Raw genomic sequence first — 287,725 nt, 5'->3', positions numbered from 1 at the left:
CATGGGTGAAACACTGTGGGAATGTCAGTGTCAGAAACCAAGAAGAAGAAACATCCTGGCTTGTGTGCAGGTAAATGCAGCCCAGCATGAGCCACCAGTGAAGCAGGAGCCCTGGGCCTTGTAGCTTTGGAGTCATTATAAACAGGGATATGAGGCCTCACTGTGAGGTGACCATTGCTGGGTGTCCCTCCAGGATGGGTCACCACACGCTTGTCACAGCAAACCTGCCCCAACAGCAGCAGCTGTGGCCTCCTGGTGGGGAGATGGTGGCAGACAGAGGGTCAAAATCACTCCTGACAGTTTTTCTGAGTGGAATCTGCTGCTCTGTCTGTTTTACATGTGTTCACTCTGCTTGAGTCTGTGTCTCTTCAGGCCATGAGAAGGCTTTGGACAGGGCATGGAAGTGTTACTTGATGCTGGGTAGAAGTGTTATTTGATGGGGAGTAGACATGTTTCAAGGCAGCTGCAGTTCCTGGATCTGGACTTGAATTTGCTCTGGAGTTAAGATGTAAATGATCACACAAGATAACAAAATCCCAAGTAAATGTAGGATATGGCACAAAAGTGGTGAAGTCTGTATCAGTGACCCCAGTTAGAAATATGGTTTAACATCTGAACAGTTGGCATCAAAAGCTGAGACTTTCTTGTGTCTGCCTGATATTCAAACCTGTGGCATCTCAAGTTAGGAAACATGATTCAGAGATAAAAACTCAATTTGTCTTCCCAAATGTCTGAAAAGGGCTTTTTTGCAGTTTATACCCCCACCAAGCAGATGTCTCATAAGAGGGCACACTTATTATATTTTATTTTTTTGTGTTGAGGACATAAAAGATGCCATGACACTGAAGGTGTTGGCATGGTTTAACAATGCCATAACACTGAAGGTGTTGGCATGGTTTAGCAATGCCATGACACTGAAGATGTTGGCATGGTTTAGCAGTGCCATGGCACTGAAGGTATTGGCATGGTTTAGCAATGCCATGGCACTGAAGGTGATGGCATGGTTTAGCAATGCCATGACACTGAAGATGTTGGCATGGTTTAGCAGTGCCATGACACTGAAGGTGTTGGCATGGTTTAGCAGTGCCATGACACTGAAGATGTTGGCATGGTTTAGCAGTGCCATGACACTGAAGGTGTTGGCATGGTTTAGCAGTGCCATGGCACTGAAGGTGTTGGCATGGTTTAGCAGTGCCATGGCACTGAAGGTGTTGGCATGGTGTAGCAATGCCATGACACTGAAGGTGTTGGCATGGTTTAGCAATGCCATGGCACTGAAGGTGTTGGCATGGTTTAGCAATGCCATGGCACTGAAGGTGTTGGCATGGTTTAGCCATGCCATGGCACTGAAGGTGTTGGCATGGTGTAGCAATGCCATGACACTGAAGGTGTTGGCATGGTTTAGCAATGCCATGACACTGAAGATGTTGGCATGGTTTAGCAATGCCATGGCACTGAAGATGTTGGCATGGTTTAGCAATGACAGGGATGTTTGAGGCTGCTGCTGGAGGCTCTGGCAGGGTTGGGGACTGGAGTGCTGTACCCACACAGGCTCTGATGATGCTGCCAAAAGGCAGAGGTGAATGCAAGCACCAGAGTTAAATTAGGAATGGGAACTGTGCTGGGGACTAATGATTTCGTTCAGAGAGCTGAATGGAATCATAAAGGCTGTAAATGGAAACTGAGCAAAGAGGCTCTCCCCCACCAGCATGCCCAGCTCAGAGCCTGGTGAGCAAGATGGGGCAGGGGAGGGCTGGCTGTGCCACTGGGGCTGGGCTGAGTCACAACACTGGGCTCAAGTTTTCTTCCCCAAGTTTCCTGATCCATGATATGGAGCCCCTGAGCTCCACTCACTAAAGGCAGCTTGTGCCCTGCTCCATCTGCTTAGCTGGGAAATCTGCATCCCCCTGGCACCTCCAGTGCCCCCCAGCTGGGTCTGGAGACTGCTGGGTTCTGGTGACAGATGCATTTTGAGCAGTGAATAGCAATAATTCCTGCTGGGATTTTGAAGAGTTGCAGGGCCACAACATCCATTTTCCATTTTCTGTGGCTGGGGTGGGAAACTCCAGCCCTGGTGCCTGGGCTTGCTTGTTGTTGGAAATGATAGAACTTTCCTAACTATTAACTTAATTAGTTGTTTTAATTAACTCCAAGCAGTGCCCACTTTCAGCCAGCACTAATTAAGTTTCTTTACAGGCTCTTATTGTTACTTTGATCATTAAATCACTGAAACGTTAAGTTTGCTAAAACCCACCCTGACAAGCTTCAATAAACAAAGCCAAAGGGAGCTGAAGATTGGACACATGGGATCTTAAATTTATAACCCTGCTAGGACGTTGGAGTAACCAGAAGATACAGAAGAGATTAAGGCCTGGAAAGTTGGACACCCCCTGTCTTAGAAAAAGATGATAAGAGGACTAAGGAATGTGGATCAAATTAGCATGAAGAGTAAGAAATCCATAACCAATAGAGGATAGAATGCTAATTAATGAAAAGAATTATGTAACTTAGAACCCATGAACATTAATTTATTTGTTTGCTAAAAGTGTAAAAAATAAGTGAAAAGGACTTGTATCAGCATCTGTGTGGAGGCCAGAACTTTGTCAGCCACACACACCTCTGGGCCAAGAATAAAATAATGCCTTACTCCCTAACACTGAAAAGACAGTGTTAGAGACTCTTATTTATCCTGATTGATTTTTGATTTATCCTGACAATTTTGACAACAATTTACTTGTGACCCCAGATGGGACAATGCTTTTGATACTCCTTGGATTTACAGGATGGAGGACTCTGGTGTGCATCAAAAGCTCTTTTCAGGGAAATCCTTTGATCCTATAATCCAATGAATTCAAGGCAAAACCTCTGGGTTTTATTAAGGCATTATTGAGGGTATAAAATTATATCTAACCATAAGCTGCAGCAGAGAATCCCTCCAGAAATGGAGCTCTATAATACAATTGGGTTATAAAAGTAATGATATAATTTGTTATTTTCTATTAAAAATTATTGTAAAACTACATAAGTGACTATCAAAAGGTTTCCAGTCCCCAGCTAATTAGAAAAGTGTACTTTTAAGGGAGTACAAGTCCCCAGCTAACTGGAAAACTGGAAGTGGTTAACAGAAGCAATGCAGGGCTCAGAGGTTTTTGTAACTGTGCTGGCATATGTAAGATCATGCACTAGCTAACACAGGAATGCCCACAGCACAATTTCAGTCCTGGAAAAGGTTGGAAAAAGTTGTAAAAAGTTACTAAAAGGTTGTAAAAGGTTATTTAAAAAAAATTGTAAGAGGTTTTAAAAACATAGAAAGGTTTTTTCGTAAGGTGGTAAATGTGGTGTGGGACTATCTTCATAGCTCCTGGGAGAAGGAATTCCCAAAATCTCCCCTTGAGTTGTGTTTTAAGGAACTGGAAAAGGTGTGGGGTGGGGGGTGTGTATGTGATCCCCTGACATGAAAACAACTTGTTGAATATTGTCATGCTTGGTGGCTGATGTATGAGCCAAGCAATCTCAAAAAGTGATGTGTTAATGGGACTGACCATTTTGCAATTGATGCTGCTTTGTACAAGGAGTGGAATGGAGGTGTATGTTGATTTAGTTTTTTGATTTGCAGAATAATCCTGAGTTGCAGGAGATAAATACGCGTGGTGTTAGAAGAATAAAAAATCATTCAAAAGGGGCTGAGAGGGGGTGACAGACTTTCTTCCAGCTGCAGGTGTGCAGAAACTCAGGCTATGAAAAGCCACTGTCCATAAAGGTGAAAGCAATGAGAAGGAGGTGTTTTTACAAACAAACTGTGGGCCTGATGTAGATAAGGCCAAATATGGAGAGGTGAAAGAAGAAATGGGGAGAACCGTAAATTCCATAGGAATTCCCCTAATTGATGCAGACTGTCACTGACTCAAGACTGTGCTACTTCTTTGCATTTAGAGAAAAAGAACACAAGGCAAAAGAAAAACAGGAGGGGTATTCATTAGAAGGGGGTATTAGGCATTTCAGGAATTCTGTACCTCTCAAGTACCTCAGGCAATGGGGAAAGAGAGAGGGAAATGCAGCCAGGAAATTAGGGGAAAAATGAAGCTGCATCCTCTAAAAATTTTGAGCTATCCCATGGGGAATGCCCCATGACCTCTCCCTTAATCTAATAAAGTTACAGGACTCCTCTGTCTCCTTTTTGGACATAAACCTCTGGTGTTTGGGGATTAATTTTCCTGACAAAGGAGACAGAGGAGTCCTGCAATTTTATTCAAATTAAGGGAAAGAGGTCACTTGGGTGCACACACCTGCAGGGTTTTCTCTCTTGAGGTCTTGGAGGACACAGCCTCCTTTTATCCTAAACATCCTGCCCTCTTCCTTTCCCCTTTGGCTGAGGTACTAGGAAGGTAAAGCCTTCCCAAACTGCCTGCCCCATATCCCTCCTCGGACCTGTCATTTTACCTGAAAATTCAGAAACTCAAGCTTGTGCAGAGCCACTTGTCTGTTTCAGGATTCAGGCTGTCTGGGCTCTCTAGGTCATCAGCTGCCCAATGGAGATGTTCAAAAAGCAGCACTTTTGCCAGAGGTCTCTGGGATCCTCCTTTTGATCCCTTTTGCTCCCCAGCCATTTCTGGGGAGGATGGGGAGGGGGAAATGGTGCTGTTTTCCACCAGAGGTGTTGGAGATAATGAAAAGTGTTAAGGCAGAAGAAAGGGGGGAGAATTTATATAAAGGACAGTAAACAGTGGATGCCAGGAGCTTTGACCCTGCAAAAACTAAAACAACTCCACGGAGAGAGTCATTGAAGATTGGCAGAGACCTTCCTAGAGATGTACTGCTTTGGGGCTTTTCATTTTAGCAAAACAAGCCCTTGAGGGCTGCCCAGCTAAAGCTGATGGCCAGACTACAAAGGAGAGTGCAGGGCAGGGGATGACCTTGGGCTACGTGTCCAAGGATGCCCTGGACAAAAGGGCTTAAATATCTTCTGGTGGTGGTATTGAAATACATAGGGCAGGAGATCTTTCTCCTTTTAGTGCTTTTATTAAAAATCTTAGCGGATACTGGATTCTGTTCCTCACGTCTAGACATCACTTCAATCCCTCAGTTCCGTGTTGGCTCGTTGTTTTTGGGGGTTTTTGCTAGGTTTGGTATGGGGCTTCTTCATTTGCATGCCAGCTCCGATGTCCCCTCCTCTTCACCGTCCCGGGTGCCATCCTCCAGGAAGCAGCAGGGTGCCACTTGACAAAAAAGGGAATTCCTAACCATCAACAACAGGTAGTTAACGAAAAACTATTAACAACAGGTGATTACAACAACAAACAGGTAGGACTCCACCTTGGCAGCAACTGGCTCAACCTGTGAACTCTGCAACCTTTAAAAAAATGGGCAGCTTTTCTACTCATAACAGGATGCCAGCTGGCAGGGTGACCAGAGGCGTTTCTGGCCACATCAGCAACTACTGTGTCAGTTATTAAAGTATTTTTTGGAACAAGTAATTCCAGAGTATGAGATTGTGGAGGCACAATGGACTTGGACAGGGGAGCTCATTTTACAGGGGGATCCTTCAAGGAATTATGGCTGCTTTGAGACTTCAGTGGGACCTCCATACCCCCTGGCACCCTGAGAATTCAGGTCAAGCAGAAATGATGAATGGACAAAGAAAGAAACACCTTTGAAACTGCTGACAGAAACTAAGAAGCCATGGGCATAGTTTTTGCCATTAGCTGGGGCAAAACTAAGAGCCAAACCCTGAGGAAATCATTCCCCTTGGAATTAATTTTCAATGTGTCAGGGAGAGGGAAGATATATACCACTACATGTCCAGGACACTGTGTCTCTTGAAATCTCATTGACAGAAAGCCCAGTTAGCACAGATGCTGCCTTTGGACTTTGCTGTTCATAACATCCAACCAGGACTGAAGGAACAGCAGTCAGGAGAGCTGAACACAGATGGGTCCATCATATTTCAATCAAGGTCTCTAAAACCCCAGAGATCTGGACTTCTCAGCAGGAGGAAAAGGATGGGAGGCCTCATCAGTCATCAGTAGCCATGGATCATCAACAAGGATCTCTAGTGATTAGCAGGCTAATATGAGCTGTTAATGTCTTCTTCATTCACTGTGTTTGCTCTTTTCTATTTCTCTGTATTTACTTGCCGCACCTCTTGCAGGGGCCAGATGCAGAAAAGTTGGGAGGGGATGTTTCTAGAGTTAATCTTTATATCATGCCAGGTTGTAAAAAAAGTTTAAGTTAATAATGCCTAAGGTTTGTAAAGACAAATTAAAAAATACTAAGAGAGGGGATTGACAGGGAAGATGTGTGCTAACCTCTTTACAAACAATTCTATGGGTGTTAATGGCTTTGAAATGGGTCTTAATATCTCTACTGCCTTAAAGCAGCAGGATTGTTGCAGAGCCCAGACAGCCTGACTCCTGAAACTGTCAAGTGGGTCTGCACAAGCTTGGGTTTCTGAACTTTGAGGTAAAATCAGGTTCAAGGGGGGAACATGTGGTAAGGAGTTTGGGAAGGCTGTACCTTCCTAGTGTGTTGGCCAATGGGGAAAGGAAGAAGGCAACATGTGGCCAGGAGTTTAGGATAAAAGGAGGGTGTGCCCCAGAAACCTGAGAGAGACAGAACCTTTGTGGGTGTGTGTGCCAAGGTGGCCTCTCTCCCTTTATTCAAATAAAGTTGCAGGACTCGTCTCTCTCCTTCATGAACACTGGGTTTTCAAGAGAGGAGAGGAGAGATCTCTGAAGCCAACTGGGACCTCTTCATGGAAGAAGAAGCTTCATGGACCAGCTTTGTGAAAAATGGAATCCAAAAAGCTGGGAATGTGGTGGTAACTCAGCACAAGGTAACAGAGGCCAAAGCTCTGACCCCCAACATATCAGCTCAGAAAGCAGAGCTGATTGCGTTTGACCAGAGCATCGTGTCTCTCACAGGATCAGACTGTAATTATATGGACTGATTCGAAATTTACTTTTGGAGAGGTCTACATGAACTCGTGGAAAGAGAGGGAGCTATGAACTTCTCAGGGATCTCCTGTGAAACATAGAAAAATAATACAGAGGTTGTTAGAAGGGGGGCAGGTACCTCAAAAGGTGGCAGTAATGCATTGTAAAGCTCATCAATTCAGAGAGATGCCAGTAAATATTGGAAATGGCCTGGCTGAAAAATCAGCCAAGGAGGTTGTCAGTGGGGACATCCTGTTGTTCTTGCCTAAGAAGTACCAGGATTTGGACAAGGAGGCTGCTGATTACCAGGCTGAAGATGAGAAATTGGCAAAATTGTTAGATGCTGAAAAGAGTACTGAAGGATGGTGAATTACACCCAGCAAACACATAATAATTCCCCAACACCTTATGAAGAAAATGGCAGAGAAACAACAGAAGGTTGCTCACGGGGGAATAGACCCTGTGGTAGAAGTATTGGAACCTCATGTTTTGGTATTATAAAAACATTGTTAATAAGTGTCCAACCTGTTTAAAGAAGAAGACACATTAGGTTAGGCAGCCTGCACTTGGGACTGTGTCTAGAAAGGCAATTGACCAGGAGACTATTGGCAAATAGACTTTGCAGAGGTTTCTCCACAAAATGGGTACCAGTAGATGCTTTTTCAGGATGGCGAGAAGCTTTTCCTTGCCGCACCAACAAAGCTGGCAAGGTGGTAAAGATTTTGTTCAAAGAAATTATCCTGAGGTCTGGACTACCAGTGGGAATGTCATCAGACAGAGGTTCACACTTCATTGCTGAAATAGAGCAAAGGCCAAATAAAACAGTAGGGGTGAAGTGAGACTTGCACACTCTATGGAGACCTCAGTGGAGCAGGAAAGTTGAAAGAATGAATCAAAGCTTAAGAGTAACATTGTGACCCAGAAATACTGACCTACTTTGAAAAAAAGTCAGATTGCACTTAATTACTAGTTTCCCTCAGCTTTAACTCTCACAGCTTCCCTAATCTTGATCCTGCAGTGGTGAAGTATTTCTACACATGGGTTTTGTGTATGATGTGATTATGGGAATTGCTGAATTGGAGCCACTCCATTATGAAAGGAATGAGGGACTTGTCCTTCGAAACAAACTGTGGGTCTGCTGGTAAATAAAGCTAGATACTGAGAGATAAAAGAAACAATGGGAAGGATTTCCATTGATTGATGAATGGAATGAGAGATTTGTCTTTACAAACTGTAGGTCTCCCGAGAAATAAAATTGGATACTGAGAGATGAAAGAAATAATGGGAAGAACTCCAAACTCCATAAGAAATTCCACAAGAAATTCCACTGAGTGACGCAAGGAAAAGACAAAGTGGTGGGGTTTACATTAGAAGGGGGTCTTAGGTGTTTCAGGAAGTCTGTACCTCTCAAGTACCTCAGGCAATGGGGAAAGAGAGAGGGACATGCAGTCAGGAAATGAGGAGAAAAAGGGGGCTGTGTCCTCCAAAAATTTGAGAGACCCCAGGGGAAATGCATCATGTCCTCTCCCTTTATTCAAATAAAGTTACAGTACACTTCTGTCTGCTTTTATGACATAGACCTCTGGTGTTTGTGGATTAATTTTCCCGGCAATTACAATTAGATGAGTGAAGATGCAGATCTTAACGCTTGAGCCCTGTTTCTCATTTATCACCTTTCAAACTCTTTGGTATTTCGGAGGGGGCTGGGGGTGGTGTTTATGTGTTTACAAATGCAATAACAATCCTCATTAAGAGTTGCAAAACATGAAGCCATTTTGATCCCAGGCAGATGGCAACTAAATGAAGTTTAATTAAAGAATGAGAGCTTTGATTCAAATAATTTTTTAAAAATATAGTGCACCGAGACACTAAAGAACAGCATAAACAGCATCTGTGCTTTTATTCAGAAGACTGAATGCATTTTTGAGGAATCCCTTTGCAACATGTTCCAGAGCAATCCCAGGTTGTGAGATGCAGCTCAGCAGGCAGCATGGCCAGAGGGTGTCTCTAGAGGACCCTACTTCCACCAGCTTTAGGGAAAGGCTGGGAAAGTAATAATGCAGCCAAGAGCGAGGTCTTGCTTCCCTCTTTGAGTAGTTTTGGCTTGGTTTTTTTTTGGTTTTTTTTGGTTTTTTTTTTTTTTAAATTTATTTATTTATTTTTATTTTTGAAGAGTTCAGCTGTTGCCAAAGTAAGACTACGTCTTAGCTGCAACCAAGAATGCAGTTTTGGACTGTTTTCCAGGAGTCATTGCAACCCATTCCTTCCTGCAGTATCCAGACCCTTCCAGCAGTGCACAAAGCAAGCATGGCTGCACAGACATTACCTGTAGCTCTTTGTGGCCTTGACAGCTTAAAGCAAGTTGCTTATCCAAGGCTAAAGCTTATCAAATGGAGGCTGAAGGGTTGTGAGAGGCTCCATCCCAGTTGTGGCAAGGCTTGGCAGCTCCAGCTCCAGGGTTCAGTGCTGCCCTTGAAGTCTACCCTGCTAGGGAAGATGTGTGCTAATGTCTTTACAAACAATTCTGTGGGTGAAGGCATGGGTGTTAATGGCTTTGAAATGGGTCCTAATGTCTCTACCAAGTTCAAGCAGCAGGATTGTTGCAGAGCCCAGACAGCCTGACTCCTGAAACAGTCAAGTGGGTCTGCACAAGCTTGAGTTTCTGAATTTTGGGGAAAAATGACAGATTCAAGGAGGCATACATGGTAGATGGTTCAGGAAGGTTGTGTCTTCCTAGTACCTCGGCCAATGGGGAAAGGAAGAAGGCAACATGGCACTGGGAGTTTAGGATAAAAGGAAGCTGTGCCCTCCAAGACCTCAAGTGAGAAAGCACCCAAGGCCTCTCTCCCTTTATTCAAATAAAGTTGCAGGACTCCTCTGTCTTCTTTATGGACACTGGCTTAATGGAGAAGCTGCCAGCAGAGTACCAAAGTCTTTTGTTCAATGTACAGTCCAGCTGTCTCACGCTCAGATTTACAGGTGTTGCTGCCTGCACCTTATGAGAAACAACCATTCACTTTTGAAAATTTTAAAAATACAAATCAAAAATACAACAAAAAGACCAAATAAGGAAAAATTACAGCGCTGGGAGCCCTCCCCCATGACTACCAGCCACATGGCTCATCTTCAAAACGGATGCTCTGCCTTTCATATCTCTACCCCTTCCTAGAGCCTTGTACGTCCTTCCTCGCTGTCCAGCGGTGGAGGTCACTTTCTTACATTCTGATTAGGTAATCTTGTGTTCCATATAAGGTATTGTTTCTGATTCTCTCTGTTCACTGGTTCCCTGTCCTCTGGTAATGTCTATATGAGGTTGTGCTTGCCTCATTTCAAGGTCTTCTGGAGCAGCTCTACACAATGTATGGATTATGTTTTGTTGCATATTATAATATAACTGTTAGTGCACTGTCGCAGATATCTTTTCATGAAAATCCTTTCCTTAGGATTTTTTCCTCCTGAGAAGCTGAGAGGCCTCAGGAACAAAATGTAAACAATGGTTATCTACTGCTGTGGAATGCAACAGGTGGATCTGGGACTGGCCCATCTTGGATGTTTATAATTCATGGCCAATCACAGCCCAGCTGGCTCGGACAGAGAGTCTGAGACAGCTGCCTTTGTTATCATTCCTTTCTATTCTTAGCTTAGCTGGCCTTCTGATGAGACCTTTTCTTCTGTTCTTTTAGTATAGTTTTAATGTAATATATCTATCATAAAATAATAAATCAAACCTTTTGAAACATGAAGTCAGATCCTTTGTCGCTTCCCTCATCCGAAAACCCCTGTGAACACCATCACAGTGCACCTTTTATTTTCCATTATTAAACTTTGATACTCAGGCACTCCGGTCATTCCTGTCCCTTTTTATTTTGCTACACAGCTCCTGGCTAGTCCAGTTCAAAAGCTGCATTCCTCAGATGCAATGTAACAAGTGGCGCCCGAACAGGGACACTGATATTCAGGGTGCTGTTGGGATTGGATCAGCAGGGGTGCTGACTGAGAGGTTGTCCCTCCGAAGGTGTTAGACCATGGTGGACTAGGGGCGACAGGAAATTGGCCTTGCCTTGACTGAAGAGGTGAGGATTCCTGTGATGGACTGCAGATGAGCCAGAGGGACAGGGGGGACATTGGCCCATTGCTGAATCGGAGGGAGTGAAATGTTTTTGAGAATGTCTAACCAGCAGAGGGATATATATGGACGGTTAAAAATACTTTTGGCTAATCATAGGAAGGAAGTTCAGAAATGTGCACTAAAAGTGATTTTAAAGTGGGTCTTCTGTAGTTTCCGCAATTCCTCAGCTACTAACAACTTTACGTTGATTTCTGGGACTTGGTGGGAACAAAACTTTACAAAAAGGGACTCCGTGGCACCTCACATGCCCTTGCCTTCCACGTGATCTTAGCCACTACCACCTCTACCTAAACCGAGACAGCGCTGTCCCCTACTCCTTCTCCCTTGCTCCCTGTGAGTAAGATATGAGATGGAACCCGCCATGAGGCACGGATGAGCTACTGTCCTTCTGTCATCTTGTGTCTTCCTACTCCTTCTTCTCCATTGGTCCAGGATGGTAATGGTCATACCATCTTGGACCCACCAGACCCTCCTCTTCCTGCCACTCCACCTCCTCCTCCCTCCTCCTCTTCCAGCCATTCTCCTACATCCTCCCAAGCCACCATCTTAACAAGAACACCATCCTACAAAATGGCGTCACCGACCTGAGCAGCAACAAAGCCAAGGTGGAGATCCAAGCACTGACAACGTCACGCGAAAAAGAAAATTAGTAAAACACCATCACCATTCTGCCTATCAGCTTCCCAAACCTACCACCTGAAGCTCTTCAGATATTACTAGGCAATACCTAGTGGCAACTATATCTTTTCAGCCTTTATATCATCTACCAACTTTAGCAAATAACACCCTGGCATCAGCGACATCAACACCACTCAATGTTGAAAAACATAATTATTGTCTCAACAAAACTATTAGATTTTTAGATTAGCTTAACAACCAAAAAATTTTATTACAAGTGTCAGGTAGATGAAGCGTCTTCATTTTTTAAACTTTAAATGATTTAATTGAGCTGTATAAATTTGATAGTATTTTATTTATAGTGTTTAAATTTTGGTTTAAACATAGTTAATTGAGTCTATTTCAACAAATTGAACAGCTTTTATTTTTGGACAATATATTGTTATATTGTCCAGTTTTCAATTTAAGAAATGTAAATAGTTAATTTCATACATTGCACTAATCAATTTTTATATGATTTCGATTACACAAAGTGCAACAATTATACCTTCCGTTATATCTTAGTTGTCACTTAGTATACCTTTTGTAACAATCTAGCAAAGTAGTTCTAGTTCTTATTTATCTTTTTACCATTTGAGTCCACAGGTTTACTTAATATACTTTAAAGTAGTAGTTAAGTTTATCCCATAGAGTTATCAAACCTTGCAATTATTTAATCAATTATTTTGTGCATTTGTATAGCAATTACTTCAACACATTTTATACAATTTCCTTATATGAAAATTGTGGTTTTCATTTCCCTCCAAATGTTTATTTTATTCAATATTTCTGTTTCTGTAGTGGTGTAGTTCTTGTCTGTCTTCTTAATTCAACTTAATGATTTTATTTATCTTTTATTGTCAGATGCCAATCTTAATTAGTTGTATACATTCCCTAAGATTTTAATCTTAATCACTTCCCAAAACCATATTATTATTTTAAGCCATTGAATAATTACCACATTTCATTCTTAACTCAAAAATATCAGCAGTAGCTATAAAAATACTTATCATCATTAATACCAATTTCCCTGTTGTTGCTTTTCATCATTACTTTTACAAATATTACACATTGTCAGGTAAAACAGTTTAAAAGTTAAAGGTTCACTAAGGCAACTGTTCTTGTTGATTAAAATAGAATTGTTCATGTAGGTTATAGAAGTGATTGTGTTTATGTTAGGTTGCTTGTTAAAAATTTTATTTACTTGACAATAATTATACCAAGATTTGTTTTTGTTTAAGGAGTTATTTATGCTAGTCTTGCTAAATTTAAGTTGTTTGCCGAAAGATACTATAGAAGACCTTGAGATCTTTTTAATTTTTTTTAAGAAAAACTAAAAGGGGGAGATGTGGCAGTCCATCCTGGAAAGGACAGGCTGTGGGCTGGCCACACAAGGTAACAATATTAGGCCCTGGGAGGCTAAGACAGGAAACATGTAGTGAAGTTAGGGTGAAAAAAGAGGAAGGATGGGAACAGTTATGTAGATTAAGTCATTCCATATAAGGTAATGTTCCGAACCCCACCCTCTGATTGGGTAATCCTGTGTTCCATATAAGGTATTGTTTCTGATTCTCTCTGTTCATTGGTTCCCTGCCCTCAGATAATGTCTATATAAGGTTGTGTTTGCCTCATTTCAAGGTCTTCTGGAGCATCTCTATACAATGTATGGATTATGTTTTGTTGCGCATTGATTGTTAGTGCACGTTTTATTTTCCATTATTAAATGTGATTTTCAGGCACTCCAGTTGCTCCTGTCCCTCTGTCTCCTGCCTAGGATCCTCTGCAGGGCCATCTAAGCCTGGTGGTGGCTGGGACCTCTCCTGCTCTGCCAGCTTGTGTACAGCCCTTTTTGGCTTTCATTTTAGACACACTTGGTCCCTGGCTGGTGTGGCTGGAGGAAAATTTGTGAATCACAAACTGTGTTATGAAGTTCTATATGTCTAAAAAACAACAAAATTGAATTTAGCAGCAATTTTAATTGAGCAGCAATTTTTTCATATAAATGAATACAATCAAGTATGTTAAATATAATCAAGCATATACTTGGAATCGTCCCAGCTTTGTTCATTCTAAGGCCAATTCTGTTTTGGGATCTTGCTTATCTCAATACCACATCCTGTATCCTGTTTTTCACATGTCACATCTGCAAAGGGGCCCATCTGCTTTGTAACACTAATCACATATACTTTTCCTTTATTTTATATTGATATAGTTACAATTTAGTTAGCGAATCGTATCCATTTATCACAGCAGCAATGCTTAGAGACATGAATAATTACTCAGCAGCCATGAATGATTTTAATATCCCTGTTAACCAGTATGCTCTTTGAAGCATCTCACCACACAAATTTGCTGGATTTTCAAAGTGGCAGTTTCTTTTTTAGCTTGAAGAAAATGCCCCTAGGGGTCCCTCTGACATATTCCTAATGCCTGCAGTTTTGGATAGCATGTGAAGTTGAGGGGTTTTATTTGTGAACTTTGGAAAAATGCGTATTTACTGTCACTGTAACCCTCTCGCACAAAAGGTAAATTATTTTTAAATGTTTTCCTCTTTTTTTAGAAGAGCTACAGTACACAATTCAGTTACATGAAAACCTCTTTCAATCTAAAAGGTAAATTATTTTTAAATGTTTTCCTCTTTTTTTAGAAGAGCTACAGTACACAATTCAGTTACATGAAAACCTCTTTCAATCTGTTGTTGAAGCCCAGCTGGCTAACTAGTAGAAGTAGAAAAGCAAAGTGATTCTAAATACTTTAAACCAAGGAATTTAGATCAAAACATTTTCTTCCAGGAGGCTCGTTCTTGGATTTTAAATCTAGAAAGAATACTAAGATTAATTAGTCAGGTGTTTTATATATATATTATACTTGGTTCAAGAATCTGACAGCAAAACTCCATTGAGGCTGTTTATTACACTGAACATCTTTTCTAGAAGTAAGTTCTTAATTTCCAGGCTCTGAACTGATGCAGCAATTATTATGGTAATATATTACACTTGTTAATTACTCCATCTGCTAAAAACATATAAGTTACTTCTAGTATGAACATTGATTCAGCATACAGCAAACATTTCTGATAGATTTAGAAGTCTTAAAAAACCTATTTTTTCAGTTAGTCATCTTGCAATCACGCTGGATAAACACTATTCCACATTAAGTCTGACTTAACTCTATGACTTCAGTTAATTTTATTTAGCTTCATAGCTCATGTGGCTGGAGGAGGGTATAGAGAGTGTGTTGGGAGGAAAGGGTAAAAACTGGAAGGTTTGGTGAGGAGGAGAGGAGGAGAGAATAGTTTTGATCAAAGTGATTTTGCAGCTGGGAATGCGAGAGATGTTGGTGCGAGAAAACTCCATTTATCATGCTTAATGTTGCTCATCCTCTGTCAAAAACATGCAAACCCTTTTGTTTTGGAGAGGCAGACAGTTAGCACCCCTCCAATGTCTGCTAGAGTGAACTATGCCAAATAAAGCCTGTGTCCCCATGTGCCTTCCACAAGGTGTTATTAGCAAGGTACTGAAATAAATCTACTCTTTGCATTTCAGCTGTGGTTTGATGGTTATCCTTGGTTACCTGTATGTGTTGATTCACAAAGAGGGATACAGAAGACTGGGAAGAATCCTGACCTGGAGAAATACCAAATTTCCACTCTTCTGAGGATCCATGTCATAGCAATAATGATTTTACCAGCAGGAAGCAGCTGGCACATATAACTCTCAAAATGAATAATGATTGTGATTTGTAATCAAAAGGCATCTTCTCCACCCCCAGAACAATCCATGCTTGCAGAGCAACAGTCTGGACACAACCTGTGAATGATCTCCTGGCAGTGGGCTTCCATTTCATCGGCAAGTAAACTCCTCTGGTCTTCCAGAAGGATTTGCTTGAGTAACTTTTGAGCAGGGTGTACGTGTGACGTCTAAATCTGTATGAAATGGTCAGTATCAGCTGTGTGTGCAGTAAGGTGCAACTGAACTGGAAGATGCCAGTGTGAAGGTATAGTGCAGCATGAAGTTATGGATGCCTTCTGCTGAAAATGCCATCTAAACAGCAAGGCAACTGGCAAATTGATGTAGTAAAGAGTTGTGGCTGCTTAGAAAGATTTGGTGCTCTTTGTGCTGAAGTTCTTCACCAGCAGCTATGCCTTCCCCTGCACAGAGTCTGTAAAAAGGAACCATCCAAGTACTGCAGGGCGAAATCTACTGGTTTCAGTTAAGGTGGCAATGATTTGTAACCTCTTTAGGGTTTTGAAGTGTTTTGGTGGTTGGGGCTTGGGATTTGTGTTTCTAGGCTGCTGCAGAAGGCTTCTGTCTCCCACAATGTAAATGATGAGGACAGTTATGTCCAGCTGAACAGTGACAAGGAACCACAAAAGCCATGATCTCTTGAATCACTCAGAACAGCTGTTTAGGGTACTCTGGGCAGTGTTTGCAGCTGGGTATTTGATTTGTACAAGTCCACAGCCTCCAGTGATGCTACTAGAATGGCCAAAGCATATCCTGCAGGGCCCTTTCCCAGCTTCTGAGCTTTATTCCCCAGATGGATTTCTTGCTATTTATTACAACTAGGAGGAAGCTAAATGCTTCTATTTCTTTACAAATGAGATTTACTTAAAGATGCAGTGTTTGGTGGTTACTCTTGACCAACTCTAAAACACACTGTGAACATTTTGAAAATACATCAGCAGTTTTGGGAGTCTACATACTGTAAATAATGTTATTTATGAACGTGGTCGTTTGATTTAAAATCTCTTGGTTTTTGCTGCAGTATTTTCAATGGGGATCAAATTATGAAGTACAGCATTTTGCTTTGAATGGAAAACTTTCCATCCACATTTACTACATTGAACCTAAATTCAAAGAAAAGGAACAGCGATGTCAGACAAAACACTTGACTCTTTTTAGCCAGGAAAAAAGATCTCATAGATAAGCATTCACTATGCTTAACGCCTTTGAAAACGAAATAAAAGCCTGCTTTGCTCTGAAGGTCATGACTAACCCTAAGCAAGGCTCCCTGCTGTTGGAGGCTGTTGCTCCCATCGCTGGTTCTGGAGGCAGTTCTGGGTGTCCAGCGTGGCCGCTCGGAGCGAACAGCGGCATGTGCCGAGGCCCCAGTGCCCCCCGGGTGCCGGCGGGGCCCGCAGGGAGGGCGCGGTGGGCACGCCCGGCCCGTGCCCCCGGCGCGCCGCCCGGCGGGAGCTGCGGCCCGCAGACTGCGCTTCCCGGCGGCCCCCGCGAGCGCCTGCGCGGCCGCGGCTGCGCGAGCCAATCGTCCCCCGCCCGGCGCGGCGCTGGGGTCGCCCCGACACCGCGCGCGAGGAGCGGGGCCGCTCGGGCAGCGCCGAGAGCCCGCGGAAAAACCCCCGCTGCCCCGGCGCTCCTCCCGTAGCCGTGCGGCGTCTCCAGCCACAGGAACCGGGCTACCTGCGCCCGGCGCGGGTGAGTGGGAGGCGGGCCCGGGGCCGGCGGGGTGGGGCGAGGGACGGAGCGTGACGCGCGGTCCCGGAGGCAGCGGCGCTATGAGGGGCTGAGGGGGGGCTCGGCGGTCGCGGCCGCGGCTCGCTCGGGGGGGTGCGCTCGCTCCGCCGCGGGCAGGAGGGGGCGCTGTCACCGCTCCGCCGCCTCCCATTGGCTGGCGGGGCGGCGCGCGCATGCCCGAGCCGTGCGCGTGGCGGCGGCCGTCGGCGCGGAAGGGAAGGGGCGGAGCCAGGGCTGTAAATGGCAGTGGTGGAGCCTGGCCCGGCCTGCCCGTGGTGAGCAGGGTTTCTCCGGCTAACTCACCCACCCTTGGCAAGTGCTGTGGCGTATTTATACAGTAAGTATTGCTTAGTGTTACTAACATAACAACGTGATATGCACGCCGGAAGTAATTTGCATAGTATGAACTCATGGTTATTAGATGGTTTGTTTGTGCTACCCATGCGTGTCCCCAGTTCGGGGGTCGTCGGGGTGATGTAAAATTTCAATAGCCAAACTGAATTCTGTTTTTTATCTTATTTTAAAGAAAGCTAGCAAGTGGCGCTGGGTGGCTGGGGAGTCACTGCTCCATAAACGGCACATGCCACTTACAATTTTGACAAAATATATATACTGTTTTTAAGTCTGCAAAGCATTTTCCATTACTCTTGTGTTAGTCCGAATCAGCAAATATCAATAAGCTGGGATCAGCAATTTCGTCTTTCCAGGTGGTCCTTGGCTTCCTGTCCTTCTTGTGGTCATCTGGAGGGAGGCCTTTCACTGGTGTCTTCTACATAATTTTAGTCTGATACCAATGCTCCAAGCTTTTTATTATACGTAAACATTTAGTCACTTTGTCACAATATCCCTCAGCTGTACCGCAACTTCCTCTCTTTTATTCTAAGCATCAGTTGTTTGGCTGCTTCATCTCTTTACTCTACTTCTTCTATTTTCTTGTTTGATGCTTTATTTGGCTATTTGGTCAGAAAGTTCCAAAACCGTTTTTTGTAGTTATTCCAGGGAACGCATCCATTTTTGACACAGCAGATACGAGCATTTGCTGATTCCATTTCCAATTGACACGAATCATAAAAATGTTTTTTTTACAGAGGGTCTTTGATGAAGGCTTCCAAGGTCTTCTTCACACCTGAACTTTTCAACTTTGTCTTTGGAGCATGTGCAGTCATGGTGTTGTTTGCCCTGTCTGGTCCTAAATGCTTTGTTTCATGGCTAATTTGCTTTACATTTGCTGATTTCTCATTAGCACTATGCTTGTCTATCTCTAAAGCTATCTACCTGGTGAGTTTTTTTTTCTTTTTTGCCTATTAATTCTTCAGCAACTAGTTAACCATTTACTAGCCGTTACATTGTATAGAAGATTATTTGTATCAGGTTATATGGATACAAAAAGCTATGATTCAGGTTACATTGATCAGATTATATAGATAGATTGTGTTATGTTGATATCTTGTAACTCAAGCTATTTATATAAGCATTACCATCCTTAAAATATCCGGTTTAACCCTGGCCTCTGTTAGTGTGAAGCCCTTCCTCCTGGTCCTGTCTCTCCAGGCCCTTGTTCAAATTCCCTGGCTAGGTCTTTTGTAGGCTACCTCCAGGTTCTGGAAGGCCACAGTTTGGTCATCTTGAGGCCTTCTTTTCTCCAGACTGACCAATCCCAATGACAGAATCACAATGTTGGAAGAGACCTTCAAGATCAGAGAGTCTAACTCATGACCTAACATGTCAACTGAACCATGGCACCCAGTGCCACATCCAGTCCTTTTTTAAACACATCCAGGGGCAGTGATTCCACCACCTCCCTGGGCAGACCATTCTAGTATTTTATCACCCTTTCCGTAAAAAACTTTTCCTAATATCCAACCTGTATTTCTCTTGGTGCAGCTTAAGGCTGTGTCCTCTGTGTCTGTCAGTGCTGCCTGGAGAGAGAGCCCAGCCCCACCTGAGCACAGGCACCTTTCAGGGAGTTGTAGAGTGATAAAGTCACCCCTGAGTCTCCTTTTTTCCAGGCTGAGCACCCCCAGCTCCCTCAGTGGCTCCTCACAGGGTTTGTGTTCCCAGCCCCTCTCCAGCCTCGTTGCCTCCTCTGGACGCGCTCGAGCGTCTCAAGGTCCTTCCCAAGCTGAGGGGCCAGAACTGGACACAGCACTCCAGGTGTGCCCTCAGCAGTGCCCAGTGCAGGGGCAGAATGACCTCCCTGCTCCTGCTGGCCACACCATTCCTGATCCAGGCAGGAGCCATTTGCCTTCTGAGCCCCCAGGGCACTCTGCTGGCTCATGGTCAGTCGCTGTTGACCAGCACCGCCAGGTCCCTTTCTGCCTGGGCACTGTCCAGCCACACCATCCCCAGCCCAGAGCATTGCAGGGAGTGATTGTGGCCAAAATGCAGGACTGGGCACTTGGATTTATTAAACTGCATCCTATTGGACTCTGCCCATCCCTCCAACCGTTCCAGTCTCTCTGCAGAGCCCTCCTACCTTCCACCAGATCGACACATGCTCCCAGCTTGGTGTCACCTGCAGATTTACTAATGAAAGACTCAATCCCCTCATCCATGTCGTCAATAAAAACATTGATCAGAGCTGGTCCCAGCACAGAGCCCTGAGGGACACCACTGGTGCCTGGCCCCAGCTGGATGCAGCACTGCTCACCACCACTCTCTGGGCCATCCAGCCAGGTCTGAGCCCAGCACAGAGGGCTCCTGTCCCAGCCATGGGCTGCAGCTTTTCCAGGGAATGCTGTGCGACACAGTGTCAAAGGCCTTGCTGGAGTCAGGGTACACAACATCCACAGCCTTTCCTGCATCCACCAGGAGGGTCACCGGGCCATGAAAAGAGACCAGGTTGGTCAAATATGACCTATCCTCCTAAAGCCATGCTGGCTGGGTCTGATACCCTGGCCATCCTGTAAGTGCTGTGTGATGCTGCTCAATATGATGCTCAAACTGTTCCATTGTCTCACCGGGTGCTGAGATCAGACTAACTGGCCTATAATGACCAGAATCTTCCTTCCCATTCTGTTTGTAAATGGGTGTCACATTGGCCAGCTTCCAGTTATCTGGAACCTCATCAGTGAGCCAGGACTGCTGGTAAAGGATAGAGAGCAGCTTTGCAAACTCGTCTGCCAGCTCCCTCATCACCCTGGGGTGGATCCCATCTGGGCCCATAGATTTATGAACATCCAAGTGGCTCAGCAGTCCTCTGATGGTCTCCTCCTGGATCATTCTGCTCCCTGACACCACCTACCAACCCAGGAGGACAGTTGTCCTGAGGATGAGCCATCTTCCCACTAAAAACTGAGGCAAAGAAGGCGTTGAGCACTTCCACCTTTTCCTTATCTGCAGTTACTAAGTTCCCTTTTGCATCCAGTTGGGAACAAAGGTCGGTCTTACCCTTTATTTTGCTATTAATATTTATGCAAAAATATATTCTTTCAGCCTTTCCTCATAGGTGAGTTGTTCCATCTGTCTAATCATCTTAGTGGTGAGTTGGTGAATAAGGACTTTACACTTAGAATTGTAAAGCAGGTATGTTATTATTAGGTGGGACACGTGGGGCATATTTGCTCCATACATGTGTACCTGGTGAGACAGGTTTCAGGTTTAAATACACATTGATCTCCCAAGCCCATGCCTCCCTGCCCATTCTGCCTCCTTACACTTCATATTATAGTTTTCTGTGGTGCCATGCCCCCTGGGGGTCTTGGGCAAGGGTCTTCTTGATGAAGTAGGATCTTCTTTCTCTGTGTTTGTTGCTTGACTTCTTCTGCACAAGCGCAGGAGGTTTGACTTTCTCCCAGGTCACTTTGTCTTGGCCAAAGCCAGGAGCCTGGTCTTGGCTGATTTGGGTTCTGCTTTATGGGTTTCAGTAATACCTGAGTCTTGCTTTACTGGGTTTTCTTATTTTTATGGTCTTTACATAGCAACTATGTTCTTTTGTGTTCTGTTACAAGTTGTTTCTACGAAACAGGTTGCATTCCTGTTACAAGCCTTGTTCTGTACTTTTTGCAAACTTGCTAACTAATCTATATATATTTCTGTTTTCCTCCACCCACCTAAGTACATTTTATGCTTCTAAAATTGTGAATTTTCATAAACATACAAGTTTCCCCTATCAGTTGGCCCTGTGTGCAACAACACAGCCACCAGCAAAGAACAGCTGCAGCTGACAACAAAGAATTGCTGCAGAAGCCTGTTAGCCTGGTGTTGAAGAGAGGTTGGCATATAATTGTACACTTACATGGACATATACCCTCATTAGCCTCTCTTGGCTTCACAACAATGTTTTCAATCACAAAATATTTTGGGTAGCCAGATTTTTGTTTGCATGTTTGCAGTCTTCTTCTACCCAAGGTTTGATATGTGAAGTGCTTGAGAGAAACATCTGCATGGTGACTATTTCATGAGTGCAGCTGCCCCTGCAAGCTAATCTTTTAGCTGAGTTGTCACTGTACAAGTCTTTCAGTCAGTATCTCACAATGTGGAACAACTTTTAGACTCCTTTTGTAAATATATCTCGTATTCTTTTCTGCTTGTTTAACTTAAACTTCACATTTAAGATAACAAAATCCAGTAAAGTATTTTAAAGGAAACAGTAACTTAACTAAAAAAATAGACTTGAAATTCTGTTATGTAAGTTAGATGGCATAAAAGTTTGTCTCCTAAGCAGCCTAGTATAGGGGGCCCTAGGGACAACTGAGGTACCACAGTTTTTCCTTATCCATCAGGACATGAAAACTTTTCATAGAAGTTTGATTGAAGCTTGTGTTCCTCTGAAAAGATTGTATATTTGTAATTTTCTGACACATTCCCAAACTCTGGCTTGTTGAGTTGACTTTTATTTCTGGTCCCTGGACTATTCTTTCTGGGTGAAGAGACCCTCGCAATAGGATTGACCAATGTTCTTCCTTTAATGCGAGGAAGAGCACATGTAATTAGTTCCATGGAAATCAGTGTTCTGGTTCGTTTGGTTCAATGTAATAATAAGAACAAGGGAGAGAGCTGCAGAAGGAATGAAATTGTGGTAAATAGGTATGATTCGTGCTGACGAAATTGAAACAGTAATTAATATGGATTCAGTAATTAATATTTGGAAATAATAAAACAGTTTAAAAGTGTAATGCCAAGAAAGAAAGGGAGAGGAGAGGTTCCATCCCCCCTTTTCCGTCAGATGTTCAAGGTAGAAAAAAGCAAGAGATAACAGTTAATAAAAATTAACAGAAAGAAAGGAAAATCTGGCTGGGTCCCAGGAAAATGCTAGTTATAAGAGATTTATTGCTTTGATGCTTAAATGTAGTATTATGTTAGTGTTGGCTTACATTGTACTAGCTTGGTGCACATGTGTAATCCAAGGGTGAGTTGAAGGACATAGAGGAAGAGGAGAGCCTTCATCAGAGACGACCCCAAAAAGGTGATGCGACCACCAAAAAGAGTGGTGGAGCCTGTGTGGTAAAGGTGGTGATGAGGGCAGAGGTAGGAGTGTTATGAATCAAAACTGGGAGGAGATGGCATTGACACATGGCATATAAGGGGGAATTTTAGCTTGACAAGCTTGTACATGAGTGGCAGGGGTCCAAGGACCCTGCACTCTGTACCCCACACGGTTATTTTGTTTTGCTTACGCGCTATTATTGGAACGAAATTACCCCTTATTTTAACCAAATTATATTGTCAATATTTCAAGTGTATCCGATTTTACATATTTTCTAAGCTGTTCAATTAAAACTGCTGCTACCTCTAATATTCTTTGGTTTTTTTGCTAATGGGATAATTGGGCAAATACAACAAAGTGACCAAGTGGAGGAGGTTGATTACTGCTGAGGAGTGGTGGGATGATTGGTTTCCCAGTCAGTGCCCTGGTGTGTGCTGTGGCAGGCAGCAGTACTCCAGTGAGGTGACACAGGGTGCTTGACTGCATGAAGCCACCATGCAAAGGTGCCCGCATCTGAAAACTGACCAGATGATTTTTTTTTTTTCCCAAGGTGATGGAATGTGAATGGATGCTTAGTGTTGGATTAGCTCTTTGTGAGAAAAATTTAAAAAGTTTTGTTTGTCTTTAAATCTGAGTCTTTAGTTTGCTGTACGTGACCGTTGCAGTATAGAAATACAAAGTAATGGCTTGCGCTGGTGAGGGCAGCAATTTCTCTCTCTGAAAAATGTGTCAGTAGAGTTTAGATTAAATTAATTCACTTCTCAAATATTCTGTGTGTTGATGGATACATAGAACTAAAGTAATTCTTAGGCTGATCATCATGTTGACTAAGTAAATAAAATTATACTGGTAAAGACAGGAATTATCAGATGGTCAGGTGTGCTGTGATTAATATTTCATTTTGTTTACATGATTCCCTTGTAATGTATGAATGCCTAGGTGCTGCACTAGGACACTTCAAATAGCAGCTGCTGGAATTGTGTTTTACTCTTTTAATTGCTCTTAATAGTATCAGAGGTCATGTAGGCTGACTAAAAAGTCACGGTGCTCACTACCATGAAATTACCTAGAAAAAAATGGAATTAGTTATCCTTGGTTTTGGGAAGGTCTCAGCTGTGTGATGAACTCTCCCCCCCTGCCTCATCTTCCTCTACCAAAATGCTGCTTATTTCTTGTGACTCGATGCTGGATCAGTGCTGTTGGATGTGCTGGAACTGCACAATGCTCATTCTGTAAGAAGAACTGGAACACAGCCAGCCTGCTGTGCCAACTTGTACCAGTTCATTGAGTGCTCAGTATGACTTTGGGGCCACCAAAAAGACCCCCAGGACAGGAAAATGCATGCATAAAGGGTAGAAAAAATATGTTAATGATTTGGGGGAAAATGTTACCATATATATGTTTATCTGGGAAAATTAATGAGTATGTGTATAAAGTAGAGCATGTAAACAGGAAATTTCCTGTCCTTAGCGTGCTCAGTATTTCAGAGGCAATAACCCCGCACCCGCCCTGCCCGCCGGGAGCCAGCAGCGCCCCTGCTGGCCGTGCCTGGAACTGCACCAAAGGAGCGGGCGCCCTCCTCTCTGCAGCCCGGACAAGGCTGGGCTGGGTTTGTGCTTTCTGCTTCTTGCTGCTGCTGTGTTTGCTTGTCTGCCTTGTTATACACATATATACTAGTAAGGAACTGATACTGCTTTTCCCATATCTTTGCCTGAAAGCTCCTTAATTTCAGAGTTATAATAATTTGGATGGAAGGAGGGTCATGCTCTCCATGCCAAGGGAGGTTCCCACCTTCCTTGGCAGACACATGTCTTTCAAAGTGAGACACATATACATAAATAAATATATATGTATAATTTTAAATTTAGATATACATATGTGTATATACTGATCTGGAACAAACTCCAGTACCTTTCCAAACTCCCTATAAATAAATATCACCATGCCAAGCAAAATAGCTGTTCTAATCTGTGCCTCTCTACTGTAAAAACTATGTAGGGACAATACTGGAACTATCTCCAGATAAGAAAATAAACCTAGGGGCCAGAAAGGTATTAAAAGCTCAAAAAAATCTGAGGACCAGAGATACATGAAGGCTTCCACCCAGAGAGACATTATCAATTCAAGCAGTATGGCTACTGACTGCTTTATTCCAATTCAGAATAAGTACAACCAAAATGCAAGCAATACAAGGTTTTTCCACTTTCTCAAGCCGCACGTTGGGCGCCAAAAAATGTATTTGTCCTGGTTTAGGGCAAATTTGGGAGGAAGCTCCAAAAAGGTCCCTCCAGAAAGCAGACTCAAACCTCTCCCACTAGTGGTTCAGGTAAAGATTCCCTTGGGGAAAAGTGGAAAAAATAGTTTATTTAACAAGCAAAGTATTCACAAGCATAAAAAATGAATAATATTAAACGGTAAAACCTCTGACTGTTCTGAAGACATGGCAAATTCAGAAAGTCTTTGTCATGGGGGATAGCTCGGCTCCCTCAGTCTCTTATGCACTGGAAAATGCCACGTCCTGGCCCTGGTGGGCTGCAGGTGTGACCTCCCAGTGTTCTCCTGGGTTTTCAGTCCAGAGCAGGTTTGATCAGTTCCAGGATAAAGAAAAGCCACTATTGGCAGTGAAGAGAGAGAAATGGGGACTCAGTGTGATGGGCAAAGAATCCAAGTTTATTGTGGGATACAAATGCTTATAAAGTACTTTAGAAAAATGTGCTCTTAGAAGCTGCTGAAACTTCATTCTCACATATCAGTGTTGTATCAACAATTTTGCCAACAGAAGCATAAACAAATCTTGATTATTACTTATGTTTTAAATAAGTCGAAAATCTCCTGAATGACCTGCAGGAAGAAGGGGTGCTGAAATTTAGTAATTAATTTTAGCACCTTACTTGAGACTACTCAGTTTTGAGTTAATCCTACAACTGAAAAATATGCAAATAAGAAAGTCACATTTTGGTTATTGATACTGTAGTCTTCAGGTTGTGATTTTGGGACAGGGTGGTGATTGTTTTGAGCTAGGCTATCATAGTTATAAGGAAAGGTTGTTCTCATACCTGTGTCATAATTATACCTTGCCATTTGTTTGTTAATGCCAGTGTTTGTTGCTGTGTTTATTTAGACATGCTAAGAAAGAAAAATCAATGTAAATTCAGCTAATCAGTTAAAATGCATTTTTCTGGGCACAGATAGTTTTTGGCCAGATCATGATACAACATTTTATCTTATGTTTAGCTCCAGCTTTGGATGAAACAGCAGGAAGCGTGAAAAGAAGAGCATGCACTTTCTCCTGTTAATTACCTATTTGTTTAGTTGCTTGTGTGCAGTGGGCTGTGTTCTATGGGATTTTGAATTTATTTTTTTCTTTGCTTGCATAAGAGAGGTTTTATTTTTTTTTTTCACTGTTGTATGTATCTGAAAAGGTTTTTTCCTTTTGTTTTACAGGAGGAAAATGGCTCAAATTCTTGGACCAACAACATCCATCCATGATGAGGAATCCTTGGAAAGCAGAATGGTGGTTACATTCCTCATGTCAGGACTTGAGTCAATGGTTAGTAAAGAAGTTAAGTTTTGGCATGATAAATGTGTCTTGGTATTTGCAGGATTACATCAGCAGATTGCTTCCCACTGGGCAGCAGGGAAGGTGGATTGTTGTATTTGTAATGTGTGTTGTCCAACCAGCTGTAATTGTATCTTTGCTTGTGATAAATCATGCTATCAGTGATCTTGTTTCTTGTTGTGGTGTGGTTGTTTTAAAAATTATTTTGTCAAATAAATGGGAAATATTTGTTGATTGCTTTGGTACAGTGTGGTTGAAAGGCATGAGTATGTTCTGGTCTTTGTCATAGGTAGTGTAGAGTGAATAAATGGTTTTGAGGCTAATGCCTTGTCTTCAGCTGCTGTAGAAACTCAACAAAACTTGTTCAGAAAACACTTCTTGTTGGCATGTCATCTGTTTTTTAGAAGGTATTAAACTGTGTGGTGGGGTTTGTGGTTGAGTGGAAATGTGTTTATGTGAGTGGAAATGCCTGTCCCATTTCCTTGAAACTGAGGCACTGTCCAAGATTTGTTTATTTAAAGTTGGGATTTTTAAATGATAAGTGAGAGTTTTCTTTTTAGCAGTGAAGCTTCGAGAGGAATGATTATAAGACAATATATTGCAAGTCTTTTATCCCATTGCCTCTTAAAGTCTTTGTGTTACTTTCTCCTCCCATGCTGAGCTGTTAGTGTTTTTATAGGTTGTAACAAACTCTGATTTAGTTCCTAGGAGAGACTGACCTTCTGTGATTACTACTTGGTCATCTCACCAGTTTTCTTGGCTTCTTGTTCTCTCCATGGGCTTCCTGCCTTAATTCTTGCCAGAGATTTCTCCTGGCAGAACACATGTAGGTGTTTGCAGGGATGGTGCAATCCTTCCATTCAGGGGGCACTCACCTGGGGCTGGGCCCAGCAGACAGGACAGGGCAGACTACAGGGAGCCATCCTGCTTGCAACCACACCTTTCTGAGCAGAGGATGGTGTGTGACAAGTGTGCTGGGAATACACAAAACTTCTGTGTGCTTTGTTGAAAGTTGGAGTAAGACACTCAGTGTGATTAACATGGAAGTGGTAATTTAACATGGATTAATGGCATAAATGGTTTTAATTAAAAACAATGCAATCTCTGAGTGTATACAAGGTCTTAATTTGCTAATGCAAATGCTTTTAAGATTTGGATAAAAAGTATTCCAGATGTGTAAATTGTGCTTTGCTACTGGCTGATGTTATGTTGCTCACAGTACCCTCTGAAGGGTGGATGCTGGCAGCAGTATAATAACTGTTTTACATGATATCACAAACATTTTTATTAACTGTATCTTCACTATGGTAATAAAAGCTTTTTATTTTTTTCTTTTTATAGTGTAAAGAACTTTCCAAATCCAAGGCAGAAATTGCCTGTATTGGTGTATTTGCAAGAAATGTTTTTGTTGTTGGAACTGAGAGAGGAAAAGCCTTTGTCAACTCTAGGGAAGATTTTAAGACGGATTTTATGGAATACTGTAAGTTTCAATGTTTTATTTTTGTATGTCACAATCTGCATAATGTGTATTGCATAATACTAATAATTTTGGGAGCAAAATTCTGTCTATCATGGCTGCATGCTACAATTATATTGGCTAATGCAAATCAAGCTGTAAAATGAGCAGTAACAGTGGTCTTGTTTGTAGTGTTATTTCTACAATGGCTGGAAGTGTTCATGTTTTCTTAGATAATATGAAAACTAGTACAATAAGTAGTATTAGACAGTCTGCCCTTATAATACATCTGCATTTCCTAGTGTGTGTGTTAATTTTGCTTTGTATCCTCTCCTCCAAACTTTTTTTCCACTCAGGAAGAACTGAGGAGGGCAGTGAACAGATAGAGAAGTACTTATGTCAGCTCAGGTGGTCCTGGTTCTTGAGATCACCTCATGCTTTACTAAAGCAGATGCACAGTTTTGACAAGATAGTATTTTTTCATGTAGCTATTTTATATCACTTTGATTTAATAGACAGAAGAACCCATCTGTGCCATAATGACTTAAAATTACATCTGCATTATTTTTGTACTGTTTAAAGTACCTCTAGGGTGTGGTTTTTGTTTAATTTAATTTTTACAGTAAAACAGTGGAACTTTTGTGTTCAAAAACTTGATTCATTGATTCATTCACAGAGGACAGTGTTTTTAGGGATAGGTTTCAAAGATTCAATGATGATTTAGGGGAGCATTGATGCACTCATTTAGGAAACTGTTGGTGATGGATACTGCCTAATGAATAACAAATTTATTTGCCTAGAGAAAGAGATAAGATGGAGGTCAGAGGTATGGTATGATAAAAGAATCAGTCTGAGGAGGAGTTTAAGAAACTGTCAAGTTGTTGTTGTCAAGTTAAATACTGCTTGGAAAACAACTGCATTTGGTGTGTAACAGAAAGACTTTACTCCCAAAAATACTTTTGCTTCTACATGAAATTATCTTGGAGGCTCTGTCTCAAGGTCAGTTGTTTGTGGTAGGTGTCTTAGTTTGAAAAAGACAGGTGTCTGTTAAGGAAGGCAAGAGCTTCCCTTAAAATGGAAAATGTAAACCCCCTCCCTCTGAATTATTGTAATTTTGAATTATGGGGCTCTCAGGCAAAGATATGGGATTAGGAATAACAGTTCTTTACTAGGGAAATTAAAAATACAAATGCAATAGTACAAAAAAAAACCCCAAAACAAACCACTGACAGAGTCAGAATAGATCTGTCCCCCTGTGTGTCAGGGGGTGGCACAGCCCCATCCCATGGGGGCTCAGCCCTCCTGCAGTGCCAGCTGTGGCTCTGCTGGAGCAGGGATCCTGCACAAGGGGGGAGTTTTCCTCTGCAGCTCCAGGGCTGCTGGAGATGGGCCTGGGCTCCCTCTGGCCATGCAGGGCAGCAGAAGCTGCTCCTCTGGCAATGCACTGGGCAAAGGCTGCTGGGCTGTGCCAGGCTCACATTGGATCCAGGTAGGAATGCTTGGCTCCTGCCCTGGGCGCAGCATCTCCCCATGGGATGCTGGAATTGGATCAGCCCTGCAGGGACACTCAGTGGCCATGGACAGCAGAGATCTCCTGCAGGGGGGAGAGATCAAGAAAACTGCCCCAAGAACAGCAGAGAACTGCCCCAGCTCTGACACATGGGGACAGAACACACCCCCAGCAGACCCCTAAGAAAGCAGGGGTCTGGATTTTTTGGGGTTTTTTTTGTCCTACTGGCATGGACAGTGACTTTCTGTGCACATATTTACTCCAAGGAAAGTCAGTGTTGGGTTGTAACAGATCACTGATACCAAAATGTAGAATTGTTACCTGATTGAGGAATCAAGAATAAGATGAATCAATTTCTTTTTCTTTTTTTTTTTGTTTTTTTTACAGGGACAATCTTTGTATACTGTTGTTTGTGAAAACTGCTATCTGAGTACTGGGGAGGCAGTTCAGTTTTTCACTTGTTTGCTTTTTTGTCTTGTTTTTGTTACTTAAAGGACTTCCCTGACATCCTAGTACTATGTTTTATTGCCAGTCCAGTGGTATCATGGGCCCTGATATGCCAGGAACTTTGTGTACTGGACACATCTTTTAGAAGGGAATCTGAAATTATGGGGATTTGCTGTTTGATCTCCTGGCTAGATCTCTGTTTCAGATTTTGTACTGTGGGAAGCACTGGCTTCTCATCCATGCTTGTACTTGGCTGTATGAGATGTTGTTTCTGTAGATGCATGCCTGTGTTTAAATCCTACATCAGTTTTGATAATCCTCACCTTTTGCTGTATTCCAGTTACAAGATACTTGTTCTTGGGCTGTGTTTTTGTGCTGTCAGGCTGATAGGATTAAAGAATATTAACTTTGAAAACAGTGTTTCCATTATGATTCTTGCAGAACATTATGGTGTAGATCTGTGTGAACAAGGTCAACTATTGTCAGTCATTGCTTTCATGGTTTCACTAAGTGCACATCTCCCATGCTTTCAGGGGAGTTTTGATGCTGGAAGCAGTTTTCTTTTGTCCCTGAGAATGATGTTGATGATTCTAGAAAACATTACTTCAGAACAACAATTTTTAGAAGTAATAGCAGTACATATTCCTGGTGATGCTGATTCAATCACTGCCTTTGGCAGCTTTGAAGTCTTGATGAAGTTTGTAGTGTAATATCTTTTGCTCTAAATGCAACAGTTCCTTGTTGCATTGTTTCTTCAGTTGAGTATGAAAGTGAGCAATAGGCAGTGGTAGTTGAGATTTTAATAGGTGTTTTGTAAGAATCCAGAAGGACACAGTTCTTTGTGTATTTAACCAGTGAGACTTGAGTCCTTCTTGTTACTTTAGGACTGATAAAGGCTTCTAAGAGATTCTTATCTTGCTGTTAGAATTAAACCTTTAAAAATTCATCTGTGATGTCAGTCCCTGGAGCATGTGGTGTTGACAATATTGAGAATTACCTCCTCATACCTTATGAGTATCTTCATATTTCTTTAAATATGGAAACAGAATTCTAGTTACTAAGCACATCTCTGGTTATATCTGACTCTGTGCAAGCCAGCACATATCTTCAGTCTTTATTTCTACATTTTTCACAGTTCCTTTGTGTAATTTGAGTAGCGTATGAAGCATTTTCAGAATTTGCAGGGCTCAGGCTTCAAACCCGCTGCTTTTTTAAAATTAATGAGTATAATTTACTGGGCTAAACTGATGAAATATATTTATGAGGTTTATGAAGGAAGTAGCATGTACACTTTTTAGTGTTATAGAACTGATAAAAATAATGGTGGTTCAGTGAAAGCAGCACTGGAGTTTGGTTTCCTGTGGCTTTCATTCATGATGACTTTGACCCACATGGTTCCCTAAGGCCTTGCTGCAGGGCAAGGAGGAGCCCTGCCCATAGCTCATCTACCTTGTTACCTTAAGAAAACATATTAGGAATTAATAATAACAATGCTTTTAAAATTTTTAGTATGGTTGTGTAGTAAGTGTTGAAAAAAACAGTCAACAGGCGTTAATTATTTAAAAGTGAGTCAGATAATGTATTCTTCTGAACTCTGCTTAATGAAGAGAACTGTGAGCCCTATGTCATGGTGAAATAGACTGTTTCAGTCAGTGCAGAACTGCGTGTTCTTGTGTCCAGAACATGTGCCTTGGGTAAGCTGCAGTGTCAGATTTTCTAGGCCTGTGTAAATTTGTATTGTATACAGAAATAGCATGTTCTTTGAGCACCTGCTCATACTCAGCTTATGGACAAATGTAGATACTTCTGCACTGTAAGCAATCAGGATCATGTACATCTTGCTCTAACAGCACCTCTTTGTTTTAGTTGCTGTCCCTTGCTAAAGTGTGTTGTGTGGTCCTCAGTTCCTCTTGCATGGCCTTGGCAAGATAAAGAGCCTGGATTGTCATCTCTGGAGTGCTCTGGAGTTGTGGGTTATCAGCTATTCTGAACAGGGGACTTACTCCTGGGGATCTGAAGAATGCTGTTCTCTTCAGTGCTCATCTTTGTCATCGTGGCAGTTTCCCTTGGGCTCTTTGGAATTCATTCTCATTTGAATGTGAGCTGGAGATAGTTTATAAGGCATCCAAAGAAACCCCAAAACTCAGAGGAAGCCTTATTTTCCCCAGGTTGTATTTGCCTGTCAAAAGGGAACTTTCAGAAGAGCTTCCTGACTCAGAAGCACCTTTTCAGGCACCTGTTCTGGACTTTGAAAGATATTTACCCAGCACCATGTGTTCCATCCCATCTGCCAAGGAGACAATTCTTCTCCAAGAATCCCAGTTGCCTCTGCCAGCATTTCCACTGCTACTGGCTGCTACACCAATAATGTGTAGGTTGCAGAGAAGCTTTTAGTCCTGCTAGTTCTGCAACTTCTGGCAGCTCTCCCAGTCATGCTGCTTGTTTCTTTGGTGGTGCCAGGGCTTTGAGCTCATTTGCCTGAGATGGGGCCATCTTGCACCTGTAGGTGGTTCATCTTGGATAGGTCCTTTCTTTTTGGAGCCTTTTTCTTCTGATGGCCTTGGGTTTCCACACTGATCTTAACAGTGCAGATGGTATGGGCCTGAGTTTGACTTCAAGTCCTGCTGGAGACTTTGGGCCAGGGTCTTCCACTCTTCTTACCTGTATCTCCATGTCCACCCAGCCACAGGTTGGGAGAACTTCTTGTAGTTTCAGAAATGCTCAGAATCTGAGTGTTCTTTATGTAAGAACACATCCAAGAATGACTGGAATGCAGTTCTCCACAGACTTTGTGGGAAAGATTGGTCAGCTTTGGCTCCTCAGTATGTTTTTTTGGTATGTGAATATCTATTTGCTCTTGGATGTATTCCATCATCTGCAGACAAGTAAAATAATTCTTCCCATAGACTAGGCTACTGTGGACCTGCTTGAAGATCTGCAGCTGGGCTTCTGTCTCATTGAATCCTTCTGAGTAACTTTTACAGCTAGGTTGCTTGGCTTGATTGCCACAAAGCTTTAATGTTTTGTCTCTGCCTAGTCAGCCAAGGGGTGTGAAGTTAACAGCTGGTTTAAAAACCTGTGGGGAAAGTTCAGTCCCATTTCCTTGGAAATCACACATCTTGTTCCCTCAAGAGTCGAAAACAAACAGAAACTTACTGTAGATAGTCAGTATTTCTGAAATTTCGTGCCTCCTAAATTCTGCTTCAGGTGATTTGCTTTTTGTGTGGTTCAAGTGATCCTTTGATAATTATAAAATGACTTTGAGGAAATTTTCCAATTTCATGAACTGTAAAGCTGGGTGGCCTTAAAAAGCTCACAGATGAATTGAGTGAATGACATTATAACCAAAGCAAAATGCTTTTAGCTATGCACCCATTTACTTTCCCTCTTGCTTTGCAGTAACTTTCATTAAGTACAAATAACGAAATACATGTATGGGAGTGGTGTCACAAGATTGTTGTTGCTCTTAAGTTGCCTCTCAGAATGCCTGTGCAGGGGTCACATTCATATTCTTAAAATTACTTCTTGTTTTTCTCTCCCTGAGGGATTGAAAGCCACCTGATAAAAAACCTTTTGATGTTCTAAGATGCCTTAACTGCCATGGGACTTACAGCTCTTTTGCTAGTGGAGTCCTGAGCTCTATCAGCTGCAGATACCAAATTGTGCCAGCTGTTCTCTATTGAGCATCTCATCTTCAGGTCTTTTTTTTTGAGGAACTTTCAGTTAAGTAGATTGTTTTTCTGCTAAAGCCTAATTTCTTTGTTTCTTATTCTTTGGTGAGATGAGGACAGTGCTGGGTTTGTTGCTTGGAATGGGGACAGCTGGGAGATTGCTTTTCCAGCTGACTGGTATGCTGGACTGTCAGACCTGGAGGGAAGGATATTCTAAAAAACCCAAAACATCTAGACAGTCAAAGAAAATCAGAGACACTTAAGCACATATTGACTCTCATTGCAAAATGAGGGTTGTTGGGAGTTGTGTAGTTGTAGTCCTACTGAATCCAGAAGAGTAATGAAACTAATTCCACAGGATGCTCACAACTGTGCAGAATGCTATTCTTTTACCACATAACCATTCCTCACCCTTTGTGAGCCATAAATCAGCCCCCTCATCCCTCTTCTGCCCCAGATCTTGTTGCATATATCCTTGACATCCCCTCCCAGAGGCAGCCCAAATCCTGCTCAGGGTTCCAGTAATTGTGGCAAGGGCTTTGGAAGAGCCTGTGAAGTTGTGTAACCTCCAGGAGTTGGTGTGTCCATCAGCAGGGCCAGGAGGAGTGAATGCCTGCTAGCTTTGATCAGTTCTGCAGGGCTGTTACAAATCTTGCTGCATTTGAAACTTAATCTTGTCTGTGAGTCTTGATTAAAATCAGCCAACGATTGTGGGAGGGATTAGGGAGGCAGATGCATAATGTGATCTTAAGAAAATGCATAAATATCATGTAATGAAAAAAACCCATAAGGGTTTGTCTTCTAGTTAAGAAAGTTTCTCCACCTTTCTGTCTGCTTTTCATTTTCATATGAAGAGGGGCAGTGTTGTCATCTTAATTTTGGTTTGTTTATTGTTTTTAGAAGGTGTGGGTATGCTTTCTGCAGCTGCTGGCAGTAAAGGCCTTTTCAGTGAATCAGTTTCTTACATAGGAAAAATGCCCACTCAAAAAGCTACATTAGATGTAGCTGTAAATGGAAGCTGATGTCTTATCCCAAGTCTACAGGCAAATCCTAAATGCTGTCATTGATTAGGCACCTGTGTTACAGGTATATAACAATATCCCAGTTTTGCATTATTTTTCATGTTCTGATAGGTCCTGTCATACTGCAGAGAATGCAAAAGTTTCAGGCCTGAAGAGCTGGCAAACTAAATGTCACATGGAGGTGGGTTTGCAGGGCATGAAGCAGATGTATGATCTGCACAGGAGGGATGAGATTCTCTTTGAAATGAAGATACAAGTTTTTAAGATGATAAATATGGTTTTACTAAAAACATTGCTGCTTCAGCTCATTTCACAGCCCATTTGTAATCAGTTGTTCAAACTGATGTTTGTTTTCTTGTGTCAGCGTAGAATTGTGATGCCAGCAGTCCTGGTGATGCACATCCCAGTGTTTCAGGCTTACTGCTGTGCTGGCTCGTGGTGAAGTCATGACACAGCTTCAGCCCTGATCATGCTCTTGCACAAAGGAACACAGATCTCCCTTGCCTTTCCTTCAAGGTAGGCAAGCATATCTCTGTTGTTTGCCCCTGGTTTTGCTGGATGATTCTCAGTAAATCTTAGCAAGAATTGAGTTATGAGAAAGGAAGGCTGCCACCCGAAGCCATCGCTTCTGTTTGCTTTTTAATCTTTTTAATACTGGAAGTGTTCTTACTTCCTCACTCCTTTTGCAGTGGCTTTTGCTCAGAGACTAGAACAAGATGTAGGACTGAAATCTTCTCTGTTTGAGTGATGATGTCTTGTTTGTAGCTCCTCTTATTCAGCAGTAGGAGGTGTGTACTTAATAATGTTCTTTGAAAGAGATGAGCTGTCATGGCAAAAGTCAGATCCCTGCTGTTAAATGTTCTGTGAAGCACATACAGAATAAATAAACCAGGACATAACAGAACTGCTGCATAAGATGACATGCACAGCACTAGAGAGCTATGGGACCCTTCACACTGGCATTTTACTTTTTCCTTGGTGACTCTGTTGGTCCTTTTTTTCTTGGCAGTTTAGCATTTTATTATCCTCCTGTGAGATTAATAGTATTTTCTACCTCTTCATGCCAAAGAAAGCCTTCTTGGATGTGTCTCTTAATTTGTCATTCATGTTCTTCGGGGAGTGATATTTGCAAAGATTGTAGTGAGGATATAATAATTCTGGTGTAAATTTAAATTTGCTCATTGCTTACATACATAGATGTGTGCATTTGCTTCTAATACAAGTAAACCCTTGCAATTTCCTGGCAGGTTTCCTGCTTGAGAATCTCTAGTGTAAAGTGGTGGGACTAGGCACTCGTAATAACTTATTATTTTATGCTTGTCTTATTTTTCTAAATAACTGCCAGGTGTTACAGAGGAGGGCAGGCCTCCAGAACTGCAGAAAACAAAGACTACACCAGCTGTAAACAGACAGACGCTGGATGCTGAGGAGCTGGAGGCTCTTAGAAAGTCTGTGGAGGAGTTTTTCTGCTTTTCCTATGGTGGGTCCTTTAAATTCTTCTAGATTTTTAAATTTTTATTCCATTTGGAAGGAAAAAACTGCATGATCTTAGCCTTCCCAACTACACTGCTGTTTTTAGAAACTTTTAGTAGCTGTTTCTGAAAAATACACATGTAGTGGTTCTTTGTGATGTGTTTTGTGGGATGTGATTTGAGATCATTGCACAGTGCACATTCATGCCAGCAGTATTTGGTTTTCTGAGAAGATTTGCATCCACACTTTGCTTTTGCTCCAGTTCTGTCCAAAGTTACAAAGTTTTGTGAGGGACTCATCCTTTTGCTAACTTCAGCAGTCTCAACATCAAAACAACTCCTCTTTTTTTTCTAGGTAAAGCTTTAGGAAAGTCAACAGCAGTACCTGTGCCATATGAAGAGATTCAGAGGAACCAGTCTGCTGTGATAGTGCAGGGCCTGCCTGAAGGAGTCACATTTAAACATCCATCAAATTATGATGTTTCCACCCTGAAATGGATTTTGGAAAACAAATCAGAGATCTCATTTAGTATCAACAGGTTATTTGTTCTTTTTCTTGTGCTTGTCTGTCAAATTTGGTTTTGTACTTAAGTAAAATCTATTTTAATTTTAAATTAAATACACTGCAGACTGTTTCTCTTAAACAGGAATTCTCTCTGTAATGTACACTACCAAGTAATTAACAATGTCTTTGCTAAAACTGAATTTTTCTTCCCGTATTTCCACACAGGCCTTTCGTAGAACCAAAGAAACAGATAGGTAAGTTAAAACAGAAAAAGATTGGAATTTGAGTTTAGGTAGCAATATATGTAGAGCATTTGGTCATGTAAATAAAGTGGCAAACTGTGCAGAAATTTCTAGACTGTGAGTTGCCTTACTTACTATATATAACCTTTCATTTATGCATTTGCCAGGAGCAACTCATTAGAGATGAAATTCGTTCTGTTTCATTCTTTGTCTTGATCAAGTCCATTCTGTTTCATTCTTCATCCTTATACTGAATTTCAATTTAATGTGAACTGAATAATATCCTAGGAGAAGGAGAAGTGAATATAGGAAGGATTGCTTTCAGTTTTTAGAAGATGCCAAGACTTTCTAGTGCTTGGGTTCCACTACCCAGCTGATTTTGGCATTTATATTTAATTTTACAAAGTAACTTAATCTTCTGAAGTGGCTAGGTATTGTAGTTCCTATGAAAGCCTCTATATATGAAAAATTCTGAGCTAGAGTGAGTATTGTAAAACTCTAGAGAGATTCACTTCTAGCTTAGGAGAAATCCCCTCTCCTCCTTTTATGGTATCATGTTATTTTACTTGCTAAATGCAGAAGTGTGGGGATTTGTTTTATGAAAATGATGAAGCAGTCTCTGTGGGAATGTGGTCAAAAAGGAAAAATTTAATTTCTTAAGTGAAAGAGCCAGAAGTTGATGCTTCATTAGTAAAATTAGAGATGTGTGCCTATGCTCAGGTTGAGGACTAGAGATGGAATATTACAGAAATTCTGTTACTAATATGGTACTATCAAAATACAAGATAGGTTTTCAGTGTGCTGTGACATTCTAAAGCTGTTTGTGTCTCAGTACAGCTTAATGGGATCTTTCATTATCTGTGAATAAGGAAAATATGCACATATGCTTGTAAAATGTGAGCAGGCTTTTGCTTTGTGAAATCAATGTTATATTTTCAATTTGTGTTGAAAGTAAATGGAGTACAGGAAATTCAAATATTGTCTTTTAACTTTCAGAAGCTGATGTGACAGCTCCTTCACGTTCAGTTATACCCCCATGTGAAAGGTGAATTTTAAATAATGTAGAATTTTTAAAATCAGCTATCTATTTTCATGTTGTTATCTTTGTCTTAATGTGCTTTTTCTGCCCAGCTGACCTTTGAATAACTTTTGCTTGCTTGGCATTATAAAAAGCATGAAGTTCAGTCTTCTCTTATTTTTGATCATTGTTTGTAAGGAAACTGTTACAAGTTAAACAAATGGCAAAGTTTCTCTTTAGTTTAATTAGCCCAGTGGGTGTTCTTAATTCACAGTCTGTTAGTCAGGGATAAGTTTGCCATGTTTTATGGTACAGCAGTGAGGGAGAACAGATATAATGTTGCTTCCTTCCCCCTCCTCAATTTGAAAAAAGTGATTTTTTTTTTTAAATTAGTAAATGAAGATACTGTATCCGTAATACATCAAAAAATTGTTAATGTGACACCAGGGATCAGTTTTCTGTACTTCTGTGTTTGCCTCTCATTAAATGCTAAACATGATCTGAATATTGGGTATGCCTCCAAAAAATGTGGGAATAGGAGATTGCTGGCAATTCAGTTGTAAAAAATCAGATAAGCCAATATGCAGGGGTTTTTAATTTTATATCATTGTTAGAAAAAATTCTGAGAGATTGGTTTTGCTTAACAAGCTATCAAGCTTTAAGAACTTCCCAGAAATCTAATGTTTGTTTTTAATAATGTCATTCATTTTGATTTGCTTAATTTTATAGTTGCCCTCCTGTTAATGTGAAAACGGAACCAAGCAAGGATTCTGGTATGTTCAAAATTTTGCCTTTATTTGCAGGACAAAAAAAAAAAAAAACCAACCAAAAAAAACCACACCCAAACCCATATTCTGTTAGTTCTGTTAGAAGACTGAACTTAAGCAAAAACAGAAAAAAAAAGCTCCAAAAAAAAAAAAAAAAGAAAAGTGGCAAATAGACATCCTTGGTGACACAGAAAAACGTCTCTTTCCTTGAAACTGTCCGTTTTTCAGTTGGAGTTTTTATCAAATATTAAACCCTAGCCAAATGCTTCCATTTCAAGAGGGAAATTACAAATTACAAAATTTTGTAATGCATTTGTCCTGGTTTAGGGCAAATTTGGAGGAGAATTTCCAAATTAGGGCCCCTCCAGAAAGCAAACCCACACGGCCTCTCCCCCCAACTGGTTTGGGAAGGATTCCTTAGAGAGAAGTGGAAAGAACCTGTTTATTTACCAGGCACAGCACCCCCAGCACACAGAATGAACAGTACCAGGTGACACCACTCTGTCACTGCTCTGACAAAGATGACAAATTCAGAAAGTCTCTCTTGGGGGTGGTCGCTCTGTTCTCAGTCCCTCCTGTGCTGGGGCAGCTGCTGCAGCCACAAGGTGCAAACTCTCGGTGTTCCCAGGTCCCAGTCCGGAGCAGGTTTGAAATGGTCAGAAAAAGGAAAGGAGAAACGGTCCAGGAAGAAATTTGGACAGTTTAGCTGAACTAACTAATGAGCAAAAGCAAGCAGAAGCAAAGCAAGCAAGAGCGAGAGAGAGCAAAGCGAAAAGCAAAAGCAGAAAAAGCAAAAGCTGCAGTCTCTGTGTTCCACCAGGCTGATAAGAAAACCAAAACAAAACTTTCCCTCTTCAGAGCCAGTCTGAAAGGTACAGAACAGAATATCCAACATTAACAGAACACATGAATGGGGATACAAGCATCATAACGTCACCCTAGGACAGCATTGTAGACTAAATTTATCTTTATGTACTTTAGGGAAGAATTTATTTGTTAATATTCCTAAAATATTGAAAATAATAAAATGACCATTTTCTAGCTAAAATAGAAATAAAAAGTTCACAAATAACAAGATGTGTTATTTGTTATTTAAAGATTGCCAGATTATTCCTAAGTTGCTCTGCAGGTAGCAGATGATTGCCCAAGGCATTGTGATGCTGAGGTGTGTGCTGGGAGATAACAGCATGGGTAATCCCACTAAAGCCAGCCAGGCAGCTGGTGTGCTGGGAGATAAACTGCTGCCTTTCCCTTTTGCTGGGTTCAGCTGCACTGCTCAGTTTCTTCTTAGAATTAAGTTTTCATATGTAGTTCAGCTTTTTGCTCTTGTTATTTGTGCTTCACACCTTGAAATTTGTGGTTTAGGCACCCTCCATTTTTAACATTTGGCTTGACATATACAAAGCATTAACGTAAACTTTTTGCTAAGTCAGTCCCAGACTATTTCCTGCACTTTTTAGGCATTTTAAGTAATTGTCACAGAAGAATGAACAGGAGCTTTCCCAGGTCTTTTAGCACAATGTGTGATAAAATATATTTTTTTCCTGTGGTAGCATGCAAAGAGGAAAGAGCCCATTTAAAAAATATTCTTCAGATCTGAGACAGCATCTTCAGGGAAGCCTAGTTTGTTGGGAGGTATTTAATCCTAGATTATTTCTGGGGTTGACCAAACTGAAACATAAGAAACCAGCAGGTCACTTTGTTGCCATTGTTTTAGCTCAACAAATGTGTAATGTTTTGTATTTTTTTCCTTTTTCTTTTTTTTTTTTAATAGAGACCAATGAGGATCATGGTGAGTGCTTTTTTTTGTTTGTTTGTTTTAAGAATCTGCTTATTATTGGTTTCCATATTTGATTCCTTTGTTGCTTCTACAGGAATTTCTTCCAAATTGTCAACAGTAACAATGAAACAGGAAAGAGATGATCCTAACTACTATCAGTTTAATACTTCAGGTAATGATACTAATTTTCATATGTGTTTATCTCATGAAAGGATTGGTTGCCTAAGTGTTGGTCCCTCCATGCCTCTCTTTTTAGTAATTTTTGGTCATTAAGCATGCAGTTACTTAGCTCTGTTAGGATACAGCATTTCCTATCATGTAAGTTTTAGGAAGAATACCAAAAGACCTAAAGAACAACTTCATCCCAAAGCCATATGTGTGTGTTTGGTCTGAAGAAGTTTTGAAATTGCTTGATGTATTTTTCTGGGGGTACAATGTGCAGACTCTATAATTCAATGACTTTGTTAAATGGGAAATAAACCTTTCTAGTGGTGCTATCTAGAGCACTGCTTGAATTTTTTCTTTAAAGTTTCAGTAACTTTTATACACTGTACATCATATAGTCAGCCATTCTATGATTCTGTGACTGAAGTGTATCAATCGCTTCCTTTGTAGGAATGATCAGTATGTGTCAAAATTGTATTGAAAGGTTTATTTATGTGGACAAAGCAAAACAATATTTATGAGGCCCATGGCTCAGCCTCCATGTATGTTTTAAGTTTTCTCCCAGTTGTTTTGCCTCACCTCTATGTATCTGGTTTGCACATTGACCTCAGCTAGGAGAAAACGGAAATTGTTTTTTCTTTATGTTGGCATGAACGGTAATTAAGAAATTGTGACTATAAATGGCAATATAAAATAAGTAAAACGTTAAATTTATAATTTTAACCTATGTGTACTTGTCATTAGGTTAATTGAGTAATACAAAGAAACAAGGGCAAGCTGCCACACATCTCTCAATGACAGTTACATGTTCAACAGTGAAGTGCAAAACTGCACATCCCTTAATTTTGTAATATTATATATTATTGAGATAACATTTTGTGTGTGTTCAGACATGAGGATTCTTGAGACTATTTTCTAATGTGCTTTAATAACTAACTATGGGGATCTGGAATCAATATTTTCATCCTGGCATATCTCAAGAAATATAAGAGCATCATTCAGAGAGACCTCAACCATGGCATAGCAAAGTGTCACCCTTTGAGTGCACAACTGGAGTGGTGTTAGGATTATCTGCTCTTCATATGTGTGCATTGCCTGGCCTTGGAGTTTTACAGGCTAGGCAATTTAGTGGTTTACAGGCATGATTTAGTAGTGTAGTAAAAGTAGATACTGGTGTGAAGACAACCTAATCATTGTTCATTCCAATGCCAAGTCTTCCCATTGTTTTGCTTTTTATCCCCATTGTGGTTTTCCATTTCATGCATACAAATGATGTCAGAATTTGACCAATAGCCCACAATGAAACTCAATGCCATCTGAAGAGAGTCTGCACTGAAATCGCTTCTTTACAAAATAGTGTCCATTGCACTGCATCTGAGAAATCCAAGTCATGCAATATGCTTCCAGAGTGAAGTCTAAGCACATTTGACAGGGGGGGATTTCTGTTGTCTTTCAAAGAACTCTAAATTTAAATCTTCTGATTGAGGGAGAGAAATATATATCTCTTTCTGATAAAGTGGTGCTGTTAGTGTTCAAAAACACATAATCACATAAGCGATTATATGTGGTGCTTTTTATTGAAGAGCTCTGGGAATCGGGGTAATTTCCACCCAAATCTGATTCTGACCATACATAACTTTCATGTTAATTATTAAACTTATATTGTTCTATTGTATACACAGATTTCAGCTAAACATAGCCCCCTTTAAATTTCCAACATAGTTTGTCACGATTCTTCTTATGGTTCTATAATAATTATATTTAATTACTAAACAATCATCACATCTAACAATTATATATTTATCATACTGCTTACGCAGGTGCAGTGATCTGAGAAAACACAAAGCCTAATATTTTCAAAGATTATTTTGAACATTTTCCAGGGCTCCACTATCAGTGCTTGAGGGATGACTCCCCCTCTCTGCCTGCAGTGCAGTTGTCCAAAATGGCATTTAAAAGAAGACAGAGTATATTTGTAAAAGTGATGGGGTGCTGTGAGCTAAAAGATGGTTTCACTTTCATGTCAAGTCATGCTGACTAGACAAGTAAAGCAGCTTCCCCTTCATTCTCTTTGTAGCTATATATCACTCTGATTCAAGCCAAAGGTTGTCCAGACTATAGAGCTATAAATTCTGGAGGCACATAGGTGTTTGTGTGTGGGTGGTGGTGCTGTCCAAGAAGTGAACCTTTAAAAATTGCTTATTCTGAGGGGTGTTCCTGAGGAATGACATAGTCTGCCCCAGCATTGCCTTTGGAGAGATGCTACAAAATAAAGAAAACAGATAAGGTAATACATTTTGCTAAAAATAAGCTACAGCAAAAGCCAGGCTTATCCATTTCTGAGAAGAAACAGCTTAAGTATTAGGGAACAGAAATCTGCTTGGGCTTCCTGGAGAAAGTGACTCACTGATAAAATTTAATGGTTGTATTTTTGTTCTAAGTGCTTCCTTTCAAAGATCTGTAATGCTGATCAACATGCCATGTGCCTGGGTGGCACACTAACTCTTCCTGTTAAACAAAGAGGGAAATTCTTTTCATCTGGTTACCACTGTACTTGATTTTTGCTTTCCTTGGTTATGTCATATCTGTGTATTTCTGCCTGTTGTGTGCATTAATGCAGTAAAGTGGAAATGTATCTGGTTTTATTAATATCTCTTGGTGGTAGAACTCTTTTAAATTTAATTTTCTAGTCCTTACTAAATTAGGATAGCAGAATCTATTGTTTGACATGTTTTAATTTCTGAAACAACTTTTTCATACTGCTTTTTTCCTCTGTCCAAACCTCACAATATGGAAAAAATGTTCAAGTTTTATGAAATAATCTGTGTTGGTCACTTTTGAAAAAAAATCTAATGGTTTTACTACATGTATTGTAGTTTTTATCAGTATTACAGATAAAAGGACTGAGTTCTCTGTGCTTAATCCCAAAGGCTGTAAATCTACTAATTTTATCTTTTTAACTAGAGAAATATTCAAGTTTAAATGCATGAAAGACTATTAGTTTTCCTTTTTTACTGCTGTCACAGCATGTATTTGGCACAAAGATAAAGCAATACAGAGAATGCTTCAGAATATGGGGGTAAAACAATCCTGTCAGGATTTCTGAATTAAGGAATAAATGCAAAACTGTGCATATTTTGAGATATTTGATTGTAGTGGGATGCATACTTTTTTGTGTCAGTGCCTTATGAGTAATAATAATTGCGTGTTCACAGGAGTTCTTAGGAAATGCCAAACCTGACTGGGTGCATCTGCTGAATATGCTGCTTTAAATAAAAGCAAATTTAGTCCATGGAGACATTTTCAGCACACACAGGGGGTTGTGTTCTATTTCCACTCCCCCTAACAGCTGCAGATCACACTATTGGTATGAGAATTCTTTCTGAGAGGTGAGGCCTGCAGGACCACCAGTGTCTCTGGCTCCTTTTCCTCCTTGTTTTTCCCCATCTTTGGACTATGATCCAGGCTGTGCCAACATCAGTCTTTGTGGAGCTGTGTTATGAACAAAATCAGGGAGCTCCTCTGAAGTAAACAGGTTAAAAAAAAAGGGGGGAGGTGGGGGGAAACACCTTCCTCCAGCAAAGAAAAGTGGCAGGAGCAGATCTAAGCAGCACTTGCTGAAAGAAATGTGTTTCAAGCAAAGAACTTTGCATAGGTTCCTCACTTGAAATGCTGTTCATTTTTAATCTCTTTGAAAATCTGAATAATCAAATTAGGCAGAGCTGTTCAAGTTAGCATTATTGTAACCATCTAATTATCATTATTTTCTTTAATACTTAGATATTCACTTATTTGATACTGTGTATGTACTTTCAGTTGAGTGAAATACTGAAGAAGTCTGATTGTGACAATAGTCTGTCGGGTCGGCGGAGGAAGAGCGGCACTCAATATGAGTGATCAGCAAATCCCAAAGTTTATTGATAGCTCACACATATTTATATTGGTGTTAATGAAGCTTATACATATTACAAAGCTGAGCTCATTATTGGTTAAACACACATAAATCAACCACACCTGCTTCTATACTCTAATAATTATTTTGTTTCTACATCTACATTCCTGTGGCTATTCTACCCAAGGCTATCTTCATTTTTCTGGCAAAAGATTCTCTCCTCCATCTTCATGTTGCAGCAAGGTCACCATGACTCTTGTCAGGGATTGGACACTGACTACTTAATCCCCAACTTGTTTCCTCAAAACTTATCCAACAGTATCATGTCAAAGTGACCTTTCTCAGCTGGCCAATTATCCACAAAGCTCTCCACAAGAGTCTTTTCTGTATTTTCTTTCTTAGTGTGCAGATGCAATAGAGTTTAGAATATTCCATTGCCTTGTGAATTAACAGTAGCTTTTTCTCTTGTGGAACTATTAATACTCTTGCTGATACATTTATGAACCTATCTCTAAACAACTGGAATTTCTGGTCACCTCTATGAGCTTCTGCAGATTGCTTTAGCAAATGCACACAGAAATTATGGGATTTGCACAGAACAATTAGTCCAAATGAGTTCCAGTTACTCCTGTTTGCCACACATAGCAGGTTTTCCATACCTGTGCTGTTTCTGTGGTGCAGAATGGCCTCTTGCTCAGTGTGGTGTTGTTTGTGCTGTAAGCAGCTCACCCTTCTAGCACAGCTGCAGGAGAGCCACAGCAGTAAGCAGTAGGGTTTTAGGAGTGTTCATTTAGTGTTAATAAACACTAAATAAACACAAATAAACATAAATAAATTAACACTAAATAACCACAAATAATTTAGGAGTGTTAATAACAGGTTAAGTGTAGTTTCTGTGCTGCTTTCTGCACCAGTCTTTTTTAACCAGTCTGTAGTCTTCAAAAGAACTGTTGTAATGAAAAGTAAACAGCCTTGGAGTGTCATAAATTACTTTAATCCCTGTGAATTTATGTGTTAAATGTAGATAGGAATGTTGAGGTCAAAGAATACTCCTTAGGAATATTAGCTTTAATGAACAGGAAAAAGATCTAGTGATTAAAGTGTCCTTGAAGAAAGGCAGCACCATCAACATTTCTTTTTTAAAAATTAGTTCATTAGTTGAAACCTGCTGTTCAGCATGAGTCTCTTGACTGTTTAGTAGTCTAAGAAATGCACCATGCTGCCACTAACCCCATTTTTATTCTGTTGAACCAAGTAAGTAAGGATTTATAAATATTTAATATTTAACAGAGTCTTTCCAAAGTTTAACATTACAGAAAGTATGAAGTGAGCACATAATATAGGAAACTAGCGGTTATTTGGTAAATTCCTGTGTGGGCTGGAAGTATGTGTTAGTTGTGAGACACCCTTAAAAACTGTTCTCTCTGTTCTCAAGCAGGCCCTTCCAAAACACCAGAGGTAGATGAAAACATTGCTCCTGGAAAAAGTTACACAGGTAGATCTTTTACTTGTATTTTTTCCTCACATCTGTTTTAGAAATTGAGTGTGTGAGTTTTGATTTTCACAGCTTTGCTACTTGATTTGCCAAAAAGCTGAGGGTATTGGAACTTAAACATGAATAGAAATGAAAATTACTATTACTTTAATTTCCAGCTGTCCGAGTAGACAGACATGTAGATGGGAACTTAATTTCTTCCTTTTCTAAATTCAAAGAGGAGCATCAGGTTGATCACTCTAAAGCACAAGTTGTTTGTGTAAATTGGTATGTTTCTCAAGAAATTCAGTCTGTTTTATAATGACTTATAGACTTTAATAAAACTCTACTTTATAAATTGTAAGTGCAACTTAACTATGTTTTTCAGGACAGTGTGAGGTGAATGAGCACATAAATAAATAAATAAATAAATAGAAAGTCTGTGTTAGTCAAAACAGTACCTTGGCAAAACTCTGTAATAGCTGAAATGCCTTTACAAAAAATGGTGCAATTTTTTTCAACAGTGTACAGTTTACATTAAAAATATTGGATTGCCTATTTGCAAAGACTAGAAAATACCAACCTGCATTTAACACTGAATTTCATAGTAAGGTCAGAATGCTACCATAAATTTCTAAGATGAGGAAAAGGTCTTCTCAGTCTTGTTCACATGAACAAAATAATTCTGGAATTTCTGCAGTAAAAATCCTTACTTTAAATAGTAAGGATTAAAAATTGTTAAAAATTCCTTATGTATTTTGACTCTGGTATCTTTTTACTTTATATTTGTAAAGGAAACCATCAGCATGGTATAATACTTAAGCATAGAGAGATCTAAAGGAAAATACTCTTCAAAATGTATAAGTGTAGCTTTACTCTGCTAGAATAACTAAAATATGTTCCTTCATGCACTGCTGCTTAATTTTGATAGAGTTTCTGATACAATTGGCTTGCCTTTGTTTAACTGTAGTGCAGTTAAGTATAAATTGCTCTTTCTCACAGTGAGTGTTGATTGGCTAATCCTGCTTGTGTTGTTGGGGCCCTCTGCCCCAACTAAAGCATTGTGATCATGAATTTCCCTCCCATGTTTGATTGTTGGCCTTGCAGCCTGTTATGGAAATCATCATAGTGCAGAAACAATGAGTCTGTAGAGCTGGTAAAAAAATCCCTAATCTGTGGGGACAGGCAGCCTTTGTTTGTATTGTCAGTAATCCTGGGTAACAGAAGGTGTTTTAGGATTGTATTAACCCTAGAAAGCCAGGATGATGGAATTCCCTTCAGTCATAGCAGCAACTCTGCAGTGTCGCATGTGCAGTTTAGCAAAAGTGTAATCCTCACCTCCTTGCCTTTCTCTGGAATTGCTCAGAGGCTCATGGTAAAATATCTTCGCTCCTATTTTTGTTGCATGCTGTGAGTGCAGGGGCTTCCTTGGCAATGTAGTTTAGATGCAGAGGCATGGAGTGTTTGGTTGAGAATCTTGTCCATGTCCACCATTCAGCAGTCCTGCTTTTCCCTTTCAGAGACCTCCCAGCCTGACTCGTCAGACACAAGTGAGGATTCTGAGGCTGAGTTCAGTAACGAAGGTCAGTTCCCCACATCATTGATTTCAGACATTTTTCTATCCAAAATGTGTTTTCCAAAGCCTGCATTACTTGGCAGTGAATGAAGAGAATTGTGTGCTGGTGTTGAGTGTAGTTTGTTTTGTGCACTACTTGGCAAAGGAACCTGGTGGCAGATTTAACCTGTTTGATGAATTTCATTGGTTCCCATTGTTTTTACACTGCTTTGAAAGTGGGTTCACAACATTTGAACTCTTCAATACAAAACATTGGTACTGTGTTTTGAGACCTGTGGTATAATCTATATGGTATGATATTACTTCCAGTTAGATAACAAAGGTATTCCCTATCTGCACAATTTATTCTGTGATTCCTTTTCCTCTTTCAATGGGGTTTTTTACAATCATGCAATGCCCAGTCATGTTTCAGAAGGCAATGTTGTTTTCCTTAGAAGTACAGAAGCAGCTTTGTTTTTTGCTCTCTTGTGTTTTGCACACAGATGTGCTTTTGAAGGAACAAGTTGTTCCTTCACAGGTAGGAACAGGAGCTTTCTGAAGTTACTCAGTTAAGTAATTTATTGCCAAATTTGGTTCCCTGATAAGTACAGTTCCTTAATTCTGTTAGAGTTTTAAATTAATGGCAGTTCCAGTGCTGCACTCGAGTTTTCTGGACATAAAACTAGTTTTGGTTTTTTTTTTCTTTCTTAAAGATGATGTTGATGTTGGTGATGATAATGATGATGATGACGAGTACATGCCCCCTGAAGAGAGCTTGAGGAGCCCCAGTTCGGCTACTGAAGCTGCCAATACTGGGAGAAGAAATGCTGAAGCATTCAGTTTTGGTAAGATGAAAATTAAAAATTATTTTGTCTCCCTGCTGTGTTTTCTGAAAAAGTTTTGGGTGGTTTTGTGGTGCCAAAAAGTTCAGTATTATCGCAAATATAACTGTCATATCAACTGATCAATTAGAACCTTTTTGTCAGAATTAAGCTAAATAATAAACATTTTTAGAATTTCATTTAGTAGCCATGGGCTCTGTGCAGATGTATTGCAGCTGTATAATCATCATTGTTGGCTACCTTGGTTGTTTTTTGTTATTTGATGTGATGACCTAAATAGACACACAGAGAGTTGAGATTTTCTGGTTGTGTTCTTTCCTGATCCCTCATGTTGGCTTCTCCACAGAACCACATCCATGCACTTCAGTTTAGTCTGGTTAAAGATGCTTCACCTCAGATGTTTTGTGATCCTATACCTCTCCTTTATTCTGTGGTTTGGTTTGAGTTGGCTTATGGGCACATTAATCTGTCTGCTTTTATTAGGTTCTGTACAGTCAGGAATGTCTTTATAAATTTGAAGACGGGCACCAGAGTTCTGATGGCAGTGAAAGAACAGATGTGGAAATTCAGTTATAGCCTGTGAGATGTGAATGTTTTTTGTGAGGATAAATATTATGAAGCCAAGTGATGCAGAGTCCCCAGGCAGGTGCAAAGGAGAGTTGTTTATTGCAAAAAGCAGGCCCTTTTTAAGCAGGTAGGCCATAATCTGTTACATTCCATTTTAGTAGATCCCATACAATCCAACCAACCATGCTAAACCACGATGTGAGCACATCATGGTTATATAATTTGTTTTTCTGCCTCCAGTGCAGCTGTGTCATGTTCCCATAGTCTTTTTCTGCTTAGATGAAGTAACAGGCCTCAGCCATGATTTTACAAGGGTAACAAGGCCATTGTTTCATAAGGTTTTACCAAGATGGTTTAGATGCAAAGGCATGGAGTGTTTGGTTGAAAATCTTGTCCATGTCCATCATTCAACTGTCCTGTTTTTCCCTTTCAGAGACCTCCCACCATGACATGTCAGAAATAAGTGAGAAACCTGAGGTTGAGGTCACCATTGAAGGTCAGTACCATGGGTCCTGAATTTCAGTTGGTTGGGCATTTTTCTATCCAGAACGTGTTTTCCAGAATGCTTTCCAAAGCATTACTTGGCACTGAATGAAGAGGAATTGTGTGCTGGTGTTGAGTGTAGTTTGGATTGTGCACTGCTTGGTAAACAAACCTGGTGGAGAAGTTTTCAAAAACCACAATATACTGAAGCATATTGGACTTGGTGGGCTGGTTTTGAAATGATGCCTGACAGCAATTTGTACCTTTGGAGTAATTTTTAGGTGTTGGTAATGAAAAATATTCATTGAGCAGACAAGATGTTAAAACACTCCTTCATTCTGGAGAACACATTGCTTTATAACCACACTGTGGTTAGATGTAACATTTGTAGTTAAGAAATGCTTCAGGGAAGAATGGTACCAGAGCAGAAAGGCAGTGTTGTAGGTGGTGTAAGCAGAGCCTCAAGGTGTCTGTCTGATATTGGTAACTGTGAGATCCAAACCTTTGCAGGGAGCAGCTCCCTTTGTCATCCAAGTGGCTCTAAAGCTGCCAAGCAGTGTCCCTGCAGTTCTCCTGCTAGGATGTTGGTAGGAGGTGATCTGTGTTTCTTGCATTTGTGCATGAGTGTCCTGGCACTGCTTTAAAACACTGCTGAGATTGGCTTTTGCAGTGCTTGCTTGGGGAATTAGACTAAGAGCACCCAATCAGGGCATTTGGATCAGAGTGGACACTTCTGGCATTACTTTCACCATTTCACAATGCAGCATGGAAATAATTCCAGCATCACCTGGACAGAAAAGTTTATATGAGAGGAGTCATTCAGTTCTGCTTATATGTAAAGGCCTCTAGCACAAAAGTAAAAAGCCATTTTTTTTCCTTTTTTTGTTTCTTAAAGAAGATGATGATGACTACCTACCACCTGACAAGAGACAGAAGAGCACCAAGTCGGGTAATGAAGGGGCCAATGCTGGGAGAAGAAATAGAGAAGACTCCAATTCTGGTAAGATGAAAATGAAAGATTATTTTATTTCCCTGCTTTGTTTTATGAAAAGGGTTTGGGTGATTTTTTGCTGCAAAAAAAAAATCTATATCTTGCAAAAATTACTGTCACATTAACTGATTATTTAGAACCTTTTTGAGAGAATTACAGAAGCTAAAAAATTAAAATAGAAGAGCACTTTTGGAATTTCATTTAAGAGGCATGGGATCTATGTAGATGTCTTGCAGCAGTCAGATGTCATCATCCTAGGCTACCTCTGTTGGTTTTCATTATTTGACATGATGATGTAAATAGACAGATAGAAAGTTGGGATTGTCTGGTTGTGTTCTTTCCTGATCCCTTCTGTTGGGTTCTCCACAGAAATGCATAGATGCCCTTCAGTTTAGTCTGGTTAAAGATGCTTTACCTGGGATTTTTTTGTGATCTTGTACCTCTCCTTTGTTCTGTGGTTTGGTTTGGTTTGGCTTATGGGCACATTAATCTGTCTGCTTTTATTAGATTCTCTGCAGTCTGGAGTATGTTTTTTACTTCATATTTTTGAAGGCAGCTCCCAGAGTTCTGATGGCAGTACAGGAACCTATGTGGAAATACAGTTAGAGCATTTGAGATGTGAAGTGTTTTTTATGAGGATACGTTAACATCACTGGATATTTTTTCACGGATATATTTGGAAAGATAGGGCCTAATTGAAACTGTACATCTTCTCCAAGCATTCTCTTTTCATATTTTCACCTAGTTGGCTTTTATGATTTTTGTTTTGTTTTACTTTTCATTTCTTTCATTGCTTTAAAACACAGTAGTGTTCCAAGGAATGCGGGGCCCTCTCTGGAATGGAAAGATGACTCCCTTCCTCCAAAATTTTAATGACTTTGAAATACATGGCTTCCCTGTAAGGAATGGGAAAATGAATAACAGTTTTTTACTAGTCTGTGTGTGATAGATGAGTAATGCAATTGACTCTCAGAATTACAAGGCCAATATCCTGTATATATGTTAGGAGCAGTTTTATAGATTTATAGGTACGTTTTACCCTCCCTTGTGTTGTTATCGGGGGCTGGCTTGGTTTTGGGACATTTGGGAGGGTCACTCGTTCCTGTGGCAGCACCTGAGCTCCAATCAAGGTGTCAGGCAGTGATCTCCAGCACCTTACAGCAAAGGAGGAGTCCATGGACAGAAGTTTGGGAGGGGATAAAGGGTTAAAAGGTGAAGCCTCCATTGTGTGGGTGAGCAGATGATGGGAAAGATCCTTTACTCCTGGCGCCGTAATATTTTCTCTATTCAGTCTTCTGCTGTGTTTTTGATAAGGTTTAATAAACCTTCCTAATTTTTGGAAGTGAGTAGCATTTCTCACATACGTATATATCTCTATCTATCTGTCTATTGATATCTATATAACAAGATGAAAGGAACAAGCCCAACAGCATCAGCAACGAGCCAAAAGAAGAAAGCGCATTGAGGGCGTTTTCCTGCCCGACAGCGATGCCCGCTGCGGTTCCACCCACAGCCAGCAGAGGGCACTCCTGGCACCTGTGGCGGCTGCGGTGCCCGCCCGCGGCTGCAGGGGGCGCTGTGCCACAGGAGCGGGGCTCCCTGCGGGCAATGGCTCCCGTGAGGGGGGACACGAGTCAACGCCCCCAGGCCCCTGTAAGAGATGTCTGAAGTTTGCCTCATTTGCCTCATGGCCATCACAAGGACAGAGACCGTGACCCTGAGGAGCCTGGCTGGAGCTGTGGCCTGGTTGAGGTGGATGCTCGCCCAGGGATTGTTGGCAGCTGTGTTTGCAGAGCCGCCACGGTGCACTGCTGCGAGCAGGGCCTGGCAAGGGGCACCTCGCCATATGTGCTTACACCTGCTTCATGACAATAGCCCGTGGATTACCTCTTGGCCAAATGAACTTTCTGGGGTAACTCTGGTGGTCCCCCATGGAAAATCCTTCATCTGTTTCACGACCACTGTGACGAACAGAGATTGAAGTCCCCTCCCAAGGACTGAGCCCCCTATAATCCTAACACAGCGGGGGCTGGCCTGACTGAAGGGAGATGTTTGCCACGTGTTGCCTGCAGGTGTGGTCGTTGGACCAAGAACAAAACTGCTCTCACTCAGTGCTGAGAACATGACCTGTTCCCCCTTGGCGCCTTCAATACACCTGTTCTTCATTGTACCTGTTCCCCCTCAGTGGTTTCAATAGAATTATTCTCCATTGTCTTTTACCTGCTCCCCCCTCAGTGGAGGACTATAATAGACCCCTGAGTTAACCAAGACTTTGAGATTCTCCCTGACGTGACAAGGCGGGTCTATTGGCTGGACCATGAGTATCCCGTCTCCACCTTGGTAGCTGTACACTTTCCCCTCTTTCTCTCTCTCTCTATCCTTTATCTCCTTTTCTAATCCTTCTATTGCATTTGCTGTGGGCACTCAATAAAAGGTGCATTTGTTTTGATTAATACTGAAATCCCCTCTGTGTTGTTTTTTGCAGTCTGAGTTAAGTTAACAAACCATCACTGTACTAGTGGAACATGACAGCACCCATGCAAGGTGATCAGTCTTTGCCACTGCATTAACCCTACAAAGCCAAAACGATGGGATTTCCTTCAGTCAGAACACCAACTCTGCAGTGTAGCATGTGCAGTTCAGCATGTGTCATCTTCACCTCCTTGCCTGTGTCTGGAATGGCAGCTGGTGCATGCTAAAGGAAGCAGTGCTTTATCCCCGTGTCACACTACTGTGCAAGAAAAGGCCTGGTGGAACTCCTGCTCAAGCAGGCCCTCCATGCAGTGGCTCCAGGGGAAAAGATGGGAAGGGACATCTTCCCCAGGCACCCACAGGGACCATGCTGGTCCTTCATGGAGCTGGTGAATCTTAGTGCAGCAGCCAGGATTATCTCTCCTGCAAGCAGCAGGCTAACAAGATGGCAGCAGGCAGAGCTCCATGGCAGTGGTTAAAAACACTGTATAGGAGAGGTTTAAGGTGAAGGAAGAGCACATGACCATCTCTGCTCCCATCCAGGCAGGCTGCCCACACCCAGCTAATGGATGAATGGGCAGCATGGTGTGATTGGAATTCAGCAGTCAGAAAGTTGAGGTTATGTGTGTCAGAAGAACTTGTTTGAAAGGGAAAAAAATCACATTTGAGAAACTGGAGCCAGTGCTGGTGAATGAGAACATTTTCAACTGTGAAGAAGGCTTCTTGTGTGTGTTTACCCAAGATCAGAGGAGACCTAGTGATGATGATATGTTATTTTAAAAACTTAATTAGATGTTTAACACCATTGGTTCAATGTGTCTTAAGAAAAATGTCTCATCTGGGAGTTTCCTTCCAGAACTTTGCTGCAATTTGATTTGAGGTTTTTGCACAATTCCCTTAACTCTGAGTGTTTGTCAGGGATTTGGTGCTAGGTTAGGTGGATCATCTTCCAGTCTCAAAAATTCCAAAAATGCTACATACTTTTAATTATTTTAATCCTATTTAACTCTCTCAAATGGGTTCTAGGGGATCAGTTGATGTGACAGGCTTTTTTACAACCCTATTTTATGTTTGTGTCTAGTAAAACAACTCCTAATTCTTCCTTTTTGTAATACTTTGCATTTGCTAGTTATGTACCCAGCAATCCCTTGGAATTAGACCAAAACATGATACTGATTTCCATGAACTGGATGATGTATTTGACATGGTTCAAGTATACTGCAGTTGAGGTGTCCCAGTAGATAGAGCTGAATTTCTGCTCTGCACCCCACACATCGTGTGAAGAGAAACCTTTGAAGCAAAGATTCCTTCAGACCTGCTCCCAAAGTGATACCATACCCCAGCTTACAGAGATCTGAAAGAAGATACTCCTCAAAATGCACCAGTGCAGCTTTACTCTCCTGGAATAGCTAAAATATGTTCCTTCATGCACTGCTGCTTAATTTTGATAGAGTTTCTGATACAATTAGCTTGCCTTTGTTTAACTGTAGTGCAGTTAAGTATAAATTGCTCTTTCTCACAGTGAGTGTTGATTGGCTAATCCTGCTTGTGTTGTTGGGGCACTCTGCCCCAACTAAAGCATTGTGATCATGAATTTCCCTCCCATGTTTGATTGTTGGCCTTTTAGCCTCTTATGGAAATCATCATAGTGCAGAAACCATGAGTCTGTAGAGCTGGTAAAAAAATCCCTAATCTGTGGGGACAGGCAGCCTTTGTTTGTATTGTCAGTAATCCTGGGTAACAGAAGGTGTTTTAGGATTGTATTAACCCTAGAAAGCCAGGATGATGGAATTCCCTTCAGTCATAGCAGCAACTCTGCAGTGTCGCATGTGCAGTTTAGCAAAAGTGTAATCCTCACCTCCTTGCCTTTCTCTGGAATTACTCAAAGGCTCATGGTAAAATATCTTTGCTCCTATTTTTGTTGCATGCTGTGAGTGCAAGGGGCTTCTTTGACACTGTTGGTTTAGATGCAGAGGCATGGAGTGTTTGGTTGAAAATCCTGTCCTTGTCCATCATTCAACAGTCCTGTTTTTCCCTTTCAGATTCCTCCCAGAATGACTCCTCAGAAGCAAGTGAGGATTCTGAGGCTGAAATCACTAGTCAAGGTCAGTTCTGCAGGTCATTGATTGCAATTTTTTGGGCATTTTGCTATCCAAAATGTGTTTTCCAAAGCCTGCATTACTTGGCAGTGAATGAAGAGAATTGTGTGCTGGTGTTGAGTGTAGTTTGTTTTGTGCACTGCTTCGTAATCTGGTGGTGAAGTATTAGAAAACAGGTAAGAACAGGCGCTTTCTGAAGTTACTCAGGTAAGAAATTTACTGCAAAACTTGGTGCCCACAGTTCCTTATTTCTGTTTAAATTTTGAAATTCAAGGCAGTTCCAGAGCTACGCCTGATTTCCATGGACAAAAACCCCACTTTTTTTAAAATTGTCTTTTTTAGATGATGATGATGATGAGTACCTGCCCCCTAGCAAGAGAAAGAGGAGGAGGAGGAACACCAGGTCGGCTAAGGAAACTGCCAATAGAAGGAGAAGAAAAGCACAATATTTCAACTGCAGTAAGATGATTTTTTCTCCCTGCTTTGTTTTACAAAAAAGATTTGGGTAATTTTGTCCTGCAGGAGTGCAACACATTAATGCAAGCCTTCATTTTAGAGCCCTGGGCTCTGCGTAGGTGAATTGCAGCACATCATCATCATCTTAGGTTACCTCTGTTGGTTTTTGTTATTTGTCATGATGATGTAAATTGATGCACAGGAAGTTGGGATTTTCTGGTTGTGTTCTTTCCTGATCCCTCATGTTGGGTTCTCCATAGAAACACATCCAAGCACTTCAGTTTAGTCTGGTTAAAGATGCTTCATCTGGGATGTTTTGTGATCTTCCTTTATTCTGTGGTTTGCTTTGGCTTATGAACACATCAATCTGTCTGCTTTTATAAGGTTCTGTGCAGTCAGGAATATATTTTCTGCTTTATATTTTTGAAGGCAGCCACCAGAGTTCTGATGGTAGCTCAGAAACAAGTGTGGAAATACAGTTAGAGCATTTGAGATGTGAAGTGTATTTGTGAGGATAAGTTAACATCCTAGGATTTTTTTTTCACAGAAATATTTTTTCACAGAAATAGATGAAGCCTAATTGAAATTGTAAATCTTATCCAACAACTCTTTTCATATTTCCAACAAATTGGGTTTTCTGATTTTTGTTTTGTTTTAATTTAAATGCCAAAATCACATCACTCTGGGGCTTGCTATAAGCAAACTCTGATGGTAGTCATCATTATTTTAGGTCATGAAAGGCATTTGTAAGGTCTCATCACCCAAGGTTTAAGGGTTTGGCAGGGTGTGAACAGTACATCATTGTCCTGCTGGCTTTGCTCTGAGCACGTGGCTCTCCAGCATGAGCTGTGTGCTTCTCAAGGCAGGTTTTGCTAGCAGCAGTGCTCCTTCTTGCAAATGGCATTAGTTTTGTCTGGAAGGTAGGTATCACCATAGTTAGGGGTTACCATTACATGAAATTCAGCAGCATTTCTTCTGATAAAGGAAAATGAGTTTCTGATACAATTGGCTTCCCTTTGTTTAACTGTAGTGCAGTTAAGTATAAATTGCTCTTTCTCACAGTGAGTGTTGATTGGCTAATCCTGCTTGTGTTGTTGGGGCACTCTGCCCCAACTGAAGCATTGTGATCATGAATTTCCCTCCTGTGTTTGATTGTTGGCCTTGCAGCCTCTTATGGAACTCTTGATAGCACAGCAACCATGAATCTGTAGAGCTGGTAAAAAAATCCCTAATCTGTGGGGACAGGCAGCCTTTGTTTGTATTGTCAGTAATCCTCAGTAAGAAAGGGCAATCTTCTTATGACTGTATTAACCCTAGAAAGCCAGGATGATGGAATTCCCTTCAGTCATAGCAGCAGCTCTGCAGTGTAGCATGTGCAGTTTAGCAAAAGTGTAATCCTCACCTCCTTGCCTTTCTCTGGAATTACTCAAAGGCTCATGGTAATCTATCTTTGCTCCTATTTTTGTTGCATGCTGTGAGTGCAAGGGGCTTCTTTGACACTGTTGGTTTAGATGCAGAGGCATGGAGTGTTTGGTTGAAAATCCTGTCCTTGTCCATCATTCAGCAGTCCTGTTTTTCCCTTTCAGATTCCTCCCAACATGACATGTCGGAAAAAAGTGAGGATCCTGAGGTTGAAGTCACTTTTGATGGTCAGTTCCCCACATCATTGATTTCAGTTGGTTGGGCATATTTCTATCTAAATTCTTCCTTTCTAAAGCCTGCATTACTTGGCAGTGAATGAAGAGAATTTTGTGCTGGTGTTGAGTGTAATTTCAATTGTGCACTGCTTGGTAAACAATATTGGTGAAGTTTTAGAAAACCACAATATACTGAAGCAGATTGGACTTGGTGAGCTGGTTTTGAAATGATTCCTGACAGCAATTTGTATCTTTTGCATAATTCTCTGATGTTGGTAATGACAAATATTCATTAAACTGAGAAGATGTTATAACATTCTTTCATTCTGGAGAAAACATTTATTTATAAACGCACTGTGGTTAGATGTAACATTTGTAGTTAAGAAATGCTTCAGGGAAGAATGGTACCAGAGCAGAAAGGCAGTGTTGTAGGTGGTGTAAGTGGAGCCTCAATGTGTCTGTCTGATATTGGTAACTGTGAGATCCAAACCTTTGCAGGGAGCAGCTCCCTTTGTCATCCAAGTGGCTCTAAAGCTGCCAAGCAGTGTCCCTGCAGTTCTCCAGTCTGTCCACTTGTGTGAGTTTAATGCAGATTTGACCTGTTTGATGAATTTCATCGGTGCCCATTGGTTTTACACTGGTTTGAAAGTGGGTTTAGAACATTTGAGCTCTTCCAGACAAAACATAGGCACTGTCTTTTGGGATCTACTACTGGTATGATATTACTTCCAGTTAGATAACACAGGTAGTCCCTATCTGCACAATATATTCTGTGATTCCTTTTGCTGTTGCATGGCTGTTTTATGATCATGCCACGCTCAGTCATGTTTTAGTAGACAATTTTGTTTTCCTTAGGAAAGTAGGTACCTCCTTAGGAAGGTAGCTTTCCTTAGAAGTAGCTTTGTTCTTTGCTCTTTTTTGCTTTGCACAGGCCTTTTTGAAGGAACAAGTTGTTCCTTCACAGGTAGGAATGGGAGATTTCTGAATTTACACAGTTAAGTAATTTGTTGCAAAATTTGGTGCCCTGGTAAGCACAGGTTCTTAATTCTGTTTTAGTTTAGAAATTCATGGCAGTTCCAGTGCTGCACTCGAGTTTCTTGGACAAAAAAAACAGGGTTTTATTTCATTGTTTCTTAAAGATGATGAGGATGACTATCCACCACCTGACAAGAGACAGAGGTGCAGCAATTCGTCTAGTGAAGATGCCAGTGTTGAGAGAAGAAAAGAAGAAGAGTTCAATTGTGGTAAGATAAAAAATCAAGATGATTTTGTTTCCTGCTGTGTTTTATGAAAAGGTTTTGGGTAATTTTGTGCTGCAGGAGTGAGACATTTTACTGCAAGCCTTCATTTAAGAGCCCTGGTCTCTGTGTAGTTGAATTGCAGCAGTATAATCATGATCATAGACTAACTCATGGTAAAATATCTTTGCTTCTATTTTTGTTGCATGCTGTGAGTGCAAGAGGTTTCTTTGACACTGTTGGTTTAGATGTAAAGGCATAGAATGTTTGTTTGAAAATCTTGTCCATGTCCACCATTCACCAGTCCTGTTTTTCCCTTTCAGAGTCCTCCCAGCCTGACTCGTCAGAAATAACTGAGAATCCTGAGGTTGAGGTCACTGTTGAAGGTCAGTTCTGCAGGTCATTGATTGCATTACTTGGCAGTGAATGAAGAGAATTGTGTTCTGTTGTTGAGTGTGATTTCCATTGTGCAATACTTGATAAATGAATGTGATGGGCAAGTTTTAGAAAATGACAATGTACTGAAGCATATTGGACTCGGTGGGCTGGTTTTGAAATGATGCCTGATAGCAATTTGTAAATATTGTGACTTCATCAGGTGCTGGTAATGAAAAATATTCATTAAACAGAGAAGATGTTATAACATTCCTTCATTCTGGAGAACACATTGATTTATAACCACATTGTAGTTACATGTGACATCTGTAGTTAAAACCAGCTTCAGGAAAGAATGGTACCAGAGCAGAAAGGCAGTGTTGTAGGTGGTGTAAGCAGAGCCTCAAGGTGTCTGTCTAATATTGGTAACTGTGAGATGCAAACCTTTGCAGGGAGCAGCTCCCTTTGTCATCCAAGTGGCTCTAAAGCTGCCAAGCAGTGTCTCTGCAGTTCTCCTGCTAGGATGTTGGTAGGAGGTGATCTGTGTTTCTTGCATTTGTGCATGAGTGTCCTGGCACTGCTTTAAAACACTGCTGAGATTGGCTTTTGCAGTGCTTGCTTGGGGAATTAGACTAAGAGCACCCAATCAGCAACTTAGAAAGTAGGCAGGGCATTTGTGAGAAAGTGGACACTTCTGGCATTACTTTCTGTGTTTTACAATGCAGCATGGAAATAACTCCACCATTACCTTGACAGAAAAGTTTCTATGGGAAGAGTCATTCAGTTCTGCTTATATGTAAAGGCCTTTAGCACAAGAGTAAAAGTGCTCTGAAAAGGTTTTTTGTGACAGAGTATAACAGAACCGTATAGGTTCAAGATATATCAATACGTGATATTGTACTTGCTAAGTAAACCATACCCTCGGTGAGGTGGGTGCATATTTTTCTGCATGTGAAATTAGTTTTCTTTGTCTACTCTACCCATTTGTTCTCTCTGAGGTTGGAGGTATTGGTAATTGGGCAGTTTAAAAAGCTCATTAGCTTAGGGAAGATAGGGATGGATTGGAAAGTGCCAGGCTGAGTAGCAGCTTTCTGACACATTGCTAGGTCTGCTGTTCTCCTGTCTGTCCACTTGTGTGGGTTTATGGCAGAGTTGACCTGTTTGATGAGTTTGACTGGCACCCATTATTTTTAAACTGGTTTAAAATCTGGTTTTAGAACATCTGAGCTCTTCAAGAAAAAACATAGGTGCTTTATTTTGAGATCATCTAGTGAAATGATATTATTTCCAATTAGATAACAAAGGCAGTCCTGATCTGCGCAATTGATTCTGTGATTCCTTTTGCTGTTGCATGGCTGTTTTATGATCATGCAATGCCCAGTCATATTTCAGAAGACAAGTTTGTTTTCCTGGGGAAGTACATGGGCAGCTTTGTTTTTTGCTCCCTTGTTCTTTGCACACGTGTGCTTTTGGAGGAACAGGTTGTTCCTTCACAGATAGGAACAGGAGCTTTCTGAAGTTGCTCATGTACATAATGTCTTGTAAAATTTGGTGCCCTGATAAACACAATTCCTTATTTCTGTTTTAGTTTCGAAATTCAAGGCAGTTCCCGTTCTGCATGCGAATTCCGTGGACAAAAAAACAGGGGGTTTTTTATTGTTTCTTAAAGATGATGATGAAGACAATCTGCCACCTGACAAGAGACTTAAGAGCAATAATTTGGCAAATGAATCTTCCGATGCTGAGAGAAAATCTGAAGAGTTCAGTTCTGGTAAGATAAAAATTCTAGATGAAAATACTTATGATTGTATTAACCCAAGAAAGCCAAGAAGATGGAATTTCCTTCAGGCATAGCAGCAACCCTGCAGTGTAGCATGTGCAGTTTAGCAAGTGTAATATTCCCCTCCTTGCCTTTGTCTGGAATTGCTCAAAGGCTCATGGTAAATTATCTTTGCTCCTATTTTTGTTGCATGCTGTGAGTGCAAGGGGCTTCTTTGACACTGTTGGTTTAGATGTAAAGGTATGGAGTGTTTGCTTGAAAATCTTGTCCATGCCCATCACTCAACAGTCCTGGTTTTTTCTTTCAGAGACCTCCCACCATGACATGTCAGAAACAAGTGAGAATCCCGAGGTTGAGGTCACCCTTGAAGGTCAGTACCATGGGTCCTGAACTTCAGTTGGTTGGGCATTTTTCTATCCAGAATGTGTTTTCTAAAGTCTGCAGTACTTGGCACTGAAGGAAGAGAATTAAAATTGTGTGGTGGTGTTGAATTTAATTTCAGTTGTGCACTGCTTGGTAAATGAAATTGGTGGAGAAGTATTACAAAACCACAGTATACTGAAGTATATTGGAGTGCTGGACTGGTTTTGAAATGATTCCTGACAGCAATTTGTATCTTTTGCATAATTTTCTAGTGTTGTTAATGAAAAATACCCATTGAACTGAGAAGGTGTTATAACATTCCTTCATTCTGGAGAGCACATTGATTTATAACCACACTGTAGTTTTATGAAACATTTGTCATGTTTCAGAAGACAAGGTTGTTTTCCTTGGGAAGTACATGGGCAGCTTTGTTTTTTGCTCTCTTGTGCTTTGCACAGGCCTTTTTGGAGGAACAATTTGTTCCTTTCCAGGTAAGAACAGGAGCTTTCTGAAGTTGCTCCTGTAAGTAATGTGTTGTAAAATTTAGTGCTCTCATAAACAGAATTCCTTACTACTGTTAGAGTTGTGAAATTCAAAGCAGTTTTAGTGCTGCACACAAGTTCCCTGCACAAAACCTCAGTGATTTCTGTTTGATTTCTCTTAGATTCTGACCATACCTACGTGTACCATGAGAGGAGACGGAGGAGCACCAGGTCGGTGAATGAAGAGTCCAATACTCAGAGAAGAAATGAAGAGTTCAATTCTGGTAACGTGAAAATTCAAGTGTATTTCATCACCCTGCTTTGTTTGATGAAAAGGTTTTCTGTAGTTATGTGCTGCAGGAGTCAGACACATTAGTGCAAACCTTCATTTAAGAGCCCTGGGTTCTGTGTAGATGAATTGCAGCAGTATAATCACCATCATAGGCTGCCTCTGTTGGTATTTTTGTTATTTGACTTGATGATGAAATTAGATGCACAGAAGATTGGGATCTTTTGGTTGTATTCTTTCCTGGTCCCTTCTGTTGGGTTCTGCACAGAAATGCATCCATGGGATTCAGTTTAGTCCGTTTAAAGATGCTTCACCTCAGATTTTTTGTGTACCTCTCCTTTATCCTTTGGTTTGGTTTCTTTTAGTTTAGGGGCACAATAATCTGTCTGCTTTTATAAGATTCTGTACAGTCTGGAGTATGTTTTTTCCTTTATAATTTTGAAGGCAGCCACCAGAGTTCTGATATCAGTGAAGGAAAAGATGTGGAAATAAAGTTATGGCATTTCAGATGTGGTTTTTGTGCTTATAAATTACCATCATTGGATATTTTTTCATAGAAATATTTGCAATGATGTCACCTAATTGAAATTGTACATCTTCTCCAATCATTCTCTTTTATATATCCATCAGATCGAGTTTTCTGATTTTTGTTTTGCTTTTAATCTCCCAAATCACACCATTCTGGGGCTTGCTATAAGCAAATTATGATGGTAGTCATAAATATTTTAAGTCATGAAAGGCATTTGTAAGGTCTCATCACCCAAGGTTTAAGGGTTTGGCAGGGTGTGAACAGTACATCATTGTCCTGCTGGCTTTGCTCTGAGCACGTGGCTCTCCAGCATGAGCTGTGTGCTTCTCAAGGCAGGTTTTGCTAACAGCAGTGCTCCTTCTTGCAAATGGCATTAGTTTTGTTTGGAAGGTAGGTATCACCATAGTTAGGGGTTACCATTACATGAAATTCAGCAGCATTTCTTCTGATAAAGGAAAATGAAGTTCATTGCCTGTGCTGGCTGCAGTATTAACTGAACTCATTGGAGAAGAGAAATCTGGGTGATTTGTTTTCCTCAGCATAATGCCATGTGCTTTATACCTGACTGTGAGGAGGGAGTGTGAGGAAGGGCAAGTGTGATAGGAAACGACTTGGACTCTGACTGTGCCTTGGTTTTGACTAGAATTTTATAGCTAGAGATGCTGAGTGTGGCCCTTTGAGTCAGACTAAGGTTTTGTAACACCCCTTTTTCTGAGATCTGTTGGTTCTTACTTCTGTAAGAGAAGTATGGAAAGTTGCACGTGGTTTTGCTGAATATTGTGAGATGTGGTGATGCTGGTTCCCCAGGCAGGAGTAAAGGTGAGCCACTTCACTGTAAAAACCCAGCTTTTTTAAGCAGTCAGCTGGTTATCAGTTACATACTTTTGAGTCCTTGCCTTTGTCTGGAATTCCTCAATGCTCATGGTAAATATATCTTTGCTTCTTTTTTTTGTTGCTGGCTGTGAATGCAAGGGGCTTCTTTGACAATGTTGGTTTAGATGCAAAGGCATGGAGTGTTTGGTTAAAAATCTTGGCCATGTCAATCATTCAACTGTCCTGCTTTTCCCTTTCAGATTCCTCCCAGCATGATTCATCAGGAGGAAGTGATGTTTCTGAGGCTGACCTCACTAGTGAAGGTCAGTTCCCCAGGTCACTGATTTAATTTGCTTGGGCATTTTTCTATCCAAAATGTTTTTTCCAAAGCCTGCATTACTGGGCACTGAATGAAGAGGAATTGTGTGCTGGTGTTGAGTGTAGTTTGGATTGTGCACTGCTTGGTAAACAAACCTGGTGGAGAAGTTTTCAAAAACCACAATATACTGAAGCAGATTGGACTTGGTGGGCTGGTTTTGAAATGATTCCTGACAGCAATTTGTACCTTTGGAGTAATTTTCATGTGTTTGTAATGAAAAATATTTATTGAACAGAGAAGATGTTATAACATTCCTTCATTCTGGAGAACACATTGCTTTATAACCACACTGTAGTTAGATGTAACATTTGTAGTTAAGAAATGCTTCAGGGAAGAATGGTACCAGAGCAGAAAGGCAGTGTTGCAGGTGGTGTAAGCAGAGCCTCAAGGTGTCTGTCTGATATTGGTAACTGTGAGATCCAAACCTTTGCAGGGAGCAGCTCCCTTTGTCATCCAAGTGGCTCTAAAGCTGCCAAGCAGTGTCCCTGCAGTTCTCCTGCTAGGATGTTGGTAGGAGGTGATCTGTGTTTCTTGCATTTGTGCATGAGTGTCCTGAATTAGATTAGGAGCACCCAGTCAGCAACTTAGAAAGTAGGCAGGGCATTTGTGAGAAAGTGGACACTTCTGGCATTACTTTCTGTGTTTTACAATGCAGCATGGAAATAACTCCACCATTACCTTGACAGAAAAGTTTATATGAGAAGAGTCAATAACTATAATAATAAAAAACAAAAGTTGCTTTCTTTTGAGATCTACTAGTGGAATGGTATTATTTCCAGTTAGTTAACACAGGTAGTCCCTATCTGCACAATTTATTCTGTGATTCTTTTTGGTGTTGTATGGTCATGTTATGATCATGTGATGCCCAGTCACGTTTCAGAAGACAATGTTGTTTTGCTTAGCAAGTACAGAAGCAGTTTTGGTTTTTTCTCTCTTGTGCTTTGCACAGGCCCTTTTGAAGGAACAAATTGTTCCTTCACAGGTAGGAACGGGAGCTTTCTGAAGTTACTCAGTTAAGTAATTTGTTGAAAATTCGGTGCCCTGATAAGCACAATTTCTTAATTCTGTTAGAGTTCTGAAATTCAAAGCAGTTCTAGTGCTGCACACAACTTTCCTGGACAAAAGGTAGTGATTTTGTTTTTGTCTGTTGAAGATAATGATGATGACTACGTACCCAGTGAGAGGAGGCAGAGGAGCCCCAAGTCAGCCAGCGACTCGGGCAGTAGTGGGAGAAGCAGAGGAATAAGGTTCAATTTTGGTAAGATGAAAATCCAAGATGATTTTGTTTCTCTGCTGTGTTTTATGAAAAGGTTTGGGGTGATTTTGTAGTGCAGGAGTGAGACATGTTAGTTCAAGCCTTTATTTATAGCCCTGGTCTCTGTTTAGATGTACTGCAGCAGCATAATCACCATCACTGGCTGCCTCTGTTGTTTTCTGTTTGTTTTATGTGACAACGTGATTGGACACACAGGTTTGGATTTGGATAAACTTTTTTTTTTTTTTTTTTTTTGCAGCTGTATTTTTTTTCAGAAATGGGATTTCTGGGGGTATTTTGCAACACCAGGACTTAGAGACATAATGGATTAAAGTAGAGAAGGGCAGATGCCTCCTGATCCATGTAGTTGTAGAGATTTCCACCATAACAACTCCATGTACTTTCTGTAAGCTTTATCAAGCTTTTGAGCACTCAAATCTAGGTAACTATCAACAGCACCTATAAAATGCCTTTACCCCTGGAGGCAGCAACAGCTGATGACTGAGCCACCAAAGAGAGAAATCATTACTGGAAGTTACTTTAACCTGGTTTTTGTTGTGGTTTTTTTTAACTTCATTTAATATACATCTTGTGGAAGTAATCTTTAACATTTTATTCTGTACTTTTCTCTTTTTTTAATGTATCCATGCATTTTAAGGATAGTCTGTACTGTACTCAGGAGGCACCTGTTTGCAAGTAGAAGTACACACTTCATATTTCATTTAGTGGTAACACAGATTTGACAAGATTCTCAGTTTTGTTTGTAGTCTGACATGTCCTCCTCTTTTCTTTGCAGACAAATGGAATACACGAATCACAGACTTGAGAAAGGAAGTTGAAGTGCTGTTTGAGAAAAAATATGGTATGTGCTCCACACCTTTCCAAGCCACTGCCTGTAGTCCTTTGTCACAGCAAGTGACAGACTGCTCTTTGGCATGCATCTTGTTCTTGCTTAGGAGCACACCAGCACTGACAGCACCAAAGGGCTAAATACTGTTAGAAGACATAAAATTGAGAAAAGTAGCTTTTTTTGGCGAACAGAGTAATTTCAAAATGGGATATCTGTGTTTGGCACCAAAGTGGGAAGCTTGATTTTATTTTTCAGTTGTGCTCAGTCTCCTGGAGCACCTGCATGCTGAAATATCTTGGGCACCCACCTTTGAGAGAGCTGTGCTTTTCTCTGCAATTACACTGAGTCTTTAGAGTGGCACTGCCACTCATTGATTGTTCATTTTTGATTATGATTGTTTTACAGTGAAGCAAAAATTATATATCCTAATGGCTCTTGGAAAGAAGTTTAACACAGCAGATGTGTTAGACTTTGGAATTTGTCTCCAAATGCTGCACTTAGATATGTTTTGTGTCCACATATCACAAACTACAACAGCATCAGTAAAGATTTAAAAATAAATGCTGGTGTGCCTCTGCCACGAAAAGTGGAAGCGCTTTCAGAATAGCCCTTGTGATTTGGATTTACTACATGTTTGGGATGTGACCATCATCTGACAATTAAACACCCACTGAAAGCAACCTGCACCAAGGCTATGCAGTTCAGAATCTGATTCACTGTATTTTAATTGCTGTAGAAAGGAGCATCATTCTTAGTGAATTGCTTTAATTTTGACTTTGATGTTTGCACGCAGCAAAGTTGGTTGAAGAAAATTAAGTTGGTTTAAGACAATTTAAGAGGTAGACACTATGGAATTAGTTGCTTCCCATGATGGTATTAACTAATCAATTTCTAGCAATACTACACCTTACTAGTAGGTGTAGTGAAAAAGTAACAGTCTAATTACAAGCAAAACAGCAACGGGCAAAAAATAAGAGTAAATAATCACTAAATACAAAATTGCTAAATGATGGCAACAATGGGAAATCCCCCCTTCCCTTCTCAAGTTGCTAGTTACTTGCTTTTCATTTGTTCCAAAGATTTCATTAGGAGGGCTGTGCTTTTTTCAGCAGTGTTAGAAGTGTATTTTTTATTTTGTTAGTGGTTCTTTGGATTTCTAAAATACACAGAAACTTCAGGAATTCATTGAAAAGATGAGATGTGTGCCCCTACTCCAAGGCATTAATGACTTGTAAGCCAATAGCAGTAACAAATGATAACAGAGCTAGAAACTGGACATGAACTGAAACATGCTTGGTTTATCATTAAGTTTAGATAACTTCATTTTTCAAAATGCTCTATTAAGCAAAACCAAAATAATGGCAATAACTTCATCTTTCAAAATGCTCTATGAAGCAAAACTAAAATAATGACAATAACTTCATCTTTCAAAATGCTCTATGAAGCAAAACGAAAACAGTGAGAATCTTCACTCTTAACAGGTGTGGTCACTGTTATTAAATGTTTACATAAAGGGAAAAGAGGATGGTCTGCATATATATGCAGGGCTGCAGCTTGTTTACTCTGAATCAAAGTGATTTTGCTATTAAACAAAGTCCCTCACAAGATGAATGCTTGAATGTTTAAATGTGCTGAGGGCTTATTGCCTGCATGCTAATTATCATGTTCATCAGAGTGATATCAAACAGGTAATTGAATAGAGCCACAAGCTAGTCTAATATTTTTATTCTCCTTTTTCATTAAAGCTGAAGCTATAAAAGTAGAGGGCCCAGTACGTGTCCCATACACAACTTTCCAGTCCCATCCAGAGGATTTGTTTGTGGAAGGGCTGCCAGATGGGATTCTAGTCTAATATTTTTATTCTCCTTTTTCATTAAAGCTGAAGCTATAAAAGTAGAGGGCCCAGTACGTGTCCCATACACAACTTTCCAGTCCCATCCAGAGGATTTGTTTGTGGAAGGGCTGCCAGATGGGATTCTAGTCTAATATTTTTATTCTCCTTTTTCATTAAAGCTGAAGCTATAAAAGTAGAGGGCCCAGTACGTGTCCCATACACAACTTTCCAGTCCCATCCAGAGGATTTGTTTGTGGAAGGGCTGCCAGATGGGATTCCCTTCAGGCGCCCGGCCACGTACGGCATCCCCCGGCTGGAGAGGATCCTGCTGGCCAAGGACCGCATCCGCTTCGTCATCAAAAAGTGAGGAGCTGTTCATTTTTGGCTCTACATTACTCAATGTTTTCTGCCTCTGCCACTTTGCTTCATTTTTCTTCACAGAATTCCAAACTGGTTTCTACTGGCATATGAATTTATGGTACTAAGGAGTGGTTTTTAGTTGATGTCCGTTTCAATATATTCAGCTTATCAGGCTGTCACAATCCCTCCTCACGGATGGGTTTCACGATGGTTCGTGGATTTGATCTCAGGGTGCAAAAAGAACCGACACAGCACAGGGGGTTTGCAGTAATAAACAAAACAAATGCACCTTTATTGAATGACCACAGCAAAATGTGATAGAGGGATTAAGGGAGAGAAAAAGATAGAGGAAGAGAGAAAAAAGAGAGAGAGAAAGAGGGGGATATTGCTACCAAACGTAGAGACGAAGTCCTTTGGTCCAGTCCAGCCGAGCATCCGCCTGTTACGTCGGGGAGATCTCGAAGTCTCTGGCTAACTCAGAGGTTTTTATTATGATAACGCTATTGGAAATTGTGAGGGGGGGGAAACAGATACAATAAGGAATAGATGTAACAGGTAGTCCATGCTCTCAGCAGTAAATGAGAGCCATTGTGTTCTTGGTCCAGTGGTCACACCCTGCAGGCAAACATCTGGCTCTGGTCAGCTTGCCTCCCCCACACACCTGCCCCGGGCTGGGGGTTTCAGTCCCAGTCCTTGGAAGGAGCAGAGGGGCCTTTTCACATGGGGGTTTCATGTCTCAGTCCTTGATGGAGAGGCTCCTTACGTCTCAGTGTGTCTGTGACAGTGGTTGTAAAACAGGTGAGGGTCTTCTGCAGGGCACCACCCGAACTCAGGACAAGCCCAGCCAGGCTGAGAGGTGGGGCAGCTTCCAAGGCTGTTGTTGCAAAAAGGGCACGGTGCCCCCTTCTTCTTCTCATTGGGCTCAGTGTAGGATAGAGCAAACAACACCTCTGAACAATAGTTTAGCACTGTGCTCAGGTCTCTGGGCCTTTGGCGTGTGTAACTTCCTCCTACAAAGCCAGAGATTTTCAGTGGTCCCCAATGATGATCATGAGGCAGATGAGGGATATTTCAGACAGACTCTCACACAGGCCAGTGGATCACTGAGAGTGGTGGTGGAGAGATCTCTTCAATATTATGGACTTTTGTCAGCGGCAGATCTCTTTGTACTGTTCAGATTTCTGCAGCTGCAATACATGTTGAAAGCCATTGACTTTGGAATATTTGATCCTATTTGAAGATCGATCCTATTTGAAGATCCTGGCCTAATTTCAGCTTATGTTTTTTTTTTTTAAATTTGCTGGAATATTGTATCAAGGTATCTAGGGCTGTATTTGCATAAAGCATTTCCCAGGGCAAGCTTGAGGCCACCACATGGCTACTGGTTCCTGTGGTTTAGGTGCCCTTGGTGTGCTTGGAGGTAGATCAGGTAGTGTACGTGAAGGACAGCTCAGATGGAGATTGACTGAAGTTTGAAGGAAGCTGCAGTGAGTAACAGCTGATGTTTTCCTGTGTTCAGTGGTGTAGGGCCTAATGCAAGAGTTTTTGAAATGAACAGGAATCTGCTGATTGCAATGCTCAGGCTCAGAACTGGGAGTTGTGGCAGCCTCTGACTCTGTGCATGCTGCCTTTTCCACAGGTGCTATTTGCTTACATTGGAGAGGAACAGGCTCAGTTTCTTTGATCCTAATGCTTGCAGGTAACTAGAAAAGGAGGAAGTGTAGATCTACCTTGTGTCTCATTTAAAATCAGGTATCATACATAGATCTAATTATTTATGCAATGCTGGCACACACTTTTGTCAAATATGTCTTAGTTGTTAACAGAAATTAATTTTTGGTGTTCATTGATCTTGAAATGTGTAACAAGAGCAGCTAAAAATCTAGTTTGGCTCTGTGAGAAACATCAAAATGTTTAATTTTTTAGTTTGTTCAACTGTGGATAAAATTAGATATATTTTGGAAACAGAAGTCACTGCTTTGAAGTTTACTCTTTTAGAGATTAAATTTTAAATTTCTGTCTTTGTTTCTGATGAAGTGTATCTCACAGCTCAGAGGTAAGTTTAATGGAACCTGTATGTCACCATGAAATGGGCAGATGCCCATAGTCATCAGGTATGGGTACTGGGCATAAAAAATGCTTTGTCAGTAGGGTTCCAGCCAGCTCTTCGGATACTTCAGCATTAGTTGGAATTTAGTGCTGGGGATCATGATGTCCCCTGGGAGGATTTTGGGTTTGATCCTTCAGTAAGTAGTAACTTGAGGCTGTGGCTGGAGGCTAGTTTCTGAAAGTGTCTGTCACTGTTGAAACATGCACCTTAAATCTTTCAGGCCTGAACTTCTGAATTCAACAGATCCTCCAGTGGTCAATACAGCTTCAACAGGTAGGTTTTCAAATGTGTGAGTTGTACAAGCACATGTGATATTCCTATTTGTCCTATATACTCATAGTCTTCTGTTATAAAAAGTATTTCAAAGACTGTATTAAAGTGGACATTAAGGATCTAAATTAAGCAGGTATACCATAAGGATGTCTATTTAATGTGTGTTCAGGAATTAAACTTTTCCTTCCTGAAGTTAACTTAGTGTATTGAGTGTTAATAACCTACTGTACTTTCAAGCACAAAATTTGACTACAAAAATAGTAGGTAGGCTAGTAACTGAGCCTTAGCCTTAAGTGGGCTGTTATGTGGCTCTTTAAATTAGCCTTTTTTGTGTTGTTTTAGTAATTTTTAATACTAAAACATGGAGGCAAAGCAAGTACATTGCTCAACTCATAAACCCCCTGTAGCTAAGAAAACTGGTGGTAACCAATTTCTATGGCACAGGGTTCTGGACTGGCTTGTCATCACCAGTTACCACTTTATAGAGACACGTGTGACCCCTGCATCCTCTCTAGTAAGAGAAGGGAGCACCCCTGGGAGCTGTCAATAGCATCTCAGAGAACACGGGAGACAGGAGCTGTCTGAGCCTCCTTTCCTGCAGTTTCCTTCCTGTTTGCATTCTCTCTTTCCCAGTAATTATTATCTCCTCTGCTGCTCCCTGTGTCTGCTGGCATCTCAGGAGACAGAGCTGTGGAGCACCAGCCCCTGCTCTCTCAGCTCCTTGTGGCTCCATGTCCAATTCCTGCTCTGTCCATAGCCCTGATAGCTTCTGTCCCCAGCAGGAAAGGGATGGGATGAGTATAGTATTGTACATGAGTATAGAGCTGTAGTTTGACTGGCAGAGGAAAAGATGATTTTCATTTGCATTCCTTTGGGAAGCAGGCTGGTCAGGAAGGTTTTGTGCAATGGCCTCAGTCCTGAAACTCTCAGAAGACTGATAGTGGCTGCAAGACAGACCAGTTGGATCTCAGGAAGTGTCAGCTGGTGCTGATGCTGATAGCCCAGTCTGGTGCAAGTATGGAACACAAGTCATTGCTTTTGCATTCTGACTGAACCCATGGTGTGTAAGCAGGCCAATGTCTTCTTTGAGACTGGGAAGCTTCACTTGTTAGTCACAAAGACATATTCAGGAGCAAAGTGATTGGAATTATATGTCCTTTGATCCCTTAAAAGCAAATTTTCATCCCATATGCATGCCTAATTCAGCACTGAATATCAACAAATTCTTCAGGAAATGAAACCATTGAAAAACTATTTCCATCTCCAAGTAGAATCTGCAGTTTGGAGTATTGCAGCTCTTCAGGTCAAAACATTGTGTGTATTTTGTAGCAAGAATAATGTCACTGGTTCAGTGGAGTTTTGTCAGTTTTAATATTCTGTCATTATTTTATGGTCATTTTTTCCAGTTCCACATTGAATCCATACTTCTTACATACAGCATTTATGTGTTACCTGAAAATACAGGATGATTATGCATTGTATAAACGGAACAACTGAAAATATAACCAATATAATTAAGGAATGTTGGTTTTGTTCTGTGCCAGTCTCAAATACAGCGAAAGAGGACTGGCATTCCAGAGTCACCAAACTGAGAAAGATGGTAGATCAACTTTTCTGTAAAATGTATGGTAAGTACAGTATTATTATCTGCTTCTTTGAATGGCTTTGTATTTCTTGTATTGCTTTCATTCCTTCCTTTGAATGTCTGTGTGAATGAGACCTTTGTTCAGATTTTTTTTTCCAAGTATTTAAAATTCTGGAAGTTCAGTGAAAAAGAATGTTTTAGTTTACTGCTCATACAAGGTAAATTCATAGTTTAAAAAGAATTTTAAATCTTACACATGCTGCTCTTCTGATTGCTCTTGATTCCTTCCTGTTTGGATTTTTTCCTTTGATGGTGAAATAGCTGTTTACTTATATCCACTGCAATATCATCATAATTAGTATTAAAACATTTTTGGGTGAATTTTTATGTTCTGTCCTATATAAAAAAAAAGTCAACTTCATAAGACCTGGAATAAATTTTTTCATGATACTCTATAACAGATTAACAACTTTGGATAAAACGAATGTATTATGCCCCAGTAAGCATATTGGTATTGTGACTGCCCAACAGCAACATCATAAAATATGGCAAATTTTTTACATTTTTTACATGCAGAGACTTGTGTTTTGTTGGATTTAGATGTCCTGCATTGTTCCACATTTTAAGAGCACAGTTGCAACAGCCTGAGGAATTGGTATCAGTTAGCTTTTAATAAAAGCTGCTTGGCCAATCTGTCCAGTGACTGGATGTCTCTTGTTCCTACAGCCAAGGCTTTGGGGAGCAATGACCCCAGAGCTGTTCCATACAAGAAATTTGAAGTTTATCCAACTGACCTCTACGTTGAAGGGCTGCCAGAGAACATCCCCTTTAGGAGTCCCTCCTGGTATGGAATCCCTTGCCTTGAACAAATAATTCAAGTGGGCCACAAAATAAAATTTGTGATCAAAAGGTAAGTCTAAACATGGAGGGGTTTTTTAAGAGAGAGTCCAAACAAACACTCTATGTGTAATCAAGCACTTGGTTTCATTAAGTCATGAAGCATTTAATCTCTAATTACCAAATAGGCAAATTGAATATTCTGCATCCTAAAGTGGGCATTTGCAATCCAGACAAATATTATAGAATATGTTTTGCATATCTATTAACATGTTGACAAGTGTGAAAAACATAATAGAAAAATTCAAATTCTTCAATTAATGTCATAATAGGTAGTGGTATTTATTTTATGACAGGAATAAGCAGATTTTTTGTGTCCTGGTTGCAGGCCAGAGCTGCTAAATCACGTTTCAAACGAAGGTACCCAGCACAGGTCAAACCCTCAAGGTAAGACAGGGGCTGTCTCCAAGTGGGAGTAGAAGGGTTTGATGGGGAAACACATCTAGATCAATGCAGCATTTTTCAAGAAGGAGCCCATGTGTGATGAGTGTGCTGGCATATTCTTTGTGAGGGTTGGAAGGAATGAACTGAGCACTGTGGGTGTGGATGGATTGTGAAATCCTGATGCAGTCCCAGCTGCCTTTGAATAACCAGCCTGGGTCAACTTCAGAGTCCCAGAGAACTGGAGTTACTGTCCTGGCCTGAATCAAAGGTCTGGAGTGCCTTGGGATTTCACAGGGGACCCTGAGCTCTTTCAGGCCTCTGTTGGTAAGGAATTGTAGGGATTTCTTGAAAGCATGACATGCCTTTAACAGGGAGAACCACTAAAATAATTTCTTCCTGCATCTGAAGGCTCTAAAGAACAAGTTCTGCTAGGTTCAGTGCTTGAAATTCAGAACTACATTTAAATAGATTTTTCATTATGTAGAGGAAATTAGGTGTATCATTTAAGCTGCTATAAATAATCAGTACTCATTGTGTGTCCCTGTCTAATCAGATGTGTTGTTAGTTTTCATGTTCCTATGTTGAAAGAAGTATGTTCAAATGTACCTCTGTATCCAGAGCTGGGTGATTCTCTGACACCTGTTTCTGGTTTTCAGGGAGAGAAGATTGGAATTCCAAGATCACAAAGCTAAGAAAGAAAGTAGAAGATATATTTAGTGTGAAGTTTGGTAAGTTAAATGCTAAATGAACTGTTCTGCAATGCTGCTGCATTTTAAAACTCCTCTGCTTAAATATTCCAGTGTTTACTTAAGCATCAGAAGTATACTAGGGCAGATGTGGAAATCTTGACTCCTCTTACCTATGTTTTACTTACTCTTTCCTATAACTGACATAAATGTTTTTATAACAGCATCCTAGGCTATTATTTTTCCAGCTGTGTGACAAGATGATTGCACAAAAGCTTTTGGATTAAAAGAACTTCTCAAAATAAAACATTAGACACTGTGTGCCTATATTAGATATTATCTGTAACAGGGTGGGTCAAGTTCCCATTTCCAGTTACTCCACAGAAAATAATAGGGAATCTCTTCAAACATATTTAAATATTTCTAAATTTTTTTTTCAGGAGGCTTGTTAGCTTTGAGTAGCAGAGCTTCTGTAAGACAAGATTCTTAAAATCGCTTGAGATAAAATTCCACCCATTGAAGTTTGTAATACATGATTGAATCTTTATTTTCAGCCGAAGCTCTGGGGGTTTCAGAGTCAGTGAAAGTTCCCTATTCTGTGTTTGAGTCAAACCCTGACTCCTTGGTGGTGGAAGGCTTGCCAGAAGGAGTCCCCTTCCGGAGCCCCACGTGGTTTGGAATCCCGCGCCTCGAGAGAATCATCCGTGCCAGTAACAAAATCAAATTTATTATTAAGAAGTAAGTTTGTGATCCAGTTATTTTTATATCATATTCTCTGATTTTGAAGTTACTTGACTTCATTCCCAGCAACTTAAGGCTTTAAATGCTACCTAAGCTCTGCTTCCATGAAACACAAAGAATATTTTGCACGTATGATTTATCTCATACAAGGACATACATTCCTCATTCAATTTCTGTAGATGTATAAATTGTGTGTTTCAGGCATCAAGAATTGAGAGGGAAAATGGTCTTGTACCTGGAAGCTTTGTTCCTTCTTTTTTTTTTTTCCTTTTTCTCTATTTTTCTTTGCTTGAAGTAAACCCAGAAGAAAATTGCAGAATAGAAAATACAGCTTTATGTTTTCTATTTTTTTGTGGTTATAGTAGATGGAGAGTCAACCATGCTTCTAACAGAATTTCCTTGTAGAGAACTGATGTTATGTGAATTGGAACTCAACTGAATTCCAAAAAATTGGTAACTTTTTGCTGTATGACTTGTCTTGCAATTGATTGGATTTGTTCTGTTCAACTTCCAGGCCTGATCTTATCATTTCCCATTTGCCTCTAAGACTGGCTAGTAAATTAAAGAAAAAAGGTAAACAATTAAATACTATTTGCTGCCATCCATTTGTAAATACTTCCTTTCTGCTTCCCTAGCAGACTGAGAGATCTTTGTTGTTGAAAAATGCAGGTGTTGTAAATAAAAGGCATTATTTAAGATGATCTAGCATAGTGGCCGCTAAATCTGCTATTATTTGAGAAAGACATTCAAACCATGAATGTATCTGCTTTTCTACTTAACTGTTCTAGTACAGAGAATGGAATTTACTCAGTTTTGACAACTTCTATTTCACTTTTAATGGCTTCAACCATTTTAAACTGAGAGCTGTGAACTGCTGTAAATAATAATGGTGTTTTATAAGAAAAGCATAAAAGAATCTTTTGTCTGTAGAAAATTCAGATGTTACTAATTTTTTGGGATTTTAGATAATAAAAAGTACCAAAACTCTCCTTCACACTTAGAAAAAACAAAGTCTTTTGTTCTGAATTAATGGAAAATCTAGATGTGTCTTTTTCAAGAGCACTAAACCTACTTTTTAAGATTGTGAGCATCACTGTATTGTTCAGGTTTTACTGTGCAGACTCTACTTAGTTCAGTCTGTTAGAATTCTTAGAATACAGCTGTTCTTTTATTAGGTGTGCAAAATTTGTGCTTCACACCTTGTGTTCTTTTGGCTTCCAGGAACTGGCCCAAGGACTTCCAAAAGGTCACAAAGTTCTTCAGAAAATTCAAGTGTTCCAGAGATTGAAGTTACTATTGAAGAGAGTATGGAAGAAATAAATATTCTTCTGAAGTTCTTTTATTATATTCTTCTATATTTTCTGTTCTTCAAAGCTTTCATAGTCCATAAGGAACATACACACCTCATGTAGCAAACTCTTGAGGGCTCCAGATACACTTCAGTATAAAATAACTTTATAACTTTATATAACTTATATATAACTTTTTTTTCCTTTCTGAAACAAACTGGATACTGTGTAGATGATGCTTAGGTAAAATGTTGCAGTTTGACAGCTTGCATGGCCCATTATTCCAAGCAGAGATGTGGGAACTGATGTAGTCCTGAGCAGAGAGATCACAGATGTGGTCAGTAGCATTAAATGCTTAAATACAACTCTAGAACTTCCTAAAGGCTTTTTTAAAATTCTATTCTTGATTCAGAATTGAAGATTTCTCTAGTAATCCAGTTTGATGCATTGTTCTTTTTGTATGATGTCTTGTTTCTGCTCTCTACCTTATATATATAATATCTCTTCATAGGTCCTAAAAAAAACCAAACCACAAATGCAGAAACTAATTCTGATACCAATGGCTCCAATGCAAATTCAAAGCAACAAGGAAAAGACTTTTCTTTTGGTAAGTGTTGGGGAAATTAGCACAGATGCATTCCTTTAATGTTGATGTGGAACACCTGGATTACATATCAGATATTTTGAGTTCATGGTCTGATGTACAGTTAGCGAACGACTGAAGTCCTCCCTTTTGTGTACATTCAGTTCTTCATTATGTGTAGTAATCTGCAGTAGAGAAATCCTGGATGATATGTGGAGCATGCTGCACAAATGCAGCCCAGATCCATTAGATATTATTGATTCAGGTGCAGAGGCAGTTTTTGATTTTTGCTGCTCTGTTACTGCACAATGCTGCAGACCCTTGAAGGACTTTTCTGGTGCAAAGTACAACCAAGTGCATAAACCCAGCTGAAAGGAGCATGAATTTCTTAAGCCCTCTACAAATTTGAGATGTTGACATCCCTGTGCAGAGATGCCAGGTGGGATGTAGGGACCAGGAAGGATTTGAACTAACATTAGTGAGCTATGACCTGTCAGAGCTGATTGTGCATGATTGCCATGATTGACCTCTCCAGTTCTGGAAGATCAGTAAAGGAAAAGCTGGGCAGGACTGAAAGCCAGGCAGTTGTGTTCATCAATGTAGGCCATGAATTTTTGGCCATGGAGACCCAGGCCTGTTAGTGCAGTGCTCTGAACAGAAATCTCAGTATTGAAAGCAGGGTCAATTTGTAAACCAAAAAATTCTTTGTTGTCAAGTGAGGTGAGTGCATTGAAAGTAACTGTAAGGAGTTCTAGGTCTCAGTAAATCTTTTTTTCAGCATACTTACATTCTGAGTTTATTTGCTTACATTTGTGTAGGAATTTGCTATTATTTGCTTTATCTTTTTCTGTCCTCTATGCTTTCTTTATAGCTGTATGGTCAAAAAACCTATAAGAAAGGAATTATTCACTCCTGCCAAGCCAATTGAGAACTATTGAGATACTGATCTAGCACGGGTTGTAGTCATATTCAGAGTTGTGTACAATTTTCTTGGACTTTTATTGCTTGTTAGACCTAGTTGTTTTTGGTTTGTTGTTTTTTTTTTTAAATCTGCAACTTTTTTAAGCTTTAGACTGAGGTTTTAGTTCTGTAGACCAGCCATGGCCCACTTAATGCAGCCACAAGTAAACTGGTGTAGAAATTGCTGTGATGGCTGTCAGAAACAAAATGCTTAAATTAAATGGATATTTAATCTCACCACTAAAGTAGAAACTGTGCTAGAGATTGAAGTTCTCAGGAGAGGGGCAAGTGTTTCAGGGCTGTATCACTGGACACATGAGGAACTTTGTGCCACTGTTTTGAGTGCTGGTTCAGATGAGTAAATTTCCTGCTATCTGATAGTAAATTTGGATCACTCTTGGATTAATTTCACTTTTAATCACCTTTGCTTTATTTAGTTACAGTATCTTTCAAAGCTTCAGGGAAATAAGGATGGATGTGGATATAGTTTTGCAGAATGAAAGCCATTTTTCACATTTTTACTGCCATAGTAAATTGGTTATCAAACATAATAATTTATTAAAGATTTGTTAAAATGTTATTCAAAGACTGATTCTTTGTGTGAGTGTTGTTCTAATTCTTCCAATTTCTTCCTGGCAGAGCTGTGGAATGCCAAAATCAATGACTTGAAGGACAAAGTAGAAAATATGTTTAATGAAAAATGTGGTATGTTTATTGATTCTTTATTACTGAGATGCCTTTCTTATGAACATGCAGCCCAGACAAAAGTGCCATACAGATAGGATAGTCATGCATGCAGACCAAGACAGTGGCATGAGCTGGATGCAAATTACAAATTTTCAGCAAATTATGGTGAGATTTACTGCAGCAGAATGAGTTAAGTTTGAAACTGTTCATTTTCTCCCTGCATACTCATAGCTGTCACCAAAAAAGGCAAAGCCTGCTGGTTTTACCGAATTGAGTATGGATGTGCCAACTACTCTATTCCATTTACAGCAGAGGTATTTCTATACATTCTATTTCTGTTCACATCAGTTGCCTCACTGTGCCTTATTTGCTCTGGTGCATTTCAGGAGAAGCTCTGGGCCGCAGTGGGCCAGTGAAGGTGCCATATGCACTGTTTGATGCCTACCCTGAGGATTTCCACGTGGAAGGATTGCCTGAGGGGGTGCCCTTCCGCCAGCCTACCACCTTTGGGATTCCCAGACTAGAGAAGATCCTGAGGAATAGATCTAAAATAAAATTTATTATTAAAAAGTAAGGCTCCCATACGTCTTTGATAATCTGTTCTATGAGAATTGAAATGTAGACCAAAAAATGAAGTTGTGTTGCCAAGTTGCTAAATTACTCTATAAAATACACACTGGAATATTTTTCTTGAGGAAGTGATCAGAAAGCTCTTGTGCAAGTGGAACAAGCTAGAATAATCTCTTTGTTCTGACAGACTCTTAGACTTTGTTGTGAGAGGAAGAGCAAGTGCATATTTCTTAATCTATCACAATTATCACATCACTGGTTTAGTTCCTACTGCAAGGAGCACTTATGGGCTACTCATAAACTTTGCTGGTTGTGTGTTGGGAGCTGAGGAGTGGAGATTATTTTAATGAGAGCTGTAAGAATTTTCTTTCTTTTTCCTAGAACAGGTTTAGATATTCCTGTGCCAGTGCAGAAACAGTGGCAAGAGAAATTACAAGGACAGATAGTGATAGAACAAGGGAGAATGGCTTTAAACTGACAGAGAGCAGGGTAAAATTAATTGTTTGGAAGGAATTTACACTGGGAGGGTGTTGCCCAGAGAAGCTGTGGCTGCCCCATCCCTGGAAGTGTTCAAGGCCAGGTTGGATGGGGTTTTGAGCAACCTGGTCTAGTAGAATGTATCCCTGCTCATGGCAGGTGCAAGGTTTTAGGTTCTTTCCAACCCAAACCATTCTAGTATTCTGTGATTCTGGGAAGTTATGGAGCCTCTCAGTCACTGCATTCTTGACTGTCTGTTTGGCTGAGAGGATATCACTTAGTTACCATTTTAGAAAATGGGATTTTCTTTAATGTTGATGTTATAATTTTATTATTGTATGTAAAAGGTTCTATCTGTTTGCAGGCCTGAGGTGTTTGAGGCAGCTATCAAAGGAAGTTCTGGTAGAAGCTCCCAAGGTGAGTTTTGCAACTGCTTAACTTTCCAGATAAAAGTTTATTTCAAGGGTTAAATATTAAGTACGAGAGCAGCATGGTGTTAATAAATTCCTGAAAGATTTATTCTACATTGCAGTTGCTTGGTTTGTTTGCTTGTTTGTTTGTTTTTAAGATGGGAAAAGCACCAGTTACAGTTTAAATATAGCTCTAACAAGGCAGTATTAATTTTTTGAAGTTATTCACAAATCATTGTGCCTTTAATGTATTCTTTACTACATTCCATCAAAATGTAGCCAGTAATGTAGGATTCAAGGAGTTGTTCAGGTCTAGAGATAAATTATTTGCTCCTACTATGTAGATCATCTAAATGACACAGGCACCAGAGACAGGAGTACAAATAGCCAGCAGAAAATTGTGTCAGGCAGGTAGGTCATGGAATAAATGCTCCCATTTTGAAACTGAAACTAGGTCCTCTTTGAAAACTTAGCCAATATTTGTTGTTTTGCAATATTTTCTTTATAGATGAGACTGAAGATTTTGAGCTCTCTATAAATGTTTTCTAAATTAATCCTCTTAGGAAAAAATAATTCCTCCAGTAATGCCAATACAGCAAGGACCACAAAAAACACAGTGAAAACAGCTGAAAGTGCTGAAGACCTAAACATTGTTAAAGTAACCATAAAAGGTGTGTATACTGGCTGGTTTCACATCATAATGCTTGTGCTTATATTCTTCATGATATCTGCTTAGTTTGATATTTTCCTACAGTCAGTCAGAAATACAAGTACAGTCAAGAAAGAACATAAGTTACCTTTTGGTTTTGCTGAGATGTTAAATATTATCTAACACTCATTAATATCTCATCAGTGACATCTCTAGAATATTCTTAGTCCAACCACCTGTTGAGAAGTATCCACATTTTTATGATGCAATAAATTAAATATTGACTTGCAGTTCTTGGCAACTTCCAGATGTCAGTACTGAACTGAATTGAATGACCTTGCAGGCTGAGCTGCTTTGTCTTAACACCAATTACTGCTTTTTTTGTTGCCTGCTATGGCCATCTACTGAATGATCACTTTGCTTTTACCTTTACATACCATTCTATGTTCCATAAGAAAATAAAATACAATTTGTTGGTTTAAATTACTTTACAAAATCATCTCCAGACATTTCTGGATTCATCCCTGGAAGTGTTCAGGGCCGGGTTGAGTGGGGCTTGGAGCAACCTGGTCTAGTGGAAGGTGTCCCTGCCCATGGCCGGGGTTTGGAACTGGATGATCTTTAAGGTCTCTTCCAAACCAAACCATTCTAGTATTCTGTAATTTCTTAGCAACCATCTATTTGTGTGTATTTTTACAATTTGGTGTTACTACTAAAATGAGGAACAAAGACAGTCCCTGTTTAGAAGCTCTTGAGTGTACCTGCTTTGAGTAAACATGCAGGAATAAACAAGCTTCAGGGGGGGAAATCTGTGCTTAATTCTCATGCTGTTCTCACAATTTCTTGCAGATGATGAAAATGAGCGACTGCCAAAAGCAGAAAATGCCAGACAATTGAGAGAGCAAGTAAATGATCTTTTTAGCCAGAAATTTGGTAATTGCTTCTTACTGCCCATTTTTATATAGGTGTGAATGCAATCAATGTTGTTCATCGTGCAGTTAGTGAATGAATATTCACTCACAGTGAATTACATATATGGTTATTAAAATTTGAGAATTGTATATGAATATGATCTCTTTGACTCCAAAAAGAATATTTTGTAAGTGATGTAGATAGTTTGGTGTTTTAAACAAAGTCCTAAGGGTCTGGATTGCTTCATGGTTCTCCTTCCATTTTCCTTTTTTCTTTGTCAACATGGATGAAGTATTTATTTTGCTGGCAGTCCATGGTTCTTCTCAGGGCTTCATAATCCTGACCTCTTAATACTTGGGATTAGAGTAATTTTAAAAATGCAATTTAACCCTTTTGCTGTGTATAGTTTTGTCTGGCTTTTTACTTTGCATTGTACAGGAGCAATGACTTGGGTCTCCTAATCTGAAATTCCTTCACTTGTGCTGCATTGGATTGCTTTTCATACCATTGCAGGAAGGGGTTTTTTTCTCTTCATGCAGCTATCTCCTTTAATATCCTGTTCTGTAAGAGCAGATTCTGTGTTCTCCATATGCTGAACTGTCAGAGTTGGGGCTGTCACTAATGCTCTCGTGGTAATGTTCATGGTGTAATCCAGAACCTCATTTCTAACACTGTAATTGTTTCATTGTCAAGTGAATTTTCAGAGTTTCAGATCTGATAGAAAGCATGGTTTGAATTTTGTTTCTTAATTATCTGAGGACTTTTTCTTCAGTGTAATCATAAATACTGTGGGTTTGAAAATAAACATGACCTCTCTCGCTTAGGTGAAGCCACTGGTATGAATTTTCCTGTGAAAGTTCCCTACAGAAAAATCACTAACAACCCTGGCTGTGTGTTGGTGGATGGAATGCCTCCAGGTGTGGCATTTAAAGCACCCAGTTATCTGGAACTCAGCTCAATGAGGAAGATTTTGGATTCAGCAGAGTTTATCAAGTTCACTGTCATTAAGTATGTAGTTGCCATTAATTAGATTATGAGTACAATCCCATAGCTGGAATAAATGTGAGAGAATAGAAATTGTAGTGCATCTTTAAATAGATGTTGGCTCTTTTTGGATAACAATATATCAGGTCAAATGAAGCCCAGATGTTCCCAGCATGAATGAAGGAGGACATGTCCAATTTGGTATGACAAAAGGCATTTTACCAATACTGCACATTACAGCAAGCTATCTTTTGAGTTCAAATCTAATCATAATATGCTAAAAAGTCCTGTGGTTTTCTGGGCCTTGCTCTCCCAGTCATAATATCAAGTTTTGAAACAAGTCCAAAGCTCATTGGACTTGGATATTTTAAAATACAATATTGTTCAATTATAGTATAAGGGAATTTCATTTGTATCTGTATATCTCCATAGACACACACACACACATATTCAATGCTAATTTGTATGCATTGAAGCAGAACAGATCAAACTTTGGAATCATTCTAAGGAGGAGCTGAAAATATAAAATTGATCAGTTTCTGCAACTTCTCAAATCACAGATGACTTCACAGGAGATTAAAAGCTTACATTTCTCTTTAGAGAGAGAAATTTCTTAGATTTTACTAAGGAATCTGAATTCTCACCCCTTCATCATGACATATTCTGACCAAAAGGACTTTGATGTGTTTTTGAATTGAACCCTGAAGAAGAGGTGATTCCTTGCCAAGTAGCAGTGACCAAGGGAAGGGTTTAGCTCTTCCATACCTGTGACTTTTCAAAATGCTGGTTTTGAAGAACCAAAGTGCCCAAGAGCTACTATTCCTTCTGTTTTACTTGCCTTTCTTTTCATGTTTTAGCATGACTGTGTTATTGAGGGTGTGGGGAGGTTACATTTGGAGGAATCACCATGTGGTGCATTTTAGAATCAGTAATTTTTCTATTTTTTTCCAGGCCATTTCCAGGACTTGTGATTAACAATCGTGAGTATTTATGAAACACTGATGACAAATGCATTTTTTTAACCCACCAAGATTCATTTTCTACATTGTGTCTTTGAGGCAGAGGCCCCAAGTTCTTAAGGTCTCTGTATAATTTTGCCTGTGTATTTCTCATTAAGATTTCCTGACTAAACATGGATGAACAGTTAACTTGAGGGCAGGGGGATAAATTTACATTTAAACAGCACAAGATTAGCATTGACTGATATGAAAATGCAAGACTCTGATTTTGGATTTTTCAGCTGCACAGTCCCAAAGAAATTTAGGATCCTGATTGAGCAGCACTCTTACATGAGAGTTGCTGTGCTGTAGATTTAAATCCATCACAGTAGCAGTTAGTAAGAGCTTTCCAGTAGCTGTACAACCTTGTTCCAGTGAAAAATTCTGCATTCTGCTGAAACTATAACTTTTTTAGAGAGGCAGACTGTTGTTAACTGAAGTGCTATGGCCAATTTGGCCCTCACAATGAAATTGTTTGGGGTAGTGGGAAGGAAAGGTATAGTATTTTGGTTGTTAAAATAATTATGGAATGGTATTTCCAGAGAATTTAGTTAGAAATGGAAGAATCCATTGAGCTGTTGTGAGTTCAGCATAAGCTGTCAATGTGTGTTGGGACTGGGGGAGCAGATTGGCCATGGACCACATGAGGTTTGGGCATTATCTGTGTCCACTAATTATGATCAAAATGATTATAATTATTTATATATACTATATATATATATATAATATTATATATACTGATGGATACCAATGTCAATGAGTGACAGGCTCACTAATTATGATCAAAATGATCTTATACTGATGGATACCAAGGTGAACAAGTGATAGTCTCTGAGCCAACTGCTTATAAGTATTATTTCTAATTTATTATTTATTCTTCACCTAAAGAACATGTGGAAACTTAAGAGGAAAGTTTTGGTGCTGGCAGGCAAGACAGGGAATGTTTTTCCTGTAGCAGAAAGAATTGAACTGCATCTCAGTCACAGTGTTAGTGACCTGTTCATGTGAGAAGTTTGAGGGTTTGCAGATTTAAAGGTTTTTCTTGTGTTGCATATGAACCATTTCCATTGTGAAGTAGAACAATGATCATGTTTCATCTTAGAGCTGCTAGAAGAAGCTGAAGCACAAGCAGAATCACCAGCAGCACCAGCAGCAGCCACTACCACAGCAGTACTACCAGGTGATGCAGAGTGTGACACGGGTCCTTGCAGGAGGGTGGGGAATGGGGTTCTGCATCCTGGGAGATGTCATTAGCAGTCATGTCCTATGTGTCAGGGGTTCATGATGAGCCATTGCATTCTGAGAAATGAATAGCTGTTAACTTTAATAACTGTTAAACTTTAAATAACTTTATTAGCTGTCAAACATTAGTGGAAAGTGACTCTCCTTTCTTCAAGCTGTGTCATTGGTGTGTTCCTTGATTTGATTTTTACAGATGATGAGTGAGCTGGAAAGAAGGATTAGTGGGGGCAATGTGTACAGACACTTCAGCATCCATTTATTAATGTCTGATTAACTCAGATGTGTGCATGTCTGCATGTACAGCCAACTGAAGTTTGCCTTCACAGCTGGCAGAGGGGTCTGGGTGGAGTTTGTGCCAAGCTCTGCAGCTCCTGCTGGACTGCATCTGGGACTGCACACACATCACCTGGCTCAGTCTGAACAGAGAACTTAGCTTTGGGCTGTGAATTAACTAAAGGAAATGTGGTTGGGCAACTTTACTTTGATCCAATACAGCTTTTAAATGTTCATATACCTTTTAAAAATGTGTATGCTGAGTTGGTGTAATGTGGGGAAAACTTTTGCAATTGACTGAATGAATTATTACACAAAGAAGCTGGGAAAACAAGAGAAAACATCTGATAAACATTTTAAGAGTAAGGGACACTTGTATGATGAAAATTATTATAAAGGAAACTGCTGGTTCCTCTATTTCCCTGTGGAGGTGTGGGAGGGAGGAGATCAGCTGCTGGAGGTTTGGGAGCTTGCTGCAGTCTCTTGGTCCTTAACATCTGCAGTGTTAAAAAGGGTAAATGGTTTTCCCAGAACATGTTCATCTACAATCCATGCAGAGATAGTAGAAAACTCAGCATGGAATTAAAGCATACTTGTCCTTTATTATGCACCTTCCCACTGTGCCCCAAAGTACACACACTTGCCATCACAGACAATGCTTAGGAGAAGTGGTGACTCTCTCTTTAAGCTGTTCCAAATTTGGTGTATTCTGTGCAAATGCACATTGTGCTGTTCTGGGTCTTGGTGATGTGTCTGCCACAGTGAGGCATTCTTAGAAGAGAAAGTGTTGCATAGTAAATGCAATAAATGTTTGGGGATATTTTCTATTTTGTTGCAGACTATAGAAAGCTACACAAATTTATCTCAGTCAGAGATATGAGTCTGATTGTTTTAAGAAAAATGAGTTGCTTTTTTGACTGAAAACTTGATTTCCCTAATCTGATTCATCTTGTTGAAAGTATATTGATATTCATTTGACTGTATTTTTTTTCATTTAAGAGCCAGCTGAACCAAGCCAGATAGAAGTATCTCTAGGAGGTAAGTGTTTGTCTTCAGTTACTATCCAGAAATATTTTTAAGTAATGCTGAACAAAGTTGTATCTGTTTTTAAAGTCAGGTCAGTCAAAATCAAGCAGAGCTCTTTTATGGTTCCTGGCACATTTCTTCATTTCTAGTAATACCATGCTGCATCATGTGAAGAATACTTAGCAGCAAAAATTACTATTGTAATAATTTTACAAAGGAGTTCTAGGAATTCTTTGTGGTTGGTGAGTCTTGCTCTGAGGCTCTGAGTGACTTCATATCCTGAATGATGCATCTAGTTATTCAGGGCAGGAGCTTCCACAAGTGATGCAAGTGAGTGCTTGCCATCATCAGGAACTCTGAATGCCACATTGGCTTGGATACACTGTGTTGGGGGCAAGGGAGTGGGGAATTGTTGTTCTTCTAGCACTTAAACTCTGGAAAACATCCAACTTTCCTATTGTCCAAGAATATACTTGAACTGTATCCTTTTCAGATAGAATCACAGACTCATTTAGTTTGGAGAAGCCTTCTAAAAGCATCATCATTACATTACAGTGGAAATGGTAATTTTCACAGAATCAGATTGCTGTGAATATAATTTTATTTATTATTATTAGTTTAAAAAGATAATGAATGCTTTTCATGTTTTTATAAATTTTTACTTAAGTAAAACAGTAACAAAATTGGTGGGGAAGTTCTACTTTTTAAATTCACTACTACTTCTTTAACAGATAACACAGAAACAGAAGAAGAGTTTCAAATAAAGCAAGATCCAGACCTGACCTAGACCTCATCAATACTGGGTAAAAGAATTTAGTATTTCTTGAAGTCAACACCTATCAAGGAATAATATTTTTATATTTTTGGCTGGGGAAAGGAGAGATGAAGTATAATACTGAATGTCAGAAAGTGCCAGTGCTTTAGTTCTGAATTATTTTATGTGACTCAGTTCTAACATAGAAGATTCAGGTGCTTTGCACTTTCTTATCCAAACACAATATGAAGCACACTGTGTTCAAATTTGTGAGGAAGTCCTAGAAAAACATGGCCTAAAATGTGTGATGGTAATCACATATCTCAGAAGCAGAGCAAGTGAAAGCTGAGGGAATTCAGTGTTTATGTAAAGCTCTGACATGGTTGTGTGAAAAAGCATTATTATTCTTGGTAATGCACATACATTTCCAAATTGTAATTGAGCAGGAAAGCTCCTGACTGTGATTGTCTGAGTATTGTCTGAGCTTGGGACACTCAGTAAAACTATTAACTGTCATGACAAACCAACCTCCTTTAAAAGTTTTTTTTTCTTTACTTATCATAAATTAAACTTTTATGAAAAGCCTAGTTTAATTTACAATGCCCAAATGTCCAGATCTTTCTCTTACTTTGTTTTTAACGTCACTTGTTCCTAAAAATTACATTTTTGTGGTGGTGGAGAGCAATGTTAGCTATGCTATCACATCACCAAATCTAAAATGCTGACCCACATGGTCTGGAGTCTCTGTGCTTCATACAAAGAAAATGGTAGTGCTTCTTCCCATTTCAGTTTTTGGTAATGCTGAGCCCCAGTTTTTTCCTCATTATGCAGCATTTGATACTTCAGCAATTTGGTTTGATTGGTGTAAAGTTAAATGAAGCATTGGCTAAGGGAGTCTGGAGCCTGTGGGTTTCATTCCTGGCACCAGCTGAGTTTTTGGAGCTGGGGGACAGCCTTGGTACAGCATGAACACAGCCCAGGACAATGGAATGATGTGGTGGAAAGCTGCAGGAACTGACAAACCAGCATCCCAGCTGTGCCCTGAGCACTGCAGGACAGCAGTGGTGCTCTTATTAAATCAGTGAAGTCTGTGTGGGAGGTATTTGTCATAAAACTGAATGTGGCAGGATAAAATGTACTAAAAGAAGAGCTTTGATTTGTCATGGGACACACTGCAGGCAGTGAGAAATAATAAATCATCTCACTTGTGACCTTTAATTGACAAAAGTGTTGTCTGAGCAATGGCTGCACAATTTGATGCTGCAGTAGTTCGGAGTTTTGGATGCTTTAGGCCATCCACTGAATTGATCCTAAAATAAATATTTGTTCTGAATTCTGACAAGAGACTGCTAGAGCACACATTTCATCTCATATTTATTGAGAGCAATATTCAGTTTCTGCATGTTTGCTGAATCTATGTCACAATAGGACACAAAATGAATGACACTCACACGCTGAGGTGTCCAAGGCAAAAAAGGCATGATTATTACCAGACCTTGATATTTACACAATTCCAAAAGTGACCATGGATTGGAGGATGAAATTGCCACCTCTCCAACCACACTGGTCAAACCAAGAGCCCATCAATTCTCTCCTCCAGAAAGGAATGGAAAACAATCATTATTTACATGAAAAGTGCATGAGAAACTCCATTACAAAAATGTAAACATCAGAAGGCTTAGAAGAACTTTAGAAGAACAGGGTGACAAATCTAGGCCTAAAGAACTGGAAAAAAGAATACAAACTGCTCATAGTTGTAATAAGGCACAAGACTTCAATGAAATTAACTGAATTTTTTAATTTCTCTTACCCAGTCAGAAGCTGCCTGTTCTGAGAAGAGCCTGCTCGGCCTGTCTAGAGCTGTGTAATATAACTGTATAAGAGAAGTATCTTCTATACAAACTCTTTTGTACTATTATATAGAAATGTCTACTTTTTCAGCAGTTCTGTGAATTGACCTAATAATGACTGTAGATTTGGATTGTATGAGTTTACTTTGGAATATATTTTAAGGACTAAATTTGATGCAGCAATGCTGGGGAGATGGCAGGGATTAAAATCAACAGGGACATAGCTCAGGCTGTATACATTTTCCAATAAAGCTGAATTTCACTGTACCTGAATGCATCCTAACTTTTGTAATGAAAAAATTCCTGCAAAGAGTTCCATTTGTTTACTTTGGAGGAAAAAACCCTCTACATTAATTTTCTGCCATTACTTTAATGTCTCATTGGACAACAATATCTGTATATTTGAATTAATTTTTCCTATTATATCTATCATAATTAATATGTTTTTCCTAAATAAAAGATAAAATTATCTACTTGATGGTTAGTGTGCATTAATGAGGTAGACTGTGAAATGGTCAATATTCCAGTGTGTGGATTAGGAACCAACTGAAATGAAACCACATCACAGTTTGTTCTGTTAATTCAAAGTAGTAAGTCCCTGTTCCATCAGAGTATCACACAGCTTACATATGATGGCTTTGGTCTTACAGCCCTGCCATGGGCAGTACTTGTGTGGAGTTCTGTGAGAGTTTTTCTGCTGAAGGCTGTGGGGGATGCTCTTCTCTTCATCTAGAACTAGTTATGGAAACATGCTACAACCTGCTCTAAGCCCTATTATGTCAAGAATATTCTGTGAATACAACAATTAAATTAAGTCCCCTGTGGTCCTGGTTATGTGCCACAACATATAAAAACATCTCTTTTTTTCTAATTTAACAAACCATAGGAGATGTACAGTTCTGGCTAGATGATGATGTCTAAAAATGCAGATTATTTGCAAAGGTTTCTCTTTTACTGGCATGGATTTGAGATGATTGCATTATGCACAAATGGTAAGTGATGTTCCCTGATGAAGAAATAAAGACCTTTCTGATGTTTTTCAAGACTGCCCATGCAGTTCTGTCTTTTACAGCAAATCAAGTCCTAGCAGTAATTCTGTAGGCAGGTAGAGCATGTTTGCAGCATGGTTGTGTCCTGCCAGCAGAGAAGTAAGGTCCAGTCATGCTGTTGAGACTGCAATCCAGCTCTGGGTGGGTGATGTGATTGGATCTTTAAGGAAAATTCTGAAGCCTTAAATTCAATTGAGTGCAGTGTCTGTTGCATGGGAGCAATCTGAAATTCAGCAGGTGAATTCAGAGCAGCACATTTCTGTCATTCTGGAGATAAGGGAGACCCTACAGGACATCTGCATGTGTTTCACAACATGCAGATCTGGGTGTTCCCACTTGAATACTGGGACCTGGTGATGTCAGCAGGGGCAGGGTTAGCTCCATGCTGAGGCATTTTGGAAAAGCTCATCCTGGTCCTACCTTCCTTCTCTCCAGATAGGAGCTGGTGGTGACTGCTGCCATGCTGCCTTCCTGCCTCAGCAGACAGCATTCCCAGCCCCATGGCATGAGCCCTCTGCTGTACCTTACATGTTAACTCAGCCACGTGGGCACTGTCCACGTTATAACCACCAGCACATTTACCTGCTGCTCACTTTGTCACAGACACATTTTATGAGAAATCCTTTCCTTAGGATTTTTTCTCCTGAGAAGCTGAGAGGCCTCAGGGACAAAATGTAACCAATGGTTATCTGCTGCTGTGGAATGCAACAGGTGCATCTGGGATTGGGCTCATGTGGTTGTTTCTAATTAATGGCCAATCACAGCCCAGCTGGCTCGGACTCTCTGTCCCAGCCACAAGCTTTTGTTATGATTCTTTCTTTTTCTATCCTTAGCCAGCCTTCTGAGGAAATCCTTTCTTCTATTCTTTTAGTATAGTTTTAATGTAATATATATTATAAAATAATAAATCAGCCTTCTGAAACATGGAGTCAGATCCTCATCTCTTCCCTCATCCTCAGACCCCTGTGAGCACGGTCACACACTTGAACAGACATGCTGAGCCAGTGAACCTCCAGCAGTAGTTCAGGACCAGGTTTCACACTTGCTTCTGGACATGTTTAGAATGGGGAACTGACATAATGCAGCTTTCCCCAGGTTTCAGCTGGCCTGACTTCCCCTTCTGAAAAAGCAGGATGGTTCATCCCTTCTTTACTCACAGCCCTCTTTAGGAGGCACTTTCAGCACAGCTGCCTGCCCAGCTCTCTGGTGGAGTTCTTACTGCTCACTCAAAATGAGGGCAGTGTCACAGCAAAGGAACTGGGAAAATAAATAATTCCAGGGTATTGCCTTGCTAAGTGTGTAACAGCAGAGTGGCTCTACTGAAACTCTGTATGCAGGAGCTGAACGAAAAATGAAGTGAAAGTGGTTGCAGTGGTGTTGCTGAAAGGACTGGAGTCTGTGGTGGACACTGGCCAGCAGCATGTCCATCTTCAGAGCCATCAGGGACTGGCCCTGCTGGACATCTGGCAGCTTTGAGCAGCTTCTCACAGAAGCCACCTCCAGAGCCCCCCTGCTACCAAATACCAGACTGCAAAACCAAAAGAACTTGTCTTGGTCAGATGGGATGCTCCTCTTCTGAGAATTTTCTTCTAAAATCTTGCTTCACATGTATTAGACATGTGAGACATTTGATGGAAGGCTCAGCAGTGTCTCACACAGAGTTACAGGTGGTGTTTCACTGTGCACTAATCCTTTACGGACAGTGGCATCTAAAACCTCTCATTTCTCACATCACAGGATGCGGAAACGGGAAGTAACAAGTGAATTGAGTGGTTTCCAGAAATGTACTGTCTGTAATGCAGTTTTAAATTTAGTACAAACAATTGTAATTATGAAATTAGCTGTTATGACAAAGTTTATGGTGTTCTGCATAAGCAGCAGTTATCTGGTGACTAACAGAGCAGAGTCCAAACAGCCCTGGATGGATCTTTTTTAACATTTGTGGTTGTGTAATATGCAAGGGACTTCCCTTGCATACAGGGAAGTCCCCCTGTTAAAATAATAAGAAACCAAAAGTAGATGACCATTTACTATTGCACAGCTGCAAGTACCACAGCCAAGTTCCAGGGGAGGGCTACAGTTAGTATTTGATGTTTCTAATGCAGCCAGAGCAAGCTTTTGTCTTTACAAGCTGACAAGGGCATTGGGCTGGTCCTGTGCCAGGGCTTGGTGCTGCTGGTCAGTGGGGAGAGCCCCTGTCAGCTCTGCTGTGCTTTGGGGCTGCTGCCTGTGCCTGAGGGTCTCTGCTCCTGGCTGAGTGTGGGCTGGCTTTGCTCGAACACCCAGCTCAGGTGTGAGATGGCCACCTGGGGACACTGGCTGCTCTGGGCACAGGTTTCCAGAGGGGATGGAGCTGAGTGTTTGCAGCTGGCTGGAGCTGGGCTCCTCCAAGGATCCTGTGGAGAGCAGGGCCTGCCCCTGTCAGGCACTGCCCAGCTCTGGTGCCACTGTAATTGAGGGTGCCCTTGGTGGGGACACAAACACTCCTGGGTACGCCTTTGCTTGCAAGCAGTGTAGAATTGATCTCTGCAGCTCTCACATCCCTTCAGGTCTTGCTGCTCAGGGCTGAGGATGGAGGAGCAGGAGTGCATGAATGCAGCTGGTGCACTGGCATTTCAGAACAGCTCAGCAGGGGACTCTCCTGCTCTCCCAGCAGGACACAGGGCTCTGTCTCCAGCCCACTCTGGGGTTTCCCTGTGCCCAGGGTCCCCTCCCATTCAGCCCTGTGCCCAGGTAAGGTGGTGAGCAGGGCTGGGACTGACTCAGGTCCTCGGGGGCTCCTCAAGGGAACCTTTTGGTGGCAGATTTTGAAGAAGCTGCAAGTGACTGAAAGGAAATGGTGATGCAAGGGGAGGGCCTCTTGCACACTGAGCCTGTGGCTGCCCCATCCTGGCTGTGCTGTGCCCCAGATTCCCCAGGTGCCATTCCCCCACACACACGAGTCAGTGCTGCCATTCCTGGGGCTCAGGGAGTGCATTACGTGCTGCATTCAGCCATTCCAGCTCTGACAGAGAGGGTGAAGGTGCCTCTGGCTGTCATATCCAAGGCACCTGTCCCTGACCCTCTGCTGCAGTACCCTGTGCCAGCATGGGGCAGCATCAGCAGCCAGAGGAGTCCTTTGGATAGCAGGGCAGCCAGCCTGGCCCTCACCCTTCACTGCCCTCTGATTCCAGAGGTGCCTCCAGGTTATCCCCGAGGCCCTCCCAGCTCACTCCCCAGAGCCACTGCAGGGGCTGGGCTGGGCAGCACCGGCTCAGTACAAACCACAGCGGGTGAACAATTACGGGTGCGATTGCAGCGGCAGTTCCGCTTCCCCAGGGCTTTAACAGAGAGCAGAGCTGAGCCAGGGCAGAGGGGAGGGGAGAGCGCCCAGCCGGGCAGGAGCTGGTCCGGAGCAGAGCCCTGCGGGCAGGAGCAGCAATGGGCGACGCCTTCATCCGGCACATCGAACTGCTGGGCTACGAGAAAAGGTTTTTCCCCAGCCAGCACTATGTGAGTACTCAGCAGCGTTCTGGCATGTGAGGACTGAGGACTGGCCAGGGCTTTTACAGATTTTCTTAGGTAAATGTGACTGAGAGCCTAAATGCTTCCTGTTAAGGGGGTCATGGCTGATAACATGAGCTGCAGGCAGTCAGACACTAAAGTGTCCTGAACACACGAGACTTCAGGCACCTCCTTTGCAAGCCATTGGCTACTTTGCAGTCTTGGAAAGGGCTTTTTCCTCTTTGTTTCCCACCCACCTGCATGTTTCTGTCCCCTCTCCATGCGTTCCAACTCCCCTAGTGCCCAGTTTATTTGCTTGCAATGCAGAGCTATTTGTATTGGGGTGGTGGAAGGAAAACCAATTTTATCTGAAACTGGACCATCCCCAGGGTTCCCTGCATACAGTGAGGAGGGGTGTCCCACTTGCCTGCAAATCTGCAGCCTCTGCTTTGCTCCTCAGGTCTACATGTTCCTGGTGAAGTGGAATGACCTCTCCGAAAAGGTCGTCTACCGCCGCTTCACTGAGATATATGAGTTCCACGTGAGTCCTCCTAGGACACATGGGCTTGGGGTGGGAAAAAAGGGGGGTGAATGCCATCTGAAATTGCCTCAAAGCAAACCTGGTTCAAAAGAGGCTCCTGGGTCCAGTTCTTTGATCTCTTTTGAAGACGGGAGCCATTGGCTCTGTGTCCGTGGGCACGCAGTGCTGAGGTGTGGGATCCAGCCAAGACATGCCAGTGGCAGCAGGGTGAGCACCAGGAAAGGAGTCAAGCCAGGGCCAGAGGAGTGGGTGTCACAGCGTGTTCCCCTGGTGCCATCCTCACTGTTGTGCCTGGCTCTGCTCTGCAGAAAGCGCTGAAGGAGATGTTCCCCATTGAATCCGGGGACATCAACATAGAGAACCGGATCATCCCGCACTTGCCAGGTGAGGGGCAAGCTCTGTGGCTGGGGGGTGAACAGAAATTGCAGCTAGCTGGGAAATTCCCTGGTGGCTTGAGCTGTGCTGGCTGCCTCCTAGACAGGTGGGTGGTGCAGTATTTCCTGTACACCAGGCTTGAAATCAAAACCCCAGAAAGATGTGAGCAGTGGCAGTGGTTCTTGCCAACACTCAGCAGCCCTGCAGACCCTGTCCTTGCTCTCTGAAGGCAGCCCAGAGGCACATCCAGACAAATCAGCTGTGACCCCTTTGACTCCTGGCTGGTGCAAGGTGTCTGGCTTTGGGCAGGCTGAACTGAGTGGAGCTGAGCTGAGCCCTGTGTTGGTGACACCATCACTGGTGTTGGCTTAATGCCCTTGTGGCAACACAGATTCTTTGTAAGAGGAAGCAATGCAATGTGTCTTCAATGACAGAGAATGAACTCCTGATCCAAACAGCTGATGTTTTGTCTCTAAGCAAGGTGCATGTCAGAAAACTTCCCCATTTTATTGAATTTCCTGCTTTAAAGGAAGCAGAAGGGAGTCTGAAAAAGAGCTGCAGTTGTGGTCAGCCTCTCTGGAGGGGAGCAAGCCTGCACTATGCAGTGTGGGTGCCAGTCTGGGGGGGCTCCATGGCAGCTGGACTAACACCAACCACCATGATGGGCCTCTTCCATCACCCTGCTCCCCGCCGTGCTGGGGCTGGTCAAAGCATCCTTATTCCATTTGGGGAACTGAGAGCACTGGGGAGCAGACAGGTGTTAGAGTGCAGGGGGGGCATGGGGTGCCACTGGCCACAGAGAAGGATCTCCCATCATGCGGTTCAACACCACTTGGGGTCGGGATTGCCAGCAGTATTTTAGAGCTCTGGAGTCAAGAACACCATAACCAGTGGGGTGGGATGATAAATATGTCTCCTCTGACTGCAGGCTGGTCCCTGAGCCCCTCTTGGTACCCTGCATCTGCTTTATTTGTGGCCAGCAGTTGGGCTTAGTCTGAACACACATATAGGAATTACCCTAAAACTGAAATAGGGTCAAACAGGATCATTGCTGGGCTTGCAAGAGCTGTGCTCCCACAAAGCTTCACCTTATTGGCACAATGCAGCCATGCAGCACCTTGGGGCCAGACCCACTTTTTTGCAGGCAAAATTAATGATTCAGAGCAGTGTGCTTGGAAAAGTACTAAAAACAAGGCATTCTGTCTGCTTTTTCTGAGCCCTTTTTCCTCTCCCCCAGCCCCAAAGTGGTTTGATGGGCAGCGCTCAACTGAGAACAGGCAGGGCACACTGGCTGAGTACTGCTACACTCTGGTGAACCTGCCCCACAAGATCTCCCGGTGCCTGCATGTGGTCAACTTCTTCAAGGTCCGTCATGATGACATGAACCCTGTCACAGACAGCCAGTGAGTCCTGCTGCCTGCTATTTTGAGGGAAATCCTGCATTCCTGGCCTTGGATGCTGGCAGTAGCCTGCAGGGAGGGTGCTGATGGGGAGGGCTGGTTGGCATTGAGCTGCCTTTGCTCTGACCTGTCTAGGATCAAGAAGCCTGAGGTCTTCCTCCTGCCAAAGGATTCCAAGAAAAACCCCACTGGTAAGAGGTCTCAGAGGGCTGCAAGTGGCTGCCTCAGCAGTAGCAAAGCCTGCTGGAGAGAGAGGTTGTCATTCCATGGCAGATTCCCTCACTAAGAACATGGGTGCTATACCGGAGCTGCAGCTGTGGTGAAGCCAAATCCTCGGGGGGGAATAAGTCATTGTCCTGAAATCCAACTGATTTGGGAATGAAAGAGGCTGGGAGGGCACTTTGGGCTGTCCTGGGGCTGCTTTGGCCTGCCTGAAGCAGGGTGTTTCTGGGCTGGGGTCTGGAGGAGGGAACATGTGTCACTTCTCTCATGCAGACATCACGGGCCCCATTGTCCTGCAAACGTACCGAGCCATCGCTGACTATGAGAAGAACTCCACATCTGAGATGGCCCTCAAGGCTGGGGACATGGTGGATGTTGTGGAGAAGAGTGAGAATGGTATGTGTCCATGCCTCTGGAGAGCCCCTGAGGGCCAGCCCAGCCCCTGCCACAATTTCAGCAGGAATGAGTACTGCCCTTGCATCCAAACACAGCATGTGAGCTAGCTATGGCAGAGAAGGCTGAGGGAGAGGGGCAGTTCTAGGAACCTGTGCAACATCCTGGCCATGCCTCAGCCTGTGAGGCTTCCTGCCCAGCAGGAGCAGGATGAACTGGTCAACTTCTCTGGTTGCACCATGTCAACAGAGATTGGCCCCAGCACTGTCCCTTTGGTCCAGGACACAGAGATGCCTGCACCTGCCCTGGCCAGGACAGACCTGGTGCCAGTCCCCACAACACTCTCTGCTCTTGCCCATGGTTGCTTTCTTTGCAGGCTGGTGGTTTTGTCAACTGAAGAATAAACGAGGCTGGGTACCTGCTGCCTATCTGGAGCCACTGGATGGTCCTGATGAGTCTGAAGAGCAGGAGCCTAACTATGCAGGTAAAATGTTGGGGTGACCAGGGTGGGTGTGTGTGTCAGAGCACAGCCTGCTGCAGCTCTCCACTGTGATGGCTCACTGCAAAGCTGGGCAATTCAGACTGAGCAGGATCACTGAGCAGGGAGATGCTGCTGTAGGAACTGCCAGGAGGGACAAATCTCATGGCTTGGTGCCTCAGTGTCAACCTTGGGAGCTCCCCATGACCTGGAACAGCCTTAGATTTGTGTTTTGGCTGATGTTTACTCAGTGGCCATGCTGAGCTGGCTGAGGTGCTGGGTTAGCAGAACAGCATGGTGCAGCATCCAAATCAGACACGGGCATTCACGGTGCTTCACCTCTGTGCTGTCCTTATCAGGGCCTGGCGCTGCTCCCTGTCCCCTGCACTGCCCTGCCATGACAGCAGGGCTTTATCACGAGGAGCAGAGGAAGGATCCTGCAGACTTGTGCCAATTGCTCAACAGGCTTCAGCTTTGAGGGTTTCACAACACTGGAAAAGGCTCTTTTAGCACAACACTTCCTTCTGCCTTATTTCACCACCTGAATTCTGAGCACACTTTTGAGCAGAGATAGGAGTGCTTCCTCTGCTTGCACCCAAGAGTTTCTTTCTGGAGAGATGGTGAAGGGGCTGGGGTGACCCATGGGCAATGACAAGACTGGGGAAAGTCTGAATCCAAACTTGAAGCACCCTGAGTCTTGCCTAAAATGTAGGGTGCCTCCCCTGGTGCCTCCTGAGTGGCTGGGGAGGTTCAGCCCCATCCCTGAGGTGTCAGCACATGATCCACCATCCCCATTTCGTGTGCAGGTGAAGCGTACGTGGTCCAGAAAAGCTACACTGCTGTGGAAGAGGATGAGCTGACCCTCAAGGAGGGTGATACCATTGAAGTCATCCACAAGCTCCTTGATGGCTGGTGGGTCATCAGGTGAGAGATGCCATGAAGAGCTCAGGCGAGCAGCACGCAGGGAGAGGGAAGGGACATCCATGGTGCTCCCATCAGGGCTCTGAAAGCCTTGGTGTCTTTGGTGCCACTGCCCAGCACTTCCTTTTGCAGGGCTGCTCCTCAGAGTCTGTTCTTTGCTAAATATTAAACATTTCAGCTGGAAATTCCTCTCCTGAGGGCTTCAGAAATATCCAAGAAGGAGGCAGATGGAAAAAACCCATGTATCTGTTATTTTGCCTCTAATTGTTCTGGCACATTTTGCTTTGCAAAACCTCAACTTTCATCCCAGCTGCAAAGAACATTCGAGGTAACGTGGCACCAGCAAGGGACAGGCCTGAACCATGACTCATGGAATGTCCTGAGTTGGAAGAGTTCAAGGCCAGGCTGGATGGAGCTTGGAATAACCTATTCTAGGGGAAGGTGTCCCTGCCTGTGGCAGGGCGTTGGATTGAGGTCCTTTTAAGGTCCTTTCTAACCAAACCATTCTGGGACTCTGTGACCACCTACAAGAATGATCAAATCTCTCTTCTGGACTGAGGAGGTGGTTGCAGAGCTACGACTGCAAGTGATGTTGCTTTGTGTTGCACTGCAGGAAGGATGAAACCACAGGTTATTACCCCTCCATGTACCTGCAGAAAGCTGGGGAGGTGAACACCTCTGTGAAGAGTGAGCTGAGGAACCGGGGTGCTCCTCCACGGAGGTAGGAGAAGCTCTGTGCAGAGGGCAGAAGAACATCTGCCTCTTCCTTGAGGGAGATGAGATTAAACCAGACAGGGTGTTGTGGTGTCACCTGCTTGCCCTGTCAGTAAGGAACTGCCTGGAGAAATGTAAGCAGGGCACAGACAGAGCAGGGCTGTCCTCCCACCAGCTCTGTGCTCCCCAGCTAGCACAGGCATTGCTGATGCAGGGCTCCAAGATCCTTGCTCCAACAGCTCCACCCATCCGGTGTATTTCTCCTTGTCCTTCTGCAAAGTTTCTTTTCTGGGCTAATCTTGTTTAATTTTCAAATTAGCTGTTTTCTTACTTCCTAAGTGTGTGCACTGAATCTTTCAGAGGCAAGGAGAGATTTGACTAAATGAAGCTGCCAAGTGGCCTAATCTAATGGGAGGATTTGAGCTAATGCAAGGGATTTTATTTTGATTAAAAAGATAAAAAGCACAAACAACTCATGAATTCCAGTGCAAAGAGAATGGCTAAAAAGGGCAGAATTTGCTGCTATCTCTTTTTTCTGCAAGATGACATGTCAGGCCTGCTATGAAATCTCTCCAAATCCAGTTTTGCTGGAGCATGGATTGAGTGTGAGACAGTGTAAAATGGTCCAGATCCACCTATTTGGCCACAGAGATGTTTGCTGGTAGCCTTGGGGGAGATGAGGTGGCCTGTTCCAAGGACAGGCCTTGTCCCCCTGCCATTGTTGCTGCTGCCTCCGTGGCACTGGCAGCCAGGCCAAGCCCTGTTGTGAATGTGGTGACCTGTTAAGGGCAAGAGCTTTGCTCTGGGATATGGGAGATGTGCTCACACCAGGAAGGGGCTGAAGGCAGAGAGGCACATTTCTTTGAGAAGAGCAGGAGGACGATGCCATGGGGTGGACATCAGGAGCCACCTCACTCCTGCCATGGTACTGAAGACAAAGCAGGGGCCCCTGTCTGCCTGCCCAGGGACAGTCCCCAGTGCTGGGGTTTCCCCTGCAGCAGCCCCAGGCTGCTCAGCCTTTCACTTCTCTCAGTAGTTTCTCTCCTGTGGGTTGAACACTGCACATTTGGGTGCACACTGACACATGCCCCCTACTCCAGTCCCCTGTATCTCACCCTTGAGAGCCTTGGGGAGCCATGCCAAGCCCCACACCAGGGACCTGAACTTTATGGCCAGGATAGGTGCTGTATGTTCATTCATCAAAGAGCTATAGATAATTTCTGGGGCTTTCTTGGATAACCCTCATGCCCATCTCATCCTTCCAGCCTTCTATCCAATCTTCCTCACCAATCCCTATCATTGCTTTCCAGACTTGTGCTCAGGGTTCACCCTTCAGTGTTTGCTTGCAGAGCACCATCCAGCTGCCTCTGCACACATCGTAGATTGTGGCTGGCATCCACCAGGCAGAAGCCAAAAGCAGAAATTGGGGTTTGGGTGAAGCAGAGGAGGAAGTGTGGGGAAAGGAGGTGTGCAGTGTGAGAGCTGCCAGCATGAAAACTGAAAGTTTTGTTTCTCACTCCTTGCAGATCCACCATCCGAAATGTGAAGAGCATCCACAAGCAGGGCCGGAAGCAAATCAGCCAGGAGACCTACAGGAGGAACAGCAAGAAGTACATCCAGAACCAGCGGAGAATGCGGGGAAATTCCCAGAACAAGGCCAATGTCATCAGTAAGTCTCAATGGAACTGGAATCCTGCAGCATGGCCCATGCCCCCCACCAGTGCTGGCAGCTGGAGCAGGATGGCACACTGAGGTCACACCATGCCCATCGCCCTTTTCCCATGGGGAATGCCTGTGCAGGGAGGTGTTTCTTTCAAGGAGTTTTTGTACCCCTGGCTATAGCTCAGACAGAGCAGGATATGGTCCTGGAAGAGGTCAGCCCACATTTGGGATCAGTGCTTTCCTTTGTGCACCCAACCTCCCCCATGCTGCTATTACCACTGCAATTGCCATGGATGTTAGCTGTCAGCAGAGCCCCCAGAAGGAAGTGTTACATGAAGAATCATAGAATTATAGAATTTGGTTTTGGTAGGAAGAGACCTTAAAGATAATTCAAAGCTTCCACTTGATCAGGTTGCTTCAAGCCTCATCCAACCTAGCCTTGAACAATTCCAGGCACGAGGCAGCACAGTTGCTTTGGGCAACCTGTGCCCCACTACCTTCACAGAAAAGGATTTTTTCCTAATATTTAATCTAACCCTGGCCTCTGACAGTGTGAAGCCACTTTCCCTTGTCCCACCAGTTCAGGCCCTTGTAAAAGGCATCTCTTCATGAAGGAGAGAGGCAGTCATTGATGTATACCCTACAGATCTGCTAGTCCCCATGCAGTATCTGTGACCTTCCCTGAGTTAAAGATGGGCAGACCTCATGCAGACCTAAAGACAGGCTTTCCCTGAGCACAGCTCCCAGCTGAGCACTGGTGGGCACATCCTGACACCAAGACCTACAGGTAGACCCATACATGCAGCAGGGACAGGAGGAGAGGCAGGAGCTTTGGTGGCCATGATGTAGGAGGCTGCTGAATGTTTGTGAGGGTGGTGTGTGTGTGTGGTGCAGAGCTCTGACCCATCTGTACATCTTTTTTACTTGCAGTTGAGAAAAATGAGCCAGAGGACAACAAGCCCAAGGCTCAACCTGCTGTTCCTCCCCGTCCCAGCAAGGACCTCATCCTGAACCGCTGCACTGAGAGCACATGGAGGAAGATCCTGTGAGGATCCTGTGAGCCCCCACACCAGCCACCCAAAGCTTCATCTCCTCCAGCTCCTGTGCAGCTAGGGCTCGGAGCGGGAGCAGGGATCCAGGTGGTTCTGGCAGCCACCACAGGCCAGGGAGGCTGTGGCCATATCAGCCCAGCCCAGTGCCCATCCTCATCCTCCACCTCAGCCAGCCCAAGGTGTCCTGATAGCACTTTGACAAGGGACCAGCCCTGCTCTACCAGCTCCTTACAGGCACCAAGTCCTCATCTCTACATGCCCTTCTATTCCCTCTTTGAATTTTGAATTATTTTTGTGGTTTTCATCAATAAAGGAGAGACACTTGATAGAACCTGAGGAGCAGTGTGGGCATGGTGGCAGGAAAGGTGTTCCTCCTGTTATAAATAAGAAGCTTGACTAGGCCAATATTCAAGCAGCAATCAATTTATTAATTAATATGGTAAAGTATGAGCAATACAGCGCTGGGTACAGTGGGGGAAGTTTTCCCTCCAACTGCACACCGATAGTTGAGGCTTACAGGTATTTATAGGGGTACTTATCAGCTTTCTCAGCAGTTTCTATTCCAATTTTTACTCACCAGCAGTTTCTATTCCAAATTTTTACGTCACAGCTCTATACATTATTGTGATTTAGTTTTTCTCAGGATGTATCCCAAAAGGAGTATCCCCAGATGGTGATGGTCCAGTTTCCAAAAGAAGAAAGACAAATCCCATCTGGTGAAGTCCAGCTCCCCAGATGTGGGTCCAACTTTTAATTGCAAGGACTATAAATCTCACAACAGTGATGTCTGGCTTCCCTTGGTCGAAACTATAAATCTTTGAGTTGATATTCATCTTCCTTTCTCAAGCTGCTTTTCTCTGTTTTGTTAAGACATGAGATAAGCATGTTTCCTTTATATATATTCCAAAGCTATAGTTTCAAGGATACAAGCAATATTCTAAAATTATACTTCAAAAGGTTATTATTGCAAAACTCTTTAAGGCTTAACTACAAGCAAAGAGCAACATCCTTAACGCTTTAATTCAAATGCTCCTAAATCAACTAAGGTTAATTGCGAACAAAAGATAGGTTCAAAGGCCTTCTTCCATGCTTTACTTTCCTCAGTTATTATTAGAATTCATCTTTATAACTGTCCCATGGTCGGTCTCCACACATCTCACAATCACAAATACACACATTGCCTGTATGTACCTGCCACCAAACACAGCTTTGTATTTCACAGTCCAGGTGGAGATTGGGCAAGACACTCTTGCATGAGATGAGGGCAGTGAGGAAATTTAGTTGGGGGGATGAAAGGACAGCAGCTTCCTCCTGGAAGGCGGCTGCTTGGCTCCCTCAAGAGGACAGTGAAGGCTCAGTGCTGAGACAGGGCTGCCTCACACACGGAATTTCGTTTTGCATTTGGCCACCGGCCCAGCCAGCCCCGCCATTGCTGTGCCAGACGGGGCTGCCTTCGGGGTTGGGATGGCGCTGGGTCGACCTGTAGGTTTGTGCTGGGTGTTTTAGTTTTGATTGTCTGGCGCTGGGTCTAAGCCCACAGTGGGCTCTGGGGGTGTGTTTGATTTAGCCCTAGGTCGGGGTGTAGGTTTAGGCGTGGCTTTGGGCCGGGCTGTAGGCTCAGGCCTGGCTCTAAGTTCAGACGTAGCCCAGGGTCTGGGCGGGTGTGCACGCTCCGCTCAGAGGGTGGTGTGGCCCCTTTAAGAGACGCGCGCCGTGGCCGCGCGCATGCGCGCAGGGAGCTGACGCCGCGCGCGCCCGCGTGTGAGGGCGGCCAAGATGGCGGCGGCCTGAGGGCAGCGATGGCGGGGCTGGCTCGGCGCCTGCTCTGCAGGGGCTTCTGCGTGTCGGCGGGGCCACCGAGCACCCGCCAGCTGCGGGAGGCCGAGGAGGCTGCCCCGGTGTTCCAGTACGCGGGGAAAGCGGCCAGGCGCAAGGACCGCGTGTTCGTGTGGGGCTTCAGCTACTCGGGCGCCCTGGGCATCCCCAGCTTCGTGAAACCGGACGCGGGCTGGAAGAAGCCGCGGCGCATCCAGCCCACGCCGTACCGCCTGGAGACCGAGGACAAGGTGGGCCCGGCCCGGTTCGCCGGGGCCAGCGTGTCTGCCTCGGCCTCCGGAGCCTGCTCAGGGCTTAGCACAGCCGAGAAACTGGATCGGGTTTAAAGGCTGTGCCGTGATTCAGTGTTTTTTATCGATATAGTGGTATCGCTTGGGATGATGACTGTTTCAACTGCAGCAGCATATAGGTTAGAAAATGCGTATTTGTAATTTTGTCAGAGGCATTAGAGAGCCAGGATGTGAATAGCATTTGCCACATAAAATGGGCCTCTTCATTGGCTGTTCCCACCTGACAAACGGGAAGCTTGTGTTAAAAATCATGTTATTCTTTTGCCTACGAGTGTTTGACTCGTGCTCTGCTTTCGAGTGCAGCGGAAGTCAGAGCATTCATAGAATATCTTGAGTTGGAAGGGACTCAGAAGGATGATGGAGTCCCACACCTGGTCCTGCGCAGGACAGCCCAACAATCCCACCCTGCACTTGAGAGTTGTGCGAGCCCTACTGGGGCCATTCCCTGGGGAGCCTGTTCAGTGCCCGACCACCCTCTGGGGGTAGAACCTTTTCCTGAAATCCAATCTGAACCTCCCCTGGCACAGCTGCCCTCGGGTCCTGTCCCTGGTCCCAGAGCAGAGGCCGGGGCTGCCTCTCTGCAGCCCCCTTGAGATCTGACCTCAGGCTCAATTTCTCTAGACTGAGCACCAAGTGACCGCAGTGCTCCTCATGTGCCTCTTATGCTGGCCTTTTTTTGTCGAAAGGAGCAAAACGTTATTCTCTTAATATCTCTGTATCTTGCTTTTTTTAATTTAATTTTTTTTTTAATCTGCTGATGCAGGTCAGCAAACAGGTCTTTCTGTGGTGTTGAATGGGACCAAGATAATGCAGAAATAAAAATGTATGCACACAAAACCAAAACTTTGAAGGCAGAATGGTTGGACCCGAGTTTTCACCATTGTGCTTATCCCAGAAGATTGATAGTTTTTGGAAGACCATACATGCCATGAATTTGGGCTGCATGTGAATGTAGCTTAATGAAGAATGAATGCTGATAAACAAGTAACATGGAGTGAAATTTCCTTTTCTAAGCCACAGTTTCTAACTGGATGATGTGGGTTTTGTCTGTCTTCAAAGATATCTTCTGCTGCCTGTGGTTATGGATTCACACTGCTGGCTTCCAACACCAGAGACATCACCAAAGTGTGGGGCATGGGGCTCAACAAGGATTCCCAGCTTGGATTCCAGAGGAGCAGAAGAGATCAAAGTGAGGATTTAAGTGTTTTAAAGACTTACAGGGTGACACTGCAATCTCCCTGTGGTACAGGAATCTCTGTGTGTTTGGAGCTGTGAAAAACATCAGGAGGCTTTGATGCGGTCACAGGCTGTGCTTTATTTTTTTAAATAGATCTTTTTCTAAAATCTATATGTGTTTTTGTGTGCTTTGTAATTGGTCAGTGTGTGCCTCTGTTCTGCACACTGCACTTAATTAGTTTCATCTGGATAGGAATGTAGCTGTTCATCCTGCAGAGTGTGATGTTGGTTAATTTGTGGCTTTGAATCTATAGTTTGGTAGTAGGCACAGTAATTAATAAAATCATTTTGGCAGGATGGATTGCATTTATAAACTAAAGGCCTTTAGTCCTCCTTCCCTCCCCAGTTAGAGTTTTTTTATACAGTCTGTGGGGTTTTTGTGAATCTGTAGGGTTTGTTTTAAAATCATTTTAATAGTAGGTTGCATTTTGAAGGAAAAACTTGTTTTTCAGTAATTTTGTGTTACACCAAGCTCTCAAACTCATTTAGGAAAGCAATTTCTGTGCAGAACATTGCCACCTACCACTGAAGACAGGAAAAACCCAAACTTTCCTCATAGAAGGACTGACTGCGTAGACATTCCTCCATAAACAGTTGAGGAAAATCACAATAAAAGCATTTTTTGTCATCATGATATAAAAGAGTGTAATCCATCGAGGTCGGGTGTGTCTGATATGGCAGAAGATTAAACTTGGTGGAGAAGCAAAAGAAGATTGCAGCACGTTGGGGTTTGCAGTGGTGCTGCTTTGTGGTGCACACTGGGTAGTGCTGGGAGAGTGTGTACACACAGCAAGTGTGTGCTTAAACAGCAGCTGCAGAATGCTGGGGCTGCAGCAGCTTTGCTCACTTCTGCCTTTAAAGGTTTCAGTGCTGGGTCTCATGTATGTGCTGATATCTTAGGAGTGTCTTGCTATTACCTTGTTTTTCATCTGACCTGGAAATTGTTTTTGTCAGAGAATCTAGAAGTAGGTTAAATAGTTTTGCAGCTCAAGCCTTGCTAAGTAAGAGAATGTGTTTGGCAAGATCAGTTGAAAATGTGGTGAAGATCAGTGGGATTGCTCATCTTCATGTTTAATGTCCCACCAGGCAAGCTTTCCTTTGGGATGTGCTGCCCATTGCAGTTTTACAGACTGACTTTGGTGCCTGCTGCTTCCAGCACTGTGTTGCTGTAGATGCTTCATTTCCAAGGGAATTTGCAGCCTTCTGACTTTTAGATGGTTGCATCTAAACTACTCCCCCTGTTCCTTACCCACCTCATTGTCTCTTTTCTCCAAATCCCCTCAGCTCTCAGTGCTGGTTACTACAGATCCCAGTAGCATGTGTCTTTCTGCTGGAGGGAGCAGAGAGAGGAAGAGGTTATTTTGCTTTGTGGCTTCCAGGTGTTTGTAGGCAGGTAGAGAGTTGGTTGTCTTTAAGTTCCTGCTCTATTGCATGGCAGATCCCCACCATTGGCAAGCTGCCTGTCCTCACATCCAGGAGTGTCTTACTGCAAAAGACCTTGTGTAGATTTTTTTAATTTTAATTTTTTTTAATCTTAGGTGGGTTTTCTGTTGTTGCTTGTTTAGTTGGTTTTGTTGTTGTTGTTGGGGTTTTTTTTTTAGTTTTTATTTTTATTGAGAACCAGTAAAGCACTGCTGCCTGTGTGCAATATTGCTTTGGGTCCTCCAGGATTTGATTTCACTTATTACAGTAACTTTGATATCCAGGCTTTTTATCTCCTCCTGACTTTTTCCCTACTATTGATTTATGGTTTGCTGTTCTTTCCCCCCCCATCCCCAGTTGACTGTAACTGATTCCATCCCTGTTCTTCAAGTTGCTAAATCTTTTTAAAGTACAGCATGTCATTTTTCATAAACATTGGATGTCTTATTCCCTATGGACTTAGCCTAGCTAGTCTTTCTTGCATTCCTTATTTGTGAAAGTGCCTGTAATCTACTTTTCTTCAAGATTTTTTTGTTCACCTTTTCTGATACATTTTTGTGATTGTTGCTCTTGTACCTTGCTTGCAATATCCCCAGTTGCACAGAATGTTTGTGCATGGTATTAAGCTCAGCTGAAGTGGTTGAACATGTGGGTGAATGCCTCAGTTTCACAATTCTGCCACCTGAAGCCTTAATAACATTCACTCTGGAGTTATGGGGGACTTTTGTTTAGGCAGTGATTGGCTTCAGCTATCTCCATAGCTTTTACCTTCTTCCCTCTGTGCTAAATCCCTGTCAGCCTCTTTGGTTAGTGTCTTGGCTTTCTAAAATGTATCTGCTTTTATAACAAAGCAAGAATGAGTGTGTGAATGTACAACAGGATCAGCAGATGGATGTTGAATTTACTTTGTGGAATCTACTGACTTAAAATTGTTCTCTTTTCCTTAAGCTAAGGGCTATGAATATGTCTTGGAACCATCTCCAATTCCTTTACCACTGGAGAAACCCCAGCAAACTCGAGTCTTGCAGGTGTCCTGTGGGAGAGCCCATTCCCTGGTCCTGACAGATAGTGAAGGAGGTACAGTGTTGCTTGTGCTGCTGATGTCTATGGGTGCCAGGCTATGCTTTTACTAAAAGCTTGAAAACAATTGTCTTCTGTCCTTTAGAACTATATCCCAGGTGGGCTGTTTGCACTGGAAGTGGGATGCAGGCAGCTGCTGGCCTTTGTGGGATTGCTTCTGCAAGGGAAAGCTGTGAGCTTCACTTGGCTCAAGCTGTAAAGGTGTTGGGAGCTTTTTACTCCAAGGTTTGTTTCTCTAGCCCCAGGCCTGGCTGAGTGCAGCCTGTGTGTCTTCTTCACTCTGATGTGTTTTTGAATGCAGATTTGGGTGACTATGCCAGTGCTCCTGTGTTACTTCTCCTTTAATCCCAGAGTGCTATGTTTATAAAAGCAATTAATTAATTAATAGTCCTTTATAGAGAAGATCTCTGGGAACTCTGGTGCAGTGGCTTCAGTGCTGCACCAAGTGATCCAGTGCAGCTTCTTAGTGGGTGAGCTGGTTGGTTCATTGATTCCCACTCCTGTGGGAGTGCTGATCTGTTTCTGAGTGTGTTTGACAGTGGCAGGATGAACTGGGAATTCCCCACTGAGACAGACAGCAGGCTCCAGGTACTGCTCTGTGCCTGCAGCAATACTGCTGGGTGCTGCTGGTGAAAATTGATTCAGTCACTTGCATTCAAATGGGTTTGAAAAAAGCTTATGGCAATATTTACATTGCTGTGCTCCACCTTTCAGACTTAGAGCTGCCTGAAAATATTTTGAGGACCTGAAGAGAGGCAGTAATAAAACTAGTGTGTTTTATAATTGTTTTTCAGTTTTCACAATGGGAAACAATTCTTATGGCCAGTGTGGCCGGAAGGTTGTTGAAGATGAAATTTACAGGTGAGAATTCAAAGATCCTGAACTTTCTTATTGTTGGAAACATATTGCATGAAAACAACCCTGCAGAAAGGCCTGAAGAGGGAAAAGGCCTGGTAGTATAAGCATGGCAATTATGCTAAAGGAGTCTGAGAACAACGGACTTTTGTCCTGCAGGCAGCATACAAACAGCCTGACTTGGAATCCATGCTGGGCACTCTACTGACAGCATTCACAAGAGACAAAAGAGTGTCAGCATGGGACACTTCTTGCAGGGCATAGTGGGAGAACCCAGCCTTCATAAATTGCTTGAGGTAATTGGTGTTAGTAGTTGGGCTCTCTCCCTTTAGCTGCTCAGAGTACATGTGCTGTTCTGGAGGATGTTGGAAGTGCAATTTAATTATGAAAGAGGCATCCTCTTGTTAAGTCTCTGCTGTAACTGCCTCTGAGTCTGTAGTGCAAATTTTCCTTCATTGAGTTTTTTGTGGGTCTCACCAAAGCATAGGCTCAAAATGCTCTGTATGATAGAGTAAGTGAATAGTGGGAATATGTTGAGTTTCTGATTCCTTAGTAGGACCAAAAATTGCTCTATGATCCACAACACTTGGTCTGTGAAGTTTGAGAAAATAGCTGTAATTAGGTAGCTTTTGTTAGTCTTGATACTGGAAGTCAGTCATTGAATTGTTCATAATTCCTGGTATTGTGAAAAAAGGACAGGGATGTTAGCACTGCACTGTGCTCTGGGATATCTGGATTATCTCTTGCTAGGTGGAGTGTTTATTTGGTTACTGCAGTTTTATGTGGTGTCTCTGCTCATTCTAGGCTAGGGACTGCCTTTGAGGATTGCCCCTACCCCCAGTCACAAGAGCTTATATTTAAAAAATGACAGTTCTTAACTTCTTAAATAAGAGAATACAGAATTATGTTCCTTCTTCGTGCAGATAGTTTGCAGTGAAACTACATGCAAACAAATTTCTCTACTTGTGGTAATAAAATGGCTTTCAGTAGAGGCAGGTTTCCCTTTGTGTTTTTTTTGCAGTCTTCTGAAATCCTCTGTGTTGCCTTTTCTCTTCTTGGTGATTGTTTGATGTCCAGTGGAAGCCATGTCATTCATCAGCTGAAGGAATTTGACAGCAAAGTTGTCCAGGTGAGAGGAGCTCAGTCCTGAAAATGGATTGGGAGCAGCTGAACCAGCTCAGAGGGTGCAGCCATTGGCTTGAAGCCCAGTTGGAACCAGTAACAAGTGGGGTACCCCAGGGATCTGATGTCCAATCCTGTTTATGTTTTCACTAACGATGTGCATCACAGAGGGTTCCCTCAGCAGATAGCAGATGACAAAACTGAGGAGTGACTGATAAACCAGAGGGTGGTGAAATAGGCCTACATGAACCTCATCAGGTTCAGCAGTGGAAATGGCCAAGTCCTGTTGCTGCTGAAGAGCAATTTCAGACACCACCCTGGGCTAGGGGTGTCTGTCTGGGAGGCAGCTGTGTGGAAAAGGGCCCAGGATACACCAGGCTGACCATGACCCAGCAATGTGCTTTGCTGTAGAGAAGGCTACTGATACCTGGGCTGCATTAGGAGTGTTACCTGCAGGTCAAGATAATTCTTCTTTTCTACTCAGCCACACTCAGAGTACTGTGTCTACTTCTGGGCTCTCCACTACTCTCTTCTGTCGTGATTTCTTGTTTCCTTTTGTCACTTTTATATTGCTTAGGAGTTTAAATTTTGTCTTTGCCTTTTCAGAAATGAGCTGTGAAACCATCCACTTAGATCAGCCATCACTTAGGTCAGGTTCCTAGGAGAGCAAGGGACTGCAGGCAGCAGAAACACCTGCCGTGGCTGCAGTATTCCCATGCACAGGAGCAGTTTATTGGTGTGTCTGTGCCACTGTAGCCATACAGGGACAGATACTGCTCCTGTTCCAAGGAAGGGCCATTCATTTACACCTACCTGATGAGACTGTGGTTCATCCTAAAACTGTTTTGAATTAGGCTTGTAAAACTTCTCTTTGGACTTTGCATGATTTTCTTTTTTTGGGGGGGTTGGATACTTGGTACCTGTTTGTACTTTGATAACTGCAGTTATGTGGTTAATATTGGTAGTCACTCCCTTAACTTGTTGATTAAATCCCTTTAATCTTTGTTTACTTTTTAATGTCTCCTTTTGAATGGCTTTTTCCTTGGCTTTAATTCGTGCCAGGCCTGTGGCAGACATGATGGCTAGTTCAGCATAAATACAGATTTGAGAACAGCTGTGTGCCTTGAGCACTTACATGGCAAAGAATCCATAGCAGTTTGTAGCTGGCATCAAGAATGATGTGGTTACCATCCTGTGAAGGGAGAGCTCTTATTTACTCTTTGCTGCCTTTGTTGTGCTGTACTGCTGATTCAAGCTTTCTTTCCTGGTTTTAGATCTTAAAACAAACCAACTGCAGCATCACTTTCCATAAAGAAAATTCTGCTGTTTTCTGTGTTGTATCTTGTGGTTCTTGCTCTTCCCTTTCTTGAGAGCCATGTGATCAGAAGGAAAAGGTCAAAATCCGAGCTGATGGACATCACAGAGGTTCATTGCTCAATTTGTCTGTCAGTAATGCTAAATCAAGTCTGAGCATGGAACCTTTCCTGACTGAGTTCTTGTTTGTATGCAGGTTGTGTGTGGGCAGGACCACAGTCTGTTTAGAACCAAGAAAGGTTCAGTCTATGCATGTGGATGGGGAGCTGATGGACAAACAGGTAGGAACTCAGCTGGGCTTGCTTTTCAGGGAATTAATGCATCTAGCAAGCTGTCCTGATTGAGAAGTTACCATGTGTATTTGCCATGTGTGTGGACAGAAAGGGGCTGCTCATGTTTCCAGTTGTGTGTAGATGTTTTCAGTATTCTTGTGTAACCAAACTGAGACAATCCAGTTCAGTTTTTGAGGAGCTTTAGGATGCTGCCCTGGCAATCCAAACATGCAGTCAGAGGAGAGTGTATCAGCTGTGTAAAGCTTTTGAGGGGATGTGGAAGTGACATGGGCAGCTTTGCTCTTCAGTTTGATGGCAGCTTTGCCTTCCTGATTCTTGGGGTCTGTTCTGCTCTTTTGAACTGACCAACACCTTGGTAGCTGTTGCATGTTTTAGCATCAGATCCTTGGGCAGGCCCTTTTTGTGGTGGCTTTTGCTGCAGAGCACTTCCTCCTCACAGTCATTGCTACTGTTAGTTTTGCTGCTCCCAAAGCTGAGTTCTTCCCATGATTCTGTTGTGCCAATATAGCATAACTCAGCTGTCATCTACATTCTGGTCTCTTTTCCAGACAGCATTTTGTCCTGTAAAGTATTTGCTTCCCAACCTCTTTTGCCATTTTCCCTGCTGTTATCTAACTGATTGCAGTGTGCTATCACTCATGGCTCTCCTTTTGGAAGACAGGATGCAGCCAGTTTGTGAAATTTCATCCCTTTGGGATACCTGCCTGGCATGGTTATTGTTCTTTAAACACTTTGGTCCATGCAGACAAGAGATATGAGACTTTTCAGGGTGTGATTGGATGAAGCTGTTGTGTACTCCAGAGAGGTGGCTGTGCCTAGGGCAGGTGGTGTTTGTGGCTGCTTGTCTGTTGCAGCTGCTGGACAGTAAGCAGTATGGACAGATTTATTTCAGAGGAAGGGTGGTTTTGTTATACTATGACAGAAATGGTCCTATGCAGGCATTAAAAGTGTGTCTGGAAAAAAAAATTCTTCATAATCTCTACTTTTTTTCCTTTCAGGTCTTGGACACTATAACATCACCAGTGTTCCTACTAAGCTGCATGGTGACATTGCTGGAGTGAACATTATCCAGGTCTCTTCCTATGGGGACTGCTGTCTGGCTGTTTCAGATGAAGGAGATGTCTTTGGCTGGGGAAATTCAGAATACTTGCAGCTGGCCTCTGTCACAGAAACCACACAGGTCAGTTGACCTGAGGGTGTGTTTTTATGTGTTTCAGTTGAGCAGCTGGGCACAGAGTTAAAAATTACATGTTTCTCCCTGTTCTGGATTCTTTTGACAGCAGATCCAAACACCACTAGCAGGCTGGTTTTACATAAGCTCACAAAACCAACCTGTGTGACATGTTTGTGGAGCTTTAGGGGGCAGACTATTTCCCTGCTTTGATAGGCAAAGGTTTGTGTCACCTCAGCCCAGTTTGCTAGCCTAAGAACTCCATGTTCTTTCTCCATCCCATGGACTTTGCACCAAATTGAGACCCAGCTCAAGTGCTTTTGCTGATTTCAGGACAGGAATGAGTTTTTTGGCTGGCTAATCTAGGATTTCAAGTGATGCTACTTTGAGCTTAGTGCTGATCCAGATGGCCCTTGGAAGTCCCTTCCAGTCAGCCTTGTATGCTGGAGAATTTTTCATGGACATCCTTAGTGGGTTTATAAACTGAGTCCTAAACAAATTCCAGTGTCTCACAGATAAAAGGGTTTTTTTTTAGCAAACTTACATGGGGCATTGGTAGAGTGCTGCCTTCACACTGGGCATTGTACTGCTGGGGTAATTAGGCTGTTGCTCTCATGTTACAGCTACTTTAGGAAATGGAATCAAGAAATTAATACTTAAGTTACTCTTGGTGGAAGGCTAAGAGCAGACAATTGTATTAGAATAGCTTTGGCAAAATTTTAGAAAGCTTTGTTTCCTGTGCCTCTCCTGGTGTAACCTTAGTGTAGGGCTAAATGTTGAGACCCATAAGGCCTGAGGACATCAATCAGACTGTGCAGTGTAGCAGTTTTCCTGGCTGGGTGTGTGATGGAGGGCTGTGGCATCTGAAATGGATGAATGGCATGTTTGCCAAAAATGAGAGTCTGAGCTAAAATGTAGATGCAGTCCAAAGTGTGGAATGGCAGAGCTATGAAATCAAAGATTGCTCTTTACATATGTCAAGCTGTGTACATATGTTGTGTTGGACTGTACCAAATAAGTGTGATTTTCTTGAAATAATTTTTCCCTAGTATGTTCAAAAATGCCACTGCAGACTGAATTTTAGTGATCTCATCCAGTGTGAAGACTTGAAGACATGCTCACCTATTGACCTTCTCATTGTGTCTGACTTTAAAAGGCAGAGATAAGCAGCAGTTATTAGTCACTCAGCCTTGTTGCCATGCATGTAAGCTTTCCAGTAGGCAACTTTTCCACCTTGTCCTCATCTTAGTGAATTTCATGTAGTTTTTTTTTTGTTTTTTTTTTTTAGTTTTGGGACTTGCACTCATTTTATAATTCAGGCAATAAAGGTTGTATCAGGATCCAATGTATGTAAGCTCTAACCAGAACTAGAGAACAAGTTAAAATCTATGTCTGGTTTGTAGTTTACCTTGTCTCTAACAACTCCTCTGCCATCTTGTGCAGGTGAATGTTCCCAGGCATTTGCCATTCAAGATTGGGAAGGTGAAGGAGGCTGCCTGTGGAGGGACTGGCAACATTGTGCTAACAGGTGAGTTCATTTCTGGAATCATTCACTAGTGCAAGGCTGCACTGTGGGTGGATTGTAACTTCATGAAACAAGTATCTTGTTTTCTGGAAACAGGGAGATACTGTATGTTGTGGGGAGAGCTGGGAGACTGAAAAACATGATTTGAGAATGTGTAGAGGAGTTGTTTTCATGAGTGCAGAGCATTGCTCCAGGGTGGGCTGCTGTGAGTGCTCTGCAGCCTGCAGCAGGAGCATGGCAGCTGTCTGCCCTTCTGGTCTCCTTTGCTGGTCATACTGAGTGTGGCCTATGATGAATGTGGGTATGGGGAGGAAGTAAGGCAGTACTTGAGAGAAAGTAGAGCCCTTCAGACTCCATGTGAATCTGACCTGTTTATAAATAATGAACTGGGATGGAAAGAAGAGAGCTCTGAGAGCAGTGAGACTGTGCAGCAGGTCCTTGGTGACTGTCCTTTGGACTGTCAGGGTCTGGGGAGCACAGCTGGGGGTTGCTGCATGAAGGAGTGAGGGAGGGGATTGTGTTACTTTCTTGAAAGATTATCTCCATGAAGATGTTGATATTTATAATGGGGGTATTGTGCTGACCAGAGCTTCTCATCTGAAGGGACCAGAGCTAGCTGACATAGAACCTTACTCTTTGTGACACTGTGCAACTGTTGCCTTTCCCAGGCACCCAGCTAAGGCAGAATGCCAGGCAGAGTGACATCCACTTGCTGGTTTGGGCATGTCTGACAGTGCCCACAGCTTCACTGCCACTTGAAAAATCATCAAAGAAGAAAGCCATGATAGTAAACTTGCAACCTTTGTCAGTCAGTGGTATTTTATCCAGCTCACTCTTGTGTTGGCATTATTTCCCCATGAAAGTTCTGCCTGGGGGGCTTGATTTGTTTGCATAGCTTAGGAAAAGATTGAGGCATTTGGATGGGAAATCTGATTATTTAAAATCTGCATTATTTGCAGATTTTAAATAATCAAAAAGTGTTAGACTGAGTTGGAAGAAAGGAAAATATCCCTTTGGTTCTGATTAACTTTTGGCTGTGGCATGAATTTCACAAGCACAGGCTTTCTTACAGAATTTGTTCTTATTGTAATGCAGAAGAAGGAAATGTTTTTGTCTGGGGATATGGAATTCTTGGGAAAGGACCAAACCTAACAGAGACAGCAGAGCCAGAGATGATCCCACCCAGCCTTTTTGGCTGGTCAGACTTCAGTCCAGACACTCGTGTTGCTCGTGTTCGCTGTGGGCTCAGCCAGTTTGCAGCCCTTACAAGTAAGTTTCTCATCCTGCTGTCATGGAGAGGTCATGTTGCTGTGCTGTTGGCAGAAGAGAAAAAAAGCAAAAAAAACCAAAACCAAAAACCAAAACCAAAAAAACAAACAAAAAAACCAAACCAACCAAACAAACAACAAAAAAACCCAACAAAAAACAAACCAAAAACCAAAACCAGAACAACTCCAAAACAAAAAAAAGAAAATCTCACACCCAAAAAATGCACTTATCTTTCTTGAAACTGAAGGCACACTGGAATGCAGCAGCAGGGAGCCAGACAGGTGTCAACACGGTTCCTGGCATATGTTTTGTGTTAACTTATGCTTTAATTGAGAAAAGTTTTTTGTGTTAAGACAAATAACACTTTCTCATACACAAAATCCAGCAGATTTTTTTCATTTTCCTGTATAGAATGAATCAGTCTGCTGCACTTTAGCAATTTAGAAAATTTATGTGGTAAATGAACAAACTAAAACTGTGTCTAAATGAAGCTAAATATCAGAGTTTCTTGGCATTTCTGGCCAACTGAATTAGCACTCTGAGGTGGGCAGACCCAAGCATTTCATATGCAAAGGTTATGATGCTGTGCTTTGTGCACCCTGTGTGGGTTCCCAGCCTCTGAAATTTGAAAGGCATTTAATATCAAGCAGCAGTTTCAGAGATCCAGAGCTGGCAGCAGGAGAAAAGGCCAGGGCTGAGTCCTTTGGGACAAGCAGTGTGTGTGACACTGTCATTTTGGTTGTAAGGTGCTTGTAAGTGGGCTCCCCTTGGTATTCAGGAAGAGTTAGAAACAGTGTTCTGATTAAATTGTTAATCATACATAAAAATTATGTTCTAGATTGTGTTTTGGTTGTTGCTGCTGTGGAGCTGATCCAAACACTTCTGAGATCTCTGTGTTTTCCTGAGGAGCTCAAAACTCTTCAACTGTGTTGAACACCAATTTTTGCCTTTCCCTAGCTGTCATTAGAAGGTCACAGCTTTAGACAGTCAAGGAAGCAGTCTCCAGGTGATGGCTTGGGACAGATCTCACTGCCTTGCTCACTGGATTTGCTCTGGTGATAGCTGATACAGATCAACTGCAGTTGTCTAACTTTCAGCACTAATTATTCACTTCACAAAAGATTCCCTGGAATTTCTGCTGCTGCATTCTTCCTTCAAATAAAATTCCAAAGCAGCTGGTGTAAGAGGGGGAAACAAAGACTTGTGCACAAGTAAAAGAACTTGTTTCTTTTGCTGCTCATTAGGCACCATTTTCTCCAAACACAAGTACATTTATTGTACATTGAAGTAAATCTGGTAGCTGTCATACTGCCTGTATAACCCTGTATACTCCCAGAAACATTGCAGCCACATTTGTCAGCCTCACAAATAGAATTCTTCCTTTTTAATGACTCTGTTCTTTTCTATTTTTTTCTCCTGTGTAGACAGAGGAGAACTGTTTGTGTGGGGGAAGAATCTAAGAGGGTGCCTGGGAACTGGAAGAATGGAAGACCAGTATTTCCCATGGAGGGTAAGGATGGTGGTATTAAGGCCAAGAGTATATTCTTTGGCTAGTGTTTGTTATCCAGAGGGCAAGGACCATCATTTGCTGTGTGGTTTTGTTGAGTAATTCTCAAAGGAGTGGAAGGCTATGACTGTAGAAGTGCTTTGTTTTCCAGAGGTCCTTGTGGAGCCTGGGAATGGAGGTATTCAGTAAATGTTTTAATCTGCTATACCAGTAATGCTTTTGAATCCTAAAACAGCATCTGGTGCTGTGCCACCACATCTGAACAGTTTTTATCTCCTTCCTGTCCACCATCAGCTGCTTGCTACCTTTACTGTCTCTTCCTTCCCCTTCTAACCTGCTCTTCTGTTTGTATGTGCTGCAAAGATACCCATCAGTATTGGTCATCTGTCCAAATCATTACTCACCTAAATTAGGTGAACATTTTGGTCAGTAGTGGCTACAGGTCCATAGAGTGGTGGGTCACTGGACTGTCAGGTTATCCAGGAGATCCTTACTCAGCTGTGTTCACAGCTGTCTCACAGTGCTTCCAGTTCCACTGCTTCCTCCCACATGGCTCTGAGAGCCAAACTCAGTGGATGTAGAAGAGTCTTTGGTTCTGGAGTTCAGCCTAACAGATGCTCCTGGTCTCCATGAAGGCCACGTAGGGGCTGAGGGAGGCAATCAGTGGGACCACCCTGGAGTCCCTGGCTGTGTGTCTGAACCTGCAGTAAATGTGTTTCTGTAGTATGTTTTCTTCTTTGTTTAAAAATGAACAAAGCCAGACCAGCTCTGGAACATTTGCCTAGAATCACACTGCTGTGGCTGGGTGGAATTTCTGAATTCATTTCCCCAGCTGTGGACATTGGGGGTTATGCCCTTTCAGACAGCCAGCTCCTGTCTGACAGTGCTGTGGCACTGTGCCAGGATCCTTGTCTGTCACCTCCTGCCCTAGAACCAGCTGCTGTCCTGTCTCTTGCCTCTGAGGAAAAACTTGCTTTTTTAGACTCTGCTTTCCTCAAGTTTGAAGTCAGTTTTAAGTGAATAAGCTTCAGGAGTGAGGAGCTGGTCTCAGCATCAAAGTACAAACTGCCTTAGGCTGAGTTGAGCCTTTGCCTTGTTCCAGTTCTTGCTGATGAAAGCAGAGGCAAATCCCTGTGGTGCTTGGGCAGATCCTCTTGCTCATGTCTAGATTATGCTCTGTTCAGATGCTGCTTCTGCTGCTGAGCAGATGGGCTGAGGCTCCAATCTCCTCTCTCTCTGCTAGTGAGCCTGCTCTTCTTTCTCCTTCCAAAGCTTTGTGTGCTTCTGTGAAGGAAAAAGAGGAGTCATTTCACAGCTCAGTGCACAAGGTTGCCTGGTGCTGAATCTTGCTCTTTCTGTGTTTTCTGCTTGGCTCTTGCATTGGTACAAATGCCAGTGAAACTAGCTGGCATGTTGAGTGGAAGGAGGATGGGAAATGGGAAATGCCAGGTGTGATAAATAACCCAGTGTGCTGTGTTTCACCCAGGTGACTGTGCCCGGTGAGGTGGTGGATGTGGCCTGTGGAGTTGATCATATGGTGAGCATGGTCAGGTCTTTCACCTAGGGCTGCTGCTGGCTCTCAGCACTGCACCAGGGCCATGCAGGGACTTGGTGACAAGCTTCTTGGAAAGGAAAACTCATTTTGTGAAAGCAAGTGACTGTGAGCAGAGACAGCCATAGCAGTGTCTGGGTGTGTTATCATCCCTGCATCTCTGGAATGCTCTGGCCTGGCTGCAGGAAGGAAGCACATTCCCTGAGGAGTGTGGGATGCAAGGAGTCCTCTGGCTCCTTCCTGATGAACTCCCAGAGGATCTGAGGCCCAGCCCCAAGCTGGTGAGCCCCTCTGTGCCTGAAGATGAGGAGTATCTCCCTTAAGGAAGACTGCCATGGGATGAAATCTACAGCACAGGACATTGATATATGGACATTTCCTGTCACCAGCTCTGGAGTGTCAGCATTGGGCAGAGCCAAACTATTTCTCAAGGGAAAAGTTGTGTGTTTTTTAATTACTGTTATGTGGAAGAGTGGTCATGCTAGGTCTTGAAGCTGTCCTGGGTGGCCACCCTGAGCTGCAGTGTGCCCAGGCTGTTGTCCTGTGCAGAAATGGGATGCACAGCCCCTGCCTGCAGGCAGTGATGTGTCTCTGGGCTGTTGGAGGCTCTCTGTGGTAGTGCTAAAGACTGAACACCAAAGGAACACCCAAGAGTGAGAACCTGTTTGCAGGGGTAAGTGCTATCCAAGAAGACAGCAGGCTCTCTGTGCTGCAGGAGGACAGATGGATGGGGACAGCAGCCAAACCAGCTTAGTGAGGGAGGCTGGAAACAAAGCCCTGCAAAGTCAGTGCTCAGGCATGGATGTGAGCAGTGCTCACTGCCCCTCAGGTACCTTTTTCTCCTTTTGCTGATCACACATCACTGCCTTTGATTTTGTTTGGACTCCCTGCACCCTTTCTGTTTTCAGAGCTATGGCTCTCAGTTGCAATTAGCAGGGGATTCCAGGATGGCCTAGCAGGGGAAGGAGTCTTCATGGGTAAGAAGCAGAGCTTCATTCCTTGGTGCCTTTGTGGCAGCAAGCTGACAGAGATGGGTGCAACAGCTGTGTGTTACTGTAGCAGGCACTTACCCAATCTCACACCCAGCTGTGGGAAACTCTCCTGTGCAGCACTCCAAACATCAGGCAGGCAGAGTTGTGTCTTTTCTCTCTGTCTGGGATACTTCTAGTGTGCAAACTATTTTGGTGGAATCCAAGCTGGTAGGTTTTCAATAAAGTGATTATAAAATCATTATCAGTAGTAATAGGAATGTTCTTGAGCATGATCTGCTCATGCATTGAGGGGATCTGCATTTGAACTGCAGCATTTTGGTTCACAGTTGTGTGACAGGAAACCACTTCTGCCAGCTGAGCCAGCTCCATACCTGCAGGATTTACAGTGGTGTAGTCAGGCATTGCACCCATGGCCCATGGGACACCACATATATTGGCTTCATTAGATGAAATTCTGTACCAAAACTTGCTCTGTAAACTTGACCTTGATTAAATAAGTTTTAAAGGGTTTGCATAAATTATAGCAAAGGTGAACCAAAGTACATGGAAATAGAGACACATCTCTCGAGTTGTTGATGTTCCTGTGTGACAGGTGTTGCTGGGTGGGTGAGGCAGAACAGAAAGCTGCTATGAAACTGGCAGACCTTCACTACTCTGAACTCCCAGTTGGTTGGCTTTAATTTACATTTACCTGATTCTACATGCAACTTGGGCAACTTGCAGTGCTCAGGCATGTCTTGTTGGCCTTACAGGAGTAGGTTTGCCCTGTCAGCTTCAGGAGGCTTATTAAAACATGGAAATCATGGACAAAAACTGGTGAGAAAGGTGTAACAAACAATTCCCTTCATGGATGTTGCTGTTGGGTGGGCTGGTTGGTGCTGGGCTCTCAGCTGCTCTCACTCCCAGCTGTTTCCCAATGCACCTTGGGGCTGGGCCTTCTGAAGAGCTGGTTTCAGTCCTGGTGTTGCGTTCTTGCTGTGCAATAAATTGCAAATTCTTTGTGTTAATGAGATGCCAGTGAGGTCTCCAGCCCTAAACAGGAGTGTTGTATGGCTTAGTGCAGTGGGGGTGTTTGTGTAGTGGCTGTGGGCATTCTCAGACATTTGCTTGGTGGGAACAAGGTTGGTGGCAGTGAGGGCAGTCAGGCAAGCACCAGCACTCACCCATGTTTGGTTACAGTGTGGGGGGAGCATTTTGACCTCAGCCAGGTGCCCCCAACCTGCTCTGTCATCCCTCCCCCATCAGCAGGACAGGGAGAGAGAATCTGAAGGAAAACGTGGCTTGGAGCAAGTCCCCTGTTACCATCGTGGGCACAGCAGACTCATGTTGGGGAAATTATTTTATTGCCAATGAAGTAGAGCAGGGTAATGAGGAATTAGTATGTCTGAATAAAAGTATAACCTTTCCCACACATCTCCCTTCTTCCCAGGCTCAGCCCTGCTCCTGACTTTTCTTCTTCCTTCATCTCCTCTGCTGACCTTTGTATCTACATGGTTGGCTGTCACAGATTCTTACTCCTTTCTTTTGGCTGCTGCTGTGCAGCAGTTTTTCCCCTTTGTAAAATACAGTTCTTTGAGAGCTGCTGTTGCTGATGGCTCAGTGTTAGCTCAGAAAATGAAAACACTCTTTCCCTGCCACACCCCCTTGTTATTGAAGGCAGATCCAACCTCTGTGGCTTTTGCTCTTCCTGCAGGATCAGGCCCACACAGGAGCCCAGCTGTGCTGGGGTAGCTTCAGGTCACTACCACTGGGAACTGCAAAGCAACTTTGCATCATTTTGTCCTTCAAAGTATAGCAAAGTAGACAGCCCAAAATATACCAGTATCCCTAAATATACCTGCAGTGAGGGAGTGTCTGGGCCAAGGATGCACACGGGGAGCAGCTCAAATTAGAACTAGAATAACCTACTTGATTTGGCATTGATTGCACAAGTGATTCACCTCAGATCAGCACTGTGCTGGTGTGTTGGGCTTAAAATAGCCCAGAAGGGCCTCAGGATGGTCCCCTGGTGCAGAGCCCTGTGCAGGAGCAGCTCCAAGCACTGCAGTGGCCTGGCTGGGTTGCCACAGTGGCTGAGGACTGCAGGAGCTGCAGGAAGGGTGGGGGAGAGGTTCACCCCAAGTGCACCTGTGCAAGCTCAGCCTCAACACCCACCACCCCAAAGGGTCCTGGCAGGTCCTGCTGGAGAGCTGAGCCCAGCATGGCCCCTGGGCTGCCCTGCAGCCCCACACAGCAGGGCTGGTGTCAGCTGGCAGCACACTGACTGCCCTCTGGGGATAAAACACACGAACACCTGTAAGACAAAGATTATCTTTGGCACTTGCTGTGTTACAACAGGCTTTTCTCTACAGGATCCTTCAAAAACAGATGAGTCAGAGAACTAGTAATTAGCCTTTGGCACTCAAAATACTCCTGGAACAATATTACTTCACTGTGCTTCATCATAACTCATAAAAATCTATTTTTGTAGCGTTTTTTGCAAGGGGCTGGAATCTCCCCCCATCTCCCTCCAGTACCCCAGCACCTCCTGCTCTAAGGGGTGAGCCTGGGCAGGTGAGGCAAGAAAAACACTGATGGGAGAAGGGATCAGTGTCTTTGGGCTCTGGACACCAGTCCTCAGTCCTCCTGTTTCCCTTAAGATGCCATTTGCTTTTGTGGGGATTTGCAGGCAGTGTTGAGATTGTGTGGCAGTGTCTGTGTTGATTTATTTGGGTTTTTGTTTTACTGGATTAAACCCTTGAGGCAGTGCTCTGCATTAAGGCTGCATTCCATATTAACAATCCCTCAGTTAATTTCTTACATGAATGTTTTAACACTTGATCACCACAGTAAACAATGGATTACACTACACTGAAAAGGAGATGCTTTTCTTGACTACAGTTGATGTAGATGAGCTGTTCCCCTTTAAACATCCACTCTAAATGGTGAAAACTGTCATAGGGTGATGAGATGTCTGATTTCACTGTTTGTCTTGCACACTTCACACAGGTTGTTCAGCTTTTTTTGCAGACCATGTGACAGTGGTGCTGTGCAGCCACGCTGCTGAGACTCAGGACCTCCAGTGGCTGCCCCAGAATAGTCCCTGGGGAGGCTGAGTTTGTTCCCCTGCCAGTGCTGGGGTGCAGGCTCTGGGGGTGTCCTGCCAGCATCTCTGGGGGCCTGCCCAGACTCCTGGGCTCCTGCACTCTGCAGTGAGCAGGTGAAACTTCATCTGGCAAATGCACCAGCAGCATCCCACTGACCTCTTATTTTAAAGGAAGAGCATAGGGCAGGTTGCGTGGTTTCCAGAAAGCAGCTGGAGGATGGAGATGGTGGTGGTTCCATCTGTAGGGGTTCAGTGCACCCAGAGACAGGACCTGGACACCAGAGAGCCTCAGGGAGGTCTGCTGGCCTTCAGAAATAGTGTGTGTGAGTGACACCCAACATGGCTGTAGGTGAAAGAAATGAGAATTACATCTCACAGACAATGCCAAGCTCTGCTTTATTTTCATCAGTTTGATCAGTACAAAAGCAGACAGCATAAGTTTCACTTTTTATTCTTTTTCGATTTAATTACTTTACAAAGTACAAAATATACTGTCATTTATTTTGGAACATTAGGATTTTTTCTTTGTTTTGTTTTTTTCTTCATACAGTACATAAATCTCAGCTTTTCAGCATAAGACCAGCAAAGAAAAGCAGCATGTGCACTTGCTGGGAAAGCAAAGCAGCCACTTCTCAGCTCCACACAATGTCCAGTGCATGATCCCAAGCTGCTGCCACCAGTCCCTGTGCCTGCTGGCAGAACATCCCCCCTTGTGCAGAGGGCATGAAGGCAACTGATGCATTCAGGCTCCCCTGTTACCCCCTGTTACCCCAGGCTTGCAGGAACTGCCACCCACTGAGCCCATGGCAGGTGCAAGCAGCCTTTCCATGGCTGCAGCCCAGAGCAGGAGCTGTACCAAAGGCTCCTGCATGGGCAGGATTCCCCCACCCTGTCTGTTTACATCAGATCTAGTAATTAAAGGGAAATAAATAGACTTTTTTCCTACCCTCCCCAGTGAAATGCTGCGTGGGGTTTCTGAGAGGTGAGCAGGGAGGAGAGGCTGCAAGAGTTTGGGCTTCCCAGCCCCACTTCAGCCTGTCTGGTGTGTGTCTGAGGCCAAAAGTGCTATTTCACTTAGAGAGCAAAAGATACATAAATAACTTACTAAATAAAAAAGTCCTAAAGATTTGTGGTTCCTCCCCAGGCTGCCCAGCACAGCTGTTCTAAGTGGTCAGGGATGAGAGACAAAGCCTGATCCAAGCTGGGCAGCTTCTGCACCAGGAGCATCTCTGCTCTCTTGGCAGTTCTAGAAATTGGGGTTAGTGTTGTGTAGGTGTCTGGAGGGAATCTGGGCTCCTCTGGAGTCCATACAAAGGGGAGAAGGAGATAAATGCTCAGACTTGTTCAAGCCACTTAGGCACTAATACAGTGGTGCTGTGCCAGCCCCTGGTAACCAGCCCTGAACTGGAGCAGTGCAGAGGGGCTGTGCCCCTTCCCTGTCTGACCCTGCAGCGTTGGTGGCTTGCTGAAGCTTAGCCCAGAGGAACCAAACTAAAAATCTGCCCTAAGCACCGAGGAGGAAATGAGGCTCCTCCTCCCTCTGTGCAGCTCTCCCTCAGAACTCAGGAGCCAACCTGGCAGTGCCAGGCTGTGCAAGGGGGGCTGCAGGTGCTCCCTGGGCACTGGGGCACCAAGACCCAGATCCCAGGAGCTGCTGGGTGCTGGGAGCAGGTGAACATGTCAAGCAAATTGAGGTGATCACCCACCCTCTAATTCTGATGGAAACAAGGGGGGAATGGGTTATGTAAGGAGTTGACAGTAGGGGAATGAGACAGGCTCTTGCAAAGGCTGGACCAGAGCTTCTGAAGCTACTGTGAGTTACTGCCTGGCAGCCTCTTCTGTCTGTCCAAGAGCCATGGTTGTCCTGGTGCTTGGGTCAGCAGGAGAAGTGTCCCCTTTGTCACTGCCACCCCCAGCTGCTGCACAGGCAGTGTTGAGGAGGATGCACTGGCAGAAAACGTGGCTGCCACTGTGCTGAAATGAACACCCTGCTCCTCAGCTTCATGTCCCACAAGCCCCAAAGTCAAGCCTGGAGCCCCCACACAGGGGAGGGATAACAATGCCTGGCCACAGGCACCAGGGACAGGGACACAACCCTGCTGGCTGTGACACCACAGGCCTGGGCTGGAAAGAGGCACTACCCTGTGCATTTCCAGGCTTTAACCTGGGCTCTAATGGCACTTGGATGCAGTGCTCACACTATTATCAACAGCCACTGGATTGGCAGGATTAGTTTTAGCAGCAGTTGCAGGAGGATTTTGGGTGAGAGGCAAAGGCAGCCCTGGATCCAGCACAACCAGAAGAACCCAGAAGGGACTGCCCTGGGATGCTGATTTTCTGCCATGGTGTCACTGGAGCAGTTTGCAATTGGAGAACAAATAAAAACCTGAAGGAAAGAAGGAAGCACTGGCACGTGGGGCTGGCAGGGATCTGGGTAGGTGGGGTCTGGGGGAGAACAAGGACATGACTCCTGTTTAATTCCATCATACAACTAAAGAATGGCTGAGGTCATTGAGCTGGACCAGACAGTTCCTAATGGGTGAAGGAGAAGTGGGGTGTTCCTCCTGCTGCAGAGCCACCTCCTTCAGACTCTGAACCTCCTGCATCTGCACCAACTGACTGACACACAAGGCCAGGACAAACAGAGCTTTGCTCCCAGGAAGGAAATGTTAAAACTCAGACATTTCTTCAAGAGCAGCCCTGGTTCAGTAGCCTGTCTGTCTGTCCTGCTGCAGGGAACATCCCATGCCCCTGGGCTGAGCCCTGGTGGGAAGGGTCCTGCTCTCTTGTGCAGGTTGGTCCTGCCTAGAGGCAATGCCCACAGCTGTAAGAGCAGCACCAGCTCTTCAGGTAATTTCAGTGATGTCAAAAACTCAACCCCATGCCAAGGCTGGCATTAGAAATCATTGCAAGAAACAGCTGCAACAAAGGCTGCAGGTTCTTTTCTCCTTTGCTCTATAGGAACCCCTGGCTCCTTTCAATGTCCCACATGACAAACACTCCTGCTTTTGCCACTGACCACAAATCCACAGAGGACACTGCTGCTTCTTCAGCAGAAGGGAAATTCCCTTCCAGCTGATGGGAATGGCTCCGTGGAGGCAGCAGGGACTCAGAGGATGAGGGAGCTCTGAGTTTACTGGGGCTGCCTCTCCCCTGTGACCTGGCCCAGAGCAGCATCTTATGAGCCTGAGGCTGGGGGTGCTTCAGCCTTCAGCTGGAAATGGGGCTGAGCTCCTCTTTTGGGGCCCAAAGGAGCAGAAATGCTCACAGCAGCAACCTGGCAAGTGGGTGCTTCAAGCAGCATTCCCACAAGGACCAGGGAATCAGGTACCTGTAAAATGTTTTTCAAGTAACAAATGGAGTAGGAATCCTCAAGCTTATTCCTGTAACTACAGAAAGCTGATTTAAATCCTCAGGGTGCTGAAATGAAGCAGAAAACCAGCCAGAGCAGGGGGACTCTGAACTGCAGCCTCTTATGGCGTCTTTCCATAGGAGCTGTGCAACAGGCACTGCCTCTGCCACGGCCACACAAGGAGGGAAGAAGAAAGCAGCCCCTGCAAAATGAAGGATGAAAGGAGCCTGGTTTTGGCATAATCTGTTAGGGTTGGGAGGACCCTGGTAAAACCACTGGGTCTGCTTAGAGAGGGACATGGCACTGGTCAGCTCTCCTGTGGTACAGACAGGGGGCATGACATGCTCCTGCTCTGCTCTCAAACATATTTCAACATTTCCATCCTGCCTGATGGGGATCTCTGTCCATGTCTGCTCCAAAATCCACCCACAGTTCATTTACAGATATTTGCAGAAAGATAAAAAATGGATGAAACCAAAACCCCAAGGGATCCCAGGGCATTAAACAGCTGTTTTGCAACTGTCCTGTTCCACAGAGCTGGGACAGAGCTGGGCTGTGCTGGCTGTGGCCATTCTGGAGCTGTGCAGGCAGGGGAGGAGCTGCCATCCCTCTGCCACTGCCTTCACCTTGGCCTCAAAATTGGGCATTCCCAGCTGGGAGGAGATGCCAGGGGTTTGTGTTCCCTCTGCAAACTCAGGGCATGCAGAGCACAGGCCATGGCTGCAAGAGGATCATGGAGCAGGGGGAAGCTATTCCATGTAATCTGCAATAACCAGGTTGATGTTAATTCATTCCCAGATTTGAACCTGAAATGACCAATGCTGTCTAGAGAGACCAAGAAAGGATCTTGGCTTATACATGCTCCAAAGAGGTACTGAACCCTAAAATTCATACCCTAAAATGAGATGTACTTTGACACATACCTCATCCGTTTCCCCTTCATACAGCAGGGGCTGTGCATTGCTCTGTGCTCACCAGAGCATCTGCAGAGGCTGTTCCTGCTGCAGCCAGGATGTGCTGATCAGCAGCCAGGGCACGTCTCTCACTGCAGAACCCCTTTCTTTCCTTCACCTTTGCTAACTGGAGCTGGTAGTTCAACCCAGCTGTGCTTCATAAGGATTAAATAAAGGAGGCCAAGGACAGCAGAGTAACTCAAGATTATCTTCACAGTGAAGTGTTTCCCTTCCAGGGAGCCTGGGAAGGTCCCACAGCCTTGCTGAGGATGTGCAGACTGTTTCCACACCAGTTCAGTGCTGCCAGGATGCCTGAGGGAAATTACTGGCCCCTGACTTATGGCAGGGTGCAGACAGACAGACAGACAGATGCACTCATAGGGAGAAGGTTTGGAGATCTGGAGGCAGGTTTGCACATTTCAGCCAATGTAAATACACCCCAGTGCATGCTACAATGTGTAAATACTATTGGCAAAGGGTTACTGGGCTTTACTCTCCTGCAGATAATAAAAGTTTAATCCAATCCAATGTTTGCAGGCAGGACAGGAACAGGTAAGTGAGATGCCTTAAGCTGCTTACTGGAGATGTCCACAACAGTCAAAGTAAGAGAGAGAGGAAATCCTCATCAGAAAATGACTTCTTGTCCTTAACAGAATGCTGCTGGGGGCTCCTTCTTTCAGGAATTAGCAGCAATGCTCAGCCTGAGGCCAAACAAAGAGTTTCTCCCTTTTCATTAACAGAAAACACCAATTATCCAATGCTGAGAGGAACACTTGTGCTCAGTGAACAGTGACTGGACCAATGCAGGACCAGCCCCTCCTATTCACATTGCTGACCTCTAAATTCAGGAGTTTGGATGACCTGGTGCTCTTGAACAGCTGTGTGGGTGTATGGATGGGGAAAACCACAAGGATGGGAGGAACCCCTGTGGCCACAGAACCCAATTCCATCATTACCTCAAAACACACAGTGATTGCTGGGAGCCTGCCCCAATGGACAGAGCATCAATGGATATTCCAAGTACTGGGGGCTTAGAGGGGTTGTGCTGCCCACCCTTGCTGGGATGGTGTGACTGGGACAAATGCATCCTCTGGGATACTGGGCTGAGCAGGGAGGCTGGGCAGGGTGGGGTGATCTGTTTCAGTCAAAAAGGAGAAAGAAAATGCTTTGGTGTTCACAGCAACAAGCAGAACTTTGATATCTCCAAGTGTGCACAACTAAAAATGAACATGTGAATTGTTTTGCATCACTCAGCACTCCTCCTACCCCTGTTCTTCCCCTGCCTTTCCCATGCCTGTCACCAAGAGGGATCTCTGCAGGCCCTGCACTGCCACAGGATGGATGTGTGGGCCAGTGCCAAGTCAGACCCAGATGCTTTCTGCAACAGAGGAGCCTGGGCTGACCCCATGGCTGGTACAGGTCAGCATGGCCTGAAGCCCTGGCCTTGCTGCAGCCAGACAGTCACAGCCACATCAGCTCCACCAGGGATGGGGATTCTTTGTAAGAAGAAGAATTCAAGCTTTGTATAGCAAAGCTGAGAAAAGACAGAAAACCTCAGAGGAGGCTCTGATCAAACACATGCAGTTCAGCCTTTTATGTCCCAGACAGCTTCCAACCTTCACAGGATGTCAGTGAACCACTAAACCCACATCTCACAGACACACTGAGAGACTTGTGGGGCAGCCAGTGGGGGAATGTGTCAGGAGCTCATGCCTGAAGGCAGCAAATCCTGCAAATGCAGTGCAGTGGCAGAGCTCTGAGCAGAGCTGCTCCCTGCCTTGCCTCTCTCAGGGCTCTACACATTCCTTAAAGCATCAAGAGCACCAGGGAATCAACTGGGTGCTCAGGGAGCTCTGCTGGAGCCTGAGTTACTCCTGTGCCACACACTCCTTCATGCTGCACTGCCTTATTTCCTCCCACTGCTGGCAGGACAAAACATCATGCTGCAGAAAAATGGAACCTGATACACTCCTGTTGGATGCTTGGATTGGCTGGAGCCATCAGGAGCTCCCAGCAGAACCCAGAAGTCCCCACACCCAAATCTGCATCTTAAAAGTACACATCTTAAAAAGTAAATCCCTGCTCAGTGTCACGTGCTAGCCCAAAGCAGGACCTGACACCAACACACTTTTAATGAGAGAGGAGATTGATTCATCTGTGACCAGCAGCCTCTGCCCTGGGAATGGTAACACAGAACTTGGAGTTTAAAGCACATTTCAGAGCAGCAGGATGATGAGTGTGCTTTATAAATGGCATTGTCATTAGGTGAGTCTTAATTCTTATGTCACCCACTGCAGGTGCCACTGTTTCTATGCTGCAGCAAAACCAGGTATTTCCATTGCAAGAGGCTGATACATCCCATCCATAGCCTGGAAAGAAACCAAAGGCTGCACAAACCTGTGCAAGGGTGTATTTAGGGGGGCAGCCTGAAAAATCAACAACTTCCAGGTGCCAAAAGGTCAGTGGCAAGGCAGCAGCCCTCATTCCCCACCCCCCTTTCTGCAATAGGAGAGCAGGATGTTTCCCTCCATGGACCTAACTGCACTCCTGGTCAGCAGAAATCTCCACTGGTGAGGTGCAAAGACCACACACTTCCAGTGACTGGGTTCAAGCAGCCTCTTCTGCTTTTAACAGGAAAAGACCCTCCAGCACTTCCATCTATTTAAAAATAAGCCACTGATTTCAGCTCCTCACAGGCCAACAAATGTGAATTCCCCAACAAATACCAGAGCCCTGCACCAGCCACGGGCTGCCGCTGCACACAAACCCACCAGGAAATCAAACCTTGCACCTGCCCCAGCTCTTGCAGAGCTGCTGGGGAAGGGCACCAGGAAGCAGCTCAGAGGGGGTGCTGGTGCCCAGGCCACCCCAGAGCCTCCTCCAGGTTTCCCCAGCTGCAGGAAACCCCCAGGAGCTCCTGCCTTGCCAGGGGAAGGCAGGCAGTGCTCTGTGCCTGCAGAGGCTGGAACCCCTCTGGAAACCCCAGCCAGGCTCTGGGCAGGCACTGTGCAAACAGACCAGCCCTGCTCACAGGCTGAGGCGATTTAGGGCAGCAGCTAAAGCATCCAGAAAGAAAAAGGAGTGGATTTCCTACAGTCTCTGTGCTTGAGGCAACAAAAAGGAGAGGAACAGAGTTTTCAGAATTCTCTGAAGCAGAGAGGGAAATCCAGTGCTGCTCCCAGCAAGCAGAGGAGCCCCAGCTTTGCTCCAGGTCGACTCCACTGCTGCTCTTCACTAAACACATGGAGAGAAAAAGCAAGAGGGGAACTAATACTCATATTGGCCATTACTCGAATTAAAAATACATGGTGAATAAGTGTGTGTATACAGTACTCACTACATAGATGCCCACACAAGGGTGTGTGCCCAGAGTGTGCACACATACACTGTACACGTGTGAGAGTGCCCACACCATGTACAGGACACACCCCTACAGACAAACATGGGTATTTATAGGTGTGCAAGAGAAACACACTATGGATTTCTATGGAAACATTTAAGATCTCTCTCTATATATGCACACACTTGCTCAGTAGAAAGGAATTTGTAGTCAAATTCCAATTGGGTTGAGGGAGAAAGACAAAATTCTATTTAATGACACAACTTGGAAAGGTTGAGGCTTCTAAGAAAAAAAGGCCTTGGAGAAAGAAAGAGGATGCATGAAGGCCATGCTCACCTACTCCTTTCTGCAGGGCTGGAAACACTTGTGCATTTTGCTGTTTGGTCAATTTTGTGCAAGGAGAGGAGAGAGGGCACAGGGAGGGCCCTGCAGCATTGAGACAATCCCTCATGAGAGCAGCCATGGCCAGGTGGAACTGCCCAGAGGGTGAGCAGGGATGCTGAGGGCAGCACTGGCAGCTGCAGGTAATCCAGGCACCCAACCAGGAGTGTCCATTGAGACATGTTCCTGCTTTATCCTCACTTTACTGAACAGCAAAATGGCAGGGATACTCAGATGTATTATCATAAGGAAAAAAAGGAAAAGATTCTTCCTTTAAAAAAAGGAAAAGACTCTTCAACTTCTTCCCCAGCCCAAAGGCAAAGGCTGGGTGCTGAGAGAGTGGGAGCTGTGGAGCAGCTTTAAGAGCCCCCCCTACTTTGGGTTCACTGAGCACTGGGGTGTCAATAGTGTGGTGGGATTATTATTACTATGAAAATATTTAACAAAGCCCCCACAGAGCCCTTCCTGCAGTGCAGGTCTCAGCTTGCACTGATCCTGAATTCAGGCTGGTGCAGGGACAGGTTCCACCAATTATGGCCACATTTGGAATATCTGAGTTCCCACCAGAAAAAATATGAAGGGATACTAAAGGGAAAGCATCAAGTTGTCTGAAACAATTTTCTTGGATGTCAGGACAAAACAATAAAAGGAAATAAGAAGGTGAAGCCAAGGATGGTGGCAGCATCAGAGTCCTTCAATGTAATTTTACATCCTGTGAATTTTTCAGGCCAACTTTGCCATGTTGGGACATCAACCTTCCTTTGGAAGGTTTGAAATACCACAGAGCTTTCTACAGATTTCACAAATATAAGGCTGATTCCCTTGGGAAAAAAATAATTAAATTACAAAAATCAGCCTCTAAAATAGCCTGAGTGCAATGTTAGAAAATTAAACCTTTTTTTTTGTTTTTTTTTTTTTTTTTTTTTCTTTCATTTAAGGCTCAGTAAAGTTGTTGCTTGTTTCAAGTTAATTCCTTCCTATCCATGCTGAAGTCCTTTGGAAGCAGCACTGGCACATGCACAGCAACACTTGGCACTCTCTAAAGCCAAAACTTTGGGCATTTGCCAAAGGCTGACAGAAGCCCAGGGCAGAAGGAAGAAGGAAGCCCTGTCCTGATGACTCTGGCCTGGTGGCACCATCCCTGCACACAGCAAAAGCTCAGGCTCAGCTCAGCTGAGCAGAAACCTTGGCTGGCAACTCAGCAGCTGAACAGCAACTCAAGATCCCCTCCCTCCAGCCATGCTGCCAATCTGCCACCCCAAGGAGAAACCCTCTGACAACATCTGGGGGGAAAAGCCACCCCTGGCCTTGCTGCCAGCCCAGTCAGTGCCCACAGCACTGGGCACAGCCACAGCAAACCCTCCAATGCCTTCAGCACTGCACTGACAGCCTGTGCCCGTGTCCTTGGCAGCAGAACAAAGCACCTTTCCAAACAAACACCCAGAGATGCACAGTGCCACATCCAGAATGAACCTTTAGCCCAGAAATCTGGAGTGAATATAAACACCTCATGGGACAATTCTGAAAACCCATGTAAGGAGCAGCAGGACATCCTGTTTGGTGAAGCACTGAACGTCTGCCTCAGTGCTCCTCAGCAGGGATGCTGCAGCTCCAGTAGGGCCAACCAAGGAAAGTTATCCATGCTTTTTCCCATGGCTGCTCTGACTCCTTGTCTAGATGCCACATAACATCCCACTGGTGAAAAAATCAGATTTAAAACTCAGTTTGAATCCAACAGCAACAGAAACCATAACTGCTTGGCCCTCCAGTACTGTGAATGCAGAACCAATCCAGCAGCTGTGTCTGTGTTTGCTTGTCCTACACACCAGTAAAACCATGCCCATGGCATGATCCCAGGCGTTTGCTTACTGCCTCCAGATGAGTGCAACACCCTGGCTCACAGCTGGGTATGGCACAGCCTCAGGGAAATCCTGCCAGGGGCTGTCTCTGAAGCATGGCTGGAAAGCCCTCAGGAAAAAGGCAAGATCTGCAAATTCTTTATGTCAAGGCTGAAGTGGAAGAAGTTAAGAAATGCAAGATAAGCTGGGGCTGGTAATCACAGCAGCAAGGTCCTGTGCAGGCAGCTCCTCCTCTCAGCAGCCCTTTGGCATGGTCACAGTGGGGCAGAGTGCTGGCACCCACACCCTGGGTAACGCTTCTGTCCCAGCACTGCTGTCCTGCACAGTGCTGGCAGTGGCCAGGGCACAACCAGGACACAGGTGCCACTGGGACCTTGGTGCCAGGCTCCTCCTGCCCTCAGCCATGGTACAAGCCAGGAGGAAACACACACTGCTGCTTCCCCATGGGAAAAGCCCCATCATCTTCTGTGCAGGACCAGATGCCAGCAGGTTTGAGGCATTTTCAGCACCACTCTGCTTTCCCCAGTCAGCAGCAATTTCCACCTGTGTGATGAAAAACTGCAGGAGGGTCCCCACAAGACTCAGGCACCTCCTGGCCCTGGCAGAGGCAGCCAGCTGTGGCTCTTGGCCAGGGTGGCCTGGATGTGCAAGAGCAGCTACTCAGGGACCCTGGGCAATCCTTTATTTCCCATGAGTGCACACTGGATGGGAAAAGCCTGAGGGGACAGGAGAAAAGAGGCCTTCCCCTCCTCTTGCTGGCCCTGAGGAACAACAAGGGCTGGGGGAAGGCTCTGATGTGGGGTTAGGGGACAACAGCACCCCTGGAGCAGGGGACAAGAGAATACTTGGAGCAGTGAGGGAGGGACTGGAAACAACTGACCCAAACCAGCCAAGCTTCAAAGCAAACCCAAATCTGGGTGACACCACCTGCCAGGAGCTGGCCAGAGCTGGGCTCCCCTGCCCAGGCTTTCTCAGAGCAGCCAGGCTTTGACTGCAGGGAGAAAGAAAAAGGGGAAATGTCAAACAATTGGATACTTTCCTCTTTTCCAACACCAAATTGTTCTGTTAGGGGAAACAGAACCCTTTGGATCCTATCTCAACACAGGCAGTGATGGACAGTCCTCAGAAGGCTGATGCAAGGAGACAAGCCAGTACTATGCCAGGTCTTTTCTGTTTAATTCCATATTTCACTTTGTTTCTGGTTTTCAGGGCTCTCTGAGGCAGCAGTCTGTCCACCTGCTCTTGAGCCACCCCTGCTCTCACAGTGTGCCCAGGGCCATCCATGCTGGGTGTCCCCAGGTGTCCCCAGGCAGCTCCTTCCACACTGAGCACAGCCAGGGTTCACTTCACCTCGGAGCTGAACATCAGGAAACCATACAAACTCCCTTTCCTCCTGCCCCTCATTCATAAATTTAATAAAATAACAATAATAATAATAATAATAACAATAATAATAATAATAATTAAAACAAAGGCTTATTGGAGCTGTTTCTGCTCAACTTTCCACAGTCTCTTTTCATGTCACTCTCTGTAATCAGATTTTTCAAGAAATACTGTGAGAAAAAAAGAATAATAATAATAATAATAATTATTATTATTAGAATAATAAAAAGCATCTGGAACCAGCTCAGAAGATTTCTAATGCTTTTCAGCTTGACTGACTTGGAGTGCATTGACCACACCATTTATATTTTCTTCAGGTACCTGCAAGAAAACAAAAAGAAAGGTCATGTTCCAGCAAAAGGGGTGACAAGGAAAAGAGAGGCAGGAGACAAAGCCAGACCAGTCCCTGGGTTCCATGCTGCTGTCTCCTATCACAATAGTTTCACACCTTCTTGGTGTTTCTCATGGGCAGCTCCTCAGAGCACTGACTCTTTCTTCTTCACAAAGCAGCCACTGACCCCAGTTCCCTCTCACCCAGCCACCCCCACTCTTTTATAGCATCTTCCTCTCACTGGTCACAGCTGTGGCTGTTAAAGTCAGGCCTGCTCCTGATCTTTGCTAATTGGCCCAGCTGCAGCTCCTTAGGGGTGAGATCACTTTCTACACTATCTTTATTTTCTTACATTCTATCCCCCTACAAGTCCCAAGGAGGCAGAGACACTTTGCTGGTTTTTGCTTACACCTGAGAAAGGGCTCCAGTGCAAGGAAATCCCTGCTCACCCATGGTACCCCCAGAGCAAACACTCTAAGTGAGATGCAGAGGGTTTGCTGTTGTGTGGGGGATGCTCATGGGAAGCCAACTGTGTTGGGGTTTCTCTGTCTCTGATGTTGCAGTGTGATGTCCTGGTTTGCCTCAGATACCCCGGGTTTCTCCCTGCAGATTCCCTCCCAGGTGTGTCACTCACCTCTCCTTTCCCTCCCTGACCCCTCCCAGCACTGTCTGTCAGTCCTGGCATTCCAGAAGGGCACTGAGTGATTGGCAGATCCAAAGGATGCCCTCTACCCCTGGGGGGCACTGGGCCATCCAGGTGTCCTTTGTCCCTTTGTCCCTCCCCTCCTGTCCCTGCTTGGTGGCTCCCTGCCCCTTCCCTGCCCCTCTCCCCAGGGTTAAAGGAGCAGCAACCACGGGCTCAGGGAGTTCTGTTGGAGCTGGTGCTGGATTCAGAGGCTGTGGGCCAGAATAAAGCTCTGGATCCAAACCCTCCATCAAAACCGACTCCTTTCCTTCACCATCCCCTTAAAGCTTCTCCACAGAGGGAAACCTGAGGAGCAGCCCCTGTTATGGGGGAAAGCTCCATCCCAGCACCACCAGAGCTCCTGCAGGCCTGGACTTGTCCCCAGTGCCCAGCTGCAGCACCCAGGCAGGCAAAAGTGTCTGTGGGGTGAAACACCACACACCCAGGCAGCCAAAAGTGTCTGTGGGGTGAAACACCACACACCCAGGCAGCCAAAAGTGTCTGTGGGGTGAAACACCACACACCCAGGCAGCCAAAAGTGTCTGTGGGGTGAAACACCACACACCCAGGCAGCCAAAAGTGTCTGTGGGGTGAAACACCACACACCCAGGCAGCCAAAAGTGTCTGTGGGGTGAAACACCACACACCCAGCCAGGCAAAAGTGTCTGTGGGGTCAAACACCACAGTGCTGCTGTCTGGTTCAGCACCAAGGGCCAGACCAGCTCAGGCACATCCTGTCCATCTATATTGGTTTTATTTCAATACTCTCTGCTCTTCCTGTCCCCTCCTTTCCCTTCCTTTTGCTGGTGAAGCCCTTGCATGCCAGGAGCTGACTCATGCAAGGTGCTGATGGATTTGTGTGGCTGCCTGAGGGCTCCATGAGGCTCTTGGGGCACCCTACAGGTTTGGGACCTGCAGGTGGGGATGGGAAGGCCATGGTGGGTGACAGGAGAACACAGCCATCAAAAGAGGAAGAGAGCTACCAGTCTGTTTGTGGTGCTTTCTTATCCAGCCTTGTGAGGAGACTGAACCATAGAAGTCTGTATTATTAATAATGTCTTTTCATGTTTACTGCAAGAAAAACCTCTTGTAACAGAAGATGCAAAATATCTCAGAGTGGCTGTCACTGGCAGAAAAGAACATCAAAAGTAAATCTGGCAGAAACTACATCTGGCAGAAAAAGTGTGTCTGAACTCTACATAAACTCTAAGACACTGGCAGCTCCTGAAAAGTGGAAAGAGGACTGAGGGAAAAATAAATTTATCCCTAAGTTGCTGCAAGAAGCCAATATGATTCATATCAAGTAAATTGAAGAAGGAACTGTCTCCTCTACAAGGTATTTAAGGCCAAGAGTACAATACCTGAATTCACTGGACACTCTCAAGAGCTCAGACAGTGGAAATACAAGTGGTTGTGTCTTTCTGTGAGGTTTTTAACAAAACTGAGGGAAAACCCCACGAGAAATAACAAGAAAAATGTTCAATTCTCCAATAGGAAGATGGAATAACAGCAGTCAACTCTGATGATGTGTGAACAAAAGTCATTTGGAAAGGAAGAAAATCATCTTAAAACAAGCATACAGCAAACTCTTCTGGTTTAGAAGGCAAACCCCAGGACACCTCCCCTATAGGGAACAGGACTTTGAGGCAGGATTCTCCACTGCCTCCCCTTCATTATTTTTCCCAGTACACTGAACACTGCAGTGCAAGAAGCTGTTTGACTCTTTTCCTCTACATAAGATAATGAGGAAAGACATAGTTGTCAATTTTTTAAACCGCCCTCCTCTAGCCAGCCCCAGTGATGCCCAGTGGGTCTCTCTGATTCCTCAGCCCTGGCCAGAGGCAGGAGGAAGCAGCTCTGGCCCACTCTGGCCAGCTGCTCTGACTTGCACAGCCCCATCTCCTCCATGAAACACTGTGCTCCTTCACTCAGGCAAAATTTCCAGCACAGAAATTATATCAATCACCCCACAAAGGTTTTGGCAGGGTTTTTCCCAGGACAGATGTGCAAACAGCTGTGATTTGTAGGACCCATTCTGGTTTGCCACCCTCCCCGTCCCTGCCCCTGGAAGTGACCCCTGCCCAAAGTGCACTGTGCTCCCTTCTCAGGTAGAGTGCAGATCAAAGCACTGGCCAGGAAGGAAGAACCAAAGCTCCAAATTACATCCCAGACACAGCTCCAGCCTCTTGAGAAGCAAAATGCTGGTGAAAGAGAGCCAGGCACCAGTGGGCATGAGGCAGCAAGAGCAGAGCACCTGGAAAGGCAACTCTTCCTCCCTGCTCTCTCTAGAGGGAGCTGGTAACCACGATTCTGTCCAGCCTGGCCCTGCATCACCCCCGGGACACACCAGACACCTGGAGGTTCCCATCTCAACATTGTCTCCCAAAGGGATTTCGTCTCTAGCACAAGTCCCGATTATCAGGGTAAACATCTACAGCTACAGCATGGCAGGAAGATCTGAGTATTACACCCAGGTCAAATAAAAATTAAGTAACACAAACCACCTAAAGATGGACAAGAGAAAAAAGATCAGATCAAAGGGAACAACACATTTTTATACAGTGCTCTAAGTTGCTGACAACAGGTACTGAACTACCTTAATTAAAGAAAGGGAGAATTTAGAGGAAGGGTTCAAGATACATTTAGTCCTCATGGAATGTCACTAGAAGTCAAAGTATCTGGGAGCAAAGTTAAGGAAAACATGACAAAATCTAGGTCAGGGTCTTGGCCAACAAAACCACCCTAGAGCCAACAAGCATCCAGGCCAGCCAGCACACCCAGAGCAAAGTCAGGCAAAAAATGCACCTTCCAAAGGATGGAAGGGTTTGACAACTGGAACAGCACTGTACAGCTGAAAAGGCTTTCAAAACCATACACAAAGAAAACAGTAAGGAGCAAAGAAAACCACTGGAACACTGCTTTGAGTAAGGAAGACCTGCATGGCCCCCCAGCACCCTGCCAGCTGCTGGGAGCAGGATCTGTTGGGCTGGAGGCAGCAGGATGAGCACTCTGAGAAGGTGGAGCTGCTGCAGAGTCATTGCAATTGTGTGGTTTAAGTTTTCAGCTACAGATCTATTTTAGCTGATAGGGCTGAGCTCTCCAGATATGGCTTGACATGTAGAAGCACTCTGCACCTTGTGCTCTGCACAGAAAGTGCACACCTGGGGCCACACAATGGGCAGAAATGGGAGGCAAAGCTAACAGTATTGATTTTTAAATGGTGTTTTATTAGCTTATCTTATCAGCACAGTTAATATTAAAAATATAAGACAAACATATATAACACTCTGACCTTTGCTATCTGAAATAATATTTACTTTTACTCTTTACACACATGACCCATCAGCTGTGAATGGTTCACACCAACTGTGAAAAAACAAAGTCATTATAAAACCCCAAACCTGCTTTGATCTCACTAGAGCTTTTACAGGTCAAAGGTAGGACCTCAATAGTGAATTTGTAAGTGATGGAGAGAGAAGTATAATGCAATAAAGGGCACATTTAAGAGAAAAAAAAAAAAAGAATAGTATAAAGCAGCTGACTCCCTCCTGCAGGACTGGGGAAATGGGTTCCAAGAAAAATGCCATCCCATTTGTGGCTACAGGCATTGCATTTTCCCTTTCTAGGGACATTCCTCGTTTTTGAGGGTGTTTTCTTTACAAAGGAAGAGCACAGGTAGGCCTAGAATTAAAATATCCATCAGTACAAAAAACCAAGAGAACTCTCCAAGGACGGCAAGACTCTCGTGTTGATGACTGTGCTGCAGCTGCTGATGGGCACTTATGAGAACAAACATGGGAACAACCTTATCTGCTTCAAAATCACCTTCTCCTGCTCTGCTGGCAATTCTTGCTTGCTTATCACAAACCAGGAAGATGCAGGGACAGCAGAGCTAAGAGATGGGTGTCAGAAAGCAAAGGTTAGGACAGGGCAGACACCAAGAGATGAAGGCAGGGGTCTGCTACTGGTGGACTGTCCAAAAAGTTCCCAACACACAAAGGCACCTGTGGTGACCCTTCCTTAAGGGAAGGAAGCACCTAAGGAAGCACCTTCCCCTTAAGGGTGGGCTGTCACAGCCTGTCCTGAGGGTCTGGAGCCTGCAACTACTTTAGGAAGCAAATGGAAGGGTTTGTGGCTGTTTGTAATAGAAGATACAGATGCAGTGGAAGAAGGTGCTCAGGGAGGGTGTGAAGTTTCCATCAGTGCAGGTAAGGACTGAGAACAACACTCACTAACACAGCTTTGCCTTGGGTAGGGCCAGGCTTGGCTCAGGAGCCATGCAGGGCAGGGACAGCCAGGAGAAGACAGGAATTTGCTGGGCTGGAGCAAAGGCACTCCAACGAGCTATCCAGACGAGAAGTGACATTCTCATAATGTTTTCTCCTAAGAAAAGATCTCCCCTACTCCAGAGAAGCTGTTTTCATACTCACCAAGGCGTGATCAAACTTAAAAGTACTGATGTAGTAGGCTGGGATGTCAGCTGCAGCCAAAGGCTCAGAAATCTGAGCGACAATTCCACATTCATCTGTGGGGAGATAAAACATCAAACATTGTCTGCAGGGGCTTGCAAAAGTCTCAGAACTCACCAGCTCCATGCCTACATATGGAGAAGTTTGTCTTCACAAACTCCAATCAGAAGGAATCTCTGCAATAAAATGTGTTCTTTCTCACAGAATTGAGCTTTTGGGCCACAACAAAATATATGGAGAAGTTTGTCTTCACAAACTCCAATCAGAAGGAATCTCTGCAATAAAATGTGTTCTTTCTCACAGAATTGAGTTTTTGGGCCACAACAATACATTGCACATTTAGTTTTATTATCTTCTTTTTGCTACAGAGAAAACACATTCTCCAAAGCACAAAACCATTAGGACTGGAATGATTTAGAGGTCCAAAGAAAGGCACTGAACAATGTTCAAGAAGAAAGCACAAAACTCAATCCCATATATCCTTAACATCCATTTTTCTCTGTTATTGAACACTTGGCCCTGTAACTCTGAAGGAGGAGATGCTGACCCATTACTCAGCCTGGACCCATGGCTCCTGTGCTGCAGCCCACCTCAGCCCCTGAAACAGGATTTCACAGCAATTTCACCACAGAATCATCACAGATTGTTAAGTGGACCTTAAAGCTCCTCTAATCCCAAGCCCCCATGCCATGGGCAGGGACACCTCCCACTAGAGCAGGCTGCTCCAAGCCTTACCCAACCTTGCTTTGAGCCCTGCCAGGGTTGGGACATCCACAGCCTCCCTGGGAACCCTGTGCCAGAGTCTCACCACCTCACAGGGAAGAATTTCTTCCTAACATCTGACCTAAATTTCCCCTCTTTCCATGGGTACCCATTCCCCCTTGTCCTGTCACTCCAGTTCCTGGTGCAAAGTCCCTCTCTGGTTTCCCTGGAGCCCATTCAGGCCCTGGAGGTGCTGTGAGCTTTCCACACAACCTTCGCTTCTCCAGGCTGAGCAGCCCCAGCTCTCTCAGCTGTCTCCATAGGGAGGTGCTCCAGTCCTCCCATGGACTTCATGGCCCCCTCTGGACTTGCTCCAACATTTGCATTTTCTCATGTTGGGGACACCAGAACTGAGTGCAGGGCTCCAGCTGGGCTCTCCCAAGAGCACAGCAGAAAAGCAGAGTCTCCTCCTTCAAGCTGCTGACCATGCTCCTTTGGATGCAGCCTGGGACTCAATTTGCCATCTGGGTTATTTGCTTGGCCTTCTGGGCTTTAAATGAAATTTAAATGGTTCTTCTGTCTTGTTTGTTGCAGATCAATGTTTTCAGATGAAACCTGGAGTTTCACTGATTCAATTCAACATTTGAACTTGATTTGAAATTAACATATTTAAACATCAAATATTTATGGGCCTGCTCAATGTCCTGATGGGCTATCAATGACATATCATGCTATTTCTATATATTTTCCTCAAAGATACGTAAAAAGAAAATTTCCTTCTTCCTCTTTTGGTGGTCTGGTGTACAAGTTACAATTAAATACAAAAATTGGCCCAATGTTTTTCAGAAATGTTATTGAAGTTTGTATTTTCTATGTGGTTCAGAGCCCCCAGGAAGAAGCCATTGCATTTCCTGAAGATCAGGCCTTTGTTGCATTATTCAGATCAGACCCTTAAAATTGCAGGGCACATAGAAATAACAAGAACACTCCTCCAGGCATGAAGCATTTGCTCTGTGCTACTTAGGAGCAATATTCTTTTGAGTAGAGAAAACATGTGCAGGACTGGATGTGAAACACATCTGTGAACAAGGCTTCCACTTGGACTGCTCTAAATCTATAAAAAGTCCACTAGAATCCCAGAATTACCCAGGCACTGCACTGGAGTATGACACTGCTTTCTGACCACTGCTTTCAGTATCTACAATCAACTCCCATGCCACCTTTTAGTCCAGTTTTTCTCTTTAACCAAAGCCCCAGCAGATGAATGCAATGCAGCTGGAACTGCTGAGCATGTAGCACTTGTAGGAGTATATTCAGAAGTCAAACTATCAAATAGTTTGACATTTGATTTAACATTTAATAGGAGTGAGGCTTCCATTTGAAAATCTCAGCCCACAAAGTCATGTTAAGCTGCTGGCTCTTAAAAAGCATCAGCCTGAGATGGATTTTTCCATACTCCTTGAAGGCCCTGAGGTGACTGCCTGCCTGCACACCAACTGATCCTCCAAATGTTACTTACCAAAGCCAAGAGGCTGCCCACCAATCCTCACCATCTTCCAGAGCTCACCAGATGCACTTGTAAACAACAAATTATTAGGAAATCTGTAAAAAAAAAAAAAGGAACACCAAACATAGCAATTAAAGCACAGCAGTGTGTCAGATCCTGCCTGTGGGGGATCTGCTCTTCCTGCATCCTTGAGATGTTTGAAACCAGCAATAGTGGGGAGTAGCTTGGGCAAACTGGGAAGACTCAAGGCAGGTGGTGCAGATGCACCTGCCTGATCCCCCAGGTATCCTGTGGCAAATCAGCATCTCCTGCTGGAGGTGGGCATAGGTACCCAGAGAGGCATGGGAAAAAATCTGTAACAGGCTGTGCTCCTGCTTTACAAATCTTGAACCTGTGAAGGTTTGATCTGAGCTGCATTTGGAAACAGCCAGGGATGGAATATGTTTCCATGCCTGCTCTCAGCAATGTGAACAGTAACCACTGGGTTTGTGTCTGAGCACCATCACTGCTTTTTCCATCCCATCCTGGGAGATGCCTGGGACCACTGCAGGGGTCTCTATTTCTGAGCAGGGGAAAGGAGACTGGAGGTTTAGAGAGTTGCCCAAGGTGAAGCAGGCAGCCTGTGAGAGAGGAGAATTGGCTCCCCAGGTTTCCCACACCCCAGGCTGAAGCTGCAGCCCTCTGGCTCCTCTTAAGACAGACAAGGGTTTACTCCAGTAAGGTCAAAGAACCTTTCAGGAGGGTGATTTATTACTTTGGAAAACAAGTCCCTGGAGCAGGGGATTCACCCCCAAGAACCAAACCCAAACTGCACTGCATGTCAACAGCAAATCTAAGCACTGCTGGGTACAGCATCCCTGCAGACCTGAGAGCCTGCTGTGCTGCACAGCTGCAGACACACACACACACACACAGAGGCTGAGGGCTCAGCAGCTGCCTCCTTCCTTGCTGGACAAACAAGTCATGGGCTCCCACTGCACAGTGATGACTGGGGACAATATCATCATCATAACAAGACTCTGAACCAAGCCCATCCATGTGTAAAAGCAAAGCAGGAGGACAGCATCACTGATATCCCCACCCTGATTTTGGCCTTCAGCAGGAATTTCAAACACCTGCACCAGGTTTTCCTTTTGGGTTTTGCTCTTACAAGCACAGCTAATGAGCAACAAAATAAAAGTGCAAAAATCACTTTGCTCCAGTATTCCTCTTTTGAAAGTGAGATAACTCTACATCACATTGATTTGTGATTTCACTGAGAGCTTGGACAGACCAGTCCAAACTTTAGACACTGGAACTAAAATGCCAGATCTTACTCAGAAAAGTGACAGGGTGTACAGGCCCATGACAACCATACAAGACAGTCCAAATAATTAACATGGAGGAGTCTAAGCTGCTTCCTGCTTCTTAGAGAACATCCCTTTTTGTTAAGGTCCAGGTTACTCTAAGATCAAGGCTCACCTCTGCTGTGTCTGGACATCCATGACCAGGGAGATGTAACCCTCAATGAGAGAAAAGGAGAAAAAGCGAATATGTCCCGAGTCTTCGTTGCCCACCACTGAGTCTTTTACTCTGAAGAAACAGAAGAGAACTACATTAACTGTGGCTAGAAGAGCACAGAAATGGGTTTTTAAAGCAGATATAGCCAGTGAAACCAGAAATGTTCTTATATTGACTCAGGGGAGTGACACTGATGTATTATACTGATTTCAGTTTTTTTTATTTTGCAGGTGGAAACCTATCCAGTCCCCACAGCTGACAGAACTCTCCATCCCTTCCACAAGGTGTCCTCCCAAGGAGCTGTGGGCCAGGAGCCATGGGCACCAAGGGGCAGCAATCCAGCCAGCTGTACATGCTCTGGCCCTGTGTGGACATGCACCACACTGACCACACGGCTGTTGTCACCCTCACTGTGAAAAAGCTCAGCTCTCCAAAGCCAGCAGGTGTCTTTGGGCACCCTCAATCACCTGCTTGGCTTCCACCTGTCAGGACAACCTCCTGAGCCTGTGATACCTCCCTCCCTCCCTCCCTCAGTGCAGAGCACTGGAGCAGCACAAGGCCACAGCAGATCCCTGGCACCCCAGAGGAGCAATCTGTGCCTCCAGACACTCCACACCTCTCCTGGAAGCCCATCTCCCTGCAGGACCTGCAGTCTGTGCCTCCAGACACTCCACGCCTCTCCTGAAACCCCATCTCCCTGCAGGACCTGCAGTTTGTGCCTCCACACATTCCACACCTCTCCTGGAAGCCCATCCCTGCAGGACCTACCCATTGGAGTAAAACATGACATCCATCAGGAGCGTAGCAACAGTGGGAAGGGTATCTGGATCCAGGCTGGTGACACAGAACATATTACTTGGGCTGGAAAGAGGATGAATGACAGGCCTCTGAACTGAAAGAGACAACACAGACACACAGAGCTATGAAGCCACATCTGCAGCAGGCTCCTGTCCCATCAGCTGTGCTATCCATGCCCTGGCAAGGGTCACAGAGAAAGCTGACAGTATATGTAAGGCAGTGCCCCACTGCTGAAGCCCTGCTGGCTCTCTGACAGGGAATGAGGGGCCTGTGGATGATCTGCTCCAGTGCTGTCTCTCTAAGGTACAGGGTGGTGTCACCCTGCATGCCCTGCCCAGCTCTGAGGGGCTTCCAGCCCACTGGGTGCATCCACATGACATGAGGAGCAAGCTAAAGGAGGGGCCAAGAGAAACTGGAAAATGGAAAAAACCTCAGGTGTCCACCATCAAAAGGCAGGGCTATGGAAGGCTGTGGTTGCTGGCAGTCCATCCTGTTTTCCCTCATTTCTGGGGACCTATTTTGCCATAATATCTTGAAAAATTAAAACCCAGCTGCCATGCAGCAGTTTGTCTAACAGATTGCAGCCAGTGGCTGAAAAGCAGCCAGCATTTAGGCATGCAACCTAACAGAGCAACACAGCATTTAGGCAAGCAACCAACAGACCACCACAGCAAACTGTGAGCTGGTGCATTATCAACATGTGTTTCACTGTGCCCTTTCTTGATGCTTTTTTTTCTTCAAGACTCATTTTTTTAAACAAGGTGATTGTTAGCTCTTGAGTGATGAAACTGAGTGGCACTTCATAATAACTGATCCCTGCTTTGTCTGGTGATGGGCAAAAAATGACACACATCTGTAGGTAAGCATATGCATGTAAATTGTTCCTTTTCCTGATTGTGCCCTTTGGCTTGATACTTGCTCCTTTAGCCTGCAACCATCCTAAGGTTCTGTACAGCCCTGGGCTCATTGTGGCCTTGATCCTCACAAAACAATCTTCTCTGTGCATCACTGCAGTACTTCAACAAGCTTTTAGAGAAGCCATTTTCCTTTGGAATGCTGAAACATGGAAGTAGGGACTACAGACTACATTATTTTTGCAACTGCAATGAATTGTACTTTAACTGCTCAGAAAGTTAAGAATCTACTCAAATCCATGGTTGTACTAAGAGAGGCTTGTAAGATTGCAATCTTAAAACAAGATAAATATTCATCCAAATGCTGAAGGAAGCTAGGAGGCAAAACTTCCACCCTAATCCCTGGCAAGTTGATCCTTACCTAGTTTTGGTTTGACAAATCCATTTGTTACCCCAAAGTCATCAGCAGCCACTGTCTCCCCATTCACTACTCTGAGGATGGTGAACTCGGCAGCCAGCGTGTGCATCACGAAGGGCAGGTCCCGCTCACGCACCTGAGGGGACAACAGCATCATCTGGGGATGGTGTTATGGATATCTTACATTATGGTGTTATCTGGGTATCTTATGGTGTTATCTGGATATGTACCAGACATGACAAAACCCTGCAGTGGAGGGTACACATTTTTAGTGCACAGCAAAGTGGACACGACTCCTGCTTGAGTTCCCATTCAGGTGTATCTCAAGAGAAGCACACTTGGTGGTATCACTGGGAGAATCAGTAGGATTAAGCACCAAAGTGCTTTTATGACTGTAAAAAGAATGTGGAGATTTCCAAGTGGGAGATGCTTCACCTCTTTTCCAGCATTGCTGCAACAGCTCAGCACTGCCTGTTCTTCAGTCTTGTTTCCTCAGGAAATAAAGCTATGCCTTGTGTGCAGGCACACACATGTGTGTGAGACAGAAAGACAGTCTGTCTGTCTGTCTATAACCAAAACAACTTTGGGGCCTCTTGGCCATCACCAGCCAACCTGACAGCAGACACTATGTTCCTCTCACTTTCAGAAAACCAATGTCTGAGTGATGGTGGGAAGTGCTACCAGTATCTCCATTTCAGGAGACACTGCTGTGTGGGCTCAGCACTCATTAGACACCAGACAACCCATGACAACAAATGCTTCATCTCATGGCAAAAGCTCCTGAGATGTCAGAGGGCCTAACTACAAGGAACAGAGCTCTGGGAAAAGCAGAGTTTGGTACTTCTGCCACTCCCAGACAACTTGACAGAATTGTCAAGTCTGACAATTGTCAATTGTCAGTTGACAGACAACTTGTTCCCAGAATTGCACAACTGAGTTTTTCAATAACTCTGCCCAGTCCCCTCATGTCCTCTTACCAGGATGAAGTCCGTCTGATAGGTGGAGAGCATAAACACTGAGATGTTTTGGTCAGCTAGGGGTGCTATGACTGACTTGGCAATTTTGGTCACTCCGATGGGCTGGGAGCTGGAGAAGCCACCTCCACCAGACACCACGTTGAGGGCAAGCCATGTTGCATCGGCCACGCTCAAGTGTTCCGAGGAAGGAAGCTCTGCAGAGACAGAAGGGAGGACAGAGGTTTGTTTTAGAGTCAGAGAGAGCCAGGTCCACCATGTGCCAGTATGTGCTTAGCACACACCTCAGTGCAAGGAGTGAGATGAGCCCCCTTATCCCAACCTCCTGGTCCTCCCAAGCTGCTCCACAGGTTCATACTTTGACACTCCTTCATGTACTGATCACATGAATTTCCATGGCAGGATTCACACAATTATCAAGGACAACACAGGGAACTGCAGGACTCAGCAATTCACTTGGATGCCAGTGACCAATTCTGTCGACCTTCCCAAGTGGAAACAGCCTGTGGTGGTTGTGTGGTTACAAAAGGAGAGTGCCAACATGGGTTTAAACAAACTGTGTATTCTACTCCCCTCCACATCATTCCTGACAAACTGTTCATTATAGGTCGCTTGCAGGAGCTGCCCATCCCATACCTGACACCCCAGGCCACAAGCTGGGTATTAAATTAGATAAGGCAGGGTAGTGTTTCTTCTTCACACCTATGACTCAGCTGTGATAACCCCTTTGGGGAAGCACCAGCACAGTCACACCCAACCTGAAGGGGGGAATCTCTGCTAATGGACCATAATGGGCACCACCAGAATGGGAGTTGTAACTTTGACCATCAAGAAATCCCCAAAATATCCTATGACTCACATTATTACATCATTCCATTGTGAAGCTCCCCACCCTGGGGGAGGTACAGAGCATTCCTGCCTGAACCTGAGCTATAGAATCTCAACATCACCACCACCACTGGATGGATCCAGAGAGGAGCAGAACTTCCACAGGACCATGGCATCTGACTGCAACCATCATTTGACAGGACTGTGATCAGCACCCTGACCAACAGGGTGCCAGGCTGTACTCTGACTTTGTGCCAATCTTCTGTGTATCATTGCATTTATTGCAATCTTTCTATTAAATTGTAACTCCAACCTGAAATCTCTCTTAAGGTAATTCCATGGGGATTCTCCAGCTGGTTTACTTTCAAAGCAGCACAGTGGTCTTAGACTTAAATCTCTATCATACAGTTTCTCCAAACATTTTACTCAAGCTGTTCTGGCCTCCTTTATTTCCATTTTCCCACTCTAATCTAAACCTAAATTTTGTTCTCCTGGACTGGAGATGGAGGTTGGCAGAGCAGCCTGGGCACTATTCCTGGTCTTTGAAGACGCAGAGCAGGCACCCTGTGCCTGGGCTCCTGCCTCCATCTCTAAAGCAGAACAACCACCACACAGCCCTGCAAGGGATGGAGGGTGTAACACATGTTCTAGGGATTACAAAGTAAGCAATAATAATGCAAAGATAATGCAAATTACTTTGGAAATGGAAAATACTAAGAATAATCCCATTCCACTTGCTTCTAATCTGTTGTGGTTAAGTAGTTAAAAATCTGCAGCTAAACAATTTAATACAAATTATTAACTGTTTTAAAAAAACCCTTAATGTATTAACAGCCCAGAAAACCAGATGCAGACTCTGGAATGAAGGCATAAACTGCTCTAGGATTCTCTGGGTTTTTGATTTTTTTGGGGTGAATTATAGAAACAAACAGTTCAGATCCAGACTAACAAATGCATAATCTCAGCAAAATCTGCTTGGGGTAAGGAACCTGATCTCAGATGCAGATCCAGCCAGCAAGGACACAACAGATGACCAGGGGAGGCTGCATCAGCTCAGAGGTGAGATGCAGCCCAGGAGTCCAAAAGCACAGAACACAGCATTGCTGCTCCTGCAGTAGCACTCTGGCACTTTAGGCAAGTGCTTGCATATCTCCATGTCCACACACTCCTGGGTCTTCCATCCTTTCTTCCTCCTTCAATGAGACCTTTGGGAGCTGTTTCTGTACAGCCCCAGACACCCTGTCATAAATTCCTAACTTCACCCTGAATCCTCAGGTATCCCCTCCCTGAGACACTGCCAGCACTGAAAACCCAAAATGATCTGAATAACAAACACATTTTGCTCTCTTTAATAACCTCAGTTGTGTGTAGCATGAAAACAACCCTGAGCATACACACTGCAAACAGTGGGGACACTGAAGGTTCTGCTTCTGCATTTTGATGTTCAGCTTCATAAGCCAATGTTTCTTTTTTAATAATCAGAGCTTATGTGGAATGAAAACTAGACACCAGGGAGAGGAGGTAAGTTTGTGCATTAATCAACAGCATGTTATGTCAGAGAGATCCGTGCAAGGTGCTTGAAGCAAATTATTGCAGCAAAATACCATTTTCTCATCAGCTTTTTGCATCAGAAAAGCACCTCCAAATCCAAGCTTTCTGCATCACCTGGCATGGAGAAGCTGGAGCTCAAAACAACTTCTGCTGAGCTACAAATGTGCCAGGGGTGCCTGTTCTCACCAAGTGATCCCACCTGCAGCAGGCACATCCAGGTGTGCCCAAGCCCACTAATAACTCACTCCTGGCAGCAAGATCACAGCTCATTCCCTGCTCTATACACAGAGGAGATGATATTCCTGCTTTGTACAGGTGATAAGGACTGCAACTCATTAAATACCAGTTTAAACACAATTTTGGGCCAGGGATGTGATGGAAGATGCAGTATTTTGTGGTGGACAGCAGCATTATCCCATTCCACTCCAGCAGCAGCTGTGCTGGATGAGCTGCCCCAAGAAGACCTCACCAAGCTCCTCCTCAGGGGGAAGGAAGGCTTGATTTGCTCATTGAATTGTAACCACTGGGAACTGTTAATAATTTCTGGGTTTATGTGTTTAACAGGCCCTATGAAGTATGACAAGGGCCATTGCATTTGCCTAAGTAACCTGCTTCTCATGATTCAATTAACTTGGAAAAATATATAGGAAGTGATTGAAATACCAATTTTGGAGACTGTTTCCACTAGGCATCCAGGTAGAAAAGTACAGCCTAAATTTAAATGAAACAAACCTAGGCTGAAGGGTCAACAAATTCATCTAAATAGCATCAAATAAGCCATGTGGGAGGGTGCTTTGCCCAGGAAGCTGTTGAATGGTGTAAACCCAAAGAGAGCTGAGAACACCAGTTGTAACAATAGCAGAGACTCAGGCAGAATCAGGTAACAAATAAAGAGCAAAAGGAGGAATTGCCCACATTCCAGTACCAACTCACCATCACCACCACTTTACCCACAGGAGAACAGAGCTCCAGATCCCCACAGCTTCAGCATGGCCACATCCCTTGTCCTTCCATTGGGCAGAAATCTCTCTGCTGGGCTCTCAAGATCCTCTTGCAACTGGTTTATCAGAGTGCAGCCACTCCCACTTCTGACCATGGGGGACATCTCAACTCTGCCTGAGAAAGACCTCTAAAAGGTCAGAGATTTGGGCTTTGTTTATTATAATCAGGGTTTTCATTTTTTTTCACCTTTCATTGGGATGAAGCCTTAAGATTGTTCTGGTTTTGCTGTGTAAGGCTCTGCAGAAGGCACCAGGAGCAGCTCAGCTGCCTGCAGGCTCCATAACCATCATTTTGTGCCCAACATGACAACTACCACAGTCTGGGAGAGCAGGATCCCAGACTCAAGCTGTTATTCCATCCATGGTCTCTGGCATGGAACACCACCAGCCTCAACAAAAAATGATCAGTGTGATAGTCCAGGATGATTTTCCCTGGCAATGCAACACTGGGAACCAAGTGCTGCTGGTCTCCAAAAGCCTGTGGGGCTGCTCTCCACTGGCACAGGTACCAAACTAATCCCAGCCCCTGTGCAAACAAAACCCAGCCAGCGTGTCAAATAACATTTAGGATGTAACTGCTTATTCACAGCACAGATGATGTACAAGGCATGGAGCCTGCCCAGAGCCTCACTGTCTGTGCAGTGTCCCCAGCACATCACCCTGGGATGTGAGGTGGTGAGTATCACAGTGGCCATAATTGGCTCCTGAGCTCCAATAATCAATACCATTTCCAAGGAGGACAACAAACATTGGCTGAATCCCAAATAGGATTGAATTGCTGCTGTTGGAGCATTATGCAATGCTGTAAATACTGTGAGCTGCTGCTCCTAAAATATCCTTGGGAGGATGCTGGGAGGATGGTGAGATTCCAGCTCGTGGGTCTTTGCAAGCAGCCAAAGAAGTCACAGAGGGAAGCAGGGAAGGAAGATACCCAGGTTTACAACCCTGACCAGAGTCACTTTGCACAACATTAAAAAACCAAAATTCTTTCTGCCTACATTTTCTACCCTGAAGACCCCTCAGTTTCAAACACCCTGCATAGCAGGAGGCACAGCACTGGGAGAGAGCCCTACCTCTCCAAAAGAACACTGGGAAATGTGCAAAATGCTCTGAGAAAGGACAACACCACCAGAACTTTTTTCCTTTTCTGTACCTAGTTTAAATGGATTCATATTTCTCATGATAAGGTTATAGCTAAGGGGGAAATAACTGGAAAATGCACAGTTCCACAACAGAAATGCATTTCACCTACCCACACCAATAGCTGGGTGAGTCCTGTACTACACCCTGCTAACTCCCTTCCCCCCACAAAGATACTCTGAATTGTTTTCTGTGGACTCTTCCAACTTTAGAGCAATCAGACACCTCTCAGCTTCTAAGTGAAACTGTAGATAAATCATGGATTTATCATAGTGCTTGGAGCGAAATGAAGACCCTCAGCTGGTTTCTTCCTTTGGTGTGGCATGTTGGATCATCTCCTCAGCACTTATCTTCACTCAGTACACAAACTTTACATTATAGCAGAGTGCTCTGAGTGATGTGCTACTCCCTGGTTTCTTCTGGTACTCTGAATGAACCAATTGCCCATTTGATTCATCATCATGGGACTTATGTTTCCAGCCACAGTTAACTCCAAATATTAAGAAATAATGAAATTAAAAAATATTGTGGACTTTCTGATCAGTGTTCTGGCTTTAGAAACCTTACACTGTAATTATTTCACCTTTTATAGTTTTCCTCTGCAAAACTGGCAGGGAGAGCCTAGCTTGCACTAAAAAGATAGAGAAAAAGGCTCCTGCAATAACAGGACCCCAGTAGTAAGTCATTAAAAATATAAACGCTGCCAACTGCAGAAGTCATGATAAACCAGGAGAGCTGTTGCCCAATGCCACCAAGTGGCAACACAGCTTATATGTACATATATATATATATCCAATAGGATCTTTATGTTCATTAAAGGCTTCTCTTCCCACTCCCCACATTGCTCTGCAGTTTTAAAATCCCATCTTCAAATGAAGTGAGGGATTATCTGAGGCTGTAAAGCCTGATCCAAAGCCTAGGCATCTTTCCAAGCTGTCTGTCAGCAGCACCACGCTGGAGGAGAGGCCATGGGGTGCAGCAGGTGGGTGCCATGCCATGCCCAGCCATGCCATCAGCAGGGAGCTGGCATGCCCAGGGCCCCTGCCAGCACCCATTGCTGTGTTTCCCCTGAGATCTGCATAAAACACACGTTTGACCTGGGTATCTCTGCTCAGGAAACATTTCAGGAAATTTTTATTCTTTCAGACACTGTGGAAACTGGCCATGTGAGCTCAAAATCCTGAGGGGAGAGCGGGTGGAAGACAACACCTGAATCTCGTTTCTTTTGAGAAATCAGGCAAAGTGAATATTCCTTTCATGTTGTGAAATTGAGTACTCTGTTTCTCACTTTCAGGAAGCTGTGTGAAAGAGGTTAAAGCAGGATAAAGATATTTATTTATCTATCAGTTTTCATAGTGTGCTAAAATCCAGAAAGAGCTCTAAAAGCTGGTCCAATGGGTAGCTTTGTGTGTTCTGCTCCTTCCTACTCTGGAAGTGCTTCCTGCAGAATGCTTTGCTGTCACTGACATATTTTATGAAAAATCCCTTCACCAGGATTTTCTCCTGAGAAGCCTCAGAAAAGCAATGTAAACAATAACTATCTGATTGCACAATGATCTGAATGTCTAAAACCAGCTTAGAATGGGAGGAACTGGAAGTTTTGTTCTGACCTCTCTGAGCATCTTTGCTCTGTCTCCAAGGGAGGCAGCTGTTTGTGCTAGTGCTATTCCAGGGATAATCAGGTAGGTTTGAAAAGCAAAGGTCTCTTAATTTCCACTATCAGGATTATAAAAGACAGAGGAAGAGAAAGAAAATGAAAAGAAGAAGTAAGCAAACAAGAATGCACTCTAGGGAAAAGCCAGCACCCTGAGCCTGTCCAAGTGCCACTCTGTGAGCTCTGAGCAGCTGCCTCCAGTGCAGCCCAGCCCTCCCCAAACCCACAGCTCCTAGGAGTGTTCCCAAAGCAATTTCAAGCAGTGCATCTTCCCTCACTTCTTGCATGACATTTATCTTGTACTGCTCCTTGTCTGCTGTTACAGATTTTCTTTCAATTTATGGAGTAATTAACTCTAAAGGCTATTTATGGATTACACTAGAATGGGTGAATGTACCCAGTGCAATTTCCTCATGTTGTCCTGACAATTCAATACAAGCTCTACCCAGTACAATAACCAGCTTGAAATTTCAACTATTCATGTGAATAGGACAAATTACACACACAGGGAATTACAGATGTATTCTGGGCCCTATGTCCATTTAATGGAAACCATTCCATTTATGGAAACCACTGTCACAGTCACATAGAAGGGAGTCCTCTAAGCCCATTACTGGAGAGAAATGATAACCACATTCATCCCACCTTTATTTTATAAAAATTAGTAGACTCAAAAATCTGCTTCAAAGAGCACTGAGCTCACCCAGGGAATTTTTTCAAGCCCTGTTCTCAAAGAGAGAGAAATGACTCCTAACTAGACACATCAAGGGATTTAATCCTGGGTATTTACAGCCACCTCAGCAGCTACAGCAGCCACTGTATCAGCTTCACTGTCCATACAAACAATCTGCAGGGGCAAGTGAATATTCTGAAACCTTTAATGTAAAGTACCTACTTCTCCTAAACTGTCCCATTGACCATCACAACTATTTCTGCAGCCACTATGATCCAGCAGCTCCTGAGCAGGGGCTTTATAAAAAAAATTAGGGAAGAGAGACTACACTGCTGTAAAGCTTCTCCACTGTTATACATCAGCCCACATATCTGCATGAGACAGGAAAGTCTGACATGAAAGCACTGGAGGTGTCACGTTCAAAGATGGAGAAATCTGTATTTTTACCACTAATGGTACAGCTACAAAGACATCCCAGGTACAATGTCTATGTCCTGGGATGAAGGAGGAGGACACTGTGGAGCTGCTTCTCTTGACCTATCTGGGAACACAGGCACCACTTTCTCAGCAGATGTTACAGAATCCTCACCTCTGCTGGCACGGACACACAGCCTCCACAGATTTTGAGGAATGGGATGAGGTAGATCCTGAGGTGTGGCACTGTCCTAGAAAGTTTAGTAGCTAATCTGCTAAAAGCAGCAGAAGTGGGAATGTATTGATGCTGGTTCCAGAGCTGCCAAAGGAGCATGTGCTGATTGAAATGATTTTTTCTGCTCAGCATGTCCTCAGCTATATTTGCACAGAGCAGAGATGACGCCATGTGGCTGACTGATCTATTTACACCTCTGGAGTTCCCTGCTCATCCCCATCCCTGTTCCTCAGTTAAGGGTGCAGACATGAATTTGGGATAGCTCCAGAATCCAATATGCCTGGCACACCACTGGGACTGGACAAAGTAGTGACTTTTACCTGATATAAGCTGCTCAGGATCTCTCTCCTGCCTGAATACAAGCAAGCAGAGGAGACTGAAAAGCCCATTTGTGGAGGAGAGCTAAAATACAGTGAATGTTATTGCTGGAGTGTGTTGTGAAAGCAAAAAGCAGCAATAGCCAGATTAATTCTCTGCTGCTCTTGCTGACTGTAGGAAGCAGAGGCAAGAAATGTGCTGCATTCATAAATGCACCATTTCTGTGCAGCTTTTTTTCTATTCCTTCCAGACTTTTTTATATCGCTTGCCCAGCTGGATTCTGGCTTAATGTTAAGTAGAGCTGCAGGCTGTTTCACAGGTGCCTTGTCCCTGCCAGACAGAGACAATCCACGTGCAGGAATGTTGGGGCAGTGGCAATGGCTGCAAATGGATGCTGTGAGCCTGTAACTGTGGTGTGGCGCCACAAGAATTGTTGGATTAAGCCCTTTTTTGACTTAGAGATGGGGTAACTGAGAGGCATTTTAAAAACTTTTATTCTATTTTCAGTCTCAGGTAAAGGGTGAGACCATACAGATGTTATAATTTGTGCTATTACAATCAGAAACCCACTATTTCTTAATTACAATACATTATAAGCATTTTTTGGCTTATTACTGATTTACCTGTCTTACTCTGTCACTAGTTTGTGAGGTGTTCTTGAGCAAATCACATCCTCTCCCATCACTGTGCTTCCCTTTCACATTAAATATTTGGTTGCCAGAATCCTCCTCTCCTGCACTAAATAACTATGTGAAATATTGGCATCACAGAGCACTGTGGCTCCTGGGTGTTACAAAAACAGCCAAAATAAAGTTCAGGAGGTGTGATCTGGCCATCCACCCTTGTGTACTTGAAGGAAGCAGTTCTGCTTTGCTCGTGTGCTGGTATTTCCATTGAATGCTGTTTTCCCAAAGCCTCCTGTGTCTGCAGCAGGGTGGCACCTCAGAGCCATCCCCAGCAGTGCCTGTGACAGTGAGCTGAGGGGTGTCCATGCCTCTCCTGTCCCCCTGAAGTGGGAAAAATAGCAATGGCTGCAGAAATCCAAGCAGTTCCTCTTTCTTCATTAGGCTCCCACCTAAACCCAAAACAAGTAACTCCTTTGGTCTTCATCTGGACAGCAGCTGGATCAAAGAAAAGCCAGAATTTCCCAAGGGGAAAATAATATGTTTGCAATGCAAGTTTCCCTTGCAGGAGAGAGATATTCAGCATGTGAAACACAATGTATTTCCTTTAAAATCAGCATATATTCCTCCAAACCTCACCTTCAAGCAATGATCAGCATCCCTGTGTTGACAAAGAGCTGACCTCAACAACCACCAAGTGCTGCACTGCCACAGGCAGAGGCCACAAACACCACCCAGAGTCTGTGCCTGTACTGCACTGACCCAATACCCAAGCAGTGGCAAGTTCTTCTACATATCTGCCAGACCTGCTGCAGCTGCTTCACCAGAGGCACCCAGTGCAAATCTCTGAAAACCCACAAGAACTCATGTGCCCATTCCTTTCCCTGCCCTGGCTCAAGTATTTAATATCCACTGAGTGTTTGCATGGGGTTTGCCAGGGGTTTTGCTGCTGTTGTAATTTTCTCTTGGCCTTGTGGAAGCCTTCCTGTGGTCCTTCAGCTGGGACTGCCATGAAGGTTGCAGCAAGCAGAAAAGTCAGGTGCAGCTGTGTCCTGGTGGGTACACAAGACTGCTGTTCCTGAAGTGCTGCTGCAGTCCTGTGTTGTGCCTCAGTGAGGGTCCTGTGCACATCCTGGGTCACTCCAGAACCACAGGCAGGCCCCAGGCAGGGAAAAGAGAGAGAAATGCCATTTTAACAGTCTTTATGAAAACATCACGTTTTGCTAAATGCCTGCCTACCCTTGGCCCAGTTAGAGGGTGTGGAGAAGACTTCCCATCTGGAGGTGTTCTGGATACACAACTCTCACCCAGCACCGAGTCACAGCAGAGGCAGTTCCAACAGCGTCCAACGACAGACATCCATTACAGGTCCATTTCTCTGGTGTTCCCACCTTGCTCTGAGACTACAGAATGGATCCCCTGCACCACCCAAATGATTACATCACTTCAGAAGGGACTTTCAGGACAGTGCAGACATATTTGCATGTCTGTGGACAAGTCTGAGAGAAATCCGGGAGTGCTGGCTACCCAACCCATCACCACCACAAGAATTACACTTCTTGTCTTCCTGTCATCTGAGCCCATCATCACAAAAAACCAAGACCCTTCCCAGCTGCCAGCTGAGCTCTGATATGTTCCCATCCCCTGACACTGCCAGGCATGCAGGTGACTTGGGGTGGTGCTGGGAAAAGTATTCACAGCAGCTCAGTTTCCAATATGTGGGATGTCTTTCTACTCCCCTTCTCCTACTCTCTGTGAATTTGTGGATGGACAGAGGGGATATTCAGTTGTGTTTGAACTGGGAAAATCTTTCCTTGGCTGGGAGGTGTCAAATTATTCCTGAGGTGTCATCAACCTGCCACTCCTGAAAAGCCAAGCATGCAGCTGTGAGGGCTGCACACACTCACTCAGGGAGATCCTCCTTTTCTATAAAAGAAATCCTTAAACAATGGCTGAGTCACTCCAGCCAGCCCCCTTCAAAGGCATGGTGGGAGAGATGGCAGCAGGAGGGAACACGATCCACCAGCTGGCCTGGAAAGGGGCAAGGACTGCAAATAATGACAGTGACTCCCTCTGCCCCCTCCCAGCCCTCTGCCTGGTTACCTGCCACCTTAGAGCTGTCCTTCCCTTCCCTTCCCTTCCCTTCCCTTCCCTTCCCTTCCCTTCCCTTCCCTTCCCTTCCCTTCCCTTCCCTTCCCTTCCCTTCCCTTCCCTTCCCTTCCCTTCCCTTCCCTTCCCTCTCAGCCTGCAGTGTTCCATCCAAAGGGATCTGAGGCATGGGCAACTTATCTGAGTCTATGAAGGGGCTGCTTTTCTGAAGGAAGACAGTTGTTACATTTTTCAAAACCTCCTTATGATGCAGGGGTAGACAACTGCTCCTCGTTTTTAGTCACACACACAGCACCTGCAGACAAGACTGCCTGCAGAGATGGCATTGCAAAGCTCATCCCCCCCTGCTCTGGGGGTTCCTGCAGGTGCAGCCCTGCCAGCATCTCTGAGTGCTCCCTTTAACCCCATCCTGCTCTCCACACCAGCCTTACCCTGGGTAAGAGAAATAACCACTGATTTCATTTAAAAACACAAAAACATGTCTTCCAGGTAAACCAAACCAGTGCATACAAGCTGGAGAGAGAAATGAATGCAGATGAGTTTTTTTTTACCTCACCTCCTCCCACCAGTGCAGGGAGTTGGTAACATTACATCATCCCACACCCCCGCCCCTCGGATCAAACCCTGCAAAGGCACAGCTTCTGCTGAGGCTGCTGGAAGCAATAGCCAGGAAAATTAACTCTCTGCTGTGCAGGATGAGCTTCCCAATGGCCAGCAGTGACCCAGTGCTGGATCTTGTGGTCAGCTCTTACAGACAGGGATGTCTGAATCCTCAGAGATGTGCAACCCCAGCAACCTCTGCCTCCAAGTATTCATCTAGCCAAACAAGTATTTTTATAACTGGACAAAGAGTCTGAGCTGCTCCCAGTCTGTCCCAAATGCAGGACTGAAGATGGGCAAAGAAACCACCTGATACCTCAGGGACTGGCTAACAGTTTTGATAGAGGGATACAAAAAGACAGAGCAGGATTATCCATTTCCACCCACAGAATCGGGTACTGTTAGTGCCAATTTCCTCCAGCCCCACGTGGCCTTAGAGAGCAGCCTCTGGCTGAGGCAGAGGCACAGGAATCTTACTGAGAGCAACACAAAAGCTTTTCTTTGCAGGAAATTAAAAAGCAAGGAAACAAACATCAGCACTTGCGCAAGCCCCAGCCTGGCTCAGACGGAAAATTACCTTGAGACTGTTTGTGTTCCAGATCAATGGATCAGCTGCAGTGCGGGGCAATTAGCACCTTCAAATTATTCAGCAAGCCAAGGGGTGGGAATTTAAAGGGAGATGGTGAGGGAAGGGTGAGAGCAAGTAGGAATAACAATAAATTTTTCTGGATAGAAAAGTCAACGCCTGGTGCTGCCTGAGCCCAAGCTACAGTGTGAGTGCTGGCTGTTGGATGCTTTTACAGCCAGGCAAATGGGGGACAGAGGGAGCTGGAGGGGCTGAGGAATGGGTATATGGCCTGAACATGGAAAGCAGAGCACACTTTTTCTGTCTACAAATAAAGATATCTCCCTAGTTACACTATAAGCCTATTTTCTGCTGCACCTAGCACTCCAAGCAAGGCAGAAGTACTCTGTAAACAGATCCTCTCATGTGAGCTGGGAGGGCACAAGGTGCAAACTGGCCACTCAACACTTCTGGCAGGCATCAGCTTGGTTAGGGCTGGGTCCAGGTCTGTGACCAGGCTCAGGACCAGCTCCCTTCAGAGGAGTGAGCATCCTCACAGGGGCTGGGTGGTCATCTCCAACCATGGTCTTCAGCAGCACACAACCTTTGTCATTTGGGATGTTTTGAAGATACTGGTCTGATGATTCCTGCCAGTGTTTGGAACAGGAAGATCTCATTCTTTCCTATGTGCTGACAGAGCACTCACATACAGGCAGCATGCCTTGCTGCTGCTCTCAGAGAAGGAGGGAGGAAAGCAGGGATGATGGTGGCTGGTTCCAGTGTGACCTCTTTCACAGCCCTTCTTCACACAAATCCCATCTCCAAACATCCAGCAGAAATGAGGCATTGCTCAGGTGGGCCTTGTTACCCAGCCACAGGGACAAAGAGGAATCCCCTTCTCTTCAGGTGCTTCATGTGGCCTTTGCTATGGGACATGGGGGCTTTCTGCACTGCTCCTGAACATGAACCCATTAAACAGTCAGATATCAGAGACACAGCTAGGATTAAACCAACTACATGAGAAAACCCTGCTCCTTTCCAACAGGTCTCCGTGCTTCTATTATTAATCCAGGAAGAGAAGCATCTCTACCCAAACAGGAATTTTCTATTATTATTATGTCTGAGTCCAAGGCAAGCTACTGCAAAACTGTTAGAGGCGCTGATGCTCTTAACACTTTGAAACCATGCTCATCTGATAAGGCACTGAGAGAATGATGCAAGTAAACAAAGCTGGAGCTGATAAGGATCATGAGAGATAGAGCACACCAGGTATTTATGCTGGGAGGGAGGGAAGGCAGGAGAAGTGCCCAGCACTGCTCCCCACAGCACAGCCAGAGCTGGGACAAGGCCTGCAGGGGAAGGGAAGGGAAGGGAAGGGAAGGGAAGGGAAGGGAAGGGAAGGGAAGGGAAGGGAAGGGAAGGGAAGGGAAGGGAAGGGAAGGGAAGGGAAGGGAAGGGAAGGGAAGGGAAGGGAAGGGAAGGGAAGGGAAGGCAGCCTGGCCCAGGCACCAAGCACTGCAGCCCATGACAAGGAACATTACACAGCAGGATGTGAGCGCTGCTGCTCACAGCAGGAATCTGAACATTAACTTTTCATCACAGCATTTCCTTCGTCAGGATACAGAGAGATGGAGGTGGAGCATAGGCTAGAAACCATGGATAAAACCAACCAGGATAGAAGAGTTAGCTGACAATGAAGCAAACAGGACACAGAAAGGTTTCTTCTTGCCTCTGCATAGTTGGATGAGGCTTGGCAAAACCTGAGTCCTCTCTGCATTGCCTGTGGATAACACTGGTGCTCCTGAGACTGCCAGGCTTTTGAGTAATCCAGTGCTAAGTGCCATCAAAATAGCAACATTAGAAGTAATTAAAAATGAGATGCTTTCAACACCAGGCAGTGTACTTTAGAGGCAGCCAGTTCACCCAAACAGGGTTATGATAGCGCAGGATTTTACATCTTTATTTCCACCCTGGGATCAGTGCAAACAGTCTTGGAAGAAACAGGCACAAAATTCACTTATGTCAAGATGGTTCTGAAGTGGAAAAGTATTTTTCCCCTGTTTCTCCAGAACAGCCAAGATAAATACAAATATGGAAAGGGACTGACACTGGAAAGCAGGAGCCTTCTTGGAACGGAAAACATGACCCCTTTTCCTCCGAATTATTATAACTTTGAAATTAAGGGGGTTTCAGGCAAAGATATGGGAAACAACAGTTCTTTTATAGAATATGTATAACAAACAAAAAACAAAGATATGGGGAACAACAGTTCTTTTATAGAATATGTATAACAAACAAGCCAACAGCAGCAGCAGCAGCGCAGGCCCGGCCCGGCCTTGTCCCCCTGCACAGAGCAGGGACCTTCCCCTGGGTGCAGTTCCGGGCACGGCCGCCAGGGGCGCTGCTGGCTCCGGGCGGGCAGGGCGGGACAGGGACTCCCCCCCGCCGGCAGGGGGCGCTGTGGGGCGGGCCCGGGCACCACTCGGGGATGGCGGCCGGGCTGGATGGCGGAGCTGGGCTGCAGGAGGGGCTGGCAGCTGGAGCTGTCACTGCCTGCTGTCCCCACAGGCCAGGAGTGGGGGCTACACTGCAGCAAAAACCCACAGCAGTGGAAGAAAAAACGGCAGGGGCTGGGCAGCAGCTGCCTGTTATAGGTCAAAGTTAAGTTATGTTAAATTAGGGTATAGTTCAATTATATTGTATTAATTATATTAATTGTATTATGTTAAGGGGGGGGCATAATTAGAATGTTCTAGGAGAAGGTTCCAGGGTTTGGTGGAACAGTGGTCTGGCGGGGCAAGGCGAGGTCGAAGAGGGATTGGATGGAAGATCTGACCAATCATTTGAAGCCCTGCAGAAACGATTGGTCCAGAATGAACGCGTTAAAGACCAATGAGAAGCCTGGTAATGGAGCGATCACTATGCGGATCCAAAATGGACCAATCCTGGACTGGAAGGGGACTATAAATGGGGGGAGTTTGGTTGGGTTGAGGTTCTTCTTTTTGGATCCTTGTTTTCAGGGGAGAACCCAGTGCACTTGGGGGTAGCACACTGTTCTGATTTTGGCTCACTGTGTGGGTGCTTGGGCTCATCCTGGGTACTCCGTTCCTTGCAGCTATTTTAATAAACAAGAACCTCTTTCTCCGGAGAAAGTTTGGCCTCGTTCATATTCATAACACTGCCCAGCTCCTGAACAGGCTCAGGGATCCCCTGAGGCACCCCCTCAGGTTCCCCTGAGGCACCCCACAGACAGTGACAGTCCCTTTTTTAGTGAAGCAGGGTGTTGGTAAGGTACAATGGCTGCTCTTATGAGCAGAACTGATGGTAGAAGAAAGGCAGCAGACAGAACCCCACAGTGATGGGAACTCTCCCCACAGCCACCCCAGCCTGTCCCCCTGTGGATGCCAAGAAAACAAGAGCGGGCTGGGAGCTGTAGGGGGATAGAACATAAGTAAATAAAGGTAGTATAGAAAGTAATCTTACCCCCTAAAGAGTTGCAGCTGAGCCAATTATTAGAGACTGGGAACAGGCCTGATGTTAACAGGCCACAGCTGTAGCCAATAAGGAGAGTGTTATAAAAGAGTGGATTGGTTGGTTGAAGGGGACTGGAGTCAGTTGGCTACTGCAAGGACAAGGAAGAGTCAGTGCCTAGAGGAGCTGCCTACAAGAAACATCAAGGAGCAATCTCTAGCAATATGGAACCCTTGCAATGACAATAGAACTCTTGCACTATAATGACAATAGGAAGCTCCATCCAACCACCTTTTCCAGCCCAATTCTCATTGTATCTCTGCCCCTCTGTGAGAAATCCCCCAGCTAAGAGGGCAGCCAGCCACAGCCTTCCCAGGGAAACTTTTTTGTCTCTTTAAAATACCTGGTTGTTATTGTCTCTTAGCAACAAAAATGGGAGAAAATTCTCTAAGAGAAAAAAGCAAAAGGAGAACTCCTAAACACCAACACCCACACAGAGCTCAGAACAAGCACTTTACTGCATAGGTGAAAATACCCTACAAAAGCAGTTTTGTTCAGGGGAATGGGAATGGTGAAGAACCTGACAGCTTATTTGTGGAAAATTGGAGATTAACCCAAAATACAAGAAAACCAGAATGGTTTAAATGGGAAATCTCCTAAATGGAAGAAGCAGTTGGGTTTTGGTCATCTACTAGCATGCAAACATGTCATGTAGTTGTGTTCATCACTAGACAATGCTCCTCCAGAGAACACGTAAGCACACAGCTATGCTCTCCTCCTGACCAGCCCCATTTTCAGGGAGTAGCTGCCTTGTAGGACAGTTTGTCTTCAGGCCACACATGTGAGTTGGCATCAGAAGCATTTGTCCCCTTTTTGACCCCAGCAAGTTGGTTCATTCTATTTATGCATTTTTGATCTGTAACCTGTAACAGAGGGTTTTGGCACTGTTGCTGCAAGGTCAGGGAAGGATCACAGAAGAGCAAGTCCCAGGCACAGAGCATTCACAGAGCATAATCCATCAGCTGCCTCCACCAGGAATTTGCTATGTTTTGAATTCAAAGAATCTCTTTCAAAAACAAAAAACCCCACTCAGGCATTGATGCCAAGATGGCAAGCTGGCAGGCAAGAGCTGGTGGAACAGCACAGGGAGGATCCCGCATTCAGACAGGGCAGCCACCCTTAGAGAGATGCTCAGCTACAAGAGCTGTGAGGAGCTCCTCTGAGAGGAGATGGGAGTGGGATGGGATGAGCTGGAAAAGGCAGATTCATGCATGAAGAAAAACACTCTGAGAAGGGCTTTGCTCCTGCCTGGCACTGAGCACGCTGCTGGGCAGCCTGTTTATCAGCACTCTTGCCTGGATCAGAACAAAGTGCTACAGAGCTGATAGGGAGCTAAGAACCATGCCCTGGATTTCCTTCTCCCTCCAAGGACTGTATAAAACATTTCAAAACTCGGACCCTTCTTCCATGAGCTGCCAGTGAACTGATGATTTCTGGCACTGTTTTCTTGAAGGATTCAGTAGGAGAGTCCAGGACATGTACCAGAAGACAGGAGGTTCAGCCAGGACAACTTTGGTCCTGAGCCATTATGAAACAAATCAGGAGATGTTGAGGAACAAGAGACAACTACATGAGAAAGAGTCATTAATATCAACAGTACAGGAAAAAATACACCAGATTATGCTACCAAATGCACATTCTCTTCAAGATCTCCCAGGTAAACTCATGTATACATGTTATATCCAAGGAGATATAACATGAGATATTGAAGGAGATACTGTGGGAGAAGGTGGAGGAAACCTACAGGGATGGGTTTTCAAACAATAGAAGAGCACCAAACTGAAAGAGATGGCAACTTAAGAGTTTCCAGCAGTGGTATTTCTAAAGACTTAATTCCCAAATGCCTGAAGAAAATGAATACAGGGGCCAGGAGCTTGCCCTTGCACAAGGTAGGCATATATTAAAGAAGCAATAGCAGAGAAGAGCTGGGTTGTACATTCCCTGCTGGAGACAAACCATAGAATTCTCTTTTTCAGTGCTGAGGTTTAAAAAAAAAAATCTCCCAAACGTGACACTTCATCTCACTAGGCCGTACCAGGAGATTTGATCATTTCAATTACTTCATCACAGGATCAGCTCTCCTGCAGCTTCACACCCCATGGTGAAGGACTGCCTTTCCTGGGAAGGGATAATCCCCACAGGATAAGAGCATTTCAGAGAGTAGGCACCTCCCAATCTTCTCCAGGCACACTATTTATTGAACACACACAAGTGACAATATAAGAAATAAGTATGATGGTGATTTTCCCTGGAGGGTAACAGCATCTCCTCCCCTCTGGAGGCCCACCTGGATATAAACACCCAGGTGCTCCTCTGCCTGTGCTTGGTGAAAATCATCACTCACTCACTCACATTCTGGCACGTGAATAAACTTCCCTGCAGTTTGTGTTTCTCAGAAAGCCTGTGGTAGTAGTCATGGTGACAAAACTGGGGTCCTTGGCAACACACCAATGATGCTGCAAATCTACGATGACTAATCCTAAAAGCTTAATTTACAGAAGTCATTTAAATGCTCAAAGATATGCAGGTCACTGCAGGGGGTGATTTAATGGCTATGGCATATTTGGTGGTGAAACAGTTGTACAGGAGGAACAGCCAGGGCATCTTCTGGCCATAAAATTATGTGGATTTTTAATGCAAGATATAGACTAAAGACATTTAAAGGAAAGTACAGTTTAAACATAGGCACAATAACAAACCCAGCTGATTTCCAATCAAAGAGCTGGTCAGAGCTTCCAGATGAAAGAGTGTTTTAGATAGCAATCCCACACAACAATATCACTGATACAGTACTCCCTGGTTTATTTGTGCCTATTCAGAATGTAATGAATGCTTTCCTCAACACATCTTGCCCATGAGCATATAAAACCATGATGCAGCAGAGCCAACTCCCCAGACTGGCCCCATTAAAGCACACTGAGGACCTCCAGTGCAATGGTTTCCAGCTTTCCAAGGACAGCCAATGGTCCAGGATCTGCTCCATGCTGGCTGCCCCTGTGCATTTCCCACAGGGGAGCATGTGCAGGACAGTGGATCTTGTTCCCTATTCAATGTTTCAGACCTCCAGCTTTTTCCTGGCACTAAAAGATTTATGGTCATGTCTTCAATTATTATGCTGCTGTTGTCACCAAGGGAAGTGGACCAAATTCAGTGTATTGCTCTAACTGTACTTGGCTGGACCAGCAAGGCAGCAGTAAATCCACTGTCTCTTTTTTCCACAGCTTTTACCTGTTTCTTCTCCAAGTGTCTGCCACCTGTGATCCAAAACACAAGGAAATGGAGAGTGGTTTCTATTCACACACACCTCAGCAAAAAGCTTTTGTATAGACTCTCTCCCTGTCTTCATACAAACAAAGGAACAAGCACTGTGCACCATATCACCCCACAGAACACAAATCATGCTGGCCTGAGTCTGTAGAGCCCTAATCTGTATCCCAGAGTGCTAAACAGTTCTCACTCAGCTAATTTGCTGTAGTTTTGAGTAAGCACCCACATCACTCAACAACTACCAGGGACAAACCTCAACACACAACCAGGTAAAACATCTGATTACACATGATAGGATTTCTATGTCCTGATCCACTCTTTAACCCAGTACCCACTGCCCTTCCTATATAGGCATCTTCCAGCAGAAAGGCTTCCTGCATGTGAGCAGGAGCTAGGATTTGAAGCATATTCATGTGGCAGAAAGTAGGTTGCTTCAGTTAAAAGCAAGCAGACAAAAATAATTCTTGGATAAAATCTTAGTTCTACTTAAGAGGATTTCCCCCTTATTAAAACTTAACACAACTGCCCTTGTCATAGCAGCTGACATGTAGCCAATGCACACACAAAGCACCCCAGTTCCCAGTTTCTGTTCCTGCAGAAAAATTGAGTTTGACTAGGAGTTACATGCACTCTTGCTTCATTCTGATGCTGTAATAAAGCAATAGCAGCAACAATAACTATGATAGGTACTAATAACTTCTGCACCTTCAAGAACAAAATGTGTTGCTTGATGCACAAAATGCTTGTATGGATGCAGTTGCAAGATACTTCTTGTGTAAATTCATGCAAAACAAATACTTGAAGACTTGTCTTGAAGTAAGTCTTGAAGACATACTCTTCTGAAAAATAAAACTCCCTGCTGATCCCATTTGGGGATTGAAACAGTGATTCTGGAGGGCTTGGACAGCTCTCTCCTCACCTGTTATGCCTGCAGTGGAGCTGTTAGTGTCCTTGGCCATTGTTCATTAACAGGATGTATCTACTGCAGTAACAAACCTCAATATAGATTTATGCCATTGCACAGTCTCAGTGCTTAGGTACAAAACAGTACCATGACTTCTCAATAATGAAGAACAGAAATGGCAATGCTTTACATCAATTACAGCTCAAGATGGGAGTCTAAACCCCACTTTCTGAATCCCTCTGTGTGAAGTTGCTTCAACCACAGCTCAGCTTCATCTCTGGTGATAACACATCTACTACCCTCCCCCAGCCTATCACGAGGCTTTAATTAAAGCACTCACACAATTCTGTGATACATCGTGTTATTTACAATATTGTAGGGCTCTGTGCAGGCTGCAATCCTGGATATAAAGAGGTTTTTTGCTCATGGCTTTTTCAGCCAGCACTATTTAGACTTTTCTTGTCCAAATCAAGAAACCTTGCTGGGTTTCTATCAGGGATGGAGCTCACTGCTGATGTCTGGCTCACCTCCCCGCTGCTCCTCCTTGGGTCACTTTCAGCAGCCTGTCATGTCCCCATGCGTGTGACACAGCTGTCACACCCACCCTGTGTAGGGTGTGACTGCCACTGCCCTCAAGCCCTGGCCAAGGCACTTCCATCCTGCAGCACTGCTCAGCCTGGGCTGCCTCAGGAAATCAGGGCAATCCAGGCTCTGCACAGACATTGTGCTTCAGAGAGGAAGGGCAAACCACGGTCTGCATCACACCAGAGCCAGCTGTGGGTATCTTGGGCTGCTCATTTCTGCAACTGTAGCTGCACTGAGCACTTGGGCATGGTGGCAGTCCTGCTGGCGTTCAAGGGGAGGCTTAAGGATGGAAAAGGTAAGGTACTTTTAGCTGCAGCTCAGCTACAGGAGAACAACCTCCTGTAAAACACTACCTATGAAGCTGTCAAGGTTTCAATGCCTGCTGCAAAATCTAATCCCTGCTACGCTTTACACTCAGCTTCTCCTGAAACCCAGGCTCTGCCACAGACATTTAAAGCTTAGCTGAACAAAGCACAGAGAGAGGCTCTATGGACCAATGGCATGGTCACTGGGGTATGCAGAGAGGTGACCTGAAGAGGGATTTACCATTTCTAAAACTCCAGTTATAAGAAAGAAATCAAGAGTGGACAAGAAGAAGGATAAAAGACAGAATGGGTGGTTGTGCTACCTAGGGGACTTGTAAGCTCTTTGCAACATCTGCAGAAGGGGTTGAATCCAGAGCCAGAAACCCTGGGATGATGCTAGTTAAATGCTTCAATGAATTGGAAGTTATCTTCCAGTATATTTTTAGTTGGCACCAACAGACATTACATAATGGCTATTACATAACAGCACTACTGCTACAAATACTGTCTTTTTGCTTTTTGTTTGGTTGTTTTTCTTTCTTTCTCTCACCCTCTTTTTCTCCAAGATCTTCTCCTTACTGGAGGATTGATCAATAAATGCACTTTCCATCAAATGAGGCAGGCAAATCCTTAAGAGAGAAAACAAATGGAGTAAAAATATTGCTACTAAGCCTGTGAGCGCTTCTCTCTTGCCCAACCTCAAACAGAATTAACTATTCCCAGAATAGAAATTCCACTAAGGCTTCTCTGTAGTTTAAAGGGACAGGCTGTGATTCTGTGCAGACACTAAATTTCTCAATATTGTTTTTTTTTCTATCTCACAGTGATAGTTCAGAAGACAAAAATAAGAGGGTGGGGGAGAAGCACTACATAAGAGATGCTGAGGAAAAACAGAAGGAATTTTTTATCTGGTAAGATCATTGCCTGTTGGTGCTCCTTTAAAATCTTCTTTGGCATATTTTTATCTTTTCTTCTTAACAGTGATACTGGCAGAGCAACAAAGACTTTTGCTTCCAGACTATGCGCTACATAAAAAAAGAGAAGAAAGTTTCCAGAAGCCAGAAATATTTCCTTTCCTACACTTCCTATCTGTGAACCTAAAGAGAGCCAAAGCAGGCACACTGCCTCTGAAGGCAGAAATAAAATCAGTTCAGTGGCACACCACAAGCTCCCCCAGTTCCATGTCACCCCCAGTTCAGGCAAGGGCTCTCTGTGCTGCTGTACTCCCAGCACAGAGCTTTCCTGACAAACACAGCACTCCCAGCACCCCTGCCTTTCTCATGCTGGTCCTCTAAAACAAATGAGCTGATTCCAGGAAGAGCAAGAGACATAATCTGACAAATAATCTCTTCTTTGCTAGCAAGCTGCTCCCTACTGTTGTTTCTCTCTTCCACCTCCCTAAACCTGGAAATGCCACTCATGCTCTCCTGACCTATAAATAAACCAAACCCTGGACTACCTAGATGGGGAGGCAGCGTGCTGTGCACTTCACTGGTGTCACACACAGGAAAAAAAACAACCCTGGGAAGGTGGAGAAAGAAAAAACACAAACAAATGTGTTTTTTCACAGCCACTTGGAGAGCACTATGTCAGCTCAGGGAGACTTTTGTAGGCTTTAAAAGCCATTGCAGCACAGAGCAGACCCCACTACTGAGAGCAGTGCTTGCAGTCCCCTGTGGAAGCACAGCCTGGCAGGGCTGCTCCTGTGAACATGAGCAAAAACCCAAGAAAGCAGGACAAAGAGGAAGCAAAGACATGAAAACTAATTAGCTGGCAGGACAGTGTTAGGTCTGGACTGAAGTAGTGCAGTTAGGGGAGAAGGAATAGCATACAAAAACTTAACAAATGTACTAAGATATATTATTACATGGAGAATACTGCCTTGTTTTGTGGACTTCTGCCACCTAGCTATTATGATCTTCAACCATTAATCACAGGAAGAGGAAATTTGCTGGAAAAGCTGGCTTGAGAAGTTGTTTAGAGCTGTGAAGGCATGAATGCATGAGACTTCTGCAAGTAGTCCATGCTAACCACAAAGAATACAGTCCATTTGTCATTCAGGACTGAAAATATTAAGAGAAACAAATGTCAAAAGCAGTAGGTTTACTTGCATTTGTCACAGATTTCTCCTCAATACAAACTACTTAGGGATTTTACAATAACCGATCACTTGTAGCACTGAAAAATAGCAAACACACATTTAACTGAGACAAAGGTTCATATTTTCAGGAAAAAAACTCCTAGTTCATTTCAAAGCTCCTCCCTGCTGAGCCTCCAGCCCCAGGTGCTTGGGATAAAGGCCCTTGATACGGCAGCAGTGGTGTTGCTGCTGAGCGCCCTTCTCAAGATCAAAGCCCTGCAGGCAAACATGGCCCAACTGCTGAATCCCTGGTTAATGAACCCTTGGGCACGGCTGTACTTGGACAGCAGAGCCTTCCTCGTGCATGTATGCAAAGCAGGGGGAAAAGGCATCCTGAGGAATGCACGTCTGAGCAGATGGAGGGGCACTGTTTATCCAACACCGGCTGCAGTTGCTGCTGCAGCCCTGGTGCCAGAGTGGCAGCACACAGCCTGTCCCTGTCCCCAGACAGCGCTGCCACAGTGGGAGCGCGCCCGGGGGCTTTCCTGCCTGGGGGAAAGAAAAGGATGTTTCATTTAAACGGAAGGGAGCAGCATACAGACTGTGTGAACTTGTAAAAATAAGGTTTCACTCTGACATACTCAAAATTTGGCCAAGGGAAACCAGCTGGTCTTTGCAAGGTCATCTCAGTGGACCCAAACATGCATTCCCATTCCCACCCAGCCTCTCTGCACATACCTTTGCGACAGCCTGACATACCAAACCTCTCTCCTGGGAGAGCAGCAGGGTTATCCCTCATAGCCTCGAGGCATAATGCACTGAGGTTCAGCTCCATGGTGTTTCTGAGCTCTTTGGTTTCTTACTTTTAAGAGACTTCCAGGGAAGTGCATACAACAGGATTGTGAAGAATCCTACTAACCAGCTGCATGTCCAAGCACGAGCCTCTGCAAACATGCTGCTGCTGCTGTGCAAAAAAAAAAAGCCAACTCCACTGTAAAGATTGTTCCACTGATTTAAGATGGAATTAAAACATATTTAAGTCATATAAGTAATATGTACTAAATTTAAGAATTAAAATAAAAAGTCTCAGATCAGCAAAATATGAGCCATTAATCAAACAGACACTCTGAAAAAGTTCACTGTGAAATCTCTAGTGATTAGCTATGGGCCCTGTGCCAAGGAGGCCTGTGAGCTCTGTTTCACTGACATGTATTTTTAAACAACCTCCAGCAAAGAGGAGCTCCATTTGGGGCACAGAATACCAGCTTTGGGGGCTGGGACCAGTGTCTGCCACAGATCATCTTGCAAAGCATCTCATTGGATCCCAGCTCTCCATCTAAAAGGCCCTGCTCCTAATTCCTGCCTGGCTTTACAACAGAATCTGCAGGGCACAACCACCTCCTTCCTACACTCACAGAGGGCCCTGCTGTCCCTGTCTGGTGATGAGAGCTGTGTACATCTGTAATATACACCATGCAAACAATAAAAACCCCACAGCTGAAAGATCTTCAGGTAAAATACAGCCAGTCTATGGTAGTTAGCCCTATCATTCCCAGCTGTATTGAATGCATTATCTGAAATCACCCAGCAGTAGAGAGCCTGTAGCCTCTTTAATAGCCTACTGATTACATGTATTGCACAATCCTTGATGCAAAGTGCTAGCAGCATCTCAGACTGCATTAACATCACCTGCAACTCCAGGTATGCTGAGATCTGCCTGGGCTAGGTAAGGAGAACTGACATTTCATCAACCTAGTGGCCCCTGCCTACTTGTGCTGAGCACAATATGTATAACTCCTCTGTTTGCAAATTGCCCAGAATGCTCCAGAGACAAGAGTTTACACTGGTAACAAACACAGAATTGAGCTGACAGTTTAAAAAGATAAGTAAAATGTCGCTTTCCATTCAAATTAGGGGGAATAAATGATTAGTTATAAGCAAAGAACTTCTCCCACAGAGTGTTTACTTTATCCTGGAATGCATCAAGAGGTATCTGCATTACTGCAAATCCTCATCAACAGAAATGCAAATGTTTAGAAAGAGGGAGAAACAGAGGAACAAGATGATCTTTTCCTTCCAACACAAACCATTCTATAATGGAAAATACCACCAGTTAAAAGGTTTTTCAGATTAGTCTGTATGAAAGAAAATGGGCAAGCAGTGCTCATCTAAACTCTGCCAAAGCAGTAATCACTGAAAAGGTGCAAAAGCCCTGCAGCACGAGGGCCAGGACAGGAGCCCTGATGGAGCAGGCTGGCCAGAGCTGGCCCCAGTGGGAGCAGGCAGCATTGGCTCCTCTGCTCTGTCAGAGCCACCACTTCCCTCCCTGACAGTGATGGTGGGGGTTCAACCCCACAGCCACTTCTGCAGCTTCTCAAGACCCTCGAGCAGAACAAGGCACAGCCTGGAAGGGCCAATTGTTGAGCCAGAAGCACCAATGTGGCTTGGCTTCTATCTGCCCACCCTGCAGGACATACCAGATGGGGAAGAGAAAACCCTGCAGAGGAAGGTGAGGTGCTAATTATTAAAAAAAAAAAAAAAAAAAGAGCAAGCAGAAAAGCAGCATCAAGATGTTCAGCATGCCTCACCAACTGAGAGTGGGTTCATATAACATGCAGTTTGGTTTTAAATGCTTGCACGACCTAAGTTTTTAATCTAAGTTTTAACTGATCACTTGCAGCAAATGGAGCAGAACCAGCTGTACTCCAAAGGGCCCTGCACTTGTTTCCAAGAGGTGTTTCTTGCCTCCATGAGTTTACATTTCCATCTAAGCCAGAGAGACCATGGATATAAGCAAAAATACATTCTGGCTGCTTTCAGAGCATGAGAAGCAAAGGAGAGCAAAGAAGATAAGTAGAAACAAGAATAATTTTAATTCATTTCTGCAGACATAATCCAAGAAGTGCGAAGTGGAACTTCACTGTACATTGCAGGCAATCAAAAGCAAAAGTCAGTCCCATGACAGGGCTTAGCAGAAACACAGCACAAGCTCTTAAGTAAAGAAATAAAACAGACATCTTCAGAATAAACACAAGCTCTGCAAGAACTGACTGAGAGAGATGATGGGTGTCCCAGAGAAGGAGGCTCTAAGTGATGCACACTAACACCCTGCTCCCCAGCTTCACCCTCTCCTCCTGAGCTGGTCAGTCCATGGGCAGACAGGCACACAGCCTCTCTGGGACTGAAATGGTTTGTCATGGACATATTTTCTGAAAAATACTTTTGCTAGGATTTTTCTCCTGAGAAGCTGAGAGGCCTCAGAAACGAAATGTAAACAATGATTACAATAATTCCTGCTGCTGTGGAATGCAACAGGTGCATCATTGATTGGCCCATGTGAGTTGTTTTTACTTGATGCCCAATGACAGCCATCTGTGTCGAGGCTGTGAGCAGTCACAAGATTTTATTATCATTCCATTCCTTTCCTTGCTAGCCTTCTGATGAAATCCTTTCTTCTATTCTTTTAGTATAGTTTTAATATCTCATTTTCTTTTAATATAATATATATCATAAAATAATAAATCAGCCTTCTGAAACATGGAGTCAAGATTCTCCTCTCTTCCCTCATCCTGGGTCCCCTGCAAACATCACCACAATGGCTCATGCCTTTAACACTGTTATGGAGGAGTTTTACCCACTATAGCAAAAGCTGTATAAAGATGCTACAATCACAGAAGCCTCCTTGAAGACCCTGACTGGAACTTTGGACTGTAAGTTAAGCTGCCTAGATAAGATAAAGGGGACACTATTGTTCAATCAGCTCAGGTCTAGGGAGAAACAAACAAGGCTGAGGGAAAGGAATGCATCCACAAGAAGCCAAACCCAGCAGCTGCACTGAGAATCATCTCTGGCTGGGTTTGGGGTGGGGGAGCCCACAGAAGCCAGGTTTATAAAGCCTCCTCATGAAATAGGGTGGGGAGAAGGAGGTTTTGAGTGTGTGGTGTAACCTCTGGTCAGAGGCACTGAACTCCCATCCTCCCTTACACAAACTGGCCCAGCTGTGGAACCCTCAACCCCACAGGCCCCATCCATGGGACATTCAAGTGAGAGGCAGAGGAGGGGGTGTCATAATCCATCAAAGACCCCCCAAAGCACTCCCCAGACTCATTCCTGAGGTTTTGCACCACAGGACTGTACCTGATGCACAAAGATGCAACAGATCCAGAGTCTGCTGCGAGAGCCTGGTCCCTGCCCTGGGGGATGTGCTGGGGCATTCCCACTTGGCCTGAATATACATGAATCCACCAGATTCTGTGCTTTTTGGGGGACCTTCACCACCAAGATGACCAGCTGGAGTGGATCGATGGAACATCACTGGGATCCAAGGAATGCTGATGTTTTCTTTATTCTGTGTTTCTTTCTGTTCTCCCACCTCTTTTCTACTTCTTTCTCTTCCTTTTTCTCTTTTCCTCTCTCTCTCATATTTACCATGAAATAAAACCCTTTATTTAATTTAATATTAAATAAAAATACTACTGACCTTGGCATATAGTCTTGTTTGCACCTTAATTCGGGCAGATGCATTTCTAACAACTTTAAAACTGGATCATGCCACGGCCCCAGCAGCAACCTCACACCTCAACACGCCTTCTTCAGCTTACACTCTTGCCTTCAGGCTGTCCTCCTCAACTCTGCTCCCAAAGTGCTGCCTTGACACAGCCAACCTCTAATTTGTAAGAATTAGAACTGGACCTCCAAAGTTTGGGTCCTAGAAATCAAAGGATAGATAACTTTTTCAGCTCTGCTGTGCCCCACTGTTGTTGTGAAATGCCATGGGACAGCAGTGTATAAAAGAAGGCACAGAAGAGAAGCATCTCACAGAACAAAGGCATTCTGTTTGTACTGGACTTGTATGACCTCTTCCTTGGAGTAAACAAATCCAGACCTCTGAACCAGACATAGTTAGAGATGATTCTCCACTCCCAGAACCCCCAACCGATCCTAAAGATGAAAGGGAGCAAGAAAACACTAAAGATGGAGTTGTTGCAGCTCAGTCTCTCCCAAGTGTGGCATAGATGGTCCTGCAAACACGTAAAAGCAATCTGCACTTGAGTTAATAATCAACAAACTACTTATTTGTTTATTAAGCTTTTATAACTTCCCTATACACGTGCCCTTGATGAAAAGTGTGATCCTTCTCAGTATAGTCGGACATTACCTGTACATTTTCTCCACAGGGTCAGTTTACTGCAGATCCCATGGCAGGAATTTAGGAGCTATTGCTACACTTGGAAAGCAATACATTCATCATCAGTCAGGGATTGTGCTCCACAGCCCTGGTCAGTCCCCAGTGGGAGCAGCTCATCCTGCAACGCTGCAAACCAAGTGAAGTGCTAATGCATGTGCCCCAGCACCACAATGAAGGTTAAAGACCCATTTAGCACCTGGTGCTGAAAATGGTGGTTCCTTGCCCACAACTCACAAATCATCATCCTGCAGCCTGCTCTATTCAACCACTTTGGCAAGGTAACTGAGGATTTATTTTACACATGAAAATGTTTAAAGTGGTGCAATATTGAGTGCTCTGCAGGTGGGAGGCTGCCAAACAGAGGTTGTCACAGGCAGGGACACAATCCCATATATCATGAAACCAGTATTTCTACTCCTGCCATTTGCTTTATTTAGTCTCCAGCTTCTCTCAGTGGGAAGGACAGGGCTGTCTGCAGCCCCAGCCATATTCACCACTCAGCCAGGTGCCACCCCAGTGCCAGAGCTCTGGGCACTGTAACAGAGCTCAAAGCAGCAGCCTGTAATGCTGCACATACAAGAGGAGGTAAATTAGCACAGGCAAACTGAGTTTTTTAATAACCACAGGCACTTTTAGTAATAGTTAAATAAAATGCTCAGAAACAAAACCAGTACAGCTACCATCTTGGGCACTGAAAGCTGCTGAAAAACTGCAATTGTATCAGAGCTTCATGGCCTGCTGCACACGCTGCTGCTTTAGAGCCAGTCCATCCTCCTGAAATGCACTGAAAATGTAGCTGGCCTTTTCCACTGCCCTGAGCTGATCTGAATAAAGACCCTGCTTTGTCTCTGTCCCTCTGGGAGCCTCTCAGGAACCCTGGCCAGCCCCGAGTCGGCAGACACCGGGGGGCAGCCCTGACACGGGGAGACACTCTGTGTGTGTGCCCGAGGGTGCTGAGGGCACCTGGGCTGGGGGGAGACACTCTCTGTGTGTGCCCGAGGGTGCTGAGGGCACCTGGGCTGGCAGGGAGACACTCTGTGTGTGTGCCCGAGGGTGCTGAGGGCACCTGGGCTGACAGCAGGGAGACACTCTGTGTGTGTGTGCCCGAGGGTGCTGAGGGCACCTGGGCTGGCAGGGAGACACTCTCTGTGTGTGCCCCAAGGGTACTGAGGGCACCTGGGCTGACAGCAGGGAGACACTCTCTGTGTGTGCCCGAGGGTGCTGAGGGCACCTGGGCTGGGGGGAGACACTCTCTGTGTGTGCCCCAAGGGTACTGAGGGCACCTGGGCTGACAGCAGGGAGACACTCTGTGTGTGTGCCCGAGGGTGCTGAGGGCACCTGGGCTGGCAGGGAGACACTCTCTGTGTGTGCCCCGAGGGTGCTGAGGGCACCTGGCCTGGTCGCCTTTGCAGCACAAGAGACACCAGAGACATCAGTAGATGATAAAGGGCCGACTCTTAGCAGGGGTTAATCCAAGGTTTCATTCTAGGAGTCCCAAAGGAGCTCCTGCCCCTCAGGGGCTTCCTGCCCACAGCCCCGGGGGGATGTGCCAAGGTTACATTTAAAGGGCGGTGGAAACCCAAAGTAGAGAACATTTTACCAACCGGTAAGTGACCCTAAGGGATGGGTACTGGGGACAGACATTTAGGAAAGCATATGGGGCAAGGCTTGGGGGGCTGACTCCCAGCCTCTGGCTAATCACTCGACATCCTGGACTGAAACTTCTGCATGGAGGGGATGGGATCTGAGTGACTGACGGAGAGCCAAGGGGGGGTTTGGGGATGATCTCATCCCGGGAGAGGGATAACACAGGTAAAGGGAGGGGGGTACAGTTTGGGATAAACCATTTGGGAAAAATATGGGGATACAAAACAAAACTAGTTCAAAGTATTACAAAGTATAAAAACACACCACAACACTGCTTGTTGTCTGGCAGGCACTTGCTGCCTTGAGCATCCTCATGGGCAGTGCAAGGAACAAGTGCTCCAGGTGGCTACTTCCTGCTTGCCCACAAACCCAGCAGCCACCAGCCTGTTCCTCTTTCTTCTCTTCCCTCCTCCCACCTCTCCACCCCAGTCACCCTCTAGTACAGCTCAAACTGCATCATCTCCTCCTATTCTCCTTGTTGCTATGTCCATCTTTACTCCTTTTTGTCTCTTCTTGTCTTCCCCACTGATCCTGTACCCTGTCTTCCCTGACACTGGATCTATCCCCTGTCTGTGTCTCCATCATTCTCACAGATTTGTCCCCTACAATCTCAGAATAACTATTTATACCTTTCTTTTGCTTCTTCCTCTGAAGAGGCAGGGTAGCACCAGAGTCAGAAACCTCCCCTGCTCCTGAACACCCCCAAAGCTCTGCTCCGAACTGCACCATTGAGGCCTTCCCCAAAACCAGGGGTACAGCATCCTCTGCCAGCATGAGCTGCACTACAGACTGCAAAAACCCCACCAGACTGGATGTCACTCCTGACACTGTGGCTGAAAATCTCTAGGGTACACAAACCTCCACCTGGGCTGAATGATTTAATGAGGTGAAGGTACCTTCTCACACAGAGACACCTCTGCTGCCAAGGCATGAGAGGACTAGAGCTCTTACAAAAAATCAGTTGTCAGTATTTTACAGTATTTCCTTCCAAGCTACTCCTGAGAATGCCTTAAACAAAATAAAAAATACTTGAAGAAAGTAAAGACATAACCTCCTCCCAGGTTACCGAATTTCACAGAGATTTAGTCAGACCATGGGCATTTTACTGGCAAAGCTACCAGAAAGCTGAACTGTCAGCCCCACCTAGAGCAAGTGCTAAACTTTTGCTGACACAGTTCATTATCTTGCAAAACAAATTGTCCCAAGTGAACTGTGACATTAATGTGTGTGATTCTCCAGTTGTTCAGGCTATTAAAGTGTAAGATGTATTAGAAGTAAGGGTAGAAAATAGCCTTTGCAAAATATTTTTCAGATCATTAGCTGACAGAATTTTCTACACAATTTCACTCTCTCATTTCTGAGTACAAGTGCCTTCTCCTTATTAAGTGCTTCCCAACCTGCTAAGCATGATGTGTTTTCAGTGGTTGCACTACTCACACAAAGTGTGAATCAGTGACTCCAGCTCTTACTCCACTATTTCACCCAGCTGGAGAAGATCAGGTGAAATTAGGCCTATATTGACAAGCAGCTGCCTTATTTCACTCACCCCAAAGGAAAAAAGGCCAAATCAGTCTTACTCTCTAATCCACAAATAGCCAAAATGTTAGAATTGAAGAAAGAAGCTGGGAGAAAACCAATAGATTATTGCATATCTGTCCACTGTAAAAATTCTATTATTGTCACTGTTCAGCAACTGAACTTAGTCACACACAAATCAGTAATGAAGCCCTTTTCTGTAGGGGAAATTGGTCACATTAGGCTTCTCTGCCTTCTGCTCATCTTGGCAATGAGGACCTTCTGCATTTTTGTTCAAACCTTTCTTGCCACCTAGAACCTTTGAGCTCCAATAGCTGCTTGGAAAAAAAGTACTTGGTAAACACACATGAGCCTTTCAGATTTTTGTTTCCTGGACCTCATGACTGTCATTCTTTATCCTGTGGCAGAGGCTAGGAGACCCAGACATGGAGCTGCCTTGAGCTCACTGCAGGAAAACCAAAAGAAACAAAAAATTCAAGCCCACATAGAGCAGTAGATGAAAATATGTATTTAACTCTTTTCCTTTACCCAGTTTTCCACTGAGTGCCTTCAAAGCATCACTTTTCCATTTTCAAACAAGGAAGCAAACTGCACCCTATGCCAGGAGCCCAACTAATCAAAACTGACAACAAAAGTGTCCCAGTCCAGAAGAGTCCATCAGAGCCTACTGAACTCAAGCACAGGAATCTCTATAGAACAGGCTGGTTTTTTCCCCAGTAAATTTCCCTCCAGAAACTTCTCAGCTGAAGTGACTTTTTAAAGCAGCTGGGTCAGTGTCCGGTTCGTCTGTCTCTGCCCAGACATGGGTAGGGTGGTTCTGGGGCGGCCCACGCTTCAAAGGACGAGTCTGGACTCTTCAGTTTCTCGATCTTCAGATTGTTTATTATTTCTTATCTACAGAATTTTCTGTCTGCCCAACAGAGGTCTGATCTGCAAGGCAGCCAAGGGCACTCTGACCACCCACGGGGCGGTCGGGTCTTTTTATACTAAAATTTACGTACATGATATTTACCTTTATTTCCCAATACCTTTCACCCATATTAGCAAGTTCACCTTCACCATGAACCAATCCCCAAATGCCAACATCACCTCAGAAAATGGATGACAAGAAGAAGAAAGAAGAAGGACGAGACACACCCTGATCTCTCCATCTTGTCTCCACAACCCCCCTGTACCAAAAACCCTAAAATCTCTATTTCACCCTATAAATGTGTCCTTCTTGCACCCTTCACTCCCAAGTGACTCTCACATCCTCAAACTGGTGTTACTTCCATGGATGGATCAAAATCAAGCCACCAAACACTCTTGGCAACATTCCAGGATTTCTGAGCCCCCCAAGGGTTCTCTTGGTAACTCTGGACATCCGGAGTGATGTGCTGAGTTCCCACAGGTAAGGACTGAGAATTAGTGACAAATACCATCTGAAACACTGCAAGGAGTACCCCAGTCATGCCTTGTGTCCTGTACAGAGGAGCCCTGCTCCAAACCCAGTGTTCTGCACTGCCAACAGAACATCAGTGCCCTTTCTCACAGAACCCAAGTGACACCAAGCCACCCAAGGACACTCCTGTGTGGAGATGACATCTGCTCATGCCATGCTCCTCCCCTGTGAAGAGCCAGCCTCATCCAACTGCCTTTCCTCACTTCTATGGGGCAGGACAGCAAGGAGTCCTCATCTTTTGGATATTGAAGCCATGTTCAGGCACAAGGGGCTTGCTAAAACCCAGCTCAATATGCTTAAAATTAAGAGGGTGCAAATGACTTTAAGATGCAGCTATTACTCCACAAAGAGCTATTAAACCTCCTGTTCTCAATGGGATTTTCCTTTGGGGTTGGTGAAGTACACTCTGCAGTTCCTTTGAACTTCATGTTTATGAGATACACAAATTGCACTTTTGAAAGCAAACTGGTTTCAGTTTGTGGTTTCCTTTCATCCAAATGGGTGGTAATCTGAGACAATCTGAGAAACTTTCATGGATTGTCCTTGATTCTTGGATACATAAATTCATTTCCTTGTAAAGAAAGGTACATACAAGCCACTAAAACCAGGCCCATTGTGGCATGTTGGGAGCACTCATCTAGGTCAAGAATTTGTTGATACAAATACTAAAAATGAATTTTGGCAGAAAAATTCTATCTGCTCTATTTAGAACATGAAAAACCATGGTAAACATCCATCAGAGCAGGCACTCCTGTCTGCTGCAAACAGCACAGAGCTTGTTTAAGAGGCTACTTTATTTTTGGTTACTGGCTAAAATGCAAGAACAGGCATCCAACAGAGGTTTATCCACATGATGGTCCACATAAATTCTCATCCCACTTCTACAAAAGCTCAATTCTTTTAAAAGAAACAAAATAAAACACCTAATTCACCAAACTTAAAACCTGAGGATGTCAGTACAACAACAGTACTCAAGAGGTCAGAACACAACTTGTCATCAAGCTCCTGAGGATTCCCTGCTCTATGGGCTTGCCTCACTCATGGATGTCAGTGCCCACGTGTGAGCTGCTTTTTTAACTTGCCAGCTACAGAAAAACTTGGTTTGGCCCTGGCAGTGAAAAACCCAATATATTTTATATTGAAATATATTAAGTAGTGAAAATCTAACATATTTTTCAGTTTTAAGCTAGAGTTTAAGGACAGGTTTCTGAAAAAGAAGAGCTAAAAATGATTTTTCTTAAACATCTTCTCTATCCCTGAATAAATATATACAAATATAGGTATATACACTAACATACATAGGCTTTATATATATATATATATATCTATACACACACACACACACATATATATATTTAAATTGGCAACTCCTAAGTATACAAGTTCAGCTCAAAGTGTTTCAGTAAATAAACATTTTAACCAAGCCCAGGGAAGCAGAAGAAACAACTGTGAAATAAATACCCCACAGATACAGTTACTTCAGCAGGGCTCCAGAGGTTAACAGTTACTGAGTGCTTGCAATCTGCTCAGCAATGTGAAAGACACAAAGATAAAGAAATCAGGTTTGTGGAGACCCTCCAAGGGCTTGTCAGCCACAATGCCAGGGCTGCTGACACTGCCAGTCCTTGAGAAGCCACCTCTCACATTTTATCAACCTCTTCAATAATGTACTCCAAAACCAACTCAAACAATAAATGCAGACTGTGACTGTGGAGATACAGTTCTTTCCAACTGTAAAAATTCAATAAATGTGGAAGTATGGAAGGTGGAACTGAAGAGGGATTGGTAAATCTTGTAAAATAAACTTGAGAATGTTTTGGTAGAACACAGTGATGGAAATCCCAGAGACAGCAAACCCAAAAGAAAAATGGACAAGCAAAATTGGGAATGTCTTTACCACTGTGCCTAGATGGTCTGCAGAAATCTTGGAGAAGGATTATGAAGGAAAATAAACCTGAGGTTTTATGCTACTCTGAAGGAAGCTAATTGCATCTCTGAAGAAGCACATTGCATCTTACACCTAACTTGGATTCTAGTCAGGATTTAGGATTTATATGATTCAAACTCATAAGCACATTCATAGAGGGAGGGGGAAAGACAGAGGGAGGTATGAACCCAAACATATTGTAATTCTTTTGATTTGTCTTCTGGGGATAAGTTGTTCTTATTTTAGGATTTTGTTCTTCTCTACCATGAGAAAATCTACTGGATATTTTCTGTTAAGTGCACTATAGCTGTAATACAGCTGTCACAGATAGGATTTTAAGGGAAGATATATTGTGAAACAGCTCATCAAAAGGCAGAATTTGTCTTAGAAAGTTAAGATCTTCCACTGGACTTTTAAGAAAGATCATAAGTAGACAGTTCTCCACAGAGGAACATTAGCAGGATAATCTGGCACAACCTTTGTTATTTTGTATTTTTTATTATGGCTCTGTTTATCCTCTTTCCTAAGAGTCTTGGATAGTTCTTTGAGAAACAACAAGTTGATGCTCCAAGATCCTTAAGAACTGTTGGGAGGAGAAGTGGCACACAGACATCATGCTACAGTGCAGAGACAACACCTGAAACCCAGGGAAATGATCAGAGTGCTGACAGAGGATGTCATGGAGACCAAAAGAATGAAGAGGCCTCATAAGGGGTTAGGCAACTCTGTGGTGGATTGCTATACTGATAGCTATTAAATATGGTAATGCAGATTCAACCTGTAATTTAGGAATCCCTCAGTTTTTGACTGGTAGGAAACTGCAGTGGGGAAGGAAGGATAAAAACTTCCTGCTCATCTCCTATCCCTGCTGATCTCTCATGAGGTGTGAGATCACCTTCCTTGTACACTGCTCATATAGCCCAAGCCAATCTGAGCCAACACCCACAGCTCTTTCAAAGAGAGCAGCATCTCTGAAGAACTGGGTAAAGCCAGATTATTACAGAGAATAATTTTCACTGTTATTTACACTGCAGTTGATGCAGTAATCTCTCTTTCATTGTTTAATGGTATCTGAGCAGGATCAGGCACTTAAAAGCAAATGGCTGAAGAGAATCCAAACAGAAACCTTCCAAAGAGTGCCTGGTCAGTGGTACAGGACATGACGAAAGAGTGCTCAGCTGAAAGGCAGGGATAAACTCTGACTGCAAGTCAGCAAACCCCTAATTAAGTTGCAAAACTTTTAAGTAGGCATTTGATTTATCAGAGGTGCAATTCTGCATCATGGTTATATGAGCAGGATCTTAAACAATGAACTTAAAAGTTCTGCAATGGTAAGAAGTAGTATGGGAATTATCAGAATTGAGAGCTCTGGAAAAGAATTAAAATAGGGAGCAAAAGAGCAGAACAAAATTACCTATTTTCTTTTAGATTCAAGACTTCAAGGGATGTCTAAGAATTAAAGGAGGTGACAGACCTGCCAACAGCCACTTTTTGCTGCCACAGGAGGGAATTTAGTGATCATCAAATAGCACAGCCCAAAGCATAAACCTTCCACAAGCACAAATAATGTCAGGATCTAATTAAGATAACCTGATGCTAACACCTTTTCTAAACTGAAGAAATGATTTTGAAGAATAGTTGACTTGTATGTTTATTTCTATCACTGATTTTGTACTAAGTGGATGAGCCATAAAAGCTCCACCTGGGCAGCTCTGCAGTGTAACAGAATGCCCAGGAAGCTACAGCCCTCAGCTCCAGGTAAAGCTCACCTGCTTTCTTCACCCTGGAATGCTCTGTAGCCTCAGCTATGCAAGTCATGTCAGTCCTGCTGTGCTGATAAAACATATTTCTGGAAGGTGGTTCCAGCTGAAAGGCAGATTTACTGATGACACAGTCCAAAACAATGAGAGGTGTTTGAAGTGTAGGGACAGAGGAGAGGCCATGCCTTTAGCATTATTCACTGGGGATCACAAGAGACACAGCTCTGCCAGAGGAAGCTGCAAGTCCAACTTGCTCAACTTTCTCATCTCCAAGCTGCATACAAAACATCAGTGTCATGGTCAGAATAAAACATTCTACCATTTTAGGCATATTGCCTAATTAGAAACCATTGTTATCTGAGAACACTGTTTTTGCAGCTGTCAGGAAATTAAATAACCCAAGGGTAACTTGGAATTAAATAAAGCTGTACAAACACATAGCCCAGCTCTGAAATCCTGACTCTGACAAGCATCCCTCTGCTTTCCAAGGGACTCAACATTTAACTAGGGCATGCAACTATCATTTTCAATCAGGCCATAGGATAACAAACACTGGTCCTTCTTGAGGGGCTGAACTTGCAAATCCATATATCACAAGGCTGCCTTCTCTGCACTGAGAGCAGCAGCACCTCCTGAGGAAAGAGCTCCATTACAAGTGTCTACTAAGAGAGCAACCGAGGACTGATAAAAGGAAATGCTTATACAGAAATCCCTGCTTTCATCTCATTTCACTTACTTCTCTTCTTACAATCCTTGTAACTTGAAACTTTGTCAGCAATCTAAAAACTAAGCTGGTTAAGAATTTTTAAGAATGAAACAAAAAGGAGAAGTGCATTTCCAGTGAGAATGGTATAGTCTGTGAAATGCACAAAAATGCTCACCTGGGAAGATCTGTTTCTGGTGGCCTCCTTCTACTTGTAATTTCTGTTGCAAAAAACAAAAAACTCAGACTAATATCAAAGTCTGAGTTGAAGAGAAAGAGACAAAGTTCTTGCCAGGCCAGACACTGACCCAGCAATAAAAGGTTTTGCACAGGACAGTCAAGTCTATAAACAAAAGCTGTTCTAATGTGTCAACACAGCTCCCACCTGGCCATGGGCACAGAGGGATGACAGACTCCCTAAAGATGACCTGGAGGATCATGAGCAAATGACAATTTTACAGCTATTTTACAGATATTCAGGTTGTTGCAATCCAGTGGTAAATAAAGTCTGATTTTGAAGTGCAGATAAGTAGATAAGTCAGTTTGGGCTTCCAGTTAAGGCAAAATCTGATTTGTCCCACAGAGTATGTATGTGACCTGAAACAAGCAATTTGGTCTCCTTTTTATCAGTTTCCTCATATGTGGGAGAAAATAATTCTTACCTCACAGAGGTTTCATAAGAGAGGAAGTATGAATACACTCCACAAACAAAGCATCATTATTATGTTTGGCTAAAAATGTGGAACATGGTAAGGTAGATTCCAAAAATAATCATTATGTCCACTCTCACTGGAGAGCTGGGTTGGGAGGACAAATCCAGGTTAGGCTCTGGTCAGTTTTCAGGAAATCAGGCTGCTCTCTTTCTTCCTCTTCACAGGATAGCACACCACTAATAACTGGAAAAACCTGGAAAATTAAAACCAGATTCAATCTCCAAAAGCTGACATTTGCTCATGAAAATGAAGAAGGGAGCAAAAATTGGCTTTTTTCTTTATTGACAAGCAAAGAAGATTAAAAGTTTGGGTCAAGATGTGTTCAGAGCATGGCTGTGGGTGCATGTGTCCAGTGCAGGATTGTTTCCTGAGTGCCATGATCAAGAGCTGGGCCCTTCCCAACCTGTCAACCATGGCTTTTTGCTCCCAGCCAGGAAAGCATTGCCATGGCAGCCTCTGCCCACCCTGCTCCATGAGCAAATGGATCCACAGCCCAAAAGAACTGAGGGCTTTGTCTCTGACAGTCCAGTAACAGGAACTGCAGAAATCAGCAGATTTCCCACTTCCTGACAAAACTTTCCCTGTGTTTCAGAAACTCCTGGCCAAGGCTTTGCTCACAGACTCTGCAAGCCAGGGGTGGAGAGGACCCAGCCCAGACAGGCAATGTTGGCAGCTCTGGCTGCTGCCAGCAAGGGGACACAGGTGGAGTGTTCCACTGAAAAGCCACACCCACAGAAATAAAAGAATATCAAAAGAAGAACCACTGCAGTTGGATTCACATTTACAATTCCTTCTGAATTTTCAAATAAAATAGCAAACCCCCAACCTTTTCTTCTTTTTTTTTTTTTAAGACAGTATTTCAGACAAGATTTCATAGAGCAAATAATTACATTTCAAACAAGACTTAAAGATGGAGCCACTAAATTCCTAACTTTATGACTGTAACCTTGATGTTGTATTAATCCTGTGCAAGATTAAAAGCTAAAATATGAGATTTCTAAAAGATTATGTAACTTTTCCCATAAAGGGTATTTTTTCCTGCCCCAATCTCCAATCTGTTCCACTACAGACCTGATTTGTGCCTTAGGCTGCAAGTGCACCCATTGTAAAAGGGAATCCTGAGGGACAGAAACTCCCTCAGTTATTATTTACAATGGTCTTTGCCTGTTACATTACCAAAGCATTTCACATGTTTACTAATTAATCTTTCCAAGACCTATTAGGAGGTGATTTAATTGGATTATCCCTGTTCCTAAGATGAGGAAACTGAGACACAATGAGAGACTTGTCCAAGGTGAAACGGAAAAGCCTGCAGCAGACCTATGAACTTCACCAGAGTGCTCTGGTTCCCTGTGCCTTCACCTTGTGATGGCAACAGCAAAGCTGCTCCCTTGAGAAAGGCTTACTTGCCCTTGGAGAAGCCCTTGCACAAACCCTAGACTGTGATTATCAGTCCAAAAGCCTGAAGAAGATGGTGGTTGGCCACTGTGTCACCATCAGCTTAATACTGAATCAAAGAACAAAACATGCCCCTGTCACCATGGTATTTTCTGAAAAATCCCTTTGCCTAGGATTTTCTCCTGGGAAGCTGAGAGGCCTCAGAAAAGAATGAAAACAATAATTATCTGATTGCTTGGGAATGTGGTCTGGAGATGGTTTACCAACAGGTGCATCTTTGATAGGTTCCATGTGAATTGTTTTTAATTAATGACCAATCACCATCAGCTGTGTCAGACTCTCTGAGTCTGTCACAGGTTTTTATTATGATTCTTGTCTAGCCTTCTGATGTAGCCTTTCTCTATAGTTTAGTATATAATTTCACAATATTATATGATATATTATATGATGATAATATATGATAATAATATATGAGATATGGTATAATATAATATAATATAATATAATATAATATAATATAATATAATATAATATAATATAATATAATATAATATAATATAATATAATATAATATAATATAATATAATATAATATAATATAATATAATATAATATAATATAATATAATATAATATATCAGCCTTCTAAGAACATGGAGTCAAATTCTCATCTCTCACCTCATCCTGGGGACCCCACAGGGCCACATTCCCCCTTTGTTATAACTGCATAAGAACTAGCTCAAAGCATCAAGTAAATTCCCCTCAAAAGAGAGCTGCTAGTTTGCACATGCATCAGTCTGCATTTCTAGAGTCTGATTTCAGAAAGATTTCAACTGATTTTAGTGAAAACCAAACAACTAGACACATTGCACTGGGATTATGAGTTACCCTTGATCCATCATGAGTTCTGGAGATTTTGTACCTGGAAAGCTGGAAAAGACTGATCACTGGTACCAGGAGAAAATAAAGCTGATGAAGTTTTTGGGCCTGAGAGTCTCTGGCTGGGTACAGACAGGATTTAAGTTTGTTTGATTTTCCAATCTCACTTGATCAGGAGAATCCTCCAAGCCTGTCAGGAACAGAAATTTTCTCACCTTGATGAATAAGTGCTGATCCTTGGGAAACCTGAGGCATCTCCTGCTCTCATGAGAACATCTGGCAAACCCACTCAGAGACCAACCCTGGGGTGTGCTGCACACTGGAATTTTGCAATGATTACCACAAAAGAGATGTTTTCTCTGCTTGCAGATGATGACAGACTGTTTTTTCCATGGGTTACTGAAGATTCCATTTCTAGACTGAGGCCATAGCATTTATGAAATGCCAAGGTAGAGGAAATCCACTTCCTTGTCCAGGTTGTGAACTTGAGAAAAGTAGGGTTTAAATGTAAAGTAGATTCCCAGCTAGCAAAGATTGGGAACTGATGGTTGAGTGTTTTCAGCCATGGGAAAAGGGACTCATTCTGCTGCTTGTGCCACTGATTTCTCAGCTTTCCTTGTGCTTCACTTCTCAGCCTATGATGGGGGCAACAGCACTTCCACATCTCTCACAAAGTGCCCCATATAAAATTCACTTAAAAAGTAGGGAAAGATGAGCAATCATAGTCTTACCAGCACTTACAATATATAAATACTTGAAAAGGTCTTAGACCATGTGTTCAGCCTTGGCCTTTTCTTGCACATTTAGCACCCTGGCATGCCTCCTCATAGCTGGCAGACAATAGCCAGCTCCAGTACAAACAAGGCAAGCCACCCTCTGCCCTTAAGTCCACCCTTCAGAAAAAAACAGAAATGCACCAGTGGAAGAACAAGTAGATGGTCTTTAGTGAAACAAATGCTCTCTAGTGAAAAAAAAAAAAAAAGGAGGGCTGCTACTTTTCTGTTGAGCTGCATCCTGACTTTAGAGAAGAACCTAAAATTTCAATGGATTGTTCCATTGTTTCAGTCAGAAAAGCTTTGTGGGTCCTGCATTTATGAGAAGGGTTGATAAAAATGAGCCCTGGTATCTATCTGCTCATTTATCTTGGACTTAGGAAAGTACTAGGAAGCAGCCAAGATGTAATAAATTTAAAGGAAGAAATCATGGCCAGTCAAGTGGTTCAGGAAGAGAAGTCTTGGCTTTCTCACCACAGGCTGTGAAACAAAAATAGATATCAATACACACCCATCTGCTGGAGGAAACAGTGAAAAATATGTATTATTTATGCAGTACTTCTTTAAATAGGAGTGAGCAGAGAAACTGAACCAAAAGACTTTCTGTGGCAGGTTACAAACACAAGGAATAATATATGCTGTCAAAATTTGCAAACCCACTCACATACAAGCTCTAAGAAGAAGTGTTCCTTTCCCCATGTGACGCAAAGCAGACCTTGCAATATTATATATTTCTCATTTTCCTCCCTTCCCCCAAAAGCTTTAACCACCAAACCCTACTGCCTCTTGGGAGAGGGCAGAAATCCCACATAATCACAGCCCCCCAAAATGTTTATTGATCTGTATCAGCAGAGATGCATTGCAGGAAAAGCCTCCCTAACCAAGCACATATTTCTAATAAGGCAATAGTCAAATCCCCACATTTCAATTTGAATTTAGGTCATTAATAGCACATTACTTAAAAAGCTAAAAACCCTAGACAAAGCATAGTCTAGCCAATACAGAGATCAGAAGAGAGTGATTGTACAAGTGTTTAGTAGAGAAAAACACACTCTGCCTAGCAACCACAGGCACTCCTGGCCGTCCGGGGGAGGAATCTAACACTAGAAATACCAGCAAGCAACTCATGCCACTGTGCCTCAGATACAAAGGCCCAGTCACTGGGCAATCCAAAATAAGAGAAAAATAGTTATTGAAGGAATATTCAGAAAACCAGATGCAATTATTAGTTTGCTTCCCTCTGTAACTTTAAATAAAGATTGCTCCTAGCTAGATGGGCTCTGGGCTTGGACTTATTTATAAGCTGTTTTCTCACTCAGTTTATATACAGGAAAAGAGAGAGGACACTGGAAGCAATTTACCATTTTGATGTTATTGAAATAGGAACTCAGTGTGGTACTAAAGTATATGATGGTCCTGAATCCAAGGTCAGACAGGTTTGTCTGAGGATGATCTTTATCAAAACAAAGCACTGCCACCAAGATGGTTTTTTTCATTTTTATCCTTTTCTAATTAGAATGAATTTTTTTTTTTTCTGCCACTGTAACTAGCTGAGTTAGTTCAAATAGTTCCATTATTTTTAATGTACTGGACAATTTATTGTGAAGTATGAACTGAGACTAAGAATCTCCTCCTAGAAAATGTGTCAATGAATGGATTTCTGGCCTTAGAGAAGTTACTTGCCATATCAAGCAGCCAAAGAAGGTTTAAGGAAGGACTGTCATGCCCATCTTGCAGATGAACCTCAGTGTGAGGAGACCAAGAGTCTTGCTCTGTCTTCACACAGTGGATCTGCACCTCAGAAGGATGTTTCTCACTGCTGCTTCAGGACTGAAATGAAATGGCTTTTCCTCTCTGGTTCTGATCCAGAAGAGATCAGCCAGGACCTAAGGTCTGCTGACTGCAATGATCTACATGAAATGGGCTTACCAGTTCTAGGAGAAAGAAGACCAGAGTACACGAAGGTGATGTGTTTCCCTCACCCCAAATTTCCCTGAACCTAGAATATGCACATTTGCCAATCTGAAAATCACAGTGATTCCCTCCTCCCTTGACCCTAGCACTTGATTTCTTTTCCCTTCCTCAATAATTTCAAAGTTCACTGCATACATGAGAGATTGCACACAAGGGACACCAACCCAGTGCCAAGGCTGGGAAGCCAGTAACCTCACCTTGAAAATGTTAGCAACACGTTGCTTTACAATAATGCATCTTTAGGACAGCTTCACCTGGGTGACAGACTGTCCCAAGCCCCTTTTATGCTGATGTTCCCAGTGCATATAAACAGGGTTTCCAAGATGATGGCTACCTCCAGGTGTGATGGCATGTGTTTCAATTCAGTGTGTAAAAGCTAAAACCTTTGATGAACACATACTACTGGAACCAGCAAGACAACAGGTTAGGAGCTCTGCTCAGGCAGCTGCCCAGGGACAGCAAGTCTGTCCTTGCTGCTCTCTGAAAAAAGAACAGACTATGCAGAGAACACGAGGCCATGGTGTATCTGCACATGCACTAACAGCTCCTGCTTTCAGCCCAACTTTGGGGGAAAAAGCCAACCAGCCAAACAAATATTCCTGTATTTCAGGGAGTAGCAGCCACTCCACCTTTCTGCCATGTGCTGGCTGTGCAGCAGGGGGATAAAGGCCAGGACCATACATGGCTATCCAAGCACCCCACTAGCTGAGACATTTGTCTTCATGAAGGAGGGCCCATGGTCAAACTTCTGCTCCTAGTTCATCTCAGTATCAACCAGGAAAAGAGCTTTCTGTGCACACTTCCCTGGGTTATTTGCTGAATAAAATTCTTTCTCATTAGCAGGCCAAAGCCCAAGAAACAGCCACTGGAACAAACAAGGTTCTGTGCAAATATAATCCCCACCTCACCACCAGGGAATTAAAGCCAAGAATTAGGCTGTAGCCATTCCCTTTCAGCACAATGAATGCTTAAGCAGGTTACAGCTTTGCACTGTGGACATTTTCTGGGGAGAAAAAAGAATGGCTGCTTTACCAGCCCAACTTGCTGCTCTCAGTGCAACAAGCCTAGGGATTATTTTTTGACAAAATAGTTAAGAATGATTACTGCATGTCAGTATGTTTTAAGTGTTAACCTCAAGGATTGATGGAAGTGCTGGTATTTCTTCAGTCTGCTCTTTTCCCATCAATGGTATTTGTGATGTGCAGGAGAAAGGGGCTTGGCTAACATGGAAGATGCCAGCTAACAGAACCTTCTCATTGCTGCTGCAGCAAAAATTCATACAGGTGCTTGAGAAAGAAAGATTCTCATTTCCCACACAGAAAAACCTATACTTCAGAGACTTACATTGAGTTTGTTAAGCACTGCAAGAAAAAAGTTACCTGGAAAGAAAAAGGAAGTCATTTACTGCTGGATTTGCTATCTGAACTGCTCATCAAAGGTGCAGATCTACCCTGTAATTCTTAAGCTGAATTTGGCACTTCACTACTCAGGACAAGAGGCAGCTGATGCACTCGAAGCAGACATAATTGGAACTGTTTTGTAAGAAGGTGGGATGGGACAACTCAGAGATTTTGATTCTGTTCAAGCCCATGGGCTGATTACAGGCTGTACAATGAAAAAGTGAAGTTTCTCTTGCTGAGACATTTCTAGCTAGACTGTGATTTCTCCTGGACTTCTCCAGACTATGAAAAACTTACACCACACAGAATTGAGGAGCAGGGATGGAACTGCACACAGGGCTAACCCTGAGATGAAGCTTTGGATGTGGTGCCAACAATTCATAAAGAAGAACATGGGCTGGACACAAACCAAAGGATATGGGGGCTGTGGCAGGAGAGTTAGCAGGATGTGGTGTACACAGGTCTCACCAGCAGATCATCACTTACAAGGGAAAGCACACAAAAGGTGATGAAGCCAGCAGCTCTGTGACACTACTACAGGTTGGGTTTTGCACCTGGCTTCCACACCACACTGTAGCAGAGGATGGCCTTAGCATACTCCCCCCTTCCCCTGAACTGCCTGGAAGTTGAAAAAAACCAGGGATGTCCTGTGCCCAAACCAGCCACAGGAAGGTACATGAGCACTGTGACGTTCTGCACCAAGCTCAGGTGGCAGAGAGAGCCAAGGTCCCAAACCAGCCACAGGAAGGTACGTGAGCACTGTGACGTTCTGCACCAAGCTCAGGTGGCAGAGAGAGCCAAGGTAACAGAAGATCCAGAGAGGACTGCTGCTTTGAATTGCAGCAGCACTGCCTGTTCACAGACAACCTGGGACATGCAGCTTCTTGAGGACACTGGTGGTGCCAGACCTGGGATTTGCTCAGAGCACAACCAGTGGCACACAGTGCAACAGGCCCTCAGTACAGATGAGCCAGCCAACTGCTTGAGCTCACCTTTGTTTCAAGCTAGCATAACTTCAGAGAGATAAACAGCAGTGTGGCTGCTGGAGGCTCTCCAGGGATGGCTGCAATTCAGCTTGTCACCAGTGACTGAATTGAAAGATCTGTGTCATGCCAAGTGGGCAGAGAAAGCAGTGCCATGGTGTCAGACACAGACACGGTGCTGGAGCTGAGCATCCCCTGGCACATCCCTGAACCTGCAGTTCAGTGACACAGACTCTCTCCTAGGAATGAGAATCCCTGGGTTTCTTGCTGGTCCCCCTGGAAAATAACCCAGAAACTTTTTCCTCCTTTAGTGAGCCTTTGTTTAAAATGAAGCTGTTAGAGGGAGGCTCTGCATCCTGCTATCATGGCAAAACAAATTAGAATTGATTTTCCTCAGTTGCCACAGATAACAAAAAAGCCCACACTACCACTGGTAGTAAAATTCTTGTGCATATGCCCCTTAAAAAATACAACAAGGGACACTCTGGCAGCAGAACCCTCTGTCACCTCTTCTGGGATCAAAGTACATGGCATAGACTTTCAATCAAACCTCAAAACTCACAAGTTATAAACAGATACAGCTGTAAAGATCCATTCAGCATTCTCAGCCTAGTAATTAATTTACTAAAATCTTTAGGTACCACTGTGCTGGTCTAAAATGTAGCTTGTTCTATCTTGTTGGTGAGTATTTCTGAAGCAGAAAAGGACCAGCTTCAGCAAGGTTACTGATCATAAAACTCTGTACTAAATAAAGATGATGTAGTTTCAAATTTTCTCCTTGTAGTTTGGATATTACAAAACCATTGAATACTACAGTGTCACAAGAAGGTTCTCAAGAGTTAATTCCTATTCAGGAATGAAATCCTCTTTCTTCATATTTTAATGCATTTTCTCTGACTTTGAAATGTGGACTTTTAATTCCAAACACAGAAAGAGTAATTGAACAAAAATAATAACAGCTGCCCAACACTTCCTCATTCCCTCACCTCAATAACACCATTACAAACCAAACCTCCACACATGACAAAGGTTATTACAAACTATTTCCATCTACAAAGCCAAACCATTCTCTACATCAGCTCTTGCACAATGCCAAGAATTTGCAGCTCTCAAGCACGTGCCAACCACCTTCTGTGACACAGGACCAACTCCACCATTGACCCCTTCAGCCACCCCAGGCAAAGGTGGCACAATTAGTACAGGGAGAGCTGGGTGTAGGAAAGGGGGATAAATCACAGCTTACACAGATGAGCCACAGGAGTCCAATCACAACTCCACAGCACTGTGCAGGCTGTAGGGATGATACAAACTGTTCAAGTGCTCCTTTCAAAGACTGGGGTTCACAGAAGCTGGAAATGCAAGATGTGGTATACTGATGGAGGCTTGGGGACACAGGCCAGCTCATTTTAATGCAATTGTATGCAGAGGGTTTTGCTTTTTCAAACCTGCTTAAACTACTCTTTAAGACTTGTGTGTGATCCTCTCCCAGCTTTCAAATATATTCATATTCCATGTCTGAATTGCCTTGTACAGCATGGCAGCAGAGACAGTGTGCTTAAGAGATCAAAGCACCTTTCAGAGCTGCACTACCAGCACTTACAAACAGACTTGTTTTACAAACATTTACAGTCTCAGTGAGATGACATCTTTTCCTCATCCACCCCATGCTGGATACAGCAGTGGCACGTGCTGACACTTACCTAGGAAGCCCTCTTCATCCACAATGATGGTGTAGTCCTCAGGGGTTTCTGTGAGGCTGAAGAACTTGCACCTGGCAAAGGCAAACGGCAGGAGAACATGATTAGCACCTGGACTGAGCAGAGCCTCATCTTCCACCTAAAATGGAAATCCTTTGCCATCCAAGCTGTGCTGAAGGAAAGAGTCCCAGTTTGATGTTTATGGAGAGGCCTGAGGCATTAACAGACCTGGATTTTATTTCTGGGTAGCTCATACTGTGTGACCCATATTCCCTGCTGCCTGCCTATGCACAATGAAGCTGGTAAAACTCTTATTGTTTTTATTACTTAGATCTTAGTTACTTTTCTTAATTACCATATCCCTTAAGGCTTCCCCTCGCATCCAGGACCTGCTGTGTTGCACTGACACAGAGCAAAAGCCTTTGCTCACTGATTGCTCACTCCAGCACCCTCCAAAAGCATTTCCATGCCTCACACATGCACCTTTTTGCCCACTGAAGTTTCTTGCCTTATCAAGGTTGGACATCTAACCTCTGAACCAAGCCCCAGTATCTCTTCTTGCTCCTTCAGAGGCGTTTGCCACCAGCAGACAGCATCCCACTTCCCAGTGCTGGCCCTCTCCCCTTCCTGGGGTGCTCCTGGTGAAGAGTGGTGGCAGCCAGCAAGCCAATGGACACCAGGCTGAGCTGTCCCCCTGCCCAACCCCCTGTGGCCTCTGTCCTGCTCCATCTTCTGACATCACCGGCCATGTGCAGGGCAGCACCCCCAGCTCCTCCACCATTTAACACAATGTCACCTCTAACAGGAGATACAAATCAAATGTGACATGGCATTCTTCCACTGCAGACACACAAACAAAAAAAGCTTCAGCCTTAAGGCTTAACACCACATATAGTCAAAAAGGTTTTTTTTTTTTTCCCCTGACACACCAACATATGTACATCAACATTTGTTAAAAAAACCCCAGCTTCTATCTAGCTGGTCCCCAGCAATGGCAGGAAGGTCAGCATGACATTTTGCAAGCTCATGTTCACCTTCAGCAGAGCATCAGCACAGTGCTGGCCAGCATCCCTGACACCCACAGCACTCCTGGTCCCTCCAGGAGAATGCCAGAGCACATGGACTGACTGTGTTTGTTGCCTAAGACCAGGAGAAATTTTCCCCTCTAAATTGGGTGCAGCAGGAAGAGCATGTGTCTCCAAGAACCAAAGAGCAGGATTTCACAGTTACACTACAATACTCTCAAATTTATCTTTATGAGACAACATACAAAAAATGTTTTAAATACTAGAAAAAGTCCAGTATTTAAAAAGAAAGAGAGAAAGAAAGAGATTGTTCTCCAGGCCCCCAAATTTCACAGCATCTTCACAGTGTAATTTCTGCATGAAGCACAGTTCAGCAGGATTCAAGAACCAGGGACTACCAGGGTTTCTCAGCACTGCTGAGCATCTGTGTCCCAAAGTCTTCAAGACTTCTGAAAGTCTGGAATCCCTTATTGGTGGTTCAAGACATCAAAAATTGAAAGCATTCACTTCATAAAGAATCAGATGAAAACCTGGCTTCAGCATTCTTTTGACTGGCTGAAAAGAACAAACATAGCAGCTCTCCCCTCCAAAAGCAACAGGGAGAAAAATGAGATGGATGCTGCCCTCCTCATCACCTCATCAGAAAACTGAGAGGAAACAACACACAGTTCAATTAGTGGTCTGCCATGTAACCAACAGGATTTCATGTACATGGAAAGCATTAGACAACCTGCCTTTAGAGACCTGTCCTGTTTTCCTGGAAGCATCCATCACAACAATCAAGCATAACACTCCTTTCTAGCACAGACATATCATTGTAAAATACAGACGTGGCCCCACCACGATAGAAACCACAACTTAATTATTTTGTGTCATTGGTAATAGCTGCTGTGACAGCCACATTTACCAACTCAACTCTCTCCAGGAATAGTGCCAAAAGAAGCAGAAAATAGCAGCAGCTCAATTTTTTTGCCATCACTTCTAAACTGCACGAGGCTGCTACCAGTGCAAGGGATAATACAAGCTGGGCAAAAAGGACTTCTGGGATGCTGCTTCAGGAACAGGAGTTCCAGGAGGCAGAGGTATTTGTTACAGTGGGTGAATTCCCTAGAGAACTCACTGAAATAAAACTCTTTGCTACTACTGCCTGCCTGAGTCACATGCATGCTGAGAAACTAGAGGTCCTAAAGGAGAAAACATTAATATTAAAACCATAACCTTTCCTGATCTGCAATGGCATTTATGGAAGAATTTTTTACTAGAACAGTAATAAGTGTCTGTGTGCACACACTGACCTTAGGAGAAGAATGATTGTGACAGATGCCAGTTTCTGGCCACACATCTAAATATGCTGATATTTAAGGGATATGTACACATGAAATCCCATAATTGGTGCCTCAGAACTCATGTCAAAATCTCATATCTTCATATACCACCTCAAAGCCCAATCCCCAACTCAGTGCAGCTCTGTAAAAGGTCAGGACCACAGAGCCATCTGAATTTAAAAGTGAAGTCTTTCAGCAGCACAGAGAAGACCAGTGGTTCTTGTGGTATACGTTCACTTAGTTCAAGCCAATGATGCATTCTTTTCCCAGAGGAAATCTAGACGTGAAAAATTGGAATTGCAAACCTTGTGTGATAGGAAAAAGGAACTCAATGTCATCTCTCTCTCCCACATTACACTACACATGCCTCTTCCATTCCAGTTATTATTATAATTTCTATTTCCTCTTAAACCAGTCTTTGATAAGCTGCATGCCAGCAGCATCTTCTATCATCACACTAAATCCAAGAAAGGAAAAGAATTACCCTTTAATAATTTTGAGACATCAGACAAACAGTATTTCTCTAAGTACATGTGGAAACCCTATATGTAGGAAGACAGTATTTTTAGTTTCCTACTAGCCAAACCTTGGATGGATTATTTTGGATTTCTGCCTTCTCAGTGTTTAAGCACATTTCCACTTAAGCACTGTTGCTGACTTTGACTGCCTGACAACATATGCCTTTTTCTGGCAATGCCACAAATGTAGACCAATCTATTATTAGATGAGATCTTTGAAACTGCAAAGCTTACACTGTGTATGGAAGAAATACTCAAGCTTGCACAGAGCAGGAAAGTGCCTACGGGATGCAGCAACAGCATCATTTCAGTTTGCAAACATTGCCCCACTCTCCATGGGAGAAGGGAGCAGGAAAGTGGAGTGCTTGGCTGTGCTTGCAGGTCCACACCAGAAGTGTCTCCTCCAGCCATTTGGTGTCCCAGGTCTGCTGAGATCACTAGAGTGCTAATACTGGGATGAATGTGACTTCTGTTTGTTCTGGGTCACGCACTGAGCACAAGTTCCTGAGAATAATGGTGTGGGTCATTTGAAAGTTCAGTACAGACAATGGACTTTAAGGAAGACCACAATCCTACCTCCTTATTTATAAAGAAACTGCTTAATTAATTGTTATCTCAGCAGGGTGAAGTGCTACAAACTGTTTGCCCTATGGAAAAGATTGATTCCAGAAGCATGTGGGCAGCTGGGCTCCCCACATGTAGGAAACCATGGCTAAATGCCATTCAAGGAAGTCAAATGCAAAGTCTGGAAGTAACACAGAAGTTTGCAAAGAAGCAGTTGAACTGAATAGAAATTTAGAAGCAGTAGCAGCAAGCTCATCTGTGTGACTATGAAAGACATAATTTGTTGGGATTTGTTCCAGGCTGTCTTCCCATTTGAGATGAGGAGGGATTTGTACGCTTCACTCTGTATGTTATCATGACAACATATATTCTTATCACAGAATAAGACACATGCTGATCATCTAATTCTTGTTGATCCTTTTTGCAGTTTATAAATAATGACAAGAGGAAGATTCAATGCAACATTTTGTGAGACACACTTGGAAAGCAGTAAAGGACACCTGTGCTGTTAATGACATAGAGGCCATAGGGGACTGTTAAAAGGGTGAGCAAGTCCTGCTGAGCACTCTCTGGCTCTGCAGTTCTCAACTCATCCCATGGATGGGGTCCCACAGTCCCAGCTGGTGCAGTGTTGCTGTCAGAGCACTGGGGTGGTAGCAATCACCACCTGCTGCTCTTCCACCCTCAGCAGTCCTACTGCAGAAGGATCCTCTGAGAGACCAGACAAGGTATTCAGCCCAGTTTCCTCTGTCTCCACAGCAGCTCCCCCAAAAGCCCAACAAAGCCCTTTTGGGTCCTTGAAATACCCTCTCCTGAGGCCACCTATGCCAAGGATACATGGGCTCTCTGGGCCAGGCACAATGGGCTGGTTTTGCCATTCATTTCCAGTCAGGCTCACTTGAGCTTCCAGCACAGTCAGCTTTGGGATCCTCCTGTCACTGCAGAAATGGAGCTGGATTCTGCCCCTACATATCTGGATGGGGTTGGGGTGCACTGTGCAGCAGTGTCAACTAAAGTCTTGTGGCTCTGATGTGGCACAGATCCACACAGTCCAGTGGATCTCACTGTCCCTGTCCTCCACCTGGCTGGAGGCAGGGCCCCTCTAGCTCTGGCCACAGCACTCCATGCTCACTTCTTGTAAATGTGAACTGGAGGTCCCTTCAGGAGGATCAAAACCAACATCATCCCTCCTACTGCCTCTGAGGACTTCCCCACTGGAGACATTTCTGCAGCTCCTGCCAGGGCAGTGCAGAGCTGCAGAACACTCTAAGGGTGCCATGCAGCTCCTTAAAGCCAGGAGACTGGTAAAAAAATCATCTGCTGCTCTTTATGTCCAAATGAAACACTTGGAACCTCACTACTAGGATAAAGTGAATTTAAGGCAAGCTTAGGCAGAAGGTGAACCATAGCACAAGAGAAAATGCAGACACATATCATCTGCAGCAGGCCATGAGTCTCTTCAGGAACCAGACCAGCACAGCATTGCCAGCACCAAGGGACAGCAAGAGCCTTAAACATGGGCCAACCATGCCCATTCTAAGCACTGCTGAGGTGCTGCCTCTGCTTCACTGACCTACTATAAAACCATTAGTGGGAACCATAATAACTGTTAACATGCTGGAAGGACAAAGACACATCCTCTCAGCCCAGCGCACCTGGGGGGAGAACAGAAAACTGCTCACGAGGCCTCCCAGCACATTCTTCTCTGAGAAATAAACCCTGTATTTAAAAGCTTTTCCATCCTTCTCCTCCTCCAATAAAAAAATTATTAAATATGAGAGGGGATGAAGACACTTGAAGTGTAAACAGTGTCACAGCCCTCAGACCCAAGAGACAGGAGAGCTGCCTATAACAGAAATATCCAAAAGATAAAGTTACCTTAGATAACGTGTTCCTCCTGTCATTACAGCCAGCTATGTGAGGACAGCTGCAGGACTGTCACTGCTAAGCCAGATCCCTGCAACTGGTTGTGTTCCCAGCCTCTGTGCCTGCTGGGATGGGAGCACCTTTGGCCCAGTGCTGAGGCAGGCAGCAACACAGCCCTTGGGTTACAGCATCCAGTAACACTGCCCTGGGCAAGCAGGGGAGTTATGGCCATTGCTCTGACCCAAGCCTGCATGGCATGCAAGAGAGCTCTCTTCTCTTTCAGGTAAATCCATAAATTACATCAGGAATTATTTCAGTCTGCTAATATAGATTGGATTTACAAATTGGACAATGAAGCAAGACCCCTATCCACTTTAAAAAACCAACAGACTGCTAATAAAAAACACCTCCCTCCAAAATTGCCAGAGTTACATTGTTAGCTGCAGAAACTCAGATCAAATGCCTTGCTCCATTCTGGTCCTCCTGGCCAACCTATGACTCAGCTTCCATTTCTGATACAGATCTAAACCATCCCTGTGGAGAAGCATAGGGACATAAAACCAAAACAAACCTCATCATACTCACATTTATTGTGCTAATGGGAATTAAATCAGCATCTCAGGCGCTTTGCTCATGTTTTATTGCTGTTGTTCCTCCAGCATTTTTTAAAGCAACACATCAGAAACAGCAGTGCCTCAGTTGGTGCAACATCACCCCAGGGCAAGCAGCAGAGCAATAGCAAAAACCCCTAAATCTTTAAATTTCATCAAGAATTATAAAAATAATTTTCACAAAACTACATTTGATGCATTGTACACTGCTGCCTGTACAGTCTCCTTCTCAGAGCATAACTGTAAAAGTGTACATCACTTCTTAAATTCCTTTATTCTGTTCCTCTTGGTTTGATGCCCACCCCTCCAGAATCTTTAACAATATTGTTTACAGATTTATCATTGTTAATGACAGGAAAGCAATTTTTCAAATCTCCACAGAGGGTCAATGAGTATTTACATTGAAATGACAAGAGCTTCTTGCTTTGGGAGAGAATGCTGGCAGCAAATCTCTGAAGGGGAAGTTGGAGCAGTAAATGAAAAAGGTTTAGTTTGTGTGCAAAGGCCAAAAGTATTCATTTATTATCTAACAATTAAGTAATTGATCCAGACACACCTTTTCCTCTTCTCTTTGCTATCCCTGTGTGCAGGCATTCTCAGAGGCCCCTCTATTGTGAGTCAACTTAGTTACAGATGAGATGCAAAAGTAATTTTTTCCATTTGAACAAGCCCATAATTTATTTAAGCAGAAGATAACTGTGCTTTAAAAAAACTTTGTCTGTACAGCAGTAACAATATCCCCTGATCACTGTCAGAGTTGAACTAATTTTCAGCACAAGAGAGAGGTGGAGTACAACACCACATTTGCCTTAACCACAAAATTCTCTTCTGCAACCCAAAATCTGAACTGAGAAACATGTTACAGATGTGGGTGTGGCTCCTAAGGTTTACAGCTGAAAATAAAGTATGATTTAATGTACAACAAAGGCTTGTGGACACATGATACCACCTGGATCCTGAAGGATTATCCTATCAGAACAATGCACACACTGGGAAAAAGACTAACTCCCGTTTCCTGTTCCCTTCCAAGTCAGGCATTATACTATCACTCCTTTAATGCTCTCTGCTGCAGAATATTGACTTTAAAATCCTACCAACAACTGAGTTTTCATCAAATGTAATGCTGCTGTACATCCAAACTCATATATTTGGGGTTCATAGTAGCTATTATTGTGATCAGCCAAAAGCAGTGATTATTTTATGGACAGCATGAAAAACACAGACTGCAGAGCATATGCTTTTTATTTCAAAGATGGGAGCAACCCATGCTCAATGCACTGGGGGTAAGAGGTTCTTACATACTGCTCCAAGATACATAAAGAAGGATGAAGAAACAGAAAATCTGTTGTGGACTTGTTTTCCTACAGGAACCATAAACACAATTTTCCCAGCATGGGACATAACAGTTCTCCCACAAATTGCTAAAATATATTTCCAATACTCAGTATAGAAAGTTAGATGCACAAGAAATGTTTGCAGCTTCAATGCAGGCAGTAATTGAGAACATGTGTGCTGGGGGAATTAAAGGGACAGGAGGAGATTCAGCAAGCCATGCTCCATGGGAATAGAGAGGCAGGAGAAGCACATTTCAGGCCTCATCATTTTCAAAGAGCTTCCACTTGCAAGCAGGTCCAAGACCCCACATCAGTCTGAGGATGTATGCTGTGAGGCTGCATGTCAACCCCAAATTTAATGCACATTAACAATTTAGGAGCCTGAATAAAAAATTAAAAACAGAGAGTTTCACCAACTTTCCTTTAAGTTCAGAGAGAAATTTCAGCTTTTTGCACGACTAAGGACACCTTTACAGCAAAAGCAACCTCTGACTGTTCTCATTCTCCTAGGCTCTGCTTTTGGGTCCTGCTCAAGATGGATACTACCCAGCCCAGTGATGTTTAGTATTTCTGCATATTCTAGCTCATATTATGTACAAAATAGTGCTGCAAATGTGCCTGTACCCAGCTTTCCATAAACCTGTAGTTAACCAAATCTACAGCTCCCAGAGGCACCAAAAGGAAGCTTCATTTGCTTCCTTTGTTAATGAAGTAAAAGGAAGCTCCTCTTGTGCCAATTCTTTTTTTCTGGGTAAAGATCCCTATATACACAAGCAAAATGGAAAATGCATTTCAAGAATTTTAAGGTTTTTAAAGTCAGACAATATTGACTATCCACAAAGTTTTAGCCTTGAAAATGTCAGGTTTTTTTAACAATGCTCTTCCAAATCACTCTTTCTAAATTGGTCTCTTCAGACTGCAAAGGAAAAGCTCATAGTAAAGGCAGAAGCACAAAACTTCTTCCCAGGCCTACCAGCCCCAAGGAAAACATGAGAGATTATTCAGCAAGTCAGCATTACATGGCTCAGATGGAATTTTGCAGTTTTGGAATATTGTTCCTAAAATCCAGCTGCCAGATCAACACCCAAAACAAAAGCCAGAGCTCCTGCAGAAGTATATATGTCACAAATGATAATGCAGAGTGGGTCACTGTTTGGGTCAAAATCAGTGTCATGGCCAGCACCATCCCACAGATGTTCCTTGTTGCTACCCCACTCTGAAGAACACATCAGTCCAGGCTCTCCATAGGACTGAGCTTTGCTGGGTCTGGCTCAGACCCCTGCAGAAACCCCAGTGTGAGAAAAGTCACATGAACTCAAAAGCAGCTCCAATCAGGGCCTCAAATCAATGCTCCGAAAGTCTCCAGAAGTTAAGGGAGTTACCCATTCCCAGGCCATGTTCTGACATTTGGGATATGTTTGCTGGCTGATTTAAGTGGCTGCAGTGCCTTCATATTTGGCTTTTGATCCTCTCAGAGTTTCAGCACAAGAACTCTCACACTCTCTGTGCAGCACCCACCATAATGAAGTGAAGATGTTTCTAGAGAGCAAATCACACAGAAGTGTGCTTTAGGAACATGCTTTGTAAGGCTGTTCAGTTTGCTTGGTGATGAGAAAACAGCTGTTTTTTCAACCAAGATGTTGGGGTTTAGGAGTTCTCCTTTTGCTTCTTTCTCTTAAGGAATTTTCTCCCATTTTGTTGCTAAGAGACAATAATGACCAGGTACCTGGGAGAGACAAAACAAGTTGCCAAGTTCAGGGGAGGAAGGCAGCTGGCTGCACTCTTACCTGAGGGCTTCTTTCCTTCAGAGATACTGGGAGAACTGGGCTGGGAAAAAAGGGGCTGGGGCAGCTGCTGGCTCTGTTTCTCTCGGCATCCATAGGGGAGACAGGCTGGGGTGGCTGTGGGGAGAGTCCCCACTACTGTGGGGTTCTGTCTGCTGCCTTTCTTCTACCGTGCGTGCAGCTCTGCTCATAGGAGCAGCCATTGTACCTTATCAGCGCCCTGCCTCACTAAAAAAGGGACTGTCACTATCTGTGGGGTGCCTCAGGGGAAACCTCGGGAGCCCTGAGCTTTCCCCCTCCCAGGGAGCCTCTCCCTGCTCTGTTTGGGAGCCAGGCTGCCGCTGCCCAGCCCTGCTGTGCCTCTGCTACTGCTCTGGGTTTTTGCTACACTGAATTGGGAAAGGGGGTTCGATGGAGCTCCCAGCCCGCTCTTGTTTTCTTGGCATCCACAGGGGAGACAGGCTGGGGTGGCTGTGGGGAGAGTCCCCACCACTGCGGGTTCTGTCTGCTGCCTTTCTTCTACCATGAGTGTAGCTCTGCTCATAGGAGCAGCCATTGTACCTTATCAATGCCCTGCCTCACTGATAAAGGGACCTTCACTGTCTGTGGGGTGCCTCAGGGGAACCTGAGGGGGTGCCTCAGGGGATCCCTGAGCCTGTTCAGGAGCCGGGCTGCTGCTGCCCAGCCCTGCCGTTTTTTCTGCCACTGCTGTGGGTTTTTGCTGCAGTGTAGCCCCCACTCCTGGCCTGTGGGGACAGCAGGCAGTGACAGCTCCAGCTGCCAGCCCCTCCTGCAGCCCAGCTCCACCATCCAGCCCGGCCGCCATCCCCGAGTGGTGCCCGGGCCCGCCCCACAGCGCCGCCTGCCGGCGGGGGGGGGGGGGGGAGTCCCTGCCCTGTCCCGCCCTGCCCGCCCGGAGCCAGCAGCGCCCCTGGCGGCCGTGCCCGGAACTGCACCCAGGGAAGCACCTAAAGAGCAGCCAAGAGACTTTATTGGGTTTTCTGCTTTTTGGGTTTGGTTAGGGTTTTTGGTTTTATTTTCTTTTTTATTGTTGTTTTTGTTTTGTTTTGTTTGATTGTTGTTGCTGCCATTGTTGTTGTTTGCCTTGTTATACACATACATCCTAGTAAAGAACTGTTATTCCTTTCTCTATATCTCTGCCTGAAAGTTCCTTAATTTCAAAGCTGTAATAATTCAGAGGGAAAGGAATCATATTCTCCATTCCAAGGGAAGTTCCTGCCTTCCTTAGCAGACACTTGTCTTTCAAATTAGTTAATTTCAAATTTCAAACCAAGACACAAGATGAATTGTGCTGGGGAAAGGTGTGAGGGGCATGGCAGAACTATCAGGAAAATCATCAGCATTTCAGTAATAGTTTATGGTTCCAACTACCAGAAATCAGTACTAGCTGTCATCTTAGTCAAACTAAAAAGCACCTGAATGGCAGTGGTCAGCTTATGTTGTAAAGAGGCATTTCAAGTCTATGGGAACCAATCCAATGCATTTATAACACTCTGACAAACTTTCCACAAGCAGAGGTAGCATGAAACTAAGACAGCTCGAAGTGAGATCCTGAGGGAACAGACAACATCTACTTCCACCCATCTTTGACTGGATAGTTAAAGGAAATGCCATGCCTCTGGCAGATTTTAATACTTTAACTAGCAGATTTTCCCTTGCCTTATACTCTTTCCTTTAAAGCATAAATGAATCAAGTGTAGCTCCATTTAAAATACCACTTCTCATGAAATTCTAATCCCCATTTAATTTTATGTCTTACTGTACTACCTGCATTACCACAGAGAGGGGGAGAATGAGAAAAGGGAAGAGATGCTTCAGTAACCAACAGAGTCCCTAAACACATTCTCTGGAAGCAGCCAAAGACTGCAAAATGACCAGGCCTTATGAAAGCCCAGCAGGCTGTAATCATGTACTTATTTCCTGTCCTCACCAAGTGCTGTGCAGGATAAGTATTAAAATAGATTGAGAAAATTAAAGCAACAAAGTAACAGCTGTCAAACATTTACAGAAAATTTAAATTGTGAGATCAATAGCAAAGATTAAAAAACTACAACAAAACTACACAATCTTCCTCTTGTAAAGATCTGGGGAAGAACAAATACTCTCAGAACAATATGAGGCAAAAGACACCTCCAAAGTATGAGAACTTAGTGAGTAATGGTCTTGGATCTTCCTCTGTGTGCAGCTGTGTTGAGGCCCACCAAAACCAAATTAAGGTAATGCTGGGCAATGCCAACACCCCATCCTTCCATGGCTGGAAATGCTCTGACTTCCTTTTTCCTTCCAACCAGCAAGGGGGCAAGTGGACACAACAGAAAATATGCTGTCAGATGTTGCTTTTAATTTCCATCAATAAAGAAGCTGAAACTATCAGATGACTCAAAAAAGGGAAGATAAGATACTTCCAAACTTTTCCAGCACTGTGACACCTCCATGCTCATGCCACACTGCCTGGGCTGAAAAGCTCTGAAGGGGATGTTCCCCTGCTGTGCAAAAATGGAACCAGCTCAGGCATCCAAGAGCTCAAGCTCAACATCAACAGTTCAGAAAGAAAACAAGCCAAAACTTCAGGAAGCTGAGCCTATAATGTAAAAGGTTCTTCTGTAGCCTCGGTTCTGTACTTTCAAACTGAATTACCTTAACAATATAGGATTCCAGGATAACAGACCTGTGTGATGAAGTAAAAGGAAGCTCCTCTTGCAGCAATTCTTTTTTTCTGGATAAAGATCCCTATATACATAAGCAAAGTGGAAAATAAGAATCTATAGATCTAAGAGAAAACACTGCCCTGTGAACTGAGGGACATGGTTGAAGTATGTCAACAGTCTGTTTCCACTGAAGTCAGGATTTCAAACATTCTTTACAGCTACAGACCAGGGTTCTCATTCCTTGCCTGTAGGAGTCCTTTCTGTCATTGTTATTTCAAAACCCATCAAAGCATGATCATAGGAAAAAAGCTTATTTATTGATTCATCTGGGTGAATACCCTAAATTTTGTTTAATGCTTCATAAAGACTCCAGTGAAAAGTTTTACTGACAAACCACAATCAGAATAAATGACAAAACTTCAGGTGGTGCAGCCCTGGACTTTAGTAGTGTAAGGCACAATGTAAAGTGCAAAATCATAGCCTGACTCACCTGGTACAATTCTCCCATCTCCAGAGCCAGCAAATACCAGTGATTAGCAGCACAGAATGAGAGAATGGTTTGCCTTGGAAGAGACCTTCAAATCTCTCTTTTTTAGTTTAAAACCAGTCCCTCTTGTCCTAGCTCTATCTGCACATGTTAAAAAATACTTCTTTTTCATAAGCCACTGTAGGCCCTGGAAGGGGCTCTGGGGTGTCCCTGGAGCCTTCTCCTCTCCAGGTGAGCACCCCCAGCTCTGCCAGCCTGGCTCCAGAGCAAAGGAGCTCCAGCCCTTGGAGAATCTCCCTGACCTCCTCTGCTCCAACAACTCCTATGCCCAGAGCTGGACAGAGCACTCCAGGTACTCCCATGAGAGGGAGAGGATCCTTGAGCTGTTGTCCACTTTCCTGATTCAGCCTAGGGTAGGGTTGGCTTTCTGGGCTGCATCTGCACGTTGCTGGTTCATGCCCAGCTTTTCATTCATCCACCCCAAGTCCTTCTCCACAGGGCTTCTCTCAGTGAGTTCTGCCTGCCTCACTTTCAGAAAGTTCTGTCTTAAAAATATATTTAGGTCACAGAAAACACTTCATTACCCTACAAAAACATAGAAAACTAAGTAAAATGTTGAATTAAGACAGCAACAGATGGAATAAGAACTAAACAACATAAATTCTTTAGGTGGGCTATGAGTGAACCTGACAGAGAGGTGAGAAGACTCTTTGGCACAATTCCACCTGGCTTTTGTTTGCTGCTTTTCACAAGACCTGAAAGCACTTTCTAAAAAAAGTCAGTATCAATATCAGGTTTTATTGCATCTCATCTTTACAAAACAGAGCACAAAAGTAGATATTCACTGTGGCCTCACACAGCCCAGACAGGTCTTAACATTTACTGCTCTTCTGATCAGTTCTCTGGTGGAATAAACAGTTTGTAACAGTTAAAGAATATTTTTAAACTATGCTGAGAATAAAGGAAGCACAGCCTTCAGCAATATATGAGACTTGGCTTTCAAGCAAACATTTGGCTTTTTTCACAGTGCAAAACAACAGAAACAAACCCACCAGGTATTGCCTGCACACTCATTGCAGGGAGAGAGCAGTGAGGAGAGAAAAGCACAGGGCCACAGGACAGCAGGATCACAGTACCCTGCCAGCTTCATCCCCAGATCAATCCAGCAACAGCAGAAAAGCTGGCAAAGGAAATAATGACCTGAACAATAAGATTCAGTCCTGTAGAGAGGATGAATATGAATTAGACTTTTGTAGCATAATTAGGGTTCTACAGCTAATTTGGTCTGACATGGGGCACAGGTCTCCAGCAGGATCTCATTTCCAGTAACCAGAGTCTCCAGCAGCAGTTCCAGGAGGTTTCTGCAAACAACTGCTGCCTGAGCTGCTTGTACTTGAGAGAGCAATTGGAGGATTTGTACAAAAACTGTCTGAAACCAGGACTTGATTGTCAAGGGGAACAGAGAGCGCAGGACAGCCTGGGAAAGACAGGATCTCTTCTTCCAGTATAGACAGCTTCTGTTTTGCTGAGTCCAAGGCTCTATTGTCAAGCTTATGCTTGGAGATACAGTCTGCAGGCTTGTTCTGGCAGAAATAATTTGCTAAGTCACCATTTTTATTTCCTGCTGGCATATATCAGTAAATAAACAACATGGAGGGTTTTGAACAAGAAGTGAGGGGGTGAAAGCTGCTCAAAGAACAGAAAACAATCATAAATGACTCTCTGATCTTCAAAGCTCTTAGATCAAGAGGGGGAGCAACAGACAAGGTATTAGGAAATCCAGTGGTTATTGCACAAGGTCTCCTTCACTCAGTGCCAAGATTCAAATCTCACTGAAGGTTAGGAGCAAAAAAGCCTCCTCCACAGGGCTATGACAGTGTGCCCAGCTGCCAAGCTGAGAGTTTCCTTTGTTATTCCAGTGCATTATCACAGACAAGACCTCAGACTCCAGTATTGTCCATCTTAGTCCAAATCTCAAGTGTCTGCAATTATTCTTGATGCAGAATATCTCAATACACAATCCTGGTCTGTTTGGCCCCCCTCTGATGCACCTTTTCCCACTCCTCAAGCTCTGCTGAACATCCCTTCCTTCCTCAGCACATTCCCTGTGGGGCTGGGCAGCTGCACAGATGATGGAGGCTGCTAAGGAAGGTGAGCCAACACACAGATACACGTCCTTGGGGCATGCACTATCTGTAAACCTCAGCAGGATCCTGCTCCATAATTAAACACATCTGATCTTGTGACACTAAGAGAGATATCAAATTGGAACATAACAATACAATGATTAAAATTCAGGTGTAGTACAAGTCACAGTAGTATGGCAGTGATTAATGTCACACCAGGGGTGTTTTGGAGGGATGAAGTCACTTATTTTCACATATGAAGTAACGTATTTTCACATACTTACAATTAAAATTTTAAGTAGCAACATAAAAGCATAATTAAGTGCTTCTGTGTTAAACCACATCCTATTTCTCCCTCTAGGTTGTTTCTAAAACCACATACACAGAGCTTCATAAAGGCCTGCTAAAGACATCAACCAAGCTTCCTAATGCAAAATGACTGATTTCTCTGGCCATCAAGAATACATTTGTACCTCAAAGAACTGAATAAATTCAAGAGAGGGAAGTTACCATTCATTTGTTTGCCAGTAAATTCTTTGCCTTTTTGCTCCACTGCTAGAAGAAGCAGTTCCATGAATTGCAGAATGATCCTCTGACGTACAAAGCAGTCAAATCCTATCACATCAAATTGCCCAAAGAGCATTTTGCACCATAAGCTGCAATTTCACCCATGGATTTAGGGGCTGTTTCCTGTGAGTGTGGAGTCAAGAGTCTGGTCCATGATGGAGCAGAGACAAGAGAGATAGGAATGTCTGTGCACTGCAGGCTCCTGCTGATCTGGCACAATGATGGGAATGTTTTGGGAATGTGAATTTTTAATTTCTGTCTTCCCTATAACTATATTCCCCTAATTACCCTCAATAGAGGGTTCGGATGCCCAGGAGGCATTTGGAGAAGTTGTCAGTGTACTCTAGCAGCTGAACATGATCCAGGGTCATACACCAAGCTGTTCCTTCCTTCCAACGCGCTCGAGCTTCCCAAGGTCCTTCCCAAGCTGAGGGGCCAGAACTGGACACAGCACTCCAGGTGTGCCCTCAGCAGTGCCCAGTGCAGGGGCAGAATGACCTCCCTGCTCCTGCTGGCCACACCATTCCTGATCCAGGCAGGAGCCATTGACCTTCTGAGCCCCCAGGGCACTCTGCTGGCTCATGGTCAGTCGCTGTTGACCAGCACCGCCAGGCCCTTTCTGCCTGGGCACTGTCCAGCCACACCATCCCCAGCCCAGAGCATTGCAGGGAGTGATTGTGGCCAAAATGCAGGACTGGGCACTTGGACTTGTTAAACTTCATGTTGTTGGACTTGGCCCATCTCTGCAGCCTGTCAAGAATCCACAAGAGTCATGTTCTAACCACAGGAAACCTCAGAGCTCACACCATGCTAGACTCCAGAGAATCTCACTACAAGAGAAAGCAAGAGCAAACCACCTTTACTAGTTTGGCTGTTCATTTTCAACAGACAAGTACAGCCTGGATAGGCTTTTTGAGCCAGAATCCTGCCTGGTTTAGAAATCCCACATAAAGCTGTGGTGTTTCTTTACATTAATTGTCTGAAGAGGCTGTTAAACCCAAGAGCGAGTGTCACCAGCCAATGGAAGAATACATGGCTGGCTGTGCTGGTGGAAGAGAGCTGTGACAGCATGAGCTGGGGACCACCCCAGAAGAGAATGAGACCTGACCCAAACACAGCATTTATCAGGAGCCCAGATGTCCCTGTGAGGAAGAGACTGCCATGACTGAGGGGCACCTCTGACAAAGGACATGGCTCAGCCAACCCTCCTGCCCTGCCAGGTCACAGCAGGCCTTGCTTTGCTCTCATTCATTCTGGAAAACTTTCCTCCGCTAAGACCTAGGGGCACTCAAAGCCAGCTCTATGATTTTGGAGGAAAGAAAGCAAACCTGGGTATGAGTTTTTGGAGGTTGAGGACTGCCAAACTTTCATTAAAGCAGCCCTAAAGTTTTCAGTTACTTCAACATCTGCCTGTATAAACAGAACATTTTTCTCAAAGTCAACAGTGGTCTGTTTTTATCTTCACTCTCCTTTGATGTCTTTGCCCAGAGGGCTGGAAATGCTACTTAGCAGCATCACAACAAAAGCGTAGCAGGATCTTCTGCATCAATAGCTGATGACTCAGGAATCTGGTATAATTCAGCCTTCAATTTTGGCTGTTTCTGTTAACCTGGATTTTCACCACACTGCAAAACCTGTACAGAGTGCTCACTATCTTCTCCTAGGAATGGCCATCTGTTAGCCCTGACACAGCTGAACTAATTTCAGGTTTCAGCACTGTGCATTAGCTGTAAGGCACCAAGCAAACAAAGCTTGAGGAGAACCTCCTAGAAATCAGACTGGGGGATGGTACATCTTAGTCATTGATGGAAGGGGAAAATCAACTTAGAGCTGCTGCTTCTGCCTCACTGATGGCAGGACTTCTCACTATTACTTACCTGCCAACTTCCACAGTAAAATTCAGCAGCCCAACTTTCAAAGGTAGGCAGGGCTCATTACTGTGAGGTTTCCAAAGGACCTCCTGCTTCAAGAGAAGTGGAAAAGGAGTCAGGCACTTCAGTACCTCTCAAAACCCATATGGGTAACCAAAATGAACTGAACTCCTTCACACCTGGCTGCCAAGTCTCACCCTGTAAGCACAGGGAACTTCTGCTTTCCATCCAAGGTGCCACTGCACCATGGAATCCCTTCCTCAGTAAGATGAGAAGGGACTTCACTGGAGCTATTATAATTTCTAGACCCAGTTAATCACTGAGCAGAGGCAGTAGGTGAGGAAAACTTCACCTAAGCAATCCTTGCTTCCATGAAAGTTAAATACATTTGATAAACTCTGAGTACATTCCTGTTGAGTTAATCTCATTAAGGCACAGCTCCAGCTCTTTTCTAAGCTGGTAGGAGGCAGAAGACACAACAAGTGAGATCAAAATGAGCTCATGGAGCCAAATGCTTCCACGTTACACGTGGAACAATGTCATCCTGCACTAATTTGTGCTATGGTTCCTTATTCATTCCTCTGCACTGGTTTCTGATATATTCAAGATGGACTAAATGGTCACACTGAATATAAGTTATGAAGCTGACTAACAGTTTTGTTTTTTAATTTATTTAAAGACATGACTGAATCTAGAGCTGTTAGTTTCCCCTCAGCACTGATGCTCATCATGAGCAATTCCAGTCCAGAGTAGGTAAGAACAGGTAAGGAAAATTTCACTCATCTTCCTAAGAAAAGAATTTATTTCTGTCTTAGATAAACACTATTTACAACTTTCTATGTAAATTCACATCTGCACCACTACAAAGATCAGTCAAACTAACACAAGATTTAGAATTTTCCTGCTTTTACTAGTCTTGCAACCTTTGTATCCAATCAGCCATTTAGTAAAACCCAAAAAAGGCTTTATTTAGATTCCCAAAAAAGGGCACTCAAGCCTTTTGGAATTACATGTACAATTGATCATGAGGAACCAGCCAAATCAGTCTCACTGGTTTATCCTGCTACTCTACTGGCTTTGGAGAGGACACAACTCACAGAGCTTATAGCATACAAAGACTTTTTTCTAAGGTATTTGTATAGAAAAAATAATAAAAACAATAAAAATAGACACCAGGGACAAGGAACCTCGAAGAAGGGAAAATATTTTTCCTTAGTAAGGGACATGTTTCACCCCTTGGATAACACAGGTCTGTGTGATCTGCTTTGTCAACAGAGGCCAGCATTCTCTTTTACTGCCCAATGCAACAGCACACATTTATTCAAGTTTCACTTATCTTTTAAGCTTTATCTTTTAAGCTGTGTACCTCAGAGAAAAATACAGTCTCACAGCAGTTTCAGCAACACTAGTCCTCCAAAGATGTGTTTTGAGGGCTAAAAGGAGACATTGTCCTGACTGTTCTCTCTCTTACACACCCTCAGATTTTGACATCAAGTCCAAAATTTATAAAGCAGAACTTCAAGTGTGGGAAAGCAACTGCACATACAGGTGCTGAGGTCTCTGGAACAAAGTCCTTTGGCTTTAGTGAGGAAAAAAAAGGTATTCTTCAAGAAAGGTATTCTTCCATTTTAAGATGCTTTAGTGTGTGTGAGAGCTCTTGTTCTCAAGGGGTAAATGTGAAGGGCAGCCTTGTTCCCTTGGGAAAGGTCAGCTCCTCTAGTCTAAGAAAACACCCCACAAAAGAAGAGTGCAGCACTTGCTCCTGCATTTCTCCCTGGCTTCATGTCTGTGACTGGAAAGGTTTTTGTCTCTCAAGCACAGAACAGGCACATTACTATATTCAATTTCTTCCAAGAAATGTCCAAGAAAGCTGGAGTGAAAACTAAAGCAGCCATAGGTGCAGAAGTGTGTATGTAAGTGCTCATGGCCATCCACACTGCCAGGATGACCCTGGATCTTGACCTGCAAGCAATGGAAGAAATCAAATGGAAATGGCAGCCCTGGGACTTGGTACTTCTACATGCAGCTTATGGCTTCAACATTTCAATGGCTTCAACATTTCAGTATTTTGGGCTGTCTGCTGTCTGCCATGCATTTCTCCCAGTGAAAAATCCAAGTGAAAAAAACCACATCAACACCTCAGGTACCTCTGAGCTTACCAGCTGTGGGGAAGCACTGTAAATTCACAGGCAAGTCTTTCACCCACCATCAGTAAATGAACCAATTTAATTTATTTTTCAAATGATAACTGATGATATCACCAACAGAAGTGGCAAAGCACTAAAATAGTGGAGAAAAGCCAGAAAACATAAAATATATGCAATTTGCAGTAACACATTATTGGTTCTGCTGCTACTACTACAACTCAGGTAGTAGTTTCTGACAACCTATCTATTCAAGACTTTAATTTAGTTCTCATGAAGTTCTCAATCATCCTTAAAGTTCAGTAAAATGAAGTGCACTGAAGGCAAGATATGGGGAAAGTGATAAGGAGAGAAGTGCTCAACAGTGGACATATGAGAGCTCATGAACATGCTCTAAGTGTTCACATACCTGTCCCTCAAAATGCAACTCCTGTATGTTCACCTGCCATTTAACTGGAAGCTGTAGAATACTTCATTTCAAACACAAGCAGTTGCCAGTGCATATTAATGAATATTAGCCCTTATAGCATGCTACAATAATAACAAAAAGGGTAGCTGTGCAACTTGCTGATTTCCATGATTTTGGAGCACAGAGGTAGGTGGTTTATGCACTTATTATTCAGCTGTCCAAGGAGAAAGAACAAATAACCCATTATGTCCATCTGAGAAAGAAAAAAACAATCTGCTGTGGCAAAGACAAATCAGTTTTTCGTGATGCTGTGGGGACACTGGTGATTACAAATGCTGGATTCTGGCTCCAGTTTGTGGGGTGGGGAGATTAAACGTGCTCTGCCATTTAATAAACTTTACACTAAGCTCTGCTTTTCTCTGCCTCACTCCTTTATCAAAAGAATGAAGCCACTTATCAGATATTTCCAGGCATGCTTCAAATATTATTACCAACTTACATAATATCAATTGCCTCAGCTGCTAGAAAAAGAAATAAAAGGTGAGACATAGGTCAGCCCACAGTTTGGACCAAATACTGTCACCAACTTAACTGCTGTTACAAACACAAAAGCAAGATTACAAATAAAGGGTCATATTTTAGGCATCAGATAATTTGAACATGCAGAGAAGAAGCAAGAGAAGCACAGCCTTGGTGTATTATTAAACAAGAACCAAATACAAAGATATCCAGTTAATCACAGAGACTGTTGGCATTTTATTCACATTCCCTTGTGTGTTCAGACGGCTTCCAGCCTGTCCCAACAACTGAGAAATTGCTGGCACAGAATTGAGGGAGCAGCAGTGAAAGCAAAGCTCCCCACTACACTTCCACCAAACAACAGCAATTTGCTGTTGTGCCATGCTATCAGATTTGTATGGTTTTCTGATTATCAAATGACTGCCTTGATGCTGATGTATCTAAAAACAGATGAAGTTTTTATGTAATCACATGCTATTTAAAAAAAGAAAAAAGCCCTTTTTAAATGAAGCAGCTCAGCTAGACTTCACAGGTGTGGAGAAGGGTCCTGAAGCATTACTCCACAAATCAAAACCAGGATGCCAATTTCTGTGTGTATGTGCAGAAAATTGCTTCTTGTTTGTATTCAACTAGAACCAAGTCTGGTTCAACAGCCCTAATTCTTATCTCACACCAGAAAAGAAAAATTTACTGAAAGAGCAAGGAGGAGAGAGAGCAAATGGTAACATGTCCCCATGGAACAATTAACCCATTCCTGTCCTTGAACTTAACCCATTCCTGTGCTTGAACACCCATAAGCATTTTCACATTCACAGCTCTGCTTTTATAGTTTACCAAATAATTCCCAGAGGGAGTATTCAATTAGCAGTGAAGATTCTGGAAAAGTGCTTGAAGATATTTTTTTTTCTTTTAAATGACCTGAAGATCTACGAAGAGGATGGCTCTCTTGTTGGAAGGAGCAGATCTACATGAGTTGAAGTATTTCCCTAGGTAAGAGAAGATTGATGTGCAGGCCAACTCACAGCTGTATGTGCTGACAAAAAGCGTGCAGGGAGAATTGAAAGCAGAGCAATGGGCAAAAAAACAAACAAGAAGTGGAGAAAAGATAATGGCAGTAGATGCAGTAAACATTTACAAGTATATTCAGTTATGGCTTTAAAATTTAACTATTGCATTTTAAAATAGAAATGATAATGCTCTATTGTACCTCAGTGTAGTGCCAGACTTTGCCTCCACACTGAGAATCATTGTCTTGTCCTCCCAATACATCCAATTGTCCACCACTCAGCTTTCAAAAGAAGAGGAAAATAAGGCATATATTGTGGCATTTCTACAGATACTGCTGCTTCAGAACAGTGCCTATTATATTATCAAGTGCTCACCTAGACACTTTCCCCCTCAGATATGCCAGGAGCAGGCAGTGCTCTCTAAAGCTCCAGGTTTTCTGCTTGCTCATACCTGACACGGTGCTGGCACACATGGCAGTCCCAGCAGGGCAGCAGCAAAGCAGCCTCCAGATAAAAAAAAACCAAAACTCTCTCACTTTTTACAGTGAGAAAGGCTCACTTGCCCTGCAAGATCAGAACTGCCCCACTCCAGATAACAACAGGTTTTCTGCACATCTGTGCTCTGGGTGAATTCAACAGGGCTGACACAAGGGACCAAAAGTTGGGAGTCTCTCCCTGTTCCCTACTGCAAACTCAATCAGAACAGTTCCTGCAGGATAACACAAAGGTAAGAAAGGATACATTCTTAGTAACTTTATTGTGCATTTGAAGAACAAGAATTTTATCAAAATGAGAAGAGCATTAGGCCATTGTGGAGGTGAGGTGCTGTATTTTAGGAATGGTATTCTCCAACTTGGTGCTCCCACTGAAACACTCCAAACCATGCACTGCTGGCTCACTCCTCTCCCCTAATACTGCAGGGGGCTGGAGAGAAAAATTAGAGGCACAAAAGGTAAAGATCAGGGGCTAAGATAAGAAAAATGTACTGAAAACAGAAGTGAAGTGAGGGAATGAACAGTAACAGCAACCATAGTAATAACAGGGAGCAAGGGAGGTGGATGTTTCACCTGCAATTCAGTCACCACCCAGAGCACAGCAGCACCTGACTGCTGCCAGGCCCTCCAGGTGCTCACCATGCCCCCTCCTCCCTGCTGCAAACATTAACCCTGTCCTGGCCAGAACTGGGACATGGGGGTAAATCAGAAGCAAAAGCTTGTGATTGACTGGGCTGGAACAATCCCATCAAATCAGATCAATGCAACACCAGCCAGCCTCACTCAACTCCCAAGCACCAAATCACCATGAGAGGTTTAACACCACACTGCCAGTTTACACTGACTGATTTGCTACTCTAAAAACAGCTATGAAGAGTTAATTTCTCATAACATTTATGGCTGTCATGAACTTCTTCCTCTCTCCATCCTGCTTAATTTGTTGCTATTTATTTCTATTCCTTTGCCATGGAAATTCAGGCCAGTATTCTCAACTTCACTACATCTGCTTGCAAGTCCTTCAGCAGCTTCCAAACTGCTGAGCTACTGGTAATTCCTGTTGCAAGCAGCTGGAGCTGCAATGGCTCAGCACCTCTGTAGAGAACAAGCTACTCAGTGTTTCAGTGCTAACTCAGTGGTAATTTGAACATTCACAAGTTAGAACCTTATTCCTGATTTCAAACATTCCAGTAGATAAAGCTACACAGCACAAAGCCACTGCAACCCAGCCATGGGTGGTCAGGGATGCCCCTGGTTATCAACATTCCCAAATAATCCTGTGCAGAAAATGGAACAGAGGAGCAGCTTCACTGTGTTCATGTCACTGGCCTCCCAGGGCTCATCATAAACATGATTTAACTGCAGCATTATTCTAAACAGTGCAACAGATCTCCCTGTAACTGACAGGGAGATTTTACTTTACAGAGGAAAAGACTGCTTAACAAGTCCTACCCTTCACCCCCCATCATCTACAAGTATTTAATTTTTTTTTTCCTACATTTCAGATGTGGAAATTAAGCCTAAGTTACTAAGTAAGCAAAAAACTTCAAGGTATTGCATACCCCCCTCAAAATTTCCTCTCTGCTCTGCACAGACCCAGAAGACAGTTTTGCTAGAGTGCTTAAAGCAGTAGCCTCAAACAAAACACATTGCTAAAATTCACCTTACTCTGTGATTGCAGCTACAGCAGACACACAACAGTTGGATCTTTGGAGGTGACAAGAATCTGGAGAGTCTGTAGCATCCCCAAGCCTGAAATACAATGTCTTTATATGGTCATCAGAACAGAAACACCTTATTCTGTGAACTGCCCTTGATGCACTTACCCTTACAAGAAGAGACTTCCCCCACTAGGTTTTACAGATCAAAGCTGAGAATTCAAAGCTGCCTGTAGTATTATTCTAGGTTTTCTTGTGTGATCTTAGGCCAATCTCTGCTATGTGAGCTCCCTTTGACATCTGCCTCAGAAAAAAAGTCTGAGAAGGACTGGCATTATGACACTGCCAAAAAGTACAGAAGCTCTGGTGCAAACTGAAGAGCCTGAGCCTTGTCAAGGATGGGTTCAACAAAGTGGAGCACAATCACAAGAAAACAATCAGAAGATGCTGAAGTTTAATTAAAAGAAAAGGCAGAGAAGCATGTATGTCCTGCTGGGCTCAGCCCATGCTAACAGCCCACCAGCCTGGTATTTTCAAGTGAGGAATTGCAGAGATGCCAATGAGGAAAGCAGCGAGGACCCATTCAGTCAAACCAGAGAATAATTCTTATAATCACCCCAAAGCCCAACTTATGCATAAAAACTCACATGGTAACACAGTAACCCTTCCCCCAAGCCTGCAGCTCAGACTGTGGAGCAGAACTGAACCCACTGACAATGTTCATCCTTCTGCCCTCCCCGCTTTCAAGGGGCCGGAGTGAAAACTGAGTACCTGAAGCCCACTAGTGAAAGAATTAAAGCAATCTGTAACCAGCTCCTTCCCCACATGCTCACCTTTCACAGCTAAAGTCACTGGTTTAAGGAACAAGACTGCATGAAAATCCAGGTTAGGCACTGTCATGCACAGAGGGAAGAGTGGCTGCGTTTCCATGGGGATGGCGGGGAGCGCACGGAGCGCGGCAGGCGAGGCAGCACCACCAGGAGCACCCCGGCCCCAGAGCCACCACCCCAAAATCCAGGACAGCCACTCAGGGACAGGCAGCAGATCTCTGTTCAGGCTGGAATGTGGAGGCAGAGGCAGAGTGTTCCGCAGAGCAGGAGCTGGTGGAGAAGGTTCCTGCTAGTTCATGTCTTCAGATCAGACAAGCAGGGCTTTAACTCCTCCCCGGATTTGCTGGTTATAGAAATCCCCGTGGAGGAGGCCTGCCACATCTAACAAGTACAAGTCCCCTGACTCCTCCCTCTCAGTTTCCCAGTGCCAGAAAGCATCATCAGGCCCCACAAGTTCCATGTTAGGAAGGAAGGTAAATCACAGGGGCTGACAGGGGACACAGTGGCACACATGGAGAAGAACCCAGGGCTGTGCAGGAAAGGGGATGTAGCAGGGGACCAAGCACTGCTTGTAGAGGACTCTGCCTTGCAAAGCACTGTTTTTTTGGCTAAGCCCTCCACATTAAGCTGGGGGCAGACCCCAGATCAAGCTGACACCTACAGAACCAGCAGGCATGCCTACAGAGCTGAAAATTCCTGAAGTGAGAAAAAGCGAGTGAGTTTCTTGCTGACCATAAAGCCTGGCAGGGCTGCAAGGCAGCAGCCACCTCCCAGCAACAGCAGGAGCATCCCCAGAGCAGCCATTAAAACCTTCTGTACTATGTTAGACCTCAAGTGTCTGTCTATGCTCAAAAGTAAAATAAAGGATTACAGTAAAATTAATAAAAATATAAAACTTTTCCACCAACTGAAATACTTAGAGGCCACCTCTGTATGTTTATGTCAATAAACTTGGCCAAGCTGAGCAGCATGGGGCAGGGACTGGGGACTGGCTCCTTACACAGCTGCACAGTTGTGCTGATTCCTTTATGAAAGTGAATGAGCCATTTACAGGCAACCAAATGCACAAAGACACAGCAAAAGCATGAAGCTATAGAGGGCTTGATGAAATTAAACTCCCCAATGAATTTCAATTCTATTCCTTCAACAACTTCAATTCCTTCAAAAAATGCCAAGGTTAAACTGCTGGAAAAAACAAACCCATTTGACTGGTCATTGAAGTACATTTCTATGGCTTATGTAATTATAACCCCATGGCAAAGCTGCACCATTTGAAGTACTGTTTAAAAAAGGAAAGAAATTAAAAACCGACCAATTACTGCATGCTAGCCCAAAGATTTCAGTACAAAGCTCTGTGCTGGCAAACAGGCTGCAATCACCAGAGCAGGGAATAATTTGTGTCTGTTGTTGCCAGGGAAAAATGGGGCTCCAAATGCAGACACCTCATCCTCCCACCCCCCTTCCCCAATAACAATGGGGCATCCTGCAGCAGGCCTTGCAGCAGCCTGTCTGCATCACTTCCTGACACTCAGCAATTCAGGACATGCACTGTCTGCAAGTGCATTTCACAAACAGATCTTCACATCTCCCTGAAGCAAGCAGGTGTGAATTGGCCTTAACCTCATCACTTTCATCTTCCCACATGAAAACAGGTGTAAAACCTACTTCCAGAGACCAGATCAGAGTCAGGTTTAACATTATCCTAGATGCCACATCTGAGCTCAACTCAGACATCCCAACCCTTCACACCCATATCTGTTCCACAGAGTACAGTGCTCCTAACCATGATGCTGCACTCCCAACACTGGAAATGGAAATGGGAAGCAGCTATCAAGTAAATCCAAGAGCTCCTGAACTGGGACAGTGACCCGTAGAAACAGAGTCATGAGACTTTATTTTTTTGTTCATTTAAAAAACAAAGCAGCAGCATTTACTGCAGAATCAGAAGAGGGATAAATTGTAAAAGAAGTCTGAAATTTATAGCATAAGGTTCAGAAAACCATTTCTTCACTCAGCCCAGGTCTCTTTTAGTGCCAGTATCACACTGGAGCTGGGTCTCAGGACATGGAGAATGAAGGATTCTGGACAAGAAAATTTCTCAAGACCATTTTCTGATGGTCTCCCACACTGGGCACCTAGCAGGTTCCATAAAACCAGCACATCCAGAATTCCTCAGAAGCAGATGTGGGAAAACTACAGAACACATATTGACACACAACAGGCAATTCAGGACCAGGAATCAGGACAGTATCACCTACCCAGAACTGCCCAAGAATTCATTTTGGGGGGGCTTTTCACTATGGCAGATCCTAATCCTCAGGGAAGCCCTCCCCACAAATTCTCAGTCATTTGCCAGGTAGTTCCTGCCACAGAAATCAGGCAACCACTTTTTTTTTTTTCTTTTTTTTTTTTTCCTTTTTTTGGTGCAGTTTCAGGGTGTTATCTAGTGGGTAACTCCAAACAACCTACAACCTTTTGGCCAAATGAAGGCCAAGGCCACACAGCCCTAGCCCAGCTGGCAAGAGGCCTTTGCTGACACACAGCCAAGGCACCAGGCTGGTGTCAGCTGCAGAGCCAGCACTTACCACTCTCCTTCTCAGACTGCAGCTGCTGAGCAGTAAATATCAGCATAATTAGAAAGAAGGGGAAAACACACAAATAAATATAACCAACCAGGGACATCAGCAACACTGCAAGAGCCCTGTCCTGAAGGCAGCTGCCTGCTTGGATTGCTGTTGATGCTCTAAGGCTGGAGGATTGGCAAACTGGGAGAAGTGCCCCACATACAAAGCCATGACTGTACCACTAGCAAACTTCTTATCTAGACAGCCTCAGCAGGAAAGGGTAAAGACAGAAGCACAGTTATCCTGCTTTGTGAATAGGAAAAGGAATCAGAGAAATTAAGGCAAAAAATACCCCTGCTTGGCTTCAAGAAGATTTTTACTGCCTAAAGAAGGGCTGTTGCTCTTAAAATCTGTGAAGCAGCTGTGGCAGTACTGAAACTAAACTGCAGAAACCAAGCCTCAGCTCAAAGACTAACCCAAGCCCCCCCTTTACAACCTACTTGCAAGTCCTTGTTTATAGCCCAAAGACAAAGCCCAGCTGTTGCCACCACCATTTCTCCATCCAGCCCAGACAAGTTCCTCGTGCCAAGGCAGCTGCTCCCTCCAGGAAGGCTACACAGACACCTCCAATCTCTCACAGGTTTGTTTCCACTAAGTACATCTACTATTGTGGAAGTAAAAATTTTAAAAAAGGGGAAACAGGAGTCCCAATTTCCACCCCAGGGAATGCTGGAAGTGTCTCCCTTTTTGCTGGTGGACAGAGAGCAGCAGCAGAGTCTGGAGCCACCCCCAGGGCTGCTGCTGGGAGCAGAGGGGATGCTGCACTCCAGACTATGCCAGGGACTCTGCCTCCTGTGCTGAAAGAAATCATGGGCATGACAGAGCCACAGGCATCTCAGTGCAGCCTTTTCACCTCCAAATCAGTATTTAAAGCTACAGTGGGAGAAAATGGCTACTTTTTGGTACAAAATTATTTAGTTATGACAATAAATCCCAGCTGAGCCACAGAGAAGACACATAAAGAGAGCAATTTTTCCTACCTGTGTTGTGACTGAACCATGTAATTCTCACTCCCCCACCCATAGATATGTTGTTACATACTTAAGCAATGTTGCTACAGTCACTGATTATGTCTCAAATACAGTATTTGTTTTTACTGGGGCACTTCCAAAAGCTGCACTCTAATCCACTGTGATAGGAACACCAAAAACCACTCAGTGATTCAATGCACAGAGCTGCTTTCCCCTGTACACTCTGCAGGCCCTGTGGTGCAGCAGATCAGAAGGCTGCACTCTGCTTTGAAGGGCTGTGCACTAAGCAGGACTGCTACAGACTGCCTGGTCTGGGAAGCAGATAACACCATAGCAAGGGGATGGGATCACTTCTTAATATTATCTAGATGTCACTCAGTCAGAGACTTCCAGCTGTCATCTGCAATGCATCTGTCTGCTCACACTTCACACCACCCCACTGCCCCCAGGAACAAACACAACTGCACAGTAACTCAAGTTTTCTTGCAATTTCATCTATAAAAAAAGGGGCTGGCTTCCTTTCCCTCTCCCAACATTACCCTGGGTTTCCTGATACTCTTGGATGTCTTACACAGCTTTTATCAAGCAAGTTGGCACTAGTTAGCTATAAACACCAGTTCTAACCATACCTCTCAAAATATTAATGTCAACATCTCTCACTGTCCTGGGGTGACTTTATGATGCTTGTATCCCCAGTTGTCTGTTCTGTTTATGCTGCATATTAAGTTCTGCACCTTTAAGACTGGTTCTGAGAGTGAAGGGGGGAAGAGAAGAAGCCCAGTTTGTTTTCAGACACTGCACTTGCTCCCTGCATTCTTTCCTGCAGCATGGACAGACAGCAGGACAGAGCTCTCCTTTGCTTTTTAGTCAGTTTTTTTTTTAGCTAGCTGAGGCAGTGAAGTTCCCTGGACTGTGGCTTTTCTTTTTCTTGGAACTGATCAAACCTGCTCTGGACTGAAAACCCAGGAGAACACTGGGAGCTCACACCTGCGGCCCACCAGGGCCAGGACGTGGCATTTTCCAGTGCAGGAGGGACTGATAAGAGACTGAGGGAGCCAAGCTACCCCTCATGACAAGGACTTTCTGAATTTGCCATCCCTTCAGAACAGCAAGAGGTTTTACTGTTTAATATTATTCATTTTTTATGCTTTTCAATACTTTGCTTGTTAAATAAACAGGTTTTTTCCACTTTTTCTCCAAGGAAATCTTTTTGCAAACCAGTTTGGGGAGGGGCCAAACAGTTCACTTGAATCTGTTTTTCTAGAGGGATTTCTTTGGAAGTTTCCTCCCAAATTTGCCCTAAACCAGGACACTCAACTATTCTTCAGCCTGCTCTGTAGAACAAATCATGAACAAGCTTCCTTTAGCTTCTTTGGAGTTTTTGGGAGCTACTAACCATAAATTTAAGACACCACCTAGTTACATACTCTGTTTAAATGTCTTTGGCTCACATGGACAGAGAGGGATCATATTCAGTAGTCCCTGAATGCTGTCAAAGTGTTGTCAAATAAGGGTAGATTTCCCACTTGCAAACACAATAGGAGCAGGCCAACGTGGAAAATTCTTGATCACAAACAGATCCTTATCCCCTTCTTCTCCTTCCCTGAAATGGTGCTTGTAATACAGGTTATTGAAGTCATCCCTTTTGGAAACCTCATCCTACATTTCAGCAGTTCTCTCTCAGTCTGTTGAGATGCATGGGATGCAAGAACAGTGGCTGCATCTCAGCCCTACACCTTACTACTAATCAGACTGGGAGACAGATTAAAAGCCAATAGGAAGCAGGAGAGAAGAAAAGGAAAATCCTGCAGCAAGCAAGAGATGAGGGGTAGGATTAACCTAAAGTCAACTCTGATTTTTGAATAAATAAAGGAGTTGATTTCAGTATCAAAGTGCCTAGCTATGGCTCAGCTCTGACCCAGACCTCCATGCTCCCTGCAAATCTTAATGCCTACTCTGAAGGGGAAGGAAATCCCATTACAACTCCAAGATTAAGTGAACATGTCTCATTTTCCCAGATTTTGTCACACTCTCATCTACTGCTGTGTAGCCTCCTTTTCCCAACACCTTCACACCTCCTTGGATTAAGCTACTCCTCAGTTTGTCCTGGTTCTGGCCAGGATAGGGTGAATTTCTGCAGTAGCCAGGAGAGGGCATGGCCAGGACTCCAGGTTATTCTGGAAGTTATTCTACACCAGCCCATGTCATTGCCAAGGGCTGGGGGAAGGGAGTCTTGCAGCAGGAATCTGCTGTTGGGGCTTTTCCAGGTGAATCATTTGCCTCTGCTGGACCCTCTGTCACTAGTACTGCTGCTGTTACTGTTCATTTTCTTATCTCATTGCTGTTTCCAGTAGATTGTTCTAACCTGTGATCTTTACCTTCAAGCCTCCAATCCTCCTCTTCATTACCTTAAAGGGAAGGAGAAGGGGGTGAGCAACCCAGTGGGAGCATGGTTTGAAGAGACTCAGTGCAAGCACTAAATTAGGAAATACCATTCCCAAACCATGACAGCTGTACCCCATCCTCTACACTAACACCAAGCCTACTGGAAGAACCCCTTTCAAGTCTCCTGAAAGCTACACCATGGTAAGAAAACCTAGGTTTCCTCAGCCCACGCTGGGTCACATGAGGAAAGGGCCAAGCACTGTTCTCTGGTATGACTCCCTTCCATTGGAAACACCCCTTGAAGGGAGCTCAGTCACTGTATGGCCCAGGCCTGACTTTTGGGCCATGCCAGACTGCACAGGCCTGGCAGGAAGAGTCCAGTTCTGCAGTAGCTTTGACTCCCCTTAAGTTCATCCATTGGCTTGTTTTAAAAATCTTATTTTAAAACAGAACTTCTTGCGATGTTTTGGTGAAGAAATAGTTTATTATTTATGGCATGTTTTTTCAGGGAAATGTATATTTAGGCTTCAGTATAACCTCAAAAGTGGGCTGAGAGTACATCAGGGATTAAGAGTGAGCTGAACTAATGGCTTGCTGTATTAGGTCTGGCTGGGATGGAGCTCATTTTCCCAGAGCAGCCCCCACAGTGCTGTGCTTTGCCCTGGGAGGTGCACAGGTGCTGGTGACACACCAGGGTTTTGGCTGCTGCTGGGCACAGCATCATCTCTGTCTCCTCAACAGTCCCCCCCAACAAGGGGCTGTGGCTGGGCAAGATCCTGGTGGTGACACAACCAGGCCAGCTGTCCCAAATTTACCAAAGGGATATTCCAGAACATTAGCTCAGATATAACAGCTAAGAAAAGGAGGAGGAAGCAGGGGGGGCATTTATTATTTAAGATGTTTGTCTTTCCAAGTTACCACCATGTGTGCTGAAGCCCTGCTTCCCCAGAAGGGGCTTGTCGATGCAAAGTAGGGAGTGACACTGATTTTACTCTTGGCTTGTGCACATGCAAACTTCCATTTTAGCAAACTGCCTTATCTCAACCTATGAGTTGTTTTGCACCTTATTTTCTCTCCCCTGTCCAGCTGGGAAGGTGAGCAATAGAGCAGCTAGATGGGTACTTTGTGTCAGCCAAGGTCACCACTTGCTCAGATTCAGCCTCTGCTTTCTGCACTGCTTCCTGTGGGAATAAGCTGCTCCTACAGCACAAGTGAGGATCAGACCATTTAACCTGTACACATCATCTCCTCCCTGCACTTCAGGCACTTCATTCTGGGATTTGCACATGGCTGTAGTAAGAGGGAAACAATCAATAACTTCTCCCTCCCTGTTCCTCAAGGAATATTTACCCAGCTCTCAGATAAATGAGGCAACACAACATTGTCTTGTTCCCAGAACCAGCCCCTCTCGACTAAATGTTAAACACATTTGCTAAAAAACCAATTAGAGCATGTTAAAACACTTCATTTAATTAAAAACAATCCTCACAGTATCACAAAGGTAAAAGTAATTGAATGTTTTGGTTAAGCTCTGAAAGTAGAATTGAAGCTTGTGAGGTCAGTCTGTGTGTACCCCATAGTGCTTTATTTTTAAAGGATACTAACAGAGATTTGAATTGGCTTTTTGATTATACAATTTATCCTGTAAATAACTGTCAAATTCATCTGGACACAGCTAAAGGTCAGTGTAGGAAGCTTATTTTTATTGTTAAAAACTGGTAAGATGTATCATCAATATTTTGAATTTCAATGAAAAAGACAAAAGCAGAAAAATTCGAATTTCTTCCATCCTCCAAGGCCTTTCTCTTCCCCAGCTTAACAAATACTACTTTTAGTAAATACCTGGCTCCTTGCATGAGCATGACAGAACAAATCCACTGCCTTTCACAAAATGTGGATGAACTATTGATAGGATCCAGAGCTCTTGCAAGCTCTCCCTGCAACACAAGGAGGGTGGGCCATATTCCCCCTCCAGCCAGCAGGAACAGCCCTCAGTACCCCACTGGAGCCTGAATGCAGATTGTCAGTGAGCTCTGTGCCTCTCCAACAGGCACCTCATAAAGATCTGTCGGGTACATCAACTGCTGGCTATGAGAAGCTGAATGGAAAAGAGAAAAACCCCAACACAATGAAAGAACAGAAGAAAAACGTGGAAGGAAATTTGTAGTAAGCCTTCTTCATTTAAAATTAAGTGTGGTAGAATAAGGCATCATCACAATCACAACTTTTTTTAACTTAACTGCTGTTTTCTTTTGGTCTCCTTTATGAGGCTTTTGAAGAGAAAGCAACATACAGCTTAACTTTTCCAAGACTAGGCTTTAGTTCCAACTCTCTTGGGAACACAGATAAGAAGTTATTCATAGGAACAAAACAGAAAAACCAAAACCAAACCAAATTACTCATTTCTTGGCGTTCAGGTAATAGAAATGCTCTAGGGAGATAAAAACAAAATGTCATCTTTTCACCAATGTGCCCCTATGTAAGAAGGTAAAGTCCACTGCTCTGGACAGCTTTTAATAATTTCATTTGTACTGTTACAGTTTGATGCCAAAGTACATTTTTCTCAAAGAAATGCACTTGGATCACTAAAGCAAACATCATTTTTACCACTGAATTCAACAAAAGCAAGATTTAGGCCATGGTGTGGAGCATATCTATGTCCAGTTATTTTGAGAACATAAAATAACACTGAAGCATCCATCTGGCATAGCAGATTGCTTGGTGTACTTCATCCCCTGCTAATTAATGATTAGCTCTACTTGGTAACAAGAGAGTTTCCCACCAGGTTTTCCAGTTTGAGAGGACAGGGAGGACAGGCTGCAGACTTGACCAGTAAGGGCTCAGTCCTTACTGAAGGACTTTCAAAGGACTGATCTCAGTCCTTTGAAAATCCCACCAATGAAACCGGATTCACTCTAGTAGGCAGCAAATTCCTTGGTGAGAAATATTTTGGAGAGTTGGTTTAATTTATGGGTAAAAAACTGTCTTCTTGTGAAAGATTTGGAGGTGTCAAAACTCTTCTGATTTGAAATGATAGAGGAAAAAACAAAAGAACCAAAAAATTCCACAAATCCCCAGAATCAAGCCCATCACAGTCAAGGCTGAACACACAGATTTCCAGACCCAGGTCACCTGGCAGCAGACAACTGAGCCACTCAGGCAGTGATGGCAGCCAGGCACCCTACCCCAGCCCTCCTGTGATGCAGCAATGCTTGAGGGGCCTTCTCAGGGCCTTGTAAAGCTCACCCTCACAAGATGTATGTGTAAATATACATAAAACCTCACAAGAGTAACACTTGGGATGGAGCCAGGTGGTTCATGCTGCAAGTGCAGAGAGATCACACCACAGGATGGGCAAGGACATTCCAGTGTTAGCCTCACTTCTTAGCCCAGCTACTAAGAAAACTTGCTGAAAGCTGAAAACAGAGTTCCATGACTCTGAAAACACAGAAAGCGTTTTAAAGGTGTCATTTTATAATATAATATTAATAATAAGGTGTAATTTATATTATTCATATTTTTATATTTTATATATATGTTTATATATTTATATATAAATAATATACATAACATATATATTTATATATAATATATTTTTATATATTATAGATATATAAATATATAATATATATATTATAGACATATATATAATATATAATATATATTTATATATATTATATATAAAATATATATAAAATATATTTTTATATATAATATATATTTTATATAGATATATTATATATATTTTATATATAAAAATATTTTTATATTATATATTTGTATTTATATTATTTATATATTTATAATAATATTAATAATAAAGGTGTAATTTTATAATATAATATTAATTTTATAATATAATTATAATTTTATAATAAAGGTGTATATTTGTTTGATACACCTTTGTATGCAACGTGCCCCGGGAAGCACTTCAACAGGAAACAAAAAAAGAAGTTAATCTGCCAAAGCTCCCATGCCAGGGTATTTCCTGCAGTTTTGCTGGATTTAACCACTGCTACATGTTCACCTGCAGGTTTTTCCAACTGCAAACTTGTGCTGCTGCAGGAGCAAACAGAGCCCTGGGGAAGGTGGGAAGAATAGAGTGGAGCTTCCCTGCTCACTGGGTGCATGTCTCTGCCTGCACTCAGCGCTGCCTGGGCCCAAAGTGGAGCTTTTCCAACCAACCCAGCCAGTCAAAAGTGCTTGTGTCAGGAACTGGGGACTAAACTTACTTGAGATGCTAACAATAAGGAAATTATTGCACATGAAAAGGTTCTTTAAGCTTTTTTTTGTATCTCAGTTCAGCAAGGTAAAGGGACATGATGATTTTACTCCTCTGTCTGAACTGGCCTGTTTGCCTAAGCTAACAAGTGAAAATTCTAAACCAGCTTGAGTATTAACAATTTTTCATCAAAATCCATCCATGTTACATGGTTTAACCCTGGAGAGCAACTCAGCCCCACACAGCTGCTTGTTCCTCCCCCACAGTGGGATGGGGAAGGGAACTGAAAGGGTAAAAGACAAAACCTGTGGGCTGAGATATAGACAGTTTAATAGTGAAAGCCAAAGCCACACAGACAAGAAAAGCAAAGCAAACCAAGGAATTCATTCCCATTTCCCATCTCAGGCAAATGTTTGGGCATCCCCAGGACAGCAGGGCTCTATCTTGTGTAAAGGTGACGTGGAAAAGCAAATGCCATCACTCTGAATGTCCACCCCTCCCCTCTTCCCCCTGCTCTGTATGCTGAGCATGGCACCCTCTGGGATGGCCCTGGGGCCAGCTGTCCCAGCTGTGTCCTCCCCAACTCCTTGTGCACCCCCAGCTCCTCACTGGTGGGTGAAAAGCAGAAAAAGCCTTGGCTCTGTACAAACACTGCTCAGAGGTAATGAAAACATCCTTGAGTTATCATCACTGTTTCCAGCAGAAACCCAAAACAGGGTCCTGTACCAGCTGCTGTGAAAAAAGCTGATCCTATCCCAGCCAAGACCAGCACACCACATCATAAAAACATTCCAAATACACTTTTTAAGAAAGAAATGTCATTTGGAAAGGCAGTTTCCATGAACATTGTATCTCCTTATCAAAACTGCTAAGAACAGGCCTTAGTGATCTGCACAAGTACTTTAGGGCTGGGATCATCTCTCCCAAATCAGGCCTGGAGTTCCTTATCACACTTCAGTGTGGTATAACAACAAAGAAAAACCAAAATCAGAAAGACACACAAAACCTCCACCAAACAAAACAAACACAAACAAACAAACAACCCCTAACAACCCCCAAACCCCACAAAGGATCTGCAAAGATCCCTTACAAGCCGATGAGATGCTCCTCAAAAGAGGAAGTTGATTCTATACTGCAGTAATTAAACAAGCAGCCCAGATCTTTGTCACAGGGCTCCCCATTCATTGCATAGGATCTGCCTGCTGAGAGGGCCTGTAGACAACTGTTCATTTTTGACAAAAGGGAGCTGCTCTCTGTACCTAGTTTATAAATATGCAATGTCAAAATCCAAGGACTTTTAGCCCCTGGGATCACCACAAAAATACAAATCTTTTGGGCAGTGGGGAAAGCAGTAGGAAGAAGCTTGAGAAAAGGAAGAACTTTTTTCTGCAAAGGCATGGAATCACATTCAGATGAGTGATTTCCATAAAGCTAGAAAGGTCAGGAACTCTAAGGTACTGCAGCTTTGAGGCAAACCTCTCCCCTCAATTAGCTTTCTGCACAACCCTGAACTATCACTAATTGCGACATGGTTAACAAAGCAATTATATTTTCTCCAAATCTCTACCTCAAATAACATGATTATGCAAGACAAAACTAATCAAATAATAAATAAATAGGCTTAGGCTTGTTTGCAGATAAATCTAAACTGAAAGCCTGGGTACTAAGCACAGAAAGAAACTTGCTTTTTAAAACCAGTCTTCCTGTTTCTTAGGGCCCAGCCTCATGGGGATTTTGGCTATTTGGGTATGTTGGTGCTGAAAATGGAATGTCCAGCCAACACCTACCTCATGCATGTGCTCCACAGCTTAACCACTCTTCATGAAATGCTGCTGTTCCTTTGACAACCATTTCTATTCAGAGGCTGTGGTAAGATCACTTCTAAAACAGCTGGCCAGCTGTGAGAGGTCCCTGAGCAGTGTTTTCTCAGTCAAGGGCTGTTGTGCAGCCCTGACCTTACACACTTGGACAATAATTCCAACCAAGCCACTCCATCACATTCTTTCCATCTGGCCCCTGGCAAGTCCCTGCCTGTTGAGCAGATGCCACCAGCACTTGTCCATGTTGTGCTGTGCTGCTTCTGCTTACTGCACCTTTCTTCTTAAAAGTACAAACTGGCTTTTACAACCTGAATGGCCAAATATGGGTAAACTTCAAAGCACAAGAGATTCCTCTGCAGATCCCTTAGCACAAACCTGCATTTCAGTGCTGTCCCCAACACAAGTGACACCATGCAATGACACTTGTGAAGTCAGTAGCAGCTGTTCCAGTGCTGCTCAGGGGGATGCTGAACAGAGCAGCCCCGCCCTGAGAATGCAGGAAGATTTGCTCTTCAGCAATGCAACCAAAACCCAAACCCCTGCCTGAGAATCATCTGAGAAGAACAGGCCCAATCACTAAGTCAGAGCTCATCCTATTGTTCAGCTGAAGATACAGTTAGACACTCATCAAGCTTCAAAAACCAGTAATTTCTGTATATTTTCTTTAAATTTCCAACTTATGTCTGCCAAGGTATATATGACGCTTTTTTTTGATTCCACTTGCTATAAAATTCAGGACTGATGATTTCTTTTACAGTCACTGATCATTTTTTAAAGCTTATAGAAATAACCATATGAAGCCCAAGGATATGTATGTTAGACACTTGAACAGAAAAAGCAAAAGAAACACAATGCCTGTGTAGCTGAAGAAGCTTACATTGGAATATAAATAAAAATAGCTCTATTTCTTTTTAATGTCTATATCAAGATTTCAAAATTAATGGCATTTTTTGGACAATATATGTATACTTGATCTCAGTGAAAAATGCTTATTTTGAATTTTTTTAATGCATGAAAAATAGCCACAGGTGTGTGCAGATTGTGAAATCTCCCTTGGTACAAAGCTTGTAGGCACACAGCATTATTGTTTTTTAATATGGTCTTTATATATCTTGTTGAAAAAGTCTTGAGAAATATCATAAGCACTTTCAAAAAGTTAAGATCTCTGTAAAACATTTATGGAATTGTAATCCCTCTATTTCAAGTATTTAGAGTGGTTCAGACAGCCGTGATTTCACACTCTGCAGGAGAGATTTAAAATTAATTTGAATTTCTGTTATGTTATTTGTGAGCATTTAAGCAAAACAGTACTTCATTCCCACATCCTGCACCATACAAACTGGCCTGAGGCAGCTTTGTGGTGATCCCAGGAACAAAAAGCTATTCTTTGTGATGCTCTACAGAGCTTAGTTGCTTATAAACTAAGTTTGCTGGGTTTATTGCCTTTGAATCCCACACAACCATCTCCAAAGGAATCACCTGACTTTTCTTCTGCCAAAGGGGTCATGGCCTGATGAGAGACTTGGGGAACACTTCCCCAGTCCCCACTGACAACCTGCATTCCCAATTTATCAAGTTACTTAACCATATACCTAGTTAGTATCATTTAAATGGAGTGACTGATGTGCCTGAAGTTTTGCATGGCCTGAGGCAGCCTGATGAACTGGGGATGTTGGGAATGCCCCATGCTGACCCCTGAGCAAAACCAACCATCTAACAAACACCAAGCTTTTATAAAAGCATAGCCTCCCATCAGGACTGCTGGTTACAGAGAGACATTCCCAAACTGCCTGGGATTTACACTTCATTGAGGACTACTGCATTTCCTAATGCAGGGCTGCAATCCTTACTGCCTAGACCGTGCAGACATTTTATCTAACAGTTTAACAACAAGGACTTTAATCAGAAGTGCAATATGATTCCTTTCAGCCTCGGCAGTCTTGTGTTACATGAGTGAAGCCAAGAGCTGATGTTCCATTGGTTGTGTTAAGGTGGCACTTGGTGAGGACCAAGAACCTTTTTATTCCCATACTGCACAGCAGCCAGCCTTTAGGTTGGAATCTCTGTGAAACACTATCACACATTTTTCCACTGAAAAAAATCTACCAGTGCTCCAAAGTTTCCTGATGTAGTTTCTCCCTCTCTTATCAAATTAAGGCAAGAGAGAATATGAAGAAAGAGAGAGAAAATATACAATTTAATTATCTAGAAGATAATGGGTAATCAAAGCAAGTCACAAGGCTAAAACAAGACAAATACATACTTTTATATAAACAATAAATATCCATACCATATCCCTCATTACTGAACATCCTGAGGCACAGGTTAAATTGTAACTGCAAAATTATACCCAGTGAGGACAAACAACCAAATAGAAAATTGTGTCCACACAGACAGCTATGGAGTTCAGAGCTTAGCTCCTAATGTTTTGCTGTCATTACATTATGAAGAATAAATTCAAATTTAGGGACCTACCAAACACTTCTAGGCATATAAAATTTTTCCTTGCTTTTCTCTTTTTGAAAGATTAAGTCCCATGCTTTCTTACTGGGAGGATGCCAGAAGGAAGTAATTAGCCTTCATATCATGGCTGAAAACAAAGCCCTAAATCACACAATGCTCTAGTGTCAACAGAAGGAGATTAACACAAAATGACCAAAAAACTGCTTTATGGCTGGAACCTTAGTAAAACTAATGGGAAAAAACTAGCAGTGTAGAAAGGAGGCAAAGAGCCTCCATTTAATAAAATACTAAAGGCAGCCAGTGCACAACTTACTCAACACTGGGATCATCCTGAGATGCTGGTCCAGTGCAGCACTTGGAGAAGCAGAGCAGAAGTTTTTTTCCTGGCCCCTTTCCTGATGCCAGTTTTGTTGGGGTTAAGCCTTCCTGATCTTTTGTGGTGAGTGTGCAGGGCTGCCACCCTCTCTACCAAGGAGGTGGGAAGAAAACTGAAAGCTCACAATTAGTTCCAAGTCCTCCCAAGTTGGCAAACCAGCCAGCTTATCCCAAAATCCAGAACTTATCCCATGCCTTGCCCTCAGGGGTACTGGTGCCCTCAGGCAGAATTACAGCAAACAAATTCCTTCAGACAGCCTTCCCCTTCAAGGCAGGAGGGCTCCAGCAACTGAGAAGGAATAAGCAGACAGGAAAGCAAGAGACTCCTATACTTTCAGGAAGAGAAAATATATTTGGATAAGCATTAGAAAAATATGAGGAGAATCTCTTTAAAGTAGAGGAGACTGCTTAACAAGGGCTCCAAATCACAACCATGCAGTGACAGCCAAGAACAGTACAATAGACGGTGGTGGTGGTGTTATCATCATTTGGGGGGCACAGACCTGTAGCCATGATATTTTCTGAAAAATCCTTTCCTTAGGATTTTTCCTCCTGACAAGCTGAGAGGCCTCAGGAACAAAATGTAACCAATGGTTATCTGCTGCTGTGGAATGCAACAGGTGCATCTGGGTCTCATGTTGGTTGTTTCTAATTAATGGCCAATCACAGTCCAGCTGGCTCGGACTCTGTCCATGACACAAGCTTTTGCTATATTCTTTCTTACTCTATTCTTAGCCAGCCTTCTGATGAAATCCTTTCTTCTATTCTTTTAGTATAGTTTTAATGTAATATATACCATAAAATAATAAATCAGCCTTCTGAAACATGGAGTCAGATCCTCATCTCTTCCCTCATCCTGGGACCCCTGTGAGCACGGTCACACAGACCCAGCCCAGGGCATCAGTCTGAGAGAGCTCAGCAGGGGTGGGACATGGGCACTGGCAGGGGCATCCCTTGGGGAAGTTCCATGAGGAGCAGGAGTCACCAGCACTGGTGGCAGCTCCAGTTTAATCAATGCATCAATGCAGACAGAGACAACATAAAAAGTGTAGAGCTGGGGAGACACCTGCAAATTGAGATGCATATTTAAAGGTACAAGCATGTAGCTCCCAACAAACTGGAAGCTTCTGACTATGGGCTACCTGTGCTCTTTGCACCATTGCCCCTCCAGCTCTCAAAAATGACTTGCTGCGGGAGACAGGATATTTTCATTCACTGAGGAGAGAGAAAAGGAGAATGTTGTCCCAGCCTGAATGGCACAGAAGGTAATAGCTCTGCTCTTCTGTCTGTTATTTAAACTAAATAATTTATTCAGCAATGCATGCGTACTTTTAAGCCCTTTTTGTCAAATATCTGTGAGCTCTGGGATAGCCCTGTCCCTTCACAGGCAGGAGCACTACACTAAAACATCACCTTCCTAAAAAATATCCTAGCAGGCTCTGTGTTTTCAGAACTAAGCTTACAAAGAGACCACACTTACTGTAATATTATCAAAAATTCAACTGACACAAAAATCAAGTTGTGTTTTCTTCAAGCTGCTCTCCCCTCAAAAACCTACTAAAGGATTTCTGCCGACAGCTCTATAGATTAATCCACCTCTGTCCCTGCAGCAGGCAAATAAAGCCTTACACAAATCAGCAGAGCAAGATGCTGCACTCAGCAGATACCAGAACCACACACACTACAAAATACAGCACAGCCAGATGTAAAGGAAAGGAGGCTGCAGATTAAAGTGCCTTTTTGTTATGCCCTTTTATCTTACAAGGTACTCCTGAAATTAACTCCTAGCCTGGAATTTTTTTTACACCATTTCATATTCAGATTGCAGCTCAGATTATTTTGAAGCAAAAGTACCACAGAAAAATGAGCACTGTCATTCACCTTTGCAAAAGGATGGGGAATTAATTTAAGGTCAATAAAAGCAGGTATTAATTTCCATCTTGCAGAATTTATCAACAGTCATAGAATTCCTCAATTTCTAGCTGTGCCAGTAGCATAAAGAGAGAAAAGCAGCAGCACTTATCCTGGCACACAAAGCAATTGAGCAAGGTCCACTCTACATTGACCCTGCCATCTGGACAGTGCAGAGGCATTTCCAGCATTATCCTCTATAATCATGTAAAATTGTATTCTGATGAGAGAGGCCAAAAATCCTGAGCTCCAGAGATCCAGCTGATAACAGCAATCAATCTATCTCCCTTTATGGATGCAAGATCACACACATCACACAGCGACGCCCATGTCACTGCTTCATAAACATGAACAAATCATCACACTTTCTTGCATATTTTAAAATTCACCAGTTCTCTAGTGTGAGAAAAGGAGAAGTTAAGAAGCTGATTCTCTGTCCTCAGTGAAAAACAGAAAGGACTTTGTTGGGGGCTGCTGCATGTGCAGGATTAGGCCTGAATGATTTGCCAAAGGCTTTACAACAAATTGGTTGCTGAGCTAAGAATAGAAGCTGGGAATCCTGGTTCCTGGTGCTGTAGCCACTACACAACAACCCTGCCTTCTCCCAAAGAGGGAACTCAGGCACACAACTGGGCTTGGATGCAGCAAGAGGACACAGTGCCCTTGAGAGGCTTCACTCAGGAATCTTCCCCCAGCTAAAATGCAAGAGCCCTGTGCTGGAAACTATTAAACAGCTGTGCCTTCAGCTCCTGCTTCAGCATTACACACAGCGTTATCAGCTCCCTTCCTTATGCCAGGAATGCTGCAGGAATTTGCCTTCTGCAGACTAAAGAGAAAGAAGAATGAAAAAGATGATTGTGTGTCTGTGTGAAAGAACAGGAGGGAGAGAGACAGAAAGAGTGAAGATTAAACACTTTGTCATTATATAGCTCAACCTTCTGAAAACAGATTTAATAATTCTGCGTCAAGACTGTGACTTTGGTGTAAGTTTTATCATGGCATTGATCTTGCCCACAGTCCTACCACCTATAGTGCAAGTTCCCAGCCTGCATCCCAGCTCCTTGCACAGTCCCTGCCCCAAGAATACTGCTCAGCTGCATCCAACAACCTCAGTGCTTCAGCAGCAAAGGCTTCAGCCAGCTGAGCACTTCTTCAAAACATCACATTTTGGGAAGAACCAAATACCTCCAACGCCTGAGATATAAAAGATAAAGGACTCAAAATGAGATTCCCTCAACAACAAAAATACATAAAACCATCTCCCACACACTCTGACTTAACGAGGCTCTGCAGGGCTTGAGGGAGCCAGGAGAACAGTTATGGTAAGTTGAAACAAGTACAAGACAAGGAGTGAGTGGCAACAGATTGAGGAAGCATCAGTACAGAATCTACAGATTCTTTCAAAAGGCAGCGAGCTAGAGACAAACAGGCAGTGAAGGAACCAAAATTGCAATTTGAAAATGAGTAAATAAAATCCCCAAATCCCCAAGCACTTAGTTTACTTAAGGACCAACTACTCAGACCAAGAAAAGCAGAGTAATTTTGAAAGAAAATGACCAGGGGATATTATGGGTTTCTGTGAAAGCCAGCAATGAACCAGTTAACTGGAATATCAGATAATTCCACTGAAGCCAGTCTCCCACAGAGACACTTCCCAATTTTGGATGCAGGCCTTACATTCACTAGTTTGGTGCCATGGAACTATTTGACACTGATTTTCTATAATTCATCAAGAAGGAAATACACTCCCAGCCAGTGATCTGCAGACTGGGGAGGCCAGAAACACTTCAGGAGGAGGCTCCATGTGGCCATAGGAACACATGGGTAAAAATACCAAAAGTAACATTACAGAGCTTGTTGCTTCAAATCTGTCACTATGCAAGCCTGGACTGAAGCTCACTACTGGTTTAACAGCAATGTTAGACATAGTGAAGGTATGAAGGCCAAGGTGAAGCAGTTTTGAGAGATTTCCTGGGCAGCTCCAGTGCCAGGGCACTCACTCTGTGGGGAAGGGTGTTACCTGCATGGGAATCCACTCACACAATGTCACAGTAATAATTTTGTGCTGAGGTGAATAAATGGCAGGGGAAGAAGGGGAAGGGAATCTTTTGGATTAAATCATAGGCAAGCTTTCTCTACAGCAGAAATTCAACAGTATGCCAAGGTTTCCAAGCAAATCACTGCTGACCTGTCCAAAGAAAAGCTGAAGTGTAATTTACTGAATTTCTGTAAAATAAGCTTCATTTTTGACTGAGGCTGCAAAAAGCAAAGCTACAACTGCTGTGGAGTTTCAGTTGGTGCGTGAGGCTTCATTCTAGAGCTGTGGGAACACTGGGCAGCATCTTCTACTTGAACAACTGAACCCCAGTGTACTGGAAAAAGCAAGTAACACTTGAATCTATCAACAGAGAGGTACAAAGTCTGTCATCTCCAAATACATTAATGTCAATGCTTGTGACTGACTAAATATTTCTCCTGTTATACAGGCTTAGCTTGCTCACTGTCTTTAAGAAACCATCCAGTATTGGACCATGCTCCTGTTAACTTCTTCCTCAGCTGAGAATATTGCCTGGATTACAATAAGCCTGTACTGCAACCATACAGGTAACTGTAAAAAGGACAAAATGAGGCTCCAAAATGAGCCAAGGATCCAATAATTTAATCTTTATCAAATCCTTGCCTCCAAAATGAGGCAAAAATTTGGTGAAGATAAAATGACTGGATGATTTTACCAGAGCTATTTGAGCAGTAGCAAAGTTCAGACTCTCCTGCTCCAAACAATGGCAGTATAAAGAGGTCCACCTGTACTGAAGGAATCAATCTCTTTACCTGGGTTTAAATAACAGATGTCTAGAGAAGATGTTTCCTTCCATGAATTAAAAAAAATAAATAAAATAAAATAAAAAATTTTAAAAATTAAAAAAAATTAAAAATAAAATAAATAAAATAAAATAAATAAAAGAAATAAACTAAAATAAATAAATAAAATAAAATAAATAAAATAATAAAATAAAATAAAATAAATAAAATAAATAAAATAAAATAGAATAAAAAATAAAATAAAATAAAATAAAATAAAATAAAATAAAATAAAAAATAAAATAAAATAAAAAATAAAATAAAATAAAAAATAAAATAAAATAAAATAAAATCTCAGCCCAACCTCAAAATTTACATGCAGGTTTTCTTAGGCCCTTGCACCTTTTCTGCCCTGCATTCTCAGTCTCAGTCCAGTATTGCTGAGCAGCCTGAGACCTGTTCTGAGGCATGGTGGGCTGTCCTCTGTCTGAGGCATCACAGCATCCTCCTGAGCAGCACAGACAGCTGTACACAAAATATCAATGAAAAAGCCTGCTGAAGGTGCAGACCCATGGCTTAAAGGGAGTAAAAATTTCTGTCTGGCCAGACTCCCACTCTTAACCAGCATTTTCATGTCCAAGGAGCAAAATAATTTCTTCTTAAACCTCTCCATCAAGAGCCTGCTGAATAGCTGTTCTTTGAAATGATGGTACAGAGCCACCATGGGTTTTTTTCTTCAACAAACCAGCATTGAACAGAACCTCACAGCCACAGAGGAAGCAGTAAAAGAGGAAGAGGTAACAGAGTAAGGTTTAGGCAACTATCAAACCAAGTACCAGCATCTTCACACTCACACTTCACAACAAACAATGGCTTCAAACCATGGTGGACCTGCAGAAAGATGGGAGCACTGTATGCATCAGCTAGCCAGGAGAACAAAGGAATGGGAGAGCCTTGGAAAAATAAAAGTTAAAGTAGCAGAAACCATACATATGAGTCTGGAATGTGATGCTGGGGAAAGAACCATCAGTAATCCTGCCACTTGCTGATATTCCCAGGCTGAGAAACCAACAACAAAATGCCATGTTGCTTTCAGTCTGCTCCTCTAGATCCAAATGGGATGGTTTGTCCTCTTAGTACAGGATTTTCAGTATTCACACATTTCACCACAGATAATCAAGACCTGGCTTTAATATAACATCAATTATCCAGGGATCCCAATGCATGACATGCCAAGCAAAAAAGGATATTTTCCCAGAAACCTCAAGCATACTGATGTCCAATTTGCATGAACAGGGTTTTACAGAAACGTTCCCTCTAACATGAATATTTCAGCCTGGGCTCTAACTCACCAACATCAACACACAGAGAAACTTGCTGACTCTGTTATGCAGAGAACTGGGTTATCAGGGCATCCCAAGCAGATTTGTAACAAAATCATTGCCTTGCATATTGACATTTCCACTCCTGTATCTGTAGACAGGGCAAAGAAAGAAATACTCCTTGCAAGAGAAAGCTCTGGTCAAGCATAACTACCAAGTCAGACACATTTCAAAACACACAGTAAAGTAAATCATTGCCCAGCCATTGTGTTGTATTAAAGAACAGGTTGGCACAGGAGGTTTTAGGCTTTCCAATTCAATTCTATTTCTTCATCTGGCAATGCTTTTCAACTTTGTACACTGCAAAATACAGTGAACTGGTACAACCTTGGAGTTTGGGCTGAATGCCAATTGTTGGCCCTAGAGCAAATGAAGCCAATAAAACAGGACAGACTTGCAACCTGAACAATTGTTTTCAAAGAAAGATGGTAAACTCCTGGAGAAGTGGGAAATACTTTCATGGAAAATAGAAAGCCACACCTGTAAGCTTCAGGTATTTCCTTATTACAGAACTTGCCTTGGGGACATGACATACCTACTCAGCATTTTTTTCACTTCTTGCTGCCAAAGGGAGGTGATGTATTTGAAGTACATGCAAAGGTTAGTCTCTGTAGAGATCACCATTTTGTAACAACCTGATCTTTTCTGTTTATTAACTAAGGCCAGATCTATGTTTTTCAATACAATATACAAAGACCTGCATAATTGGAGCTAGACTGTTGCTATAATTGACAAGAATAGGTGTGTTTTCTCATATGGTTCAGAGATGTCACAGTCAGACAGCATCTTCTCAAAACAGGAAACTTCATCAGCCATAGATGTGCCAGGCAGTAGAAAAAAGGACCCTTGGAGCAGAAGGGTCCTTATTTTAATTCTAATCATCACTGATCAAGAGATACAATTGTCTTTGCAAGACAGACACAGGAGAGATGAAAAGTTAAAGAAAACCACAAAAATGCTCAGGGTTTAATTTGAATCTTGGTGTACTTGTTCTGGTCTAATAAAAGCTGACCCCACAGTCTGCACAATTCCTGAGACCAGGAGAAGCTAAGGCACAGCTAGCTGCACTATTCACAGCAGCAAGGAGCCTGTTTCAGTTGGGCACATGCTCTGTTTTCCCTCCCCTTTTCACAAACTCCCCATTTCAGTCCTGAGCATGGAACAGGTTGGAGATCTGCTGACGTGGCTGGCATGTCTGTGCACTCCTAACCACAAAAAGGTGTCCCAACAGGTTTGCTACTTTGCACCATTCTAGGATCTTTCATATCAATTCTGCAAATGAGGCTGTGGCCACTCTTCCTTCAGAAGAAATACTCCAAGGCTCCTTCAGGGCTGGCAGCTCAGAACTCACAAATAAGCCTCTGCTAAGAAGGCAGAATGCATTCAGCATGATATAAGGCCTCCTGGGATCAGGACTCAAACCAGCCTCCTTCTCCTTCCTGCTCTTCCACAGCTCCCTGCATGGCTCTGGGTAAATCATGCTTTCCTCCTGTGCCCAAATTCTACATTTGTCTAAGAGGGATAATCACTCTTCACCCATAAAGAGGGGTATTCTCAAGCTACACTTACCAATGATTGACGGGGACCCAGGTACTACAGAAAAGCACCATAAAAAAAAAAATCACGCCCTGCCAAAAATGCTTTATGAAAACCAAATGCTCCTTAAAAAGCAGGTTTCAGATTCAGTTCCCTAGTAGTTACCACAAAAAACCCCACAATTTAACATAAACTCTATCTATCTAAAAATATCCCAACACAATTTGACACTGTCCTTTCAACCAGACATTAAAAAAAAAAAACCTACAGGCACAATTACATATGACAAAGATAATGACAAAACAAGAAAAGAAAAAAGGTAGGCAACATCATTCCTTCTAGCTTAAAAAAAAAAAAATTATAGTGCACTCAGTTTGCTGGTTAATAGGTGATGTGATGGGTCCTTAGTTCATCTTGGGATAATTTAAGAACAGAATGATTAGCAGTGTATGATGACAGTGATCACTAGCTGGCTCCTGGAGAGCTGATAAGTTATTAAGCCAAACAATGGATTGCTATTATGAGCAAGTCAGTGCTCTAACTGTAATTTCCTTGAAAGCTGAGTGGTGCATGATTATACTTGTCCACTCAGACTGCCTGCTGGCAGCTCCACATTCTGCTATTGTTCTGAACTGTACAGTCCTTCTAGAGCCCAGGATACAGCCACAGAAAAATGTATTCTTCATATTCAGACTTCATTGTGGCAGCTGCTGTCTGAAGGAGAGTGGAAGAGAGACGTTCTCTGTCCTGAAGCACAACTATTAGAGCTCCTAAAAACATGTGGTTTTATTTGTCAGCAGGAGCTACCTCTACTTTCTAGCTGAGGCAATTTCCATTTCAAGAGAACTCTGACTTTGGAATGACACATGTACACAGCTTCAGACATAATGTACACATGTCCATATGTATATATACATATATATGTGTTTATGTGTATTTAAATGTCACATTTAAATACACATAAATGTGGCATATATGAGTACATCCCTGGTGGTTTTCTTTGTGAGTTTCAGGAACACTGCTGTTACTACTGGAAGCTTGTATGGACATCTTCCAACCCACATTGCTCTCTCAAGGTACAAGGAGAGACAGCACAGAACACCCCCATTATTGAGCCTACCAAAACTAGGAAGAAAAAAAACCCACAAAAGCAAGCAGCAGCTGGATGACAAGGACTTCAAAGTGGCTAATACACACAGAGGCTGAAAACAGGGCCTTCCTCTGTCCTACTGAAAAGGGGTGGTCCTAGTGGTGAAGGCTGCAGGATGTGGAGAACAAGAGTGAGGTGCTACTGCAGAGGTGATGAGTGAGATGGGTAAGAGTCCTGGGCTGCCTAAATGATGCTTGTATCCCCAGCTGTCTGCTCTGTTTATGCTGCATATTAAGTTTTGCACCTTTAAGACTGGTCCTGAGAGCAAAGGGGGGGAGAGAAAAAGGGCACAGTTTGTTTTCAGACACTTGCTCCCCTGCATTCTTTCCTGCAGCATGGACAGACAGCAGGACAGAGCTCTCCTTTGCTTTTTAGTCAGGTTTTTTTTTTAGCTAGCTGAGGCACTGAAGTTCCCTGGACTGTGGCTTTTCTTTTTCTTGGGACTCTACAAACCTGCTGTGGACTGAAAAGCCAGAAGAACACCAGGAGCTCACACCTGTGGCCCACCAGGGCATTTTCCAGTGCAGGAGGGACTGAGAAGAGACTGAGCTACAAGGACTTTCTGAATTTGCCATCTCTTCAGAACAGCAAGGTTCTATTGTTTAATATAGCTAATATTTTTTTTTTTGTGCTGGTAAATGCTTTGCCTGTTAAATAAACAGATTTTTTCCACTTTTTCTCCAAGGAAATATTTTCTCAAACCAGTTGAATCTGCTTTCTAGAGGAATCCCCCTAGAGGTTTTTCTCCCAGATTTGCCCTAAACCAGGACAGCAGGGCACTCACCCACCCATGTGCCTCAGTTTCCTCCTCTGCAAAGGAAGGCAGAGCCTCTGCCCAGCTCCCAGAGGTGCAGCTGGCACATGCTGTGCTGGGTGACCCTGGAGCACCCACCAGGGGCCAGGGACTGCAGGGAGCACTGCTGGGGCAGCACAGGGCCAGATGCTGCTGGAGACATGGAGTGAAGCCAGCCTGCAGCCCACCTGCCTATGAGAGGAGAGAAGAACAGAGATCCCCATTTTTGACCCTCTATACTAATTCTCAGAAGTATATCTTCACTCTTGCCCACATGAGCAGCCACACTAAGCCTTTCCTTCCCCTTGGTGCATTTTTACTTTACTCCTGTCCTGAAAGTTACCAGCTAGTCTGAGCAGGAGGCAAAATTTTTAAAGCCCTTAAGCATCTCCCCCCTCAAACAGCAAAAGCCATTTTTGAGTCAAAGCCCTGTTGGCTCCCAATGAGCCTTGGAGTACCCAAGTGCTTTTTTTTAATGGGACTTAGGTGTTTCTGAAGTATTATCATGTACCTTACATTGATTTGATATAACATGAACTTTAAGTGGGAAGAAAACCTGACAATGAGAAGATTTGACAAGTGCTCAAAAGGTAAGTCCTAATTCATTTTAAACTTTGTTTTATGTAAGGCTCACTTAAGGAGCAGATGAAATTCTTTCATGTCCTTTTTTGCTTGCTGATCCTGCACAAGGAATATATAACCAGGAGTATGTTTTAACAGGCCTAGGAAAAAGTATGAGTACCAGTCCATTTTGAATCCAGGAACTGCTCCTGTCACTGAATTTTTTCAAACCCAAGTGAAAGGGAAAAATGATTACTGTAAAAACACAAAGTGAGAAAATGTAATATTCAAAGTGGGATGCTGGTAACACATATAGATAAAGCCTCCCCTATAGTTTTGAAGAAAGATTACTACCATTACTAGTCACACACCTTTTACCCATATTAATAAATAGTTTTTCTCCTTACAAGATCTAATCATCTGACCATTCATTCTCCTGAGTAAAGAAAGGTTAACAAGTCAATAATTTCCACTCCAACTCTGAATTAACCAGCCCATAGCCACACTACTCAACTGTGAGTCTGTACCATAAACATAAACAAAATGAGGTGGCTTCAAAGTGTAGGGTGTGATGTTTGGGGTTTTTTTCTCTCCTGAACTTGGAACACACACAACAAGTTAACAGCAACTTCCAAAACACTGGAGATGGAAACTGTTGAATCAGAGACAGGAATTTCATCAGCTGCTTTGCTGTGATGCTCCAAGTACACCCTAAGTTATCCAGCCAAGAGAGGCTGCACCTAAAGGCAGATCCTATCTTTATGATAGATTTTGTGTAGAGTGGCCATCCACTCATCTCTAAGAAAAGCACATGGTTATGGTAGTAGGAAATCTCAAAAAGAGATAAACAGCAGTAACTTGCCATGGAAGGCTATAAAAAATAGATTAACAGCCAATTATGTACCAGCTTTAAGCCTCAATGCTTCTGTAAACATAGAAGAAAATTAATTTCAAATGTATGCTCATGGACATCTTGGACACAAATTTTACATGAAGCATATAATTTACACACACACATGTTATTTAGCATTTCTGGCTTGGTTCTTTTTCTTTTTCCTGCCATCAATTATTAGGTCGTTATCACCTTTATAATGAGATATCCATTCAAAACACACTGCTTCACATGATCATTAAAAGCCAATAGGCAACTGTATTGTTTCAGGACTACTTCATATTTAAATCATTGCCTAAAATTACAATTCAAACACCATGTGAATGAACAAAGCCATTCAAACGGGTACAGAACACATAAATTTACATTTACATTAATCATTCTGGCCTGATTTCACACTCCTGTGCAAACAAGAAGTACTTGTGGCCTGTCACAGCATAAGAGCTACCAGGGGATAGCTCAGTGATTCCATGCAAACCCTTGCCTTATAAACTTACCCTTCCTCAGCCATGAGGCTTTCCCTACAAACAGACAAACTGGGATCAAACCTCAGCAGCCCCTGGAACACAGCACTGGGATGGGTAATGGGATAAGGCATAAAGCCAACAGCATGATTGTATGTACAGGACTGTATGCATTGTAAGGAATTGTAAGAACCACTCAGACATGCTTGGAGTAACTTGATAGCAATAGGAAGAGTACAGAGAAAACTCTTCCCTCCAGTGAGGCTCCATCACATGACCACTCTTCCAGTGGAATTTCAGAAACTGCATAATAACCAAAGCACCACATTTTCTGCAGGGCATGCAGCACACAATACTGCACTTCAAGTCAAACTGAGTCACATCTGGAGTTCATGTCATTCTAATACTTTCCCTTACTTAGCTCAAGGACACAAATGAAACTTCTATGTAGAGGGCTTGGGTAGCAGTAGCTTCATGAGCCTTGTGCATCTATCCAACATCATTACAAATTGTAATTAAGTTGTCTGCACCAGCACAGAAGTGAGTGCATGCCCTTTCCCAAGGCAAGCTCTGCTCTTACCAAACTATGGAATTTTTTGGCATCTAGTTTGTTTCAGCTAGTTTTTCTCAGTTTAAAGGCAATAAGCAGTTTCACCTGAAATGCTCACAAAGCACCAATGAACTACTGCAGTAAACAGTCTCATTCATACCAACAGTTCTCTCCATAACCAAGAGGCTGCACAGTTTCACTTCTAAGTTTAAAAAACACTTTGTCATGCTGAGATGAGACATTAAATCACACATTATAATGCTGTGTCAAAGTAATGCCAAATGGAGCAAAGCATTACAATGTGAATGAGGTCAACAACATGTTAACACAGCAGAGAGCAAAGCTCCATGCATGGCTTTAAGCACAAGATCCCAATGGACAAAATCCTGAGCAAGCTGCTTGAGCAGCCTCTGCCTTGAGCTGGGGGGTTGGGCTACCTGATCTTCAGAGATCCTTCTTGACCTCACCCATTCTGTGCAGATTTGCTGTTTTCTAAGTTTGTGACAATGTACCAGGTCTGGGCTGAAAACTGCACAAAAAGTTTGAGGCTCCACAGCTGCATTAACCCTCAGTCCCACACGAGGCTCCCAGGCAGTCCATGCTCATTCACAAGGCCAGTTCTGGCCTTTATCACCTCCCTCCAAGCCTGCTCTGGTCAAACCAAATCCTTGCTTACTTTTCTGTATTTAGCCAACATCAAGCTGGTGTAGCAAAGTAGTTTCTGGCCGTCATCAAAATATTGTTACACAGTATGGCAGGAGTACTGACAAGAAAGCAATCACTGAAAAACAAATTTTGTGTTAAAAATGATGCTTTGTTCCTTAGGATTCCAGTTGTTCTGCACATCTGTACCTTGTCTGCAATGCAGCTACTTCATCCATTCTATTTTCCATAATGAAGTATTGATTTCATTTGCAAAAAAATTGCTATAACCACTCTACATTGCTGGCATTTTACCTGAAGAAAAATCTCTTAACAAACATAATCTATGTCAATTTGTGAGATGGAACCATTGCAAAGCACACAGACCCACCACTCACAGCAAAAAACCATCCCCAAACCAGACTCACCTGCAGGAAGCTCAAGAGAGGCTGAGCCACAAGAGTGTGGTTTCACACCTCACTGGCTCAGCAGATGCAAACAAACTACACACAACAAAACTCTGCTTGGTTCACAAAAATGCCAAATGGGTAATAACATGCAACTCACACCACATCATCTCAGTATATCATAAATTGCCTGTAATCTGCAGTGAAAGTGAAACACCACCCTTCTGCAACCAAGTAGTTTGAATATGCAAACAACTAAGAGCAATTTTATTTTAACATTAGCTCATCTGATATAAAGATACCTGAAATCCAAAAATTTCTGCAAAGGCAATGTTATCTTAGGTGTGAGATAATTTAAACAACATTTATCAAAATAGGTTTGCTGCTCCAAACTCCAAAGCAAATTGAACACATCAGTTGAGGAGAAATCACTGACAAAGCCACTGTAACCAGTCCACTTATCCAATACACCAGATTTTGACAGCATATTATCTTCCACAAGATGGGTGAATATTTTCCTCATTTCAAATGACTCAGTTTAGTTTAAAATGATCACTAGTTAATTCCAGGTTGGGAAACAAATTAGGGACTTTTCTAAAAAGGCAAGTAAATTTGGTTTTCTTCTTCCAGCCTGCAAATAAGAAGTAGGTGTGGAAGGCTGAGCCCTCCCAGCTCCAATGTCTTGCCAAGCACAGTCTCAATTCACCACTGGCTTCATTTGTTTAGTACAGGTCATGTTACACTGCTTAGTTATAACCACAAAATAAGCTGAGATTTTTTTTTTCCTAAATACTTAGCACATTTAATACTGTGGAGTAGTTTAAAAAGAGCAAATGAAAATGTTTGCTTTCCATGTTACAAACTCCGATTCCCACCCAAAAGCAGCTTGAAAAAGATCACAACTGAAAGACTAATCATGATAAGTCATCCATCATTTTCAAAAAAGCACAAAAATAAAGACTAAGTAAATCTATGTAAATGTATACAGTTGCTTAGATGCATGCAGAGTATATCCTTCTCAATATTAAGAGCTACCTTTTTTATTCCTGCCAAGAATACATTTATTTGCAAGTGAGTGCCTTAGAGGTTATCAAGGGAAAAGAGTCAATCTTTCTTTAGGAAAAGAAATAAAAACTACAAGTGTTAAGCAAGATTAACATGGGCCATTTCAGTCAAGGTCTCAGACTTACCAACTTCCACCAACTCACCCTGTAAAAACATGCATGGCATAAAAAAGGGCTGAATACTGATCTTTAATCACAGAACTAGGATAAATATTCAGATATTGCTAAAACCAGTGCATATCATTACCCAGATTCTCTTCATGTAACATTCTTAAAAAGTCTGAACAGAAAAAGTCAGGGAGAGTCACACATACATTTTTAACTGTTCCACCCATGTTGAAACTTGTAAATTTTCTCCTCTCAGGTTCAGAAATTCCCCCAGCATCAACTTTTAAAATTAATCTCTTTGAATACTTTGCATAAGACTTAAAGGTTGCATTTTACTCCTAAATAGGCACACCTTATGCCATCTCTAGTATCCTCTTTAAGAAGAACACTAAAACTTCACAGGAAGAGATGAACTTCTCCTTTACAGTTACATCTCAGCCAAACATGCATTCACACTCCTGAGAGGGTTTGGTTCCTACTTTATAAACAATTTGTATTGAAAAAATTTGGGTCAAGGACAACTTACCATCAACAACAGCCTACATCTCTCTACAATTACGGGCCAATAAGTAGCACAAGTATCTTAAAAACATTTATTCCATCACATTACCAAACAATAACCAGACCACAAAATTTCAAAAAAATCACTTTGCCTACCCAGGCATTCCCACAAAAGCATACCTCAGAGGTCCCCAATGGATGAGTGGATGGTTTTCTGCCACCAAGCAAACTTGCCCCTCCTCTCTTCCACATGCCAACTCTGTGCTAAACAGCAGCTCTGGTATCTGCTGGCAGATCTGGTATCTCTGGTATTACTGCTGGGAGCTTCCTAAAGCAGGCTGCAGATCAGAAGTAGGCTTTTTATTTTAATCTTTAGTAAGCCACACTTAACAGACCAAAGTAAGGTTGTTCTGGTTGGTGAGAAAGTTTAGGCGTACACTGCATTTCTTTGGATGTGAAAATAAAACATTAATAACCAGTATTTGATGTTTATTATGGATCAGACCACAAAAATGAGATCAGATTCTCTATTTCAATGGCCAGCACAGTAAAACTTTGTGTACTACATCTGGGACTAACAAGGGCTTGCATAGTAATGGAACTGGCTTAATCAGTCTTCATTACTTTTGTGCCATAACAGAACATTTTTGCCTGTTGTTTTCTTTCTTAACAAATATATCGTATTTATACAAAACTCAGATGAGTTGAAGGTGGGGAGAAGAGATCTTTTTACTTTGAAATGCTAACAGCAGCTCAGAAGCTCTACTCTGCTGATTCTGAACTATAATGAATGGAAATATTTCCTCACATTCCTGTTGGATAATTCTTCCTTTACCAGCCTTCAGTTACCAGCAGATCAGAGCTGGAGTTTACTCTTTAGTTGGCAGTAAACAAAAGAATAAATCTATACTGTTTTTGGTTAGAAAAGAAATTGGAGGTTTTATCCAAATATATTAAAACTCTAACATTCAGGATGACTAAGAAGATGTGTACTGGATAAATGAGATGGTGTGGTAAACATAATTAAAAATAAAATCAATGGAAAGACATGTTTATAGAAAATGACCAAGGCATTGCCAAAGAATTCAGCTATCAAATAGAGATAAGTTATTTATTATAATTTAAGTTATAATTCAGTAGAGGAGTAGACTGTGGATTCAAACTATTGTGTTAATGAACAATTCAGCTGTTACTTCTAGATGACAAATGCACAGTATTCATACTTTCCCATAACAGACCTGCACTGGCTCTGCTGCTGAAGCACACCAGTACCAGCTTGCAGGAAGAGCCATCTAACTGATAAAAGCCACATTTTTAATTTAAATACTGGCTTTCACCTCAAAGTAATAAAAAAAACCCATTCATCTGAGGGGATCTTTAATGAGTTACATGGCAAAAGAGGAGTATTTTTTTCATCTTTTCTATTTCTCAGCTCAACATGAGCAGGCACCATTGATGGTTTTTTTTTTTTACATAACTGATGTTGTACCTTATCCACAGGTGATGCATCTCATCTATGTGACAGCTTTCCCAATGAACTGAAACATGGGAAATAAGGACAAACAACTATCCCACTACAAATTACAGGCAAATATCTATTTATTTTAAAAGTACAATATCTAAATCAACATTTCTCCAGCACACAGTGCTGCCCAGCATTACACTCTAGGTTTGATCTAGTACTTCCATTCCACCTTTTGAATCTCATTTAGTTTCTAAGTGCTCCTGACAGTTTGTGACTTGGCATCAGCCTCAGCCTGATGGGACCACATGGTAGGCTGAGGACTGACTGCATGACAGAACTGCCAGGCAAAGAAAGAGAAAATCAGGCAGTGCCCCACTGGTAAGCCACATGCCAGAAGCAGAAAATAAAGGGAAAAATAACATTTGTAGATAAACAGTAAGAGACCATCAGGAAGGAATCCTGTTCCTTCCAAGGTTTAAACATGTTCAAACACTGCAGAATGCTCTCACAGCCCAGCAGCCTTGAACACAAACTGATGACATCCACAATTAAAGAGCTTATATACTTCCTTAGCCCAAACAAGCAAATTCTGTTCTCTCCACCTACTCAGTTAGCTGATTCTCACTAGCTCTACTCATCCTGAACATCCAGCAGCAGGTTCAGCACCATAAATGCCCATGGTGACACAAACAGGGCAGCAGAGTGCTCTGGGGAAGGGCAGGCAGGCAGCTTTAGCCACGAGGCTTCCCATCACTGCAGCCTCCTGTGGTGTCTGGACATCAGCACTCACTCCTCCTGTAACAGATGGTCACCAAATCACACTGAAAGAGAAGTCCCCACACCTCAGATATCACACACATATACACATAACCAGAAAATAAAATATTCAAGGCATTTGGGAGTTTTTGCCACAACAAAAGGAAACACAAGCAACACATTTTAGATGAGTAGATACCATCTTATAACTGGCAAAAGCCTTTACTCAGTGGTCTTCCTGGGATGCACAGGATGGCAGAAGCCATGAGAGGCCAAAAAAAAAAAAGGTTTTAATGATAGGAGTAACTTGGCTTTGCCAGATAATCATGCAGTGCTGCAGGACGATCTGTTTCTCATATAAGGGCATAAACAACATGTGTTTGTCTGAGTTCATACCAAAGGAAACAGACTGCTGATCTCAATGTCCTCAAATGATGCACAGATACATTTTAAGCACTTGTTTGTCCTATTATATTCTGAAGTCCAAAATAGACTTTTTATTACAGTATCTCCAATTTCAGGACACCTATACAGTAAACAAGTGATCAGGGAATGAGAAACACTTATATTAATAGCAACAGCACACTGTTCATAAGTAGAGGTGTCAATTATTACTAAGCAAAATGGACAGATTACCAAAAATACCACTGAAAACTTAAAGACAACAAACCTAGTTTTGTTTTTTGCTCAAAGCCCAAAGAAAATCCAACTTATTCTGTACATTTTATCACCATTCACTTCTTGCTACATTTTTACTGGAATGAATGTTTTTAAGGACCTCTCCACACTAGGAATACCTTCTGCCTCCAAGCATCCCATTGTAGTGGGATCACTACATCCCATCTAGCTCCTCTGGGAATCATCCCATTCACATGGACAGCCATCTGTGTGTAGTGGCAAACGTGTAAGCTTGCAAAGTGTCTGTAATTCTGTGTCAAGTCACCAATATACACCCTGGAGCACCTTGAAAAAGAACCCAGAGTGACAGATGCTTTTGGAATGGCTGCATTTAAACATTTCAGGTGACCAAGGTCTCATCCTTTACACATGCAGAACTTGTTCCTTCTCTTCAGCATTGAGAAATCATAATCATCTCAAACCAAAGAGTATCAAAAAACCCTCAGAGATTTTAAAATTTGTGATGACCTACAATTGACACATGACCTACAATTAGGTCATTTAAACACAGCCCTGTGAACAAACTAACTGCTCAACTTTATTCTATTTATAATTTAATAGCTTTACAATTTAAATAATACCTTTCTCCCTCAACCACTTCACTGCTTACCACCAAATCTTTAGATTAGGTACTGGTATAGACAGGAAAAATAACTTGTTAGCATTGACTCCAGATGTTCAGGGGTCTACTAAAGCATTACCCAGAATTACATGACACAGACCCAGTGCTTGGAAGAACCCAGGCCCCACTTTATTTTCCTGGACTCTCCATATATTTTTATATACTCTCCAAAGACAAGGGTAGACTCACCTTCCAAGCATCTATTGCATGCACTGGTGGCTCAATGCATGCATTATCCCAAACTGTCCTGCACGCAGATTTAACTCCTATGCACTAAAAGGAATCCCAGAATTTGCTGAATTGGAAGGGACCCACAAGGATCACTGAGTCCAACTCCTGGCCCAGCACAGCACCATCCCTAAGGATCACACCATGTGCCTGAGCATTGTCCAAACACTCCTGGAGCTCTGCCAGCCTTGGTGCTGTGAGCACTGCCCTGGGCAGCCTGTTCAGTGCCCAGCCACCCAAACCCCACTATTTGTCTGATCAGTCCTAATCACCACAGTGCTCCTACTCCTGTCCTTTCCAGTCCTTGCTGCAGGAATCACAACACTCCTTACAGACTGCAACCTCAACGCCACATTCTTCAACCCTACAGGAGGAGGAGACCCAGTTCTATACCAACACCTTTTCTGATCCTTTGGTCATCCAGAAGTCTACATCTTAATCCTGCCAGGATTTGGAATCATCTCTCATGTCATAACTTACTACACAGGGAAAAAAGAACCATTAGGCTACAAAGGAATAGTATGAGCTATACTGTCCATGGGGTTCCTGGCCTTTATCCTCTGAGCTCACCACATATTCACAGTAGGAATAGATGCTGACACCCGAGCACACTTTACATCTGCCACTATAATCATTGCCATTCCAACCAGTATCATCTTCTGGGGGAAGAACCTGTTTCTAACATCCAACCTTAACCCCCCTGACACAGCTCCAGGCCATCCCTCAGGTGCCATCAGTGTCACACCAAGCAGGGATCAGTGTCTGCCCCTCCTCTTCCCCTCACCAGGGAGCTGCAGGCTGCAATGAGTCCCCTCAGTCTCCTCTTCCCCGGCTGCCCAGCCCCAGGGCCCTCAGAGCTCCTCACACGGCTTCCCCTCACGGCCTCGCTGTCCCCGTGGCCTCCTTTGCACTCTCTCGAACAGTTTAATTTCTCCCTCACACTGTGCTGCCCAAACCTGCCCACAGCACTCGAGGTGAGGCCCCCGGAGCAGAGCAGGACAATCCCCCCCTGGCCCCACTGGCCCTGCTGGGCCTGGAGCCCCAGGACGGGGATGGCCCTGCTGGCCCCAGGGCACTGCTGGCTCAGATCCCTCTGGCCACCGAGCAGGACCCCCAGGTCCCTTTGTGAGGTGCTGCTGTCCAGCATCTCCTTCCCCAGGCTGTACCCACACCCAGGGCTGCCCCAAACCAGGTGCAGAATCCAGCACTTTTCCTTGCTGGGTGCAGTTATAAAGTATTTTGCAATTAGGGGGAGAAAAAAAAAAAAATCAAGACAGGAATGTAGCAGAACAGTATTTGTATCAAGTCCTCCAGCAGGTTACTTGTGGCACCTCTCCCAGCACCATGAGACAGTTTAACCAAGGAAGCAGAGACACTTAACTCGGTGTGAGGGAAGCTGCTCGTTTTGCAGCACACAGGGAGATGAAGGCAGGAGTTTTCAGATGAGCACAGCTCTCTGCCCCAGAGAACCAGCATTTACAGAGGCACATACAAAAGAAAAATAATGCAATGGTGAAGCCACACACAATTTTTATCTTTACATGCATAAACACAGTGCACAGCTTCTGAATAGGTGAGAACCCTTGGCACCAAGGAACATTCAAGCCAGACACAGAGACACAATATGCTGAGCTGGAAGGGACTCACAAAGATTATCAAGTCCAACTCTTAGGTGAGTGGTTAGCATGAGGGCTGAATCCCCAACCCTGGTGCTATTAGCACCATGCCCTAACCAACACCATCAATAAAACACCAGAATGCTGATGACAGCAACAGCAAAAACATTAGACACATGCAAATCTTCAGCATGCCACTAAAAACGACATGGATCACTCCTCCACTGGGGTGCCTGGCAGAGCCTGCTGAAATCAGGAGGCCTGCACTGACAGAAGCAGAACACCAAGAGCACAGTCCTCAGTGTAACTGCTTAGCAGTTACACTATTATTTATTCCTAGACGACTTCTCTTAATGCAACTTTGCATAAAATAAGTCATGCCTAACTTAAACTTGTGATTAAGAGTATTTTTCTTTTAGCTCAGTCCAGCCCACTATTTCATTCACTGCTGGTCTCACCTCTTCACCATGTTAGCTGCTGTCTTGCTTCTGGCCATCAGAATAGTCTCAAAACTGCTGTTCTCTGTACCAGAAAATATTGCTATTGTAACAGAAGCTAAATTAAAACACTTGTGTCATGAACAAGGGCAAGAGTGTGAGAGTGTGGCAAAAGGCCAAATAAAAAGGGAGATTTGTTACTTTTCCTTCCCAAGGGGATTATGAAAAATGTGCAAGATTAAAAAAATAACTCCTCCAGCCCTTTTCCCTGATGTATGACAACATGAAAGAGACCCTCCAAATCACTTCTCACAGGAGGCTGTGTAAAAACCCTAGTTTCTTGCATGACTAACACAAGAATACTGATGATGTCATTGTCACCCCTTTGGATCACATCTAGCCTACAAATCATTATTTCTTACTGGCAGCCTTGCAGCACGAGTAAAACTCTGTTTAAAGTCTTATTGGGAAAAATGTAGGTGATGTAGTAACTGTTATCTTTGCTATCTCCTTAGAACAGATTAGCAGGGATGTGGACCACCTCCCTCTTTCACTCCCCTGAGGGGCTCTTTGCACATGGGGTGTGTGGGACAGGAGATTTGTCTTGCACCCTTATAAAAAGTTGTTGACTTTTGAGCATATTCACTTTTTTAAGGAGGAGTAGAGAGAAACAGTGTGGTCATAAATCTATAGAGTTACATTTCCCAGAGACCCTCATCTTTCTTGTACACATGATGTTGATCAGAGAAGATCTGTGGGGCAGGGACCTTGTTTGCCACAGGGCATGCAAAAGCACTCAAGAGAAAGTGTTTCAGTGCTGTCAGTTGTCTCAAGAATGACACAAACAAGCTTCCCCTGCATCTCTACTGGCTGCAAAAATAACAAAATTAACAAAAGGGAAATAAAGAGAAGTTTCCCATGCCAACAAATCATTCCACAAACATCTGCTGTTCCTGGTCAGTGAGATTCCATGGAAGGTAAGGAAAGATTGATACTCAGGGTGTATATGTTAAAAGACAACACAGAAACCAGAGATAATACAAAACTGTCAGGTGCTGCACCCCAAATGCTGGAACAAGGTATCAAACCCCAAAGGGGTTATCTTATTTATCTTACTGCCCTGACCCTTTCACAGCTCTCTAACATTGAAAACATGAAATGTAATAGGAAACAAAAAGACAACAGGACCATCCCTGAAGTTTAAAAAATAAAAAAAAAAAAATCCCAAACAAATAGAAAAAGCCCCATGAAAACTCCAGTCTATGTGTTAAGAGTGACAGATTAAAGACTTCATTGTTGACAGTAAAAGTGACATTTTAAGCATGGGAGAGGAAGAAACAAGACCTTCAAAAAATCAGCAGCAACTTTCAAGTACAATGAAACAACACATAAAAATAGAAGCTTAAGACTGAGGACCCTTTAATGCCCTATGGAGTATTCAGGGACAGCAGTAAACAAGGTGCTGATATACTTTACACTGCAAACAATGTTAGTAGAAAGCCAAATGGGACAAGCCCCAAATCAGAGTGAAATTTCAAGGCATGAAGTTTGAGATAAAGGGCTGTAATCAAATTACACCACAAATGAGTCCATTCATCTGTAAGCATTTAAACAGAGAGCATTGAATTACAGTCTGAAATAAAACAAATTAATTTGCTCTCTATTTCTTCAATATCTATTCATTATTTTCCTACTGCCAAAGAAAATTTCCCACCTTAATACAAGAATGAATTTCGGGAGAAAACTGAAATACTAATTATCAGGCAGGAAAACCAAGAAGAGTTTGAATCATTATTTACATTCCCATTCCTCTTTCTGAATAGTGTGAAGTCAACAAACTAAGTGAAGACAGAAGAATCTGCAATTGCAATTCAAGTTGTTTTGTGCAAAAGGCCTAGCACCTTACGTACATCCAATAAACTGGCCACAGTATTTTTTTATAAATAAAATTTTAAAAATAATTCTTACAGTGCCTTCCACTGTGATGTTCTTTTTCCTGAAGGCTATCACAATCCAAACGACTTAACACCACAATATTTAAGTGCAGGGCATGCATCCCCCAATTTGGCAGCGCTGGAAAAGCTCCCTTTAAACAAACCCGCCTGTGGAGGAGCCGTCTTTTTTTGTAAGCGCTGCGAGGAACAACAATCCGGGGGAAAAAATAACACAAAAAAAAAAAACCCAAAACCCCCAAAACCCAATAAAAACAGAGAGTGAGAGAGGGGAAAAAACCCAGCACACTCCTGCTGCTGCTGCTCGGGCTGCTGTTGTTGCCTTTGTTGTCCGGCGGGCGCCCCGAGCCTGCGGCCGGCCCGGCCGGGCCCCCACCTGCTCCCATTCATCGGCCGGCCCGGCCGGGCAGCGGGCAGGAGCCTCGGCGGCTGCCCCAGAGCTGCTCGGGGACACCCTGAACTCCAGCGCTGATCCTCGGCACCAGCTCCCCGTCCTGGGATGGGGGGTGTGCGTAGGGAACACGCAGGTGTTCTCATCGCCCCCCCAGAATCCCGGTCCTCTGGCGAGGAGGGTGTCCCCCCGACCCAGCAGCCTGAGTTACTGCAGGAGGGTGCCATCACCCACCCCAGCACCCTGCCCCTTGGCAGCAAGGAGGGTGACCCCCACCCCAACGCTGTCCCCCCCCCTCCATCCCAGGACTCTGCTTTATTTATTTTTCCCCCCCAAGGAGGAGAGTAGCCATCAACCCACCCCCTTTCCAAACCACCCCCTTTCCAAGGAGGCTGCCCTGCTCACTTGCAGGGCAGTGCCCCCCACTCCAGCCCCTCGGAGAGAGGGAGGGTGCCCTGCCAGCACCCAGTCCCCTCGTAGCGAGGGGGATCCGCCCCCAGCACTGTCCCCCCGCAAGGAGGACACCCCCTCCCCCGCTGCCCCATCCCCAGCACCTACCTCGTCTTAGAGGACAGGAAAGCAAGTTTGATTAATCCATAGGTAAACAACTGGATGCTCTCCTTGGCTATGCTGGCCACTCTGAGCCTGTGCTCTAGGATGTGCAGTTCCATCTTTTCCTCTTTCTCATTTGTAGTTCATCTATCCCTGGGGTTTATGTTGTGTTTTTGAATGGGGAGGGGGAGGGGGGGCTGTTATTGTCGGTGCCTTCTTATTTTTTTTTTTTTTCTTTTTCCCCTCCCCGCTTCCGTCTGTCCCTTCCCAGCTCCGGGGGCAGGAGCAGGGGATGAGGGAGCAGAGGGTGTAAAAGTTGGAGCGGCGGGGAGGCCGGCGGGGCGCGGAGCGGAGCAGCGGAGCCCGGAGTGCCGAGCAGCTGGTGCTCGCTGGAACAAACAACTTGCCACTCAAGCCCGGCCCGGCGCGCATGCGCCGCGCCCCGCGGCATGCCGGGATTTGGAGTCCGCGCCGCCGCCACCGCGGCCACCCCGCCCCTGAAGGCGCCCGCCCGGCCCCACACCCCAGCCGCCCTCAGCGGCGGCTTCCACCGGTCACTAAAAAATAATATAAAGCATTAAAGCGAAAATCAACGTTTGTAAGGGTGTTGTTTTGGTTTGTTTAATTTTCTTTGTGCTTAGCTTGCTGGAAGATCTTTCACAAGCCCAAAACTAGCAGGAAGGAGAACTTTAGAAGTTTCATTAACGGCAGGGAAATACTCAAATCGCACCTTGTTCATTCCTTCATGTGGCAGATGGGAAATCCTTGTCTGTTTCACTGTGCAGCAAAAATAATGTGGGAAAAACCCGTTCACTTTGCATGTGAGTGTTACAGAGGTAATACAGAGCTGTCAGTAACGTAAAATTGGCTCTGTGTGTGTTGTAGTGCTGGAAGGGTGAACGGCTGGAAGGGTGAGCAGCCTGTTTGTCCCCATTCTTGCCCCACTCCTCAGCACAAGGGCCTGAATTGAGGTAGCAAGGACTGAACCTCCAAACCAGGCCCAGAAATGGGATTGCTCCAGGATGCCCCAGGGAGTGTGGGCATCTCTGACACCACACTGACCAACAGCAGTCAAATTCAGCCTCAGGGTATTCATAAAACAGGGCTCAGGCAATAAATCTGGTTCAGGTTCTGTACGAGGGTCCCTCTGACTTCAGATCATGCTGATTCTGCTGTGAACGCACCTAGTCACTATGGCCCTTTTCACCAAAAGTTTTCAAATAAACTTTATGAAGACCATCAAGAGAAACCTTTCTGTTCTACACAGTGAAACTGAGTCGTGGCATGTGTCCAAGGGCCCAAGAAGAGAGCTCAGCCAGCCAAGCCCCACTCCAAGTGACTCCTCTCCACTACAGAGCAAGAAGAGCTTCTGCAGTTGTAATTTAAGTTTTTTAGGGTTTGTCGTTTTGCAGAAATCCCTTGTCTGGAGATAAGCTTCCAAAACTAGGATTTCCAAGCCCTTTCTGTTCTGTTAATTCCCATGGGATGGCTGTATTTTTGCCCTGGACATGTCTGTTCTTCTTCTGTCTATGGCCATACTCCTGAAAGGCTGTCTTAATTTTGCTATATCCAAAAAGGGAAAACTTGAAATTCGAGGCATTCATATTCATAGTTTGTCAAAATCATTTAGAGGAAATGCAACCAACATAAAGTATCAAATCTCTACTTCGTTTTCAAAAAGCCTTTAAAAAACTGGTTTTCCTTCATGGCCTCACAGTTCAGATGACTCTAGGCACTGCGTTTTATGAAGCTGAAGAGGATTTTAAATCTGCTTCCACTGCCAGTTGAAAGCTCTGAATGTGTCTGTGCCCAGCTACAAAAAATGCCTGCAACTGCATCTACAAATCACAGAGATACAGACCTGTGTTCCTCTGGGACTATGCAGGCCACAGATTCCAGAAGGAAGCAGCCAGGGACAAAATACACACACACCATCCTGGTTGCTGGGATCTTCCAGAGGAAATCAGACAAATGGAGCCTGAATCATTTCTAGGAAATGCTGCAAAACTTTCCTCTTTTAAGAGATTTTTCCATCATAGTCAGGACACCATTCACAACATCAACTCTTCCCCTTCCCACATAGAGAAAAATATGTTGCCCCCCAGCAGAGCTTTCTCAACTCAGAGAGTCCAGACACTCCAGGAAGGCCACCAGGGATTACCCTATTACAGACTAATTACCACAGAAAATGCTTACATGAAACAATGAGAAAGTTAGAACAGACCCAAAGGTAAAATCAGTGGGAACCTTTTGAACAAGCAACTCATCAGAGACTTTGTTCTGCCTGCAGGGAAGAAGAAAAGGAGGCCCTGAGTTAGTCATCTGTATTTACTAAAAAAAAAAAAAAAGAAGCATCAAGCAAACAAGAAAAAAAAAATAATCCCACCCCCCCGAGCCCCCAAAACAAAAAAATACTTCTTCATTTTGTGAGTTTACATCAGGTGCTCTCCAAAATTGCACTGTTTTCTCTGGGCCTGTTCAGCTGCTACAGTTTTCCAAGTCTTCCAAAGAAGGCCTAAAGGCCTTTGGCCTAGAAACTCTGACCTCATGGCTACTGTGAACCTTCACACAGCTGACTGTAGGAAGCATTAGGAAAATATAAAGCCCTACCAACACTCAATAAAATTTTCTACACATGAAAAATATGTCTAGCTCAGCCTAGGCAAATTTTTCAAGAGCAGGCAACCTGGCAATTAGCCAAAATACTAATAAGGGTCCCCTCCTCCAGCTGACATTAGTATTCAAATCTCTCTCTCCCTTGTTGCCAGGTACATCTGGGAGATTCTATGCAGGGAGCAGCCTAGAATGTGTTGTTAGTATACATAACATACTATAATATTTTTTGATTACTGCAATTTCAAGTTTGCCATATTTTTGCAGCTTGGGAGGACTCAGTTGGCCCAGGCCAGGCACAGAGCAAGGACCTGTTGTGCAAGATGATGTAACTGCCCATTTTTACTAAAACCAAAACTCATTCCCTGCCCACACAGTGTCAGTTACCACAGCACATGCTGGGCAGGCAGAGCTCAGGAATGGAGAGCTTGGACAAGAACACAGGCAGAGGAGAGAGATAGCAGCAAAACAAATCTCATCAGGCTCTTTGAGTCATCTCCTGCCTGGATTGCAAGCATAAGTCGTAAGTAGGTGAGATTTCTAAGTGCTCTGGGTCAGATACCACCCATAACACTAAGCAGAGTTTGGGGTTGAAGCCTTGAGGCCAGAGGTGCTGGGGTTTCTCCAGTAGAAAACAGAGACTGTACTTGGAGCAACAGGGACTTCTCAGCTATCCTGGCTCCTGCTCATCATCACAAGGACCTTCTAACTGATGAGTAGTGCAAGAGCCATCTCCTGCTTGCCCTGGAGCATTGTTTATCTGGAAGTGAGGTCCTCAGAAGGAATGGATTATTTTATGAGTTCAAAGAGATGGTCTGCATTTTTGCCTTGAGCGTTTCTCTCGGTGACAACCAAGGTACAGTTCACCAACAATTCTCTGGGAGACTGTGCTCTTCTGAGTCTGCATTTTGAGCAAAATTTCTCATAAAGTACACAGAAGTTCACCACCCAAGAGTCTGCATGCAATTTGCATTGAAACCACACTGAAACACTCAACAACAATCAGCTTTGGCAAATAGAAATTGAAAATATGTAGAAATAGTTTAGGTGAAAGGAATGTAATTACGCACTGTGATGAACAGTTCATGAAGGTCAGCACTGCACACAGAGGAAAAATAAAGGAGAATCATGTCATCATGTTTTATGCAGTTACCACAAACTACAGCAGATATTTCAGTATTATTTTATTGAGATGGTGAAAATTGTTCTTAAATAATTTGTAGTCTTTTCTGATATAATGAAAAAGCTCAGAATTACTTTATTTAGTTCTCAAAGATGAAGTTGTGGTAGCCTTTTCCAGATGGAATTTAACATGCAGTATATAACTTTTTGGCAATTAAACCTCATTTAAAAAATAAATATAATTTAGATTAAATTATCTTTTGTTATTTGTATGACATTGCACTGTTGCAAATCTAGCGTTGTTGGTAGAATTATGCTCTTCTTTCAAAAAGATCTGAAGTTCAACAGCATCTTGACCTCTGACTAGAGCTTGTAGCAGCTGCTAAGACCTAAAATAGTAGATAATAAAAGCCTAATGTGAATGATGTAATGGCAATACCCTGGATAAATATGCCCAAGGCAAGATGAATCCAGTGTCACAGTTGTTTGTACAAGCATTTGCTTTTCTTCAGTAGACAGAGCATATTAAGTTCTTAGCACATCTGTAGCTGTGGTGTGAAATCAGGGTCAGTGTGCATTTCTGGGGTCCCTTCCAGACCCAGTATATAAAGGATACAGCAATTTGTTCCAGCTCCTAAGCTGTACTTTGAGTGCAGACTCTGTTTAAAGGTTTGAGAACTGGAGGTGCCTTCAGGTCAGTTGCCGATTTTGACCAAAAGGGAAGCCACAACATTTCTTAGCAGCCTCAACCAGTTTGCTCTGAGGTGGAAGTTACTTAGTAACTATAATTATCTGGGAACTCTTTGCTGAAGTTAAACAGGCCTTTTCGACCCAGGGATGGTAATGCTTCTTTAGGCAAACAGGTAAACAAAGGCACAGCAAGGCAGGCAGTGATCCCAGGTCACACCATTAGTTATTATCATTTTGGAGTACAATTCATACAATTGATCACTACAAGGTTGTCTGAGGCAGACAGGCAGGATGGGTTTACAAGCTGCTTATACTTCAGTGACAGTTAGTCTCTTAAGGCAAAAAAAAATCAGTTCTTTAAGAACAATAATGTGTAATATATTAAAATGAAAATAAAAAAGGGGGAGGGGAAAAGCTTCTCAAATGACAGTTTCTGAGCTTGCTTATGGAAAAGTACTCGTTTATTAAAAAAAGCGATTTATCAGACTAATTTCTTTCTAGCAACCAGAGACCTTTCAAAACTTGATTGCAGTTAATATGCCAGTGTTTCAAAGCATTTTATTCAACTATCAAATAAGGTAATAAAGACTTTGATTTACTGTTGAGGTATAATGTGGACTGAGCAGGTAGCAGGGGTGCAGATGAGACTGCGCTGTGCTTCAGCCCCGCGGAGAGGCCAAGTCCTGCAGGAGAGCTGAGGGAGTCAAAGAATGTGCAGAAGCAGCTCTGCCTGTGCACAAAGCCACATTACCCCTCACCTGAGCAGCACCAGAGGGCTCCATTAAACATTCACACACCAGCTTGCAAATGGAGATTGTCCAACTAAACAGCTTGCTCAGGGAAGACAAAATGTCACAACTGCCCCACCTATGTTCTGTGCTTTGGTGATGCCTCACAGCTCCTGCCCTAGAAGAACAGAAAACAATGGGACTCCTCATTCTGGCCAGGGGAAAGGAAGCTTTGGCACTTTAAATCAGTGTCATATAGCCTCTTGATAGAAGGGATGAAATTGCATGTACCTGTCATGTGTAGCTGGACATAGCAACTCCCAGATGCAGGACCCACCAACCACAAAGTACCTTGCTAAAGCTCATATACCATAAAGTGGCAGGTTTGTACTGTTCCCCTCTAAGGTAAGCAATATTTACTCAACTTTAGCCTGTGAGAAGCCAAGCATAAATATCTGGTTTTGGTATTTTTATTCAATTCCTCCTTCTCTTAACTAATGTCTGGCAAAGCTTGCCCCTGTCCTTGGAGATTATTTGGGTACAGCCACTCCTATGAAGCCCTCATTTTCATTTAACACTTGGATGCATTAAGAAGTTGAACCTTGGCTTTGCTGGAAACATTCAAAGTCTAGAAGGCAAAATGATGAGTAACAGGAGGAGGAAAAGTAATGTGTGTGTTGCTGAACAAAAACATCTCATGAGACAGAAGCTGGTAGTTTCCTAGCTAAGATGCTGATCCCACTGGTTTGTTGATCAGGTGAGCTACTCACACCTTTTTGCTGCAATAAGCATTATTGAAGCAGACCCAGTCCAGCTCATTATCTCTACACAATTCCAGATGACATTACTAAGGTCATGTCCACTTTATGAAGGCTGACAATCACTGTTGATACAAAACTGAGCAAGCATGGCTCAGGATGTGGGAAAGACAACTTCACAGCTACTAGGAGGTGTTAAAGATGACCTCATCTTCTCATTTACTTCTGATACTGAAATAAGCAGTTGAAGAAAATACTCCCTCCCCCTCTCCCAGCCCCAGACTGCCAGCCTCCTGAAGATCAACACATCTGCAAATACATTCTGCAAACCTCAGGGAAGAAAGCCAGATTGCAGCCTGCCTTATCTCTTCTGACTGCCTGAATGTATTTCAGGCCTCAAGCATCACATGACTGTACATAACATATGAATACAATAACTAACATGGCTTTTATAACAGATCAGCAGGGATCAGCAGTGTTGAACAAACACCCTTGTTTGCAAAAGCACCTTCCCAGCCCATGAAGCAGGTGACCTTGTCTCCCAAGGGTTACAGTGCAGAGTTAATGATCCACAAATTAAGGATTTGAAATTTATCCACAGCTCCCCTCTTAACTGCACCATTTTGCACCAAATCAAATAAACACTGTCACTGCTCTATAGAAACCCAGTGCTGTAAGAGAGGCCAGTGTTCAGGAGGCAGTGGACAGTGCATTTTCTGCAAGAAGGCATCTGCTGGTGGGGACAGGATTTCATGAGAAAGCAGAGATCAGTATCTTGTTCAATGGCCTTTGTTGTACCCCCCACTGGAGAACATGGTGCTTATCTCACCGTCTACTGTGAGACCAGGTAGGGCTCCACAGTGGCTTCAGGACTCCTAAAGAGCAGTCCAACCTGTAAACCATTAGTATTTTCCAGAAACAGGTTTACACACACTGGAAAGATCTGATTGTACAGAACAGAATCCTTTATGCTCTGCTGGATCATGGGATTCACAAGATTTTATTCCACATGAAATGCCATACGGAAAAATCCTCTCTATATGGAAAAATCCCCTTGCCTCTTGCATTCTCAATAAACTACATCCCATACCTCAATGGTGAGAAGGCCTTATTTGCCCAAATGTTTACAGAGTAACCTTATGTGCACAGAAGGCAGCACACTTCTGAGCAGACCACACTTCTTTTACAACTGGTGTAGCTAAGTTGAGCTCACAGGGTCTTGTCATTGCCACTTGAAGACCCCCTGAATCTGTTGGTCGATATAACTTCTGGATAAATCCTGTGGACCTTTGACTTTGTGGCCTGGAACACCATGCTCTTTCCTCTCTAGGGAGTTTTTGGCTGTGGCAGTGCATTTACTGCTGCTGAAGCTGGCTTTAGAAGCTGCAGCCTGCCCTAAGAGACTAATTCCTACACATTTGCTGCGCTGGTCAAAGCTTTTGTCTGGTCACAGGACTGACAGGGAGCTTCTGTGGTAGAAGTTCAACAAAGTGGACAAAACTGAGTATTTTAAATCCACTCTATGGCCTGCCCTCTTTAGGAGAAGCTGAGGCAAGCAGGCAGGAATCACAGTAAGGCAAGGTGGCTTTGCTTGGACAAAGTAGGGCCTGTTGGTCATTTGTCTGTAAAAGACAGCAAGCCTGAGCCAGCATGTCCAGGTGTCTGTTGGCAGAAGTTCTAACAGGGAAGCAGCCTAGTCTGTCTAACCACCTCCATTTCCTCCAGCACTTTATCAACATCCATTCCCTCCTGTTTGTCTTCTTCTGCAGGGTCTTTTTTAGGTGATTGCTTTGATACAAATGAGCCCTCCTGCAGCGATTTGGAAGATAAAGCCCAGCTGTTCTCATAGTTTCTAACATGGGGTCTCCCTTTAAATATCTCAACCCTTTTGATTCCAGACAGCAAATTCCAGCAAATACTTGAAAATACTCTCCTCCTCTCACCTTTCATACCAGCATTAAGTTTTTAATCTATTGTTATCCCTTGAAAACAGCCTACAGCATCATGCACAGCTGTTCTCATGCACTTCATGAAGTTTAATACTAGACACAGACCAAGACCAAAATAAAGGGTTTACTAAAGAGATATTGAAACAATTAAGAGTTAGGAAATGTACACATATTTGCCTACACCAGACCCACTTCTGTGCACTTGGGAATCATATATGATAGTTTCAGGCTCCAATTTGCAAGTGCAAGAACCTATAAATGTCATATCTATCAATAGGATACCTCTGCAGAGAACTAGAAATGTGTTTTCACTTCTTCATATTGTGTATTCCACCATGGTGACATAGGAATAGTTAATACTTGGATAATACACCATATTTGTAGGTTCATAGATGCTGCAAGGGAGGAGCTGCTGAAAGAAATGCAGTGATGAACATAATGAGCTGTAGAACTGGACCATCTTGCCTTGAATCCTGTTTCACACAGTAACTCATGGCAGAATGTGAGAATAGAACATTTTTGTAGCCCCTCCTGCTGCACCCAGTCTAGAGTCTAACATGTAGAAAAGCTCACATTCTTCTAAACCACTCAGTCTTTATTTTAAGAGCAAAATTTTAGTAGTAATAATCTGAGTACCCTGAAGACGTATAGATGAATTGAAGAACAGTCTGTTAGACAGCAGGGAAAAAACACTGAAATATTTTGAAATGGAACATTACAACACTGAAAACAGTCTAAAGAAATGGACACACAGGGAAGCAGGTAGAAGGAGGCAGAGTCAACTGCATGTATCAGTGTAGAAAGTTTGCTTTATAAGAAACAGTTCATTGCTAGGTTAAATCATGGCTTTCCTCTGCCACTGGCCACAATAAAAACAACAGCAAGAACATGAAGAATCTCAGCTTTAGGGATCAAAGGAGAAATTCAGGCACACTGGTTTTTAATATGGTCACACATATCCCCTTTACAACTGTTTTCTCTCCCCCTGTTATAACTTCTTATATCTTTGTCTTGAGAGCTGAGAGGTTTGACTGGTGCTTATAAAGCTGGCTGTTTTCAAGGTCCCATTGCTGCCTGTATCAGCCAGCATGTAACACACTTCTCTACACTCAGAGTCATTTTTCAAATCTCAGTTTTGATTACTTCAAGGCTGTGTTTCACGCTATGCTGTTATTTATTTTAATGAACTCTGCCTACTCTATCATTTGGTTCAAACTGGGAGATCTTTGGAGCTGTTCTGCTGCACACAAATACAGGATGATACAGCAAAGTAACCTAAATGGAATGAGGCCAAACAACATGTAATCATGTCTAACAAGGAGGGAGGGGAGAAAGTGCAGAGGGGGATGGGTGGGGAGAAGTGAGATGCACTCAATACTGTGTGAAGAAAACCCATGCTTCTTACTGCACATGAGGCCTGGCAAATAAACAGGAGGTCAGCTCTGGCTGAAAGGGAGGAGGAGGGTCTGGCAATCAGGTGGATGGACAGTGAAAGGCATTTACTGCATTGGCAACTGATTTTTTTTTCTAGTGGCCTGTTTTCACAAGGGGGAAAACATAGAGAAAAACCCCTGCAAGAAACTGTTCTTAATTTTTTTTTTTTACATTGCTGTTCATGAATTGCTGAAAGCAAAAAATGAAAAAAAATACAGTTACACCAAGAAGAGAGTCTCCAGACAGCTACCTGCTTCTTAATCTGCTTGTTACCTGAAGACTAAGCCTTCTCAGTTCTTTGCACTAACTAACCTCTTTACCTCTCTTCCCATAAAACTCACATTAATTTCTTACTCTTTAAGTGGAATGAGTAGGCAGTGAATTTATGATGTGCTTCTTGGGCAGAGATAGAAATGGGATAAATTTCTGAGGCAGAAATAACACAAAATCTGTTTCCATGTTTGCAGAACAAATAAATGAATTGTAGGGAAGGCAATATAGTCACAAGAATATTTCACTGCCTAGGCTAAATAACAGAAAGGTCTCTGCACTGGAGTAATTTGTCCCAAGGGGAAATGATAATGGAACAAATACTACACAGTATTTGTTTAACTCAGGAACGTGCAGAGAGAAAGAAGAGCAGGAGATGATGGAGCCTAAGGAAGAGCTGAAGTCCAAGAGGTTTTCACCCCTTCCTCATAACAACCACAGTCATGGAAGCACTTTATCTTGTTCTCCAAATTCTTGGACATGAGCCTCTGACTAAGCATACCAGAACTCCCCCTACTGAGGAGCCATCACAACCACAACTAAATACTTGGGGAAGTTCTTTGGCAAAATTCTCCGTTGGAAAGCACTGATTTGTTGAAAAAAAAAAAAAAAGCTTTCTATGGAAAACTGTCATCTTCAACAAAATATTAGCTGGAAGATGTTCCTCTGTTCACAGTGCAGTTGCTTGGCAAGACCAGGCAGATCCAGCATCCCTTCTGGGGTCCTTCTGCACCAGCCACACACAGAGAGACAGACAGACAGACAGACAGACAGACAGACAGACAGACAGGCCCAACCCAGAAAGGGCAGTCTCTTTAGTGCAGAGGGCCAGATTTAGAAGAAGTGTTTGAAGCTGGACTACTGCTATAATGGAAGGGAATTGGTTCATATCACAGTCTCTTTCTCCAAAAGGTAGGCTTAGGCACTTTGTTCTTCTTTTTCAAGAAGAGAACAAACAAAAAGACAAAATCACCAAACTTTTTGTGAAACAGCACTCTATTTCCATTCTCTAGTTTTAACACAAATAATATAATTGCACTCACACTAGGGATTGATAATCATTTTGGCTAAAGAAAACTACAGAAGGACAAAACCTTGTAAGCCTTGTGATAGCACTACATTTAGAAAGATTAAGATTTAAAGTCTTTGGAAGGATAAGACTTAAAATGAGAGACCCTTCATTGCTCTCTACCCTCCCAGCCTGAGACTGGATCTCCTTGCATGCAACACTTCATTGTCACCACTGTTTCAACAAATCAGTGGAACAAGGGGCAAGCTGGGCTTCCTGACTAGGGAAAGAGTGTTTTCTGATGATGTTTAGGAGCCCTAAAAGTCTGCCTAAAAGTGCCAGATATGCCTTTTAAATGATGTGGCTGCAGTAAGATTTTGTTTCCAATAATCTAACTGCAGGTAATTTTTTCTTTTAAGCCAGAGGGAAGACAGAAAGGCCCTTTCTGGTTTTGAATCTTTCTATGCTGTCACAAGCAAATGCATTGCTTAAATCCTTTCCCAAAGATCCCAGACCCTGTATATGCCAAGGACTTTTAAAACACAGCTCAGCTGCTTGGCAAATTCTTAGTGAGACCAACCTGGGTGTGTTCTTGTCCGTGCTCATGGCTACAATGGGAGCTGCTGCTGTTGGGACCAGGGCTGAGGAGAGCAGGGTACTGCACTGTGGTGCCTTGCTCAAGGCAGGCAATGGATGTTTCACTGTGGCTGTCCTGAGTCTGAAAAGAGCTGTGCCTCTCCCTGATTCTGTAGGCAGCAGCCTCATCTAGCTTCAAGTCCCTATCTAACTTAGACAAAATACAAATGAAAGAATTACCTTTTGAAAAAAAAAATAAAAATATATATATGCTACCAAAGAACATGCAATTTTAAAATATTTTTGGTTTATTTTTTTGGAAGCCACAAGCCATGGAAACAGGATCTAGACAAAGTCTTACAGACACTACTTGCTGGAATACAGCTGAGTGTAAATTAATTGAGATTCTAAGCAATAAGTAAGGCCTGTCCACAAACTAACTGTGAGCTCACAGCCACCTGGACCCAACTCTGCAGTTAGTGTTAAGAGCTGAACCACAGCCATTTCAAACACCATGATATTATCTCACCTTAAGTCCTTTTGCTGGTCCAAAATAAGATTTATTTGTGGATTGGTATTTTGTGACTGACTTTTTTATGTACCTCATTTTCTGTTGTGGCAACAATAAGTGATAATGCCTTGTACTTCAGAGTTTGCTGATGTATAAGCCACTCCAGAGGCAATTGCCCAGGGAGAAAGCAGCAATGAGCCATGCTTTAGCCATGTAGAGAGCATGCTGCTGTGCCACCAATCTTCTCAGCAATTAGAAAAAGAAAGGTTGGCAGAGACACTTGGTCCCCAGAGGTGTTTCCTGTCAGGTTTTTGAGCTGTAAAACTCAAGCGCTAAAAAAGGCAAAAAAATTTCAAGAGCCACTTGGTGGGAGGAAGGGGCTCTTTGCCAAAGCATCACTGGAAATCTGCTGTGTCCAGGAGAGAAGGTAAAACAGAGATTGCCCCCTGTTACAGTGTCTCTTAGCATAGTGACTGCCAGCATCCACATCCCCACTTCTGACTGACCATGATTCCATCAGCAATGTGTACACACCAGGTTTGGCACTAACCTAGGTGTAAAAAGGTATATGTAGAAAGGAAATAGCAAATCTATCTCCTCAAATAGCATAAAGAAATTATTTTCCTAAAATAGGGATGCTGAATGTCAGTTTGGTGCCAATCACTGATTTTTAATTATTTTTTCATTGCTTCACAAGGCTTTTCCATGCAAATGCTAAGTGTTCCAATTGCCTAGATAAACCTGTCTAAATATGTATAGACATTGTAGGAAGTTATGGCTTGGTTATAGCTTTTGACTAATGGTAGGAGAAAGACCCATAATATAATCTTGTAAGACTTGACTCAGTCAGACTTTGGAATCAGATTTTGGCACACTTATCATCTCTGTATTTAGACTCTTTGACACAGATTTACAGCCTTTTAAATCTGTTTCTTCCTAACTTTCAGTCTAAACATTTCCTTGGATACACAAAAATATCCACAACAAATTAAAATACATGCACAGACTAGCTGATCACAGACTTCATCTGGTAGGCAAGAGGAATATTCCTATTACACTGTTGTTGACAAATCCAGAAGCAAAGAGTCTTTATGAGAAAGATGCGTTGCTAGCAGTGCAGGCTTGCCAGAAACTCAAATTCTGTGAACATAAATGACTTGATACTGAGGAGAAATAACAGTTTAGGCCACTATTGGAAAGCTAGAACATTGGGTTTTTTATTTTTGTCACTCAAAAGAGAAAAAAGGAACTTCAAGCCAAGTGTCTTTGCTGTAAGCTAAAAGAAATTATTACAAGGAAATTTTTGTTAGTTTGGTTTGGTTTTGTTTGTTGGTTGGTTTTTGGTTGGTTGGCTGGTTGGTTTTTTTGGTTTCTCCTTTATATGGAAAGTATTTGGAGAGAATGGGATTGGTAAAGTGTTGAAAAAACAGAATGCAGGCTGCCTCCCATAGTCTGTATATTACATCTGCTTTTAGCTGCTCCAGTAGCAAGAGGAACAAATTCAGGCAGCCAGGATAATATCACTGTCACTTCTGTGGTATGGTCACTTTTGGGCAAGTCTCTCTTTGAAAGCAGGTACATATGAGATAGTGCAATTCCACCAGACCTCACTGGAGAGCACTGGTTTACAGCAGCTCTGCTTTTCATGCTTGTTCTGTAACCACCAGTATGCTATGTGCAAACAATGATAAGAGATTTAAAGAAAAGACCAATGATTGTCTGTAGTCATTTCAGGTTTTCTTATACTGTGCTTTTCCAATTTACAGATGACTTCCTTATTAACCCAGTTTGCCCTTATGGTATCACAAATAATCCAGGTGCTGTTTCCTGCTCTGCTGGTCTACCACTGAGTGCAAAAGCTGCATCTGCAATTGGATGACAAAAACATATTTACTGCAGAGTAGCAGCAAGCAATCCTTAGTATTGACCCTGTGATCTTTACCAAGTTGGAATCCCCATGGAATTTTGATTGAGGTGTGCAGAATTCACCTTTAAAGTTCATACATGAACAGAAACATAGTGAGGACAAACACGAGTAGGGACTTTCATAGTCCTGAGAAAGGTAAAATGTAACATCATATGCTAATGCAAGGATATCAGGAATTAAAGTTCTTCTACAAAGAGAAGAAATTAATTATTATTTTGTTCTGTTTCTTTATTTTCAACTAGGTATTTCCCCAGCCCTTTATTATTTTAGAGTATAATGAGAAACACTCTTCCAAGCCTATATGAATGTGATGTTTCCAAAAATATTTTTCCCATGTAAATTAGAACAAAAATATAAACTTCATTGTTTCATTGCAACTATTCATTTTGTCTTTTTTTTTCAGTTTAAGCTCCCATTTATGTGTTTCAAATACTACAAATTATAAAAGAATTGTTCAAAGCAGATGTTTCAATGTCAAAACCTTTCCTGTAAAAATCATTGTAAAAGAAAAAAATGTGATAGGCTCAGAACAAGCCTTCTCCTAAAAAAAAGGTTAGATTTGAATGAATTATCATTTTACAACACAGACATTTCAATGAGAAAGTTGTGATGAATTAATTTCCATAACCTCTCAAGAAGGAAAATCCTTTTGCTGTCTGTAAGCCTGGATTATATGCAAGAGGGCTGAAGAGTGCTAGAGACAGGAGACAGGTATGGACTCAGGGCCACCTGGGTACTTCTCCTTCATGACTCACCCTGGAAACCTCAAAGGAAGCACAGACAGAGTGTTCCTCTCCAGATGACAACAGAACAATCCCTGCCCTTGACAAATCAGGTCAGAGCAAAGTAGGCTGCTTCATTCCCACTTGTTACTCCAATATCCTTTTGCATGCTCTTCAACAAGGAACACAAGAAGAGTGCATGACGTGGCTTTCCCCCTTCCACATTGTCCTGTCCTGCATCTGCATTGACAGAACATGCTGATGAGTTAAATTCTTTCCTTAGAGCATGACTGTGTATGAAGTTGTGTTCTCTTCTCCAAGAATGTGAGCAGGAAGCACATTCTGAATCTTGAGATTCTACTCATCAATGGAGTATGCCACGATTACAGCACTCAGCTGCCACAAAAAGAATAGCTTAATTACATTTTCATGATGAGAAGTTTCCACTAAAACTGATTCAATAATGCACTATACTATTTTCCATGCTTATGACCTGGAAAATTGTAAAATATCATCCAGGTTACCTTTCAGACCTTATGTTTATCACTTCCATTCATCTGTGAAGAGATAACTTCCCCTCTTACACAGCTAGGACACCTTATAAACAAGGTTCCTTTCAGCTCTACAGCTCAGAACCAACAAGGGCTACATATTTATACTCTGCTGTTCATTACAAAGAGAAGGAAGAAAAGCATGCATGTCCATGAAATTTGCAGAGCAGTCAAATAAGGCCATGGACAACAGTGGGAATACAGTTGGTTCCATGATCTGCTATGTTTTGCCTTGTTAGGAATGTTAGCATGTTAGCATGTTAGGAATACACTTCAGGAAATGCTATGTGCCCACTCCTATTGAATGTATAAGTTTAGTATTTCTTAGGGACAGGTCTTAAAGATTATAATTTCTAAAAACGAGCAATCAGGAAAATGAGTTATTTAATTTCTTCAACCACAGTACAAGAAATTACTGTTTCTAACACCACTCAAATTGGAACAGGTCAGGTTGTCTTTTATTGGGCATAAACAACCCCAAACAAAAACTAACTTGTGGTGATTTCTGCAACAAACTAACAGGATCCTGCTGAAGTTAAAAGCATGTGTTTTCCTGTGTAACAATGCAGGTTTTTTCCACTAATGCTGATGCAAATGATTGTTGTGGGTCAAACATGCCCTTCCATGAAGTGTGTCTGCTTTGGAAAGGTGTGAGTGGAGATGTGGATGGATCAGCAGAGATGCTGTGCAAGGCAAACACACAGCCTTGTTCCAATAGCAGCAGAGGAAGGCTTCAGTGAGACTGAGAACCACAGGTTTGGTGTCCTTTTGGCATTAATATTATTTATGTATAAACACCTTTCTTTCCAGACAGATGTCAGCATTTGCCTCAGAGGGTCACAGTGGGTTTTCTCCCAGCCCAGACTGATCTGCTGGATACTCCCAAGTAGTTAACAAAAAGAAAAGGTAGGACTGGAGCCCAATAAATCCAAGACCATTTACCAATCACTCCTTCCATTGCTTCCAATCTTGCCTCTCCTCCCATTTGCCTGGGACCTTAGGCTCATGTCATCAAATACTGAAAGGCAATGATCTAGAACAAGAAGGGAGTGAATTCTATTGCTGAAAAGACCACATGAATAAAAACATCATACACAAAGAAACACAGCTAATTGGAAAGCTGAAGAACAAATACTCTTCCTTTCCCTTACTGCAGAAAGCAGATATCCCACACATGCTCCATTCAACAAAAATCCAACATTGACCAAAGCCAGGGAAGCACTCTGCTCCAGGCACAGCCAGCCAGGCTGCATTCCCACCTCTGCAGTCACCTTCACCTGATTGCAAGGGGTAATATTATCTTTGTAAGTGATGGACACAGGATCTGGGCAAATACAATATCTAGTTTTAAAAACCCCTCTGTTGAGATGATACAATTCACAAATGTAAAAACAAAATACATGTCCCACCAACCTCATGAAAGTTATGTTTAGAAGGAAATATAGAACTCTGGCGTTGCATTTATGATGCTGGCTAAATCTACTGGGCACTCTCAAGGCCAAGTTGTAATCCTGGGACCTGTGTTTAGCTCCCAGAGCACAGAGTTGCAGCCAGGCCACGCTGCTGCAAGCTCACACAGCCAGCAGCAAAAGAGGAAACACAGCAGCAGAACTGCCAGGACTTTGCAGAGGCACGACAAGGTCAGTGTTCCACAGACATGCTCCACGTCCAGACATGTGTGTATGCACCTGCAAGGAGTTTGTTCCCTCCCCTGCTGTGCTACATGTTGTTTTGTACATACAGCCCTCTGTTTTCTGACGGCAAGCTTTAAGGAAGTAACATTGGAACAACACCCTAGACTTCATGAAATCATTTGACTTGTCCATATTCTACTTTTTCAAGCTTTGACACACAAGTTTCCCTTCCGGGAAAAATAAACAAAGGGGGCTAAGACATAGGGAACTGATTTAGACCCCTGTTTTAGTCGTCAGCACACTGTTAAAGCCTATATCTGATGCTGCAAAGACTGTTTCTGTCACTTTCTACAAGAAAAGGAATAGTTAAGTTGGCATGAGATTCCCTGTGTCATTGACAATTTCATAGTATTGGAATCAGGTGGACTTTCACTGTTTCATCTCTATTCAGTTGTTTGCTTTGTAATCAGTCTATTTTTAAAATCAGAATCATCTCTCATGGATATTTGGCTGTGTCTGAGTGCAGTACATGAATTAACCTTCAAATGTGCAAATGTAACAGCCTGCAATGATTGCAGTCATCTTTCATTACAGACCCTTTTACACAAATAGGGTAAAGGAGATAAGCTTCCCCAAAATTAGCAAAACCAATACCACAGGCATCAAAGGAAGGAGGCACCAGAGGCAGAAACCAAAAAGCAAGGTGAGCCTTATCTCTCAGCCCAAGGCCAGGGACACTGTGACCATCCTCACTGTCCTCCCTTGAACTCTGCCAGGAATATCATCTCTGTGCTGGCCCCAGAGCAGCTGCACATCATCCCCTCTCAGCACCTGAGCTCGAGCTGGCATTGCAAACTGCTTTGTTTGTAAGCCAAACTTCCAGCTGTGGCTCAGGCTCCACACACCAGTGGCTCTCCTGCCATCCCAAGGGATCAGCAGAAGCATCTGGCCAAGAAGTCATACAACGAAGAGAGGTGATACCCAAAACTGTGGCAGTAATCATCTGCTTTCTCTAGAAGTGTTTAGGCTTGTGCTCACTATTCTTAAAGCTTTCCCAGTATTAGAGGGACTGAACATGTGCCTGAAGACTGCCAAACACATGAATTGGAGCACCTGCCCAAAGCTGTCAGATGAACTGCAGTCTCCAGAAACTGAAGAGCCATTTGAGAAGGTGGCCATGAAAGACAAGTATTTTCCAGAAGGCTTAACATAACCTCCTCAAAAATAGGATGATGGGGGTCACTGTAAATGCTTCATAAACCCAGGATTTACTGGGAACATATTTATTAGAAGTCAGGGTGTATGTCTGGTGAAGGAAATATGGCAAAATAGTTTGTAGAATTTAAAGAATATTTTCTGGTATATATTACAAAATATTTTTAGATTTCATGCTTCATCACAGTTTTGTCTTTTTGTTTTAAAATGTGATTACAGCATTCTCAATGCTTTGCAAAGAGGATTCATAGCACATCTTAATTGGTACTCAGGCATACTTTTTGGTTTTGATTCTTTCCCCAACATGCAATAGAAATACATATTAAAGTCTCAAAATAGGTGATGAAGTCTCCTTCATGGCAGTTAACTGCTTTAGAGACAGTTTCATCAGCATATTCTGCAATAAACTGATTAACATATTTTTAAAGAGGCAGAAACTGTTTCCTCTCTGGAACCTGGGAAGGGAGTTCTGTTCTCACACCTAAAGTGTACTAAAGTGATGGAACACTGCTATCTCAGCTTCTAGACACAAATAGCATAGCCATATTCTCTGGTGGGCCTGTCCCAAATTCGTTTTTGGGAAAGCTGGAATTTGTTCTGGTTTACACAAACTGTAGTAGATTCTCAGATAGATGTTCTCTTCAGGACAAGAGTAAAGTTTATTCAGGGACTATCCCAGAATTATCAGCCAGACACATCACAGCCTGTGAACCCATCTCAGAGCTCAGGCACAGCTCCAGAAGCCCAGGACTATTTTTGCCATCTGCAATGCTTGTCATACCCTGGCAGTGAGAAGTGCCTGCACTGCTGCTTCCTCCACTGGAGGTTTGGAGGCAATACAGAGGAACAGAAGGAAGCACAAAGAACATTTTGTATTCTTGTGTTCGTGCTATGCAGAATAACAGGCTGTTTGGTGCTTTGTGTCAGGCACCTGGAAAGCAATTACCCTTGAGCTAGAGCAGGTTCTCATACCTCTGTGAGCAGATAATCCCTCTCTTGATAGACTGACAGTGACTGCTGGCACTAAAAAGAACAGGCTATGTAGCCAACGACTGCTGACCCAACAATTTTTTCTAAGCTTGCAAATAACAACATCAGCAGGCATTTCTGAAAGGGTTCATGGGCCTCAGTGATACGAAAATATTTTGTTACACTGACCTTGGGGCTTGTAGCACCACCCGTGTTTAACTGGATATCCCTTAACAGACTGAATTAAGAGGGAACACAAACAATTTCTCCTGCAACATGCTGAACAGCAAGAGCACAGATTGCTTATTGACTTTCCTTTGCTCTTTGTCTTTCAAAACACAGGAACATGTCATGTGTGTCTGCCCCATTGCTTTGTGCCTTGTTTAACCAGGGGCTGCCCTGACACCCCCTTTCTGGTGCTCAGGAACAGTCAGCAGTAAAGCAGACCCTGGGGTTCCATAGCCCAAATCTGCTGTTCCTGACCATGCACAGCAAAACTATACTGGGAAAATGCCCATTTGCACTTCACTTGGCTGAGTAACCTCTTATTATTAAAAAAAAAATAATTTTAACAAGCTAAATACTCAGACAGCCTAATCTCTCAGTAAATGATATGAAAATAGATTGTTTTCAGTCCTTAAGCTGAAGTTTAAGCATAGCAAATAAAGCTCAAGATTTTAACTTCAGTATTTTGTGCAAGGAAGTGCGCTGAAGAGCAAAGAGAGAAACATTGTATTCCCAAGGCTCTCCCTCTCTAACAGGGTATTACAAGAAAATAGCACCCCATTTTCAGTGTAAGAATCAGCTGCCCTTTCAAATGCTTGAGGCTGAAAATTGTGTCAGCTTCCATCTTCTTATCTGCTAGTGCTTCCTCCTTCTTATCAGGTGCTTACAGACAGCAATAGTATGATTGGGAAGATGCTGCCTGTGCTGCATCAGAAAGCAAAAAGCAGCATGGATGTGTACAAACAACTCAACCAAGCCAAGCTCCAGGTCCTCATCTGCTTGTATGAGGCCAATAAATCAAGTACCAATTGGGAATACATTTACCTAAACCTTCACTTTTAAATTGTTCTCCTGCCAGAATAGACACCTACAGAAGACTTGATTAGCTCCCACTCCAAAAAGGGCAACACAGTATTTCAATACCTTTTCAGTTAATGAGGACAGGTTACAAAAATACTTTAAACAAGATTCAACCATGACATGGTGCTTCCCTTTCTCCAATTTGTAGAACATACTTGTCAAAAAAGAGCTCACACGTCACTTAGAAAGAGAAAATGGTTCCCAGGGTGGTGATAATTGAAAAAACACAATCTGCACATGCTACTTCAACCACAATTCAATGTGTGACCCCTGAAATCTCAGAAACAACACACACAGAAAGTCAGTGTATGGGGTTTGCATGGCTGGGTTTGGTAGCAGGGGAGCTACAGGGGTGGCTTCTGTGAGAAGCTGCTGCTGCCCCATGTGCAACAGCCAATGCCAGCTGTCCCAAAGATGGACCTGCCACTGGCCAAGGTCAAATCCATCAGGGACAGCAGTAACACCTCTGAGATAACATATTTAAGAAGGAGAAGAGAAAGTTATTGAGCAGTTGTACGTGAAGCCAGAGAGGACAGGAGTGAGAATATGTGGGAGGAGCAGCACATCCAGGGCAATGCAGGAGGAGGTACAGAAGCAGCTCACATGCCAGGGCTGAGATTCCCCTGGTGCAGCCCATAGAGAGACAGCTGTGCCCTGCAGCCATGGAGGGCAGGGGGGCACAGATCCATGTGCATCCATGGAGGGCAGGGGGGCACAGATCCATGTGCAGCCATGGAGGGCATGGGGGCACAGATCCATGTGCATCCATGGAGGGCAGGGGGGGCACAGATCCATGTGCAGCCCCTGGAAGGGCATGGGGGGCACAGATCCACGTGCAGCCATGGAGCATGGGAGGCACAGATCCATGTGCAGCCATGGAGGGCAGGGGGGCACAGATCCATGTGCAGCCATGGAGGGCATGGGGGGCTCAGATCCATGTGCAGCCCCTGGAAGGGCATGGGGGGCACAGATCCATGTGCAGCCATGGAGGGCAGGGGGACACAGATCCATGTGCAGCCATGGAGCATGGGGGGCACAGATCCATGTGCAGCCATGGAGCATGGGGGGCACAGATCCCTGTGCAGCCATGGAGGGCAGGGGGACACAGATCCATGTGCAGCCATGGAGCATGGGGGGCACAGATCCCTGTGCAGCCCCTGGAAGGGCATGGGGGGCACAGATCCATGTGCAGCCATGGAGCATGGGGGGCACAGATCCCTGTGCAGCCCCTGGAAGGGCATGGGGGGCACAGATCCATGTGCAGCCCCTGGAGGAGCCCAGGCCAGAGCAGGGAGGTGCCTGAAGGAGGCTCTGAGCCCATGGGGAGCCCGTGCTGGGGCAGGGTCTGTGGAGCCATGGAGAGAGGGTTCCTGGTAGGACCTGTGACCCTGTGAGGGACCCACACTGGAGCAGGCTGTGCCTGAAGGACTGCACTCCTTGAAACCAGCTGGAACTGTTAGTTAGCCAGCCATGCTGCCAGCAGAAGGGCAGTTTTGCATTTTGGTGTCCTGCACGAGGAGAGTGCTGAGTCGAGCCAGCGGTCAGGGCAGTTAAAACAACTGAATTCCAAGTAGCAGAAAGAAAACCTAGACCCACTGTCTTCATAATTTTGAACAGTGATTTGACCCCTTATCTATAACTTGTACCCTTACAAGTTACTGAACTGAGGAGAAAGATCTTTGGTGCATTAGGTGCTCTTCAGTTGATAAAGCATGATGCTCTTGTCCTCTCTACACAGCTTCAGGATGATGGTTAAAGGGAGAAAAGCAACAAAGGGAGCAAAGTGCTGCTGAAACAAGTGAATAGGTAAATGAAAAGGCATTGAATCTTCCAGTGTGTGTTTATTACTTTCAAACTAGCTAACTATGTATTTTAAACTACTTCATGAGCTTAATGAACCTGGTATTTGAAGAATGAGTCTGTTCAGCATAAGGAAATTACAGTGGAGACATTAGTTACAAAACACTTGTCAATTGATGACATTTTACAAAAACAAACAAAACAAGAAACAGAAAGCAAATATTGCAGACTTACTGGAATATTCCTCAAAATAAATAAAAAGGTGATTTATCAAATTTGAGATCCCTCTGAAATTCTAAAGAAAGCTACAATTAGAGAATTAATGATTCAACATCCATGTTAGCAGCTGTCATGTTCAGTGTAGTAATTGAGCAAATCAAACCTTTTGTTAGAAAGGTATAAATGAAAATAACAATTTTACAGGCAGAAAATGAGTAAGAAAGTTAATAATTGTCATAAGCTAAATATAAACTCAGAATTCTGTGACACCAAGTTTTATTCTCATTCCTTTGGATCATGCTTACTAGATCAGTTCCATTAAATCTCTTTTACATTCAGGACACACAGAAGAGCAGTGAGCCTGCCAGCTACCTGACTGCACAGCTACTGCACAATGCACCCTGTGGGTACCAAAGGGAAATAAATAGGAATTCTATCAAAATACAGTATGAAAACATATAAGCAAGTAGAATACATTTACCAGAATGTTTTTGCTAAATTCAGCAGCCACTACATTTTCTGCACCTAGCTGAAAGCACTCTCCTTGCCCTTGAAGAAGTCCATCACATTTTCACCTGATTTCCTGGCCTGTCAGGAAGTGGTGGGATGGAAAATGTGAATTCATACATGAAGAGCAAAATGTAACAAAAGCTTATTGATAATAAATGTATTAAACTGGTTAAGGAAGTACACAGAAATCAGCCATAGTATGGTAAAAAATAGATATGCAACTTTCTTGTAGCTCCTACAATATGTGTTAGATACATTTTCTTCTTTGTCTTGGAGAAGCATCCATAAAAAGAAGAAACAATTTAAGTTATCATAAAAAATAAAATTAGAATTAATGATGACACAGATTAAATATGTAATTAATTAAAAATTTAGTACCAGAACCTTCCATACCTATCTGAGCCATCTAAAGGTGGAAAAAGGGATTTTACAAATGCTTACAAGAGCTATCAACCTGTGACTTTTTTTCTTTGAAGTATGGTTTATGCTGCTACCCGATCATATGCACAAGAAAGTCTAAAATGGATAGCATCACTCCTAAAAACAAGAATAGATACTAGAAAACCTTCCAAAAAAACCTATTTACAAAAGAAATAAAGTTCCAGACTCTGGTTCTGTTCTTGTTGCAACACTATACAATCCTGACATTCAACATTGTGAAAGAAGGTAGTCAAAAGCTTATCATTATTATTCTTCTTTATAGAGATATCCATATACTCACATAGACATCAACTGTTCTATCCAAGAAACTGAATGTTTTAAGTAAAACACCCACTGATTTAAATAAAGCAAGGGACTTGGGCAGCCATATTCCAATAGTTGTGTATTCTGGTCAAGAAACACTGATGTTACAGGCCTAGGCACAGACCAAGTGCTTATAATTAGCCTCCTAAATCCACATGTATCACTAAAGTTAAATTATATCCACAAGCACCTTCAGAAGACCAAATTCTGTCCAAATTTAGTCACTGATAAAAGGGTTATATTTACCAACCTGTGGCACATCTGCAAGAGTTACAGGCACGACCCAGATGGGGAGTAAATCAGGACAGGATCAGACCTCTGGAGTGCAGGGCTGTGTGGCAGCCAGATGTGCTCTCTGTCAACAAACATAATCCCTTTGAGTCACTGACTCCATCACCAGCAGAAGGAGCAGCATGAGCCAGCCTGGTGCCTGCAGCTGCACTAATGCCCTCCCTTGGTTTCAGGGATAAACACGGGCAGAGCCCTGCAATGCAGGACCCCCACACGCTGACAGAGTGAGGCACACTGGTCAGGCCACCCAAGCTGAAGGTCAGACAGTGTAAAATGTCCAGACTGCAATCCCTCCACTCACACTGCTCACAGTCTCCTTGTTCTTCTGCACTGAGCCAGCCTCAAGGTGACTGCTTGCCTGAGGATTTGCAGCTCTGCCTCAGAATAGCCCAAGACACTTTTACCTTAAGAAACACAAAGTGATTGCCATAGTATATCTGACAGTAAACTGAGGCAAAACAGACAGAATTCTAAACTATAAGTGCCACAAATATCTGAGGAGGTCTGTCTCTGATAGCTACCTGAAGAAGATATTTGTAGAGCCTGAACCATGTTCCATGTTTTCTGATTAAAAGAGCAATGACACTTCTCTGGAAGATGATGACAGAGCAGGTGACCCAGCAAGCTCTTTCCTAGTCTGTATATGTCTTGATATTTGCTACTTTCAGTTTTCCATGGCTATATAATACTTGGAAATGAGAACTGAAATTTTACTGCTTCATATGGATGAAGAATAGAACAATGAATTCCTAAGGTCGGATTTCCCACACTGATAATCCAGGCAGCCAACATTTCCCTTATGTCATTGATGTCACCAGTGCTATTCACAGAGAAGCCTTGGTCTGCCTAAGGATGATAAAACATAACTTATAGCAACATAATACAAGCATCCCTTGCACTTCAAAAACAAAATAATGTAATGCAAAACTCTTTTAATAAAGGAGTGCAACTTTAAAGCTTCTCGACTCCCATTCTATGTCTGTGGAGGCCAGGACCTGGAATGCTTTGCTAATTGATAAAGAAAAAAAAAAGAAAGCATCAAAGCAGTGAAGTAAATTAATGCTCCCTGGAAATGACATCAAGGAGGGGCTTAGAAATATTTTTAAAGGTGTATTATGCTAAAGTGACTAACAAATATTTTGTACTGAGACAAAAAAAAAAAAAACCCACCACATTCAATCATCTGGCTTTAGGGATAGGAATTTCAGTCTAACAATTTAAACAAGGATAGCTGTTCTGATACACATGAAGATTATCTAGGCAGCATCAGAGACATACAATAGATATGCAATAGGCTTGCAGGTCAACCCCTGATGTTAATCAGTGTGGCTTTCTGAGGGTCAGGTTCAGGCAGAGGGAACACCATGGTGAGAATGGTGTGACATCAATGCCTTATACTTCAAATGCTCTGACCCTGATAACCTATGGGTGTATTTAGCTGTGTGGAGCTGCATCACTGTTTGGGGAAACAGTCTGCAGTTAACAGCAAGTTGCCTGGGCATTAACCCTGGGCTCTAAACCCTTTGGCCCGAAGCTACAATGGGTTTTGCATAACTCACCAGCTTTCACAATGCCGTGGCCAGGTGAAGCCCTTCAGACTAATATGCATTTGAAAGAGCTTGGCTTCAAGTTTCTATACTGAATGAAGTGTTTGAAACTTTAAGTGCTGTTTCTGCTGCAGGGTAAGAACAAAGGTGAGACTTAAGTGCAAACATTCCCTGAAAGCATTATAACAGGCTTGCTGTTTTCCAAGTAGTAATTTTTTCCTATTTGTTTCCCGTAAGAGAGTAGTTAGAACAGCATAAGCACCTTTGTGGCCCTGTTCACAGCTGTGGGAGGCATGGCAGAGCTGCACTGTATTATTTGGAAAGCTAGGGCACTCTAGCACTGCAGATCTTGATCAGCTTGCCAAAGTTAACCTAAATGTTTAGGATGAGAGTTGTAGTCTCACTCTTTTAAAAGCTTTGCTCAGGATGCATATTTCTGTCTGCAGGAACCCTGCTGGGTTTGTCTGTGTGAACAGGTACACCCCAGAAGTTTGGGAAGATGGGCTCTGCCCAGCGTGTGACACCTGTGAGCCCATAGCTCAGGCAACTTGTGACCTGTGTCCTGCTTACCCTGAGAGGCTCCATCAGAGCTTTCTGCACTGAAATCACATGTTTGAGCAATACTGGGAATGAGCTGCTTGCACTGTGGGGAGCAGCAGCTGAGGCAATGGGTAGGGGAAGGACACAGCCTGTCCAGTCTCCTTGAGTTCTGGAGAGAAGGAGGTCAAACCAGATTTTTACCTTTATATTTAAAAGCAAAAGAAGCTTCCAGGAGGGTAGAAATTGAAGAAACACAAGGGATAGAGAGTGCCAGGAGGATTCATTTGTTGTACAAATTGTGTGAAGCATAATGAAGGTTAGATGACTGGTAAAGGCTTTTCCAGGCCCAGACTACCCAATGAGAAGCTTCTACTGATTTTTAACTGATTTTGGGTCATGTTTTTACAGACCAGAATTGGGACTTCCTCTAATGAAGTCATGCATTTTTAAAAGTCATAAGCATATATAAAAGCTCTTCTGTGGGATTTTTCTAGGAAGCAGTAGAAATATAGATAAAGCTTTTAAAGCAAAGCCATGTAAAAGCCAGGTCATGTAATATGTAAGAATTGTGCATGATAAAAATATAATATAATATAATATAATATAATATAATATAATATAATATAATATAATATAATATAATATAATATAATATAATATAATATAATATAATATAATATAATATAATATAATATAATATAATATAATATAATATAATATAATATAATATAATATAGTTAAACCAGTGATTGTATGCTTGCTGAAACAGGAGTAATGTTAAAATCTGTTTTTAGACCCTAGCTAGCCCAATGACTTGTTGGTTCTTCAACAAGATCTTATGGATGCTTAATAATAAATTAGCAAATTTACTTGAAGAAACAACATCCTTCAAGGTCTGAACTAGCAAGGCACCCCTGAAGGTATGCAAGGTTTATATCATTGCTAAATTCTGCCCAACAGCTGGGAGGAACTGAGGTATTTCTGCTGACATACAGATTATATGCAATCATCTCTTTCTGTCCCTGTGTTGACAGGACAAATCTGCTTGAGAAGCTTTGCCTTAGTGGTGTCATAATGCTGCTGTGGTTTCCCTGCTCTGCTGACCAATGCTTTCTGCATTCTGTCCCTGCTCTGTTTTTATGTGATCCTGTTTCCTGTGATTTGTGTGTCAATTGCTGCAAACATAGAACATATAACTCTCACCCAACTACATTAATATTTACACTATATTGTAGTGTTCTGCCCCCAATGTGTAAACACTAAACCAACCTCACAACAATTATTTATATGTGGGCAAACAGGGTAGTTCCAGATAGATGTGTGGCTTCCAGTGCTGAATTTCAGGCTTTGATTACAGGAGACTCAGGAATTCAAGGCAGCTATCTGATGTACTGAAGAGATTTACAGAGGTGAAATTTAAAGGCAGAACAGTAGCAACACATACCTTTAAAACAACATTTATTTAATCTTAGATATTTGTAAAAAATGCAATTATTTCCCCTTTAGTTTAGTAAAGAGACTGAGGCCAACAACAGTGACAAATCCTGACTGTTGCTATGCTGAAGGAGCAAAGCTGGTAAAATATGTGGGGTTTTGAGGTCTTAAATCAGAGATTTGTCCATCATTGGAATATCACAGTGGACAGTAGTGGTTCTTGGAGCCTCCCCTCCAAATTACAAGGGACTTGTGTGAAATTTTTATGGGCCCATAAGTGGTTAGCTGTAAGGTGTGCAGAAACCTGGTTTTCTCAGACACTCTTTGTGGATATCTCTCAAATTGCTTGTGGTCTCCCTGCCTGCCCCCAGAGGAGTGTGAACCACAGGAAGGAAATTGCTGATGTATGAGTGTTATTAGCCATGGCTGTATGGATTGAAGTGTGAAGGAAATGTGTTGGAAAGCAGGTCCAGACTCGACAGATTAATGCTGTACTTTGTTCCTCGGATAGCTGCAGCTAGAAGAAAAGCTTAAGTGAAATTCTGTGGGATCTCAGCACATCGTTCCCGATGTCCAGAGATGCCAGGAGAACCCTTGGGGGTCTCGAAAATCCTGGAATGTTGCCAGAAGTGTCTGGTGGCTTGATTTTGATCCATCCACAGAAATAACAAGAGTTTGAGGACAAGAGAATCACTTTAGAGTAAAAGGTGTAAAAGAGACACATTTAGAGGGTGAACTATAGACTTTCAGGTTTTTGGTACAGGGGGGTTATGGAGACAAGATGGAGGGATCAGGGCGTGTCTCGTCCTTCTTCTTTCTTCTTCTTGTCTTCCATCTCCTGTGGTGATGTTGGCACTTGGGGATTGGTTTATGGTGAAGGTGCACTTGCTAACATGGGTGAAAAGCATTGGGAAACAAAGGTAAATATTATGTACGTAGATTTTAGTATAAAAAGACATGACCGCCCCGTGGGTGGTCAGAGAGTGCCTGTGACTGCTTGCAGATCAGACCTCTGTTGGGCAGACAGAATATTTTGTAGATAAGAAATAATAAACAACCTGAAGACCGAAAAGCTGAAGAGTCCAGACTCGTCCTTTAAAACGCGTGCCACCCAAGAACCACCCTACCCGTGTCGGGGCAGAGACAGACAGCCGAACCCGACAAAATTCTGCTGTTGCATATATCTGACTTGAAGATAGATCAGAAGTTGAAGCTTTTGAGCTTTAGTTTGTGGCTGCCACCTGTAGTAATGCAGGTTGGGTCAGGGATGGGGTCTTCATGTGAAGAGATGTGCTTGCCACAGGAGTCCAAACTGGGAGGAATTGATGTAGTTGTGACCGTGGTCACAAGGGTTTTCAGGATGAAGAAGAGACGAGAATGTTGACTCCATGATCAGAAGGCTTGATTTATTATTTTATGATATATGCTACATTAAGACTATACTAAAAAGAAATAGAAAGGAAAAAGTTTCTTCAGAAGCTAGCAAAGCTAAGAATAGACAAGAATGAATAACAAAGATCTGTGTCTCAGACAGAGAGCAAGAGCCAGCTCTGCCATGAGTGGTCAGTAAATCCAAACATCCACAGGAGACCAATCCCAGATGCACCTGTTGCATTCCACAGCAGCAGATAACCATTGGTTACTTTGGTTGCTGAAACTGCAGCTTCTCAAAAGGAAAAACCCTAAGAAAGGATTTTTCATGAAAGATGTCTGCGACATGTAGTGACAGCAAACACCCCTCAGGGTCCTTTTTCTCCTGGAGCAGTTTGCAGTTCATGTCCAGGGGCAGCTTCACCCAGCCTGGCTGTTGCTGGGATTATGGCCCTGGTGGAAGGACTGACAGACACCTGCCTGGCAAGTACCATGGGGGTTTCAGTCTCTGGAGGAGCTGTGGGATGAAGGGCTGGACAATGCTATGTAGGCTTTGTTAGTTTGTTGGGGTTTTTAAAATGCATTTTCTGAAAGATGAAAGTAGCTTTTGAGGTGAGGCTTTTAAGCTCTGACTGAAGCAAAATTATGCTGGTGCTGCAAGGATTCAGACTGTGTTGTATTTATTCTTCTCCTTTTGGAATGTAATTTATTTTTCTGCAGGTTCTATCCTCTTCTAGCAGATTGTTTGATAACTTCAGTGAAGGGCTAGAACACTGCACTCAGACTCTAGCTCTCTTCCTGGCTGCTTCTATGTGTTTAAATGAGGTCAATGGAACAAAAGTTGATTATGAAGTGAAGAGGTTGCCCATGGTGGTGCCTGAGTGCATGATCCTGCTGTGTTTGTATATTTGCTGTTAAATTAGGCCAAATATAAAATGGGAACAGTAAATAATTTCTTATTGTTACCTATCTGCAGCTGGTTCTCTTTGTGCTAGTGATGGAAGGTGGGGTCTACAAGTACCTTGAAAACCTTTGCCTGAGAAGGTCTCATTATTCTCAAGGAGCATGCTGTGCCTCACTGGGCTGGTGCTGAATTGTACCATCCCTCTCTGCAACCAGGACAGCTCATCTGCTGAAGATGGAGTGTGCTGGAAAACTATTGAATTTTATAGCAACTGATGAAACAATTTTAGAAGTGCAGCCTCCTCAGGTGCCCTGACCAGCTTCATTCCTGTGTTTTATTCTGTGTAGAGACTGACAGCCTGGCATGTATAAATTACTGGTATCTTTGTGAGTCCTCTCCCTGATCTACAGTATGCAACACCATGGTCCAGAAAACCTTCATTTTCAGTTCCAAGTCTGATGTGAGGAAGTAGATTTGCTATAAAAGCATAGTGTACTTCAGTACATTTCTGTGAGAAACACTGGGTTCAGTTCTTTGTTTCTGGTAGGAAGATTTCCAGTGCCTAGGGCTAAGGTACCTCCTCACACTAAATGCCTTCCTGAAGGCCTGGGAGTGGCTTTAACTCCTCATTGCTGGCTGAAACTCAAGGGAACCCAGCCTGACAGAAGCTGGTCACTGCCCTGTAATCTCTGTGTCAACTGGTATCACAGAAGTCACTACAATTTCTTCATCTTACTGTCCACATGCTTTGGGATGAACAACTTTCCACCATTTCTCTGTGACAGAAATGATTGGAGTGGTAATTTAAAGTTACAGGGATCACAGTGTGACCCATGTCTTTTGGGGACCATTCATACAAAGGACAGCTATGCAGACTTGAGCACTTTTCCCCAGTTGTACCCCCAGTAACACCAACTGATAAAATGTTTGCTCCTGTATCCCATGACACTACTCAATAGGAGTTAAGGATTGTATTCAAGTGGCTGTTCTTGAATTCATGACAATAACTGAAATGGGAAAGCAGAAGTTGCCTTTCTTGTAATGAGAATCTGTATTATGTCTGTTAGTGCTTACTGGTTTGTATCCAGAATTTAATTTCTTTTCTACAGAAGCAAATCAATTTTAAGCACTAGGGTATTTTGATGTATTCGTTTATCTCTGATTTATTTGTACAAACATGGCAAATTTAAATTCTAAACACCTTCAACCCTTCACCCCTCTGATGGTAATTAATTCCTAGCGTGTTCCAGTACCACTCAGGGCAGGATTAATCAGATTATCAGTGGTGGATGTTAACCTCAACATCTGTGACATTTGAATCAAACCAGGAGGAGCCTGGTGCTGCATGAAACCACTCTCATGACACAGTTCATTTTGAGACTGTAAGTAGCCATGCTGCTTAGAAAACAGGATTAGATGAAGTGTTCTATTAGCACACTTAATCCATAACTAAAATAATATCCATCACTCCTATCCCATTGTGGGAGACAAATGTGTTATTTAAGCTCAGAATGACCTATCTGAACAGGACCTATGTAGTTACATTATAAAGCTGAAGTCTGTAATGAAAAAAGGTAAGCTGGAGCTTGTGACACAGCAAAATTGTGTATCAGCTAGGATGCTGCTGTGTCAGAGGGGCCACCACTTTGTCAGTGTTGCTCCTTTGCAGGTGGCAAGGATAAAATTATAATTTTTTCCTTCAAATATTGCACTGTGGTCTATATTGGAGAGGTCTAACCACTATGCCTTCCCTGGATATATCTGAGCAAAGCATTCACTTTTCAGACCACTGGCTGTCTGCTGGTATTTCCACACGATCTGTGTTGCAGCCATGGATTTGGCTCACACTCCAGGACTGAACTGGGGGCTCCACACTAAAACAATGAGTGCTGACAGCTGCAGGGAAGAGCCAAGCTCCTGTCGTGAGTGGCTGTCAGAACACATCTGCTCTGTGTGTGCACAGAGGATGGGCTGAACTGCAATGCTGGGGTTTCTCCAGACACAAAGGCTGTCTGTAGGCCCTGTCAGAACAACTCCTGGACTGGAAACAGCTGCAGGATCCTCCTCAGTGAGCATGATGAGGAATTGTCCTGCTGGTGGCTGCCTTTAACTGAAGTGAGGGCAAAACAGCTGCCTGCCTACAGCAGAGCTGGCCTGGGCCTGAGCAGACACAGCCATGTGTGCACTTACCTTGCTTGCCCTGGCTCTGACCTTCTCCTGTTGCTAGACCCAATTTGGAATAACAAAGAGGAAATAAATTTGTTAACAGTGTATCACAAGTTTTCTATGTCTGGAAATATTTTAACAGCCCTCAGGTACTTTGGTCATTTGAGACAGCCTTGCTGGAGCAAAGTGAAGCTCAACAGATTTCATTCTGCTTTGGAGAAGTGAAAATAGGTTTGCACTGGGGAGAGGAGTGCACATTTGTGTCCCTTAGGGGGCAGCCACATCATGACAGACTGGGGTGGTTGCTGTGTGTTCTCACTGATTCAGAGCAGAGGTTTTTTTCATCCTGCATCATTTCAAATGATGAAGTAGGGATAAAGATGAGATTAATTGCCCTGGTCAGTACACCCTGATTCATTTTGCCCAACTTCACTTGCCTGAATGCTGTTTAGATGACACTGAGGATGGCCAAGGGGGAATAATGGGTGGTGGATAGGAATAGGAAAAATAATGGTGAATTATCAGACCAGTTAAAAGATAAAAGTAACAAACCCAAAGTAAACTAAGTATGGTTGGTACAGATTTTTTTAAATATACATAAATTCTTGCTGAATGACAGTGTCTAGCACAGAACAGGGAAGAGGAATGGAGAGGAGGCAAACATCAAACAATTCTATAACAGTTTCTAGTTTTATTGTTTTTTTTTTAATTTTTTAAAAAATTTTTTTATTGTTGGGGGGCCCTGGGAGCCTCCTGCTCTGGCTGTGCCCCTGCCCTTGGAAGGGAGGGGAGCCAGCTCTGTGCTTTGGGCTGGGCACTCTGGTGAAAGGCAGTGCCCCCCCTTTGTGGGGACACAGGGGCTTTGCTCACCCTCTGTCCTCAATGTGCCAATGTAAGGAGCAGCTCTGGTTTTGGGGTTTAAAAATGTAAGACATAAAAGAAACCCCTTGACTGCAGACATTTCTCGTAGCACAAGGTGGCAGCAATGCTCTATTGTTTTGAACAGGTGAAGTTAGAGCAGCAGAATGCAAAGCTGAGGTGTTTTTTCTTGGATGTTGCTTTATCTCCCCCTTTCCCCCAACTCCTATTTTCCCTGATATCTGGAAGTGGATGGGGTGGAACGGAATGGGAAATCCTTGTGCCCTGGGTTTCACTCTGGGGTCTCCAACCTCAAAAACACAGAGAACTGAATCAATTAGAGGTTGGTGCTGCAGGAAAAGGGCAGGGAGTAAGTTCATAGTGTTAGTGAAATTGTGCTTACTACCCCTAGTACCACTGCAAAGCCTGTGCTAGCTGCAGGGCCCACAGAGGCACACAGGAGTAGCACTGTAGAGCTAGCACAGGACTAAGGATAAGGAATACTCAGTCACAATAAAATAGAAAGCTAATTCTCTGTTACTTACTGCACAAAATGATTTTTCTTTGCTGAACTTTCTAGAAATCTTCAGAACAGATGTGAATATTGAATTTCTTGTAACCTATTCTCAAGACTGGCATCATGTTGACCACAAACATATCATTTTCAGTGATGAAAGTTCCAGCAGTTTTTATTTTCCTTGCAGCTGTGTTCTCTGTTTCACGTCTAGGGTGGTATCACTGTCCCTGAAAGTCATCTGGGACAGGTGTGGGAAGGATGGCAGTGAATGCTTTTGACCTTTCAATCTCTGCTTTTTGCCTCCTTCACTGCTCTGGAGTGGACTCAGTTGTCCTTTATTCCTTACACAAACACTGACTGCTCCTTTTTGCTGCACAGTTTTGGTGTGGTGTGCCATTGCTGAGCTGTGTGATGTGGCGTAGCTGGTCTAGAAGCCTCCTGAGTGTGTGGATTCCTCTGAATGTAGGCAGTGGGGTGTGTGTGTGTGTGTGCAGGAGGAGCTAAAGCTCTCAGTGCTGTCACTCAGGGCTCTCCTGGCCTCTCGAGTTCTCCAGCTGCTCACAGTGACCCTGAGTTGTGTTACAAAGTCTCTTTTCCCAGCCCAGCACTCGAAGAAGGAGTCAGAGCTCTTCAGTTCTCGGTCTCAAGGTTGTTCATTGTTTCTTACCTATAAAATTTTTTCTCCTGTCCTGCCTAGGTCTGCTCAGCAAGACAGTCTAAGGCACTCTGCCTGCCCCCAGGGTGATGTTATCTTTTTATACTAGAAACTTTTTATACTAGAATCTTTTTATACTAGAAAAATATTGTAAATATTGTACCTGTACAATATTTACAATAACTTCCCAATACCCATCACCTGTGTTAGACAGTGAGCTTCTACTCTAAACCAATCCAACAGTGCCACCATCACAGCAGAAGATGGAGGCCAAGAAGAAGAAGGAGAAAGGCTGGACATGCCCAGATCCCTCCATCTTGCCCCCGAACCCCCATTCTAAAAACCCCCAAAATCTATTTTTCACTCTGTGATAAATTCACTCTCATTCTGCTTAAACTGTCGTGGCTTGTAATCCTTCATATAAAGGTTGGTAATTGTTTTATTTCCAAGGGCTAAATCAAAGGCACAGGGGTCTGGGGCTCTGTGCCAGGGTCTCTGAGCCCCCTGGGCAGGATCTCGAGTCCTCCAGGGCAGCCAGAGGAATTTCCTGGCTTCCCACACTGGCCGGGCTCGCCTTAGCCCCCGAGGCGAGGCCAGCCTGGATCCCAGCAGGTGTCACTCTTGGCTCACAGGAGAAGCCATGTGTGAGCATGCCTCACTGCCACAGAGCTGCTTTTCCCTGGTGTGTGCTCTGCCCCTGTCCCCCTGTGCCTGTCCTGTGTTCTGGTACAATGTTTTGCCTCGGCTGCATGGATTATGGGAGGGAGACAGGACGGTGTTCCCGTGTCTGAGTGTGCAATACGTGTCTGAGTGTGCAGTGCGTATCTGCCCAGCATTCCTGCCACTCGGGAACACTAATTGACTACAGATTGTGGATATAGCTGTTTCAGATGCAAACCCACAGTTAAAAAGCATCTGTGATTTCCCTGTACCTGTTCTTTTAGAGTAAGCAATTACATTTCTGCAGTTGTTTTGGTGCACTGGAAGCAACTTGATTCATTTCAATATGTAGCACCTTCCAAATGCGCAAATGATGTCACCCTCATCCATATTGAGGACTAGAACTTGGATTTCTTGTCTTGGGTGTCATCACTAAGTGTTAGCCAAACCTGCCTAGTCTAGTTAGTGACAGTTTTTTGACTGAATCACAGATGAAAAATTGCCCCTTGTCCTGCTGTGTTCCACAGATCTTTCCAGCTGTACGAGTGTGAGGGACATCTGGGTTATGGGGTGATGTTACAGCCATACTGTGGAAGGACCAGAGGCTTATTTGGCTGATTGATTATGGAAGAATGTCTTTCTTGTAAGTGATTGTTTTTGTTGTTGTTTGTTTGGGTTTTATGTTTAGTTTTGTGGGGAGTTTTCTTTGTTTGTTTGTTTTGTTTTGGGGTTTTGTTTGTTTTTTTAGAATTCTTCTAGGTTCTGAGGAACTGGGGCACTTTTTACCAGCTTACCTCTACATTGTTAACTACAGCCTAAAGTACTTGTTTGACCAAGGATGATATGTGTTGTTGATTAATATCAAAGCCTGCATGGGTATTTTTGACAAACATAAATGCATCCATGTGTATTTTTCTATACAGTAGGAAAGTAATATCATTGCTCAAAAAAGCACACTGTAGCTATTAAACATATGCTAAAGCTCAGAGTTTCCATTAATTTAATAAACCATGAGTAGCTGGAGAATAGAGTGTACAAACAGGAGATGCCTGCTAGAAGTGAAATTAGGATTTGGCATCTCATATGTTTTGTATCATTTCCTTGTCTTGACTCCAGCTTAAAAGTATTCAAGTTCTTTTTGATGAAGTCCCCTAAGTTGCTTTTTTGCTTCCCCTCCAAATACTTTCACAAATTATTACCTTCAAAATTGATAGCATGGTGCTCCTAGTGCCAAGTGAAATGGAAAAAAGAGATCCTGGCACTCCAAGCTGCTGGAGCAGTTTGTG

The 287,725-nt window shown here is 43.4% G+C and overlaps 4 protein-coding genes across 5 annotated transcripts; 3 read left to right on the top strand and 1 right to left on the bottom strand.

The window, feature by feature from the left end:
- Window positions 1-17,047: 17,047 nt before the first annotated feature.
- On the top strand, window positions 17,048-88,065 carry GTF2I (general transcription factor IIi). The gene is made up of 47 exons (XM_066563238.1): window positions 17,048-17,156; window positions 26,068-26,173; window positions 27,524-27,662; window positions 35,634-35,768; window positions 36,116-36,299; window positions 36,491-36,519; window positions 37,504-37,552; window positions 38,255-38,298; window positions 40,067-40,084; window positions 40,167-40,244; window positions 45,565-45,624; window positions 47,124-47,186; window positions 47,872-48,003; window positions 49,001-49,063; window positions 49,946-50,050; window positions 54,556-54,618; window positions 54,955-55,071; window positions 56,655-56,717; window positions 57,845-57,949; window positions 58,267-58,329; window positions 59,907-60,089; window positions 60,406-60,468; window positions 61,126-61,227; window positions 62,835-62,897; window positions 64,107-64,211; window positions 65,005-65,070; window positions 67,072-67,255; window positions 69,583-69,635; window positions 71,180-71,263; window positions 71,947-72,130; window positions 72,446-72,504; window positions 73,158-73,229; window positions 73,742-73,925; window positions 74,443-74,501; window positions 75,150-75,233; window positions 75,729-75,824; window positions 77,400-77,465; window positions 77,834-78,017; window positions 78,859-78,911; window positions 79,468-79,575; window positions 80,403-80,486; window positions 81,290-81,473; window positions 82,401-82,429; window positions 83,550-83,627; window positions 84,962-85,000; window positions 85,720-85,791; window positions 87,557-88,065. The coding sequence occupies exons 2-46, from the start codon at window positions 26,075-26,077 to the stop codon at window positions 85,773-85,775; spliced, it is 4,131 nt and encodes a 1,376-aa protein (XP_066419335.1). The 5' UTR covers window positions 17,048-17,156; window positions 26,068-26,074; the 3' UTR covers window positions 85,776-85,791; window positions 87,557-88,065.
- A 3,945-nt stretch (window positions 88,066-92,010) lies between these two features.
- On the top strand, window positions 92,011-100,218 carry NCF1 (neutrophil cytosolic factor 1). Of its 2 annotated transcripts, XM_066563511.1 has the most exons (11): window positions 92,011-92,133; window positions 92,585-92,665; window positions 92,974-93,049; window positions 94,278-94,443; window positions 94,576-94,631; window positions 94,936-95,058; window positions 95,432-95,539; window positions 96,340-96,457; window positions 97,068-97,175; window positions 98,695-98,837; window positions 99,761-100,218. In XM_066563511.1, the coding sequence occupies exons 1-11, from the start codon at window positions 92,062-92,064 to the stop codon at window positions 99,877-99,879; spliced, it is 1,170 nt and encodes a 389-aa protein (XP_066419608.1). In that variant the 5' UTR covers window positions 92,011-92,061; the 3' UTR covers window positions 99,880-100,218. The 2 variants fall into 2 exon arrangements, with proteins under 2 accessions (XP_066419608.1, XP_066419607.1); XM_066563510.1 differs by having other exon boundaries at window positions 92,062-92,665.
- A 1,435-nt stretch (window positions 100,219-101,653) lies between these two features.
- On the top strand, window positions 101,654-120,196 carry RCC1L (RCC1 like). The gene is made up of 11 exons (XM_066563592.1): window positions 101,654-101,948; window positions 103,068-103,197; window positions 105,615-105,743; window positions 106,541-106,607; window positions 107,679-107,730; window positions 109,234-109,318; window positions 110,329-110,510; window positions 111,945-112,029; window positions 113,122-113,295; window positions 114,720-114,805; window positions 116,289-120,196. The coding sequence occupies exons 1-11, from the start codon at window positions 101,682-101,684 to the stop codon at window positions 116,364-116,366; spliced, it is 1,335 nt and encodes a 444-aa protein (XP_066419689.1). The 5' UTR covers window positions 101,654-101,681; the 3' UTR covers window positions 116,367-120,196.
- An 11,272-nt stretch (window positions 120,197-131,468) lies between these two features.
- Window positions 131,469-252,843, bottom strand: CASTOR2 (cytosolic arginine sensor for mTORC1 subunit 2). The gene is made up of 9 exons (XM_066563593.1): window positions 252,466-252,843; window positions 190,341-190,411; window positions 143,941-144,134; window positions 142,967-143,099; window positions 141,662-141,785; window positions 140,855-140,965; window positions 139,406-139,488; window positions 137,146-137,240; window positions 131,469-132,020 (listed from the first exon to the last, which is right to left on the bottom strand). The coding sequence occupies exons 1-9, from the start codon at window positions 252,576-252,578 to the stop codon at window positions 131,955-131,957; spliced, it is 990 nt and encodes a 329-aa protein (XP_066419690.1). The 5' UTR covers window positions 252,579-252,843; the 3' UTR covers window positions 131,469-131,954.
- Window positions 252,844-287,725: the final 34,882 nt, after the last annotated feature.

The sequence above is a fragment of the Molothrus aeneus genome, chromosome 20 (genome assembly GCF_037042795.1).
Source record: "Molothrus aeneus isolate 106 chromosome 20, BPBGC_Maene_1.0, whole genome shotgun sequence".
Classification (NCBI taxonomy): Eukaryota; Metazoa; Chordata; class Aves; order Passeriformes; family Icteridae; genus Molothrus; species Molothrus aeneus.
The sequence above is the reverse complement of the archived record's forward strand: the minus strand, read 5'-3'. Positions and strand labels throughout refer to the sequence as shown.

What these genes read in the sequence shown, in the direction of transcription:
- GTF2I (XM_066563238.1), top strand. Translation starts at nt 26,075, where the DNA reads ATGGCTCAAATTCTTGGACCAACAACATCCATCCATGATGAGGAATCC. An exon ending in AAATGAAGAGTTCAATTCTG is followed by an intron (nt 61,228 to 62,834) that starts GTAACGTGAAAA and finishes TTTCCCTTTCAG; the next exon opens with ATTCCTCCCAGCATGATTCA. An exon ending in ATCAAGTTCACTGTCATTAA is followed by an intron (nt 81,474 to 82,400) that starts GTATGTAGTTGC and finishes ATTTTTTTCCAG; the next exon opens with GCCATTTCCAGGACTTGTGA.
- RCC1L (XM_066563592.1), top strand. Translation starts at nt 101,682, where the DNA reads ATGGCGGGGCTGGCTCGGCGCCTGCTCTGCAGGGGCTTCTGCGTGTCG. An exon ending in GTTGAAGATGAAATTTACAG is followed by an intron (nt 106,608 to 107,678) that starts GTGAGAATTCAA and finishes TTTGATGTCCAG; the next exon opens with TGGAAGCCATGTCATTCATC. An exon ending in TGGCAACATTGTGCTAACAG is followed by an intron (nt 112,030 to 113,121) that starts GTGAGTTCATTT and finishes ATTGTAATGCAG; the next exon opens with AAGAAGGAAATGTTTTTGTC.
- CASTOR2 (XM_066563593.1), bottom strand. Translation starts at nt 252,578, where the DNA reads ATGGAACTGCACATCCTAGAGCACAGGCTCAGAGTGGCCAGCATAGCC. An exon ending in GGATGAAGAGGGCTTCCTAG is followed by an intron (nt 144,135 to 190,340) that starts GTAAGTGTCAGC and finishes CTGTCTCTGCAG; the next exon opens with AGCTTCCTTCCTCGGAACAC. An exon ending in ATCAGACGGACTTCATCCTG is followed by an intron (nt 143,100 to 143,940) that starts GTAAGAGGACAT and finishes TTGTCCCCTCAG; the next exon opens with GTGCGTGAGCGGGACCTGCC.
- NCF1 (XM_066563510.1), top strand. Translation starts at nt 92,405, where the DNA reads ATGCGTTCCAACTCCCCTAGTGCCCAGTTTATTTGCTTGCAATGCAGA. An exon ending in GATCATCCCGCACTTGCCAG is followed by an intron (nt 93,050 to 94,277) that starts GTGAGGGGCAAG and finishes CCTCTCCCCCAG; the next exon opens with CCCCAAAGTGGTTTGATGGG. An exon ending in AACCCTGTCACAGACAGCCA is followed by an intron (nt 94,444 to 94,575) that starts GTGAGTCCTGCT and finishes TGACCTGTCTAG; the next exon opens with GATCAAGAAGCCTGAGGTCT.